At 35.7% G+C, this 288,358-nt stretch overlaps 11 protein-coding genes and 1 long non-coding RNA gene across 31 annotated transcripts; 7 read left to right on the top strand and 5 right to left on the bottom strand.

Annotated features, from left to right (window-relative positions):
• The first annotated feature begins 20,122 nt into the window (after positions 1-20,122).
• Positions 20,123-36,756, top strand: LOC127881419 (protein SSUH2 homolog). The gene is made up of 10 exons (XM_052429289.1): positions 20,123-20,254; positions 26,059-26,247; positions 27,293-27,353; positions 27,650-27,774; positions 29,061-29,123; positions 29,917-30,020; positions 30,929-31,021; positions 31,366-31,468; positions 32,537-32,641; positions 36,410-36,756. Exons 1-10 carry the CDS (start codon positions 20,123-20,125, stop codon positions 36,554-36,556), a joined length of 1,122 nt encoding a protein of 373 aa, XP_052285249.1. The 3' UTR covers positions 36,557-36,756.
• An 8,092-nt stretch (positions 36,757-44,848) lies between these two features.
• LOC127882398 (zinc finger protein 862-like) lies at positions 44,849-47,116 on the bottom strand. Its single transcript, XM_052431015.1, has 2 exons — positions 45,611-47,116; positions 44,849-45,488 (listed from the first exon to the last, which is right to left on the bottom strand). The coding sequence occupies exons 1-2, from the start codon at positions 45,786-45,788 to the stop codon at positions 44,947-44,949; spliced, it is 720 nt and encodes a 239-aa protein (XP_052286975.1). The 5' UTR covers positions 45,789-47,116; the 3' UTR covers positions 44,849-44,946.
• Positions 47,117-50,768: 3,652 nt separating this feature from the next.
• On the bottom strand, positions 50,769-52,469 carry LOC127882397 (uncharacterized). The gene is made up of 4 exons (XM_052431014.1): positions 52,233-52,469; positions 51,971-52,013; positions 51,776-51,847; positions 50,769-51,316 (listed from the first exon to the last, which is right to left on the bottom strand). Exons 1-4 carry the CDS (start codon positions 52,449-52,451, stop codon positions 50,922-50,924), a joined length of 729 nt encoding a protein of 242 aa, XP_052286974.1. The 5' UTR covers positions 52,452-52,469; the 3' UTR covers positions 50,769-50,921.
• A 4,424-nt stretch (positions 52,470-56,893) lies between these two features.
• Positions 56,894-73,738, top strand: LOC127882400 (protein LZIC-like). Of its 5 annotated transcripts, XR_008050521.1 has the most exons (8): positions 56,920-57,029; positions 57,545-57,707; positions 60,624-60,845; positions 66,226-66,361; positions 68,962-69,060; positions 69,553-69,730; positions 70,362-72,614; positions 72,748-73,738. XR_008050521.1 is itself a non-coding variant. In XM_052431017.1 (7 exons), the coding sequence occupies exons 3-7, from the start codon at positions 60,745-60,747 to the stop codon at positions 70,418-70,420; spliced, it is 573 nt and encodes a 190-aa protein (XP_052286977.1). In that variant the 5' UTR covers positions 56,920-57,029; positions 57,545-57,707; positions 60,624-60,744; the 3' UTR covers positions 70,421-73,738. The 5 variants fall into 5 exon arrangements, 4 of the variants coding, with proteins under 4 accessions (XP_052286978.1, XP_052286979.1, XP_052286977.1 ...); XM_052431017.1 differs by having other exon boundaries at positions 70,362-73,738; XM_052431018.1 differs by lacking the exon at positions 57,545-57,707 and having other exon boundaries at positions 56,894-57,029; positions 70,362-73,738.
• Positions 73,739-76,858: 3,120 nt separating this feature from the next.
• On the bottom strand, positions 76,859-83,223 carry LOC127882399 (ceramide-1-phosphate transfer protein-like). Its single transcript, XM_052431016.1, has 2 exons — positions 83,068-83,223; positions 76,859-79,094 (listed from the first exon to the last, which is right to left on the bottom strand). The coding sequence occupies exons 1-2, from the start codon at positions 83,187-83,189 to the stop codon at positions 78,584-78,586; spliced, it is 633 nt and encodes a 210-aa protein (XP_052286976.1). The 5' UTR covers positions 83,190-83,223; the 3' UTR covers positions 76,859-78,583.
• Positions 83,224-86,276: 3,053 nt separating this feature from the next.
• Positions 86,277-126,555, top strand: LOC127882394 (integrator complex subunit 11-like). Its single transcript, XM_052430996.1, has 17 exons — positions 86,277-86,386; positions 89,750-89,835; positions 90,243-90,316; positions 94,584-94,695; positions 96,779-96,895; positions 97,871-97,969; positions 100,948-101,121; positions 102,037-102,156; positions 107,053-107,159; positions 109,695-109,806; positions 111,555-111,644; positions 112,578-112,740; positions 113,507-113,617; positions 116,997-117,061; positions 117,512-117,651; positions 124,365-124,488; positions 126,081-126,555. The coding sequence occupies exons 2-17, from the start codon at positions 89,797-89,799 to the stop codon at positions 126,144-126,146; spliced, it is 1,713 nt and encodes a 570-aa protein (XP_052286956.1). The 5' UTR covers positions 86,277-86,386; positions 89,750-89,796; the 3' UTR covers positions 126,147-126,555.
• A 3,061-nt stretch (positions 126,556-129,616) lies between these two features.
• Positions 129,617-168,066, bottom strand: LOC127882396 (leucine-rich repeat-containing protein 23-like). 14 transcript variants are annotated; one of them, XM_052431000.1, is made up of 11 exons: positions 168,012-168,066; positions 167,632-167,861; positions 165,380-165,492; positions 164,454-164,707; positions 163,369-163,499; positions 162,421-162,557; positions 156,046-156,122; positions 152,836-152,990; positions 148,289-148,367; positions 145,864-145,908; positions 129,617-129,961 (listed from the first exon to the last, which is right to left on the bottom strand). In XM_052431000.1, exons 2-11 carry the CDS (start codon positions 167,785-167,787, stop codon positions 129,945-129,947), a joined length of 1,164 nt encoding a protein of 387 aa, XP_052286960.1. In that variant the 5' UTR covers positions 167,788-167,861; positions 168,012-168,066; the 3' UTR covers positions 129,617-129,944. The 14 variants fall into 14 exon arrangements, with proteins under 14 accessions (XP_052286960.1, XP_052286961.1, XP_052286962.1 ...); XM_052431001.1 differs by lacking the exon at positions 168,012-168,066 and adding an exon at positions 134,185-134,243 and having other exon boundaries at positions 167,632-167,980; XM_052431002.1 differs by lacking the exon at positions 168,012-168,066 and adding an exon at positions 134,185-134,240 and having other exon boundaries at positions 167,632-167,979.
• LOC127882393 (uncharacterized) lies at positions 134,758-144,528 on the top strand. 2 transcript variants are annotated; one of them, XM_052430995.1, is made up of 5 exons: positions 134,758-135,049; positions 136,838-136,990; positions 142,029-142,147; positions 142,414-142,489; positions 143,053-144,528. In XM_052430995.1, the coding sequence occupies exons 2-5, from the start codon at positions 136,918-136,920 to the stop codon at positions 143,559-143,561; spliced, it is 777 nt and encodes a 258-aa protein (XP_052286955.1). In that variant the 5' UTR covers positions 134,758-135,049; positions 136,838-136,917; the 3' UTR covers positions 143,562-144,528. The 2 variants fall into 2 exon arrangements, with proteins under 2 accessions (XP_052286955.1, XP_052286954.1); XM_052430994.1 differs by lacking the exon at positions 134,758-135,049 and adding an exon at positions 135,256-136,519.
• On the bottom strand, positions 137,785-142,664 carry LOC127882404 (uncharacterized). The gene is made up of 3 exons (XR_008050523.1): positions 139,644-142,664; positions 138,986-139,096; positions 137,785-138,366 (listed from the first exon to the last, which is right to left on the bottom strand). It is a non-coding gene; the product is annotated as an uncharacterized LOC127882404 (long non-coding RNA).
• On the top strand, positions 168,056-235,077 carry LOC127882392 (zinc finger protein castor homolog 1-like). Of its 2 annotated transcripts, none has more exons than XM_052430992.1 (12): positions 168,056-168,135; positions 187,323-188,753; positions 205,539-205,671; positions 206,592-206,679; positions 207,175-207,354; positions 209,070-209,286; positions 210,129-210,266; positions 211,670-212,350; positions 212,834-213,002; positions 227,125-227,247; positions 227,639-227,756; positions 228,261-235,077. In XM_052430992.1, the coding sequence occupies exons 2-12, from the start codon at positions 187,484-187,486 to the stop codon at positions 230,637-230,639; spliced, it is 5,496 nt and encodes a 1,831-aa protein (XP_052286952.1). In that variant the 5' UTR covers positions 168,056-168,135; positions 187,323-187,483; the 3' UTR covers positions 230,640-235,077. The 2 variants fall into 2 exon arrangements, with proteins under 2 accessions (XP_052286952.1, XP_052286953.1); XM_052430993.1 differs by lacking the exon at positions 168,056-168,135 and adding an exon at positions 182,664-182,769 and having other exon boundaries at positions 207,178-207,342.
• Positions 235,078-237,219: 2,142 nt separating this feature from the next.
• Positions 237,220-263,083, top strand: LOC127881418 (39S ribosomal protein L47, mitochondrial-like). Its single transcript, XM_052429288.1, has 4 exons — positions 237,220-237,355; positions 241,165-241,261; positions 260,339-260,456; positions 262,776-263,083. Exons 2-4 carry the CDS (start codon positions 241,190-241,192, stop codon positions 263,081-263,083), a joined length of 498 nt encoding a protein of 165 aa, XP_052285248.1. The 5' UTR covers positions 237,220-237,355; positions 241,165-241,189.
• LOC127882395 (HHIP-like protein 1) lies at positions 244,853-252,759 on the top strand. The gene is made up of 8 exons (XM_052430997.1): positions 244,853-245,429; positions 246,367-246,452; positions 247,853-248,037; positions 248,951-249,088; positions 249,784-249,937; positions 251,040-251,161; positions 251,405-251,489; positions 252,052-252,759. The coding sequence occupies exons 1-8, from the start codon at positions 244,944-244,946 to the stop codon at positions 252,068-252,070; spliced, it is 1,275 nt and encodes a 424-aa protein (XP_052286957.1). The 5' UTR covers positions 244,853-244,943; the 3' UTR covers positions 252,071-252,759.
• Positions 263,084-288,358: the final 25,275 nt, after the last annotated feature.

Genomic DNA, 288,358 nt, shown 5'->3' with positions numbered 1-288,358 from the left:
CATTGTCATACTCCGGTTTCACAACGGTAGATCTGTGTAAAGAGGAGTCGATTTTTTAAATCGTGCCCTCCTGCAAGGTGAGTTAACGTTACCTGTTGTTGCTTTTGTGCGTGAATAAAACCATATTGTTATGAAACATTTTTAAATTTAATTGGAGATATACTTTAGAAGTTCGTCTTTAAATTTACCACAATTTATAAGTATGATGGAAATAATACAAACAATAACCTACTTTGTATAGCTGGCTAATATCAACATTACAAATTCCTCCATATATACGAACAAAAATTTATTAACAGGCTGTATAATTAAAAATATAAATCCGTTCCGATGTCGACAGTGTAAAGATGGGTTACCCGTGTAAAGCCAAAATGCACTGATGTTTTATTGTTAAGTGGCACCACTTGTTTATTGTTCGTACTGTCATCTTAATAGGAATTTTATTAATATTGCAACTTAAAGCAAAATTAATAGTTGCATTTGATGCAATCGTCACATTTGCAGGGGTGGTAGCTTGGGTCCTCGTGGCATCTCATGACAACTCTCTTGTGTAACACTTTGGCATTACCCGTTAATTGTATCATAATTGAGACGGAGGCCCATATAGTTTTGATGACATATCTGAACTGTTACTTGGGTGAAAAATGTTGAAGCTATTGTTTTTGCAATTTCCTTGTTAAATGTATAATATATGGGTACCGGTCAACTCGTACCTAAGTCAACTCGCACGGTAGTCAACTCGCACGTTTTTTGGTAAACTCGCACGGCATTTCTGGTCAACTCTCACTTTTCGAAGTCAACTCGCACGCCTCGAAAAAATATATAGAAATAGATGAAGGATGTAATATGATCAGTAGTTTATAAGAAGTTTATAAGTAAAAATAATAATTATGTCCTTTTTTAATAATCTGAATAAACGGTTGTCACATTTAATGGCTCTTTTACACTTGTGGTCGGTGTTTTTCACGGGTTATATGAATGTTTGCAATAGGTGTGAAAGGTCTTATATACAACTAACAATTATTAAAATAGCAAAGCAATAATCAAATAAACTAAATTGAATGATAGATGCATGTTTGTTTTTGTGATACTTCTATCACTCGATTCAAGTATTTTGAACCAATATCGGAAAATATGTAATTTGCAATTATTAATTCAAATACGTTTAATGGTTCGCGTGTTAATTTATAATAGTGGAAAGTCTATGTAGAGCTCTATTTTCGCGTTCATGTTTTTTTGTTTTTTAATTATTTGTATTCTAATTTCTATTTAATTGTTATAAATTTTGAATAAGCTTATATTTTATACTTTTAATGAGCTATGAAAGATATTGAAAACAGCTGTCTCCTAATCAGTAACAATACCCTAATTCTCACCACTAAAATTACAATAAACCGATAATCTGTCAGTCATTCAGAGCTGATGAGGGCACTGATAATCGAGGAGTAGATAAGGCTATTATTGATAGGGGTTGTCTAGAGATAAGGCTGTAGTATGGAATACTTAAATAAATATTTTTTTAATTTGTTCATGCTAAAATTTTTAATATTTAATTATTTAATGTAGAACAGTAACTCATGTACAAATTTTAAAAATGTTGGTAAATTTTTATTAAAGTATAAAATAAATAAACATTTGATTCTTGTAAAAATTGCATGATAAAGAATTATTGAAAAATTAATCATTGTTTCGTTCAACCATGTTTAAATACATGTAGGTATGATAATCATGTATGCGCGGTTTACGTTTTTTTCCTATAATTGTGTGCGCAATAAGTTTTCCATACGTAATGGGATCTTCATTAATTGTTTTATGACATATTATTAACTTCTTAATAATTAATAAACGGACGTGTCGGTTCTATAAAAGCTATACGCGAACGATTCAACTCGCATCATTGCAGCGCGAAATGCTTCAACAAGTCGTCCGTTTGTCAAAATGTAAAAAAATGTTGAAGCTATTGTTTTTTAAACTTCCTTGTTAAATGTATAATATATTATTGACTGTTTCAAATAAATGAATACCATTTATATTTCGATATAATTAATGCTTGGTTACTATTAAACGGACATGTCGGTTCTATAAAAGATATGCACAAAAGATTCAACTCACATCATTGCAACGCGAAATACTGCAGCAAGTCGTCCGCGAAGAGATGCGAACTAAATTAAACAATTTAACACTGATAAAAATGACATCTAACCCGACCCGAATGAATACACCGTGTATTTGCAACTTGCTGTGGTGATCCCTCTATTAGCATCTCAATACAGGGATACACTCAATACACTGATTAACTTTGTAATCCGAAATCCAGTTTGGGCCGAGAGTGTCGACTCTTATTAGCATGCGCGGACTGCACAGTTCTAAGAAATTGCATTGTTTATATTGTGATTATATTTGCTTGTGCTTTTGTTGTTTGCTATTTTGTTTATTCACTTTTATTGTTGTTGCTTTGCAGTCCGCACAGGCTTATTTGGGACGACACTTTCCGCTTGTATTGTATATTCGGTTTATACGAAGTCTCTTCCTAGCGGAAATCTAGGTTTGGCGGAGACTGTCGACTCTTATTAGCATGTGCGGACTGCACAGTACATGTACTAACAAATTGCGTTGTTTATATTATGATTCTATTGGCTGGTGTTTTGGTTATTGCTTTTTTGTTGTTGCTATTTTGTTTTTTCACTTTTATTGTTGTTGCCGTGCAGTCCGCACAGGCTAATTTGGACGACACTTTCTGCTTGTATTGTTTATTCTGTTTAAAGGAAGTCTCTTGTTATTGTTTTACTATTATTGTTGTTGCTGATAGAATTATGGAAAAGAAATTATTTTAAACAAATTTGCATTGCTCATATTTTGCTTATATTTGTTGAGTAACACAGGCGTTTACATAACGTGCAAATGAATTACTAATTTATTAAATTTGTGAGACCTCCATTTTCATAACTACAGAGACATATCTACGAACATAAGATACATAAGGCTTCAGACCAATTAAGTTCAGTTAAAACCCCGGTGACCGGCGTCCTTCGAACGTCTACAAATGTCAAATATTGAGAAGTTAGTCAAAGGGTGTCACATTCATTATATTTGTATATTAAGTTGACAGATTTCGTACCTTTTTCGAACGCACTATCCCACAATAAAGGATAATCGGACAGACACTGTAACAGACCCCTGGTTTAACATGTATAACACTCCTTTCAAACGGTCTTTTGTTTATTCTTAAGCTTCTCATATCGTTCTTCAATTCTAACAAGTAAACATGGCAAAATAAAACTTAGTCACGTGTCAGAAATATGCTTGCTCCATTTTCTCCCTCGGATGAGGATTAATTTATGGATGATAAAACAAAACAATGTACAATCCAATTCTTTACTGCTCTACTGAGTTCGAAACGTATAATGCTTTTATATTTCATCATTTAATATATAATAATGACCACCCGCGCGAAACCTGCCTAATTTGTTTGCCTCCATATCTACATAGGCTGCGCTAAAAGCTGCGTTTTCCATATATATATATATATATATATATATATATATATATATATATATATATATATATATATATATATATATATATATATATATATATATATATATGCTGCGCTGTCAGCTGCCTTCCTGCTTACGCATTTAATTTCAAGTCGAAATCTAATTATTTAAATAATTTGAAAGCAATAAAATGTATAAAATATGTATTTCATTAATAAAATAATTTCTAATACAAATTAGTATTCTTTTATTACAAATCGTTAACATCTCGGTATGAAGATTAAATTCAACTTGTTCGATATTCCGATTGAAAATATATTAGGTTAAAAGTTTTACAATAATATGGACCTTATATACTTTCATACATATAATGTTAATTTAAACCTTCGAATTATTGATACAGAGTCAGTCATTTTAAAATTTCACAAGTTTTTGATTTCTATTTCTATATTGGCTGCGTATCTTCTATGTCTATATTGGCTGCGTTTTCCTTCTATTTCTATATTGGCTGCGTTTTCCAACGATATCTATATTGACTGCAACGATGTCTTTATTGGCTGCATTTTATGCCCGATAAGACAGCCTGCAATTTGCAGCGATGTCCATAACAACATTGCGTTTAATCTATACATACATTAAATATACATACAGTTATATAATTATATTATCACAATTTTAATTATTCAATTGTGCTCATAAAAACACATTATGTCTTCATCTTGATACAGAACATCTAGGTTCCTAAATTCATATAAATAAATTCACAATACGATTTCATTAGTTCAACGGCTTAAATGCTAGATAGTTTTTATTTAAAATAAATTTTGCCCATCATCGCGAAACATTGACCTAATCTGTTTTCTTCCTTTTTATATATTGTCTGCGCTAAAAGCTGCGTATTCGTTAATGAGTTTAAAACGTATAAAGCTTTTATATTTCATTATTTTAAACAAATAGGGATAACCATCGCTCTTAATTTAAATTAGAATTTCCTATTATTTGAATAAGTTTCACGCAATAAAATGTGTATATACAGTCATATTTTTTTATATTACAACTTTATATTCTTTTTTATTTATATATCGTATGAATATATATTGTGAAATAAACCTCCCGGTATCAATATTCAACTTCAAATTGACTGATATTCAGTTTAAGAATGTTCTTGGTTCATAAATTCAACGAAATGCAATAAAACTTACAAGTATTTAATTAGTTAAATATAGCACATTCATTTTTAGAATGTCCTTGATTCATAAATTCACCGAAATGCAATAAATTATTTAGTTAAATATAGCACATAAACTATATTGCATATCGTCTGCGTATTCCTTCTTTCTCTTTATTGCCTGCGTTTTCCAACGATATCTATATTGACTGCAACGATGTCTAAATTGGCTGCGTTTTATGGCCCGATAACGCAGCCTGCAATTTGCAGTCTGCGCTAAATGCCGCGTTTTATACACACCAGGGCCCGTATTCACCAAACAATTCTTAGACTTAAGTCTAAGAATAAAGAAAATTCTTTAAATCAGAATATTTAAGAATTTCTTTAATTTTGAGTCAAACTCTGCAGTAAACCTCTATATCTATATTATTCTTCATATAGAACATTTTGTTAATGACATAATCACCAGTGGAGGCCTGTATATATTCAAACACTGAACACATTTTTCTTGGTTCTAAGTCTATTCTTTATTCCTAAGTCTGAGAATCGGTTGGTGAATACGGGACTCGGAAATTAATTGCGCATGCGTAACCTATAAAGTCGCGCCAGTCAAAAATCATAACAAGCGACATTTAAAGTTATGGTAGCCAGAACTAATTCTAAGGTGAATATTTTGAGTTACAACGTATAGAATTTAATGACATCCATTTGTTAAAAAGATTATGCATTTATCTTTCCAATGATATATGATGATATAATGGGTCAATGCTTGATCATGGTAAAAACTGAAATCGAACTTGAACTATTTTATATGTAATATAGAAGGAAAGTAATTGCGCATTCGTAACCTACATACGGGAATCGCGACCATTTGCCATCAGCAGCGGAAATGTTACCAATTTCCTGCATTTTATTTTGATCATCGCGCAATGAATTGAACAGTTTGGCGAAAATGATTGCGACAGTTAATATTTGTAATTATTTCTTCGTCAAATGCATTGATTTTTGTTGACCCTGTTGTATTATTACGTTTGGAAATGGTGCCTTAAAAATGTCATATCGAATGAGTTGTTACGGTTGAAAAAATCTATTAAGTATTATGGCAGCTAACTAGTTCTTATTGATTGCTCTGAGCTTTTATGAGTACATACGTACAGCCCGGAGGGTCAATAGCTGGGAGTTTGATTATTGCAACTAGGCAGCTAACCAGACTTCTTCTCGAAATAAACATATTTATTCACGGTAGAATCACCTATGTAGCGTATATCATCTTATACCTGTGATTTCAAATCATCAATTTTGTAAATAATACAGTCAATTGGTGTAAAGCGGATTTTAGTGAGTAACGGATAGCTTAAACGTTTTTGCAAAATAATTTTATTTATGTTATGATTTATAGTTTTTGTTGATGTGTGTCAATCTTTACAACTGTTTCTTTTTTCGAAAGCAAAACAAGGTCACGTTATGTTTGCACCGTTTTTGTGACAACAGGAAAAGTGCAGACGAATGGCTTCTTGAATTTTGCAGATTTTGTTTGGTAAACATAATGTTCATTGATGTAATATTTTAGTATTATGTGTCCTTTACAAAAGTAAGAATGCTCAAAAACCAAATTGATGTGTACCATATAAAATAAGCATGAAAGCTGCAACTCGGGATTTAGTGAATAACAGACATGTGGTGACCCATATTCAGGAATGTGGGGATTGTCTCAAAATAAATATAAACCCAATTGAAGTTGTCCAATACACATGTGGTACGCGTGTGGCTATGATATTAATAAGTAAAAACATCATTTTTAATGAAAACTAATTAAATTATAACGAAAAATCGATTTCTCTGAAAACATATTTTCCGCAATCAAATCTATATATAGATTCAACTCAAAATGACCCGAATATTGGGTGCATCGCTTTGAACAGCAATTACTTCATCAATTGTGCAGCGATTTCCATGAATTTGGTCTTATTAAACGCAGAAATGAATTTCCTTTCTGGAAATGTACATATATTGCAATTATTTTATACAAATGCTGTGTCAAATTTCAAGAAATAACACGATACACAATGTAATCCGATAAAGACCTAAGCGATCCGGTAATGGCTGAATCAGTGTACCATGAAATTCGCGCTGTAAACAAATAATATTTTTCGGAAATTTAAAACCGCTGGCATGTTTCAATAGGAAAGACATGTGTCTATCTAGGTTTAATGGTTTAATTACTGAATGCATGGTGTTTACGTTGAAATGAGACTCGAAGTCCTTAGCTATCCGTTAAACACCAATTGACTGTATGGTATACAGCAAAAACAATGTTTAGTTTTGTAAAACATTTAATGATAGTTTAAATATATTTTAAACATAAACCGAAACACAACACAATTACTAATTATTTTATTTTATTTCAAATCATCAATTTTTATTCATAATATGAAATGTTGTATTTCCACAACGGATGTGCTGCCATAATCCACAGTTATCACAAGAAATAGCCAAATCCCTTCTTAGCACGCCTTTTTGACAAGCAATACACTTAGAGACAGGCATATTCAAAGTTGAATATTAGCAATACACACTTGAATATTACAAAGTAATAAGGAAGGTGAAAAAAAATTGCATGGTACATAAAGGGAAAATGAGTAACTCTTTTTTTTTTGCTCTATTATGATCAAAGGCAGCTCACACTTTGTTCCCTTTTTAAATTATTTAATTATCAACCAACAATGTTCCAGATCAATCATACATGTGATAATTTAATTAAATTATGTCTTTAATAAATAGACAGCAAACAGTTCAATCAGTCTGAAGTACATATAAACATATTAAGGAAGTGTGAAATACAACATCTTTTGATCATTTCATAAATATTCAAGAATAATTAACAATCAATTTTTTTTGCATAAGTTTAAATCATTTAAACTTTGAGTCGTTAACTTATAAACTAAAACAGAAACTTAAAATAATATATCGCTATATTACTATTTCTTTCACAGTCTTATAGACTTATAACAAAATTTAATTAAAAATAACACTACTCACTGAAATATATATATATATATATATATATATATATATATATATATATATATATATATATATATATATATATATATATATATATATATATATATACTAAAATGCTCCTATATTAACAATTCTTCAATCACATACTTCATTTCCTACCTAAAAAGACAGATAATAAAAAAAATGTTGAGAGGAGAAAAGACTAGGGTTTGGGAGGAGAAAAGACCAGGGGAGAAACGTCCAGGGGGAGAAAAAACCGGAAATCATGTTGTACATTGGCAAGATTGTGTTTTTATGAGTGATCTTATATGTTTTGGCACTGAAAATAATGGGTAGATTTGGACATTTTTTTTTAAATTTATGTACGAATAAATGTCAAGTTGGTTGACGATAATTTCTATATTCTATGTAAAATGTTGATAAAAAGCTGTCACAAGTGCTTTTCACTGTATTTATTATAAATAACGTGGCCGAAGTGTGCCGCAAAACTGCTGTACTTTCTGAATTGGAAATATTGGGCGAATTATAAAATTATATTTAAAAGATGAAAATTGGCTGTAGCCCGAAATTCTTCAAATTTTAAAGGATCGCCCAATCTGATCAAGTTCCAAACAGTTCCATTAAAATCTTTGACTTACTGGCATGAGTATTTAACAGATTGAATCCTGATCAGACTGCGCTTTCAAGCACAGGCCGATCTGGATCTTAAATGTTCGCAATCACCTTAAGATCCATTTTCTCACGACGCGACTTTTTGCAATGAAAACTGCAGGAATTTTAATGGCAGGATTTTTAATGTTTAAACCTTAACCACTCTTATACACATGTATATAGTATTATATAGTATTTTCAATGTTATATATCATGAAGCGTGAGACTTTTATAAAATATAGTTTTGTTATTGTATTTTTTCATTTCAAGATTATCAGCTGGCTCGAAAGTGCAGTCTCATCAGGATCCAACCTGTTCAATATTCAGTCAGTATACAAAATATATTAGACGTACATTCTGGCTCCTGATCAGACCGCCCTTTCGAACGAAGGCTGATTTGGATCCACACTGGTTGCAATTACATTAAGGTCCTATTCCAATAATGCGGCTCATATAGGCTTGGCTAATTAATGCTATACATAGCAAAAGGAAGAGCACACAAAGTCTAGAAGATACAAAGAATTCATAAAAAGGTCAAATTTGTCAAGCTGAACAAGATGTGTTACTCTTTACCAGTAGCAATAAGACACTCCGATTCAGATGCAATTGACAAAATAAGCATGCTAAAACAAATGAAATATTTACCATTCACCCTTTCGTATCCGTGCTTGGAAATCATATGACCCCGAAATCGAGACATTGTCTTGTAAGTTTTTGGGCACTCTGTACACTGGTAGACACCCACTGATATGATTGCTTTTGTCACTTTTACTTGCTTACATGTTTGAACATTCTCAGAATCATCACTGCTACATGTGCATTCACCTCACAATTCGTCTAAATCTAAGTCGTCATCGTCCCAGTGAAAAAAAAACGATTTTGAATAGTTGGACATGATGACTGATGTCAAAATAGGAGACCGGTAGCTGTGGGATCCGACAGCCAGAGTGCATAAATATCCTTTTACGTAGCCTTTTAGTTAATGAAAAACAGTGTGCTTATGTTGCCACATATTTGCTCATATTATCATTATAATTATTGTCTTAACTCTGGTTATTATCAATTTATTACATAATATTTTACTTTAACTGTGTTTTAATAGTGTAGCCGGTATTGTTTTATTGCTTAAGTTCCTTACAGCATTATTATTTATATCACCTATTTTTAGATCATTAATCCTTTAATTAATGCTGCATAATATTATCAATACCTCTTTTTTTTATCAATTTTATGTACATATATATGTTTTGTACAACGCCATTGAATATAATAATATAAATAGGCGTTTCATCAAATTAGCAAGTACTAGTTTCAAGTTTCAAATACGAAATGACCTGCGTAACACCGACCGTGTTTTTCAAGAATCTTAAAATAATTTTAATTAATTGATGATTTAAGGTAAATAACCTTTCATATATAATTATACATAATTACCTTTTTGATAATAAACAACAAACGATCAATGTTTTTGACACCCTTTTATTTGAAGTATGAAAAGCCGAAAAATATCAAGAGGGTCCGCTATATACGCGGTCTCGTCATAAAATTAACACCCTTTCTGTGTTATAAACAAGAGCCGAAATCCTTAATGTATTAAGCTTCATTAATTATTAGCTTTATTGATATGTCTCGTAAACAAAACATTTCAATATATTCCATAAAAAATATAATAATCATGGCAAAGGAAATTTAATGGCCGGTATCCAAACAAAAGCATGATCGCCAAGACCGTAGCATCAGTTTGGTGCGGTCGGAAGGCGCGCTACTTTCTTCCGCCTTCATTCCTTAATTACATTCGTTTTTAAACAATTTTTTTATATCGTATGCAAAATTATATTGTCTTAAGAAAGATGTAATTTTTAAAAATGAACTCCAAATATAAACGCTACAAATTTGTGTTATTAAGTACGAACATGTCAACCGTAAATCTAGATTCTAAAACTCCAAAAAGGTATGATATTTGCAAAAGTTAAATTTAAATCTCGCCGGGCTGCCCAAATCAGAAGAAAAACTCAATATATATTTATATATCTGTTTACTGTGTAAGGTAAGCTTTCTAATGATATGTAATTTGTCAAAATCGGCTGAGAAATGAAGCTATAATTTAACAAAAGATGTGAGTGCATTCATCAAAATGTATAAGCTTGGCGCTTCGCTGTACGCTAATTATAAAAGATCGATAGCCACAACATGGTAAAATGCGCGGTGGTAAAACATAAAATGTGTATTTCTTGTGTTAAACTCGCTATAAATCCATTAATAACAACGGGAATATACTAAAAGATATATGTTTTTGAAAGAGGGATTAATAAGCAACACGATAACGTATAAACCAATGAAATCGGATGATTAGATTTTGCTTAAGATTGAATTTACTACAGTAAGGGTCAAATACTCGATTCATCTCCTATCAATATACACTCCGTTGACTTTCCTAATGGAGTTGGTCCATAACTACATGTATAAAGTCGCGCCAGTTAAAAATCATAAAAAAGCGACATTTAAAGTAATGGTAGATAGAACTAATTAATTATACAGCTGGTGCTGAACACAGGGAATACATATATACAAGGGATACAACTGTCAAAAAAAATAATTAACACCCTTGTCTAAATAATAGCCCATATTTCGCAATCAAATGCAATCAACGCAAATATGACACTGAATATCGATAGACAACACATTTATCTGATAAAAAAAACTTAATACCCAATGCATTTGAAATAATTTTGGCATGAAACCATACACAAAATGTAAACAAAATCAATGTAAAAATGCATTTTGGACAAAGGTATGCACATTGCAATTTCAATAAAAATGGTATTTTTCCCCTTCAACTTTCGTAAAATCATAAGTTACCTGTGTTTATTTTGAACATTAGCTTCGATGCATTACATCTAACACCGATTGTGCTGTAATTTCAGCCTTTTTAGTTAAGAAATCGAATAACAAGTTTCGTTGTGTTATTGAAGATTTTCCGTCAGCCATATGCAGACACAAATAATTGTAACGCGATTTTTGATAGGCTGGGCGATTTTGTTCCCAATTATATTAAATACTAGAGTTGCGACACCTTAAGGGTTTCGCGTGATGAGTGGAGAGATCAAATCAAATTGAAAATCGACTATTTCTATAAAAAAATTGGTACGAAAAAATATGTGGGCACGAAAAAAACAACAAATTTGGGTACGAAAAAAATGGGTACGAACAAAATTTGGGTATGAAAAAATTTGTATACGAAAAAAAATGGGTACGAAAAAAATGTGGGTAAAAAAAAACAATTAGGGAACGAAAAAAATTAGGGTACGAAAAAAATATTTGGGTACGAAAAAAATGGGTGCAAATAAAAGTTTGGGTACTAAACAAATTCAGGTACGAAAAAAATGGGTACGAAACAAAATTTCGGTACAAAAAACATATGGGTAGGAAAAAGAGGGGTACAAAATTCAAATAATATTTGGGTACGAACAAATTTGGGTAAAAAAATATTTGGTTATGAAAAAAATGGGTACAACTTTTTTTGGGGTACGACAAAAATTGGGAACGGAAAACATTTGGTACGAAAAAAATGGGTACGAAAAAAAAAGGGGGGGGGTACAAACAAATTTGGGTACGAAAAACATTTGGATACGAAAAAAATGGGTACGAAAAACATTTGGATACGAACAAAATGTAATGAAAAAAATGTGGGTATGAAAAAAAAATTGGGTACGAAACAATTCGGGTACGAAACACATTTGTGTACAAAAAAATGGGTACAAACAAATTTGGGTATGAACAAATTTGGGTACAAAAAAACGTTTGGGTACGAACAAAATGGGTACGAAAAAAATTTGGGTACGAAAAAATTTGGGTATGAAAAAAATTTGGGGACGAAAAAATATGCGTACGAATTATTTTTTATTTAAAATCAATTTTAAATTGTCTAGCGGGTGAATTGTCACGTGGGGGTGAATTGTCTTGGGGTTGCTATAAACGCTACATGTACTTCCGGCCAACCCACGTGTTTATAGCGATTGCGCAATAAAAAAAACCACTTTTTTGTCATTTAATCAATAACTGGATTTTTCCCAGATATGACGAATACGCCATCGTGTAGATCGCGTTCTGGTCCATATACATGTGAAATTCCAGCAAAAGGGTCGGGCCAGTTTTCAACACTCAAATCGCTGATATATGCTTGAGCTTATCGAATTTTAGTCGCCATTATTATTCGTTCAATTGAATGTCATCAAATGATGACATCAATATAGCACTCATACCATAAAAACCTGGAGTCAATGACCCCTGGACTGAAATTTTGAGGAGTCAAATAAAAAAATTCTGGGGTCAATTTTGAAGCGTGTTTATTGTGTTTCTGTCTGTATTATTCAATTTTTAGCTCCACTGGCCAAAGGCCAGCGGGGCTTATGTCATGGTCCTGTGTCCGTCGTGTGTGCGTCCGTGCGTGCGTGCGTTAACTTTTTCTTTAAACATCTTCTTGTCCTAAACTAGTCGTCCAAATCTGATGAAATTTCTCACGAATGTTCCTGTGGTGAACCTCTTTCAAATTTGTTCAAATGATGCCCCTGGGGTCAAATTTGACCCTGCCCGGGGGGGGGGGTAAACAAATTGAAAATTTGCTTATATAAGGCCCATTTTGTGCAAACTTTATAAATCTTCTTGTCCATAACCATTAGGCCTAGGGCTACCAAATTTGGTATGTATTAACATCTTATAGTCCTCTACCAAGTTTGTTCAAATTATGCCCCTGGGGTCAAATTTGACCCTGCCCCGGGGGGTCAAAACATTGAAAATTTGCTTATATAAGGCCTATTTTGTGCAAACTTTAAAAATATTCTTGTCCGTAACCATTGGGCCAAGGGCTACCAAATTTGGTATGTAGTGACATCTTATAGTCCTCTACCAAGTTTGTTCAAATTATGCCCCTGGGGTTAAATTTTACCCTGCCCCGGGGGGTCAAAACATTGAAAATATGCTTCTATAAGGCCTATTTGTGCAAACTTTAAAAATCTTCTTGTTCATAACCGTATGGCATAGGGCTACAAAATTTGGTATGTAGTGACATCTTATTGTCCTCTACCAAGTTTGTTCAAATTATGCCCCTGGGGTCTAATTTGACCCTGCCCCGGAAGGTCAAAAAATTGAACATTTGCTTATATAAGGCCTATTTTGTTCAAGCTTTAAAAATCTTCTTGTCCATAACCATTGGGCCTAGGGCTACCAAATTTGGTATGTAGTGACATCTTATAGTCCTCTACCAAGTTTGTTCAAATTATGCCCCCGGGGTCTAATTTGACCCTGCCCCGGAAGGTCAAAAAATTGAACATTTGCTTATATAAGGCCTTTTTTGTGTAAACTTTTAAAATCTTCTTGTCCATAACCATTGGGCCAAGGGCTACCAAATTGGGTATGAAGTGACATCTTATAGTCCTCTACCAAGTTTGTTCAAATTATGCCCCTGGGGTCAAATTTGACCCTGCCCCGGGGGGTCAAAAAATTGAAAATTTGCTTATATAAGGCCTATTTTGTGAAAACTTTAAAAATCTTCTCGTCCATAACCATTGGGCCTAGGGCTACCAAATTTGGTATGTAGTGACATCTAATAGTCCTCTACCAAGTTTGCTCAAATTATGCCCCTGGGGTCAAATTTGACCCTGCCCCGGGGGGTCAAAAAATCGAAAATTTGCTTATATAAGGCCTATTTTGTGCAAACTTTAAAAATCTTCTTGTCCATAACTGTATGGCATTGGGCTACCAAATTTGGTATGTAATGATATCTTATAGTCCTCTACCAAGTTTGTTCAAATTAAGCCCCTGGGATCAAATTTGACCGTTCCCCAGGGGTCACAAAATTGAACATATGCTTATATTGGGCCCATTTTGTGCAAACTATAAAAATCTTGTCCATAACCATTGGGCCTATTTCTACCAAATTCGGTAGGTAGTGACATCTAATTGTTCTCTACCTAGTTTGTTCAAATTATGCCCCTAGGAACAAATTTGACCTTGCCCCAGGGGTCACAAAAATGAACATATGCTTAAATAAGGCCCATTTTTGTGAAAACTTTAAAAATCTTCTTGTTCTTAATTATAGATCCTAGGGCTACTAAATTTGGTATGTAGTGATATCTAATAGTCCTCTACCAAATTTGTTTAAATTATTCCCCTGGGCTCAAATTTGACCCGGCCCCGGGGGTCACAAAACTGAACATATGACGTTTACCAGTGGAGATTACTGCGGCCGTTTGGCTGTGACCAACAACAACATCAACATCTTGTAAACATGAGATAAAACCCTGTCATTTAGTGCCATTTTAGGTTAGATGGTGACTGCTTACAAAGGCATTGAAGTAAGAACATGTGTTATGAATGTTTTTCTTATAAACTGAAAAAAAGTCGGGTTTTATTTAAATATGTCGAAAGTGACCATATATCCGGATGAAAATATTTTGGATGACATGTTAATTTCATGTCTTTTTTGTAGTGTTAAAACCAGTTTAATAATATATTATTGATTTTAAAAACACAACTTCCATGAACATAATTATTTCAAGGAAAGTCAATATATGATACTGCACGGGAAACTCAAACTTAGTATCCAAGAGAAGGTGTTGAAATTAATGAAGTGCAATGTTCTTAACTATCGTATATGCTGCTTTTTAATAACTAATGATTCATTGTTCCATTTGTGAATAGTGACTGATCATGAATTGTTGAAATGATTGTCAATTGCTCAACAATCCATATATATTTCTTACCATTTTATAATTTTCTTAATACAAGTTATGAATTGATCTTAGAAGTCAAATGTATTACTTAATTAAATACATTTATAAATATAAAGAAATAATCTTTAGATTATCATAATATTCTCAGGCCTGTTGGTCTTAGGGATGTGTGGGTTGATGAGCAATTTCTCCTTTTATCACAATTATTTCTACCCTACCTGATAATTTCCTTCATATTCCATTTTAATTCAATTGACGTCTGCAACCTCTTTCAAATTGGGAAAGTCCAAAATGTGTCGTTTGGTAAAGGGTTAAGGCATTTTGATTCCTATGGGTCTTGTGAATCTGTTTTAAAAATCAAATGCGTAGATTTGATCTTCAGCATCTAAAAATATGTGAAATAGAAAGAACGACAATATCTTTTGGAGAGATAAATGTACCTACGTTATAAGCAAAGGACCTGTGCAACAATTCCCGGGCTTTTTTGTCTGTTTAGTTAAAACGGTAGTAACTTTTTCCATATATAAAAATGCTCACCCTTCCAACTTTATGTGCCGAGTGGGACGAGGGATAGAAAGAGAAAGTCACATGATTGAGTACATTTCAACCCATGCGCATTACACGTTTTTTTCGCAAAGAAAAAACAGTGGAGCGATACAGGGCCATCATGGCCCTCTTGTTTAGATAAAAACATGGCTCCAAGAGTTAAACAATACCCCCAAAAAATTATACTGCGTTATTAAATAAAAATACCATGATACATAACACAACATATTTTAATGAATTGGTACACAAAGATAAAGATATCAATAATTTGTGCGAACAATATGGACTTTAAGTTTTTCAAAAACAAAACATGTTCATTTTACAACTTTTATTATTTCTGTCACTATACTATGTTTATTTGTAAAAACAATAAATGCTCATTAAAATCTACTTCATCATAACACATTTAAGTAATTGAAGATATGTACCTGTAACACCTTTTCATCACATATTTATCCTTGTTATATTATCATCATTCCTATGATAGCTTTTGTACAAAAACACAATCTAAATGCATGGAACATCTAGTATATCTATTACTGTTTATCCAAATACTATACATGTCGGAAATATATACACTTAAGAATGCCTTACCAGTTGTAGTTTTACTTTAATAATCCAAATTTTCCTTGTTGTTATCTGGTTTAAAAAACCTTATTTAATGTTTGTAAAATCCAGTTAATGCTATCTCCATTATTGAATCACCATTACTTGTAATTTGAATTGTTGTTGTAGTTTGAATCGCCATTTTTTAATTGAACGCTGATTAAATGTTAATTTACAATATGTCCGCCATTTACAATGTCAAAGGTCAAGACGTAGCAATTTAATTCTACTCTGATAATTTATATCTAATCGAGGAAATGTGTTTTCTTAATGTTTATGTGAAGTATTATGACTTGTGAGTATAAAAAAAACGCCCGGGGTAGACCTCTATTCCCTCGATTATAGACCAAGTTTCAAATACTGAAACATTAATTTTGATTAGGAGCACAGCAGGATTTATTACCATGGAACTCAATATGTTAACTGAATTACACACGGGTTAAATTTTGGATGCGTCAAAATGACGCACAGCAGAAAAAATGGTTGCGTCAAAAATGAGTCATTTTTAATTTGCTCGCGTCAAAACGCAGGATTCTGTGTCTATTGAAATCCCTGGTCCAATATTTGTTTTGAAGTTAAATATTCATACCGATGTTGATGAAGATTAGACTAACAATGTGACTTCTGTGGTATAAACATGCTTTTTGTTTATTTAATATATTAACCAATTTTTTTTAGCTCAAATGACCCAGTGACAAACTTGGCTGAGATTTAATTGATACAAATGTTCTGACCAAACTTCATTAATATTTGCGAATAAATTAAAGAAAGCAAAACAGTTTTTCAAATTCAGCCAAGACATCATTAGAACAAATGACCTGACCAAGTTTCTTGAAGAATCCACAGTAAATGTGATTTCTAGAGTGGTAACAAGATTTTACTATAGCCATTGGCCCATATAAGGAAAACTGCTATGCCCTCAACGGCCATGGTTTTAAACTGACAGAACATTTTTAACTATACCCAGAATTAATAAAACCTTATCAAACATTAGTAATTTGAATGACTATAGATGTATTACACACCCCCAAAAAATTATGATTGTAAAATCAAACCCCGTTTTTGTTTACTTTACTTTTTTGTTAAGGAAAATAAATTTCCTGCTTGGTTTTGATACGCTTTTCTATCATCATGTTTTCTCAATTCTGGGCTATAAATTATATATTTTTTATACCAGGGTACCAAAATCTACCTATGTTCACTAGTTTGTGTGCATTATTTAATTTTGTGTCTGATTTTAAGGAAAACAATCATCAATTAACTTCCTGGTTATGATATTAGCTTTTTGTTGAACTGGATGGTGATACACATGACACAATTGTTTAATTGCTTAAAATATCTTTTTAAGTTTAACTATTTTTTTATCATTTTTTTTAGCTATTTAAAGGGGCCTTTTCACAGATTTAGGCACGTATTGCAGTTTATCATTAAATGCTGTATATTGATTCATATAAACATTGGATCTTATTAAAAAGCTCCAATAAAAAATCAAGAATAACATTTAAAAAAGATTAAAAAAAAGTAACCCTCAACAGGGCTCAAACCACTGACCCCTGGAGTCCTGGAGTAAGTCTACCACTAAGACCACTCGACCATCCATGCTCATTCAATAAAGGATGTATTTTATTCATAATATTATTAAAAGGAATCCTCGTAGTTTCACAAAATATATAGACAACAATAGAACTCTCCAAATTATTGAATCTTTTCGCGAAGCTTTATAATTTTCAGGTTTTTAAATCGTCAAAAGGTGCATATAAAGGCTATTATGGTTAATGTGAAGCATTACTGTTTCCTCACAAATATCATAACTAAAATGAAAATGTGCAATTTTGAAACCATTTTTCTTAATTTTGTCAATTTACCAAAATGTGAAAAGGCCCCTTGAATTAAACATCAAAAGTATTTCCTACAAGTAAAGAAGCCTTTTACACAACGTTAAAAATGTTGTTTTATCTTTTATTTGCAAATATTATCAAAAATAGCAAAAAATAAATAAAGCTTAGCCAGAAATACGGCAACAACAATTAGGGTAAATGAAGTTAGTGGAAACAGACAATTTTTTTTAGGTCTAATAATGTAATATACCATGGGCAGTTGTTAAACACAAATTTGTTTGATTTCTGAATTGGAAGATATACCAGTACATCCCGCAAACATCAGCCTGACACTTACCTAGATGCATGTATGAAAATATCATTCTATTGAAAACAGTTTTTGTACAGGAATATGTTTTAACGGAAAAATAAAATCTTGGAAATGTTCTGTAATCTGTCTGAACCTTGTGTACAAAAAATCTGAGTACAATTCGAGCATTTACTTTACTTTATTATTATTTTCATCCTGACAGAGTTCACAGATATAAAGACACAGTAGATTATGAGATAAATCATGTAAATTTCTTTTTTCAGATCAGGCATGAATCAAGCGTACCCTAGCTCGCCACCATACCCTGCTGGGGGCCCCTCGTACCAAGGGGGACCTCCTGCAGGATCCTACCAAGGGGGCCCCCCTCCACAGGGGCAATATCCCTTAGGCTCCCCTCAGGGACAATATCAAGGTGCCCCCCCACAGGGGCAGTATCCGGTTCAGTACCATAGAGGGCTCCCACAGGGACAATATCCATCTGGCCCATCTGGGAAATTTCCCGTGGGCCCACCACAGGGGCAGGGTATGTGATTAAAAAGTGCAACATACTTGAGTATTGAATCCTGGACTTTCGTTCCCACAGACAATAGTTCCTACGCTTATTTTGACTTGGCGGATTGTTCCTATGTTGTTTTGAAAACCAGGACGTTTGTTCTTACGTTATTTTGACAAATAAGACCATCATTCCTACATCATTTTGACAGCCTAGACATTGATTCCTAAGTTATATTGATACCCCGGACATTGATTCCTACACAGGCTTTTTCCGCTCCATTTTGGGAATACGCCACACTGGAATTTCGCGTCGTAAAAACCGCCATTTTGGGAAAAAAATAATTCGCAAAATTGGGAAAAATTATCGCATGTAAATAGTGTTTCTTATATTTCAAAGAAGCCGTTAACTGGTACATAACGACTATTTTGATAACTTATTATTAAAATTTTACAAAGTATCATGAACATGTGAGATAAGTGCAGGTTTTTTAATCTGAATTTGCGGAAAAGGCCTGGCCTTTTTTTAGGTGAAAAAAATCTTGCGAAGCGCCGGATTTTGAGGAAAATAAGGAAAGTCTTAAATAATCATTAACATATTATACAGTTTTTAAAACAAATTCAAGGCAACAGAAAATTTAATTATGCAACACTTTCTATTTTCTACACCGGATCATGTTAACTTATATATTTTAAGGTAAAAAAAAAAATAATAATAATATTTTTTTTTTTTTTTTTTGGAATTGGAATTTATTTTTTTTCAATTGAGAAAAAAACAAACAGATTTGCATTGGAAACGGGGCCGAATTTCGGACCCGTGGCATAGGGCGGAAAAAGCCGTACATTATATTGACATCCCGGACATTGATTCCTACATTATTGCTATCCCGGATATTTGTTCCTAAGGTACATTAATTGGATAAAGTGCCAATTTTGTGAATGGAATATACAATTATGATGGTTAGGCATTTGTCACATTTTGTATAGAAATTAAAATACATTTGCAGTAACATTCATATCAGTTTGTATTTAATGTAAGTTTCTTTTCAAAACATGATTATTTCAGCAATAGGCATGTTTCCTGATTTTGAAGATTCATTGTCATGAATTTCCTATGTAACATAGGTACTTTTCCCACATGGATGGAACTTATTAACTTGGATATCTTGGGAAAGCACTGACCCTATAGTATTCATACATTTCTAGCGGGGCTAGGTGATGTTCATGTCCAGTGGCAAGGGCCTACACCGGATACAGACATGGAGGACAATCCCAATGCGGTGCCCACTGCGCCATCTGCACCGCCTCTGGAGAAGATGGACTCAGTGGTGGGGTACTCCAACATTGGGTTTGATGGTGCAATGTTGCAGCCTCCGAGCTATGAGGAGAGTGTGAAAGAACCGCCTAGGAGGGAGCAATAACACGAGTATGAAAAAACGCCCCTTAGTTGGAAAATTGCACTTCTTGTGCTATAAGTTTATTGTTTCTTAATTTTTAGCTCAGCTGTTTTCTGAGAAAACTCGAGGTATTGTCATAGCCAGCTCGTCATGTCTTCCGCCGTCCGCGACGTGCTAAAACCTTGACATTTTGCTCTAAAATCAAAGTGCTTCCACCTATAACTTTGAAACTTCATATGTAGATGCACCTGAGTTCTACATGCCAAACCCCTTGTCACTGTGACCGAGCGTTGGCACCCGTGATGTGGTGCTATTGTTAAAGAATTATAATGCATTTTTATGCCCCATTGAAGAAGAGGGGGTATATTGCTTTGCACGTGTCGGTCGGTCTGTGAGTCTGTCGGTCGGTCCGTCCACCAGGTGGTTTCCGGATTATAACTCAAGAACGCTTGGGCCTAGGATCATGAAACTCCATAGGTACATTGATCATGACTCGCAGATGACCCCTATTGATTTTGAGGTCACTAGGTCAAAGGTCAAGGTCACAGTGACCCGAAATAGTAAAATGATTTTTGAATGATAACTCAAGAACGCATACGCAGCAAACATGGCGAACTCTGAATAATATACATGTAACTGAAGCAACTGGTCTGTTATCCTAAATCTATTATTATCAGTCCAATGAAACATCATCTTTGAGTAAAATAAAGTGGATCAGTAAAAATATTATCAGAATATGAGATTTTTTGTATATTTTGTATATTAAATATTGTGTTAATGTTTAATTTTGTTGATTAATAAAGGCCAGCGGGGCTTATGTCATGGTCCTGTGTCCGTCGTGTGTGCGTCCGTGCGTGCGTGCGTTAACTTTTTCTTTAAACATCTTCTTCTCCTAAACTACTCGTCCAAATCTGATGAAATTTCTCAGGAATGTTCCTGTGGTGAACCTCTTTCAAAATTGGTCAAATTATGCCCCTGGGGTCAAATTTGACCCTGCCCCGGGGGGTCAAAAAATTGAAAATTTGCTTATATAAGGCCTATTTTGTGCAAACTTTATAAATCTTCTTGTCCATAACCATTAGGCCAAGGGCTACCAAATTTGGTATGCATTGACATCTTATAGTCCTCTACCAAGTTTGTTCAAATTATGCCCCTGGGGTCAAATTTGACCCTGCCCCGCGGTGGGTCAAAAAATTAAAAATTTGCTTATATAAGGCCTATTTTGTGCAAACTTTAAAAATCTTCTTGTCCGTAACTATTGGGCCTAGGGCTACCAAATTTGCTATGTAGTGACATCTTATGGTCCTCTACCAAGTTTGTTCAAATTATGCCCCTGGGGTTAAATTTTACCCTGCCCCTGGGGGTCAAACCATTAAAAATTTGCTTATATAAGGCCTATTTGTGCAAACTTTAAAAATCTTCTTGTCCATAACCGTATGGCATAGGGCTACCAAATTTGCCATGTAGTGACATCTTATAGTCCTCTACCAAGCTTGTTCAAATTATGCCCCTGGTGTCAAATTTGACCCTGCCCCGGGGGGTTAAAAAATAGAAAATTTGCTTATATAAGGCCTATTTTGTGCAAACTTTAAAAATCTTCTTGTCCATAACCATTGGGCCTAGGGCTACCAAATTTTGTATGTAGTGACATCTTATAGTCCTCTACCAAGTTTGTTCAAATTATGCCCCTGGGGTCTAATTTGACCCTGCCCCGGGGGTCAAAAAATTGAAAATTCTCTTATATAAGGCCTATTTTGTGTAAACTTTAAAAATCTTCTTGTCCATAACCATTTGGCCAAGTTCTACCAAATTTGGTATGTAGTGACATCTTATAGTCCTCTACCAAGTTTGTTTAAATTATGCCCCTGGGGTCAAATTTGACCCTGCCCCGGGTGGTCAAAAAATTGAAAATTTGCTTATATAAGGCCTATTTTGTGAAAACTTTAAAAATCTTCTCGTCCATAACCATTGGGCCTAGGGCTACCAAATTTGGTATGTAGTGACATCTAATAGTCCTCTACCAAGTTTGTTCAAATTATCTGTCTCTGGGGTCAAATTTGACCCTGCCCTGGGGGGTCAAAAAATCGAAAATTTGCTTATATAAGGCCTATTTTGTGCAAACTTTAAAAATCTTCTTGTCCATAACTGTATGGCATAGGGCTAACAAATTTGGTATGTAATGACATCTTATAGTCCTCTACCAAGTTTGTTCAAATTAAGCCCCTGGGATCAAATTTGACCTTTCCCCAGGGGTCACAAAATTGAACATATGCTTACATTGGGCCCATTTTGTGCAAACTGACCATTTTAAAATTTTTAGCTTATCTATTTTTTGAAAAAAAATTATGAGCTTTTGTCATCAACATGGCGTCGGCGTCCGGTTAAGTTTTGCGTTTAGGTCCTTTTTTCTCAGAAAGTATCAATGCTATTGCATTCAAACTTGGTACACTTACTTACAATCATTAGGGGACAGGGCAGGCAAAGTTAGATAACTCTGGCGTGCATTTTGACTGAATTATGTGCCCTTTTTATACTTAGAAAATTGAAAATTTTGGTTAAGTTTTGCGTTTAGGTCCACTTTTTTCAGAAAGTATCAATGCTATTGCAATCAAACTTGGTACACTTACTTACTATCATGAGGGGACTGGGCAGGCAAAGTTAGATAACTCTTGCGTGCATTTTGACAGAATTATGTGCCCTTTTTATACTTAGAAAATTGAAAATTTTGGTTAAGTTTTGTGTTTAGGTCCATTTTATTCCTTAAGTATCAAAGCTATTGCTTTCATACTTGCAACACTTACTAACTATCATAAGGGGACTGTGCAGGCAAAGTAATGTAACTCTGACTGGCATTTTGACAGAATTATGCGCCCTTTTTATACTTAGAAAATTGAAAATTTGGTTATGTTTTGTGTTTAGGTCCACTTTATTCCTACAGTATCAAAGCTATTGCTTTCATACTTGCAACACTTATTAACTATCGTATGGGGACTGTGCAGGCAAAGTTATGTAACTCTGACTGGCATTTGGACGGAATTAAGGGCCCTTTATACTTTGTGTTTTGGTCCACTTTACCCCTAAAGTATCATAGATATTGCTTTCATACTTGGAACACTCGCAAACTATCATAAGGGTACAGTAAAAGGACAAGTTGCATAACTCTGGATGTCATTTTTACGGAATTATGGCCCTCTTTTGACTTAGTAACTTTGAATATATGGTTAAATTTTGTGTTTTGATCCACTTTACTTCTTAAGTATGAAGGCTATTGCTTTCAAACTTCAAATACTTTTATGCTATCTTGAGGTTACTGTACCTGGCAAGTTGAATTTTACCTTGACCTTTGAATGACCTTGACTCTCAAGGTCAAATTATTAAATTTTGCTAAAATTGCCTTAACTTCTTTATTTATGATTAGATTTGATTGATACTCTGACAAAACTACTCTTACCTGACATACCACAATAGACTCCACCCAAACCATCGCCCGTGCCCCCCCCCCTATATATTTTTCTTTTTAAAGATCATCTCACAAATGACCACCACACCCTCACACTATACCCCCCCCCCACCCCCTCCCCATTTTTTTTAAACGGTTAAAAAACAAAGCTATGTATTTTGATTATTATATGTTTGAAATACCGTCCAACCATCGCACCCAAGAATCCCCCCACCCCCCCTCCCCCCCCACCCCCCACCCCCCCCCCGATTTTTTTTACCTTTTTTCGCATTTTTGGAAGATAATGTAATGAATGTCCACACCCCCACACCATGCACCCCTCTTCACTCCACCCCTCCCTCCTTTGTGATTGAAAATGAGAGTCCCTTCACCTTTAAAAAGAAAATAGATGAGCGGTCTGTACCTGCAAGGCGGTGCTCTTGTCTTAATATAAGTTATGTATTGATCTTAGAAGTCAAATGTGTTACTTAATTAAATACATTTATAAATATAAAGAAATAATCTTTAGATTATCATAATATTCTCAGGCCTGTTGGTCTTAGGGATGTGTGGGTTGATGAGCAATTTCTCCTTTTACCACAATTATTTCTACCCTACCTGATCATTTCCTTCATATTCCATTTTAATTCAATTGACGTCTGCAACCTCTTTCAAATTGGGAATGTCCAAAATGTGTTGTTTGGTAAAGGGTTAAAGCATTTTGATTCCTATGGGTCTTGTGAATCTGTTTCAAATCAAATGCGTAGATTTGACCTTCAGCATCTAAAAATATGTGAAATAGAAATAACGACAATATGTTTTCGAGAGATAAATGTACCTACGTTATAAGCAAAGGACCGGTGCAACAATTCCCGGGCTTTTTTGTCTGTTTAGTTAACACGGTAGTAACTTTTTCCATATATAAAAATGCTCACCCTTCCAACTTTAAGCGCCCAGTGGGACGAGGGATAGAAAGAGAAAGTCACATGCTTGAGTACATGTCAAACCATGCGCATTACACGTTTTTTTCGCAAAGAAAAAACAGTGGAGCGATACAGGGCCATCATGGCCCTCTTGTTAATTTTAATAATCACATTTTATTATTACTTTGACAAAAAAACACTTACCTGAATACCACAATGGATTCCATCCAAACAATACCCCACGCCCCTACCAGAATCCCGTCCCCCCCCCCAACCTCACCCCCCAAAATTAATTTTTTTTAAACATCATCTAATAAATTACCACACCCCACATTATTCCCCCCTCTCACCCCCATCCCCCCTACCCCCCACCCCCCAAAAAAACTTTTTTTAAACATCTAATAAATTACCACACCCCACATTATACCCCCCCCCCCTCTCACTCCCCCCTACCCCCATCCCCCCCCCTTAAACAAGGAAAAAACAATTATTTTGTTTAAACATCTTATAAATTACCACACCCCACATTATACCCCCTCTCACCCCCTACTCCCCCACCCCCCCCCCCAAAAAAAATATAATAATTTTTTATACATCTAATTAATTACCACACCCCACATTATACCCCCCTCTCACTTCCCACCACCCCTACCTCCCCACCCCCCCAATTTTTTTTTAAACATCTAATAAATTACCACACCCCACATTATACCCCCCTCTCATCCCCCCTACCCCCCATCCCCCTCCCCCCCCCCAAAAAAAATAATTTTTTTGTAAACATCTTATAAATAAACACACCCACATTATACCCCCCTCTTACTCCCCCCTACCCCCCACCCTCCCCCAATTTTTTTTAAACATCTAATCAATTACCACACCCCACATTATACCCCCCTCTCACCCCCTACCCCCCTACGCCCCCCCAAAAAAAATGTTTTTGTTTTCTTTTTTATTTTTTAAAAGATCATCTAATAAATTATTGAATATGAAGAATTTCCCCATGATGGCTTACGTTATACTGTCAAGCACTCGAATTGTCGAGCGCTCTGTCCTCTGACAGCTCTTGTTAGGTCACAAGGTCAAAGGTCAAGGTCACAGTGACTCGAAATAATAAAATGGTTTTCGGATGATAACTCAAGAATGCTTACGCCTAGGATCATGAAACTTCATAGGTACATTGATCATGACTGGCAGATGACCCCTATTGATTTTCAGGTCACTAGGTCAAAGGTCAAGGTCAGAGTGACTCGAAATAGTACAATGGTTTCCAGATGATAACTTACATTAGGTCAAAGTTCAAGGTCACAGTGACAAAAAACATATTCACACAATGGCTGCCACTACAACTGACAGCCCATATGGGGGGCATATATGTTTTAAAAACAGCCCTTGTTAATAATAATAATTACAGAAAATGTATGGTGCCCATACTACAGAGTTTAATGTGCTTGTACCACACTTTCACAAAGGGGTCTTTCTCTGCTCTTTTTGTTTGTTTGCCACGGATCGATGAACACGAGGCTCGCCAGGCATTGCTTCAGCACGTTGCAGAAAATTGCTGTTATGGGAAAGGGGCTGCCACTGAACTGACCTTAAATGACCTCATCGCTTCCAGTGCCTTCCATGTAAGTCTTTGCTGCGATTGCTTCTTTATCAATCCACAAATGTAGGAAAAGATTTAGAGGGCATTTTTTTAGAGAGCAATAGATTGACCCAGTAGTTAAACTGTTTTCAGCATCATTTACCTTTGGTTATTTATTCCCATTATTAAACACCTATCTGTCATATTATCTGTACATGTATAATTATGTTTTTAATCTTGCCAGCACTGCAGTTTCATAATTTTCTGTAAAATCATTTATAGTTTTTCACATGAAATTTCAAGGTTTTTAAAAAAAATGCTTTTTTGTGGAGATGTAAACTTTTGGATTTTTTATTTTGGGTAATGACAAGGAGTTTGCGTCGGACATTTTTCCCTGTGTTTGTGTTAAATTTATTGATCTGTCAACCGATGAAATTTATGAAAATGAATGTCCCGCAAATAATAATGATTTAACTTTTTCAGTAAATTTAGGCAGATAATTTCAAGGTCATAATCATGCTTACAGGTCAAAGGAAGTTAAACAGCTTGTTATTGACCTTTCGTATCCCCACAATTATAAAATACCATGCAAAAACAATACCTGATTTTTATTTAATTGCAAAATATTTTTCAGACCTTAATGTGAATCAAATTAGATTTGTGTCGCAATAATTTAATAAAAAAACACACAACAATTTGTGAATATTATATATGGCTTTTTAAACTGTTCAAATCAAATAAACAGTGTTTTCTGAATATATAAAAAACAAAACAAATAATAAACAGTTTTTAGCTTGGTATAAAACAAATGCAATATTCTCATTATTGGCTGAACCGAAAAGTTTGGCCATCATAGTAAACTGGCTACCTGGAAAGTAAGCATTCTACAGGCACAAACTGCATATTTCTGAGTCCAGTATTATGCAGTTTGGGCCTGTATAATGCTTACAGTCCAGCAAGCCAGTTTACTATGGGCGCAAACTGCATATACTGCATATTACTGGACTCAGACCGTTGAGCCCATGGTTAATGTTGAGACTTGCAGTGGCCTAACTGTGGTTACCATTTTCTCTGTTTGTTTGTTTTAGTATACATTGGAGACATTTGGGGAAGCGCGATCCACAGCCTGGGCCTATGAACCTAATACGGGTAAGTATTTGAAAGGCCAGCCGGTGGAGAAGTTGAGAGCTGGACTGCAAATCCAAGGATGGCTTGGGTAATTACTGGTGCAAAAATTGTGTTTTAATGTTTTAATAAGAGAAATTATGTATCAATAGTATAACTATTATTTCTCATGATTTTTTGTATCCATAAGATCACTTTTATATCCGGTAAGAAAAAGTATGTCAACAGGATCACTAGTATTTCGTTTAGATTTGTGTATCAGTAAGATTCCTGGTATTTGACATAAAATGTTTGTATAATCAAGCTCCCTGTTCTCAGAGGTCAGGTGATTGATGGCCCACACAACGGCCCAGCCCCCGGACCCTGGGACATACAGGCCACGCCCCCAGCGGTGTTCCAGGACCAGAAAACATTCATTGAAGTCCCCCACACAGCTTCTGTCAAAGTAAGCCTGCAGTTGCAGTAATATTCTTACCATTTTTAGTCCCCTACCAGTGAAACCGGAGGGGACGTATGGTTTGCGCTCTGTGTGTCTGTCAGTCAGTCAGTCAGTCTTTCAGACTTTTACTGGATCCTGTGATAACTTTAAAAGTTCTTCATATTTTTTCATGAAACCTGAAACATGTACAGATGGCAATATGGACATTATGCATGTCATTTCATTTTGTTCCTACATCAAGAATTCTGGTTGCTATGACAACAAATAGACTAGAAATATTGCTGAAAATGGTTGAGTTTCACTGGTAGGGGACTTTTATTGCTTGGCAATAGTCTTGTTTTGAATGGGTCAAGTATGAAACAAGTTGACAAGTTTCTGCGATAAAATCTTTAATTGGGTCTTCTAAACTTGTGCTATAATTGTCAACTTTTGTATTTAATCATATTTCTTAAGTCATATCATCAAATGAAAATACATCGTACAGAATTAGCTGCATACTTTTGACATTTGTAGCAGACTTTTTAATGATACTTTTAGATACTTTGTCTATCAATGTAATATCATACAAAAACCAGCACTGAACTTGGAAACATAGGTTGGCCATAGGCGGAGGGATATTGTTTTGGTGTCTGCTTTTCCATCCATCCGATGGGTCAAATATATGTGGCCAAAATCGCTCATTTTATGAATACTTTTGCAATATTGAAGATAGCAACTTGATATTTGGCATGCATGTGTATCTCATGGAGCTGCACAATTTGAGTGGTGAAAGGTCAAGGTCATCCTTCAAGGTCAGAGGTCAAATATATGTGGCCCAAATCGCTTATTTTATGAATACTTTTGCAATATTGAAGATAGCAACTTGATATTTGGCATGCATGTGTATCTCATGGAGCTGCACTTTTTGAGTGGTGAAAAGTCAAGGCCATCCTTCAAGGTCAAATATATGGGTCAAAATTGCTCAAGTAATGTCACTTCTGCAACATTGAAGCTAGCAATTTTATATTTGAATGCGTGTGTATCTCATGGAGCTGCACATTTTGAGTGGTGAAGGGTCAAGGTCATCCTTCAAGGTCAAACGTCATATAGGGGGACATTGTGTTTCACAAACGCATCTTGTTAAACAATGATTTTAATTACTGGATATAAGCACGTGCTAATCCTGTACTCGTGGAGCAAATATTGAATAAAACAGTGTAAGCATATACCATAGGCTTAGAAAATTTGTATTTTGTTGGAGGTAAGATAGACAAACTTATCACGTTGAATTATAACTGTTAAATTGTTTCCAGCCATGTCACAACTGTTTAGCCATGGGAAGGATTCGCTGTCACAGATGTTTTGGGCGGGGCAGGGTAAGAAAAATACAAAATCTGTCCGTAACCCATTTATGCCTAGTGGACTCTCCCATCCTTCTAAATTGGATCAATTTATTTCCAAAATAAGGGATGCCTATTATGTTTATTTCAATATTTAGAATATTTCTTACTGAAATTCCTTTAAGCAAACAGCGCAGACCCTGATGAGACGCCACATCATGCGGCATCTCATCTTGGTCTACGCTGTTTGCCAAGGCCTTTTTTCTAGACGCTAGGCATAAATGGGTTAATTGGAAATGTTTGTTAAGTTAAGCTGCCTTCTTGTTGCAAGTATAAATCTTTGATAAAAGAACAAGTACAGCTAACTAATGTAATTTATAAAACCAGTGCTGGAGATCTTAATCAACTTTGCTTTTGAAGCCACATGATAAATCCTATGGATCACACTGCCTTTTTAAAACTGCTTTAACCCTCATTTCACTGTACACATAAGAATGTCTTAGATTGCGTTTTTTTGTGGTCTGACAAACGCGGTTAAATCAAGTTTACTTTACTTAGTTTTTAAGGCTCATTCTAAATGGAAGTTGCACTGTCATTGCTTACGAAACACGTAGTCAGGACAAGCTTACAAAACAATGTGTTATGTTGATGGGACATGTTTATTATTCCTTCACACTAATTGCTTTCAAACATGAATATAATTGAATGCATCTCTTAGTTATCAATCAAATACATTTTGTTTACTTTCATTAGGGGTTATATTTTCAGTTGCATAGAATTATGTTTGGTGGACAGGGGATTTGACCAGCTTGTGTCTTGTGTTTGCCAGGTGCGCTGTACCTGGTGTAACGGTAACGGTCACAAGACTGAGTACCGCAACGGGAAACATGAGAGGGAGCGCTGTCACTGGTGTCATGGGCATGGAAGAAGAAGGTTGCGCTTATTCTTACTAAATAATATGCACTATTGTTTAAATGGAAGATTTTTGTAGACTGCTGTGGTGTAGGGTAAATGGTGTTCCCAATTTACTGTGAGGTCAATTGGTAAAATGCCCTCTTTGAGTCCATTCTTAAGATCACATCCAAAAACACTACGTAAAATGAACTCCTGAGTGTCTTAAAAGCATTTGGTTTTTGATATAATAAAGCTAAAATAAGTAGGTTTGAAAAGAAAGATTTGATAATGGGCCATTTTATTACCTCATGAAAATTTGGAGTTGAAATTTGTGTTATATTTTTTGCCTGTAAAAAGATTACGTCTTTGAAGAAGTATTTTACTGTTTTTTTAGCCCATCGCAATAATGGACAGAGGGGTATACTGATTTCACCATGGACATTTGTCTATTTTTCATCCATTTGTCTTTAGACCGATTCTGACTAGACACTCCTAAACTTTTCAACGTAAAAGTGTTTGGGTTAAGTGTATTGATGACAAACATTATCTAAATCAACAATAGTTTGTGGATTGTTAAACATAGAGTGAAGGAAAAGTCCTATGAACAGATAATAGTTACTTTTTATTTCATCCAATTAACTTGAGACAACAGACGTACAGCCTTATTTACTTGCCTGAAATTTATTAATTATTTGCCTGAAATTTATAATTTTTGTGGACCACATTGTTTTAAACTGTCAGGGTTAGCTCGTTTGGTGGAACACTCATCCAAAATTCCAAGTTAAGTAGTACTGGTTACATGTATGTGCCTGTGGTATTAGTAAACCCTCTGACCTGGCCAGGTAAAGTGTTAGTTGCGCTGAAATGCTGAGGAAACTGCAAAAAGTTCTATAAAAATGAAAACTTGTTTTCCTATGTTACTCACATAATGCTGCTGTTTGTTTAAGTTGTGACACGTGCCATGGTTACGGTATGGTCACTTGTTCAGGATGTCAAGGCCACTGTAACCTCAAGTGTTACATCCGCCTCACCATTATATGGTAGGGTTTTGTTCTGTATTTTGCTTTGCTGTAGGTAGTAAATGTACACTAAGGCACTGCATCTAGGCAGCATCAATTTGTATGTTGTTTTTTTTTTCTTTATAATTTCTGTATATTTTGTTGACCAAACTTAGGAATATTCCCATGAAGGTCTTTTATCAGGTTGTTAATTTGGACCAAAAAAAGGAGCCAGTTTCTTTGAGAAGATGTCCATGGACAAGCAAACAGTTTTTATATATCAGGGGAATAACAACTCTTCTTTTAAAGTTCTAAAGTTTTATAGTTCAAACAAATAAAAAATCTCTCTGCGAGCAAATTTAATGTTTTTGTGTTGCTATTTGTAGGACTAACCACATTGAAGATCACATTGTTGAGCGTACCATGCTGCCAGACCATCTGATTCGTACAGTCAGCGGCCAAGTGGCATTTTCAGAGACGCAACCAAGGGTAAATGCACACTTTTGTTTAATATTTTGTTAAAGGGAAGTCAGGGTGTCGGAACATTCTAATGGTTTCTTTACGTGACATCTCTTCCTGGAAAACTGTCTTCATAAACAGGGATTTAATTAATGAATCATTTTTTAACTTTATTCATTCATTGCTCAATTTAGAATTGATTTTAAACTTTATCTTATATCAGGTTGTAAAGGCCCTATGACCATCATGCCAAACATGATTCCTATAGCTTATTTTACGTAATTGTATTATTATTTTTATGTTTGTCTATTGAGTGATGTATAGTTATGAACTAGTAATATACTAAAAAATATTTCAATACGGATGAAAAATTATGAGTTTGTTGGAGATTAAACTAGGCTGCTTAGCCCGTTAACCATTTACTCGCAGGCTGTTCTGGTTTTTCTGCTGTTTGCACATAGCCATTTTCACTTTGCTTCTTATGGGGGAAAGGGTTAATTATGCCCACATGGTAATTTTACAATAACACTTTGAGACTTATACATAAAGCATATTGAGACACTTTTGAAATTGACTTTAACCCATTTATGCCTAGCGTCTAGAAAAAAGGCCTTGGCAAACAGCTTAGACCCAAATGAGACGCCGCATGATGCAGCGTCTCATCAGGGTCTGCGCTATTTGCTTAAACGAATTTCTGTAAATATAGAAATAAGTATACTAGACATCCCTAATTTTGGAAATAAATTGACCCAATTTAGAAGGATGGGAGAGTCCACTAGGCATAAATTGGTTAAAGTGACTAAACCAGGTACTTTGGGAGTTTGATACTGGTCAACAATGTTATTTCAGTTAGTTCTATTTAATATCAATAGTATCTTGGTTTAATGTATTTGCAAAAAAAATCATTTTGCAATGTGTGACTTAGAAGCTTAAAATTATAATTAAAACATAAATTTATGTTGGCAGTGCTCTTTGTATGATTTGGGCTGTGTTCTATGTATTTGTCTGCAGTGCTCTATATATTATTTCTGCAGTTTTCTATGTATTATTTCTGCAGTGATACATGTATTTTCTCCCACTGTTGTATGTCCATTCAAGGTGTGGCCAGTGAATCATTTTCCAGATGGTGAGATAAACAACGCGTCGAACAGACTGGTGGCCCAACACGCCTCTGCCTTTCCCTCTGAGAGGATACTCATGCAGGTATTTGTACAGGTGCAGATGTGACTTTGTAACATGGGGCGGGGGGGATAATCATGCAGGTACTCTAGAGGTGCAGATGTGACTTTGTAACGTTGGGGGGGGGATACTCATACAGTTACTCTACATGAGCAGATCGGACTTTGTAACAGGGCGGATACAGGTACTCTACAGGACTGGTGCTGATTGAACTTTGTAACGGGGGGGGGGGGGGTAGATACTCATGCAGGAGGTACTCTACAGTTGCAGGTGAGACTTTGTAACAGGGGGGGGATACTCATGCAGGGACTCTACAGGTGCAGACTGGATTTTGTAACAGGGGGGAGATACTTATACAGGTACTCTACATGTGCAGATTGGACTTTGCAACAGGGGGGGTACTCATGCAGGTACTGTACAGTTGCAGATGGGACCTTGTAACAGGGGGGGGGGGGATACTCATGCAGGTACTGTACAGTTGCAGATGGGACCTTGTAACAGGGGGGGATACTCATGCAGGTACTCAACAGGTACTGATTGGACTTTGAAACAGAGGGGGATACTCATGCATGTACTCTACAGGTGCAGATTGGACTTTGTTACATGGGGGGGGGTACTCATGCAGGTACTTAAATGGTGCTGATGGGACTTTGTTACAGGGGGTATACTCATACAGGTTCTCTACAGGTGCAGATGGGACTTTGTAACAGGGGGGGGGATACTCATGCAGGTACTCTACATGTGCAGATGGGACTTTGTTACAGGGGGTGATACTCATGCAGGTACTCTAATGGTGCTGATGGAACTTTGTAACAAGGGGTGATACTCATGCAGGTATTCAACAGTTGAAGATAGGACTTTGTAACAGGGGGTATACTCATGCAGGTACTCTACAAGTGCAGATAGGACTTTGTAACAGGGGGGATACTCATGCAGATACTCTACAGGTGCAGATTGGACTTTGTTACAGTGGGGTGGGGGTGATACTTAGGTAGGGACTCTACAGGTGCATATGGGACTTTATTACAGGGGGTGATACTCATGCAAGTACTCTAATGGTGCTGATGGAGCTTTGTAACAGGGGGTGATACTCAGGTAGGGACTCTACAGTTGCAGATGGGACTTTGTTACAGTGGGGGGGAGGATACTCATGCAGGTATTCAACAGTTGCAAATAGGACTTTGTTACAGGGGGGATACTCATGCAGGTACTCTACAAGTGCAAATAGGACTTTGTTACAGGGGGGATACTCATGCAGGTACTCTACAGGTGCAGATGGGACTTTGTTACAGGGGGTGATACTCATGCAGGTACTCTAATGGTGCTGATGGAACTTTGTAACAAGGGGTGATACTCATGCAGGTATTAAATAGTTGCAGATAGGACTTTGTAACAGGGGGTATACTCATGCAGGTTCTCTACAAGTGCAGATAGGACTTTGTAACAGGGGGGATACTCATGCAGATACTCTACAGGTGCAGATTGGACTTTGTTACAGTGGGGTGGGGGTGATACTCAGGTAGGTACTCTACAGGTGCAGATGGGACTTTGTTACAGGGGGTGATACTCATGCAAGTAATCTAATGGTGCTGATGGAGCTTTGTAACAGGGGGTGATACTCAGGTAGGGACTCTACAGTTGCAGATGGGACTTTGTTACAGGGGGGATACTCATGCAGGTACTCTACAAGTGCAAATAGGACTTTGTTACAGGGGGGGATACTCATGCAGGTACTCTACAAGTGCAAATAGGACTTTGTTACAGGGGGGGATACTCATGCAGGTACTCTACAAGTGCAAATAGGACTTTGTTACAGGGGGGATACTCATGCAGGTACTCTACAAGTGCAAATAGGACTTTGTTACAGGGGGGGATACTCATGCAGGTACTCTACAAGTGCAAATAGGACTTTGTTACAGGGGGGATACTCATGCAGGTACTCTACAAGTGCAAATAGGACTTTGTTACAGGGGGGATACTCATGCAGGTACTCTACAAGTGCAAATAGGACTTTGTTACAGGGGGTGATACTCATGCAGGTACTTTACAAGTGCAAATAGGACTTTGTTACAGGGGGGATACTCATGTAGGTACTCTACAAGTGCAAATAGGACTTTGTTACAGGGGGGATACTCATGCAGGTACTCTACAAGTGCAAATAGGACTTTGTTACAGGGGGGATACTCATGTAGGTACTCTACAAGTGCAAATAGGACTTTGTTACAGGGGGATACTCATGCAGGTACTCTACAAGCGCAAATAGGACTTTGTTACAGGGGGGATACTCATGCAGGTACTCTACAAGTGCAAATAGGACTTTGTTACAGGGGGGATACTCATGCAGGTACTCTACAAGTGCAAATAGGACTTTGTTACAGGGGGGATACTCATGCAGGTACTCTACAGGTGCAGATGGGACTTTGTAACAGGTGGTCCGAAAATTGGACAGGAATGTTGACATTGGTTTTGTAAATTTTCTTAGTAAATATGTTTAATGAAGTGAAAAAAAAAATATTATGTGAAGGTGTTCCTTTGAAGCTCCTGTCCACTGTAAATAAGTATTATAAAATATCTTTGGTTCTAATGAAAGAAAACATTGTTTGTATGAAATGAATTTAATTGTGTTCAAAAGTGCTTGGTTCAAATGGAATAGTAACTTTACTGTACTCATGGTACAAACATAGTGTGCTGACTTCATACTTCACAACTTAATTCCAGAATCATCACATGCTATAACCTGTTTATAAACTACAGTCGAAACAGATGGCTCGAACTCGTCGGGACTGGCAACAAAAGTTCGAGCCATCCAGAATTCGAGCCATCCGATTTCTAATCAACTTTTGTTTTCAAACAAGTCTGCAGTACATTTTCACATCCAGTTGTAGAGTACACATATTGCTTAAACTCAGTACTACTTCGTACTACTTTCTTCTTTTGAATTAATAATAACCAAATATATATTTAATACTTTTATTTACCAATATTTTAAAACAGTAACAAATGCAATCAAACAAATACCATATAGTAAATTATATCAGAATGTTTTAACGAAGCACATTTTTGGTAACACAGAGAACTCCGGAACAAAACATGCATCAGCACTATATACACATCATTTACATATGAGACAGTACTACATTTATTGATTTATTTATATTTTTTTTGAAGAATATCATTATGTCAGTCTGTGTTGCGTTCCTTAGCTGTCGTGGAGAAGCTATTACATTCAGTTGAGAGTGAACATGTTGTGAGTTTTCGCACTCCTCGAGATAATTTCTGATTACATTGATACAAAATGTCATATTTTACTCAAATCAGTTAACGATTAAGTCGATGACATGTTTGCAACTGGTGTTAAATCAATTATTGAGTGCCTTTGATCAAGGGGTCCTAATCGATTAACAGTTTATGCGACCCGAAGCGAGTTTGAGCCATCCGAACAAAAGAACGTGTGCAAATTGTCACTGGGACTGTGAAAACAGTTCGAGCCATCTGATAATTTGAGCCTCGCAAATTCAAGTCATCTGACAAAATTGTATATGATTATATAGCAATAAAAATCGGTGCTTTGATGAGAGTTCGGGCTCACCGGAAATTCGAACCAAGCGAGTTCGAGCCATTGGGTTTCAACTGTATATGATAAAGACCAATGTGGGAATTTGTTGTTACATTGATCAGATTTCCTATAGAAAATTTTATAGTAAAGTTTGAAATGTATAATCATTTGTGGACTATTGCTTTTGGACTGACCTACATTTCAACACTTTACAGTTTTATATGTTCCCATTTCAGCGCCATCAAGTGAGGATCATCCCTGTGACGCAGGCCTTGTACAAGTGGAAGGGGGCAGACAGCGATTTCTTTGTGTACGGGTTCGAGAAGAAAGTCTACGCCCCAAATTACCCGCAACAGTGCTGCTGCGGCTGCTCCATTCTCTAAACATGCCAAACAGTTTGTTGTGCTTTACTGGCAGTCAGAGTGTGGTTGATTACTAGAAATGTCCTGTAGCCTTGTTTGTCCCTATGGAAAATGTGCCGTAAAAGGGACCATCACATGACTGAAATTGTGGAATAATTTGACTTGTCTGTTTAAAAAACATGTGAACACCTGCTGCAGGTGGGCAGGCTGCGTCAAGGAAAATGGCCGTGTCCACTAAAATAAAAAGATATCAATATATATAAAAAAATAATTGCATCATCTTGAAACTTTGTGATAATGTTTGTAGGCATTATATCATGGGCAATTAGATAACCCGCCAGATCGAATGAAGCACTTTAGCATTATGGTCCTTGAATATAAAAATTATCAAAATTAATTTGTCCGCTCCTCTACTCAAATAGTTGTAATCATATATTTAAACTTGATTACAATGTTTATGAGCATAATATCTCAACCAAGTTTAATAACAGCCCGATTTCCTTAAACACTTTTGAATAATTTCCCTTGAATTATCTTAAATTGCCAACATACTATTGTCTGCTTTCTAATAAGTGATGTCCGTTCATCAGTTTCAGTTTGCATTAACCAATCTTAAAGGAACTTACTTTCTAAGCTTGAATATAGACCACCTAGCTTGGTATGGAATTTGGGGCTCATCAGGTCAAGGTTAAGGTCATTGTTTATAAGAATAGACAAATGGTGTCTGCTCACTAACTTCAGTTGGTGTGGAGTAATTACATTCAAATGGAGACCTAGCTTGGATTGCATTGGGCCAGTATGGCCAAGGTCACTGTGACTAAAAATATATATACTGTTTCCTCACAATATCTTTAGTTTGGAACAAAGGTGTTACAAGGGAATGTGAGTGTAGATAGCTTACCTGCAGACCTTGGTTGGGAATGCATTTTGGGTAGGTCAGATTAAGGTCACTGTTACTAGAAAAAAGAAAATCTGTTTCAGGTAAATAACTCTGGTTTGGATGGAGGTATTGCAATGATATTTTGTGCATGAGTTGCTTATACCAGTATGTATACATGTACCTAGTTTGGGAGTTAGCTATGAGAAAAAAAGGGTCTAGGCCATTGTTGAAATGGATGGATATATTGCGCTGAAATATTGTGTGTAGGTTGCTTACCTGCAGATTTAACTAGAGCTTGAATAATTATTTCATTTAAATTCAATTAATATATGTATCCAATGTTCAAGATCTGGTTTCATGGCATTGCCTCTTGTTTTTTGTCGTCTCCAATATTTTCTGTGCCTTGATTTGTCCAACAGATTAATACATTTTTCACAGATCAATGATACCAGGCCTTTAAATATGCGTAGTTTGTGACAAGTGGTAAGATTCTCAAAATTGAAAATAAGGTCAAGAACTAGGAGAGTTTATCAATTTTAAATGTATTATGAATATTGCCGGGCCAAGTGTGAGGTTGAGCGCTCTATAACCAGGTTTAAACCCCCAATGCTTTGCATTGACCGTTCCAAGGCGGTGACCCCAGCTTTATTCATATTTTGTGTTTATTGTGGTTTGTATTGTGCTGTTTTGTACTGTTTTGTACTGTTTGGGCAATCGGTCACTTGCCTTAAATAAAGGGCCAATTAATTGTTTTTAATGAAAATTCAATACTGCTCCGGCAGCTGGAGTTTCACTTCTTTATATTTATTATATGTTGTGCTTTATAGGATATATAATACAATCATATTAGTAATATCATAAGCATGTTTTGTTAAGATAACATCTTATGCATTTTGATTTGCTACCTTTTTTTTTATCAATGACATAATACTATTTTGTTTAAATGTATGTGCAGAGTTGTTTATATGTGTTGTTATTTTGCATTTACATCTTTGTTCTGTTATGGATGGCAATTATATCTAATGTGTTACGTAATGTGTAAAAATCAAAGTAATTGTATTGTTTTATGTTTATGAGATTATAACTGGCTAGTCACAAACGATATTGTATTTTTAGCACACCTGAGCACAACATGCTCATGGTGAGCTTTTGTGATCGCTTTTTGTCCGTCTTGCGCCGTCAACATTTGCCATGTTAACTCTCTAGAGGCCACATTTATTGTCCAATCTTCATGAAAATTGGTCAGAAGATTGGTCTCAATGATATCTTGGATGAGCTGGAAAATGGTTACGTTTGCTTGAAAAACATCGCTGCCAAGGGGCGGGGCATTTTTCGTTATATGGCCATATATGGCTATAGTAAAATCTTGTTAACACTCTAGAGGCCACATTTATTGTCCAATCTTTATTAAATTTGGTCAGAAGATTCATCCCAATAAAATATTGGAATAGTTCAAAAATGATGCCAGTTGGTTTTAAAACATGGCCGCCAGTGGGCGGGGCATTTTTCCTAATATGGTTATAGTAAAACCTTGTTAACACTCTAGTGGCCACATTTATTTTCCGATCTTCATGAAACTTGGTCAGAAGATTTGTCCCAATGATATCTTGGATTAGTTCGAAAATGGTAACCTTTGCTTGAAAAACATGGCTGCCAAGGGGCGGGGCATTTTTCCTTATATGGCTATATATGGCTATTGTAAAATCTTGTTAACACTCTAGAGGCCACATTTATTGTCCAATCTTCATGAAACTTGGTCAGAAGATTTATCCCAATAATATCTTGGACAAGATAAAAAATGATGCCGGTTGGTTGAAGAACATGGCTGCCAGGGGAGCAGGGCATTTTTCCTTATATGGCTATAGTAAAACCTTGTTATCACTCTAGAGGCCACATTTATTTTCCGATCTTCATGAAACTTGGTCAGAAGATTTGTCCCAATAATATCTTGTTAACTCAGGTGAGCGACTTTGGGCCTTTCAGGCCTTCTTGTTATACTTTTATTGTAAACAAAAGGAACTGGGGGGGGGGGGAACTGTTGAAAAAATGTGCTTTGCTTTATGTTTAACTAAGGCATGAACACAATTATTTATTAGTTTCCTGTCATCAAATCAACCTTAAAAATTCTCCCAAGTTATTAAGCTTAAAAGATACTTTTTGATATTTAGTGTTATTCTTTTTTTGGTTTAAGGGTTAAGTTTGTAGGAGTTTTAAATACCAATTGATTGATATCAAATACGTAATCAATTATTTTTAAGTCTTAATATGTGTGTTGTTCAATTGAGCACTTGATGTGCCGAGTCACAAGTCTAGCATTGCTGCTTTTATTTTAAACTTGCATTTTATTTAACACTTTTTAACATTTTACCGGTGTACAATTTTGTTTGAAGTTATAGAAACATGTACTTCATTTTTCAAAATACTTATATGTTAAGTAAAATGTTATGTTTTAAATAGTTTATGCTCTCTCTTCCACATAGAGGCCACATTTTTATGATCCTACGGAATGGGAGGCATTAAGCAAAACATTTTTCCGTCTGTCCATAATTAAAAAATTCTTACCACTCAAGGGTCAACGTTGATGCCTCAACCCTGATCAAACTTTGTAAAAATGTTTATCTTGACAATTTCTAGGCCAAGTTTGAATCTTGGTCAGGGACGTCCAAAAACTAGGTCCACTTGTACGATATTTAACACAAAACTTGTTACCACTCTACAAGCCACATTTATGACTCAGTCTTGATGAAACTTGGACAGAATGTTTATCTGGACAATATGAAGGCCCCCAGGTTATGTCGTTAACAATTGGTGTCTGTGAGCGCTAAAATGCCATCGCTCAACATTATAACAATTAAACTGGTATTTACAGTACATATAGACTGTAAATATTTGAAGTCTCAAGTATGTGGTCTTGGTTCTAAGTCTATCGTTTATTCGTAAATCTTAGAATGGGTTGATGAATACAGGTTCAGGTGTTCTTTTTTTCAAAAAAAAATCTGTAAAAGGGTACTATTAAAGTGCAATAATAAGCGCTTTATTTTTTTTTTGTCTGATTGACATCTTGCAGATGTCTATTTTATGACTTATTACAGGCTCGGCACGAATAAAATAACAAGTTATTTTATTCTAAGCCTCGCCTAATATATTACAAAACGATCAGGCAGTAACCTTTTATTCTCTATGCATACAGGTGGATATTTTCGAGCTATATTGATATATTACAAAACGATCAGGCAGTAGCCTGTTTTCTGTTTATCATACCACTGACACCACTCACCCCGTTTTTCACAGAAATAATGAAAAATAATCGCTACGCCCTCGAGCCGCTGGATTCGTTTATCGCGTATGAATCTTTCTAAAAATAGCATTGTTCCTCAACACGAAAAGTAGCGCCATTTATTTAATTTAATTTAATAACGCTGTTTCTTTCTCTTTCTTCTTTAATTCTGCAACAAAATTTTTAAGAAGCAATACTTTATTCTGAAATGAAAGCATATATTAAAGGCAAAACTTGATAACCGTTGTAACATGTCAAGGCCAGTGCAGTCTCTCACGTCTTCGCAGTGTGTCAATACGTGAAAAGAATTGAATGATGCTTTATTAGAATTTGGAATATATACTGCGCGTTTGGTTTACTGTGGTGGTTGTTCGTAGATATTGAGGTTCTGCACGTTAAGTACAGCTTAAAAAACATGTCATTTATTGGATTTTGGCCAGGAATCTGTGCTTGATAATTGGATTTTGCCAGGAAACTGTGCTTGTGAAACTGCCGGGTGGGTGGGGAGAGAAATGTTCATTTCGGAAATGTTGACAGAAGTGCATGAAACAGATGGAGTTGCAGTAGAACATGTTGCCAAAAGGTTTGAACATCTTTTTTGTGTTTGTTCGGAAATTTCACTGTAATTGGTTATTGACTGTACGTTTTTGTGTCCTGTTATTTGCATGATTTCGGTGGGTGCGATATTGAAATCCATTATTTTTTTAACAAGGCGTTTTCTAGCAGAATGATTACTTTTTTTTTCAAAACCGGCCTCGATTGCCATAGTTTTCAACATCTTGGCTTTTTTTTTCAGCAAGTTTCTGCCGTGATTAAACAGTGATTAAAATACATTTTCCTTGTTGTTTTTTTTTATAGATTTTTAGCTCATCTATTTTTTGGAAAAAAATTATGAGCTATTGTCATCACCTTGGCGTCGGCGTTGGCGTCCGGTTAAGTTTTGCGTTTAGGTCCACTTTTCTCAGAAAGTATCAATGCTATTGCATTCAAACTTGGTACACTTACTTTCTATCATGGGGGGACTGGGCATGCAAAGTTAGATAACTCTGGCATGCATTTTGACAGAATTATGTGCCCTTTTTATACCTAGAAAATTGAAAAATTTGGTTTAGTTTTGTGTTTAGGTCCATTTTATTCCTTAAGTATCAAAGCTATTGCTTTCATACTTGCAACACTTACTAACTATCATAAGGGGACTGTGCAGGCAAAGTAATGTAACTCTGACTGGCATTTTGACAGAATTATGTGCCCTTTTATACTTAGAAAATTGAAAATTTGGTTAAGTTTTGTGTTTAGGTCCACTTTATTCCTACAGTATCAAAGCTATTGCTTTCATACTTGCAACACTTATTTACTATCATAAGGGGACTGTGCAGGCAAAGTTATGTAACTCTGACTGGCATTTGGACAGAAGTATGGGCCCTTTATACTTAGAAAATTGAAAATTTGGTTAAGTTTTGTGTATTGGTCCACTTTACCCCTAAAGTATCATAGATATTGCTTTCATACTTGGAACACTAGCAATCTATCATAAGGGTACAGTAAAAGGACAAGTTGCATAACTCTGGTTGTCATTTTTACGGAATAATGGCCCTTTTTTGACTTGGTAACTTTGAATATATGGTTAAATTTTGTGTTTCGATCCACTTTGCTTCTAAAGGATCAAGGCTATTGCTTTCAAACTTCAAATACTTTCATGCTATCATGAGGTTACTGTACCTGGCAAGTTGAATTTTACCTTGACCTTTGAATGACCTTGACTCTAAAGGTCAAATTATTAAATTTTGCTAAAATTGCCATAACTTCTTTATTTATGATTAGATTTGATTGATACTTTGACAAAACTACTCTTACCTGACATACCACAATAGACTCCACCCAAACCATCCCTCGTGCCCTCCCCCCCCCCCCCGAATCCCCCCTATTTTTTTTTAAAGATCATCTCACAAATGACCACCACACCCTCACATTATACCCCCCCCCCCCACCCCACCCCCCCCACCCCCCCAATTTTTTTTTGAAACGGTTAAAAAAACACAAATATTTATTTTTATTATTTTATGTTTGAAATACCGTCCAACCATCGCACCCGAGAATCCCCCCCCCATTTTTTTTAAGATCATCTCCCAAATGACCACCACACACTCACTATACCCCCACCACCCCAATCTTTTTTTGAAACGGTTTAAAAACACATATTTATTATTATTATTTTATGTTTCAAATACCGTCCAACCATCGCACCCAAGAACCCCCCCCCCACCGATTTTTTGTTGTTTTTTACATTTTTTCCGCATTTTTTGAAGATAAAGTTATAAATGTCCACACCCCCACACTATACCCCCTCTTCACTCCACCCCTCCCTCCTTTGTGATTGAAAATGAGAGTCCCTTCACCTTTAAAAAGAAAATAGATGAGCGGTCGGCACCTGCAAGGCGGTGCTCTTGTTCTGCTTTGCTTTCAGGCAGTCACGTGTGAGGGAAAATCTTGACCACTGCTCCGGAAGAGTATGGGTACTTTGCCCTTTGAAGTTTCCGTCAATGCTTCCCACGATGCTACGCAATGTGACAGGCTCGTATTCATCATCATCATCATTCTTGCGAATGGAGAGCAGATATTTGGCAAGATATTCATCTAGATGGTCGACTGATAAATTGTGGATTGCCTTCGTTTGGCCTTTCTTGGCAAGATATTTTTGAAATCGACTGACATCTGCCAGTGCTTTCTGGATGGTGTTTTGTTATCTTCGGCATCAATTAATTTTTGTACATTTTCGGTTGTTATTTCTATGGCGTCTGATATGTTTTCACTGTTCTCAGTGAAATATAAATATATTACACATATTAGTGAAGCAAGTTTTAATGATCATTTTGTAGATATTCTAACGGGAACAAGAGATATGTTTGTCAGAAACACAATGTTCCCTAATGCGACGCTTTGAACTTTTTGTTGACCTTTGACCTTGAAGGATGACCTTGACCGTTCACCACTCAAAAAATTAAACTCCATGAGATACACATGCATGCCATATATTAAGTTGCTATGAAATGAAACAGCAGGGTTCGCCAAAACCGTCGGTCAGCCGGTCCTGACCGGCAAATTTTACTCGGGACCGAAAAGAAATTTAATTAAATCGGTCCAACGGACCGACAAAAAATAACCGATCACAATATTTTAATTCGTCAAAAACGCGCCGTTGAGACTCGTTTCCTCTGCTTGAAGCAGAAAAGCATGTGGTTAATGCAACCAAAGTGTTTAGTCTCAGACAATGGCCCAGTGATTACAACCTTTTAAGAGGTTAAATATTGTTGAATTGTTTGAAAAAAAGTTTTGAACATGGTTGCTTTCGTTTCAGTTGAAAACAGCAGTTGTGTTTCAATATTCATTGTTGTGCTTACAGTTCAGCTGATAATGTTTTCTGTTTGTTTCCCTATGAAAATTGAAGATTAATGACTACTTAAAAGTAAACTGCAAATTATTAAGTTTACATATCCATTGACATTTAGCCGGTTTTAATAGTCGAGTACATTGTATCACATTAAATTATTATGAACTTATCTGTTTAATAATGAACTCCAAAATGTTATATAAAATAGTTTATTCAAATAAAAGTTTAATGTCTATGTAAATTGTATATTGTTAATGTTTATCATGATGATGTTCTTTAATTTATCTTTGAAAATAAACTTCACAATACTTCAAGTTCATGTTTGAAATTCTAATGTTTTTTTTACTTATTCATATTTTGCTCCTGTAGATGAATCCATTATATAGCAATCTAAATTGCCAATTATATCATTCATCAGCATGTTTTTTGGTTTGATCTTAGATTTTGGCAATGAAGCGGTGACCACTGTTTGTGAACATTTTTCAAAAACTCTGGTTCACGCAAACCCAAGCTTCTCCATGACATCTGCTTTGGCCGAATGGAACTCCCTGAAGAAGGTTCTTCACAAACGGTACAATTTATTATATAGTTACAATATTTTATAGTCACTAAATAGTTATTAGATACAGCATTGTGAATTAAAATGCATTTTTGTTTCAAAGTTGCTTGTTGTATATAAAGCAAATAATTTTTATTATTCATATTGAAATGTTACCATTTTTAGTTACCTGTCTTTTATATTGAATAATTTTAGACATGGTGACAAGCTCTACTAGCCAGTGGAGTTCCTTATTGGCAGCTGCTAAATGCGATGACTTCACCCATATCACATGCTTACGTTGCCCCCAACGTATATACTTGTATATTTACAAACCTAGAGAAAAAAATACATCAACAATTGTTCTAGAAATTTTTAACATTTTTGTTAATGTTTGAAATTTACCTGAAGGAACAGCATGAACGCAACAAAACTTTTGCTTAGCATTAATTCTCAGCAACCCTTCAGCTTTCGGATCTGAGTGGCAGAGAGTTGACAAGTGGGCTTCAAAAGCTCTGAATGTCAGCATTAGGCAGTTGATCCCATTAAACAAATGGGGCATCCAGCGTGTACCCGTCACTCTAGGGGGCAACCTGCCTTGATTTCCAACAGCTTCAATAGCCCTCAGAATACCTGATTTGTTCTTGTACTGCTTCTTGTAAAAGTAATGGAGGCCTATCAACAGTGTCATAAGTTTGTCGTACAATTTTGAGGACTTCACTACATCCCTAAACGCGAGCTCTAGCCGGTGACAGAGGCAGTGGATGTTGACCATTTCGGCATTGATCTCCTGACGAAGTCGAGTGGATAGCCCCGTACGAACTCTAACCATATTAGCAGCTCCATCGCTTCCCATTCCAGCCAATCGGTCTAGTACAAAAAATACAAAAATATGACAAAAGAACAAATCATAGTACATTGTAAATTTTGAGTAAGACTATGTTATCATATCATATGAGTGTTAAATAAAAAATATAATTACAAGTACAAACCTTCATCAATGTTGTATTCTTCGAAATGATTGATCACAAAGTCAAAGAGATGCTCAGATGATGTGCTGGTTGGCGTTCCAATAGTTAAAAATCGCTCAGTGACATGACCTCTGTTGCAAACCCGAACAAACACTGCTTCCTGCTCGTCACCGGAAATATCAGTTGAACCGTCCATCATAAATGACAGGAAAGGGGAAGTTTGTACCAATTTGGTGGTTTTAGCCTTTTCTGTACCTGCAATGGAAGACAAAAAAACAAGGGCAGCTTTCTCTGTCTGATATGTTGTTCCAACATCTAGGCCTTTTGCTTTGTCAATTTGTTTCAACCATATGTAGCCAGTTAAGGGTCTAATATGTTTACAAATGGCATGCACATTCCGAAATAGATAAGTCAACCCATGTCTCTCAGCAGACTTTAAGGAAAGAAGTGCTTTGCCAGCATTTGATTTTACAACTGGTTCATTTTTAGCTACCGCCTTGACATGGGGTTTGGACTTTTCATGGTCAACAATGGAAGACAATAAAAGGTTCTTTCTTTTCCGTGTTCCTCGTACTTTTTAGATTTTTCGGATTCGGACTGAGCAAGATCTGTCGGTAGTTTACGTTTATTGCCAGTTTTGGCACTTTCATATTATTTCAACTGCAAACTGTTCCACATTTTCCAACAATAAAATAAAAGGTTTAAACTAAAACTAATATTAAACGATGTTAAACGAAACGAAATCACCTGATATCTAAATCACCAGAATTCTGTCACTTGTTGTTTTCTTCGAAGTGGAGTCATCTCGCGAAAACGTGTTGATGTCAAAATCCTCGTATACGATTGGTTAAAGACACTTACTAACTATCATAAGGGGACTGTGCAGGCAAAGTTATGTAACTCTGACTGGCATTTTGACAGAATTATGTGCCCTTTTTATACTTGGAAAATTGAAAATTTGGTTATGTTTTGTGTTTAGGTCCACTTTATTTCTACAGTATCAAAGCTATTGCTTTCATACTTGCAACACTTATTAACTATCGTAAGGGGACTGTGCAGGCAAAGTAATGTAACTCTGACTGGCATTTGGACGGAATTATGGGCCCTTTATACTTAGAAAATTGAAAGTTTGGTTAAGTTTTGTGTTTTGGTCCACTTTACCCCTAAAGTATCATAGATATTGCTTTCATACTTGGAACACTCGCAAACTATCATAAGGGTACAGTAAAAGGACAAGTTGCATAACTCTGGATGTCATTTTTATGGAATTATGGCCCTTTTTTGACTTAGTAACTTTGAATATATGGTTAAATTTTTTGTTTCGATCCCCTTTACTTCTTAAGTATCAAGGCTATTTCTTTCAAACTTCAAATACTTGCATGCTATCATGAGGTTACTGTACCTGGCAAGTTGAATTTTACCTTGACCTTTGAATGACCTTGACTCTCAAGGTTAAATTATTAAATTTTGCTAAAATTGCCATAACTTCTTTATTTATGATTAGATTTGATTGATACTCTTACCTGACATACCACAATAGACTCCACCCAAACCATCGCCCGGGCCCCCCCCCCCTTCCCCCTCCCCCGAATCTCCCCCCCCCCCCTATTTTTTTTTTAAGATCATCTCACAAATAACCACCACACCCTCACACTATACCGCCCCCCCCACACCCCACCCCCTCCCCAAATTTTTTTTTTAAACGGTTAAAAAACAAAACTATTTATTTTGATTATTTTATGTTTGAAATACCGTCCAACCATCGCACCCAAGAATCCTCCCCACCCCCCCCCCCCACCCGAATCCCCCCCCTAAATTTTTAATTTTTTTTTCAAAAACATCTCACAAATTACCACCACACCCTCACACTATACCCCCCCCACCTCACCCCCCCCCCCCCAATTTTTTTTTTGAAACGGTTAAACAACACAAATATTTATTATTATTATAGTTTGAAATACCGTCCAACCAACGCACCCAAGAATCCCCAACCCCACCCCCCACCCCCCCCCCACCCTCCCACCCCCCCCCCCCCACCCCCGAATTTTTTTTTCCTTTTTTTCGCATTTTTGGAAGATAATGTAATAAATGTCCACACCCCCACACAATGCACCCCTCTTCACTCCACCCGTCCCTCCTTTGTGATTGAAAATGAGAGTCATTTCACCTTTAAAAAGAAAATAGATGAGCGGTCTGCACCCGCAAGGAGGTGCTCTTGTTTCCAATTGTCAGTGCTTGTGGTTTTATATACGGAACCGAAAACAAAACGAAGACTTACCTACTCACGCCAGCAGGCAGCCACCGAGGATCCTACCATAGATGATGACGACCAAACCAGCACGGATTCAGATAATGATGATATTGACTAAACAAATGACGATATTGAATTTGATGCACAAAGCGAAAAAGAAAACGAAAATAAGCTCCAATGCTACTCGAAAGAGTCTGACACTTGTGAAATGTAGAGCGAAATAGACTCTTTCAAGTAGAATTGGAGCATATTTTCGTTCTCATTTCAGAGGAAGCTGCACCCGGCTCCTTTTCCGTTCCCCTTTTTCTCCTTTGGATTATTTGTGGTTGATTACTTTTTATAAAAAATGTTAAATGATATCGACTTTCGACATGTTTTATTGTGATCAAAACCAATACACATCTAAAAGGTACTCGCTTGTGTTGTGTTTTGCTGTTATAGTTTAGTTGGACAGTGGGACTGACAGAAACTCATTCGGACTGACAAAAATGTCAAGTCTGTCAGTCCGATTTTTCAAGTTTTGGAAAACCCTGATGTATGTGCATCGAGTACATACATGTTAAGGTTATGTATTTTATCAGATAAATGTGTTTTCTATCGATATTCAGTGTCATATTTGCGTTGATTGCATTCGATTGCGAAATATGGGCTATTATTTAGACAAGGGTGTTAATTAATTTTTTTGACAGTTGTATCCCTTGTATATATGCATAGTATATATACATTTTTTTTAAAGTCCCCGTGGTGCTGAATTATTGTAACTAACAGGCTTCTCGAAGACCACAATACAGATAATATTATTTTATATACAAAAGTATGTGTAAGAACGCTGACAATAACAAGTATCTCTTAACCTTTATTTATTTGCAGAAAGTAAAATTAAAATCAAAACAATATTAAGTGCAAACCGAAATCAGCAAACCGACGCCATTTTAAAATCCTGGATCGAAACTGCCCATGTAGAAATTTTGGTCAAGGCGGTCCAGACCATAACGGTCTTGTCTGCGAACGGTCCAATAAATATAATAAAAAAGACGTAATGGATTGTTTGTAGCATTAGTCGTTTAAATCTTTTACACAACATTTTTACAGTGGCTATCTACCTTGGACAGGAGCAATCAAATTAACTGAAAAAGCTTAGCGCCTACCTTCCGACTTTTTGTTCACACCAAACACTCATATAATCGTTATGTTTGAATGCTTATTTCAATCGTGTACGATGATCATCTTGCAATTACACATAACACATTACGCGATTGGTTCCGCGCCTCAAAGTTACCGAAGGTATTATCGAATAAATGAAACCGGGAACCGTATTTACCATGTAAGCGTCTGATCGACATGGAGCTCGACTCAAAATTGCCGATAAACAATTCCCGATTTACAACGATTTCGACGTGAGGACGCAAACAACAGGACGAATCTGTGTTGTAAGTTGATAAACTCGTATTTGTTTGTTGTACTTTTGCGGATTATGTTCGGTAGCTGCGGTATTTTGATAGTTTTACTCTAGTAAAATCGGCACTGAACATCGGACTGTCGACCCCGGACCTAGCATTTCAACGAGTTCAACATGTGTTTTCTTGTAGTTTATGTTGGCAAGTAGCCGTTTGTGGTCATATTTCGTCTCGAAGCAACCTTTCCCAACAAAATGGTACATAGTTTACGAAAATCGACCGCCATTTAGTCAATTAATCGCTTAAAATGTTGATTAAAATGAGGTGATTTTTCTGTGTCAAGAGATACCTACCTTGTATATATATATTATTTTAGAAATAAAAAATTGATAAAAATGTTGTTTTATGACATATTGAGAGTGTTAAAGTGACTTGGCCACGCGCCCAATGCCTGTGGACGTGATGTGTGCTTGTTTATACAACGCTCAATACACCCACGCTTTCTATGCAAATGACGCAACGTTGTACATGCGGCATAATTTTTCGCGCCCTTTTTCAGACAAAGGCATTACGAAAGTATCAACACAAAATAAATAATCACTGCTATTTGATTCAAGAATGTGTTAACATCGAGTTAACATGTACCTTCGGTATGTCGTCATAGTTTTGTTGGTTTTTCCCTCTTCATTTTACTCGCCATAACGACATTAAGTTAAAGTCTCGACGTAGATGTTTCCGGCTTTTCCCGAAACAATATTTGGTCGACACGATCTAAGTCGACAAATCAACATAATTTTTGGCGTCATGCTCTTGTGAAAATGACTTGCCATCATAGCTTTAGTCAAGAAGATAAGTTATTTTTTTACGCCATGACACCTTTTTGTTATCATGCCGTCATGCCGGAAACATTTACGTCGAGACTTCAACTTAATGTTGTTATGGCGAGTCAAATTAAGAGGAAACACCTACAAAACTATGACGACATACCATGTTATTTCACAGTAAGTCGATATAAACTAATCCGGCATGACCATATTATTGGGGTGTAACATATACGCTTCCATACATAACCATTTAAGTGTTGTATTTATGGTGTATTTTAAGTAGACTAAACTGATTACAAAATATCACATGAAATTGTAGAATTAATACGGTAAATTGTATGTTTGGCTTCCCTTTATTGTTTCACTCTAGACAAAGAATGCTCGTATCTAAAATTAGTGCTCGTATAAATATATACTGACGCATCACGAGATTCATTAACCAAAAAGGTAATAAATATGTCGTTTGTTTTGATAGACGTACCGTGCTTCTTGTTAAATTATTTAAAATTGTGTGTGTGTGTTTTATTGTGAATTATTTATGACCTTATCTATCCAACAAATACTTAGGTAGACTTAAGTTGAAAACTGAATCGTTAAATATCGCAAACATCTGTTTAATAGTAAAACAGCAAGCTTCGTTATGTATCGTTGTGTGATATTTACCGGTAATACGTGTATGACATCGATATAGAATGAGTGCACTATAATTGTGATTCATTATTTAATAAAATAGTACATAAAACTCTGTGAAAATGTCTTATATAAATATATAATAAATAATGATTGATGGATGTCCTGAGATCTTTTACAGATCGAGGTAGTTGTGGAAAATCCTATCGACAGTTGTGTAAGTGCATACATTAGGATTTAAATCTTACAGCCGTCAGAGTATTGTCCACTGCCGATATGTAAACCATATCCGAAGTCGAGGGGCTAACGCACACCTTATCGCCTGAACCAATACTGACGAACGCATTGATATTGCTTGGCAGCAAATACACGTAGGTATTCGGAGTGAGTTGGGGTTTATCAAGAGTCCTCTTCGTGATCATGGTTTCGGTTTCGTTTCCAGTTACGTTGCTTATGACGTAGAGAGAGTGCCCGACACGATCCAGTGACGATGGACTGAACTTGAACGTGATTTGTGAAAACGTTCCGTACAATCCCGGTTGTATTAATACGATACAAGGGTCATTATTACTTTGGAGAACCGAATTGGATCCCTCTGACTTCTTCCATCGAAATATATGAGATTCTGGAAAGAATATTTGTTCGACAAATATGGGATTACGGGCATAATTACACAACATGTCACATATAACTATTTTTTAAATGTAATATTATATAAAGACCTCCATAAAAGACGGGATGATTACTTAATAACCACACAGTTTTATGTAGACCTTTCTAGTAATTAACGTTTTAAAATAAGTTATATTGACCGTTCATATAACGAATGGTACACTTATTTTTATTTTAGAATATATATTTTTTAATTTCCTTATTCTAATTATACTAATAGCATGTGTTAAAATGGTGTTAATATCATCCCACTGCTATGAATAATTGAAAATAAATAACGCTTGATAGATTCAGTTTTTGAATGGTCACGATGCCTTAAATATTCGTCGGTTGTTCATGTTCACATGCTTACAAATGTAAAAGTAAAATTCCATGTCACAGTTTTAAAACTAAAATTAAATATAGAACTCACCCTTCAAAGTATCCTGGTCGATGGTAAACGCGGCGTAAACGGTTTCCTGGCTAATGGAATACGGTTCATTGCCTGAAAGCCAGCAAACAGTTTTAATTATTCAACCAACAGGTATATTAAATTGTGTGATGTGTATTCCAAAATAAAAGTACTGGGAAGGCTTATCATACCGATAAAACACGTGTCCTTATTTACCTGTGAGAAACTGGAGCATCGGAATGTTTTCCGTTTGATTTCTCTGATGTTGGAATGTAAAATAAAGCATTTTAAGGCACTGATTCTTATTCATTATGTCATTTTTGATACACTAATGGTTTTTGTGAAACAATTAAGTGTTATAATATTTCAAAATATCAAATGTATGTTCAACAAAAATAATGCGTGCTAACATAGGCATAATATTATAATATTACAATACTATGGGCAAAAAATATATAATATACAATATACTACTTACTGTTTCGTTTACTGATTTTGTTGTGACGTTTGATACTATTCCCATAACACCGTTTCGGTCTAAACACAATCTCACAAACATGGTTACTACAAAGCTCAGAGTGATGTAGGCCAACACTTTTAGAAATCGTTTTAAAAATAAACACGTTGAATTGGACCTCCTTTGCTGATCATATGCATCACTCGGTACAAGATATTCGGAGGTGCCTAACAGAGACATTTCAAGTTGTCGCTCAAAGGTTTCAATGATTTTAAAATTGATTGAACGTGTATAAATACTGAGCATGTTTTATATCGTTTCCAGTACCACACCTTAATGGAATTCCCGCAATTACCAACAAGAATCCCTATTGGAATGATTGTTAATCATGACCATTTAGTACTGTTTTGTGAATAAAGCTATCATTCACGTGCGCCAGTTAAGCATTTAAGCTTCATTATTTACGTCAAAGTTGGGGAAAAAGCATGACTGTTCCATGCACAATATGTGAATTCCAAATAATGTACATATGATGTGTGAAGCACGCGATTCAAGACGAATTACAAACATATCACGAAAATATCATACTTTAATTATTCTTCTCATTTGAGTTGAATGTCAAGAGCGAAGTGGTAAAGCCAAGATATCAAACATGAAACTCAAATTTAATGATAGCATTCAAATGCTAATATCTGCAAACGTTGTGCCTACCATTACAGGAACAACTGGACAAATGCATTAGCATTTTGGAAAAAAAGATGTGTTCAATTCTGTATTGAGGCATCTAAAATTAGCCGATCAAGTACCAATACAATCGGAATCGATTGATTGCAAATGCATGTTCTTTCGACTACAACGAAAATGTGCGAATCTGAAACATTTTATTTTATTTTGTGTATTAACCAAAACGTGAAAAGGCCCCTTTAATGTGGCCGAACAGGTTGTGAAACATATATAGCGTAGTATGGGCATTGTCAAAGTCGGTTTTAAAGATATGCTGTTGGCCTTCACTCATAGTTACTTTGCGTAATGTGTAGCAGTTAAATTTAAAAGAAGTACAAATATGTCGGTTTTCCTTTATAGCCTTATGTGCTAAGAATCTACATACCGGGTAGTCAATACATTAGTAAGAAATGAACATTGGTTTAATATTCGCGGTTTCCCAGGAATGACTTGGGAAACCGCGAATATTAAACCAATTAAGGAGTGTTCCTTTCTTACTAATGTATTGACTACCCGGTATGTAGATTCTACGTTGCAACTCAAGAGGCATTGAAGATGTGTACTTTTGTATCCCTATCAAAAACTACATTAGTTATGTTAATAGTATTAACCACATTACACTATGTACTAGTGTGTACTTTCAGAAACAACGTTAACTACCACATTCTATCTCGCCTTTCATACCGTACTATCAAAGCAATGATGGGTAATGGCGTGTATGCAAATGCTAATACATCGTAAATTCTCCTTTCAACACCTACTAAGTACGTTAACAAGCTGATTGTGATGTTACGTGTATTTCGATTAAATAAAGCAGCAAGGATGGTTTTTATTACCGTACTTCATCAGTTAACATCATGTCATGTTATAATATTTGACAACAAAAGATTCAACGTGAAATCGAATAAAAACCCTTTAACATCTTATAGACAAGTTTTGTTGCCAAAAGATGGTAGTATCATATATAAGCGCATTTAGAAAATGTTGACAAAATCAAAGTGTACATTCTCAATAATAAATATATTAAAAATTTTGCCGTTAATTAATGTCAAAATAAGATATTAATTTGCAATAAATTGCAATTTGAGAGGTTTATGTTCTTGCTTTAGGTGTGCATTTTTACTGGTAATGAATTAAGTACTGGAAACAATGCTCTCTGTAGTAATGTAAATTAAAACTAAAGTCTCTCGAAGTTGCATATCTTCGCGGCCTTTTTTACAATATAAAGAAGTGAAACTCCAGCTGCTGGAGCGGTAAGAAATAGACCAACACACTAATTTATTTAAAAAAAAATAAAAAATAAATAAATAAAATAAAACAACAAAAAGCTCGATCTTATGCTTACCACACTTGATATCTAACTTGAACCTGTAAATGTATTTTAAAACACACTTGAATATTACACATTTAATCAATATTCTTGCGAAATATTTGTTTAATATTAAATGTGGTCACTAATATCATAATAATATTATAATATTATATGTTTTAGGTTTTGTTGATGTAAAGTTAGTATTCGAAGTAAAAAAAAACAGTTCGGTTTTAACAAGAAGTCCTATGCAAGCTCGAAGAAGAAACGTGAATATGTAACGAACATAATACAATGTACATTAGTAAATGTATTCGAGTTATTTCGTTTTTATTTATTTTAGAATTGTACGCATCATTTTTCTGTAAACCCCTATATTAAATGTGTTAAGCTTGAATGAGGAATGAGGAACTGTTCCTTATTCCTTATTCGAATAAAAATGAGGAACTGGGGAAAAGGAATCAACTTACTCTCCATCAATATTGGTACATTTGATTATGCCTGTAAATTATATTATAGATGTTTTAATGTTTATTTCGTAATTTCGTTTTATTGACTTAACACATGTCTATATGCATGTGTTACTTTAACCAGCGGTTTTGCCACCCAGTCAGTGCTGGAAAACCTGACTGTTTACAATGTTTACAATAACACACAACTAGTTTATTTGACTTTATCTACCGGTAAATTTGTTTCTTAAGATTGTGTGCAATTAAAGGGACTGTCCAACAGATTAAAACGTCGTTCGACGCGAATCGATATTTTGGGAAACAACGAGGATTGCTTATATCCTCCGCATTTGACGTGAGCGTGGATGGTCGAGTGGTAAAGTCGGGAGACATTTTACTCCAAGCTTCCATGGCTCTAGGGGTCAGTGGTTCGAGCCCTGTGGAGGTTAACGTTTTTTCTTCTTTTTTTAAATTGAATTCTTATTTTTTTTACTGGAGATTTTTAGTTCAAATGTTTATATTTATCAATATAAAGCATTTAAAGCAGTTAATGACAAGCTTTAATACATGCCAAAATCTGTCGGACGGCCCCTTTAAGTATATATTTCTATTATCAATAGTTAAGTTACCATTATTTATTAAAAATCGAACTGATGAAATAATACCTAAATACAAACGATGTTATCCAATAGGGCGTGTATGGGCCTACGCACAGACGCTCGTGAGAACACTAGACTTAGAAAATGATATGAAGAAATAAAAAACAGTAAGTTATAAATGATAAAACGTGTTTTTTAGCTTCATGATAGATGGTCGTCATGAAAACGGCAAAATCAACTACTTTTTATTCAAAGACTATCACGGAAAAAGAAGTACAGATCTAATAATCCAACTTCGCACAAAAATAATTCATTTACTTTCAAAATGGCTGCAGGTTGCGTAACGTCATGCTCATTACTACCAAACTTTTTAATTAATGTATCTTATTATTTTTAAAAAAAATGCCAAAATATTAATAATAACATCATTCATGCAATATAAGATGATATCGAGTTAATGCATCTCTTTTTTTATACAAGTTAACCGTTAAATCGTGCTGATTCAAACACACACACACACACACACACGATACTCCGGTACCATACCACAGACAGAACATATGTGTGGAGGATTTCCGAAGTTTGGAATTTAAACATCTCTGCCTATGCCCCCCCCCGTACTTTTATGACTGTTTCAGTCACAGTATGGACATAATTCTTCGTGCTACGGAACGGTTTTTGAATCCATTTATTTAGTAATTGTTGCAAAAAAACTGAAATATTTTCGTCGTCAAAGTGTCTGTGTTGCATATAAGTCGACAATTTTCGAAGAAAAATTGAGTCTTGTGCGCATTAACAAAAACACGGACATGTTTAAAACAAATACAAAATTTACATGTATGTTTATAAGTTACTAGTTATCACGTCGCTGAGAACTTCATCTTGCTATGTTTAAAATCGAGGAAGTGTTACACGCCACAAGCCAGCTCTGCTAACATAAGCACTTAGAATAACATGGTAACATTTAGACAATTGCCGACGTAGGTATACATTATTTACAACTAAATTGTGAATCGTCGTTCCTCAGCGTGGCTATGATGCTGATTTCAAGTTTTATAGAATACACAAGAAATATGTTTAAAGAAGTAAACCACGCAATAGTGTTCTTAGATAGATATTATACTACGGGAGACCACATAATATTTTCGCTACCGAAACATATGGTATATTAATATTTGATTATCACGCATTTTTCTATAGACACATTAAAATCACACGGTCTCAGCCGCGTCATGCGAAAATGGGTGTTATGGCGTTTCGGTCAGCGTATAACATCACTAGAGGCTTCATGTGTATCGTGTTATTTCTTAAAATTGATCAGCATTTGTAAAACTATTACAAGATATGTACACATCCAGAAAGGAAATTCATTTCTGTGTTGAATAAGACCGAGTTCTTGGGAATCGCTGCACAATTGATGAAGTTATGGCTGTTCAAAGCGATGCACCCTGTTTTCTGGTCATTTTAAGTTGAATACCTTGTTATATATATATTTGATAGTGATTTTTGAAGAGAAGTTGATTTTTTGTTACAATTTGAATATGTCTCATTCAAAATGATGTTTTTACTAATTAATATCAAAGTCACACGCTAACCACCTGTGTTTTCGAACGGTTCCGGAGAATAGACTTACTCTAATAATATTTTTCGTGCACGTAAGCAGCCAAGAACAAAATTCACTTTCAGTTTTAACACAGAGCCGTCGCATGTTTGTATTTCTTATAGTTTCTCTTTGAATGTGAGTAATCATTCTTTGGATATAAATGAACTATAAAATACCTAAACTGTTTCATACAAGAGAACTGGTTGACATAGACGAAATATTGCATGTCAAATAATTTGGCTGAAGTGGGTGGGGCTGCAGTCTAAATATCCTAATCTAAGCCAGTTGGTGTTTTTGTCTTAGGAAGATCTTTGTTTTTACTTATATCAAAGTTATTTTACAAGTATTGTGATTTTTATTAAAATTCTAAATATACACAATCTTTACTACAATCTTTAAAAATTCACTGTCTCTTGGATAAAATTAATTAATCACAACTGATGGGTAGCTGAAATAATTCGCGTTCAGAATAAATCTGAACGCTGAAACTCCGGTCTGTAAAAACCATAACGAAAAATAAATACAATAATATTATATCAATATGCTTAAAATTGCAAAATAACATTAACAACTCATAAAGTTTTAGTTAATTAGTCCATTTTTACCTCAAATAGCGTCGAATTGAAGTTAAAAAGCATAATTTGTTTCAGTTAAACTTCTGCTTAAATCGCAATACAATCACTGACCTCTGGCCATGTTATGAAATATTTAAATATCAACCAATCAGAAGAAGGCATTACGGTGTGATAGGCTGCGTTATCGATTAAAATCTACCTGCGGTATACAGCGGGCACAGCGATTGGAATAGAAAATGTGAGTAGTGTGTTGATTTAAATGGGTCAGGCGTGCAAAATTGAAAGAGTCATTACATAATTCTTACGGAACATTATTGAGAAATGAATTATCTACACAGGTATGTAAATATTATTGCAATCCGTTGATATTAACTGTCTGATATCGGGGCTTGAATGTTGCGCACCAAATTCCTTGCGCATCAATATAGACAAAGAAGGAAAACTCTCGCTATAAAAAAGAAAGAGTGGACTATTGACGCCAAGAGTCTGCCAAAGCAAAAATCATCAAAAGACTCGAAGGCGGCAATTTATATTGACTAAACTGATGGGAAACATGCCCATTCAATAAAAATGGAATTAAACACAACACAATAAATTACTGGTCAATGACAATAACATGCAGGTCAGGGCTCGTCATTAACTTTTGAAGCCACTTGTCCAGTCGGACAAGTAGACCATAATTTCACTTGACCTGACCAAAAAGCAACTTGTCCCGACCATTATATCTTATTCTGCTCAGTACTTTGCAAAATAATGAAATAATACAAAATGCTCAAATCATTAAGACTTGAATCGTTCAAAATACATGTAAACATAATTGTAGGCAATTTCAATACAAAAAGAATGACTAGAATAACAGGAAAACTCAAGATTATTGATTTTTAAACATTGAACAAAGCCATAAACCTGACAAAAACTTGTGTGTTGCCAACATCAAACAGAAAATGTTTTAAGTGATGTATATGTACAGTTCTTAACTGATATTTTTAAAAAACAAAATCATTCTATACATAGAGAGGACGTGACTACGCTAATTGTTAAGGGTTGCTTCCCTTGTGAACAGTACAGTGTAGTACATGTATCACATGGAACTATCGGAATATCTCGGGCTTCGACGATTAAACGTATACAAAATATAATCGGAAAAGTTGAGTGATATCTCCACAGAAATAATGGCTTTAAAGGCATTTTTTCTAAGTTATACAATTATAATGACCACTTGTCCTGTCGGACTAGCAAATTCTTTATTTACTTGTCCGGACTAACACTTTGGTTGTCCTGGACAGTCGGACTACCTTTAATGTCGAGCCCTGCAGGTGCTGCATAATTCTTGAACATGTTATTGCAAGCTTAAGCAGATCCCACCTTGATAAAAATAACGTTTTATATGACCTCTAACACGGCTTTAGACTTTCCTGTTCTTACGAAACACATTCCTTTCAAACGTAACCGAATTAAATAATTTAAGGTACACAAACTGACATCATCATTATGGATGTTGCTAAAGAATTGGATAAAGTACCCCACCAGCACCACTTATACCAACTAAAATATTATATATATATTAATTTAAATGCTTTCTAGATGTATATCTGACTTCCTGACAAATAGAACCAAGACTGTTTTCCTGAATGGAACCATGTCAGACAACCTCCCGAATCCCTCAGGGCCTATCTTGCTTCTTATTTACATAACTTACTTTGCTGATTACATCAAACATAGACCTCTTAAAAGAATTGCAGATGATAACACCATCAATCTGACACTCTGAAAGAATACATCTTTGTTTAATAAGGTTACAGATTTTTAAACATTTGTTATATGTCTCATGTAGTAAAATGTTTAGCCTTCAACGTAAAAATTAAAGTTTAAAGTTTATGTAGACAACAATAATACAATATACCAAATTATTACCCAGATTAAGCCCCTCCTAAGGATGCATGTAATATATACTGCTTGTTAGTAACTTACCCATACTAAATAAAGTCTTTATCTTCCTCTATGGATTTATTAATCATCTAAAGGATGGAATAACTTTTCCATAATTACAACATTATAAAACAAGTTAAATTACATAAATCACACACATTTAAAAGTTATGCAGAAATCAGACAATGTAACAAATTACAAGAATCCTCTCCTCCCCAAGCTTTAAAGTTTGTATGGTATGCTGAAAAACAAATTGACTAGATTTAAATGTGGAAGATGGAAAAGGATGTCCACAAAGATCTGGAAGTAGATATACATATTAATACTTAGTTATCTCTCTTCATAGGGGTAAATTTTTTAGGGTACGTGAACAACTGATTCCTGAAAATTAATACGTGTAACAATTATCATGATTATAAAAACTAAAAAAAACAAATGTCTCTCAAATGATCATGATGATTTTGATTTCAACACATCTCTAAAAGGTCCCTTCACGCGAACTCGAAACAGTCAACAAATGATAACTTTGGGGCATTAAACAATTTATAAGTCAACACACACAGCTATTTCAACCATCGGTGAATTTCCTCAATGGCGGGTTTTTAAAACAGAACAAATTGATGAGAAAAAATACATCTTTGTGGACATAAATAAAGTCTTTATCTTCCTCTATGGATATAATAATCGTCTAAAGGATGTCCACAAAAATCTGGAAGTAGACAAGACATACATATTAATACTTTTAAGTTACATTATCATAGGTCCTACTCAATTGAAGGCAATAGTAAGACAACTCTTTAAAGCAATGATTGTCCAATCTTTTTAAATTAATCTACAACAGCAGAAAAACTTATGTCAGTAATTTTGTTTTTGGAATCATGCAAATGTGATTTTATTTGTTGTATGGTCTTTTTTATGGAATGAATTTTGTCCTAATGAGGTTATATAAGGGGTTAATCATTTTTATATAAAACATGTAAAAACAAATATCACCATTTACTGTTAATTGACTTCATTCCCATTTGACAAGCCTATATCATTTGATCATCAGGTGTCATATTTATATTGTACAGATCTGGTATATATATTACCAAAGTCACACACACAAGTTGTCTTACAAGAGTTTTTTCCATGTTTGTTTTTATTAACTTTATTTTGCATACAATTTCATTATGAACCTACTAGTATTAAATTAACACATTAAATAATCATCATTTAATTTCAGATTGCTAAACCAAACTGAAGTCAGTAGAAACCACTGAAAATAATGTAAACATAGAAATAAACAACCTACCTAAACTCCACACAATCATTTAATTGCAACACACAAGTTCAGCGTTGGAGACATGGCGTCACGTGGCCGACAGGAGACTTCCAAGTTGATTGGGAACCTGGAGGAGCAGATGGACAGACTAATGTGTCAGCTCACTGACCTTGAGGAACTCAAGTAAGTGAAAGTCTGACCTTGAGGAACTGGATTAAGTGATAGTTTGCACCTTGAGGAACTCAAGTAAGTGAGAGTCTGACCTTGAGGAACTAAAGTAAGTGAGAGTCTGCACCTTGAGGAACTCAAGTAAGTAAAAGTCTGACCTTGAGGAACTCAAGTAAGTGAGAGTCTGCACCTTCAGAAACTCAAGTAAGTGAGAGTCTGACCTTGAGGAACTTAAGTAAGTGAGAGTCTGACCTTGAGGAACTCAAGTAAGTGAGAGATTGACCTTGAGGAACTCAAGTAAGTGAGAGTTTGACCTTGAGAAACTCAAGTAAGTGAGAGTCTGCGACTTGAGGAACTCAAGTAAGTGAGAGTCTGACCTTGATGAGCTCAAGTAAGTGAAGGTCTGCACCTTGAGGAACTCAAGTTAGTGAAAGTCTGACCTTGAGGAACTCAAGTACGTGAGAGATTGCACCTTGAGGAACTCAAGTGAGAGTCTGCACCTTGAGGAACTCGAGTAAGTGAAAGTTTTACCTTGAGGAACTCAAGTAAGTGAGAGTTTGCACCTTGAGGAACTCAAGTGAGAGTCTGCACCTTGAGGAACTCAAGTAAGTGAAAGTTTGACCTTGAGGAACTCAAGTAAGTGAGAGTTTGCACCTTGAGGAACTCAAGTTAGTAAGTGTCTGATCTTGATGAACTCAAGTAAGTGAAAGTCTGACCTTCAGGAACTCAAGTGAGTGAGGGTCTGCACCTGGAGGAACACAAGTGAGAGTATGACCTTGAGGAACTCGAGTGAGAGTCTGAACTTGAGGAACTCAAGTAAGTGAAAGTCTGACCTCGAGGAAGTCAAGTAAGTGAAAGTCTGACCTTGAGGAACTCAAGTAAGTGAGAGTCTGACCTTGAGGATCTCAAGTAAGTGAGAGTCTGACCTTGAGGAACGACAGTAAGTGAGAGTCTGACCTTGAGGAACTCAAGTAAGTGAAAGTCTGACCTTGAGGAACTCAAGTAAGTAAGAGTCTGACCTTGAGGAACTCAAGTGAAAGTCTGACCTTGAGGAACTCAAGTAAGTGAGAGTCTGCACCTTTAGGAACTCGAGTAAGTGAAAGTCTGACCTTGAGGAACTCAAGTAAGTGAGAGTTTGCACCTTGAGGAGCTCAAGTTAGTGAAAGTCTGACCTTGAGGAACTCAAGTAAGTGAGAGTCTGACCTTGAAGAACTGAAGTAAGTGAGAGTTTGCACCTTGAGGAACTCTAGTAAGTGAAAGTTTGACCTTGAGGAACTCAAGTAAGTGAGAGTTTGCACCTTTAGGAACTCAAGTAAGTGGGAGTCTGCACATTGAGGAACTCAAGTAAGTGAAAGTTTGACCTTGAGGAACTCAATTAAGTGAGAGTTTGCACCTTGAGGAACTAAAGTAAGTGAGAGTCTGACCTTGAGGAACTAAAGTAAGTGAGAGTCTGCACCTTGAGAAACTCAAGTAAGTGAAAGTCTGACCTTGAAGAATTCAAGTAAGTGAGAGTCTGCACCTTGAGGAACTCAAGTAAGTGAGAGTCCGACCTTGAGGAACTCAAGTAAATGCGAGTCTGACTTTGAGTAACTCAAGTAAGTGAGTCTGCACCTTGAGGAACCCAAGTAAGTGAGAGTCGCACCTTGAGGAACTCAAGTAAGTGAGAGTCTGCACCCTGGAACTCAAGTAAATGATAAGTTGACCTTGAGGAACGCAAGTGAAACTCAGAGTCTGACCTTGAGGAATTCAAGTAAGTAAGAGTCTTACTTTGAGGAACTCAAGTTAATGAGAGTCTGACAATGAGTAACTCAAGTAAGTGAAAGTCTGACCTTGAGGAACTCAAGTAAGTGAGAGTCACACCTTGAGGAACTCAAGTAAGTAAGAGTCTGACCTTGAGGAACTCAAGTAAGAGTCTGACCTTGAGGAACTCAAGTAAGTGACAGTCTGACCCTGAGGAACTCAAGTAAGTAAGAGTCTGCACCTTCAGGAACTCAAGTAAGAGTCTGACCTTGAGGAACTTAAGTAAGTGAGAGTCTGACCTTGAGGAACTCAAGTGAGTAAGAGTCTGCACCTTGAGGAACTCAAGTAAGAGTCTGACCTTGAGGAACTCAAGTAAGTGAGAGTCTGACCTTGAGGAACTCAAGTTAGTAAGGGTCTGATCTTGAGTAACTCAAGTAAGTCTGCACCTTGAGGAACTCAAGTAAGTGAGAGGCTTACCTTGAGGAACTCAAGTAAGTGAGAGTCTGACCTTGAGAAACTTAAGTGAGAGTCTGACCTTGAGGAACTCAAGTAAGTGAGAGTCTGACCTTGAGGAACTTGAGAAAGTGAGAGTCTGCCCTTGTGGATCTCAAGTAAGTGAGAGTCTGCACCTTGAGGAATTCAAGAAAGGGAGAGTCTCACCTTGAGGAACTCAAGCAGGCCTTTTCCGCCCTATGCCACGGGTCTGATTATTGGCCCCATTCCCAATGCAAATCTGGTTGTTTTTTTCCCATTTCCAAAGAAAAAAAAAAATAAGTTAACCTGATCTAGTGTAGAAAATAGAAAAATATTGCATAATTAAATTATCTGTTGCCTAAAATTTGTTTTAAAAACAGTTAAAAATGTTTAATTGATTATTTAAGACTTTCCTTATTTTCCCCAAAATCCAGCGTTTCACGCGATTTTTTTCCCCTCAAAAAAGGCCAGGACCTTTCCCCAAAATTAGATGAAAAAAACTGCACTTATCACACATGTTCAGAATATTTGTAAAATTTTAATAATATGTTATCAAAATAGTCATTATTTACCAGTTAACGGCTTCTTTGAAATAAAAGAAACACTTTTTACATGCGATTATTTTTCCCAATTGAGCCAGGTTTGTGTGTTTTTTTTCTTCCCAAAATGGGGGTTTTCACGACGCGAAATTTCCAAAATTCCAGTGTGGCGTTTTCCTTAAATGGAGCGGAAAAGGCCTGTCAAGTAAGTGAAAGTCTGACCTTGAGGAACTCCAGTAAGTGAGAGTCTGACCTTAAGAAACTTAAGTAAGTGAAAGTCTGACCTTGAGAACATAAGTAAGTGAGAGTCTGACCTTGAGGAACTCAGGTAAGTGAGAGTCTGCACCTTGAGGAACTCAAGTAAGTAAGAGTCTGACCTTGAGGAACTCAGGTAAGTGAGAGTCTGACCTTGAGGAACTCAAGTAAGTGAGAGTCTCACCTTGAGGAACTCAAGTAAGTGAGAGTCTGCACCTTGAGTACCTTAAGTAAGTAAGAGTCTGACCTTGAGGAACTCAAGTAAGTAAGAGTCTGACCTTAAGGAACTCAAGTAAGTGAGAGTCTGACCTTGAGGAACTTAGGTAAGTGAGAGTCTGACCTTGAGGATCTCAAGTAAGTGTGAGTCTGAACTTGAGGAACTCAAGTAAGTGAGAGTCTGACCTTGAGGAACTTAAGTAAGTGAGAGTCTGACCTTGAGGATCTTAAGTAAGAGTCTGACCTTAAGGGACTTAAATCAGTGGGAGTCCGACCTTGAGGGACCCAAGTAAGTGAGAGTCTGACCTTTAGGAAGTCAAGTAAGTGAGAGTCTGACCTTGAGGAACTTAAGTAAGTGAGAGTCTGACCTTGAGGAACTCAGGTGAGAGTCTGCACCTTGAGGAACTCAAGTAAGTAAGAGTCTGACCTTGAGGAACTCAGGTAAGTGAGAGTCTGACCTTGAGGAACTCAAGTAAGTGAGAGTCTGACCTTGAGAATCTCAAGTAAGTGAGAGTCTGCACCTTGAGTATCTCAAGTAAGTAAGAGTCTGACCTTGAGGAACTCAAGTAAGTAAGAGTCTGACCTTAAGGAACTCAAGTAAGTGAGAGTCTGACCTTGAGGAACTTAGGTAAGTGAGAGTCTGAACTTGAGGAACTCAAGTAAGTGAGAGTCTGACCTTGAGGAACTTAAGTAAGTGAGAGTCTGACCTTGAGGAACTTAAGTAAGTAAGAGTCTGACCTTGAGGGACTTAAATCAGTGGGAGTCGGACCTTGAGGGACCCAAGTAAGTGAGAGTCTGACCTTGAGGAACTCAAGTAAGTGAGAGTCTGACCTTGAGGAACTCAAGTAAGTGGGAGTCTGGCCTTGAGGAACTTAAGTAAGTGAGAGTCTGACCTTGAGGAACTTAAGTACCGGTAAGTATGAGTCTGACCTTGAGGAACTTAAGTAAGTGAGAGTCTGACCGCGAGGAACTTAAGTGAGTAAGAGTCTGACCTTGAGGGACCTAAATCAGTGGGAGTCCGACCTTGAGGGACCCAAGTAAGTGAGAGTCTGACCTTTAGGAAGTCAAGTAAGCGAGAGTCTGACCTTGAGGAACTTAAGTAAATAAGAGTCTTACCTTGAGGGACTCAAGTAAGTGAGAGTCTGCAATTTGTTGTGTTAGTGCTCTGGGATTTTCCCATAGAGAATCGGCCCCTGCAAGACTTTTAGTAGGTTACAGGGTATAGTGCCAAATACAGGAGAACAATTCCATAGACAAGCTTGGGTATTTTTAGTTGCCCATACAGCCAATAGTTAAAGCATGTATTACGTTTTTTAGTTTGAACTAATTATGCATAGTTAGCAGATAAGGACATGTAACCACTTGACTGACAGACTGACTTACAGTTCTAACTTGAGGACTTGTTTAGTGAATGTCTGGTCCCTCCATGAGGTATTGCAGTCAACTTACTGATCCGCCATAAAGTATCTATATTAATATTTTCACTCAGCTGTCTTATGAGAAGTTCAAATGTTTATGCCATTGTTTCCTCTGCATCTATTTATTGATCACCGCAGATAAAATGAGTGTGTGTGTTAAACTCCTCTTTTAAGCCCTGATCTTTCCACCCCCATTGGGGTATTTAACCTGTGCCATTAATACTGGACTCTACTGTGGACACAGTACTGTAGAACCCCCCCCCCCCCCCCCCCCAACGCACACAATTTGTTTTAATTTCCCATTTATCTGGCTGCTGCTTTAAACCCTAGGGAAATTGGGGATAAACTTCTAGGTGCAATACTTGTGTTCTGCCTGGTGATATCATGTGGTGATTTCCCATGAATGTTCACATTACAATTAATATAGAGACTGTTACTAAGTGTCAGTCTGGAACCATCATTATCCGCATTCTCGGAAAACTGGGCATTTTGCATGTGGGTAAAGTGTCTTCCAAATTTAGCCTATGAAGTGTACACATGCTTACCAGGGATGACACTTTCCACCTTAACTGGCTTTTTTGCTATCAAGAAACTTCAGTGGAACAAAAAATACCATCAAAGCGGAAAGTGTTCTTCCTTATTAGCCTTATAGACTGACTGCACAGGCTTATCTGGGACAACACTTAACACACATGCATTTAAACCGTTTCCCAGAGCGATACTGATCATGATGCGGGTATTTTACTGATTCAGGGAGGACCTGGATGCGGATGAATACGAGGACACGAAACGCGAAACAATAGAGCAGCTAAAGGAGTTCAAGGAGTCCCTGGACCGGATGGTGGGAGGAGACATCAGTCTGGTCGACGAGCTAAACAGCATGCAGCTGGTACGGAGTAAAGGCAGTTTTTACACCGTCTTGGGGTACCTCATCAGCGGTTTTCTTCTTTATAATGTACTGTGAAACAGCGGTTTTCCTAATCAATATCTGCGTATTGTTTCATTTACTTTTTAAGAGTGGTCTGGTACTGGTACTTTTCTGTATTTGGCAAAATAAATGCTGCTCTAAGCTGAGCTGAGGATCGAACCTTGTGTAACCATAAGACCACGGATTTGATCTAAGAAAGTTTCTCTTGTCAAATTCTGCTTTAAATTGTCTGGATGAGATGAACAGCATTCAGCTTTTATGGTTTCAGGAAGGTTATTATTAATAATAATATTTATAAATTATCTTGGGTTGACAGTAAGCCCTCATTTTGCGCCAAAAAATGGTCAATACAGACTAAATTATAAGGCAGTCAGGTTTCAAAGTCAGAACCTACTGTGTTATAAACAAATTTGGCTACAATTCACCTATTATTTCTTTTCTGTACTTTTTAGCTCAAATGAGCACAACATACTCACGATGAGCTTTTGGAATGCCTTTTGTGTGGCCTTTGTTGACTGTCTGCTGTAAACATCTATCTTGGGAACTTAATAGAGGCCACATTTATTCTCTAATCTAAATAAACTTAAAAATAACTTACATACCAATGATATCTCAGCTAATTTCAAAACATGAGTCATGTGGGGTTAAATGCAAGGTCACTTGGTAAAAGCGAAGAAAAAGTCTGAACACTCCAAAAATCAGATGTTCTGCAGTGTAATCATGAAACTTGCCGTACAAGCAGCCATTTATCTGTGCATTGTAGACTATACAAGCAGCCATTTCTCTGTGCATTGTAGGCCATACAAGCAGCCATTTCTCTGTGAATTGTAGGCCATACAAGCAGCAATTTCTCTGTGCATTGTATGCCATACAAGCGGCCATTGCTCTGTGCATTGTAGGCCATACAAGAAGCCTTTTCTCTGTGCATTGTAGGCCATACAAGCAGCCATTTCTCTGTGCATTGCAGGCCATACACGCAGCCATTTCTCTGTGCATTGTAGGCCATACAAGAAGCCATTTCTATGTGCATTGTAGGCCATACATGCAGCATGCAGCTATTTCTCTGTGCATTGTAGGCAATACAAGAAGCCATTTCTCAGGGCATTGTAGGCCATAAAAGAAGCCATTTCTCTGTGCATTGTAGGCCATACAAGCAGCCATTTCTCTGTGCATTGTAGGCCATACAAGCAGCCATTCCTCTGTGCATTGTAGGCCATACAAGCAGCCATTTCTCTGTGCATTTTAGGTAGAGCTGTAATGATTCACCTATCATTCGATTCGATTTCGATACCAAATGGTTCGATTCGATTATTTTCGATTCGATTCAAATTAAACTATTTGCTGCTTATTTTGCCAACTATTTCATGTTTGGTTTGTCCAGAGCATGAATGAATATGTTTGGTATTTGTTATTAACTTATTATGTTGCACATTTAAAGTGTTTAACTTTTAAAATAAAAATACGTGTTACAATTGACAAGAAAGTTTAGAAGACGGATTTGGAAAGTAAGGCTTAAAATGCGGATCAATAGGGATTGCAGTGAATCGAATCGAAATTGGTTGTATTGGTATCTAAATCGAATCAGTGACGTTGAACCGGTTTTTCGATGCATCAGACGAAATTGTTACAGCTCTAAGTGTAATCCATACAAACAGTCATTCCTCTGCATTTTAGTCCATACAAACAGCCATTCCTCTGTGCGTTGTAGGCCATACAAGCAGCCATTTCTCTGTGCATTGTAGGCAATAAAAGCAGCCATTTCTCTGTGCATTGTATGCCATACAAGCACCCATTTCTCTGTGCATTGTAGGCAATACAAGCAGCCATTTCTCTGTGCATTGTAGGCCATACAAGCAGCCATTTCTCTGTGCATTGTAGGCCATACATGTACAAGCAGCCATTCCTCTGTGTATTGTAGGCCATACAAGCAGCCATTTCTCTGTGCATTGTAGGCCATACAAGCAGCCATTTCTCTGTGCATTGTAAGCCATACCAGCAGCCATTTCTCTGTTCATTGTAGGCCATACAAGCAGCCATTCTCTGTGCATTGTAGACCATACAAGCAGCAATTTTTCTGTGCATTGTAGGCCATACAAGCAGCCATTTCTCTGTGCATTGTATGTCATACAAGCAGCCATTTCCCTGTGCATTGTAGGTTACACAAGCAGCCATTTCTCTGTGCATTGTAGGCCACACAAGCAGCCATTCCTCTGTGCATTGTAGGCCATACAAGCAGCTATTTCTCTGTGCATTGTAGGCCATACAAGCAGCCATTCTCTGTGCATTGTAGGCCATACAAGCAGTCATTTCTGTGTGCATTATAGGCCATACAAGCAGCCATTCCTATGTGCATTGTAGGCCATACAAGCAGCCATTCTCTGTGCGTTGAAGGCCATACAAACAGCCATTTCTATGTGCATTGTAGGCCATACAAGCAGCCATTCCTCTGTGCATTGTAGGCTATGCAAGCAGCCATTTCTCTGTGCATTGAAGGCCATACAAGCAGCCATTTCTCTGTGCATTGTAGGCCATACAAGCAGCCATTTCTCTGTGCATTGTAGGCCATACAAGCAGCCATTTCAGAGGCATTCAAGACCCCTGAGGTGATCAGAATGTTTGCCAAGAAGCAGCCTGGGCAGCTGAGACAGAGACTCTCCGAGGTAAGGGATAAACAGGGGCCTGTTTCTTCCTCGTACTGGGAAAACTGGGCTTAATGTGCAGTCTGCACAGGCTCCTGACGCACACTTCACGCACATGCATTTAGCCCATTTTTCCCAAGACTAGAATCAATTGCTCACATTTGTGTTGAAATAATATTTCAAATGTCTAAGCATCCAAACAAAAAGATAACAAATAAAATATTTCAGGAGGAGGGGGATATTTTATAAGCTTCAAAGATAATTCTCTAGACAAATGTAAGACAAAAAAATTGTTTGGTACAATACAAGCATCAACACCTGGTGACAACAGAAATTTGCCATAATAATTTACTAGAATCAAATAATGAAATATGTAAACTACTAAGTTATAATTTGCTTGAGGAAAAATAAGCAAGAGCTAAGGAAAGTAGGACCTTTCTTCAACAGCAAATTAAAAATTAATCATCATTGCTAGCCAGTCACTCTATCTCCCACCAATCTCTTGTCCCACAGATCAGTAGAGATGAGAAGATAGGCAAGATTCCACACAGCCAGGCGGTGGGTCAGTCGGTGGAGATCCTGACAGCACTCAAGAAGCTTGGAGAGACCCTCACACCCGAGGAGGAGGCGTATCTACAGGCCAACTCCAGCACCAGTCTCCGGCAGTTTGAACAAGTCTCCAGCAACCTGGGTATGTTGTTAATAGGATAAGGAAGTATGTGATAAACTTGGGTAGATTGGGTACACTTTGAATAGGATTATATATGCGATTCTTGGATGCAGTCATTTGAACTAGTGTCCATTGGTCATGTTATTAATGGGATAAGGCAGTGAATTAAATTGAGCAAGTCTTGGGGAACTTTGGTATGTAATTAACAGGATATGACTGTGGTGTAAAAGTCATTCATATAATGGTGTTTGTAGTGTTTTCTATTGCTGCAGTATTAATTTTTCTTCTAATTGAGTGCCAATATCTTAAGGAAATAACCACAAAGCTATCTGATATTTTTAATAAGAACCTTAATAATATGAAACTGCAATTGAATTGAGGTTAGTGTTTCTGCTTTCAAATTCTTTAATTTTCTGTTTGTTATGGCATAGTGGAGATTTTAATTAGCCAGACATGAGGCCACAAAATTGCCCCATATATGCCTAATTGAGGGCCAACATCTGAAGACCATTTATTTTGATAGTGCCGAGATAAATTATGCATTTATCATTCAATGTTTCAGATATACTGCATTGCAAATTAATTCAAAATTGGTATACCATGTACACATCATTATTAACAGTATTAAGACCTAGATGTGTGTTTCTTTTAGCTTCTGGAGACAAAGTGTTGGCGGTCGCAGGAAGTCAGGTGCAGCAAGCAAACAAGTGATCAAGATTTCAAGATGTAACCTTTTATAGCATCATTGGTTAGAAGCTTGGAACTTAGTTATTGATGTTTTACATCATCATCGGTGAAATCAATTATTCAAGTTTGATAATTGCCATAACAATATTCTGACAATTATGCAATAAATCACTCACACAGGAACTTATTATTATTTTTATAATATTTTTCAATGAAAGTATATTGATGCATGCTTTCTTACCGCTTTCTTAATGTAATTCAGGTAATAAATTGGTTTTCAGCTTTGTCTTGAATGGAAAATATTCTGAGTAGACCTTAGCCCTAATAAATTTAATATTTACCCATTTATGCATTTTGCTTTCTGACAAATGCTTTTATTTTCTTCTCTACTCTAGTATTTATATAACTGAATAACATGTTTGTCCTGCATAAATCATTACAAATTTACTTACATACATATTTTCATTTAAGTGCCCTTACACTGCTTTACAAAAAAATAAAATATTCCACTATTAAAATGAATTCATGTTAAATTATAGGTGAAAACCATTATGCTAATGAGCTTGTCATTACAGCAAAGAATATATTGTATTCATGAAAATTAGGTTAGTGATATCGTTATTTATTCTAGTGTTGTTTATATTGTTGTTCTTGGTATATAGATAGATGGTAAGAGTAAACATTTCTTGAAAATAACAACTAAAATACTCATCTATGTGAATTTGATTTGTAAATATAACCTGGACAGGAATAAGACTTGTTTTAAGGGGTAACCTGTAGTTATAATTGCATGGACAAAATGACGTCCAATCTACTCTGGAACAACTCATTACACACATGCATTGAGACTGGGGTTCAAAAGACTTTGCCTAATTAATAAGTTTTTAAAATTTAAATGTATAAATACATGTCATTTCCTTTATTTTATTACAAAATGTTTACTCCTGATGAAGGTCTTTGACCAAAACGTTGAGTGAATAGATATTGAAAAACAATGAAGTTGTTTCTCTGTTTTATATAATTATTTAAATACATGTCCAAATTCTCTTGTGTTTTGTTAATTTAAGGGAAATAAATTATGGTCCAGATGGTATTGATAAAATAGATTTTTTGGACAAAAGTATCACATCGGTTTGATATCATGAATATCAATATTTATGTCTATAGAAAAACGAACATTTTACTTATCTTGCTTTATTTTACATATTGTGTGTATTGCATTGATTAATTTAGAATTAAAGTTTATTCTATATGATATATTCTAGTGCAACATAAGTTTTTTTTGTAGAAATTCTGTTTATACTAGAATTATATTTATGTAATATTCCAAATTATATTTTGTTCATAAGCTTTGATATTTGTCGAACATACGGAGAGTGGATTGTGAACGGATTTCAAACAGTTGGTTTTGTACTTTGGTATTATTGCAGATTTACTTTATTGTGTTATTAAAAAACATGTACATGTTAAGAGAGCTGACAAAATATTGTTAAGCCCCAAGGACAGTATTCATTAAGCTTCATTGGGAAAACTGAAGGGGATACCATACATTCATACAATTCCTTGTGTCTGGATATTTCATGTACTATATAAGTATACCTGTATTTTTTTCTGACAATAAAATGTAAAAAATGAGCTTTTTTCACTTAAGTAAAACTTAATTTAAGATTTCCTTTATGAGCTTTAAAAATACTGGCCCTAGGGGAGTGTGAATTAAATCTCACACAGACATTTGAGCTTTTTTATGTCCCCCACTATAGTAGTGGGGGACATATTGTTTTTGCCCCGTCTGTCTGTTGGTCTGTTTGCGCCAACTTTAACATTTTGCTATAACTTTTGCTATATTGAAGATAGCAACTTCATATTTGGCATGCATGTGTATCTCATGAAGCTGCACATTTTGAGTGGTAAAAGGTCAAGGTCAAGGCCATCCTTCAAGGTCAGAGGTCAAATATATGTGGCCAAAATCGCTCATTTTATGAATACTTTTGCAATATTGAAGACAGCAACTTGATATTTGGCATGCATGTGTATCTCATGGAGCTCCACATTTTGAGTGGTGAAAGGTCAAGGTCATCCTTCAAGGTCAGAGGTCAAATATATGTGGCCCAAATCGCTTATTTTATGAATACTTTTGCAATATTGAAGATAGCAACTTGATATTTGGCATGCATGTGTATCTCATGTAGCTGCACATTTTGAGTGGTGAAAGGTCAAGGTCAGAGGTCAAATATATGTGGCCCAAATCGCTTATTTTATGAATACTTTTGCAATATTGAAGATAGCAACTTGATATTTGGCATGCATGTGTATCTCATGTAGCTGCACATTTTGAGTGGTGAAAGGTCAAGGTCATCCTTCACAAGGTCAAGGTCATCCTTCAAGGTCAGACATCATATAGGGGGACATTGTGTTTCACAAACACATCTTGTTTATGGCTGATTTTTGTCTTCCGGATCAAGTAATGTCCTTCTTTTGCTCAAGGTCATGCCAGTTTATAATTAGTTTAATAGTTTATTAACTGTTGTGTGACATATTTTATGCCCCTGGATCGAATGATTAAAGTATATTGTTTTTGGCCTGTCATTCTGAGGAAAACTTTAACCAAGCTTTAACCTTGGTTAAAGTTTTGCAATAATGAATAGATTTTGCAATAATGAAGATAGCAACTTGATATTTGGATGCATGTGTATCTCATGGAGCTTCACATTTTGAGTGGTGAAATGTCAAGGTTATCCTTCAAGGTCAAAGATATGGCCTCAAAGCGGCGTCAAAACTTTAACCTTGGTCATAACTTTTGCAATATTGAAGATAGCAACTTTATATTTGGCGTGAATGTGTATCTCATAGAGCTGCACATTTTGAGTGGTGAAAGATCAAGGTCATCCTTTAAGGTCAAATTTATGGCTTCAAAGCAGCTCAATAGGGGGCATTGTGTTTCTGACAAACACATGTCTTGTTACTAAGAAGTATGAAGTATTATTGTCTGTCTAAAGAAATAAAAATTCTTAACAAACATATTTATATTGTTGAATTTTGCTTATATTTCATGGATGTTGGTGAAATGTCATAGAAATATCTCTAACATTGTTAAAAATTACATACAATTAACAATTAAGATAAAACATTGTATGTAAGAACAAATTCCTACAATAAGATTATTCCACTACATAACTGTGGACAGCAGGGTATGCTATATGTGGCATTTTTAATGCAGAGCAACATTTTGTTAATTTAATCCAACTGTAGATAAGTTCGGAATAGTGTGCAATAAATGCTTATGTAAGCATGTGTAAATTGTAGCATTGTAATTGTTATAACAAATAAAGCTAAAATATGAAACCAATTGTTTTTTTATTTGGTCAGTTGTGATTATATATTTTCTCTTTCATTTCAGGAGTCATTATGTATCAAAATTTGTTAACACATTCATTCCCTAAAATTTAAATCGTCAGCACTTTAAATTGTTGGATTTTTATGTCCCCCACCACTATAGTGGGGGACATGGGGACATATTGTTTTTGCCCTGTCTGTTGGTTTGTTTGTTGGTTTGCCCCAACTTTAATATTTGCCATAACTTTTTGCAATATTGAAGATAGCACTTTGATATTTGGCATGCATGTGTAGCTGCACATTTTGAGTGGTGCAAGGTCAAGATCATCCTTCAAGGTCAAATATATGGGTCAAAATCGCTCATTTAATGTCTTTTTTGCATTATTGAAGCTAGCAACTTGATATTTGACACTCATGTGTATCTCATGGAGCTGCACATTTCGAGTGGTGAAAGGTCAAGGTCATCCTTCAAGGTCAAAGGTCATATATATTGGGACATAGTGTTTCACAAACACATCGCTGTTTTGTATACATTTTGTTGTAAATTCTTTAATTCCGCCTCTTGATGTTGTAATTTTGTCAAATATTTGGGAACAACTATCTAAATTCTTAGTAAAAAAAGCTTATAATTTTCTAATTGATCATGTTTTTTATAACCACTGATCATTTTTAACATACCTGTGGACATAGTGCTGATGAGGAGCTTTTAGGAAACCTCGTCGTTTGTCACGCATCACTTTTTTATTTTAACAAATTACCCTTCACAGGAATGAACCTTGGGTGACCTGTTTATAAGTTGTTCAAATGTTGTCCATTACACAATGGTAAGGGCTTTATTTTGGGTGTGTAATCTTTTATATTTGGTGTAAACTTCTTATATTTGATGTGTAAAATTGTATAGCTTAGTTTGTTTGAATCATGGACATTGGGTCAAGACTAACCACGCCACAGGGGTCACATGATTTAAATAGACTTGTATAGTAACCACAAGGGTGAGGAGTAAAATATTTGGTGTGGGACATAGTATCATGGCAGTCCTATACCAAGATTATTTAAATCATGCCCCTGGAGCCAAATTGGCCCCACTCTAAGGATTATTGTTTATGGCCCCAGAACATAGGTTCTGGGCGCATATTAAAATCGCAATGTTCCTCCGTCCGTCCGTCCAGATTAGTTTCCGCTCAATAAGTCAAGCAATTGTCATCAGATCTTCACCAAGATTCATGAAAATGTGTAATGCAATAACATCTAGGTCAAATTTAATAATAGGCCAAATTGACCTAGACACTCTTGAGTTTTGGCCCTTGAATCATCGTAAAATTGGGTTTTTTCTCGTTTCCGCTCAATAACACAAGCAATTGTCATCAGATCTTCACCAAACTTCATGAAAATGTGTAAGGCAATAACATCAAGGTCAAGTTCAATAATCGGCCAAATTGACCCATACACTCCTGAGTTACTGCCCTTGAATCATCGTAAATTATTTTTTTTTTTCTCATTTCGGCTCAATAACTTGAGCAAATGTCATAGGATCTTCACCAAACTTCATGAAAATGTGAAAGGCAATAACATCTAAGTCAAGTTTTATGATCGGCCAAACTGACCCAGACACTCCTGAGTTATGGCCCTTGAATAATTGAAAAATTGTGTTTTTTCTCGTTTCCGCTCAATAACTCGACCAATTGTCATCAGATCTTCATCAAACTTCATGAAAATGTGAAACGCAATAAAATCTAGGTTAAGTTTGATAATAGGCCCAATTTACCCAGGCACTTCTGAGTTACGGCCCTTAAATCATAAAAAAAAATTGTTTCCGCTCAAAAAATGCTCATAACTTCTACGTCGCTTCAGATGTAACCATCATATTTGGTATGCATGTGTATATGGACATGGCCTTTCCATACGCACACAAATTTTGACCCCCTTCACCTTGAACTTAGGGTCTGTGTTTAGGTTTCGAAATCTGCGTTTAGGTTTCGAAAAAGCGTTTTTCAGGGGCATATGTCTTCCGATGGAGAAAGCTCTTGTTTGTATATGTATTGATTGTAAAAACTTATATTTGTACTATTACTATCTCATACAACATGAAGTCTGTGGCACACTTAAGTTAAATGTGGCGGCAATATTAGGTATGTAATTGGTTGGTCTGTTTGATTCCAGCAGCTGTAAATAGGCAACAGGTTGTCATTGAACAAGCCTTGTGCAAGACAGAAATCTTTTTACCTCACAACCTGAAGGTAAACATCCTTAGCACAGATACTTAAACCATCAAAATATTACATACCTCTATAATTAGAAACAAAGTGTACAGGAAAACAATACTTTAAATGCTAAGAAAATTAGACAAATTAAGTGCTCCAGCTAGGCCTAAATGGAGGGATGCAATACCCTGTTGTCCCAAGATTGGACCCCCATCCTGCCCTTTATTATCTGATAACAGTATACATGGATATTGAATTTGAATTGTTACTACATTACATTGTCACAGCAAAACTAGTTTTAGTGATTAAGGACACAATTGTTTAAAAACAAAAGCACCGCATAACGGGTGCCAACGCTCGGCTGCAGGTGCATTTTTTAATAAATGAAAGCTTGTCAGAATATTTTTATTTCATTTTTTATTTTTTAGGTCACAGTGACCTTGACCTTTGACCTAGTGACTCAAATATGGGTGTGGTGTGTAGAACTCATCAAGGTGCAACTAAATATGAAGTTTCAAAGTTGTAGGTGGAAGCACTTTGATTTTAGAGCCAATGTTCAAAACCTTGACAAAATGTTAAGATTTTAGCACAACGCGGACGGCAGACATGACGAACTGGCTATGACAATACCTAGGGTTTTCTCCGAAAACAGCCGAGCTAAAAACTACATATAATATGAAAAACATATTTAAATAAAACATGCTATACCGAAAATATGCAAAACAGATTATATGACAGCAGGCTTAAAGACCTATTTGACAAATCAGCAACCTGCTTTTTTCAAATTGCAGCTGGAGCACTTAAATCAGAGATTGTAAGATATGCTAATGAATTGTCAGTAGTGGCACTCCAAAACTTTAGGACATGTCTATTGTGTAAGAACAAGAGCTTTGCAGTTTCTAGTTGTCAGAAATATAAAACACATATCAAGTGCTTAGATATTTTATAACGTGGAAAATAAACCAAAAATGGTATCATATTACATCTATGAACAATAAAACATGTGCACGATAATCAACATAGAAAACACAGTGAACAGGGAAATGGATGCATATCAGTAAAATAAAGCTTGGTTCATTGCACAGAACATTGCTTGTATTCATAAAATTACATTATTAATAACTTAGATGATTCCCATTTGCTCTTTACTGTTACTGTTAAAGCTTACTGTAGGCTATTTAAGACCAAATGTTTAGACATCTTTAAGGACTTTATTCCATGTAGGTAAATATTTTCTAGAACAAATGTACAATATAGTAATAGTGACCTTTTTATGATATCATAGCGTAACTCTTCCATAAACTATAATAGTCCACGTCTATATATGAGCACATTTTTTTACTTAAGAAAATTCTTTTTGGCAGCTTAGGCTACCTTTTTTTCCATAATATTGTTAGAAGTATCTAAAATTAGAAGAATTTTTATATCATGGTAAATTTGACTTCAGAAAACTTTATGCAAGCCAAGAGAACCTGAATCGTTTGCATTTGAACACGTTAGTTCATGTAATTTGCAAAAACAAGCATCTGCATATCCCCAGGGTGCTTGATAAATGTACTCAGAAGCCCATGGCATTTGATATTGTCTGCAACTTTAAAACTTCACTAGCAGTTAGTTAAATGAAAGACAAAATGAGACTTGATAAAAAAAGACACGTTACAAAAAATTTAACATGTTGAATATAAATAAATGTCTTTGTTTTTTCTCTGTATAAACTGGGTACCCAAAAGGGATACATGTATCTCCCCAAACTAACTTACCAAGAAAACTCCTTACCTGAAGATAAAAATATCACATCTGAAAAACTTGGAAAAATATTTAAACCTAGCCAAATAAATAAGACTTTGACAAAGCTAGGAAAATTTGATTCTGATGAATGCATTTTCTTCCAAATTTGACATGTGCCATTCGCAAAGAAGTACAGAAATCTATGAATGTTAAATGTTAATTTTAACTACATACTGGAAAGTCTATACTTGATAGGTATTAACTGAATTGTTCCATAGGCGTAACACAAAATAGCTCATCAGGTAAACTTGTTTATAGTTGGACACATGCAATCATCTTGGCTGAGTGACATTTTGTGAAATACTTCTCTGAATAAATAGTATCACAGTCCCCGAATAATCACAATACAATAAAAAAAACTTTATACAATATTAACTACACTACTGTAATATGTGTTCACATTTAAAGCAAATGTTTCAACCGGGGAAATTCTGTGCGAGGAAAATGCAAACATGTCATTTTAATCTACCAGTATTGGCAAGACTTGCACAATAACACACAATTTAACTGTATAAGTGCTTGATCATGGTCAGTGATTTAAAAAATTAATACACATTGTTACAGCAATTCAAGCAAAAACATTCTGGTAAAAGCTTTAAAAGATTTAGACATATTTATTGAATACTATTACTGAATTTGTTAAGATTCTTGGCAAAGTTTATGTGTCAAAGCATATTCACAACCATTAATCATTGGCATCACCTATTTTTAGAGATAAAGGCATCCACAAAAAAGAGGTGAAGCCAGTAATTTATGGCCATAATTATAGAAGAAAGAAGTATGACAAGGAATGTCACAATTTGAAACATAAAAATGTTTATTTGAAAAATCACAATACAGATCTACATTTTTCCTAATTAATATCCTATGGTAGTTGATGCAGATCAAAGTCTGAGTAAATCTTCTCAACGACTTCGAAAATCCTGTGACCCATTGAGGCAGTCGCTTCCAACAGCTTTTCAGTGGTCTCGAAGTTAGAAATTTTCAGTTTCTCAATGAAATGCTTACGGGACGGCAGGGTGTAGACGGCCACATCCACACCTTTACGAATAATCCATGGATGATGCTTCGACAGTGTGCGATAGTAGCTCTCTGATGTAAGCTTGGACATTTTGTCGTGTTCATCGGAATCTTTCAAGGTCTGTAACAAATCCACAACAAACTGTAAAGCTCTGTGTAACCTGAGAAGAGTTCTGGCCCCTGATGCTTTTTTCTTGCAGCTAGTTAACTTGTTATCCACTTCATACTGAATCATCATCTGTATAGTCTTGTAATGGTCTCCGATGTTGGACTTCCGATAATCTCTCAAAATTCCGATTTTTTCTATGACGTCAGAGTTGACGAAACCAAACACTGTGCCCATCAACTTCAGCATCCTGTATTTATAAAATCAACACGCTATTAGTTTTAGGCTTGCTCTGGAAAAACCAGACCTTTGCATGTGGGTTGAGTGTTGCACTGTACAAGATTAGCCTCAACAGTCCACAGGTGCTAATCCGGTATAACACTTTCCACCTTGAGGATTTTCATTTAAAAGAGAAAGTGGTTGCCCCTGACTAGCCTGTGCATAATGCACAGGCTAATCATGGACAACACATTTCCCACATGCATTATGCCCTGTTTTGCCAAAACACAGCATTTGGAGTATACATGACTGAATAATAATATGAATTGGAAACTTTGGTATAGGAACAGATGTTTGAGAATTGCTGAAATATGTGTATTCCTCGAAATCAATCAATGGTGTTTTATATAAAGCATGAAAGGCCAATATAAACTAGATGTATCACAGGCCTTGATGCCCCCACAACACATTGTCATAATTGGACTAGAAAGTTGAAGAGTAATTTACCTAGCTGAAATACTTTTAAATTTAACTCAGAATCCATTTTTTCAGAGTGATGGACTTACAGACAGACTAACAAAACTGATATAATATGCATATTAACCACATGTCCTACTATGCACATACTAAGTTTTATCAACCAAGCATTATTTTGTAAAGTTGTAACAGGCTCCAAAGTTTGGTTAAAAATTATTTGTGTTACCATAGCATCTGTAACCATAGAAGTCACAATTTTGTCTAACTAAAAAAATAATGTGCATATTCCTCATATTACCCTCTATCACCCTAAAAATGTTCATTACCATGCCTGACATCTTTTAGTTAATTGCAGGATCCAAATTTTAGTTTTTATTGTTCATGTAACCATAGCACGGCAGTTTTTGTCCGACTAACAACTTAAATAGATGCATATTAACCATGTGACCCTCTCTCTATATAACTAGTTTAAGCAATCGAGCTCATGCATTTTTTTAGATATCGCATTCACATGAGTTAGAATGGATTCATGTTTTGTATTGATCTTTAAAAAATGGTATTAACAGTGCACTAGATAATAACGTACCATCATAACAAACTTTTAAAAAAACACAGTCATCCTTGGATAACATCAAGTATGAAAAATAAAATCAAGAAAAACATAAACTACACCAAAAAGCTAAACAAACACAGGCATCAGAAGACTGGGACCAATTTAAACTTTATAAAAGTAAACTACAAAAAGAACTAAGGAATGCACACTGGTCTTATGTGAATGAATCCCTATGAAAGTCCATCAAAGATGAGAACAATAAGTCTTTTTGGAAATATATAAAATCAAAACGCACAGACAATGTGGGTGTATTAGGACTAAAAAGTAACGGACAGTCAATAGAACGCTGAAATTCTAAACAACCAATTCAAATCAGTATTTACCAAGGAAGACCCAAAAAAAGAAACTCTGAGTTAAGTGAACCTTGTTACCCTGAAATAACAGATCTAATTAAATATAACACTGGTACTGTATCAAACGCTGCGCTGGCCCAAAACTTCTTTGAGCCAACCAGTTTTCGTTTTTCGGCGCGCGAAAACTGGTTTTGAAAAAATAATATATAAAAATCAACTTGCTTACATTTCTTTTTATGACAACAAGGGCATATCACATATCATAATATAACATACAGTTTTCAATATAGAAATAATAATTATGGTACTTGTCAAAGAACAAACAAAAGTTATTTTATACATGTACATTTTACATCGGTGTCGATTGTCCCAAATTTGAAATCCTGAAAATAAAGCCGGGGGTCTTGGAACCGCAGCCGTAGACACCGTTGAACCCTAAAGGAATAAACGGCAGAGCCTCCACCCCACTCAGAGCCCTTACTAATTATTTTTTTTTATAGTCTTTCCAATTGCAATTTCAGGTGAATACAATTTGATATATTATAAACTTCACCATCTATATCATCGCATGTGTATTCGTCATTCTATTTCTTCTATAAAGAACTTCGAAAATAAATTATTATCGACCAAAAATAATGTATCCGAAAACGACCGTCCGAAAAATTGTGTGCGTTTTGCACTTGAAATAAATGTGAATATCGTTTGACTGCAGACAATGAAAACCAGTAACCTAGCAAAAACGTTATAATTATACAATTTGATTGACATATTGCTGAACAATAGCACAGTTTGTGGGTAAAAAACAACTGAATTGTCACCTTTTAATTTCAAGCGATAATCAGCAAAAAAAAAAGAGAAGAGTAACAGTAACAGCATCGACATAGAACTAATGATTTTATTAGGCCTATCATCCTTCAATTCAGATCAATAGTTGGTAGAAAGGTCTAAAGTGAAAAGCATAAAAATTAATTATTTATTATTACGCTTCCTTTTCATTTGTTTATCTTTAAATACAACGTTTGCCATCGGCCGCTATATTGTTGGCAGATGACAATATAAACTGTGTATTTCAAGTGTCCAGTGTCTGCGCATGAATGACCCAATATTATATGTGAGCGAACTCAATGTTGATTGGCCAGCAACCACGTGCGCTTCAATACCAATAAGGTCAAGCAATGGTTCATGTTCTGGTGCAGACCGGTTTTCGTTTATTGTTCAATTGAGAACACTTTCATTGAAACAAAGAGAACACTATAGAAAACCAGTCTGTATATAAATGGCGGATATTTTCAATGAAATTTTACGAGATTTAAGCATTTTCGCAAATCAGATTTTTCTTGAGCGAAATTCTCAATATTTTCGCAAATGGCTCAAATGGCGAACGACAGCGCGAGCCCTGCATCGGAAACTACTATACAAACTTGAAAATTATGGAATAAAGGGTAACATCTAAAAATGGATCCAATCGTTCTTAATGGAAAGAAGCCAAAAACTTATTGTTGAAGGTGAATCCTCTTCTACATGCACAGTAGACTCAGGAGTGCCCCAGGGTACAGTGCTCGGTCCTCTACTATTTTTGTGCCATATCAATGACCTCCCAAAAAGTATAACATCACAAGTACCTCTCTTCGCCGACGATTGTCTTTTGTATCAACCAATAAACTCTTTTGAAGGTCATATCAACCTACAAAAGGACTTACATTCACTTGAAAAATGATCAAAAAACTGGGGAATGAGGTTTAAGAAACAAAGTGTTATCTCATGACAATGCATAGACAACGTGTACCATCAACATTTAACTATTCTCTGAACAACCATTTCTTACAAAAAGTTGAAGATAATCCATATCTAGGAGTCCAGATCAGTGAAAACTTAAAGTGGTCAACACATGTTAATAAAGTCTGTAACAGAGCAAGCAGTATTCTTGGATTCATCAGGAGAAATTTAAGACACAGCAACAAAAACTTCAAAGGGCAGGCATACATATCACTAGTACGTTCAATTTTGGACTATGCAAGCATTGTTTGGGATCCATATCTTCAAAAAGACATTGATAAACTGGAAGGAGTACAACGGCGTGCAGCCAGTTTTGTCTGTAACAACTACAAAAGCAAGAGCAGTGTAACAGAAATGCTCAAAGAACTAAAATGGCAACCATTGAAGGACCGACGTAGAGACCAACTATTGGTCTTCTTCCACAAGATCATCTACGACCTGATGGCCGTCCCCGCTGACAATCTTCTAGAAGTCAACAAACGCTCACAACGTAACTCTAATTCTAAATCCATCAAACTGGCAACAAGTAACACTGACATTTATAAATACTCTTTTATTCCGCGTACTATTCGGGACTGGAACTCGTTACCAGACAGTGTAGTGACTTGTACAAAAAGTGATCAATTCAAAAGTGTTCTTATTAAATCGTGCTTTTAACAGTTTAACATCAAAGGGCACACACCACACCCTCGATAAGTTGTGCTCATAAGTGAGCTAGTTTCGAGTACCGCACAGATACAGATATTTCAAGTTAATAAGTGCTGTCAGTCTTTTGATTAATCAAAAACTCTATAATAATCATCACAACTCTTTAAATATATCATAGTGTGCAACAATGCTTATACCTTGATATTTCTTCATATGCATTTACATAGTTATCTAAGCAGATCGTGCCGTCTTCAGCGTGACAGGCGTAAAATAAATCATGAAGTCGCTGGAGATCGAAGTGGTCTGATTCGGCTGCCATTTTGAAGCGAATGACTAGCGCTCGACTTCTTTCGGTTTAAACTAGGTCAAGTATAGAGAAATATATAAAACGTAAATTGTGTACTTTAAAATGAACTGAGGAATAACCTAAAGCTATTAATTACATTTGTAATATTAAAGATTACAATAATATTACATCGAATTTATTCACTGCATAACTTAAACATGTCAGCCTTCATTGGTTGTAAACATTGACAACACTGTGCAATGTTTGACTGATGTTATAGTATTAAATACGAAATGTCAGAAATAACCATCACACCCTTAGGTAGGTTATAATATCTGGTATCTATATATTATTCATGTATTTCCTAATTTGATTTATGTATTGTTAATTATTTTGTCAAAATGTGTCGTTACAAAAACACTTAAAATTGAAGTTAAAACTTAAATCACGTTCAGCACTACAGCAGTTTCAATGTAAGGCAATTATTTCCTTTGTCACATTAAAACAGTTTTGACCACATTAAAAAACACTGTTAATGCTCAATTAAAATACTAAATTGATAATTCTTGCATATTTCATTGATGTTATGATTTGAAAAATATTTTCAAAACAACTTATCAGTCTCTCTATCTTTCATTACAGGAGCTGGCCAAGGTAACAATCAAACTTGCATCAGGCAATTTATTTTTATTTTTTAAACAGTATAAATATATACTGAGTAGGACCTCTCAGAATATGTGAGTTTGGTCACCATACCAGACAGGTCGGTTTGTCTCAGACCACACCATTACTATCTGTGAACCGGTCCACCTTTTGCAATTTCGCTGCAAATTTCACAGCTGCATGAGGTCCATTTCTCAATCTTTGTGGGATGAAAGATAATTCTTTTATCTACAATTTAAGTCCACTTTGAAGGAAATGGAGCAAGTATAAGTATTTAAATTAAGCATGTATACATAGCACCCAACGTATTACGTAACCGATTCCGATCCAAGTAGAGCAGTTCCGACACGCATATCTATTAATAGATATGTTCAATCGGGGTCATCTGAATGGGATGTTTTACTGTCAATTTCAGGGCTCGAATTAAGCACTCGCAAACAGGCCATTTGCGAGTACATTTTAAAAAACACGTCTAAAATGCGAGTGCAACATTTAGATACTCGCCATTTTTTGCGAGTTGGGGAAAAAACAAACAAGGTGCTTAAAGATCTTGGATTAAATACAAGATTTGTTCGCCGATCGAAAGTCTTCCGACCAAGTACGAAAATAATTAAACCCCGTCTAGTTTCGATCTAAAAATAGATCTGAAAATTGGAATTACCCTAATTTGCATAATGTATTTCAGCGGTTACTTCCGTTCTAGCAGAAATAATTTTACGAAATATTTTTTAAAATATATTTACGCTCTGCACTGTATCTTTCTGCCGATATAGTTAGTAAAGAACATTGAAAATTATATTATTGCAATTGAAAGTATGTTATTCCCTTCTTAAGTGAAAATTGGCGATAGTTATTCAGTATGAAGTTTTTTTTAAAACGAAGCTCATTTCGTTAATTCCTCATTCTTATAAATAGACGGAACACGTTTAGCAGACGATTTAAAAACTCAAAAATGTCGTCTACTAAAAAAATAACTAGCTTTTTTGTGGCGAATTCCTCCGTCTCCTCTGTGGAAGACAAAAAAGCCGAGGCCGAACCAGATAAAAAGAAATGCCAAAACAGTTAAGAAATGGGAAGACGAGCTAAAAATAACTTTGAACACGGAGAGAGACCAAGACGGCAATGTGTGTAAGATGTTCTGCGATTCATCTGATTGGTCTCTACCCCCTCAGCAATGCTGAGTGTGAAAGATGCTTTTCTGTTATGAAAAGGATAAAAAGTGATTGGCGATGTTCACTAAGCACTGAAAGGATGGACCAATTAATGCGAATCTCTATCAGAGATAATGAGGGGTTCCAGCCACGCAGAGCTGTGAATAGGTGGTGGATCAGTGGCAACAGTAGCAAAAGGCCAGATGTCGCCCCATATGGACCGAGGCATTAACTTTGGATGATATAACTGATATAAAAAAAAATACTCTTTACACTCAATTGTGTTACAATGTTGCTTTGAAGTTTTTAGTTAAAATAAACATAGGTCCATCCTTTCAGTGCTTAGTGAACATCGCCAATCACTTTTTATCAACCAAAGGATGCATTATTATGAAAACTTGTATTGCGAGTTGGAAATAAAAAATGCGAGTTGAAATATTAACAACTAGCAATTTTTTGCGAGTTGAAAAAAAAAAGTAATTCAAGCCCTGTACAATTTGACAGTTTGTGTACAGAGAAAATGAAAATGTGTTTATAAAGAATTGATATCTTGTAACAATGTCTCTATACATTCTTACAGAGAAGAATGTATAGAGACATTGTTACAAGATGGGGGATGAAAATAAAACACGAGATAGACATATACTGGTACAGTTTTATTTCTAACAAGTCAACTGCCTTTTTTCGTTTTATTTCTTTTAGTCCAGTCCATAGAAACAATATTCCAAATATAAAGTGTAGCATAGAAAGGTTAAAAAAAACAATAACAAAATAAAATTATATAAAGTTAAGAGACATGAAAATCGAGCATGTTCATCATATTTTGACATATTTCGAAGAAAAATAAAGTTTGATGTAAATATCATGCACACAAAAGCAGTACCTCTGCATAAGTATAACATGGTGTAAAACATATCATAATATTAAATAAAATTTAAATATAATCTTCAAAACAGCAGTACCTCTGCATATGAACTACATGTCGCAAAAGACAGCATAACATGAAATAACATGTAAATATATTTCACAAAACAGCAGTACCTCTGCATAGAATCAAATGGTGCAGATACACTTAACTCCTTACAACCTGACACCAGCTTGCCTTTTCAAGATGATGACTTTCCAAAATCTTTCTGAAAATAGCAGACATTAAATTTTATTGCTAAATACAATGATTTTTAACCTCTTCAAATGTCACAAAAGAGCTAACTGCACATCATAAATGAGTTAACTCACACACACTAGATAATGACATACAAGAGAGATGATTCTTGAAGCAATGTTGCCATAACTTTCTCTTCTTTTTAGCTAAAAACAGGCTGTTGACCATTTGTGCTGTCCAGAGCTACTCCACCAGGCAGACGTCTTAGAAAACTAACAGAAACACAACTGTTCTGGGCAGCTTGTCTGATGGAGGTTTTACTTTCCTTTATGTCTGACTCAAAAGAACTGCCCATGGGAAATACTGCCGTTGTTCTGAAATGTAGAGATGATGCTTTTGTCAAACTCTTAACTAGAGCTATCACTGAATGTGAATACTACCACCATATAGCACCTTGTCATAGAAACCTTGTAAATAGTCAGATATATTGGCCATTTTGAATTTCAATCAAAAGCAACAATGGCCACCATTGCATTGTGAAGTGAATACTCAAACAAACTGAAAGGCAAATGCAGAGAATGATATTGCATGTAAGAGTTAAATTTCATATCCACCCTGTTGAAAGGCCAAATAGATAAATCGAATTGAACTTGTGCCCACAGACGCTAGACTGACAGACAGACCAACCAACCCTTGTGAATCAAATATAACCCCAATATAAAAATATCTGGGATAAAAATGTAAACACTCTAAAAAAAAACTCATCGTGTAGCACAATTTGACCATGTGAGCTAAAACCACATGAAGTATATTTTGTTTTATTACAGTTAATGTTTTAAATAACATGGTATATTTAAAAAAAATATAGGCAAAATATTGCCCATGATATCCAGTATATTTATACAGTATAGCCATGAGTATAACATACATTTTAATCCATAGTTTAGTAATGTATCAAAATATTCTATGTAGTCAAATAATATGAAACTGGTTTAATAAAGTTCTTTATTCGGATACAGACAGAATAACTATGTAATAGAATTTATAGAAAAATGATTATTCGTATCCTTATAAGATGCAAACATTATACATGAACACAGCTTTAATGTGTAATTATTTACATGTTGTTATTAATTACCCGCTTTACAGACTTTGCGTTCTTTACATCAGGACTACAATGTGTTATGATCTGTTTGTCTTTCACTTCGCTTTTCCCATGAATGGCTATTTCATGTGCACATGCAAATGATATACTAATAGTTAAACCACATATTTTATGAATATAGATATATGACAATTTATTTGAATTTTCATGTACTTTCTTATTTTATCTTCCTAATAATTTCATTTGGGATTTATATTCTATAAAAATGTTCTGAATACAGCATACAGTACAGTACAGGGGTAATCAAAAAAGTTTATTGTCGAGATCCATGACGCATTTGAATAAACACAAAATAAAATTTGGATGCAAAGCCAAAGGAAGGAGTTTACAGTACATATAAGTTGAAATGTGCCCAGTTCGTCTTTCCTCGGTCAGTTCATTTATTTACATTTATAACGAGGGACAAATATTATGATTATTTTTATTTACAACATAGTTTACATGCACAATTTCTGCAAACACTCTCTTCGTACCAGCCTTATAATTTCAAAGTGTGCCGGAACTGGTCATGGTTCAGAACTGGTTCACTAACTGTATTCAAAATCTTTCAGAAACATCTAAATAACTGGAGACTGCAGATTTAATTCAAAATTGGGTCCTTACCTGTGTATGTCTAGTCAGCAAATTAGGTAGGAGTGCTAGGACACCATCCACACAATGTGGCCTCAGGCGCAGAAGGACCTCATAAACTGCAAAGTTCACACACATAAATATGGCTAGCAAAGATAATTGGTACTTGTGCTTCTTGGGGTGAACTGGGTTCAAAGCTTGTCCCACAAAGCATGTGAGTTTGGTTAATGGTCACCATACAAGACTGATTGGGTTTCCTCCTGGAACTCTGGCTTCCCCCTACAGCTAAAGAACCTCACCAAAATTACCAATATCTTTCATTAAAAAAACACAAATGGTCGGATATTGCAGCTATGATTCAAAATTCTTCCCAACTTTTGCTAGTCAAATAATTAATTAGGTAGAAGAGCTGGGACACAATCCCGGTCTTCACATAATGCAGCCTCATGGGCTGGAGACCCTGATAAACATTCCAAACACACGCACACATATGCAGGGTGTTTTTTGCTGGTGGTGTAGCTATTTTACTCCCATAGAAAGTTACATTATTCCCAATTGATGGCTTGACTTTCATATTTGGAAATGTCACTGTTCAGTATATAAATTGAGTGTTGTAATATTCATTTAACTGATACCTTTAGTTTCTTATATTCTGTTTAATGTTGGTTGTATAAATAATTATTCAAAAGTTTTAAATCACGCAATATGTTTTCTTAATTTGAATTGGATTGTGGCTGACATTTACAATATTACTGGTATATGTTAAACACATAAGCAATGGTATAACTTAGTTCATTTTATGCCCCCGGTAGGGTGGCATATAGCAGTTGAACTGTCCGTCTGTGCGTCCATCCGAAAACTTTAACATTGGTCATAACTTTTGCAATATTGAAGATAGCAACTTAACTAACTTGATATTTGGCATGCATGTGTATCTCATGGAGCTGCACATTTTGAGTGGTGAAAGGTCAAGGTCATTCTTCAAGGTCAAAGGTAAAAAAAAAATCAAAGCGGCGCAGTAGGGGGCATTGTGTTTCTGACAAACTAATCTCTTGTTTGATATCTGGTATGTTATCTTATTGCACAATAATTTTTGTATCAGTTCTTTCTACATAAATACATGTATGTTGCTCAATTTTTTTTACTAGTCCATAACTCTGACTATCCAGTTATTTTTATGCCCCCCTTCGAAGATGTATTGTTTTGCACATGTCGGTCCGTCCGTATGTCCGTCCGTCCACCAGATATTTTCCGGCTGATAACTCAAGAACGCTTAGGCCTAGGATCATGAAACTTCTTAAGTACATTGATCATGACTCGCAGATGACCCCTATTGATTTTGAGGTCACTAGGTCAAAGGTCAAGGTCACGGTGACCCGAAATAGTAAAATGGTTTCCGGATGATAACTCAAGAAGGCCTATGCCTAGGATCATGAAACTTCATAGGTACATTGATCATGACTCGCAGATGACCCCTATTGATTTTCAGGTCAAAGGTCAAGGTCACAGTGACTCAACTTAGAAAAATGGTTTCCGGATGATAACTCAAGAACGCTTACGCCTAGGATCATGAAACTTCAAAGGTACATTGATCATGTCTCGCAGATGACCCCTATTTACTTTCAGGTCACTAGGTCAAAGGTCACAGCGACTTGAAATAGTAAAATGGTTTTGTGATGATAACTCAAGAAAGCTTAGGCCTATGATCATGAAACTTCATAGGTACATTGATCATGACTCGCAGATGACCCCTATTGATTTTCAGGTCACTTGGTCAAAGGTCAAGGTCACAGTGCCAAAAAACGTATTCACACAATGACTGCCACTACAACTGACAGCCCATATGGGGGCATGCATGTTTTACAAACAGCCCTTGTTTTTCTTTCTTTCATTACTCGCCATGTTTAGCTTTTTTTATGAAATTGACTTATGACACTAACAGATGTTGGCCGCAGCTGCATACTGGTCACGATTGGAGGCAAGAACCTTATGCTTGATTGCGGGATGCACATGGGCTTCAACGATGATGTGAGTTTTTACAGTCAATTTGTTCCTTATATCCTATGAGTCCATCTGCCTAAGGAACAATTACAACAGGAAAATGTATGTGCTTAATTTCAGTTGTTGGGATTTTAACAGTGAAGTTTGTACTTAAATGCAATCAGTCAAACGGCCTGACAAAAAATAACATCAGGAAAATGTACGTGCCTAATTTCAGATGTCGTCTTTTTAACAGTAAATTTTGTAGTAATATACAATCAGTCAAATGGCCTGACAAACACTAATAACAGGAAAATGTATCTTAATTTCAGCTAATGACATTTTAACAGTGAATTCCTTGGTTATATCCAATTAAGCAATTTGCATGATAAACAATTACAACAGAAACATGTATGCGCTCAATTATTTCAGTTGTTTTGATTTTAACCTTTTAGAGAAGGTTCCCAGATTTCACATTTATCACCAGGGAAGGTCGTCTTACTGAACATCTAGACTGTGTCATAATCAGGTGGGGGTTTCAGTATTGTTTTTTTTATTTTTAGCTCACCTGATTGCTCAGGTGAGCTTTTGTGACCGTTCTTTGTCCGTCGTATGGCCGTCCGTCCGTCCGTTAACATTTGCTCGTAAACACTCTAGAGGCCACATTTTTTGTCCCATCTTCATGAAACTTGGTCAGAAGCAATGTCCTAATAAAATCTCGACCGAGTTCGAAACTGGTTTGTGCCAGGTCAAAAACTAGGTCACCAGGTCAAAAAAAAGAAAAACCTTGTAAACACTGTAGAAGTCACATTTCATGCCCAATCTTCGTGTAACTTTGTCAAAATGTTTTTCTTAATGATATCTTAGTTGAGTTCAAAAGTGGTTCCGATCCGTTGAAATGCATGGCCGCCAGTGGGCGGGGCAGTTTTCCTTGTTTGGTTATAGAGAAACCTTGTAAACACTCTAGAAGTCACAATTTTTGCCCAATCATCATGAAAGTTGGTCAAAATATTGGTTCAATTGATGTCTCAGATGAGTTCGAAAATGGTCCAGATCGGTGAAAAAACATGGCCGCCAGTGGGCGGGGCATTTTTCTCTATATGTATATAGTGGCAGTTTTCCCTATTTGGCTATAGAGAAACCTTGTAAACACTCTAGAAGTCACAATTTTACTCCCAATCATCATGAAAGTTGGTCAAAACATTGGTTTTATTGATATCTCGGACGAGTTTGAAAATGGTCAGGATTGGTGAAAAAACATGGCCGCCAGTGGGCGGGGCATTTTTCTCTATATGTATATAGTGAAAACATGTGAGCACAGTAGAAGTCACAATTTTGGCCCAATTTTCATGAAATTTGCTCAGAATATTTTTTTCCTTGATACGAGAGTTGAGTTCAAAAATGGTTCCGGTCAGTTGAATAAAATGGCCTCTGGGAGGGGGGCAGTTTTCTCATTATGCCCCCCCCCCCCCTTTCGAAGAAGAGGGGGTATATTGTTTTGCTCATGTCGGTCCACCAGATGGTTTCCGGATGATAACTCAAGAGCGCTTATGCAAAGGATCATGAAACTTCATAGGTACATTGATCATGACTCGCAGATGACTCCTATTGATTTTCAGGTCACTAGGTCAAAGGTCAAGGTCATGATGACCTGAAATGATAAAACGGTTTCCGGATGATAACTCAAGAATGCTTATGCCTAGGATCATGAAACTTCATAGGTACATTGATAATAACTCGTAGATGACCCTTATTGATTTTCAGGTCACTAGGTCAAAGGTCAAGGTGACCTGAAATAGTAAAATGGTTTCTGGTTTCTGGATGATGACTCAAGAACGCTGAAACTTCATAGGTACATTGATCATGACTCGAAGATGACCCCTATTGATTTTCAGGTCACTAGGTGAAAGGTCAAGGTTTGTATGGTGACCTGAAATAGTAAAATGGTTTCTGGAATATGACTCAAGAACGCTTATGCCTAGGATCATGAAACTTCATAGGTACAATAATCATGACTGGCAGATGACCCCTATTGATTTTCAGGTCACTATGTCAAAGGTTGAGGTCACGGTGACCTGAAATAGTTAAATGGTTTCTGGATGATAACTCAAGAACGCTTATGCCTAGATTCATGAAACTTCATAGGTATATTGATCATGACTCGCAGATGACCCCTATTGATTATCAGGTCACGAGATCAAAGGTCAAGGTCACAGTGCCAAAAAACGTATTCACACAATGGCTGTCAAGGTCACGGTGACTCAACTTAGAAAAATGGTGTCCAGATGATAACTCAAGAATGCTTACGCCTAGGATCATGAAACTTCAAAGGTACATTGATCATGACTCGCAGATGAAATAATGATGAAACTTGACCAGGATGTTTGTCTGGACAATATCTAGGTCAAGTTTGACATTTGGTAAAGATTGAATGAATTGACTCCTCTTAGGTGATTAAACTAGGGCCATCTTGGCCCTCTTGTATAGTATACAACTATATTTTCTCTAAGGTTTGGAAATTTTTCTTAAGTTTAAGAACAGTTTAGTTTTCTGACACCCCTTTTGGACTTTGAAATAATGATGTATTTGTATGAACATTAAAGGGATCGTCAACCGTGATTGACGAAAAAAGAAAAGTTCTAAAATGCCGTATTTTTTTTACAATTATTACTTTAAATTGATTAAAATATCACAACTGTTATATTACATTACTTGTTTTCATATTTTCAGTATATTCGGTAATACATTTTACTGGGTACAGGTACCAGGTACTACCAGTTAACTATAAATAACACAAGTAGCTTGATCATGATCGTCACGTGGTAAACCCAGGAATGCAAATTGTGCATGCGTAGTGAATTGTATATATTTTATATATAAAATGATCAATCTTCTTGTGTTATTCATTGTGTGTATATTGTTATGTCACCTAATTCGCGGTGTACTTACGATTTCACATCGCAAAATTTTATTTCTGAATATACTGAAAATATGAACTTCTTTTTCAGTAATGTAATATACCAGTTGTGATATTTTAATCAATGTAAACTAATAATTGTAAAAAAATACGGTATTTTTTAACTTTTTAGCTCACCTGTCACGAAGTGACATGGATGGTGAGCTTATGTGACCGTGTAATGTCCGTTGTGCGTGTGTGCGTGCGTCCGTCAACAATTTGTTTGTGTAGACAATAGAGGTCACAGTTTTCATCCAATCTTAATGAAACCTGGTCAAAATGTTTATTTTGATGGAATCTGGGTTGGGATTGTATTTGGGTCATCTGGGGTCAAAAACTAGGTCACTATGTCAAATAATAGAAAAACCTTGTCTAGTCAATAGAGGTCACAGTTTTCATCCAACATTTATGAAATTTGGTCAGAATGTTTATCTTGATGAAATCTGGGTTGGGATTGTATTTGGGTCATCTAGGGTCAAAAATAGGTCACTAGGTCAAATAATAGAAAAACCTTGTGTAGACAATAGAGGTCACAGTTTTCATCCAATCTTTATGAAATTTGGTCAGAATGTTTATCTTGATAAAATATGGATTTTGATTGTATTTGGGTCATTTGGGGTCAGAAACTAGGTCACTAGGTCATATCATAGAAAAACCTAGTGTAGACAATAGATGTCACAGTTTTCATCAGATCTTAATGAAATATGGTCAGAATGTTTGTCTTGTTAAAATCTGGGAAGGGATTGAATTTGGGTCATCAAGGGTCAGAAACTAGGTCACTAGGTCAAAGTTAAAAAAAAATTGTAGACAGTAGAGGTCACAGTATTCATCCAAACTAAATAAAAATTTGGCCAGAATGTTAATCTTGATGAAATCTGGGTTGGGATTGTATTTGGGTCATCTGGGGTCAAAAACTAGGTCACTAGGTCAAATCATAGAAAAAACCTAGTGTAGACAATAGAAGTCATAGTTTTCATCTGATCTTAATGAAATATGGTCAGAATGTTTATCTTGATAATATCTGATTTTGGATCGTATATGGGTCATCTGGGGTCAAAAATTAGGTCACCGGGCAAATTCTTGTAAAATCTTGTGTAGATGAAAGAGGTCACAGTTTTCATCGCGTCTTAATGAAATTTTGTCAGAATGTATTAATTAATGAAATCTGGCTTGGGATTGTGTATGGGTCTGATAGAATTTAAGTTGATGTAGCAAGGTTAGTCAGGTGAGCGATTCAGGGCCATCCTGGCCCTCTTGTTTCTTTTTTGTCCATCGCAGTTGACGGTCCCTTTAAATATGTTGACAGTATTGTATTTTGTTTTTGATGAATTGCAAATAGGCATCAAACTGTTCTTCTTTTAAATAAATATATACCTGTTTATATTCACATATATGTAAAAAGGCAAATGAGAAAATACAAAATTTCAATAAAACATATTCAGTCCTCTTTATTTCACTTGTCTAAATAAGATTATACATATGCCCAATTTTGAACTGCAAAACTATTTTGATTTAATCCTGTTTATGTTCACGTGTTTGAGTATCATTCTGTGAAAACTTGGCTTAATGCATGTGTGTACAGTGTTGTCCTAGATAAGACTGTGCTTATTAGCACATGCTAATCGAGGACAACACTTTCCACCTTAACTAGATTTTTTTTATAAGAAGAGACTTCCTTTAAACAAAAAATACCCTTAAAGCAGAAAATGTTGTCCCTGACTAGCCTGTTTGGACTGCACAGGCTAACCTGTGACGACTTGACGCAATTGAATTAAGACCAGTTTTTTTCCAGACGAGGCTAATATAAAGGTAAATAAGGTGCACATGTTCTGTTTGCCAGTCATTTCCACCTGGACCACTGTGGAGCCCTGCCCTACATGTCGGAGATGGTGGGATATGATGGCCCCATCTACATGACTCATCCAACCAAGGCCATCTGTCCCATACTGCTGGTGAGGGGTGGTGAGCTTAAAGGCTTAGGACTGTCTGTTAAACATGTACCACTTAGATACGTATTTTGACGCATTTGTAGTCCCTTAGACAGTTACATTTAATTTAAGAACATTCATACTAGATTCAAGTTTTTAATGCTTCATCTCCAAACCTTAGACACTGATGAGCAGCAAACAGCATAAAACCTGAACAGACTGCTAGTTACTCGCATGCTGTTCTGGTTTTGTGCTGTTTGCACATACACATTTTCACTTTGCAAGTGGAAAAGGGTTAAACGCTAATGGGCTAATGACTGTCTGTTAAGTAAACATTTATGTTGGTGTCATGCTTTCAATTAATAATACCGGTACTTTTTTTCTATTAATAACATTGAAATGTAGTTAAAGTAAAATATGTATGGTTATTACTCTTGCCACAGGATTTAATTGACATTTAATTTGTTAACACTTTCCTCCATAAGAAGGGTAGTGAAAATGGCTTTTGCAACCAGCATAAAACCAAAACAGCTTGTTCAGGTTGTATGCTATTTGCCGCTCATCAGTATCTAAGGGTTTGAAATGAAGCCTTTAAAACTTGAATCTAGTAAGAAAGGTCTTTAATTTAATTTTACTTTCTAAGGGATCACACATGTGTCAAAATACGTATCTAAGTGGTAAAGGGTTAATTAAACCATTCTGAAAGCTTGGAATTTCATGTTTAATGTATCTTAAACATTTCTTTTGTTACTGGTGTTTGTTGGAATAAATCCCATAGTGCATCGGTATTGTACCCCTGCAAATGCGGTATATTGTAGTCCTGTTGTCGGTTGTTTGGTCAGACTCTGCATTAAATGTTATAAGATAATGAAGACAATCATTTCTATATTTGCAAGCTATTGTTATGAAACTAAAAATATATCATCAAATTAAATGCAGATGTGCAAGACACTTTTTTAAAGTGTAGTTTTTAGCTTGACTATTATATATGAAATATATATAGTGGAGCTATCCTACTCACCCCGGTGTCGGCGTTCCCGTTAGCGTTAGCGTGCAAATGTTAAAGTTTGCATACCACCCCAAATATTTTAATTGTTCTTTGACATATTGCTTTAATATTTTGCATACTTATTTACCAATATGACCCCAACCTATAAACAAGAGCAGACAACTGTATCAAGCATTTTGTAAGAATTATGGCCCTTTTTTCACTTATTATATGCATATTATTGATAAATCTATGTTAAAGTTTGCGTACCATCTCAAATATTTTCATTGTCCCTTGACATATTGCTTTCATATTTTGCAAACTTCTTTACCAACAAGAACCCAATCTATAAACAAGAGCAAACAACTGTATCAAGCATTTTGTAAGAATTATGGCCCTTTTTTCACTTATAATATGCATATTACTTTAGTTACATTGCCATAACTTCTTTATTTATGATCAGATTTTATTAATACATGTACTTTGACAAAACAACACTTACCTGAATACCACCAAACAATACCCCACGCCCCCCCCCCCCCAAATTTTTTTATATTTATTTTGTCCTTTTTTTTATTTTTGAAAGATTGTCTAATAAATGACCACAGCCCACATTATACCCCCCTCTCAACCCTCCCCCCCCCCCCCCTACCCAACCCAATACGAATATTTTTTTCTTTAAAAAAATGGTTACAAAAAAATAATAATATTTATTAACTTTATTTTTGAAGGACCGTCCAAACTTCCCACCCAAGCAATTGCTATCAAACTTGAAATCAAATCTTATTAGTTTTTTTGTGTCTTTACAAATGTTCAATAGATTGTGGAAAATATACCTGAACTATTACCTTGACCTTATTGAATAATTTGAACAATATCCGCATGATGGCTTACGTTATACTGTCAAGCACTCGAATAGTCGAGCGCTCTGTCCTCTGACAGCTCTTGTTGAGTAATGTACCCTTTAAACATTGTTCAAATAGATTGGAATATTGCACACATTGACAAAGCAGATCAGACTATGCGAACATCAGAATTATTGGTTAGAATGAAGGGAACATTAATTTGATCATGTATCATTATTTGTTATCATTTCACTGTAGCTGAACTCTTTTACAGGAAGACTTTCGGAAGATCACAGTGGATAAAAAAGGAGAGACAAACTTCTTTACCTCAGAAATGATCAAGACATGCATGAAGAAAGTGAAAGCTGTCAATCTTCATGAAGTTATACAGGTACATTTATTATCTTAATATGTAGCCTTGCTACCCCCAAAAATGTATTTTCTCAATCCTTTTTATTTTTTTCTTTATTTGAAGTTTCAAAATCTCATATAGCAGCAACAGTGTCAGGCGTACCCTAAAGCATTCGCAACATTTATGAAATTTACACCTTTAATTTAATTCATTTTAATCTCCTGAAAAAGGTTATTTTATTCTATACCATACATATTTTATTCTTTATTGTGTGTTTTTTGTACAGTTTGTTGAGAAAGAGGTACAATTTCCAATATGAATGGAAAAAAATAATGATTTTCATTATTTGACCAGTGCTGGTACCATTCCCAAAGTATCCCAGAAACATATGCAGAAATAGTGATGAAAAAATGAAGCAAAGTCATTTGGGTAATACCCCCCATCCAATCTTCTTAAGTAATCATCCAGAGTTTAAAGCAGGGTTCTGGACCAGGTTTATGTTCGAGTCACTAACTATATCAGGGCTGGTAACTAGGGGAATAATCAATTCATCTTAAAATGAATGTAAAGAGTGAATATGTCTTGTTGAAACTAAAAATTTACATAATTCGACAATTTTATAAATGTCATATTTCCTAATTTTCTGATATGACATCTTAATTAATTAATAGCGATAAATATGCTGCTGCTGATGTTACTGATGATTATATCTCCACATCTTTTCTGATGAGCATGATGATGATGTCCACAATAATCATGAACAATCATAATGATATGAATAGGTTCATGTTTTATAATGTTCTCATTGCTAGGGCTCATGTTTTATACTGTTCTCATTGCTAGGGCTCATGTTTTATACTGTTCTCATTGCTAGGGCTCATGTTTTATACCATTTAAGTTGCTAGGTGGATGACATAAGACTCGTATTTTATACCGTTCCGTTGCTATGTGGTTCATGTTTTATACCGTTCCGTTGCTATGTGGTTCATGTTTTATACCGTTCCCATTTGCTAGGTGGATGATGAGCTTGAGATCAAGGCCTACTATGCGGGACACGTCCTTGGGGCGGCCATGTTTCACATCCGGGTTGGTCAACAGTCCCTCGTCTACACGGTATAGGGTGGTTTGTTTGATATTAACCTTTTACCACTCAGATACCAACTCTGACCCATTTGTAGTCCATAAGGAACTCAAATTAAGTTTATGACCTTTGGCCTTAAGATATGGATAAGCATCAATCAGCAAAACTCCTGAACAGCCTGTGAGTTTCCAATGCTTTTCTGGTTTTATGCTGGTTGCATATAGTCATCATCACTTTGATTTGGAGCATAACAGGATTAAACAGAATATCCAGGTAAAACAACTATTATTTAAATTGGAAAACTGATTGGACATTCTTAATTTTAGGACATTGCCATCCGTTTTTGTTTTGGTGAGTTTGTTATATCACAGAAGTTTGACAAAAGAAGTTTTACAGGGGGTATATTGTAGTCAACTTGGTTGCTTGTAGCAATGTAATGGTGGATGATCCACACAGTACTGAGTAAAGTACCCTTGAACCTTTCAATGTAATGGTGGATGATCCACACAGTACTGAGTAAAGTACCCTTGAACCTTTCAATGTAATGGTGGATGATCCACACAGTACTGAGTAAAGTACCCTTGAACCTTTCAATGTAATGGTGGATGATCCACACAGTACTGAGTAAAGTACCCTTGAACCTTTCAATGTAATGGTGGATGATCCACACAGTACTGAGTAAAGTACCCTTGAACCTTTCAATGTAATGGTGGATGATCCACACAGTACTGAGTAAAGTACCCTTGAACCTTCCAATGTAATGGTGGATGATCCACACAGTACTGAGTAATGTACCCTTGAACCTTTCAATGTAATGGTGGATGATCCACACAGTACTGAGTAATGTACCCTTGAACCTTTCAATGTAATGGTTGATGATCCACACAGTACTGAGTAATGTTCCCTTGAACCTTTCAATGTAATGGTGGATGATCCACACAGTACTGTGTAATGTACCCTTGAACCTTTCAATGTAATGGTGGATGATCCACACAGTACTGTGTAATGTACCCTTGAACCTTTCAATGTAATGGTGGATGATCCACACAGTACTGAGTAAAGTACCCTTGGACCTTCCAATGTAATGGTGGATGATCCACACAGTACTGAGTAAAGTACCCTTGAACCTTCCAATGTAATGGTGGATGATCCACACAGTACTGAGTAAAGTACCCTTGAACCTTCCAATGTAATGGTGGATGATCCACACAGTACTGAGTAAAGTACCCTTGAACCTTCCAATGTAATGGTGGATGATCCACACAGTACTGAGTAAAGTACCCTTGAACCTTTCAATGTAATGGTGGATGATCCACACAGTACTGAGTAAAGTACCCTTGAACCTTTCAATGTAATGGTGGATGATCCACACAGTACTGAGTAAAGTACCCTTGAACCTTTCAATGTAATGGTGGATGATCCACACAGCACTGAGTAAAGTACCCTTGAACCTTCAATGTAATGGTGGATGATCCACACAGTACTGAGTAAAGTACCCTTGAACCTTCCAATGTAATGGTGGATGATCCACACAGTACTGAGTAAAGTACCCTTGAACCTTTCAATGTAATGGTGGATGATCCACACAGTACTGTGTAAGGTCATACATGCCAGACGTCCTGATCTCGGCGGGACAGTCCTGCTTTTGGGCTCTTTGTCCCGGCATCCTGATATGAGACGATTTGTCCCGAAATTCGTTAAAAATGATGTTAGGTATATAAGTTCCCAATATAATTTGCTTTTCAAGCTCTTTCTGGCTAAAACTTACCATCGCTAATCCCTATATTACCCCCAATTTACAACCCACTTCTACTACTCGAGTGCACCAGTGTTGTTTTTGACACCTTATCAGCAATTTATTGGCAACTTATTGATTTAATCAGCATTCACACCAGGGTGTTTTTATGATAGGAGTCGCTAATTGCTATCCAAAGATGTATCGTACAGAAATAAACGCCGCCTGCGTTTGTATTTCATGGTCCAATCAGTACAACAATAATATTATCCTGTGTATTATACAACCCAAAGTTATAAAACCTGTCAAAACACCGATTTTGTACATCAAACAAATTGAACGCTGACCAATACACATTGTTGTTTCTCACAAATTACCTTTCGTTTTTGACAATTTTCAGAAAATAGTTTGTACATATTGCATCAATCTAAATTTAGAGTTAATTTACGATTGGTTGAATAAGAATAGTGCTCGATGCGCTCACATCGTGTCACACGATTTACATAGGTTCAAGGGAATATCCCTGCACTAATTGGATGTCAAATCGAGGCAAACGGGGACACCCCACATTTCAGTTCATGGAGTGTGTTTACTTCTGGAAAATGGAGAACGTATGAGTTCACGAAATTCTGAACAAACATTTATCATCAATATTGGGCAGAAATTAAGAGTTATTGTTAGTAATATACTGACTACTGACTAAAGAAAAGGTGAAATGATTGATCGTTTTAGGTGTCCCGCTTTTTGGTCAAATGTCCCGACAATTTTTAAGGAAAGTCCCGATTTGGACCTGAAAAATTCTAACTCAATACAACACCATCCAAGCAAGCACAAATTTATGATATGTATGTTTGCCATTGTGTCTATAACATGACTATAGAATAATAATACCCTTTGTTTCATCCCAACAAGTTTCTGTTCTTATGCATTTGCTATCTGACTAATCATAATTTTCAAAAGTATGTTTTGGAAAAAAATATAATACCACACTACATGTATTTATAAATAATTATTATACCAGTCGCATTCTGAGAAAACTGGGTTTAATGCATGTGCATAAAGCGTCGTCCCAGATTAGCCTGTGCAGTTCACACAGGCTAATCAGGGATGACACTTTATGCCTTAACAGGATTTTCGTGTAGAAGAGACATCCTTTAAATGTAAAAAACAATAAAAGCTGGAAGCTGGAAGCGTCGTCCCTGATTAGCCTGTGCGGACTCTACGCTTATGCATTATGCCCAGTTTTCTCAGAACACGACTAATATTGTATAAAAGGGTGACTACAACATGACGCCAGACCGCCATCTCGGGGCTGCGTGGATTGACAAGTGCCGTCCCGACCTCCTCATCACGGAGTCGACGTACGCGACGACAATACGCGAGTCCAAACGGTGCCGTGAACGGGACTTCCTGAAAAAGGTTCATGACTGTGTGGAAAACGGAGGAAAGGTCTGTGTCAAAGTATTTGCTGTTTGTTCTCCTGTCAAGTTCAATAAATGAGCCTTGTCCGGGAATACTGGGCTTAATGCATGAGCGTTAAGTGTAGTTCAAGATTAGCATGTGCAGATCTGGGGCGACACTTTATGCACATTAATTAAGCCAAGTTTCCTAGAACAAGAATCAAATAAATTGGCAATGGCGTTATGAATTCGGTGATATTGACATCAGTATATCCTGGGTATGCAATTTTTCAAAGGATGCCATGCACTGTTATGTCTCAGAAAATAGCAGTGAGAGTGTCTATATAAGCTCAAGGCTTTCGACACATTTCAGCTAAAATATTAATATGTTTATTATTTGTTTCATTAAATATTTAATGATTCTTTTTTTAGGCAATACTGATGCCCCTCTGTAGATAAACGTGAAGCAATTGAGTAGTGACACACTTTGCACAGATCTTTTATGAAAATTGCAAACATTGTAAAACTAGAGGGGAATGATTGTTTTACCATATAGGGCAGTTGTCAGGTACTGTCATAACTGTGCACTGGTAGTGGTAAACTGACTATATTTGCCAAGAATGCAAAGAAAATTGTCCCTATGTGATATGCCATGAAATGAGTCGTGTTCTGAGAAAACTGGGCATAATACATGTGGGAAAAGTGTCGTCCCAGATTAGCCTGTGCAGTCTGCACAGGCTAATCAGGGAGGACACTTTCCGCTTTTATGACATTTTTCGTTTAAATGAAATCTCTTCTTAGCAAAAATCCAATTTAGGCGGAAAATGTCGTCCCTGATTAGCCTGTGCGGACTGCACAGGCTAATCTGGGACAACACTTTACGCACATGCATTATGCCCAGTTTTCTCAGGATACGAATCAAATGACTGAAATGCTGTCAACATGGCATACTGCTGCTCTGCAGGTTCTGATTCCTGTGTTTGCGCTGGGCCGTGCCCAGGAGCTGTGTATTCTCCTGGAGACGTACTGGGAGAGGATGAACCTCAACATTCCCATCTACTTCAGTCTCGGACTCACAGAGAAGGTATCATATGAGCCGGTCCACGGGAAAACAGGGCTTAATGCATTGGCTCAAAGTTTTGTCCCATATTAGCCTGTGCATTTGGCCATAGTTATGACTCGATCTTGATAAAACTTAGTCAGAAAGTTTATATTTAGATTTTCTGAACCGAATACAAATCTGGGTCACGTGCGTCACAAAAATAGGTCACATCTCTGAAAATCCTTGTTTTCACTGTAGAGGTCACATTTATGACCCAATCTTGATGAAATTTCTTTCAATATTTAAAGTGATTTCAAATATTGGTCTATATGTCACCATTTACAATTTTAGAAAACCTTGTTGCCACACTAGAAACACATTGATTACTCAATCTTGATAAAATGTAGTAAGGATGTTTATCTTGACAAAGGCTGAGTTCCAAGCTGGGTCATGTGCATCTTAAAACTAGGTCACCAGGTAAAATTTTAGAAGAATCCTAATTACTCGGTAACTAGGTTAAATCAGGTGAAAATAACTTGTTATCACTCCAGAGCCATATTTATGACTCATTCTTCATGAAACTTGGTCAGAATCTTTGAAATTATGAAGGCCAAGTTGTTAATCTGGGTCAAGTGTGGTCACCTACTAGGTAACCTGGTCAAGTCTTCATTAACTCTTTCAGTGCTGGAACTGAATTTTGAAGGCCTTTGCAAACAGTTTGGATCCAGATGAGACGCCACAGAACGTGGCGTCTCATCAGGATACAAACTGTTTGCTATTCTGATAGTATTCTTTGAAAAAAATCGAAGAAAATGCTAATTTTAGAAATTTAGCAGATGACATTTGAGCAGACGACAAATTTTCCAGCATGCAAAGGGTTAATTAGTGTCCTTGAACTCAGGTGAATGCCCATCATGGCCCTCTTGTTATATCTATACACGGACTCTAGATTACAGGGATAAGAAACGGAACCGTTACGCCAAATATCTTGTTGTGTCTAAGTCACGTGACCGTGTCGTAACTATCGATCTTTTATCGAAGCGCCGAGGTTATAAATTTGATGTACCCACTCACGTATTTTGTTAAATTATAGTTTCATTTCTAGGCCGATTTTGACATATTATATATCATTAGAAAGCTTACGTAACGTAGTTTTCAGATATATAAATATATATTAAGTTTTTCTTCTGATTTCGTCAGCCCGGCGAGTTATAACTTTAACTTTTGCAAATATCATACCGTTTTGGAGTTTTAGAATCTAGATTTACGGTTGACATGTTCGTACTTTATACCGATTTTTGGCGTTTATATTTGGAGTTCAGTTTTAAAAATAACATCTTCCTTAGGAGAATAGAATTCTGTATATAATAGAGAAAAAAAAATGGTTTAAAAATGAAAGCAAGTAAGGAATGAAGGCGGAAGAAAGTAGCGCGCAGTCCTAACGAACCGAACTGATGCTAAGGTTTTGGCGATTATGCTTTTGTTTAGATACCGGCCATTGAATTTCCTTTGACATGATTATTATATTTTTTATGAAATATATTGACATATTTTGTTCTAGAGACATATCAATAAAGCTAAGTATAAATGAAGCTTAATAAATTAACGTTTTCAGCTCTTGATTATAACACAGAAGGGGTGTTAATTTTATGATGAAACAGCGTATATAGCGGACCCTCTTGATATTTTTCGGCTTTGCATACTTCAAATATAATGGGTGTCAAAACATTCATCGTTTGTTGTTTATTATCAAAAAGGTAATTATGTAAAATTATATGAAAGGTTATTAACCATAAATTATCAATAAATTTAAATTATTTAAAGATTCTTGAAAATCACGGTCAACTGTCTATGCATGTATATTGACATATCTTTGGATTTTTCGGAAAGATTATTTAACCCCGTTGTGGTCAAATGAGAATGCTGTTTTTAATTATGTTGTTCCGTACACTACCATTTTTTAAATGTTTAAAATGTACATGTATAGGTATTAAGCACTTATAATTATTATGATTAAGCTGGCTGACATCTATACAGTATTTAGTTTATGGCAATCTGTATGGGCAGATGACTATAAATGTTTTCAATACGCTACATATCTTATAAACGCAAAATTGAGTATTTGGCGTTACATTACTCCAATAAATGACCACTAATACCACGAGAAGGTATCATAAAAAGTGTAAACTGACCAGACATTGCCACCTGTGGTTAGGGACCAATATACAAGTATAGGTCCCTGCTGTGGCGTATGACACCATAGTGTTATTTAGTATTGGTCGGCACAGTATCTGATCATAACGAGATAATTGGTTTGTGCTGAACACAGGGGCAATAAAACCACAGACCTCTGATGTCAAAATACGAAATGACCCGCGTAACACCGACCGTGATTTTCAAGAATCTTTAATAAATTGATAATTTAAGGTAAATTACATTTCAAATAATTATACATAACTACTTTGTTGATAATAAACAGCAAACGATGAATGTTTTTGACACCCATTTTATTTCAAGTATACATGCAAAGCCGAATAATATCGAGAGGGTCCGCTATAATCGCTGTTTCATTATAAATTTAACACCCTTTCTGTGTTATAAACAAGAGCTGAAATCGTTAATTTATTAAGATTTTATATAATAAGCTTTATTGATATGTTTCGTGAACAAAATACTACAATATATTCCATAAAAATATAATAATATGGCAAAGGAAATTCAATGGCCGGTTTCTAAACAAAAGCATAATCGCCAAGACCGTAGCATCAGTTCAGTGCGTTAGGAACGCGCGCTACTTTTTCCCGCCTTCATTCCTTAATTACTTTCGTTTTTAAATTTTTTTTTATTCTATTGTATACAGAATTCTATTCTCCTAAGCAAGATGTAATTTTTAAAACTGAACTCCAAATATAAAAGCTACAAATTGGTATTAAGTACGAACATGTCAACCGTAAATCTAGATTCTCAAACTCCAAAACGGTATGATATTTGCAAAAGTTAAAGTTATAACTCGCCGGGCTGTCGAAATCAGAAGAAAAAACTTAATATATATTTATATATCTGTTTACTACGTAACGTAAGCTTTTTAATGATATTTAATTTGTCAAAATCGGCCGAGAAATGAAACTATAATTTAACAAAAGACGTGAGTGGGTACATCAAAATGTATAACCTTGGCGCTTCGCTGTACGCTAATTGTAAAAGATCGATAGCCACAACACATTAAAACGTGCGGTGGTAAAACATAAAAAGTGTATTTCTTGTGTTTAACTCGCTATAAATCCATTAATAACAACGGGAATATACTAAAAGTTATATTTTTTTGAAAGAGGGATTAATAAGCAACAAGATAATGTATAAACCAATAAAATCGGATGAATATTTTTTGCATAAGATTGAATTTACTACAGTAAGGGTCAAATACTCTATTCATCTCCTATCAATATACACTCAGTGATCTATAAGTCTTATTGTTAATGGTAACAGAACATAAATCATCTGCATTTTAAATTTCATTTTCATTAACCCAAGCAATTTTCTTATTTCTTGGGTACATTTATTGGGTAAAAACAAACACAACTAAGGCCAATTTATAATTGACACACTTCAAATTGCATCATTCTTAAAAAAATGTTGAAAGGATCCCCTTGCAAACTTTTTTTCTTTAAATCGTTAACAATTAAAGTCCCAGCGAGAACATGTTCAAAGTTTTAAGATATGGCTTCTGACGGAAAGGCTAAATTACAAAAACAAAGAGATAAAGTTCATTGAAATTGGTAAACATTTATGAGTTAGATAATACTTTAATAGCTGGCAATCGCTCTGTTCTCAGCTAGAAACAAGCCTCTGCAAAAGTAAATTCTGAAACAGTATTTAAATGCAAATAATTTGTTATGCCCCCCTTCGAAGAAGAGGGGGAATATTCTTTTGCACATGTTGGTCGGTCCGTCCGTCCACCAGATGGTTTCCGGATGATAACTCAAGAACGCTTAGGCCTAGGATCATGAAACTTCATAGGTACATTGATCATGACTGGCAGATGACCCCTATTGATTTTCAGGTCACTAGGTCAAAGGTCAAGGTCACAGTGACTCGAAATAGTAAAATGGTTTCTGGATGATAACTCAAGAATGCTTAGGCCTAGGATCATGAAACTTCATAGGAAGATTGATCATGACTGGCAGATGACCCCTATTGATTTTTAGGTCACTAGGTCAAAGGTCAAGGTTACAGTGACTCGAAATAGTAAAATGGTTTCCGGATGGTAACTCAATAATGCTTACGCCTAGGATCATGAATCTTCATAGGAACATTGATCATGACTGGCAGATGACCCCCATTGATTTTCAGGTCACTAGGTCAAAAGTCAAGGTCACAGTGACTTGAAACAGTAAAATGGTTTCCAGATGAAACTCAAGAATGCTTATGCTTATGATGATGAAACTTCATAGGTACATTGATCATAACTGGCAGATGACCCCCATTGATTTTCAGGTCACTAGGTCAAAGGTCAAGGTCACAGTGACTCGAAATAGTAAAATGGTTTCCGGATGATAATTCAAGAGTGCTTACGCCTAGGATCAGGAAACTTCATAGGAAGATTGATCATGACTGGCAGATGACCCCTATTGATTTTCAGGTCACTAAGTCAAAGGTCAAGGTCACAGTAACAAAAAACGTATTCACACAATGGCTGCCACTACAAATGACAGCCCATATGGGGCGGCATGCATGTTTTACAAACAGCCCTTGTCTGAAACAGTATTGAAATGCAAATAATTTTAAGTGAAATAAACATCATTATTGTTCATGTAGAAATAATGCAATTTAAAAAAACGCATTTAATTATTTTATATGGACTCTTGTTTTAAAATCTCAATTTACCAGCTTTGTTCTAATGATGTAAGATCTGCTAATGTTATGCTTTGTCCTGTACAGGCAAACCACTACTACAAGTTGTTCATCTCATGGACTAGCCAGAAGATTAAACAAACATTCGTACAAAGGAACATGTTTGAGTTTAAGCACATTAAGCCTTTTGACAGGTAATGTTAACATATCAAGCCTTTTGACAGCTAATATAAACATATCATGCTTTTTGACACGTAATTTAAGCAAATTAAGCCTTTCAAAATATAGTGTAAACATATCAAGCCTTTTGACAGGTCATGTGAACATATCAGACTTTTTGAAGAGTTCTGTAAATATTTATAGCCTTCAGGCATGTTTTGTAAAGATATCAAACTTTGTACAGGTTCAAGTGTTTATATAGTTACTGTAAACATATCAAGCCTTTAGTTTATATGTACTGTAAACATATCAAGACTTTCATATACAGGTACTGTAAACATATCAAGCCTTTAGTTTATATGTACTGTAAACATATCAAGCCTTTCATATACAGGTACTGTAAACATATCAAACCTTTAGTATACAGGTACTGTACACATATCAAATTTTAGTATACATGTACTGTAAACATATCAAGTCTTTAGTATATAGGTACTGTAAATATATCAAGCCTTTAGTATGCAGGTACTGTGAACAAATCATGCCTTTAGTATACAGGTACTGTAAACATATCAAGCCTTTAGTATAGAGGTAAAGTGAACATATCAAGCCTTTAGTATACAGGTACAGTGAAAATATCAAGCCTTTAGTATACAGGTACAGTGAACACAGCAAGCCTTAAGTATACAGGTATGTAAACATAGCAAGCATTTAGTATACAGGTACTGTAAGCATATCCAGTCTTTAGTATACAGGTAAAGTGAACACATCAAGCCTTTAGTATACAGGTACAGTGAACATATCAAGCCTTTAGTATACAGGTACTGTAAACATATCAAGCCTTTAGTATACAGGTACAGTGAAAATATCAAGCATTTAGTATACAGGTAAAGTGAACATATCAAGCCTTTAGTATGCAGGCACTGTAAACATATCAACCCTTTAGTATACAGGCACTGTAACATATCAAGCCTTTAGTATACAGGTACATTTAACATATCAAGCCTTAAGTATACAGGCACTGTAAACATATCAAGCCTTTAGTAAACAGGCTCATTTAACATATTAAGCCTGGAGACAATTACTTTAAACATTTCAAGCCTTGAGATAGGCTCTGTACATTATGCAGTTGTTATAGTATACCCAAATCACCCAGCATTTACTTTTACCCTGATCTCATCTTAGAAATGGCCTACCTACATGTAGCATTAACCAGTGGCATGTGTGTTTGTCTAACAATTACCCGGTATTTTGAAAGGATAATCTGGTAAGAGTTATGCTGCAAACACAAACTTTGGTAATGAGTCACACCACCCAAGGAATAGTTGAGTGCCCTTGAATAATCTAACATTCACGTAAAGTACGCCTTTAAGCAGTTTCCATTCCCTAGAGAAAGTTTTCACCTGTTCTTTTTCAAAATTGGTATTCTCTACCAGCTTTTTCAATAAAGTTGGAAATCTGTTATTAGATAGGGGTATGCGGTTGCATGAACCTGGTGGTGCAAAGTCAACAAATAGAATTAGTACTTTCTACAAGCTTTTTCAATACAGTCGGAAATCCTGTTATCAAATAGGGATATGCAGTTTGCATGAACCTGGTGTTTCACAGTCAACAAATACAGTTACAGTTTTCAATCCTGAAAAAAAACTTTAGCATAGAAAGCCTGAATGGAGACCAAACTTGGGACTGCACTTTGGCCCAGTCTGGTTAAAGTAAATGTTACTTAAAATAGAACAACTGGATCCTGTAAAAAAACTTGAGTCTGGACTTTGATGTTGCACTTTGCTGACATATGGACACAGTTTGCATTTGGGGTTGGTCAGGTTCAGGTCAAGGTCACTGTTACTGAAAAACAAATATTGGGTCCATTCAATCAATCAATAATTTTACTTTGATAATGGTATTGTGCTTATTTAAAAGCTTTAGTGTTTTACATGTAGCCCTGGATTTGGATTACGTTTTGAGCCATTTGGAACAAGATAATGGTCACCTTCATCTAAAATTGAAAATTCATTAATTTTCTGCTCAATTACTTAAGGTTAGAGGTATTATACTGAAATTGTGTGTAGTAAGCTTTTCATACGTGCAGACCCAGCAAGTGAGTGGACAAATGTGGAAGGTCTTGTTTTGTGATATTTCTTGGTTTAAACATATTTATTCCAGAAGGTGTTAAGTTTATATGATTGGAACATTAGCTAAGCTAGTAGGGTTCCTTTCCTTGCCAAATTTCTTGAATCTTTAATTTAAAAGTTTGCATAACCGCTTTTACACACATCTATTGAATCTTGCTCCGGGAAAACCTGGCATAATGCATGTGCATAAAGAGTATCTCAGATTAGGCGGCTTTTTCTGTTTTTTTTTTGTATTTTTTGTGTAAAGGAAGTTGCTCAGCAAAAATCTGTCTTACCTGATTAGCCTGTGTGAACTGCCAAAACCCCATTTCCCCAGAGTCAGACTCATATAAAATGATGGATACATGTTTCACAAACCTGGCTTCATAACATTATTTCTTGCATGTTTCATATAAAAGGATGCCTAACTCTTTCACAAACATCTCTTGCTCCATTTAGGTCTTACATTGAGAATCCTGGTCCCATGGTTGTATTTGCGACGCCAGGGATGTTGCATGCTGGGCTGTCTCTACAGGTCTTCAAGAAATGGGCACCATCAGAACAAAACATGGTGAGAACTGGCGGTATTGGTATTTAAGAAATAAAACATGTAGAAGTTAGGAAAACATGTTTATAAGAAATAAAAAACAGATATAAATAAGGTTTTGATCCATAATATATAAAGCTACATGACTGTGGGGAAAGAAAGCTCATATTTATTCACATGCAGAACGTGTGCAGTTTACATAGGCCTACCCAGACTGATTCATTGTGCTGCTATGTTTTGTTATCCCCCGAAATAGGCGGAGGGATATTGTTTTGGCGTTGTTTGTCCGTCCGTCTGTCCATCCGTCTGGCAGAGGGATATTGTTTTGGCGTTGTCCGCCCGTCCGTCTTCCGTCAGTCTTTCCATTCGTCTGGAGCCATATCTTAGAAGTGCTTTGGCAGATTTCATTGAAACTTGGTATGAGTATATATATGGATAAGAGGATGATGCATGCCAAATGGCATTGTACACCATCTGTTAATAACGGAGTAATGGCCCTTTGTATCTTGAAAAAATGCTTTTGGTGTGTGTCCGGAGCCATATCTTGGAAGTGCTTTGGCGGATTTCATTGAAACTTGTATGAGTATATATGTATAAGAGGATGATGCACGCCAAATGGCATTATACACCATCTGTTTATAACAGAGTTATGGCCCTTTGTATCTTGAAAAAATGCTTTTTTGAGTGTCAAATATAACATTTTTGTGTCCAGAAGCATATTCAACGAATTTGCTTGTTTTAGTTGAAATCTTGTTACCATAAATATTTGATAAGTGGAAAGCATTATCCAGGTTTATGACTTCTCCCTCTTACATACACACATACACAAAGTGGAAAATGAACTATGGCACTTCTGTCACTACATCTGTCCAAGTCATAATTTAGTTCAATCAACTAAAACTATTAACCCATTTATGCCTAGCGTCTAGAAAAAAGGCCTTGGCAAACAGCGTAGACCCAGATGAGACGCTGCATGATGTGGTGTCTCATCAGGGTCTGCACTGTTTGCTTAATGCCTCGGTCACACTGTCACAAATCAGAGCTACGATTCAATCGGCTACGAATGACTACAACATTGTCAAAATTTGTAGGCTGCTAAAATTTCAGTACGAAACACAACGAATTTACCATCAAAATGTTGGAAAACGAACAAGGAAAGGTACGGACTGCTACGGATCAACGCGATTGAGTACGGAGCGCCACGAATCGGTACAATCAAACTACGAATCGGCTACGGTCTGGTACGATTAAGTACGATGCTTCGGGAATCAGTATACTACGGATCCGCTACGGTCTAGTACTACGACTGATCACGGATCAAGTACGGAGAGCCACGGTCCAGTAAGGATAGCTACGAACCATGCCGAAAAGTATTCGGAGCTCGTTTGTAGCTCTGATTCGTGACAGTGTGACTGAGGCATTAAGGAATTTCTGTTAGAAGTATTCTTAATTTAGAAATAAATATACTAGACATCCCTAATTTTGGAAATAAATTGATCCAATTTATAAGGATGGGAGACTCCAGGCATAAATGGGTTAATATTACAGTATTTTTCCCAGTTGGAAAATGATAATATTACAATCCTTTTGCACCTGTGCTCCAAACATTATTTGTATGTTGTATTTATTATATTGTTGTTTCTTGAAGTGAAATGCACTCAGAACATACACGTAAGGTGTTTGTTCCACTTGAAAACAATCTAAAGACGGCTCAAAAGACTAGTCTTTTAATTAGCCATATTGATAGTAAATTCAGGTCAAGTATTTTTCAGGTGATCATGCCAGGCTACTGTGTGGCTGGGACTGTTGGACACAAAGTGCTCAATGGGGCCAAGAAAATTGAGATTGAAAACAAGCAATTTGTAAGTTTGGTTGAAATTTTGTTTCTTCCACTAGAAAGGTTTTTGTCTTTGCAACTTATATAAGAACGGTAAAAGAAAACAATAAAAATGTGTGATTGTATTGACATTAAGGCTGCTTGTGGTTACACAAAACTATATGTTTTGAATATAATTATTTGATGGTTGGTCGAGGTTACGGAAACAACATCTAAAAATACAAAAACATGATGCTATAATTGTTCTTGTTTTTTTTTTGGTTATGTTTTTTTTATTCTATAAAAGTGTTGTTTTTGTCAATCATTGAAAGTTGTTTTTTTGTCAGCTTTTATTTGAATGAGTGAAAAAAAATCATAATTAAAATGAGTGAAAAGAAAGATCATAATTAGAATGAGTAACATGAAATTCATAAAAAGAATGAGTGAAGTAAAATATCATAATAAGAATGAGTCAAATGAAAGATCATAATTAGAATGAGTCAAATGAAAGATCATAATTAGAATGAGTGAAATGAAATATAATACGAATGAGTGAAATGAAAGATCATAACTAGAATGAGTGAAATGAAAGATCATAATTAGAATTAGTGAAATGAAAGATCATAATTAGAATGAATAATATGAAATATCATAATACAAATGAGTGAAATAAAATATCATAATAAGAATGAGTGAAATATAATATCATAATGAGAATGATTGAAATTAAAGATCATAATTAGAATGAGTGAAATGAAATGTCATAATTAAAATGAGCAAAATGAAAGATCATAATAAGAATAAGTGAAATGATAGATCATGATTAGATTGTGTGAAATGAAAGATTATAATTAGAATGAGTGAAATGAAATATCATTATTTGAATCAGTGAAATGACATATCATAATTAGAATGAATGAAATGAAAGATCATAATTAGAATGAGTGAAATGCTATATCATACTTGTATTCTCTGACAGGTGGAAGTGAAACTGAAGGTAGAGTACATGTCATTCAGCGCCCATGCGGATGCCAAGGGCATCATGCAGCTGATCTCATGGTGTGAACCCAAGAATGTGCTCCTTGTACATGGAGAGGCGGCAAAGATGGACTTCTTAAAGACCAAAATACAGCAAGAATTTGGTAGGCATGTTTGCATTGTTTAACAGTTTTAGCAGGCATGTGTGTAATGTTTATTAGTTTTGGTAAACATGTTTCTAATGTTAAACAGTTTTCGTAGAAATGTTTATTATGTTTTTGTAGACATGTCTGCAATGTATAGTTTACAGTTTGGGTCGACATGTCTGCAATCATTAATTTAAAGTTTTGTTAGACATGTCCTGAATGTATAGTTTACAGTTTTGGTAGACATGTCTTCAATCTTGTGTTTACAGTTTTGGTAGGCATTGCTGCAATGTATAGTTTACAGTTTGGGTAAACATGTCTGTAATGTATAGTTTACAGTTGTTGTTTTTTGTAGACATATCTGCAATGTATAGTTTACAGTTTTGGTAGACATGTCTGTACTCTGCAATGTATAGTTTACAGTTTTGGTTGACATGTCAGCAATTATAGTTTACAGGTTTGGTGGAAACGACTGTTGGGCAAGTTGGGCTAAAGTTTGCCTTCCACAGTGTGTCTTAATAGGAAGTAAATAATGTAACTCATAACTCACAATTTTTCCAAAATAAGTTGGTCTCTGCATAATCAAACATTTTACTTTGTAACATTATGTAAGAATTTAAAGGATCTATTTTGAATTATTTAAAGTACCCCTGCAACAACCAGCATATCATCTGTGCTGTAGGGAAATAGTAAAGAAAAAGAGGGTTATATATGCCTACAACATCTTGATGCTAGATTGGGATTTCCTTGTCCATGGTTCCATTTGTCGCTTGATTTTTGTCAGGCATTGAATGCTTCAAACCAGCCAATGGGGAGACAGTTACCATAGAGACTCAGCACAATATTCCCGTGGATATATCACTCAATCTATTGAAGAGGGAAGCATCATTAAAAGGTAGAACAATTATCTTGACTTATGACATTTCTGGTCAGTTATTCTTGATGTAAAATCATACCAATACTTCGTGATGATGTATAACATAATCATTATCACTGCTAGCTTTAGTTTAACTTTAGAAATCGAAAAAGGTGGCAAATTGTTCTTAATGTCAATTTCTTATTTAAAGAAATTCTAATGCCCGTTGATATATTAAATTGTGTAGTATTATCGAACCTTTTACCTAAGGTCTCATGTTTAAAAAACATTGAACATTACTTTAAAATGTGAACAATAATTATTTAAAGCCCTTATCCACCATAAATAATTCAATTCATGTTGAAATGTCATCAGTTTTAATGTAATAAATGTGTTTTTTTAACTATTTGATTGTTAGGAAATACATTATTTATTTTTATGTCCCCCACCACTATAGTCGGGGACATATTGTTTTTGCCCTGTCTGTTGCTGTGTTTGTTTGTTTGTTTGTGCAAACTTTAACATTTGACATAACTTTTGTAATATTGAAGATAGCAACTTGATATTTGGCATGTATGTGTATCTCATGGAGCTGCACATTTTGAGTGGTGAAAGGTCATGGTCAAGGTCATCCTTCAAGGTCAAATATATGGGTCAAAATCGCTCATTTAATGTACACTTTTGCAAAATTGAAGAAAGCACCTTGATACTTGGCATGCATGTGTATCTCATGGAGCTGCACATTTGGAGTGGTAAAAGGTCAATGTCAAGATCATCCTTCAAGGTCAAAGGTCAAATATATGGGGACATTGTGTTTCACAAACACATTGCTTGTTTGTTTTACAATCAGGTCAATGCATTATTGTATGTGTAGGTCACAAGAGCTGTTAATAGATTTAGTGTTATGGCAAGTCTTAGAGGTTTGGACTTTGGCATGAAGCACCGAATGTGGTTTCCTACCAAATTTGTTCAACTTATACTCCTGGGGTCAAAATTGGATCCACCCTTGGATTAACATGTTTTTCTTCTACGTGCATATTGTGAAAACCTTCTAAATTCTTCTTGTTTAAAACCACAAGGACGACAGGGATCAAGCTAGACTCCAATTTTTGGGAGAAGTCATTACTCCCTAGGCTCTGGAGAGGGAGAATTGAGACTGTTTTAGGGAGAAGTGGATCATTTGCCATCACCATACTGTCAGGTCATTCATTATACCCCCACAAACGATGTTTAGGGGGATATATTGGAGTGAGCTTGTAGGTCTGTCTGTCGGTCCGTATTAAGTGACCGCTCTCTAATTCAAGTTGTTTTCATCCGATCGTCACCAAACTTGGTCAGATGTTGTATCTAAATGATGTCTAGGTCAAGTTCTAATATGGGTCATGCCGGGTCAAAAACTAGGTCACAGGGTCACTTAGTGCGTTTTAAACATGGAGCATGATGTCCGCTCTCAAATTCAAGTAGTTTTCATCCGAGCTTTACCAAACTTGGTCAGAAGTTGTATCTAGATGATGTATAGGCCAAGTTCGAACATGGGTCATGGTTGGTCAAAAGCTAGGTCACGGGGTCACTTAGTGCATTTTTAAACATTGAGCATGGTGTCTGCTCTCTAATTCAAGTAGTTTTCATCCGATCTTCATCAAACTTGGTTTAACTTAGAATTTTTATCTAGATGATCTTAAGGCCAAGTTTGAACATGGGCCATACCAGATCAAAAACTAGGTCAGAGGTTCACTTAGTACATTTTACACATTCGGCATGGTGTCCACTCTCTAATTCATGTAGTTTTCATCTAATCTTCACCACACTTGGTCAGAAGTTGTATCTAGTTAAGAAAAATGTTTGCAGTTACGCTAAATACCCATCAAAATCGTCCCTACTTAGATGTTTTTCAGCTTGTTTCCTTTTTACAGGATATTTTTACAAAATAAAATTAGAATCAACTTACCTACACATCTTAAAAATCTTGGGTAGGGTTACAGCAAACAAACAATGTTTTAATGATGGCCTGAGGTTTTTCGGTATATTGGCTTGCATATAGTCTATTTTAAAATGGACCATTGTGAATCATGACCTGTAAATGTATTTGAACTCATGTAAAAAGATCATTCCTTTTAATAAATTTATAACTGACAAAAATATAAGCATCAAATCAAAAGAAAATAATTTTGAAAAAGCAGTTCTATAAGCACTCATTTATCAGTTCTTTCTCAGTCAGGTTTGTCAGACAAATTAGATTCAGAGTCAATCTCAGACAATTTATGTTTCATAGAACTTGGTTTGTGCGAATCACCAACTCATTAGAGACATTGAAGCTTAAGCAGATGCAATTGTGTCTTTACAGTCAGAGTTCTCGATACAGAATGATCATGACCAAGATAATATATATTAAGAATCATCATAATTGGGGATATACATTAATTGTTAGCAGTTTTCGTTGGCATCAACTCATCTTTTCCCATTTTATGGCATTTATTACTCGCGAAAAGCAAGTTTTCAAGGTTTGAAAAACGGACAATACAGGTGTGGTGCATAAAATTTACATACCTGTCTACCAAAAAGAGATACCAATTAATACATAGAGACCGACATTCTTTTAATCCACATTGTTTTGGGGACACTGAATGCAATAATTGATATCAATTAACAAAGTGTCTCGCCCGGTGTCGTCATGTTTTCTATTACCTGTAGCCGACATGGCGTTTGTAACCCACGCTCTGATTGGTCAAGAGAGATTCCTGCCAAATACCCGTATGACAAGCGCTGTGAATGGTTGCTTATCAATTTTCAATAGGTAATTTACTACGCCAGGGGGCGGAGTTTCGTCGATTCGGTCAGTTGATTGACATTGGCGTGTATTCGGCAATAAACAGAAGCCACTTTGATAGCGCTGTGGATGTGATAATTTCCAGATTTTAGGGCGAAGTGATTATCGCCTGTGCTTTTGATTCGGGCGATGAAAGGGAAGCCACGGCGATCTAATCGCCCACTTTGCCCAGTTGCTCAATCCCTGGATGAGAGTTTTGGTTTGTGGCATGTAATATCAAATGTTGGTCTTACACCAAATATTTTCAAATCATGATCCTTGGTGCATAATTGGTTCCAACTTGGCGGTTACTTGTTCAAATGATATTGAAAATGGCCACTGTTTTGATGTGTTACAATAGTAACATTTTGTGTAAATTCCTGTTTATTTCAATCGTCATGAAACTGGATCAGCTTATTTGTTCTTAAGATATCTTGCCCAAATTCGAAAAATGGTTTTCGAAATATCACAAAAACTCCCATAGGTCACAGGAGAGGCTCAGGGCCTGCTGCCCTGTTGTGGAAGTATTTAGGCAGTGGATTTCATGAAATGCACTTATAATATATAACTTATTACCAGTAAATGTTTCCTTTAAACCTTTATCATATTCAGGTCTTGATGTACCAGATCCAAAGAAGGCCAGGATTTTACAAGGAGCCCTTGTAATGAGGGGAAATGTAAGTGATAGTTGTCTTAATTTGTAGCACACATCAGGGTATAGACAGGTATCATTCAAATTTATGCCTGTCGTTTTAATACATGTCTTAATTAAATACTAATTTACTGACCTTTAATTGACTGGCTCACATCTTATATACCGAGTCAAAATTATACTATTAAATTATTGTCACCGTAAAATATCTTATTTATTTAATTAGCAGACAAGCATTTTTATAATTTAATATGTAATATCAAATTTAAACATAAGGGATGACACTTTCCGCCTAAACAGGGTCATTGCGTAGAAAAGACTGTCTTAAAACTCAAAACTCCATTAATTTAGATTGTGTACTCTTTGATGCTTAGCCTGTGCAGACTGCACATGCTTATCTTGGAGGACACTACGTACATGCATTAAGCCCTGATATCCCAGAACGAGGCTCAAACCTGTCTGTGTTTGCCCACAGCTCCAACTAGTTGACCCAGACGAGGCGCTGAGGGACCTGGGTATCAAGGAGCACAATCTCAGGTTCACCTCCACACTGTGCATTGACGAGGCCGGACCTGCCCAGAAACTCACAGAGAAAATATACATGCTCTGTAAAAAGTAGGCAAGGTCCAGTATTAACAAAGCTAATCTTATCACATGACATACCCTGTTTCCCATGTAATATAAAAATAAACGAATATTTTAAATTTTACACAGGTGTAATATACTTTTTAAGCCTTTTCATTGGCTTAGTTTTGTTCAATTGACCAATCACATTTTGTTATTTTGCTGAAATGACGTTGCAACGTCAAATGACATCATGAAATGTAAACAACATTTGGAATTTATCATTATGTTTGTGTAAATATTTATTTAATTTGCTCATTTAAAAGCATGTGATGAAAAAGATCTGACACTCGTTGTCATTTCATACCATATTTTATTAAACTTGTCGAGGAAATTCGTTAGTAAGCTCGCCAAAGGCTTGCTTACTAACAAAATTCCTGAACTCGTTTAATCAAATATGGTATGATATGACAACTTGTGCCAAATCCTATGTATGGAAAACTTAGGTATTACTGTAACATTAATTTTCGTTGATTTCATGGGAGGACTGTTACAAGTATTTAACACAAACTTATTGGAAAATGACAAATACAAATTCCTCTTTTTTTTTAAATTCAGATCTCCACAACTTTATGCCTTCACAAAACTCCTTTTTGATTAAATCAAGAAATTTCATGCCAATATAAATGAAGGTTTTTACAGTATCTCAAAAAAAGTATATAAAAAATTCCTCATACAAGTCTCTGCTAGATTGTGTAAAGGTCTTTCTACTGGTACATTGAAATGATTTCAGCTAGTGAACATTTGTTAGTTAATTAATAGTTCATGCTTTTATAAGCAAACAACATTCCACATTATTAGCTTGCCTGTTGTTGGAGAAAACCCGAGGTATTGTCATAGCCAGCTCGTCGTGTCGTCGGCTGTCCGCGCTGTGCTAAAACCTTAACATTTTGTTAACCTTTTGTGCATTGGTTCTAAAATGAAAGTGCTTCCACCTACAACATTGGGTTCAAAAATGAAAGTGCTTCCACCTACAAGATTGAAACTTCATATGTAGTTGCACCTTGATGAGTTCTACACACCACACCCATTTTTGGGTCACTAGGTCAAAAGTCAAGGTTACTGTGACCTCTAAAAAAATCAAAAAATCTGGCAAGCTTTCATTTATTCAAAACTGCACCTGCAGCCAAGCGTTGGCACCCGTTGTTTTTACCTTAAGATTCTATCGAAAGCTTCAATATATGTGAGCCCCATTTGCAGTTTGTTGTCAAATAACCCAGTGCAGCATTTTAGCAGCATTCTGAAACCCGTAATTAATGCATATGCATCAAGTATCGTCCCAGACAAGCCTGTGCAGTTTCATCAGGATAATCAGGCCCAGACAAGCCTGTGCAGTTTCATCAGGATAATCAGGGTAACACTCTCCACCTGAACTGGAGTTTTGTTTAAAATGGACTTCTTTAAAGAAAAAAAAGCAATAAAAGCGAATAGTGTAGCACCTGATTAGCCAGTGTAGACTACACAGGCTTATCTTGGACAGTTCAGTGTAGACTACACAGGCTACTCTTGGACAGTTCAGTGTAGACTACACAGGCTTATCTTGGACAGTTCAGTGCAGACTACACAGGCTTATCTTGGACAGTTCAGTGTAGACTACACAGGCTTATCTTGGACAGTTCAGTGTAGACTACACAGGCTACTCTTGGACAGTTCAGTGTAGACTACACAGGCTTATCTTGGACAGTTCAGTGTAGACTACACAGGCTAATCTTGGACAGTTCAGTGTAGACTACACAGGCTTATCTTGGACAGTTCAGTGTAGACGACACAGGCTAATCTTGGACAGTTCAGTGCAGACTACACAGGCTAATCTTGGACAGTTCAGTGTAGACTACACAGGCTAATCTTGGACAGTTCAGTGCAGACTACACAGGCTTATCTTGGACAGTTCAGTGCAGACTACACAGGCTAATCTTAGACAGTTCAGTGTAGACTACACAGGCTAATCTTGGACAGTTCAGTGTAGACGACACAGGCTAATCTTGGACAGTTCAGTGTAGACTACACAGGCTAATCTTGGACAGTTCAGTGCAGACTACACAGGCTACTCTTGGACAGTTCAGTGTAGACTACACAGGCTACTCTTGGACAGTTCAGTGTAGACTACACAGGCTAATCTTGGACAGTTCAGTGTAGACTACACAGGCTAATCTTGGACAGTTCAGTGTAGACGACACAGGCTAATCTTGGACAGTTCAGTGTAGACTACACAGGCTAATCTTGGACAGTTCAGTGTAGACTACACAGGCTAATCTTGGACAGTTCAGTGTAGACTACACAGGCTAATCTTAGACAGTTCAGTGCAGACTACACAGGCTAATCTTGGACAGTTCTTTATGTAGACTACACAGGCTAATCTTGGACAGTTCAGTGTAGACTACACAGGCTTATCTTGGACAGCTCAGTGTAGACTACACAGGCTAATCTTGGACAGTTCAGTGTAGACTACACAGGCTTATCTTGGACAGTTCAGTGTAGACTACACAGGCTACTCTTGGACAGTTCAGTGTAGACTACACAGGCTTATCTTGGACAGTTCAGTGCAGACTACACAGGCTAATCTTGGACAGTTCAGTGTAGACTACACAGGCTAATCTTGGACAGTTCAGTGTAGACTACACAGGCTAATCTTGGACAGTTCAGTGTAGACTACACAGGCTAATCTTGGACAGTTCAGTGTAGACTACACAGGCTAATCTTGGACAGTTCAGTGTAGACTACACAGGCTAATCTTGGACAGTTCAGTGTAGACTACACAGGCTAATCTTGGACAGTTCAGTGTAGACTACACAGGCTAATCTTGGACAGTTCAGTGTAGACGACACAGGCTAATCTTGGACAGTTCAGTGTAGACTACACAGGCTAATCTTGGACAGTTCAGTGTAGACTACACAGGCTACTCTTGGACAGTTCAGTGTAGACTACACAGGCTTATCTTGGACAGTTCAGTGTAGACTACACAGGCTAATCTTGGACAGTTCAGTGTAGACTACACAGGCTAATCTTGGACAGTTCAGTGTAGACAACACAGGCTAATCTTGGACAGTTCAGTGTAGACTACACAGGCTAATCTTGGACAGTTCAGTGTAGACTACACAGGCTTATCTTGGACAGTTCAGTGTAGACGACACAGGCTAATCTTGGACAGTTCAGTGTAGACTACACAGGCTAATCTTGGACAGTTCAGTGTAGACTACACAGGCTAATCTTGGACATTTCAGTGCAGACTACACAGGCTAATCTTGGACAGTTCAGTGTAGACTACACAGGCTAATCTTGGACAGTTCAGTGCAGACTACACAGGCTTATCTTGGACAGTTCAGTGTAGACTACACAGGCTAATCTTGGACAGTTCAGTGTAGACTACACAGGCTAATCTTGGACAGTTCAGTGTAGACTACACAGGCTAATCTTGGACAGTTCAGTGTAGACTACACAGGCTACTCTTGGACAGTTCAGTGTAGACTACACAGGCTTATCTTGGACAGTTCAGTGTAGACTACACAGGCTACTCTTGGACAGTTCAGTGTAGACTACACAGGCTAATCTTGGACAGTTCAGTGTAGACTACACAGGCTTATCTTGGACAGTTCAGTGTAGACGACACAGGCTAATCTTGGACAGTTCAGTGTAGACTACACAGGCTAATCTTGGACAGTTCAGTGTAGACTACACAGGCTAATCTTGGACAGTTCAGTGTAGACGACACAGGCTAATCTTGGACAGTTCAGTGTAGACTACACAGGCTACTCTTGGACAGTTCAGTGTAGACTACACAGGCTTATCTTGGACAGTTCAGTGTAGACTACACAGGCTTATCTTGGACATTTCAGTGCAGACTACACAGGCTAATCTTGGACAGTTCAGTGTAGACTACACAGGCTAATCTTGGACAGTTCAGTGCAGACTACACAGGCTACTCTTGGACAGTTCAGTGTAGACTACACAGGCTTATCTTGGACAGTTCAGTGTAGACTACACAGGCTAATCTTAGACAGTTCAGTGTAGACTACACAGGCTTATCTTGGACAGTTCAGTGTAGACGACACAGGCTAATCTTGGACAGTTCAGTGTAGACGACACAGGCTAATCTTGGACAGTTCAGTGTAGACTACACAGGCTAATCTTGGACAGTTCAGTGTAGACAACACAGGCTTATCTTGGACAGTTCAGTGTAGACTACACAGGCTAATCTTAGACAGTTCAGTGTAGACTACACAGGCTAATCTTGGACAGTTCAGTGTAGACTACACAGGCTAATCTTGGACAGTTCAGTGTAGACTACACAGGCTAATCTTAGACAGTTCAGTGTAGACTACATAGGCTAATCTTGGACAGTTCAGTGTAGACTACACAGGCTAATCTTGGACAGTTCAGTGTAGACTACACAGGCTAATCTTAGACAGTTCAGTGTAGACTACACAGGCTAATCTTGGACAGTTCAGTGTAGACTACACAGGCTAATCTTGGACAGTTCAGTGTAGACTACACAGGCTTATCTTGGACAGTTCAGTGTAGACTACACAGGCTAATCTTAGACAGTTCAGTGTAGACTACACAGGCTAATCTTGGACAGTTCAGTGTAGACTACACAGGCTACTCTTGGACAGTTCAGTGTAGACTACACAGGCTAATCTTGGACAGTTCAGTGTAGACAACACAGGCTTATCTTGGACAGTTCAGTGTAGACTACACAGGCTAATCTTAGACAGTTCAGTGTAGACTACACAGGCTAATCTTGGACAGTTCAGTGTAGACTACACAGGCTAATCTTAGACAGTTCAGTGTAGACTACACAGGCTAATCTTGGACAGTTCAGTGTAGACTACACAGGCTAATCTTGGACAGTTCAGTGTAGACTACACAGGCTAATCTTGGACAGTTCAGTGTAGACTACACAGGCTAATCTTGGACAGTTCAGTGTAGACTACACAGGCTAATCTTGGACAGTTCAGTGTAGACTACACAGGCTACTCTTGGACAGTTCAGTGTAGACTACACAGGCTTATCTTGGACAGTTCAGTGTAGACTACACAGGCTAATCTTAGACAGTTCAGTGTAGACTACACAGGCTAATCTTAGACAGTTCAGTGTAGACTACACAGGCTTATCTTGGACAGTTCAGTGTAGACGACACAGGCTAATCTTGGACAGTTCAGTGCAGACTACACAGGCTTATCTTGGACAGTTCAGTGTAGACGACACAGGCTAATCTTGGACAGTTCAGTGTAGACTACACAGGCTTATCTTGGACAGTTCAGTGTAGACTACACAGGCTTATCTTGGACAGTTCAGTGTAGACGACACAGGCTAATCTTGGACAGTTCAGTGTAGACTACACAGGCTTATCTTGGACAGTTCAGTGTAGACAACACAGGCTAATCTTGGACAGTTCAGTGTAGACTACACAGGCTAATCTTGGACAGTTCAGTGTAGACTACACAGGCTAATCTTAGACAGTTCAGTGTAGACTACACAGGCTAATCTTAGACAGTTCAGTGCAGACTACACAGGCTAATCTTGGACAGTTCAGTGTAGACTACACAGGCTAATCTTGGGCAGTTCAGTGTAGACTACACAGGCTAATCTTGGACAGTTCAGTGTAGACTACACAGGCTAATCTTGGACAGTTCAGTGTAGACTACACAGGCTACTCTTGGACAGTTCAGTGTAGACGACACAGGCTAATCTTGGACAGTTCAGTGTAGACTACACAGGCTTATCTTGGACAGTTCAGTGTAGACTACACAGGCTAATCTTGGACAGTTCAGTGCAGACTACACAGGCTAATCTTGGACAGTTCAGTGTAGACTACACAGGCTAATCTTAGACAGTTCAGTGTAGACTACACAGGCTAATCTTGGACAGTTCAGTGTAGACTACACAGGCTAATCTTAGACAGTTCAGTGCAGACTACACAGGCTACTCTTGGACAGTTCAGTGTAGACTACACAGGCTAATCTTGGACAGTTCAGTGCAGACTACACAGGCTAATCTTGGACAGTTCAGTGCAGACTACACAGGCTAATCTTGGACAGTTCAGTGTAGACTACACAGGCTAATCTTAGACAGTTCAGTGCAGACTACACAGGCTAATCTTGGACAGTTCAGTGTAGACTACACAGGCTAATCTTAGACAGTTCAGTGCAGACTACACAGGCTACTCTTGGACAGTTCAGTGTAGACTACACAGGCTTATCTTGGACAGTTCAGTGCAGACTACACAGGCTAATCTTGGACAGTTCAGTGTAGACTACACAGGCTAATCTTGGACAGTTCAGTGTAGACTACACAGGCTAATCTTGGACAGTTCTTTATGCATTAAGATCATGTTTATGCATTAAGCTCATGTTTAAAAGAACACGGCTCATTTGAAGAATAGAAGCATTATGATCACAGTTTCTCAGGAAAGTCTTAAAGGAGTTCATTAAAACTTTATCACCTATTTCTAATGGTTTTGTACTGGGTATCATGTCAACCTGGTGATCAGAAGCTCCTTGGTTTGATCAAAATACTGAGAACTCTTCAAGCCTGTCATAGGATTTGAAAGCAATTTGTCTATATAAAAAAAAAGGTTGTCCTTCGGTTATTTTGATAACTCTTCTTTGAAATATTGGCTTTAATTTCCACTTTTTTTTATATTAATTATCTGCAATCATGTTTGAATTTTGTCTAGACCAATCCTCTCTTCCGTACACTTGCAGCCACATGACTGATCAACAGACGCAGATTGGGTCAGATGGTTCCATCTCTGTGTCGGATGTCATGGTAACGACCTCTGGGGAAGATGATGACCCCAAGTCCGTCCTGGTCACATGGTCCCATCAGGTGGGTGCAGAGGCTTGGTTCTAGTATCAATGAAATGTATCCACAGTCTGGGACAACAGGGCTTAATGCATTTGCGTAGTGTTGTCACAGGCTTATCAGGAATGACAGGGATTATGTTTTCACAATTGAATTCTAAAATAACCAATGGTTTCACTTTAAGATGTTTAGAAATATAGTTCTTCATGGTAGAAATACAAAGAATTGAATTTGTAAATAAACATTTTATTGATATTTTGTTGTTGAAGATGTTCTTTTTTCCAGTCACATCTGTAATTTATATCATTGAAATGTTATTAATCAAGTAATTGTACCTTTAAGCTATTAAAAGTAAATTGATGCTAAAATTCTTAATTTACGAGGTTAAAGGGATCTTTTCACGCTTTGGTAAATTGACAAAATTGAAAAAAGTTGTTTCAGATTCGCAAATTTTCGTTTTGGTTATGATATTTGTGAGGAAACAGTAATACTGAACATTTACCATGCTCTAATATAGCCATTATATGCATCTTTTGACGATTTTAAAACCTAAAAATTATAAAGCGTTGCAACGCGAAACGATTGAATAATTTGGAGAGTTCTGTTTTTGTCGTTAAATTTTGTGAAACTACGAAGGTTGCTTATATAACGTATAAAATACGTGAATTATGTGTACTCGGCGGAATAGCTCAGTAGGTTAAAGCGTTTTTACTTCAGGACTCTGGCATGACTCCAGGGGTCACTGGTTCGAAACCTGCTCCGGGCAATGTTATTTTCCTTTTTTTAATTTCATTCTTGATTTTTTACTGGAGCTTTTACGATCCAATGTTTACATTTATCAATATAAAGCATTTAATGAATAAGTTAAAAAAAATGCCAAAATCTGTGAAAAGGCCCCTTTAAGGTGATATATGTATTCTCAAAATTGGGCAAAACCACCTGTATATAAGTTATTAGTGAAATTAAGTACTGGTATTTAAGTTTTTGCTTAGAATGAAAGCTTCTTTTAAAACTGTATTATAATTGCTGATGAATTATGTCTATAATAGGGCCTATATTAACAAAGCCTTCGGTACAACAATATCGAACATAAAATGTGTAAAGTAAGGGACTGAAGTCCACCAAGGGACTGAACTTTACTAAGGTACTGAACTGCTCTAAGGGACTGAAGTCCACAAAGGAACTTAACTCCAACAAGGGACTGAACTCACAAGGACTCAACTCCACTAAAGGACTGAACTCTACTAAGGGACTGAACTTTATTAAGGGACGGAACTTCACTAAGGGACTGAACTCTACTATGGAACTGAACTCCACTAAGGGACTGAACTCACCAAGAGACTGAACTCCACAAAGGGACTGAACTCCACTAAGGGACTAAACTTCACAAAGGGACTGAACTTCACAAAGGGACTAAACTCGACTAAAGGACTGAACTCTACTAAGGGACTGAACTCTACTTAGGGACTGAACTCGACTAAAGGACTGAACTCTACTAAGGGACTGAACTTTACTAAGGGAATGAACTCCACTTAGAGAATGAATCCACTAAGGGACTGAACTCCACTATGGGACTGAACTCCACTAAGTGACTTAACTACTTTTCTTTTTTGCAGGATGAAGAGCTTGGCAGTATGTTAATGAACATTCTCAGAAGTGAGCTACCAATCGTGACAGACTGAGACCCGATTATTAGATATGCAAGGACACCAGTTAGGTCTTGCTGTGTATCACAAGTCATGTTGGAGGGAAAGAATTCTCCGAGGAAGCTATGGTGCTTAAGTTTCTTATCATCAACTATGATGGTGAAAATTTGGGGTTCACATGAACTACTGCAATACTGCTGGTTTGAAAAAAACTTGCACAGAGTTCTTGGTGAAACTGAAACATAGGGATGGTTTTCAACTTGTTAGGACTAAAAGTTTTATTTATCTCATTATTTTTTAAGGCCGTAAATCATGAAAGAAATGAACTGTAGAGTTTAATTAAAGAAGTATAGAATATTTTAAGGGTTAAGATAGCTTTGTTAGCATGTTAACTTGTGGAGAAGAATTCTTATAAGTTTTTAGTAATTTGTTTTCTTATCCATTATTGTATTAATGTAATTCACATGTGATGTTTAAAGCATCCTAATAATAAAATACTTTTTAAACCAACAAAAAAAAACTTTGTTGTTTTCTTTGTTCAATACTTGGAAGTGTTATAAATATACCATTCTTCAAAGAAGCCGGGGTATATCGCTTTGCAGTCAGTTCATTGGTTTGTCAGTCCATTTAGATTTCGCATGATATCTACTAAGAGAACACTTTGGATCATTTAAATGGTTTGTTGGCTACTTGTGTGGAAAGAAAGAAGCCAATTGAGGTCAAAGTTCAAGGTCACAGTGATTTGTTACCTGAAATTAAAATAGGTACTATATCATGCTAAGTACTGTTCATACCCATGAAAAACATCCATTAAGAAGACTTTTAATTGTAATAAAATCAGTATCTTAACATTGGGCACTGAATTCCATTAAAATTGAATAAATATTATGGTACTGGCATATGTAAATGCATTAAAGCATTTAATCTTCATTAACAGGGTATTTACAAATCTGTTCCAAAAAGTTTTATTGCACACATTGATTTGTGTGGCATGTTGATCTTACTTCTTAAAGGATGGAGCTAGGCTCACATGTTTTAAAAACATCTCTTGTTAATTTTGACAGGAACATTGTATCTAGAGAGACAAAAAAATTAGATAACAAACTTTGGGTGTGAAAGATATCTACAATTTTGATCCTATAGTTAATCCATTATGAAAAGGAGTCTCAGTGTTGCTTGTGAACTTGAATTTCAGAAAAAAATGTGTGCATCTAAATATCCATATACTTTGAAAAGTGGTTTTCATAAATCTTTTTCAGTCAAAAGTTGTTGTTTTCTTTGTTCAAACTTAGCAATCTATGTTCAGTCAAAAAGAATTGTTTTCTTTGTTCAAACTTAACAATCTATGTTCAGTCAAAAGGTGTTGTTTTCTTTGTTGAAACTTAACAATCTATGTGTTTTTGTGTTGTTGTTTTTATTTCCCCAGTAGGTTGGCATATAGCAGTCGGACTGTTTGTCCGTCCGTTAGTCTGTCCGGCATTCCATTTTCTGGATTTTTTTAAGCAACGCTTTCCGATATGAGCTGATTTTTTTATGCGAGTCTACCTACATGACCTACAGATGAAGAGAGAGTTTTGTTCTGGTCCAATTATTTTTGCCGAAGTTATTGGCTTGGACTTAACAATTTTCTCTATAATATAGCTGCGGTGCAATCTGCATGTGTGGTAATGCGTCAATCGCATTGATGAATGTTTCTTATCTCCAGACAGTCATTTTGAGCCATAACAAAAACTTTGTGTTGCTCTTAGACACTTATGGGAGTTGTGAGATTGTAAGGTTGATTTCTAGAACTTAGGTCTGTATTTAAAAAAATAAAATGTTCCCTTCAACCGAACTAGATTTAGGTACCAGCCAGGCGAGCGAGGTCTACAACTTTTGTGGACATAGAGCATGAATATCTATCGATTGAAGTATATTAAACAAGAGTGCCAAACTGTCTGAAGATACGCCGGTTTGCAATTTTTGGACAACTTGACAACTTAACCATTTGAGTGGCAAAATGATATATTTGTATGTCATAACTAACCATTTGAGAGGCAAAGTGACCTAAGTTTTTAAACGGCATGACCTATATTTGAACATGACCTAGATATCATCTAGACACAACTTCTGACCAAATTTGGTGAAGATCGGATGAAAACAACTTCAATTAGAGAGCGGACACCATATTAATGCTTGAAATGCACTAAGTGACATTGTGACCTAGTTTTTGACCCGGCATGACCCATATTTGAACTTGACCTATTTATCATTAAGACACAACTTCTGACCAAATTTGGTGAAGATCGTCTGTAAACTACTTCAATTATAGAGCAGACACCATGCTTAATCCTTGAAATGCACTGGGTGACCCTGTGACCTAGTTTTTGACCCGGCATGACCCATATTCGAACTTGACCTAGATATTGTCTAGATACAACTTCTGACCAAGTTTGGTGAAGATTTGATGAAAACTACTTCAATAACAAAAGTGCACACCATGCTTACTCCTTTAAATGCACTAAGTAAACCCTTGTCCTAGTTTTTGACCCGGCATGACCCATATTCGAACATGACCTAGATATTGTCTAGATACAACTTCTGACCAAGTTTTGTAAAGATGGGATAAAAACTAATTCAATGAGAAAGCGGACACCATGCTAAATCCTTGAAATGCTGTAAGTGACCCCCTGACCCTATGACCTAGTTTTTGACCCAGCATGTCCCATATTTTAACTTGACCTAGATATTGTCTATATACAACTTCTGACCAAGTTTGGAGAAGATCGGATGAAAACTACTTCAATTAGATATCTGGCACCATCCTTAATCCTTGAAATGCACTAAGTGACTCAGTGACCTAGTTTTTGACCCGGCATGACCCATATTCTAACTTGACCTAGATATTGTCTAGATACAACTTCCGACCAAGTTTGGTGAAGATTGGGTGAAAACTATTTATATTAGAGAGCGGACACTGCTGTGGACGTCGCCATCACCGCCCACCCGACAAGGGTAATCTTATAATATGTCCCTTTTTGAAAACAGGCTTAAAAAAATGTGTGCACCTAAATATCCATATTCTTTGAAAAGTGGTTTTCATCAATCTCTTACAGTCAAAAGGTGTTGTTTTCTTTGTACAAACTTAAGAATCTATGTGTTCTTTTTTTTTCATGCCCCCGGTAGGTTGGCATATAGCAGTCGGACTGTCTGTCCGTCTGTCCGGTAGGTTGGAATATAGCAGTTGGACTGTCTGTCCGTCTTGTAGGTTAGCATATAGCAGTCGGACTGTCTGTCAGTCTGTCCGGCATTCCATATTCTGGAAAAAAAATTAAGCAATGATTTTCAATTGAGCTGATTTTTTTATGCGAGTCTACCTACATGGCCTACAAATTAAGAGTGAGTTTTGTTGTGGTCCATTAATTTTGGGCAAAGTTATGGGCCTTGGACTTAACAATTTTCTCTAATATAGCTGCGGTGCATCTTCAAAGTGCAGTAGGGGGCATTGTGTTTCACAAACACAGATATTTTTTAATTTTTTACAAATTCATTTATTACATCAACAAAATACATATAATGCAATTTTATCACAGTTCCTTTTAAAACAATTGTTTCCATGTAATAAATTATGTATTTCATGAATCCACATGGCAGTTACTATTCAACAATAGTTTATTTGGAAATCAATAAAGGAAGAAGACAAAAAAAGTTTATTTAGAGATAATAAATTAACTGCTTTTTGTGCACTAAACTTCAAAGTTTCAAAATAAATGTGTGCACATTCAGTCCCCTTTCTTAATCTTATTTTATAATATTTGTCTGGTTTACTCGGGTTCACTCTCATGAAAATCATCTTCATTGTCCTCCTTCTCCTGAAAATAAAACCAAGCTACTCTTAACAAAGGGAGACAATCCAAAATGTAAAAGAGGGAGGCAATTATAATTATTATAAACTTTTAAAACAAACTGTTAATCATTACAACATCCACACATTGCCAACATTATAGTCATGTTAATACTTCTACTATATGCTTTGCTGAAGAAATAAATAAAAGCATTAAACATCCTGGAACAAATAATATATATTGATAACTTAAGTTTTTAATAACTTTTGGAATTGTAATAACTAAATTTCATAGTACACTGTTGGTGTTGTGATTTTTCAAGTGATGTAAATGCACTTATATTGTACTGAAATTACCAATGAAGAAAAAAGAAAATATGACAATAAATAAATATTATCAAGACCGGCTTCCTGTCAATTCAGAGTGTTGTCTGTGAAACAAAGTGAACCCAACACCATGTTACAAGCACAAAGAAGATGTTTCATTTTCATTTTTATGCTTCAAGAACAACAGTTTGTTAAATTACAACAATTAAATACAACATGCATTGTACAAGTCTTTTTTCTATGCCTTGTTAATTAACTTCAGATACATGTGTATATCTTAATAACAACATCAGAAAACCCCGATTTCATTCATGTTAAAAAATCATGTTGGTAAAAAACTTTTGAAAATCAACCCAGATGTAAAGAAAAAGTGCTGCCATGAGTAAATATTTATTTGTATACAATATATAATGTTCCATTACTCTGTTAACATGAAAACACATGCCTGAATTAATATTTTATATTTTTAATTGTCTTAAGTTATTAATATAACTGTCTTTTCAAGAAAACATTTTTTTTTCTGAAACTGTTAAGTAGATGGCATGTTTATGAATATTAAACATAGTGTAAAGTTAAATAAGCTGTGGAAATAAGCAAGGCAAGTGTTTTTGTGCATGCACCTGAATCTTTGTGAAATCATTCCAAGCAAACAAATGTTAATGAAGTATTTTACCGTCTATTGATTGAGATATATGTAGTGCTAAAATTGTTACATTTTTTTCAAGGATATAATGTATTTTTACATAATTATTTGAAAATACCCTCACAAATGTTTGGAATCAATTTTTATATACAATTATAAGATTCTGATATTTCTAAGATTTCAAATGAAAGACACAAGTAACTTAATACTAAATGAATATTGCAAAGTGTTGGGACTTAAATTTCTCAATACATTTCATATTGTATTTATATGAATATTATGCTTCAGAGCCAATTCTGAGTGCTGGAAAGACATTTATTGAGTTACATGAATTTTAGATGACACACATGTATCTGATAAAAAAACAATTAAGCCAGGCTGTGGGAAAACTGGGCTTAATGCATTAAAGTAAAGTGTCATCCCAGTTTGGCCTGCGCTGTCTGCTTAGATTATAATAATCAGGGACAATACTTTTTACCTTAATGGATTTGTTCACTTAAAAGAAGTTTGTTCTAAACCAATATCCATTATGTAGAAAGTGTTGCCCCTGATTAGCCTGTGCTGTCTACTTAGGTTAATCAGGAACGATACTTTTTACATTAATGGATTTATACATTTAAAGGAAGACTGTTCTAAACCAATATCCATTGTGTAAAAAGTGTTGTCCCTGATTAGCCTGTGCTGTCTGCTTCGGTTTATCAGGGACGATTCTTTTAACCTTAATGGATTTGTTCATTAAAGGATGTCTATCCTAAACCTTTATCAATTAATATGTAAAAAGTGTTGTCATGATAAGCCTGTGCTGTCTACTTAGGTTATACAGGGACGATACTTTTTACCTTAAATACAGGATTTGTTCATTTAAAGGAAGTCTATTCTTAACCAATATCCATTAAACCTGTTGTCCCTGATAGCTTGTGCTGACTGCACAAGCTCTCTGGAACAACACTTTACACCCATACATTTTGCCCCATGCGGACTGCACAGGCTCTCTGGAACAACACTTTACACCCATACATTTTGCCCCATGTGGACTGCACAGGCTCTCTGGAACAACACTTTACACCCATACATTTTGCCCCATGCGGACTGCACAGGCTCTCTGGAACAACACTTTACATCCATACATTTTGCCCCATGCGGACTGCACAGGCTCTCTGGAACAACACTTTACACCCATACATTTTGCCCCATGTGGACTGCACAGGCTCTCTGGAACAACACTTTACACACATACATTTTGCCCCATGTGGACTGCACAGGCTCTCTGGAACAACACTTTACACCCATACATTTTGCCCCATGCGGACTGCACAGGCTCTCTGGAACAACACTTTACACCCATACATTTTGCCCAATGCGGACTGCACAGGCTCTCTGGAACAACACTTTACACCCATACATTTTGCCCCATGCGGACTGCACAGACTCTCTGGAACAACACTTTACACATATACATTTTGCCCCATGCAGACTGCACAGACTCTCTGGAACAACACTTTACACCCATACATTTTGCCCCATGCGGACTGCACAGGCTCTCTGGAACAACACTTTACACCCATACATTTTGCCCCATGCGGACTGCACAGACTCTCTGGAACAACACTTTACACATATACATTTTGCCCCATGCGGACTGCACAGACTCTCTGGAACAACACTTTACACCCATACATTTTGCCCCATGCGGACTGCACAGGCTCTCTTGAACAACACGTAACAAACATACATTTTGCTGATTGCACAGGCTCTCTGGAACAACACTTTACACACATACATTTTGCCCCATGCGGACTGCACAGGCTCTCTGGAACAACACTTTACACACATACATTTTGCCCCATGCGGACTGCACAGGCTCTCTGGAACAACACTTTACACCCATACATTTTGCCCCATGCGGACTGCACAGGCTCTCTGGAACAACACTTTATCCCATACATTTTGCCCCATGCGGACTGCACAGGCTCTCTGGAACAACACTTTAACCCATACATTTTGCCCCATGCGGACTGCACGGGCTCTCTGGAACAACACTTTAACCCATACATTTTGCCCCATGCGGACTGCACAGGCTCTCTGGAACAACACTTTACACCCATACATTTTGCCCTATGCGGACTGCACAGGCTCTCTGGAACAACACTTTACACACATACATTTTGCCCCATGCAGACTGCACAGGCTGTCTGGTACAACACTTTACACCCATACATTTTGCCCTATGCGGACTGCACAGGCTCTCTGGAACAACACTTTTCACCCATACATTTTGCCCTATGCGGACTGCACAGGCTCTCTGGAACAACACTTTACACACATACATTTTGCTATTTGCGGACTACACAGGCTGTCTGGTACAACACTTTACACCCATACATTTTGTCCCATTGTCCCAGAGTGTGGCTCAATTAGATGACAAATTTTAGGCTTAACCTTTGTGAGAAGACGCAGTGGACCAAATGCACACCAATTGTACAAAAGTACAATAGTCGCCCTATTAGCGCGTACTAGTTAGTCTATGAAACATTGTTTTTATACTCCACACTGCAAGGTTTGTGAAGTTTACTTACATGGGGCAGGAGTTGTAACTGTGCTCTAAAGTGGATAATACTGTCTTGGTTATCTACAAGGACTTTGAATCTTGCTTCTCAACTCTAGCAGTGAAATATATGTACTTACTTAATCATGTTGCATCCATTAAGTGATAATAAATAATTCTATGTAAATTATAACTAGAGGTTGTCACACTAGTGTCCAATACTGCCCAACGCTGCATGTTAATACAATTCTATGTTCAAAATAGAGAATACTTTTTAGGTCACCTGAGCACAACGTTATAAGGAGGCATTTCAAAATATAAGATTTCAATCTAAAAGATATGAAATTTATTAAAATATAGGAATCAGTTGACAGCCTGAATCAGTTTACAGAAAAAACTTATAACTTGTGAACTAATGTAAGATTGTTTAATGTTATTTTGCTCTACTATTATATTGCATCTAGTCTTATCTGATAATTATTTGCTACTTGAAAATGCTAATGTGGGATGCATTTATATAGTTTCTTATTGGACTTACAAAGTTTAAGTTCACTTGATGCATAACACTTCAACATCACTCATAGCTAAAAACGGAAAGTATTATACATTAGAACAGCAAAGAAAACACAGATGTTAGAAGCCCTCAGTCACCGAGTTAAAGCTACGGAAAACTAACGCCCAAACATGGGTAACTTCCTCAAAGGTCAATCTACAGGGTCCCTAATACCAGCCTTACATGCAACATGCTGGTTAACACAGGGGTTAGTCTTCAGGCGTAGGTTCTTCATTTTCCTGCTGTGGGATAAAAGACATGTTAGAATCACAAAATGGTCTCCCGCTCAGAAATAAGGAGATGAAAGAGTTATAGACATAGTCTCCTAAGAGAAAGGTGTTGTTTGAATAACCAGGGTTTAGTTCAGGGCCCATACTCAGGGCAGTTCAAACATATGTTGTTTTTTAATTTTCACAAATACAAAAGAACAACATATTAAACAGTTTAAAGTATGAACGGTATTATCATTTTTATATGCAAAGCATGTGAACATGAAAAACATTTGATTTGATAAGCATTAAAAGACTTAGAAAAATGGTTGATGTCATTTTATAATTTTCTAATATTTAAAATGTATTTGTATTAATATTATTGATGAGCAAGATACTAAAAATTTGATACAAGCAAAACTTTGTACGATATTATTGCTCGAAGAAAATATTAATATTAACATAGTATACATCTAAATGAGTATATATATATATATATATATATATATATATATATATATATATATATATATATATATATATATGTGGCTGGGAACGAGACTTTGACCCTTTCGGCGCTGACGTCGTTAACGAGAAATAACGTTGCAAAGTCGTGACAACTTTTTCGCGCAATTTTCACACGTTTTTACTGCGATAAATATCTTATTTCTTTTATTTATTTTCCGAAACAATCTATGAATTACCCAATCAGTGATTATGTTACGGTTTTTATACGAAAACATTAGTATAGTTTAACCATAGCTGATTTATAACCCATCGTACACTACGGCACCGTGTGACTGCATCAATTAATGGATAAACTTCCTGCTTACAAAAAGGTTAGTTTTTCTTTCTTTTTTGTTGTTTTTCCGTCGAATAATGTGAAATTAGTCGGCAAAGGATGTATCCCATATAAATTTAACCACGTCTAGTGTTTATTACCACTGTTAAAATTAGTTTGGCTGTACGATTCATGATTATATGCGATAATTGGAATTTTCACCCGGAAGTTGTCAAAAAATGTCGTTTGGTTTTGATTCAATGATAGTTTATGTTATGTGAAGTTTTCATAAGAATGATGAGCCAAACTAGTGAAATTTATTCCCAAGAATCTACAATTCCATACGAATTGTCACAGACTGATGACGTATTTTTAAATGAACTTGCACAAGTTGATGAGTTATACCACATTGGCCATGAATCTTTTGCAAAATCAAATGATAACTTGACAGTTTTCCAATCCAATTTTGTACAGGTTGAAACTTGTGATGTAGATTTGGGAAATCATGCAAGTATTTCATTTGAAGATGTTGATGATCATTTTGATGATTATGATGGTGATACATGTGATCAGGTTGATTGCTTACTTTATGATGACCACATTAATTGTGGCGAATCCGAGTCTGACCAAATACAAATGGATCACAAACAGAATGACATTAGAAAAGAAGATCAAAAAGAAGCAGAAATTATTTCAAATTTCACGCGTGAAACATGCCAGTGTAGTGTCTTTTATGGAAGTAAACCATGTTCAACAATAGTTGGTGTTGATAATCTGCTAGAAAATAGGACCCAATGCCAGGAACTGTCTTCAAGAGAAAAAGAACTTGTAGTTAAATCCCAACTTTGTACCCAAAGAAAAAATAGTACTTTTACATCTGAAAACAAAAAATCTAAAAAGTTGCGAATGAGACCGTCTCAGAAATATTTTTTCCATGGTCAGCAAATTTGTAAGAAAACTTTCTGTTTTGCATTTGCAATTTCTCAGTCAACGTTGAAAAGAATGAGTAAGTCTTATGACATGTATGGCCTGAGTGTCAATGAACATGGTAATTGCAAAACAACACCTGCCCATGCACTTTCATTCGACGATACTACAAGAATAAAAAAAATCATTGAAGAATATGCAAATAAAAATGCATTACCTTTGCCCGGACGACTGCCTAATTGTCCAAAGCAGACAGTTTTGCTTCTTCCATGTGACAAAAATGTAACTGACATTTATGACTTATACATGAAGAGTGCAAAGGAAGCAAACTATAGAGTTGTGTCTTTAAAAACATTTAGAAACAAATGGAATTCATTATGCCCCCACATTGCAGTAGCTACACCAGCGACAGATTTGTGTGTAAAATGTCAAAAATTCATTGGCAAATTAAAAACCAATGCTCATCTGTCAGATGAAGAAAGGCACAATGTACTAAGTGACTATACATGTCATGTTCAAAAGGCCAACCGGCAACGCCAACTTTTCAAGGACCAGGTTCTTTGTAGTAAAGCTGTGTGCAGTACTACAGATGTCACTGAAGGTCTTGAAAAATGAGGATTTTTTAATAAACAAATTTTATTTCCATTATTAATTCATAAATTGTAAATTAACTATTCAAAAATATGTTATACAAATAAGGTACCTCATATGAGGTACATTTGTGCTTTGTCCTGGAAGATGAACCGCAGCATTTTATGAATTTTGCCATGAACATGCTATAGCTTAAATGTTGAACATTCATTTATATGGTGCATCTAGCTGTACATGTTGGTAAACAATTATAAAAATATGTATATATAATAAAACATGTCTAAATAAATTGATTCACTTAATACAATTTGGTTCATTTTGTTAACAGGTGCAGAACCATGTTCACTAGATGCCACACTTCACTACTCATGGGATTTTGCCCAGTGTGTACACTACCCTCATCACGCCATGCAAGTGGGGCCAATCTACTTTGCGACACCAAGAAAGTGCCATGTGTTTGGGATGTGCGCTGAAGGAACAGGTATGTTATTGTAATTATCAGTTTTATATATCTTCACAATATGTAATAATAACTAATTGTAACTACATTGCACTACTATAAGAAAAACATTTGTTAATATACTGCATTATTTAGTTGTTGTTTTTATGCCCGGCTGTACTTTGTCCAGGGTTTTCCATGGAAATCCATGGAAAATATGAGGCTGGAGTATTCGGACTAAGTTTCCAGCCTTTTCCAGCGTCAATATTTAAAAAAAAGGGTGGAAAATTGTCCATGGTATGTGGAAATAGCCTGGAATAGTTTCCATGGTTTTCCAGGCTCCCTGGAATAATTACCATGGAACAATTTCCAGGGTTTTCCAGCCAGCATTGAATAAATACCGTCCGAATACTCCATGTAATCTGGAAAACCATGGAAAACCATGGATTTTTTTCCAGGGTTTTCCAGATTACATGGAGTATTCGGACGGTATTTTTTCCATGCTGGCTGGAAAACCCTGGAAAATGTTCCAGGGTTTTTCTTTGTTTAATATTCCATGGATGCCTGGTATAACATGGAAAATTGTCCAGCGTTTACCATGGTCACTGAATAGAAAAAGAAATTTCTGGTCTAAAAACAATATTCATGTATTAAATGAATACAATACTCACAGCTTAAATAAATCATAATTTAAGGATAGATTAAAACAAAACAAAAAATCAACATAATGCCTTAGTTTCTTTGATGTATTATTTTGTTCACAATTCATCAAAATATAACATCAGATTACAAATTGTGTTACATTTATTTAACAAATTATTCAGATCAAAAAGTGTTGTTTAATACATGCTTACAAAGCCTCTAGGTCCATTATCATAAATCAGGCCCTTACATAACAGAACAGGCGCTACTTTAAAAGTAAAAAAGTATAATGCAACCTTAACAACATGTATTCAAAGTAACAAAATACAAGCAAGTCAAGTAATATACAGTAACAATTCACGAACCCTGTACAAACGATATACAAGAAACAAAATGAAAAATTTAAGTTATTTTAGCTACTTCATGTTTGTCACAATATATGTAGCTGCCCATGAGCACAAGGATACTATTTTTCTCAGCTACTTTCACTTTAATGCAATTAAGGTGCTCAATTTCATTAAAATACTTTTATATAATTTTATTGTTCAAAGAAATTCAGAACATAATGCATGTACATGTATTACTTTCCAAGTGACAGTTTAAAATATAATTGCAAGTCTAAAACTTGTGAAGGCAGCTTAGTAAATTATAAGTACCCAGGTGGGATAAAATTACAGTTTTTAAAAACTTTTTTGTTAATTAGCTGGGCTTCAGTAGGTCGTGGATCTTTTATAGAACTTGTACTGCTGTTATACTGTACGGCTCCTGCATGATCTCTGAAAGAAAAACAAAGCAAACAATATTACAAGAAAGTCATAAGTTTTTTACATTCATCTGTAAAAGTAAATGTGCAGCAATCATATGATTGAATATCTATACTTCAATGCTCATTCATATTTTAATCTATTTTAGATATTTCATATCACTGCTCAATTCGGTACATCTGGCTTTTTTGTATTTGAGCGAACATTTACGATCCTAAGTAGTTAGCAATTATTTCTTTTCCATTTACTGAAATTTATTCTCTTAAAGTTTGTAAGCGGGCTTTAATCTACTTAAAAACAGGCAACCACACAGGAAAACTGAGACTTTCAAGTGAATAAATTGGTGATTTAACTTATATTTTTATATGACTCTCTTTTATTTTGAAATTTATATTGTTGTTTTCTTAAATGCCCCAAAACGGGGTACACTAGCATGTATCTGGAAACTCAAACATATATAGGAATTTTATATTCAGATATTGCTATATGAAAGATATGCTAATTTGCTAATTCATATAAAAATAACCTGTAATTGAAACTAGACCAAAATATTGGATACCAAAAAGACAAAATACTTTCAGGTGGTTAACACTAAATTACTTATATGAGCCCGGGGCATAACAATATTTACCATGAATTTGTGGCCATGTTAGTCCTCTTGGTAAATGCGCCAAAAGAGCCGCTTTGCTGTCTTGGGTAATTTCCCTGCCAAACTCTGCAGTATCTTCCATCAACTGGTCAGCTACAGTTAAAGCACATAATGAAAATGTATATAGAAAATAATTCAAGTATTGTTTTAAATATTTAGTAAAATTGTCTTTAAATAATAACTTACAATGAAGTTAATACATCACAAAGCATAGCATAACAAAATTTGTAGGTATGATTAGTACAAATTTATTATTGCTATAATTAGAATGATGTGTAATTCTATTGGTATGAAAATGCACAGTGAAACCTAAAAAACAATGCTATTGGTTTAATTAATTTATTTATAAACATTAACAGCATTAATGAGCATCATTACACAGCACATAACTCCCTTAGCCTCAGTTCCCTAGCCATGCATTATAAACTTCCGATACTACATTCAAGCTTATTAATATCTCCACATAGGACTTCCTTTATCAAGCTGCAAACTGCACTTAGTGAAAATGTGTGTGACAGGTGCTTTTAAACTTCTATATTTGCCATACTTTTACCTAAAATGTCACATAAAAAAGGTCTACAATGATGACATAAGAAGAATAAATTTAAAGGAATATTTAGAAATAATGAAAAGCACAAACCTTCAGTTGTTGTTCTATTCCTAGACAGACTTCTGAAACACTTGTATGCATCACTTTTTAACAACATTTCATGTCACTTTCCAAATGATATCCATACATTATTATTTTAAGACATTCTTGTTAATGGAAAAACTCATTAACTCGACTGTTTGTGAACATTACATTAACTTCATTTTAACAACAAGTTTAACCTGTAAATTTTCTACAATACGTCAGAATTTAAATCTAACAGGTAAACTTTCTGTATTTGAACTCAGCCAATCAGAAAAGGCTGTGATATTTTATAACCAATAGATTAGCAGCAGACATATCTGACTCACACACAGGTTTATCGATAGTTTGTTAATTGCGCTGGACTGTAGTTAAATATTGAGTGTGTATACACCTTGAACAGGGTTAAAGAATTTAAACTTGTAGACATAGCTTTGAAAGTTACTACTATAACTTCTACTACTAGTACTACTACTACTACTACTACTTCTGCAAAACTACTACTACTATTACAACAGCCACAACAACAACAACAACAACAACAACAACAACAACAACAACAACAACTACTACTACTACTACTACTACTACTACTACTACTACTACTACTACTACTGCTACTTCTACTTATACTACTACTACTACTACTACTACTTCTACTACTACTACTATTACTACTACTACTACTGCTGCTACTACTGCTACTACTACTACTACTGCTTCAACTACTACTAGTGCTTCAACTACTACTACTACTACTGCTACTGCTGCTGCTACTGCTGCTGCTGCTACTACTCCTGCTGCTGCTGCTGCTACTACTACTACAACTCCTGCTGCAGCGACTACTACTACTACTACTGCTGCTGCTGCTGCTGCTGCTGTTACTACTACTACTACTACCACTACTACTACTACTACTACTACTACTACTACTACTACTACTACTACTACTACTACTACTACTACTACTACTACTACTACTACTACTACTACTACTACTAGTACTTCAACTACTATTGCTACTACTACTGCTACTGATGCTGCTGATGCTGCTACTGCTACTACTGCTGCTGCTGCTACTTCTACTACTACTACTTCTACTACTACTACTTCTACTACTACTGCTGCTGCTGCTGCTAATGCTACTTCCTTAACTACTACTACTACTGCTGCTACTACTGCTACTACTACTACTGCTACTGATGCTGCTGATGCTGCTACTGCTGCTACTTCTACTACTATTACTACTACAACTTCTACTACTACCACTACTGTTGCTGCTGCTACTGCTACTACTACTTCTACTACTACTACTTCTACTACTACTACTGCTGCTGCTGCTAATGCTACTTCCGTAACTACTACTACTACTGCTGCTACTAGTATTGTTATTATTATTTATACTACTATTGCTACCATTACTGCTACTATTCCTGTAAATGCTAAAACAACAACACAATAATAACTGCTACTACTGCTACTGTCACTTAAATTTGCACCAATAGTATAATTATCAGTAGTTTAACTGCTTATACAACTTATACAACAACCACTTTTACTTCTACTCCTACAACATATTCTACTGCCAGCCTCAGCATTACTACTTCTACCACTACTACTACTACTATAACTACTACTATTTCTGCCCAAACTATGCACATTGTTTTATGCTTTATTCATATGTTGTGTAAATTGTTGAACTCTGATTTACTTTGAATAAAATGTGTTGCATTTTTAAAAGTTATTTTCTTTTCTTATAAAGTCTAAGTTTTTTCCAGGGTCAGCTGAAAATGTTAGAGTCTTTTCCATGCTTAAAAAATTCTATGTTCCACTTTCCATGCTATCTGGAAATATTTTCCATGGTTATCCAGCCTAAATCCAGCGTTTTCCATTCCTTTTCCATGCTTTTCCATCCAAGGCTGGAAAATGCTTGGAAAAAAAGTCCACGTTTCATGGACATTTCTAGAACAAAACCCTGGAAAACCCTGGAAACTGTTTCAAATTCCAGGGATTTCCATGGAATTCCATGTTATACCATGGATTTCCAGCCTAAGTTCCATGATTACCCTGGACAATGTACACCCGGGTGCCCCCGAAGGTGGGCATATAGTGATCACACTGTCCGTCTGTCTGTCTGTCTGAAATTCCGTCACACTTTGCGTTTAGGTTTCGAAAAAGTGCAAAAACACTTTGCGCTTAGGTTTAGAAAAATGTGGAAAAAGGAGGCATATGTCATCCTTTGCTGACAAGCCTTGTGTATATTGTAATTAAACAATACAAGTGTTTTGCACAAACATTAAGTGAAAATCTTGTATGCATGACGTATTAAAATATAGTCTTTTTATAGTTTTTATTTGTAAAAATTATTTTTATGTACATAAAACAATATTACAGGAATACAGAGATTCTATATGATTGACGAGTCAGAAATGCCTGGGAAAGGTGGCGATTGTGTCACAAGTTTGGTGCACCACTATTTTTCTCACTTTGGCACTGGAGAAAAACACGCAGAGGTAATTTATTGCTATACATACTCTGAGATTAACAAAATAATGTTTTGTCTTTCTTTTCACTGGAAAGATTAAGTAAATTTATACATAGTTGCTTTTGTAATAATTGTTACTTTAATCTATGTTTTTGTAATTTGTAATTATTTCATTTTGTTGCTGGACATAACATAATTCTGTTTCCATTAATTCATAAATGTTTTCATAGGTGTAGCAATAATCTCCATTTAAATATATATTAATTATTTTAAACAAGAAATGTTTATTCGCAGATTCACTTTGACAATGCTGTTGGGCAGAATAAAAACAACACCATTCTGGGCTATTGCATGTGGAGAGTGTTGACAGGTAATAAAACGGTCATTGTCTTTCTTTAAAATATAACCATTTAAAAAGTATAATAATGTGTAGTGTGTAGAGACATTTGAAAAGGTTTGTGTTTAGGTCCACTTTATTTCTAAAGTATCAAAGCTATTGCTTTCATACTTGCAGCACTAATCATCTAATAAATGACCACAGCCCAACTATACCCCCCTCTTAACCCCCCCCCCCCCCCAATTAAAACATTTTATGTTGTTGCAAAATCCTTTAAAAAAACAAATATTTATTTGTATTATTTTATTTTTGAAAGACTGTCCAACCATCCCACCCAAGAATCCCCCCATTTCATTTTGGAAAGATTTTACTAAAATTGCCATAACTTCTTTATTTATGATCAGATTTGATTCATACTTTGACAAATAGATGAGCTGTCTAGGCGGTGCTCTTGTTATACTATATGATAAGAACTTTGGTCGCTTGTTTCTATCAATTACAAAATGTATAAAGCATATTGAAATGAATCTTTCGAGGTTGTAACCTGAAGAAAAAGATTATAAAATTGTTACTGTTTTTTTGGAATATCATTGCAGGTCTGCATGAGTCTGTTTCCTTGAGTATGATGCTACCGGGACATACCAAATTCACGCCAGATTGGCACTTTGGTGTGTGGAAAATAAAATGGCGCCAATCAGATGCTGAATGTATGGAGGACATTGCTTACACAGTTAAAGCATCTTCTAGGTCCGGGCATAACATTCCGCAACGCGTAAATGATCCATCTAGACCGGTGGTGTTTTTGAACTGGAAGACATTCTTAGAAAACTATTTCAAACTTTTAAAAAACATCACAAAATACTACCACTTTCGTTGCACTGCGGATGAGCCAGGGGTTCTCATTTGTCGAGAGTTCTGTGACTCGGAGGAAGTTAGATTTAATCTTCTAAAGGCAAGACCCGAGGCAGGCTGCCTTCCAACAGTTAAGGTTATCCCCCCTCTAGATCATCTGAGGCAGTGGTATCTTTACGAGAAAATTGCACCGTTCTTTATCAATGAAGTTGCCAGAGACATTGTGTGTCCCAAACCATCTATTCCAAAGTAAAAAATGTGAGAGCATGTTATCCTATTAACAATTGTTCATTTTCTCAAATTGTTGTTCTTGCATTATACTTATGATAAACTGTTTTCTGATTAGTATTCATGACTATGACATTTACATGGTATTGTTATTTGTATGACAATTAGCTGAATATCTTATTAATAGTGTGTTTCTTTTATTGAAAGTGACATAGCAATCAATAATCAAAAATAGTTTATGGGCATATATAAGCTGAACTGAGATTTATAATTAATTAACAAATCAATCATAGTGATTTCACTATAAAATATTCTGTACAGTATGATTATTACATTGTATAATATGACTGGCATGTGTTCAAAGATAACTTAAACTGTTGTAGTTTGTATTGACATCAAAATGTGTGATGTAAACATATGTGTTCATATTATGTATCTATTATATTTTACAAGTAAACGAACATATTTTGTTGTGTAAAGTTTAATCTATGGTGACGTTTACCATTGAATATTGATGTGCTTATTGCTGTAATTTTCTTTTATTTGAAAATCATGTTTTTGGACCTCTATATATGAAATGGGTTGATATTATTTTCTATCTACACTTATGGTCAATTTCATTGTTGATAACAGGTACAAATGAAATTGATAATTTACTGTTTCCATAGCAACTGTTAACTTAATTTAAATAAATCTAATTAATTGTGTATCAATCTTTGAATAAAATACAATTGCTAAATAAACCATGTATGGCAGTATAGATGCTTAACAAAAATTCAAAATGTCAGTTTTTTTTTCATTTTAGTTTCAAGTTCGTTGCTATACAATATGTTCAATTTATGAATACACCCCTATTTTCAGAAAATGTTCATACATTGATTTTACTATAAACATGTTGGTAATGTTTAATATCTGTCCAGAAGATATTTTGTTGATGTGTTGTTATTCTGTGTCTTAAATTCTTTAAAATGACAATACATTTGAAAAAAGAACAGTGTCTGTTTCCATGGCAACAATGAGCGTTTAATGTTTTATAATAATACAATTAATTATGTAAGTCATAGTTAATGACTGTCATCACCATACACACACAATTGAGTGATTATCAACAAAAACTGATCAGCATAAAATGAACTAATACTGGTAGAATTACAACGTCATTTCGTTGTATTGAAACGTCATTTCGTACAAAATCGCGCAAATCAGTGTTTCTGACATGCAATACAAAAAATGACATAACTTCGTCAATTTTAGGAATTCAATGCTCAAATTTCAGATTTTGGTTTTTCAGATGTAGCACTTTCATAATATATGCTTAACTGAAAAAGTCATTTTTTGACCAGATGGGTCAAAATCTCGTTCCCAGCCACATATACAGTTAATATATAGACAAAGTTATACAAGATTACACCTTAATATGTTACCAATCATTAGTATTACTGAGAACGTGTTAAAAAAATGCTTTTGATTCTTTCTTATTTTTTTCAAAAGCATTTTGCTTTCAGCAATGAATATTTTGGCAGCTTTATATCTAACATTTGGAACAATTAAGTCACAGTCTAAACTTCTTATTTTAAAATATAAAAACTGAAATTTTAATTTTAAAAAATGCTGTTGAGGCATCTGGTCACATCTATAAAAAAATGCACAGGTACAAAAAATGATAAGCAAACATCTACCCATAAAGATAAAATAACTAAATTACCACCAGCTTCTCAGCATTCAGATTTTTTTAAACAACAACAATCCTTAAGTAACAGGGAACTTTAAGCAATTGTTTCAAAGTATTTTGTGCATGGGTCACTGCACAATTAACTTAATATGTAGACAACAAAAGGTCTGTATTTGAGAACAATGCTTGAAATAGATGAGCACGAGGCTTGCTAAGCCCTTTTTGTGCAGAGCATAATTAAACTCTTTATCCAATACTCATGCACATAATATTTTATTTATTGTTTTATTCTATCCTCATGGATCATGTAAACGGCATAAAAATCTGTTAAAAAAAATGTTTCCGAGTTCAGCAATCTAATTTATGTTTACTGCACTTAGATGACAAAACATTAACATTCAAAACATTAAAAAAATAGCGATAGAAAAAAAAAGTTTATAAAATGTGTTTTTACATGACCGATTAGTTGATTTGATTGTAATGATAGGATAAAATACATTACACCATACCGTATATGTGTTATATAGCACAGCTTTGGGCTTAGTCATCAGACATGTATTATTTCTTAGTTGAAAGATTTCTGGAAAGCTGTATTAGAGGTCTTGTTAAGATAACTGTGTAATGAGAAGTGGAGAGATAAGCGTATCGCTCATACTTGCTGTCCGGCCTGGTTGATGGAAACTATCTGAGCATGCTCCGGCTAAGAAAAAACAACATAGTTATATAAGCAGTGTTCTGGAAAAACTGGGCTTAATGCATGTAAGTTACATTTCTTCCCAGATTAGCATGGCAAGTCCTCATTATATAGGCTTATCAGGGAAGACACATTCGACTCTTATGGTATTTTTCGTGTAAAGGAATTCTCTTCTTAGCGAAAATCCAGTTTGGGCAAAAAGTGTCATCCCTGATTCACGTGTGCAGACTGCACAGGCTTATCTGGAAAGAAACCATGCACATTATAAAGCCAGGTTTTCCAAGAAAACGACCTGTATAGAATGTATTGTTATTTGAAGATTTATTTTTCTGGGATAGGTGACTTCCCTCTTGCATCTAATCCTCCTTTGTAAAATAATATTTGGGGCAAACAACATAGAAATAACATGCAGACATAAGCAAGTAGCATTTAAGGGACCATATAAGCCTATACAATGTTCAGCAACATACAGGAAACATAAGTATTATGTATTACAAATACACAAATTAGAGGTAAATAACTTTGCTTATTGTCAATAAATAGAGGCTAGTGTTTGATCTTTTCTGTTCAGGTCAATATGTGCACAGTACGTGAGAAGTACATGAAAATACACAAATGACTCGACATAAACAAGTGCAAGTGTGTACTTTTTCCACAAACATGACCAACTTATTTTGGCTCTAAGTACAATCGCATAGCATCAACATGTGAAGGGGGACTGATCAAAATCAAACTATAGAAAGCATATCATTCTACAACTGGCTGCCAAATATAAAGAACACAATTTTGAGAAATGTGCAAATAAAACAAAACCCGATTTTTTTTCACGGGCGTATAGAAGTCACAGTGCGGGGATTAAACACAAATGAAATTTAATAAATAAAACAAAAAAAATCAAATCAGACAAATAAAAACAATAAATTAAAAATAAGTTAATCTAAAGATTATAATCTTAAGCAGCCATTGAAATAAGTGGTAGCCCATTTGCCGAGACAAATTAATTTATATCAGGGCAAGTCAACTTTAAAATTTGCTAGTCCAATAAGGCAACTAGCTTTTTAAAGAAAGCCAAATTAACACAATTCAGCATGTACCTCTTTCTGCTAAACCAATTTACTGCATACAGAACTAATTTTCAAAGATTTAACCAATCAAAGCACTTAACAGTACCTAAGATTTCTAAAGATTTATTTAAATATGATCAAATTGGTCTCGGGCTTCTTACTGTTGGGCAGGGCAACCACCATACTTCATACGTTTGTCCATTTTGGCAACCAACCATTTGAAGTTAGTTTCCATCACTGACAAGGGTATTGCTAATTTCCTAACAAATCTGGTTTCAAGGAGAAGCATGCAATATACACTGTCACACACATATAAATATCCAGGTAAATGAAACGTGTAAAACAAGGGTTGATTTATCTGTACAATGCTTTACCGTAATGAATGGCAACTTTAAAAGCACAAAAGGGAATATATGTTTTGCCAATTAGGCTGCAAAATGGTAAAACCATACTGAAAAATATTTTACCTTGTTAATTTGTACATATAGTATAACACAGTATTTTCCAGCTTTAAGGGAATTTGTGTGAGCATTTTGTCTGCTCCATTTCATCACGGTTAAGCAAAACATAGACAAGTTCATGTGTAACATGCATAGCACATGCAATGGTGTCGAAGCCCCGGATGTTCATGGACAATTATAATGACTGGCCAATACTTAACACTTATGTATAAACCCTATATCATAACCATACAATGTAGCAATATTCATGCAACATATGTTTGATATCTGCTGAAGAAATGAGCAATTTTAAATGGAATGTACAGTAAATGAATGATAGATCATGAATACCAGTTTTGTTTCTTTGTTGAAGTAACTGTCTGTTGTGTCTTCTTTATTGAATAAAGGCTATTATGAAGGTAAATGCTAAAAAATCAAAGTTTGTAATTACAATCCGCGTAATTGCCTAAATTTGTTGAAGTTAAAGCATCTTTTTCTTTAGCAAATATCAACAACTTCCATATCAGGCCTTAGTCTTATTAAATATCTTAAAGGCAAATTTTTAATGTGATTGATTTTTTGCAGATTTAGGTAGAAGATGTTTAAAATCTAAAATAAGACATGTAAAAAAATACCAAATAATAAAATGCATAGAATAACTAAAAATTATTTAATAACGGATATCTTTAAAAATTGTAGCATAATATAAAACTATCCTAAATCATTTAATAAGAATGGCCCCTGTACCTTAACAAGCAGAAATTGAACCAAAAGAGGCTCTAACTAACCCAAAGTGGTTCCAGTAAAGCCAAAGGATGCACATTCATGGCTAAGTGCAAATATTGGAAAGCAATTTTGATTACAGGGGTCGAATAACCTCACCATTTTCCAACTCATCATCATCGCGAAAAGTTATATGATATCTTGTAGGTCCCACATGCACAGCTGCTAAATCTCTAAGCTAATAACAACAATACAAAATGAAATAACATAAAAAGACGAATTGACGTGATAAACTTTAAAAACAAACCCTTTCTACCACTATTATAAATTGATTTCTGCAAACACATACTTCAAAGTGATATATTCTGAACAAATATTAGCCTCCCTTTGAAAAACTGGGCTTCATGCATATGCGTAAAGTGTCATCCCAAATTAGCCTGTGCAGTCAGTACAGGCTAATCAGGGGTGACACTTTTTGCCTAAACTTCTTTTAAAAGAAACATAACTTAAAAGTGGGAGGTGTCATCTCTGCTTAGTCTGTGCAGACTACACTGGCTAATCTGGGAGGACCCTTAATAACGCATATGCATTTAGCCCCATTTTCCCAGAGCACAGCTGAATGGTTTTTGTGGAGCAAGCCTTAGAAAAGAGCAGATTAAGACGAAAACAATGACTGTTCACCACTAAGTTTCAATAGGGACAATGAAGGATCCTATTCAGTTTTACCAGAAGAAAGCACTTAAAGACAAATTTAATTTGGAGTGATTTATCTGCTTAAGTAAGTGAGTAAGTGCATCATGGTTCACAGACATTGATAACAATTTTACTTAAAAGCCTCATTCAAAACTATTATTCAGACATCTGGGTTTGATACACACAAAACTGCTTCACTTAATCTGATCTATATGAGTGATGCAGTAACAACCAAACAACAGTGTTACAATATCAAATAGTATCTGGACATTGGTTCCCACAAACTTGAGTTCCTAAACTATTTATGACAAAGGTGGCCATTGATTGACATCAGATTGACGTCCTGTGTAACACTATTTTTACACTGCAGGATTTTTTTAATACATGTATTGACAAAACAACTTGCCAGGATTTTTAAAATAATTTAGGAACAAAGGCCTGGAATGTCACAATAATGTAGGAACCATGCAGTGTCTGGGACAAATGTCTTTAGGCAGGACGTCTGGGTTTAATACATAATACAAGAGATTATATAGCAAGTGTAGGCCTCAAAACAATAGCAATCTTAAGACTGCATGCTGTACAAGCAGAGCTCCAGATAAGGATTTAGTCTAAAGGGTATTTCACCCCCAGATATTATTGTTAAAGCGTATTTTACTCCTTTGTTTCAGTCATAAAGAGTATATAGGAATATTAAGGGGTATTTTCCATTTCTATAGAAAACTGACAAAGTAAAATGCGTGTTTAATCTAGAAATATTATTACTTGTTATTTATATTATTAAATGCAAAAAAAATGAATTTAAAATGAAGATATAAACAGAATTTCTTTAAAAAATATTCCCGCAAGAGCCGCTGGTCGCTTAAAGCGCGCCTTTTTTGATCCTCAAACATGACGGGCCGCAATTTAAAACGAGAGCGCCGATGGCGCTGAAAGCATAGTTGCAAGATACATGGAAGTTGCTGCTGAAGTAAATGTTTAGGTCAAAATATACTAAATAGTTTCCTTATATGTTTCGATGTAAAAGCGACAACTTTGAGCGAAAATAAATACAACATTTTGCACATAGAGACCCCCATAACCATACCTTTTCTTGACGGGCATTCTTAGCTGAATTGATTTAAGCAATAAAAAAGATATGTCATGTTCAACCAAAAAAGAATTCAACTCAAATCAAAATCGACTGTGTTTGCACCTTTTTTAGGCCGTTTTCTAGTGGATTGTAAGCTTTTGCAGTGCCATTTTTTACTTTAATCTCCAACTTTATCCTATTTCAGGGATTTAGTAGTGAACACCTATGCTTACCCTATCAATATCTCCAAACGATAAAACCAGAACAACAGTCTAAAGTGTATAACATGCCTTCGAGGAAAATATGATGATTTGTTAGGAGAGTACAGCCCTTCAAGACTCAATTATTTAGTATATTGTAACCTTAACGATTGCTGACATCACGAGTGGCCCCCCTTGTTACCGAAATGTTCTATTTTTAGAAACGGGAATTCCAAATAGCAACAAATGTGAATGGTTACAAAAGACATAACTATGAAAATAAATACATAGAATTACATTATTTCACGCATACCATTATGCAACCATCCGTTTTCTTTCCGACTTGATACATTTACAGCTTTCCATTAAATATTTTACAGACACAACACTCGTCCAGAATTCGCGCGAATCCATTAAATCCGATGCCACATTTAAGCCGTTAGCTCTACTCGTAACGTTATTTTCTGGCTCAAAGTAAATCATTTTAACTTCAATTAACACATCTCTATTACTTTCAAACTCTACTTCATCAATTCCATAGGCAGGTCAGAATCCATGTCATAAATCAGAAAACATTCATCGTACTACGCCATTTTTTACACATTTTCAAAGAATAAAAGTGCTTTATGCCCCACTTCCTGCTGAGAATATGTTTTAATTTCTATTTATAATTAACCGATGAAATGTTACATATTCTTAAACCAGGGCCTTATGAATTCAGTTATGTAAACATTTGACCTCTCACAGACACAGAACAGTAAACAAAGGAAATAGAAATTAGGTGTGAGGTCACTATCAACAAGAACAGAATTATTTTACGAACGAAATTTGTTTTAGTTTCTTAGGTTTTTTCACGTAAAACGGTCTTAGAAAAATTCACTAAAAACAGTGTCAGCAATATTCTTGGAAAAAAACGTTAGAAAAACATTTCAAAAAAAAATTGTAAGAATTACCATATACTTAATTAAATAGATATTTCGTCTGATTTTTGATCAGGTAAGGCTTCATAATGGTCAACCATTCGATGTGGGTTTTCGCAATGTCGTATATACCTAAAGCATAGGTGCGTTGCACCTATGCTAAAACTTACAAGCTTATTTTGATTGACTTACTTTTTATTCAAAGGTTAACTTACACTAAAAACTCAACTGGAGTATTGGTTAAACCGGTTAAGCACTTAAATCGATGTAAATTAAAATACGTACCAAGATTTGTATTGCGTTTTGTTATGTAATGGGATGATTTTTAATGCGTTTTTTTATTTTTTCAATGCGTAAATACGCAGATACGCCTCTTATCTGGAGCTCTGTGTACAAGGGAGTTACACATCAGAAATAAATGGTGCATGCTGGCTTTTACATTAACAAAGCCAATTGACAGTTAATTGGATTTCATGTGTTCTTTATTTTATTTTCCTCAATCAAGCATTAAACTTTTTAAGAGTAGCCATTTCCTCCAAAAAGCATATGTTGCCTTATTGTACAAGGATCATAAAAAAATGCCTCATATTATAGCAAAATACAATTGTGGTAATATACTTTTAAAATTGTCATAAATAGAAATAAATCAATCATTGGTGCATATTGCGCGATCAGACACATAATGTGCACAATTATTGTAGAATCCATAACAAAATATGAGAAAAGATTTGTAAACAAAAAGGTTTTACAACATTTTTTTTATTAAGAGTACACTCCACAGCAACAGGTGAATTAATACCACTGTGACTTAAATTCTTATAGTTGATTAGTTTACAAAATTGGCAATGGTAAAGTTAGAAGCAGTTATTTCTGATTTAAGAGTAGTTTCCCTTTACATAGTATGCTGCTTTGAGTAACATTTTTCCAAATAATTTCCAAAAACATTTGTGGACAGCAAGTTTTAATGTCAGTAAGAATTACATAAAAAAGTTAAAAAAATGAATACAAATCAGTATATAAGGGACTTAAGTGCCAAGAAAGGCTAGATTGTATGCTCAGTTATGTTATTAACATTATGTACCACTTTTTATTAACAATATTAAGAATCTTTTTTAAGATTTTTTTTTCAAATTAAAATTAGCTATTATATTCTATGTAGTTGAGCTAGAAATCTTACAAATGTTTCATGATTCTGTCATACATTTATTAAAATTCGGTTCCCAATTCCATTTGACAATATAAGCAAAAAGGTGTCACTGACATGGATGTCCCCAAAACGAATTCTTCGACACACTGACTTATCCACAATATATTAATTCTAAAGTGGACAGAAAAACAAAGAGTCAAAAATAGTAGGAGTCAATGCCTTCCATGACAATCATCTACACATTCAGCCGTGAAAGTGTCAGTAAAGTCCACCTAGCAGTAATAGGCGATGAACACACACAATTTAGGAACTATATATTGTATAGTGGTAAAACGGATGAAGGGCCCCAATTCTGCCTAACTTATTGCAGCTCAAAATTGTATCTATTTTATAATCATCTACACAGTCCTTTAGGTCATTAAACTGTTTGTGTTTCAGTGAGATCCACCCAACATTTAAATAGAAGTTCCAAATACAAGCTAAGGGACACACTGACAGACAAGTGCATCGCTAAATGCCGCCCACTCCGTAGGGGTATTAAAATACAACATAAAACTCCCTTTCCCAATCAAATAAATCCAACACAACATTTTAGCTTATGGTGAGAAAGTTCCCACACAGTGTCTCACAACACCCAAAACTCAACAGTTACTGTAACAAAGTTCACCACCCACCTCTGCATTCGCCTCCTCTAGCTTTCTTGCCTCAGCCATCTCTTCAGCATCATTCCTTTCATCCTCTGTGTACTCTGCCTTGTCGAGACGCTCAAGTTTACGAAGCGCTATAAGGACCTCCACGCGATAGTCATCTTCTTCCGCCGCTGGGTTCTCTGTTGTATATCATCTAATGAGCATGGTTCTGGGAATACTGGGCTAAGTGCATGTGCGTCACGTGCCGTCCCAAACTAGCCTGTGCAGAACACAAACGCTAATCAGGGACGACACTTTCCGCCTTTATTTAATCTTTGCTAGAAGGGACTTTCTTTTCACAAAAAAATACCGTAAAAGCAGAAAGTGTTATACCTGGTTAGCCTGTGCATACTTCAGAGGCTAATCTGAACAATACTTCAAGCACATGCATTAAGTCCAGTTTTCCTAGAACAAGGATCATATTATACAAATATTACATGTCTGACAGATTGACAGTAAATTTGTCAATTTGAGGAAATACTGTCAATCAAGGCGAAGCCGAGGTTGACAGTATTTTAACGAAAGTTGAAAAATTTACTGTCACCCTGTCAGACATGTAATATTTATTTTATGATACCGAAAAAACTATTCAAACATGACAAATTTATATGAACCATGAACAATTTTAATATTCAATAATTGTATTTAATTTCAGCAATGATTGACAAATTTGGTCGTCTGTGTACAACGGAAATGCAAAACTGCGTACTGCGCACGCGTGAATGGGACAGTATAATTTTTTACCATTCTGTATGTGATTGCTAAGGTTGCGGGCGACAGTATTTTTGGAGCAGGCGACAGTATTTTTTTACAGTAAATTTTTTCCCGCTGGGTCTGACAGTATTTCTATGTCAAGATGGCCTATGGGAGTTTAGCATTGTGAATAAAAATGAGGTATAATAACATGAAATATTACATGACTGTTGTACATTATTCAATTATGACCAGGGGGCAAGTGCATATGATCTGATATTCACTGGTAGATAGGCTACCCCTTCATCTATATACTTTCTGCACAAGAATACAAGATCATTCTCTATGGTTCCAGGGTTTTTTTTTACTAAGAAAGTGGCGCCGATATTCAGCGTCTTCCCCTACCAGAATTTTTCCCCTAAAACTACCATTTCCCCTCCAAAAATATAATTTTTCACCAAAATATAATATTTTACCCTCAAAGAAATGTTTTTTTTCTTTTGGGAAGTCGACACTTATCCAATTTGTATCATGTACAACGATCTCGCTCTCTCTCTCTCTCTCTCCCGGCGAACACTCAAATCTGGGAATCCCAGTGATTCTATATATAGCTCTTAAATTACGTCATGGAAACCGGGCAACTAATCGTATTAATCATGTGACTATTTTACTGGATTCCGGTCTTGCGCGAGAAGGGTGTTTCGTCAATTAATTACCGGAAACCAGTCGAATTTTCATCCAGGTTATGTGAAAGCCAAGATATAAACGTTAAAACAGAAAAAAGTCTCACAATTGGCGTTCATACACGAACAAAATAAAACGTTCGGACTAGGAAAATATTAATTGCGTTGACGCATTTTTTAAGAATGAATCATCAAAAAACCGTTGAAACCCAGCAGGATTCGGAGGTACATGTAATCAACATCGATTAATACTGTCGGATTATTGTGAAAGTGAAAGTAGACAATCGGCAGCTGCCGCACCTTTCCCTTCCAATACTGTAGCAGATCTAGATCGTCAACCCATTCATCATGAAATTGAAATCACAATATTGACATTGTTCCCCGGCCCCAGTTGAAAACATTTCCCATTATTAGATCTACCCCTGCAACTTTATTTAGGACTTTGACTTTAATATCATACTTGTTCATGTGTTTAAGAACAAAAAGGTCAGAGACATGCCTCTTTTTCTTAAAAAAACCCTGAAGTCTGTAGGCGAGTTATAGACATTGAAACGAACAGTTTTTATTTTTTCCTCAAATGTGTCTCTTTCGCGCTCGATTTTCCCCTTTTACCCAGCGTCCAGCGTCTTCCCTTTTTTCTTAAAAAAAACCCTGGGTTCTCTAGTCTATAACAGTTCATAATATGCAATTATAAATACTGGTTATATTTTGCTGATGTTACAGCGATTTTTTTTGTCCTATTGGAAAAAGTAACCGTACTGGTCCAATTGGGAAAAATTGAGTCGTGAAAACCCAAAAATTGGGAAAAATCGGAATTTTTTGGCCAGCAATTGGAAAATTTGTACTTTTCTCAGAATTGGGAAAGTGCCGTTTACCGGTACTTTATAAAGAAGGAAAAAAATCGCTGTGTTAAACCCTAATTTTCTGTTGTAAAAGATTAGATGCACAACTAACATTGTTATCCAATCCAATAGTCCAATCCGTCTCACCCTAATACATGAATAAAAGGAGGATCTATCTACCAGTGCATTAACCCATTTATGCCTAGTGAACTCTCCCATTCTTCTAAATTGCATCAATTTATTTCCAACATTAGGGATGTCTAGTATTTTTATTTCTATATTTAGAATATTTCTTACATAAATTCATTTAAGCAAACCGCGCAGACCCTGATGAGACGCCGCATCATGCAGCGTCTCATCTGTGTCCACGCTGGTTGCCAAGGCCTTTTTTTTAGATGGTAGGCATTAAAGGGTTAATTTAGATGTTCTTTATTTAAAACAGTGCAACCAATATTATTTTTTGGACACTTTTTACAAAATGTCCAACAAATGTTCAAGTCAGAAGTCATATGCCAGACATTATAAAAAAATCAAAACTTTTAAGATAAAACAGAAATGCCAGATTTTATGAATCCAGGAAATTTCATGTCAACAAAAATAATTGAATCTAAATTAATCCAATCAGTCTTTTGGATATCTTTTGACAGTAAAAGTGGATTCATCTATGACGTAACACTTTATGAAAACGGGGCTTTATGCATGTACGTAAAGTATTGTCCCACTAGATTAGCCTGTGCAGACTGCAATAGCTACTCAGGGATAACACTTTCTGCTTTTATTTCTCATTCTAAGCAAGTCTCGTCTGAGCAAAAAACACAGATTAGACCGGAAGTGTCGTCCCTGATTAGACTGTGATTAGCCTGTGTACGCTGCATTGGCTTGTCAGGGATGACGCTTTACACACATGCATTAAGCCAAGATTTCCAAGAACGAGGCCCAATGTTTGTCTATGTTTTATTTACAAAGACAACACTTACCTGATAAGACTAGGGCTCTCAACATGGGTACCACTGCTAACTTCTTTATCTCCTTCACGTCTGTCACATTGTTGCCCCTAAAAATATTGAAAATACAGTAAACAATATGAGTCGCGTTTTGAGAAAACTGGGCTTAATCCATGTGTGTAAATTGTCGTTCCATATTAGCCTGTACAGTCAGGGACAACACTTTCCACCTTAACTGGATTTTCGTACATAAACACGGAAAGTGTCATCCCTGATTAGCTTTTAGCCCCATTTTCCCACATCGTTGATACTTTTGTTTGGGCCTATTTTAATTCATATAAGATCAAGTTTATAGAATGCTTTTACCTTAAAGACCCACTCAGTCCACATTAAACAAGAGATGTGTTTGTCAAAAACACAATGCCCCCTACTGCGCCGCTTTAAAAAATATTACTTCCCTTGTAAAAATGATCTGTACCTGCCAAATGATAAATAGAAATTATCTCCCTTTAAATGCTTGTTACTTCCCTTGAATTATTTTTTTACCTTTGACCTTAAAGGATTACCTTGACCTTGACCTTTCACCACTCAAAATTTGCAGCTTCATGAGAAACACATGCATGCCAAATATTAAATTGCTATCTTCAATATTGCAAAAGGTATGGTCAATGTTAAAGTTTTTGGACGGACGCACAGACAGACAGACGGACAGACGGACTGATAGTTCAACTGCTATATGCCACCCTACCGGGGGCATAAGAACAGACATTTCTATTTCAAGTTACTACCTTAGAGAAGGTGTTTCATGTCCATGTCAGATTCTATGATGTTGTTATCCTCGAACAAACATATTTAACTTTCCAGGTGGTTGTTTCTATAGTTACATTATTGAAGGACTGTCAAAGAAAGACTTTTAATTATTTGTGATACTTTTTCACCTACAAGAAAAAAACGTCACAATAAGACACATTTAAATGATCCCTAGGAAAGTGCAACTAAATTTTAAATCACATTACTGATGGTTTTCTTTGTCACAACAATAGTGAACACTCAAGACGCCTTTGTAGGGCATTGCATAATAACTAGGGGAACAAGTGGGTTAGATGATAGAAATGGGGCTTGATTCCGTTAAAAATAAGTCAAACATGATCCTTGGAATGAGGGATGTCTCTCTACAAATTTATTCAAGTGAAAGTAGGTAGTGCTGCAGCGCATCCAAAATTTCAATCGGATCCGAATTCGATTCCAAAGGCTCAGGTATCCAATATCGGTTCGAATCCTAATTTGAAAGTAAAAATACGCAAAATAAACTATAATTTATATTGCTATAACCAAAATTATGTTTTGAAACACTAGAACTTATATATTTCTTATGAAAAAAAGTAATACACTTTTATTATTATTATAAACTTTACAGCTACTAATATTTATACTACTTTAGCAGCATTAGTAAATGCAGCTGCAGCCGCAACAGCAGTAGTGGAAGCAGAAATAACGACATCAAAAACAAAAACAAATACTAAGTAGATGAAAAAAGGGACTGGCATTATTCGAACAAACTTTTATACCCGAGTCCAGATTCCGCAAATTTCTCAAAAACTATCAAAATCGCACAGACACGAAAAACTGTAAGCATTTTAACTACAAACATTAATAATAATATAATGTTATTAATCAGTTGAATTCATATTGGCTTTGTTATTGAGCTGAAGACAGCCTTATTGGCGGCCGAAGGACAATACGGCTGTCTGAAGCTCAATAATAAATCCAATATAAATTCAACTTATTAATGACAATTTTATTAATTAACTTTATAATATTATTCACCAAGAAAAGCTTGAATTTCACTTTCGAATTACAGGTTTTTGATATTAAATGAAGTATGAACTTTTGAAAAATAGCAAAATTTCTGTTCTATACAACTTATTGGTGCACAGAAACAATAGCATTTAAACTAAGTATATGACGAAAGATGCTTCCTAGATATTACATGTTGCAGGAACATAATTTGACAGGTCGCGAAATTATGCAAAATTTACCTGAATAACATTCCAGCCACACTGGATCCACTACCGTCGTTTTTAATACAACTCATAAAGACAATAAGGATTGAAAACTTACTTGATGCCATTCGGAATTGCATTTGTAATGTGTAAATCCTCCATGATTTCGAATTAGTTTTACTTTGGGCGCTCATAGTAGTTCATTGAAAATATTGAAGGGTGTTATTTTTGTACGCTCAAATATTGAACCTTACTGTTGTGGTTACACTGCAATATTGTTATTGTCAAAAAAGGGAACTGAATATATCAGGGGCTGAGTGCTTAAAGTATATTTTTAAAAATTTAAACTTTTGCACCAAAACTAAGCATACAACTTCAAAATGGCGTCCAAATTGTTGAAAATTTAGATTCTCATATAAGGCCGAGTTTTTCCTGGTTTCTGATTGTCTGAATCTCGTATTGGCCGACCTTTGTCCGTGTTTTTTCCATATTGGCCGCCTTTTTCTCGTATAAGGCGAGTTTCAAACTTTATTGGCGAGGCTCAACTTATATTTGGCGAACAAATTGAACAAATTCTCGTCTATGACAAATATTATAAAGTTAATGAATAATGTCTCATATTAAACACATCTATGTCAGTCAGATATAATATGAATAATGCTGTATTTTAACAAGCAATAAATGCATCACAGGCAATCTGCAATAAGAATCAATAAAATACTTTGTAACTACCACTTATAAGCCAGAATTAAAATAATAAAACCCGAAATGCTTCCACACCGACGATTTTAATTGTTTAAGTGCATCGTGAATTTTCTTCGGCGCCATTTTGCACCATAGAAAACGAAAACAGACTGTGTAGTACCATGTTTTTTGTCGAAAAAGTAGCGATAATCGTGAGAAACTACGTACCAGTCAGCCTTTCAAACAGAAAGAAACAATTTGACGAAAAGTATTAGGGCGAAAGAAACACTTACCGCAAATGAAAGAATGAACTCAATTAAGATCCGGATTCATAACCGATTTTACCAATCACGGTTAGATCCGCGAATCCTCGTTTTGATCCGCGAATCTCGGATATTTCGGATATCCGTTGCAGCCCTAAAAGTAGGTCTGGATTTTAACTTTTGACAGAATGTGCATAATTGTACAAAGGTTTAACTTATAGGTACAATCATTTAAAAGATTGTTTTCACACTTCACAGTTGAAACACAATTTCATAATCTTTAATGATTATAGGAGTCGCGTTCTGAGAAAACTGGGCATAATACATGTGCGTAAAGTGTCGTCCTAGATTAGCCTGTGAAGTCCTCACAGGCTTATCAGGGACGACACTTTTCGCTTTTATGACATTTTTCGTTTATATGATTTCTCTTCTTTGCAAAAATCCAATTAGGCGTAAAGTGTCGTCACTGATTAGCCTGTGGGACGACACTATACGCACATGCATTATGCCAAGTTTTCTCAGAACACTACTCATGTTCCAGCCTCGCTCTGATTAAACAATTGTTTATGCATGTGCATAAAGTGTCGTCTAAAGTTAGCCTGTGTTTTCTGCACAGGCTAATCAATGACAACTTTTTCCACCTTAATTGGATTTACAGTGAGAAGAGACTTACCCTAAACCAAAATTTCCACAAAAGCAAAGTGTCATTCTTGATTAGCCTGTATGGTTTGCAAACCACCCAGGCTCATCTGGTATGACATTTTCTGCACATGCATTAAGTCTTGTTTTCCTGGAACGCAGCTTAAACGGGCATAACACTAAAAGCAATTTTCTACTAACTTATTAAATAATATTCAAAGGGAAATCAGGCTGAATTTTAATGTTTTGCACAATTTTACAAATATATCTTTCATGTATAAGTAAAATCATTTAAAAGATCTTTTCCACACTTCACAGTTGAGACACCATTTCATATTTATTTTTATAAGATTTTGTTGCAGTAAGCTGCAACATATTCCACTGTTCACAGACCATTGTGGAGTGAAATTTCCCTTTCCTCAAATGTATTTCGCCACTCACATCTTAACAAAGCAGTCTGTTCAGGTTAAATGCAGTTTGCTGCTCATCAGTATCTAAGGTTTGGAGATGAAGCCTTAAAAACTTGAATCTTGTAAGAATGTTCTTAAATTAAATATAACTTTCTAAGGAACTACAAATGCTTAACAAGAGTACCGCATAACGGGTGCCAACCCTCGGCTGCCTGTGCCGTTTTAAATAAATGAAAGCTTGTCAGAATTTTTATTTTTTTTTAGAGGTCACAGTGTCCTTGACCTTTGACCTAGTGACCCTAAAATGAGTGTGGCGTGTAGAACTGATCAAGGTGCATCTACATATGAAGTTTCAAAGTTTTAGGTGGAAGCACTTTGATTTTAGAGCAAAATTTCAAGGTTTTAGAACGACGCAGCTGCGGACCACACGACAAGCTGGCTATGACAATACCTCGGGTTTTCTCTAAAAACATCCGAGCTTAAAATACGTATCTAACAAGGTAAGGGGAATATCAAGTATTATTATTTCCCATAAAGGACGTTTATTATAATAATCCACCATTCCTCTGTTCAAGAATTTATTCACCAAGTAACAATGTTATATTGATGTTATAATTCTGCAAAAATAAATATTTATTTCTAAAAATTTATTTTAAACATGCCTCTATACGCCCATTAACATTGCATACCTCAATAAGAAATAACAACAAGTTGAGACACGTTAATGATTAAGCATATGTGGATATATTTTTGGTGGTTTTTTCTTAGAGGAATCCTCCTATCAAATTAATTTCAACTAAATATAGTGTCATAAAAAAAGCTACAGTTTCGATAATAAATCACTGAAAGTATAAGTAAACACACACTTATCTTCAGATTAAGGACCAATAAAAACGTAGACAGACTTACAGCTTTTGTCACAAATTGCTACAAGGCCTCTATAAGAAAGATCTGTTGACAGTATATTACATGAATACATTTGGGCAGTGGTCTGTGAAAGCAGGGCTTAATGCATGCGTGTTAAGTATCCTCACAGGCTAATCAGGAACGACATTTCCCCCATTGACTGGATTTTTGTTTCGAAGAGAACAAAAATCCATACAAGCCGAAAAGCATCATTCCTGATTAGCCTGTGCAGACTGCGCAGGTTAATCAGGGATGATATTTTACCCATATGCAGTTAGCCCAGTTTTTCCAGAGCTTGGTTCATTTTTTTTACAGCTAAAGACTACAGCAAATAAACAGTCAAATGTGTATTATTATATAATAAGTGGACCCTTCCCTCCCTCAAGCCCCTAATTAACAAATAAAAAAAATTAAACTATTTTTGTGACCAGGAAAATAATAGTGCATGGAGAACTCACATTTATAGTACTATGATACTATCCTTCACAAATCTGAAACAAGATGTCTGAGTCATTCATGAAGACTCTTTAATGTTGTTAAACTTTGCTTTTCAACACTTGATAAATCAGCACTTATAAATATGGAGAAATGGAGATAAACAACCTAAAAGCATTAGTATGAGCATAAGGGTCCGGAAATGGTCCAAATAGTATGAACTCGAAATCTAGATTTTTGTTGAAAAAAAAGGAAATAAATTGAATGCAGGCACTTGATATGAAAGCTGGCAAATTTAGATTATTTTGTTAAGATGATGTGAAAAACTGATGATAACAATAAAAAACAATATCCTTTTGTGAAAGAGATCTTGAAAGGGTCAACAGCAACAAGCGAAGTTCAAAACGGAAAATGGCTTTTAACTGAAAATGAAAATTCTAAATCACTTAAGATTTTCTGACAACTTTTTTACATTTAATATTTTCTATACTGTAAACAGCAAAACAAGACAGAAGAACTATCAAAAGCATGTTATTATTGTCTGTTAATTATTACCATATGAACACTTCATTATATTAAGTACAGAACATTATATTTGTTGCTTATCAGCTTTCAACTACCAATAAGAACTCACTGCAGCCTCAATTTGATTAGCATTTCTCAAAAACATAATGTTTAATAGATAATAGACTGTTCTATTAGGGAATGTTGAGTGTAAAAACAACAGAGAAACAGTGACTGTTGATCACAAGTACAAGCCTGGGCCCCATAACAGTAAACCATCTTAAGTTTAATCTTATTCTGAACATTTTAACATCCAACCAATAACAAACCAAGCTTAAACAAGCATTCCAATAGGACAACAATTGTGGGTTTGAGATTAAGAAAGCATTTAGTCAAAGTGTCTTGGGTACCCTCATGTAGTCATGGCACAAACTTGTTCATGAATATGGGCAAAGTTGGAAATTGACATTGAAAATAGGGCTGACTTTTGGGCCAAAATTTGACCAAATAAACAAAACACTGTGAGATCAAAAACGTTTGTAAAAGAAGGGCAGGCCAGTTTACCTCATGTTGATGTACTGGAGCATCTTGTTCTCCTCTCGGAAGCCGTCCAGCTGTGAGAGCTGGTTCTCCCTGAGGTGGATGGTCTGGACGCCCGTCAGATGCTGCATGCCTTCCAGATGCTTGATCATGTTGGCTGCCTGGTGATGGACCATAATCCAGGAGTTAAAGGTCATTGGTAACTACATTAGCCTCAATCTGGGAAAATGGGGCTAAATGCATGCAGGTAAAGTGATGTCCCAGATTAGCCTGTGCAGGGACGCACAGGCTTATCAGGCTTGGCACTTTCCGCTTTTATGGTTTCTTTTGTTTAAAGAAATTTTTTCTTAGGGAAAATCATGTTTAGGGGGAAAATGCCATCCTTGATTAGCCTGTGTGGACTTTACAAGCTCATCTGGAATGACACTTAACGCACACGCAATAGGCCCCATTTTACCAGAGGGGGCTCATATGTTTTTCTACAATTAAAACTGATTTATTATAGCTTATTTACACTTTGTAATGGGGTTGTTTTTTTGGAGGTGCGCAGGAAGATGGGGTAGACATTTAACCTATTTGCCCTTTTCTTATGCCAGTAGCTGACAACTGCCCTGCTTGTATTAGAGGTAGGGGGCATGTCATGGAAATAATGTCATGACCAATCGCCACATAAGGCATGTACTAGTTTTTCACAATTTAACCTTCGCTGCAACGCTTATGCCACTGAAGAAAAAAAGTCTCTTGACTTCAACCACTGTTAATTTAACAAATGAATTAATTTGCATGTAAAATGTTTACGAGACTTATTCACAGAATGTTTCTGTTTTGTTTAAACTTATTATCTTAACCTATAGAGCCACTCTTATGTATGCTTCCTGGGTAGAACCAGAAAGTTTCTTCTGTGAAACTGCAAGGTCAAAAACCCCATTTGTTTTTAAAACTTCCTTTAAAAAATTACAAACAAATACTTACTAGGAAAAGATTTTTCAAATTTGGAAGAACAATGCCGTCTGTGGTGGTCAGTTTATTTCCTCGCAATTCGAGCGTGTGTAACCGACTCAACTTCTGAGTATCAAGGCCAGTAATTTTAGTGATTTCATTGTCTGAAAAAGAAAACAGTCAAGAATTGCATGCACAGTGTCTTTCGCATTTTTAATAAAATCAAAATAGCACAAAATATTAATGCAGTTTGTTACCAATTGAACCAGACATGAAATGACATGTCAAATATGACTATAATTTGTTCAGTTCATCAAATTTATGAATGTATTACAAACACTTACAAACAGCACTGCTTCTTCAAGGAATTTACAATGTTCATAACTCTATTACAACAGTTCCAAAACTATTATTGGGTCATATTACCCTTGGGAAAAAGTATCTTGTTCCCCTATGCTAATCCAAATATGCCCAATAGATTGTTTGAATTTATGATGTTAACTTATAATAGAGATGATTGCTGTAGACATTAAGAGTTTTTAAGTTTAAATATCCCTTTTACTGGCATATTCATGTTTGGAATTTAATGTTTTACGTAAGTTGTATCACCAATAGTTCAAATTTTATACATCAAACTATTAATTTGTTATCTCAATTTAGATTAAATTGATGCTTAAAATTCCCAAGTTTACAGCATTGGTCATATTCCATAAATGATCAGGAAAAGCTCCAAAAGAGGTTCTAACAAAGAAATAATAACACACCAAAATTGAACTGAACATGTATTTTATCATATAGCTTATGTGTAACATAAATTATTTGAATATGTGAATTCTTTCTTGAGTTGCCCTAAGAAAAAATTGTTTTGTCAAAAAGGAATCATAACTCTGACAACTTGAGTGTTTAATTCAAATCTAAAACTTGCCCAAATATTTTATTATATTTACATGTGTACAGAAACTACTTTGTAAATGTGTTGTTTTTCCTATGTTATCATTGTTAAATGATTAAAAACAACAAACAATTAAACCAACAAGCTTCTCATATTAATCCTGCCTCAATCCCAAACCTTGTCTGTAGGGGAATTAAAAATATCGTATGCAACTTAAAGTACTGACTATTAATGGACAGATGCTCCAACATGGGATGATTGACACCCTCAGTGCTTGTGATTTTATTGCTGTTGAACGAGGCCACCTGTAGGAACGGCATCTCCTCTAATCGTGCACTAGTCAGAAGGTTCTCATCTGCTTTCAAGGTCAGCATGTGAGTTAGTGCGCTCAGCGGCGAGATATCTTTCAGCTTGTTCTTGCTCACGTCCACGTAGCGGAGGTGGATGAAAGACTTGAGGAGACTGATGTTAGTGAGTTCTCTGGCAAAGGAAGATATGGGCTAGTTATAGACTATGGGTTTCACTTTAAAGTTCAAAACAAAAACAAGAGTTGTCACCATATGATGACTTATGCCCCCTATAAATGCTTGATAGAAGTTATGAGCTTTTTTTGAAACCTAAACGCAGATTTCGAAACCTAAATGCGGACCCTAAGTTCAAGGTCAATGTCACAGGAGTCAAAATTTGTGTGCATATGGAAAGGCCTTGTCCATATACACATGCATGCCATATATGTAATTGCTATCTGAAGCGACATAGAAGTTATGAGCATTTTTCGAAACCTTAACACAAAGTGTGATGGACAGACGGACGGGCAGTCTGATCACTATATGCCCTCCTTCGGGTGCATAATAACAAACATCACAACACCAGTTTTTGTTATAAACACATGCGCTTGATGTCTGCATCCGTCAATTGTGAACCAACATGATCAGATTCTCATTTGCATGCATGCAGACCTTTACAATCTTCTTGGTGTTAAGCAAACATATAAAAATTCTGGCATAATCTGCCTAAATTTGAATCTTATTACTGTGTGAAACTTAAGATTTGCTCAACAGATGAATTGTCAGACGACTACCAACATTACTTCATAAAAACCAATATTTCAATTTGACTTCGTTAAAAATAATTATGCATCTTATTTTTTACCTTTCCTTGATGTCAATCTTTACATATGCGTGAGCCAGACCATCTCCTGTTTTACACAGCAATGATAAACATTCTGGCAACATTTCTTCAGTAAGTGGTACTTCTGGTAACTTCTTTAAATATGAAAATAAAACATTTCAATGATTTTATGCATAGACAGATATATGGATACATTTCACAATATGAATAGTCACGCATAAATTAACTTGCTATTTAGGCGATAAAGCCATATTTACTCACAAAAGACATAAATTTGTAGGACACTAAGGTATATTATCGACTTGAATGTACAGGTTACCATAGAATTCATATTTTTATGAGTGCTCTTTTCATTATGTGTGAAGATAATGAAGTCAGTTCATAAAATTTCAAACTGGTATTGTTGACAATATATTTGATTTACTGCGGTACCCTGTAAAAAAACAATCAAACATATATGTCAGCTATACAAATTAGCATCAAATTAAATACATTTCTGTACTTTTTTTCAATATCTGAAACACCTAGGGCGAATTATTATTTTTAAATGACTTATATCAATCACATGTTACATAAAATTAAAGAAACTTTGGAACTTTTCCTGAATTGATAAGTGTGTCACATACAGTCAGACTTTTGTATTAGATTTTAAAGGGGCCTTTTCACAGATTTTGGCATATTTTGAAGTTTGTCATTAAATGCTTTATATTGATAAATGTAAACATTGGATCTTAAAAGCTCCAGTAAAATATCAAGAATAAAATTTAAAAAAGGAAAAAAAAGTAGCCGGTACTAGGGCTCGAACCAGTGACCCCCGGAGTCCTGGAATAGTCTGAAGTAAAAACGCATAAGCATACATGCCATACGTCCCGGATTGTCCGGGACAGTCCCGGAAATGAAGAACTCGTCCCGCTGTCCCGGAAATCTGTCAAATGTCCCGGAATTTACAAAATCCATATATACACCTACCTTATCTTCGGCTTCACTGCACCTCGAATCTGTGTATATCTGCAGCGTCTCCATGACAATGCCTACCCAAATAGGCAGACTACGCTACGTGTCAAAATCGATCAATTAACATGGGGTCATGTTATCATATCGATTGTCTTACGTTCGCGGTCAAACCAAAAAGGCGGCATTGTTTAATGTCGTTGTTAATTGACTTTAATCTACTACGTCATTCGACACTAAGATCACGAGTGAAATGTGTGTAGCAGCGAAACAAGTGTGTAACTAATGTGTGACTGTTCGGATTTTAAGTTGACGATCTACTGGTACTGTTTTGTTGTATTTGTTTATTGTGATTGGTTGTATGTATTGTGAATGGATTTGATTTGACGATCTCACGGTACTGTATTGTTGTATTTTTTATTATATAAATGTTATAAATGAATCAAGGCGTATCAACAACTACGCGTTACACACCGGTCTTAATAACAATAACGCAGTGACGTCACCATCTATGTTTAGAACGCTTACACTGAAAACACGCGGCTTGTATCTAGTAACGGAAGTAGTAATGTTTAATTTGAGGTTAATAGATCAAGTGTATTTCGGATAGGCTTTCGAACTTTTGCAATTAATGATGAGAAACAAAAAAAAGTACCAAAAATGCATATGTCTATAAATATAGCTACATTTTATACATGTCCCGGAAAATCGCCAAAAGTCCCGGACAATTTAACTCAATGTCCCGGAATTGGTCTGAAAAATTATGGCATGTATGCGCATAAGCCCTCTCGACTATTCCGCTGGGTAGACACAGGTTAAGTATTTAATACCTTATATAAGCAATCTTCGTAGTTTCGTAAATTTAAAGGACAACAACAGTACTCTCCAAATTATTCAATCGTTTCGCGTTGCAACGCTTTATCATTTTTAGGTTTTCAAATCGTCAAAAGATACATATAACTAATGGCTATATTGGACTATGGTAAATGTTCAGCAATACTGTTTCCTCACAAATATCATAACTAAAACGAAAATTTGCAAATCTGAAACAACTTTTTTTCAATTTTGTCAAATTACCAAACCGTGAAAAGATCCCTTTAAGAAATTATAGTCACAACTGGCTTGACCCTTTTCGTGATCAATTTTAGGTCAAAGAATGCATCAATAGTTTAAATAATCTTAACCAAATTCACAGGAGTAGAAGCACACCATATAATTCTTTTAATACAGTAGAAAATCATGCACATGCACATACATCAGCACACGTAAGTAAACATGAAAACCCCAATGTTGTTATTATGCTATCACATTACCCCACCCACCTCTTCTTCCTCTTCTGGCTCTTGTTCTTCCTGCTGTTCTTCCTCCCCTTCCTCCTCTCCAACCGCTTCCTCTGCCTCCTCGCCACCAGTTGGGGGTTCCTCAGCTTCTTCGGCTTCTGTTTCCTCCATTACATCCTCTCCTTCAGCGTCAGACATGATGAAAACCGAATGCTGTGTGCTGTACGCGAGATGTACACAACCAGTTGATTACAAAATATGGCGGACGGTTGCTAGGGAGACAGAAATAAATTCTACATGTTTATTTCAGTAAATAAAACTGATATGGTTGTTTTAATACAATATACGCTTCATAGACTTAACAATTAACAAAAAACGCCCGTTTAAAGCGATGTAAACAGTGATTTCTATCAAATATTTACACAATTTCGAGTTTTACGTGTTCTCGCTTTTTCTCGCTTTGAAACGGGCACCTGTTACAAAAGTTACTGTAAGTTCTGTGACAAAGTTTAGAACGTGATATGACTTTCAGGCAATGGAATGAAGGTAAAGAATGTCAATATTTTTGAAATTTTGTTAAAAATGTACATAAAAGATTTTGTTTTTCGTCGCAGTTACTTCGGTTTTAGTTGTCATAAAGATTCTGACTAAAAAAATCGTCTGCAAAAGTGGGCGTGTTGTAAATGTTTATTGCTGCTATTCGTGCAAGTTTCAACATTATTAGGGGGACTTGCAACAACTTGTTTACATGGTAACCTAATGTAATCATTTTTGAACTTATTTTGAAAGGAAATGTTAAATGGAGACATGGACTAAAATAAAAGATTGTAAGTTAATTTAATGTAAATAATGGTAAACTTTTGTAGTAAGATACTGCTGTATTGTACATAAATTTATCTGTCTATTGATAAGAATGACTTTCTGCAGGTCACACTGTAAAGTCTGTATTCATCCTATATTGACCTTTTCTTTTGTGTTGCTTCAAGTTTTGGGCAATTTTACATTACATGGTCCAAAATAATATATATGAAGTACAAGTAGACATTTATTAATTAATTACAAAAATATTATTTTATTCATTCATTCTTTCATTCATTCATACATTCATTCCTTCCTTCATTCCTTAATTCATTTATTTATTTTTTATTTATGTATTTCCTATTTTTTTATTAATCCATTCTAATCATTCTTTCATTCATTCATTCATTCATTTGTGTAGAAAAATGTAAATTTGTGTAACTGATTCCTTATGTCTATCGCCAGAAACTCAATTTCATTTAGAGCACTTATTTTCAACAGCTAAAACTGAATTTGAATAAGATATACTAATTTCCATTAAAACACTCAATTAAGTTTCATCACAGTTTCTTATTTGTTGGTCAATAAAAAAAAATGATGAAATTATGAGAGCAATTGTTTTGTGATGGTATTTGTGTTAAGTTGTTGTACGGCTTGCATGTACAATTTTGTGTTAAAAATACTCAATTCATAGTGTTTTCTTTGCTTTATTTTTCTCCTTAGAAAGGTTTCAAATCTGATAATTACTATAAAAAGCATGTAAATAACAATAAAAGTTATGTTAAAATTCAATTTTAAAACAAGATTTTGTTAATTAATCTTGAATACGAATTTTCATTTTAAGTTCTTCAATAGTTAATGGGCGTAAAGAAAATTAAACAAAGGGCTATAACTCTGCTAATATTTTTGTTATTGTACTCTGCACTTCTTCTCATTTTTCTCAGTCCTTACATAAGTCCTTATATAATAATGGACCTATACTCCTGAACAGAAAGTTGGACAAATGGCTATAACTCTTTTAATATATTATGGCTTAACTCTGGTCTTTAATACTGTCATTGTTTACTATCTTATTTGCATAAAGATTTGTTTGGATTTCTATATGATTTGAGTTAAGCTTAACACAATAAGAGTTGCTTAGCTAGTATAAATCATAAGTTTAATAATACATATGGGCTGTGCTCTGTGAAAAGGGGGTTTAATGCATGTGCGTAAAGTGTCCCAGATTAGCCTGTGCAGTCCGCAGTCAGGGACGACACTTTCCGCTTCAATGATATTTTTCGTTTAAAGAAAGTCTCTTGTTAGCAAAAATCAGGTTTAGGTGGAAAGTGTCGTCCCTGATTAGCCTGTGCAGACTGCACAGGCTAATCTGGAACGACACTTTACACACATGCAATAAACCCCCTTTTCTCACAGCGCAGCTCACATGAAACACGTGATTCTCCTACAAACACTGGGCTTTTGTGCATAAACATTTCATTCAGGCTGGTTCAGAATTGTATTTTTCAACAATACTTCAACCTATTGATCAATTTTTTTTACACATTAAAGGAAATAGGAAGTGGGGCCCTTAAGAATTTTAAGACCAAAAAGGAATTACATATTTATATATGTAGCAATTGAAAGCAATACACATTTTCAATTTTAAAAATCTGCCATGTCAGAGAACTATTATTTGTTTACAGTTAAGTTTTTTGCATGATACTAAAATGTTGTCTGGTTGACCAACTTAATAAAGTTACATTTCCATTTTTGATAAAATAAGGAAAAACATTCAACAAACTCAAAGAAAGGATGTTTATTACTAAACCTCATAGAGTTAAGGTGTCATTTAAGCGTTTGGTTGGTTATTGAACATCATTTATATCATTGATATACCTCTTTAAGAAATTAAAATTCTTAATTAATGGGATGTCTCCACGGTATTTCCCCCTAAATTCGGATATTGTTAAAACAATGCGTATTTGCTGATTAAATAGAGGATATTTGTTGGATTCAGTTGATTATCAATTTTTATTCACAAGTGATCATAGAAAATATATTTTTTCTATGATCACGAGTGAATTAAAATCGATAATCCACATAATCCAACAAATTTTCTTTTTATTTTATGCCTTTTTTTAACAGTTTTTATCCCATCATCAGACGTGCATTGTCGAAATAAACCACTGTGGAATAAATTTACCTGTATTTCAGCAGTGCTGAAATATAGCTGTCACGCGCGGCGAAGAATGTTCATATTACTCGGAATCAACTATAAAGCTATCATTTTTAGTAAAATCGAATCAGATTCAACAAAACAAACAATTTGATACCAAGATGTAATAAATTTTTAACACATAATGCAACTCAAAAAGCAAATTAACATTATTTATAAATATTAAGTGCGCGTACTCGTGACGTCATTATTAACACGTCATACGACACAATGCATGTTGTTTCACGCTAAAGATGCAGTTGTTAAGTGTCTTTTTTCATTATTTCTTAAAAATCGGGGACGTAGAGGTATGATAAACAGAAAAACAGGTTAGTTACTGATCTTTTTGTAATGTATTAGGCTCGACACGATTAAAAAAATGAAACAATGTTTGCTTAAAATATCTTTGGGATTTTCCGTCTAGTTCGATTTTCCTAATCTATTTTTAAAGAAATAATTTACGACTAAGAAAATTGATGGGATAAATTGAATACTAGGTCGGTGCCGAATAAAGCAAAGTTTATCTTGCTCGGCACGAAAATCTGAACCACTCGCCAAGGCTCGTGTTTCAGATTTTCTGAGCCTCGCAAAATAAACTTTGCTTTATTCGGCACCGACCTAGTATCTCTATATATACATTGTTAAAAAGTTTAACGAAAGAATTTCGCTGGAATAATGACGTCATTTCGTAAAAAAAATGACGTCATTTCACAGTAAACAGTGAAAATTATCGATAATTTTCACTGATAATTTTCACTGTTTGAAACAGTGAAATTATCAGTCTTAATTCACTGATATTTCTCTATAAACCACCGGAAAGCATAAAATAAAGGCAGATATTTTTAAGTAAAGATATTATATGGATAAAATAGTTCAGAAAATGTATGAAAATAAATATTGCCAACAAATATTTTTTCGGTACATACTTCAAGTAGGATTTGAACTTGTGCCTATACACAATCCCTTTTGGGGAGTTAACTTAAGAGGACGTCTAATTGCTCATAACTGGTTCAAAAAAATTTGGGCATGTGAATTTTGAAAATTTTTAGGCCATTTAGCAAGTCATTTATCATAGTGAAATAACTATGGTATCTTTTATTGCATTTGTTAATTATCTCCATTGTGGTAATATCATCTTTTATCAGTTATATGTAAACTGATTAAGTGTTATTATTTGCATTCTCTTTTCCAAATAAATATTAAAATGGAAATGTGTTAAACATTGTGGCTGTGTCAGTGTTTTTTTGCTAAAAATCACCTTCGATATTGGGCTGTTTCCCAATGGCAAAAAATAACGATTTTCCCCAATATCTACATACATTTCCCAAAAATGGCAGATAACAAATGAATTGGCTCAAAACATTATTATTTACTTGAGTAAGGAGATACATAAAATTTTACTTTTATATTTTGAAAATGTTTGCAGTTTAACATTGGTATTTGTATTTTGAAATATAATAATGTAATATTTTAAATATGCTAAAAACATTATATTTTCCCAAGTTCCTAATTTTACAATCCCAGTACAAATGTTTTCCCAATATTTAGACAGCCAAAAAATGTGACATCCGAGTCAGGAATCTCACAGACCAACCTCATGTTGTAAAACAATAAAAGGTTACTCTATTGACTGTGAGTTTTTAAAAGCTCCATTTTGAAAGCAAAAAATAGTTGGACAAAAATAGAATATAAAGATCATTTAAAGCATGTTAAAGCAGTTTGTTGTTATTATTTATAATTATTATTTTTCTAAACTGTAACTTAGGATTCAAAGTTTTGGAGCTGATTGTTAGAAAAATTGAACAAGTTGACCATATTTCAGAAAAAAATTCATTAAAAAATAATATAGCTTGTTATATGCACTTGTTTGCTGTAAAACATCATGTGATGCATGCTTTTAACAAATATTTATGGACAGTGCTCTGTGAAAAAGGGATTTAATGCATGTGCAAAAAGTGTCGTCCCAGATTAGCCTTTGCAGTCTGCACAGGCTATTCAGGGACGACACTTTTTGCTTTTATGGTTTTTTTCGTGTATTTTTGTTAGCAAAAATCCAGTTTAAAGAGAAAGTGTTGTCCTTGATTAGCCTGTGCCGATGGCTAAGGCTGATCAGTGGGATGACACTTTAGGCCTATGCATAAAAAAAACTTTTCACAAAGAACAGCTCATATAGACAGATCGAATTTTGGAGTAACCTTTTTGCTCAGGAGGCAAGTTGATGCTCAAAGTAACTAATGCCCTCTGGGCAAGTGGTAGTTGAATCCTTAAATCAATACACCCAAGTGCTGTTTTCCATAGTGCATTCTTACCGATTTTAAAATACAAATACAAATTTTCTTGGACGCTAAAAGTTTGGACAATCGTCTATATTGATTCAAATTATAATAATGAAAACCAACATATTTATGATAGTTTATTATTTTTACATGATTTAAGCAACATTGACATGATTAAAACATGTATACATACTTTTTAAAGGCAGTGTAATTTATGAAAATAAAATATCATCTTAAATGTGGATATGCTCCTTTAAGCATTCAAAATTCTGACAATCCATTAGTAAACTTTGATATTGCCTGATAGTTTTCAGAGTTTGTGCATTTGAATTAAAAAAATGTAACAAACTTTTTGTTTGTGCATTGTGGTTTGAGGAGTTAAAGATTTCTATATTTTCTTCAATCTTGCATTTGCAAATTCAAGGATGTTAAAACCCTACAGCTAATCCCTAGACCATATGACCGCTTAAGCAGTTTGGTTAGGTTTAAAATTCTTATTCTAACACGAAAAATCATTCAAGATTTTATTTGGAGATCAACATTTGTAAGTTTGTCAATAAATTCAACACAATAAGTATAAAGCTCAATAATCTATGGATAAGTATATTTTTACAGGCTGATCTCAATAAAAGATTATTGATTTAACGGCCTGGGACTGTTGAGGTATAGGGTTGCTACGGATACTTCAATACTTATGGGCTAGCAGTCTTGACAAGTAGAGACTCGCAATATTAACTTCACTTTTGAGTCTTATTCATTTACATAGCAACTGAAGCAGGTTTTGACATGGCCAAATATTGGGTTTTCTTAAATTTACCATTAAGTTTGTCTTGGCCAAAGCTTTAACACCAGTCCTAAATGGTTTTTGTTTTTTCTACAATTAATCTATTTTCTGTTTAACTTTCGTTACAACATTTGGACCAACTCCAGATAGTTTAAACACTATTTATTTGCGGAATGTCCCGATTTGAGATTTGTAAGTAACTTGGTAAATTTGTTATTAAAGGTCAATTTTTGTAGATAACAATTTAATTTTATCTTTAAATTGTATGAACAAACTGTATATATGATCTTTTCAAATCTGTAATGTGTACATGCGACATTTGAAGGGGTATAGTTTAAATATCAGGTTAAATTTACAGTTTAAGTAGTTTAACAATTATGGTAGATATTGAGCAACTGTATTATCATATTTCATAAAGAGATTTGCATGTATTTCTGTGGTTTTTACACCGGTTCAAAAGGTAATTTAAATTAGTAATGATATTTTTTTTGCACATTATATGAAATTAATTTTTTTAATTAGTTCAACTGCTGTTAATTTGGATCTAGTAAAATGAAATGATTTTCTTGATTCTGATTTTGCTTATTGTATTTGCACTTGTATAGGCCTGTAACTTAAAATGGCATTGTCACAGTTCAGGCTATTAGGAATGAATTTATGTTTTCACTTTACATTGTTTTAGCTTTTAAAGCTGTTGGGGCACTATCTGTAATTGATAAATTCTGCTCAACAAATGTTTATATAAATTTTGATATTTTTATTATCTCATTATTGAAGAATGATTCTGATTGGCAAGAATTTATATTTTGGATTTATTTATTAGAAATGAAATATGAAAATAAAGTGTTGGTAAATGAGATGGTCGCAGAGTGTTACTGCAAACATCAGATTAAATGTTGATTTCTATCTTAATGCTTAAATATACATGTATAGGGAATCATTTGTGACAGAACTACTATAAGGTGGAATAACAAAATTGTTAAAGAGATTTTTGTATTGAAATATTTTGCCAATTATAAGGGATGTGTTTCATATAACTCATAGGCGAATTGAGTTAACAAGTATTAAAATTGTTCATGAACAATATAAGCATATTAAAGAAATATTTTGTGAATACTGTTCATCAGCCCTTGGGCCAAGAAGTATCAAAGATCTAAAGGCCTCGTCACACATAGACGAATCCATATGACGAAGCCTGGTGTAAAGGGTAAATTTATGAATTCTAGCGAATTCTTGCCAAAATTTTTTGAAAATTTGTTGCATTGTGTAATGTTTTAAAGAAAGGTGAACGTAGAGGAACTATTTGGTGCGAATGATTTACGAAGTGTGACAAACATTTACTGCAATTCGCTAGAAAGCGTTAGGTCGCGCAAATGATATTCGTTCTTTCGGTTAGCGATCAGGAGCTATTTAGAGCGTTTAGATAAGAATGTAAGCGCATCCTTGCGCATACTTGCACATTCCGCCGAATATTTCCGAAACGGTGTTTCTCCATCCGGGCGTTTTGATATAGAATAACTTTTTTCCGACTCCACAGTATTGCTGTGACTACTGATTCTGTAAGTCAAAAGTATGCCGCCTATGGGAAGAGGGAAAGTAAGAGGATCTAGAGCGAGGAAGGCTGTTGCTGTAGAGCCACGGAAACTAAAGCAACAACAGATGCAGAAATAGGGCATGTCGACGGTGTCATTTGGAAATGGCTGTGGGTCTTGGAATCCAATGGAACCATCCTGCGCCATCTCCAGGAATTCTGATTCATTATAAATCGTTGCATCTCCACTTGAACCATATCCTGAAAAAAACAAAAGGATAAGAAATTGTCAGTATACAACTGTACATTGAAAACAGCACTAAATGTATATAATTTATGTAATTACAAAATAATGCAGTTACATTTATGTAGACTCATACTCACCACCCAGATCACACCATACGAACTTGTAGTCCGAGTCAACAATGGCCAGTAAGATGATATTGAAGAATTCCTTATAATTATAATATAAGGAACCAGAGCTGGCAGGCTTTCTAATAGTTATGTGCTTGCCATCAATAGCAGCAATGCAATTTGGAAACTTCCAATTCTTGAGGAAACCATCAGCCAGTTGTCTCCATTCCTCAGGTTGGGAGGGGGCTGTCATAACCTCATCAACATATTCTTCACATATAGCATGACACACGTCTCTGACCACTACATAGATGGTATTCTCAGCGACCCGCTAGGAATACCGCATGTCTGAGTAGTGTGGCAGCTAACTTAAGCCCTGGATCCAAGGGGTCCCTGTGCTGATTGTGTTGCTTCAAGAGGGGATGACCAACCCTTCCCAAAATGTCATCGTACATTTCAGTAGGCATGCAGAGGAATTTCTTAAATGTTCCAGGATCTTCTCTTCTGAGCTCAACCATGAGCTGATCATAGATGCAAAATTGGCTCCGTCTCCCGGGATGCAGCCATGGTCTTCTCCAGATATTACGTGCTTTGGCTCCTCTTCTCCACCTTAGTCTGCCTCTGAGAAACCGGTGTATGTTTAGATGTTGCTGGACTTCTTCTTGATTGGCCATGCAGCAACATACTGCAGTTTCAGGCGCGGTATATCTTCCATTTTGACGAAGAAATAATGATACCTTCAACATTTTATATATGAAATATAGGCATATGTCTTCACCAACTTCTAAAACAATTAGGAGCGCTATTATTCGGATGGATTCGCATGGATTCGCTTATCGTAGTTACCCTTCGGATTGTTTTGTATACAACCGTATCCCGTTCGTTTTCTGAACGTTAACTTATTGTTATAAATCGCTTAAATGCATCGTATTCAATTTGCAACAATACGCAAATCCTTGCTATAGTTCGCAAACGTTCGCAAGCTATCGCAAAGATTCGTTTTCGGATTGTCCTCTTTCGCTTGATATGCAAATCAAGTAATCACAATATGGAAATTAGCTGAGAGCTGCGACCTATTACGCCAGTTGACGAGGTATGCGAAGACTTTCCGATCGGCTAACATATTGAAACATATTTTAACGAACGATAAACGAAACTTTTATTCGCCAACAATTTTTCAACATGTTTAAAATTTTGTCGATGAACAGAACTAATCGCAACGGACGCAAAAGCTCACAAACGCATCCATACGAACACCACCAACAATGTGCAACGTACATATACTAATGAGAACGAATTTTGCTGAAGTCTTATTCGCCAGTACATGCAAGTTGGCGTCAGGAGACTTTCGCCTATGTGTGAGAAGGCTTTTAAGACAAGTTTAAGTAACGATTGAATTGTGTAGTTTTCAGAAAAAATAAGAAGGATATTTATTTACAATATTTATTAAATGATGGTCATGTAAAAGGTTGCAAGGATTTAAAAAATTCAAATACTTGAAAGGACTAAGCAGAGATTTAGGTGAAGATTGTTTATGATTTTTAGCTTGGCTGTTTTTGGAGAAAAATCGAGGTATTGTCATAGCCAGCTTGTCGTGTCCGCCGTCCGTGCCCGTGTTTGTTAAGGTTTTGAACATTGGCTCTAAAATCAAAGTGCTTCTACCTACAACTTTGAAACTTCGTATGAAGCTGCACCTTGACGAGTTCTAAATGCCACACCATTTTTTGGGTCACTAGGTCAAAGGTCAAGGTCACTGTGACCTCTAAAAAAAATATTCTGACAAGCTTTCATTTATTCAAAACTGCACCCGCAGCCGAGCGTGGCACCCGTTATGCGGTGCTCTGGTAAAAAATTTGTATTGTTTACAAAGTTAATAGGTTGTATGATTAGATGGGCCCCTGGACGTTAACCCTTTCCCACTCAGAGGAAAAGTGAAAATGGCTATGTGCAAACAGCATAAAACCATAACAGCCTGCGAGTTACATGCAGTCTGTTCAGGTTTATGCTGTTTGCTGCTTGTCAAAGGTTAAGGTTGGAAATGAAGCCTTTAAAATTTGAATCTTGTAAGAATTTAAATAAATTTAACTTTCTGAGGGACTGCAAATGTGTCAAAACTAAAAAAACAACAATATTATAGTAAATAAACATGGTCATTTAAAGAGAAATGTATTCTGATATAGTTAGATTGTACGAACAAAACATTAGCAAAATTAACACGCACAAAGAAAAAAAGAACATTCATATGCTTTGGTATAACAGCTTTAAAGGGAGAAATATAATTTTATCATGGTTCAGACTAAAAGTATTAACGTGTTAGACAGCATGTTGCAAATACTTCACAAGTATAAGGGCTTTAATTATGGGCAGGAAACTGAGAGTTTCAGCTCTGGTTATTCAATGTTCAGTTTCCGTAGTAACTGATAGGGACAATAGTTATCTGGGTTGCCCGAGCAACAATTACTGCAAGGGTTATCATCAATATTTGAATAAATAATTAAATGTCCCAGGTAAAACATGGGATTTTATTGATAGCGGGTAAATTGATTTTCTTTTTACCAAAGTTTGGTAGAATCAAGTCTGCAGCTTCAACATTGCCATTATAGATTCCAGATGTCTTAAAATGTCCCTTTCAACAAATAGGTAGAAACTTTGAGTAAAATGATAGAGCTCCTGACAGCAAAAAAGGTTTGCGTGAGGTTGACATTACCCTAAATATGGTAAAACAAAAGATTTGTTCGATCAAGCTTTGATGAATAATTGATAGGGTAAAAATAATTACTATAAATCAAGTGTGAAATGCGACCAGCCCTTTCATAATTAATTTATGAAATTCATTTGAATAAACAAAAAATAATATGCATCTTAAAATATTTGATGAGTTGCCATAATTTACATTTGTTAAGATTTCACATTTTTAATTATTTGAATTCAATTTCCGCCAGTTTATATTTATATTCAGAAATTCATTAAACGATTGAAAAATAACATAACTTCTTTTTCTAATGACATGAGTAATATCTCGAATAATAAATTTATCAGTAAAAATTCTATAAGCATTTAAATAAAGCTACTCTATCATTCCCGTTTTGTCTGAAATTGACAGATTTATTTCAAATTTGAACAAAAGCCTTGTGATTCATCATAATTTTCGCCTGACTGACAAATAAAAGTGTATTAATTTCCCAATTAAAACAATAGCAGATTGTAAAAATGGTATAATTCAATTGATTCATACACAATGCTTGAAAAATGTAAATTTTGTATTAAATTAATGAAATTGTAATCTTTAACTTATGATCATCAATTTTGCTTTTGCAATGACGTTTTCAGTAATTATTAAAACTTTTCCGGGGTCTTATAGTTCTAAAATAATGATTTCATGCAAAGTTTAATTTCAATGAATTCAATACAGTTGATTGGTTTCACCTATTCAACAATATTGGTGCCATTAACAGATCCATGGGCAATGCAAAAATTGGCTGATTGAACTTATAAAATTGTTAAGGAATCGAATGAAAAAAATTGTCCCTACTTCAAAGTGATATTAAAATCTTAAATGTATTACAAATCTTCTGATCATCAGGAAGTATATTGTTACTCGGGAAATCACTTGTAATTGTATATTGGATAAGCATGCAATATGTGGATTATGAGTTATGAAATGTAATCAGATAAAAGTCCCCCCCCAAAAAAAAAAAGAAGACAGGTAGATGTATGATCCAAAACAAAGCATAATTTAAATATATTTTTTAAGGGGCTAAGACACAGATTTTGACTTATTTTGAAGTATAATGCTTTTATGTAATGACTGTATTGAATAAAAATAAAATGTATACATCACCAATATGAACCAGGCACTGACTTTAATACATGAATATGAGTCGCGTTCTTAGAAAACTGGGCATAATGCATGTGTGTGAAGTGTCGTCCCAGATTAGCCTGTGCAGTCTGCACAGGCTTATCAGAGATGACACTTTTCGCTTTAACTGGATTTTCGTGTAATTTTCCTTTAAACAACGAACTGCACAGGCTAATCTGGGATGACACTTTATGCAATGATGATGCATTAAGCCCTGTTTTCTCAGAACACGAAACATATATTGAAGTACCTTTACTACTAAAAAATTTAAGTTTTTGTATAAGAAACAATTTCAGTTGATTCGATCATACCTCACTACGGATATTATAGTTATGGTCTTATTAAACTCGTGCAAAACATGCAAGAAAAAAAAAGAGGTTGTCCACATAGGAAACAATCCATGTGTAGCATTTAATTGCTTGTACAGTTCACTATTGCCATGTCACATTGTTGGCTGCCTTATTATGACTTAAAACCTTAAGTAAAATAATATTTAAAAAGCAAGACAAAAAGAACCAAAAAAAATTGTAATCATGGGAATTCAATTCAAACCTGGATTTTTTGGTCACCACTCTAAAACCATTTCAACTTGGCGATTGTGCCTTAATTAGTAAGTGTTGCTGTATTTTTATGCCCCCGGATCAAAAGATCAGGTGTATATTGTTTTTGGCCTGTCTGTCTGTCACTGTGTCAGTCAGTCACTCATTGTGTGTCCCAAAACTTTAACCTTGCTCATAACTTTTGCAATATTGATGATAGCAACTTGATATTTGGCATGCATGTGTATCTCATGGAGCTGCACATTTTGAGTGGTGAAAGGACAAGGTCATCCTTCAAGGTCAAAGGTCAAAAAAATATTTCAAAGCGGCACAATAGGGGGCATTGTGTTTCTGACAAATACCTCTCTTGTTACTTCATATAAATAGTCAAACAATCTTAAAGAAAACATCATAAAGGTAACAAAGTATTCCAAGGGTAAATAAATATTTTAGTATGTCCTTAAATGTAACGAATGTCCTTTATATTTGCAAAAGGTTAAAGCATATCTTTATATGTGTAGTTATATTTTGCTTTTTTTCTTTTGCATCTTTCCTTTAAAGTAAAAGTAATTTGTGGCAAGTCAGAAACAAAGTCAATTCCCTAATCCATGAACACTTCCTTTTTAATCATTTTTTGCTGTAATTATTACTAATTGATTAAACCAATTTCTGTGACAAACATCTCATGATCTATTGCAACAAACCATAATACCAAAAGTGTTTAAACTTAATTCAACAAGTCTTTTTCAGCTAAAATTTCAATCGGAGATTAACTGTTCGATATATTGAAATATTCCGTTTATTACAAGATTACCTTGTTTTCTGTCTGATTTTATTTGCCAAGCTTTACAGCTCATGATTTTAAACAAAATAGTGTATTTTAATTTTGCAATGGGTACCGATCATTAACCTTTATAAAGAGGTTTAAGCTATTAGTGTACAAAGACAAAAAATAATAAGTGTAGATACCTAGAAGTGGTATTTTTTAAATCTATTATTCTGTGGTTGATTTAAAGTATTCTGGAGAAGTTTCATATTCCACAAAAGTCTTCTGTGTAAATTGTAAGTATTTCATTAATTCCTTTAGAGTGTTTATTAAATATATTTGGTCTTGTCAGTTATGTATTCATTATAAGAAGTAATTACCATGCACAGTCATTGTATTATGATACAAATATTTTAACAAGGGCTATATTTAAAAAACAATATCTTTATGAAAAGGACTTTTTTCTCAAAGAAGTTTATGCCTATTCATTGTTTGATTTTTACCTTTGGGATATTGGTGGCAGGGCCCTTAAGATTGGTAATTTATGACAAAACGGGAATTAAATTTGTGTTCATATGCAAGATGTTTATATTATATTTAGCTATAAAATATTTTGTTACAATTGGTGTGTTTTGAAACTGACAATTCCAAAATTACCATCAAAATGGTGACATTAGGATCAATATTATTGGAGCGAGTTTGAAACTTTTGCATTTTCTGTTGGAAACATACAGGTATTTGTCCATTTTGTGAATTCACATGTTCAAATTTACCATAAAAATTTGGATATGATTCATAAGTAGGTTGTTTTAATTTCTTAAAACTCAAAAATTATAAGTTGTGAGAATCACATCTGGCTTAATATACAAGTCGTAACTCACTTTATATGAGAGTTTCATAAAATAGAGAAAAATATTATCTCCTAAAAAACGCACACACTTACTTTAAAGATTATCATATTGCTAAAAAGCATTTAAAATCTGTAAAAAAAGCATGAATTATTTTAGCATGTGTCAAAACAACCCCTGGGTAAGGGTTTAATTGAGTTGATGAATTGTTCATGAAATTTAAAAATGGTTTGTATTATGGTTTGTAAACCATTTTTGGAGTTAATGAACAGTTCATGAACTATTTGAGATTTTTAACTTCTTATTCCTATTCACGAATTGTTGATGAATATATTGTGCATTTAATTTAGTCCCTTCCCACTCAAAAGCAAAGTGAAAATGGCAAACAGCATAAAACCAGAACAGCCTGTGATTTCGTTCAGGTTTTATGCTGTTTGCTGCTCATCAGTAGGGTTGGAAATGAAGCCTTTGAAACTTGAATCCAGTAAGAAAGGTCTTTAATTAAATTTAACTTTCTAAGGAAATAAAAATGCATATAAAAATAGGTATCTAAGTGGTAAAGGGTTAACTAAAAAAGTTCATGAACTGTGTAGTTGTGAGTTTATCATGCCATAATCAAGATGGTCAGGTTTCATCCTCATAACATTGATACACTAATTTACCTCTTTATCCACTATTGAATCACTGTGGTTATGTCTGATCTAATAAAACTCTAAATGAGTCTTACAAAAAATGATGCTTTTAACCAAATAGGCATACAGTATTTAAGCCTAAATATCAGTTAAGGACAAAAACAGAATTAAATTTAAAGCCATTTTTTGAAGATTTTGAAAGAAAAATCAATCCAATGCGGTTTAAGTTATAACACCTTCGATTTATTGGTAAATATCAACTTTAAATATTTTCAGTTCCATTTAAACCCTATTCAATATCTACTGGTGATTTATAATATATGTAAAACAGTGTGATCTGTTAAAATATTACAAGTGGTATCTACTAGCAACCTCAAGCATAAAACAAAGATTTAGGTAGGCTTGTAAATAACAAGTGGTAAAACAATTTTGTCCATGTTTGCATTATATTCGGGCTGCATTTGGAACGTGAGTTTGTGAGTTGAATTTTGTAGTTGGTAGAAGTAACATGAATTTTGCTTTGGCAATTTTGTTTTAAGTGATTTAAGCTATTTTAAATGTTAAGTTGTTCGAGTGACAGGACAATGCAAGTATGTGTAAGTTGGTCAACTTATAGATTTTTTGTAGTTTTTCTAGTGACAATAGAATGTTCTGGTTTTAAGTTTTTATATCATGAGACATTTTAACATATACTTATAACATGTTTTATGACGCACAGTTAAATTCACATTTATTTTTATGCATTTAGTAATACTTTACATAGATTGTGTCATTTAAGCTGCATCATGCAAAAATGGGTCTAATGCCATTATGACCAGCGTAGCTCCAGCCCAGCTTGGCCAACTGCGCAATCTGGTGTGGAGCTTCCCTGTCTGCTATAAAGTTATGAAGGGTTTATAGTCTCGTTTGCAGACGGGTAAGCTCCTGCCTTAAGTGTGCAATTGCGCAGACTGGTCAGGAGGTATGTTGGCCTTATATGGCAAATGACACTGCTCATTTTATTTATATCTTGAATATTCTCCTTTATGTTGCAAACTGTTTATGAGTTTCTTGTTTTATCGATGTCCCATGTGACATTTAAATTGTGCTTTGCCTGCTGTTGTTATGATGATTGTCATGATAATGTTGTGCTGATTATTATGTGATGATAAGTGACTATCAATACTCAGCTGCTGTTATGGAAGTACTTGCTGTAATTGTTAATTGTGTAAATTTGTTTCATGATGATGATGTTTATAATTTTTTGCAATGATACTGTTTTTATAATGGAGATGATGATGATGATGATGATGATGATGATGATGATGATGATGATGATGATGATGATGACGGTGGTGGTGGTGGTGGTGGTGGTGGTGGTGGTGGTGGTGATGATGATGATGGTGGTGGTGGTGGTGGTGGTGCTGGTGGTGGTGATGATGATAATGGTTATGGTGGTGGTGGTGGTGGTGGTGGTGGTGGTGGTGATGATGATGATGGATGATGATGGATGATGATGATGGATGATGATGATGATGATGATGATGATGATGATGATGATGATGATGATGATGATGATGATGATGATGATGATGATGATAAGAGAACTAAAATAGTGTTGCTGCTGATAATGATAATTCACTATGAGTATTTCTCAATCTATTTAAATATTTTTGCTCAACTTGTAGTCCTTTTCATTATTAATTGGCTCAGTTCAATATTCTACCAATTGTCCTTTACATTAACCACAGCAACGATTGCAGCTTTTATTTGTGATCATTTGCCGTAGATATTGAATTTTTGCTTAAATACAACTTTTCCCAATAAGTATCAAAGCCTTGATTTAGAGTTTTAAAGTTTTGTACATAAAACTGATCTGGGCTGGCTGGCCAATATAGGCTGCAAGGATTGATTTCTGGTAATTTCATTGTTCATTCCGTTCAGCCCTAACCAATTGTTATAGCAACAGGGTATTATTTATGCATGCTTTTCATGGAATCTTGCCCTAGTTGTCATAGTAACACCACCCAATTTTCCCAGGTAAAGGTGTAACGTCTTGACTCGGTTCCCAGACTGTCCCATGCTAGAAGTGTTCTGGGGTGACAGGTCAGGAAAGTGGTGTTTCATGAGTTGTTTAAGTTTGTGGCAATAATAACTTGGAGCGTTTTTTAAGATGTATGATGGCTTTCCAATTAATTGGTATTTACTACAGTACTTTCTATTATTTTATTTTTTTAACAGTTAGCATTCTTTGTAGTTTTTATTGTTTTACATTTAATGCTATTTTGTATGTTTATTTTATTTTCTTTAAGCATCATTAATTCATTTCATTTTTATTGTGGTTGTTGATGCTATCTTTTTTTAATAATGCTGATGACAAAAGTGTTGGATGTAATAATGATTGTGGTAGTAGTCCATTTTAAAATTATTGTGCTGTTGCTGCTGCTGCTGCTGCTGCTGCTGATGATGATGATGATTTGTTTTAAACCTACATGTTTATGTTGTATAAAATAGGATTAAAATAATTGTAGAATATATTCCATATGATTGTAACATATATTATTTTGAATCTTTCTAATTTTTGTTATTGTCCAGATTCAAAAATTATTTGAAAATATACAATCAAGGGGCTCAACATTGAAAAAGATTTTTTTTAAACAGAACATATACTAAGACTAAGAGAACAAAATAAAGTATCTTAATTAATGTGTTAGTTTCTGACACAGAAATACAATATTTGCGCTATTATCTCTGTTATTCAACTTTCCAATTATTGTCCAATCATTTTGAAGTATAGTTTACTGATGGTCTAGATTAGCTTGCAAATCTCTGAATATTAGTTGTAAGATTTTTAGCAAATGATTTCTAACAAGATGGGGCACGCTCCAGCATTGTATGATAAACATTATCTTTTTTTCAGGTGATAACATATTTCTTGATTCTCATTGGTGAACTTTGCAGCGTAAAACTACAATACTTGATATAATAGATGGATATGATTAATTTAGGGACATTAGTCATAAAAGATAGTATTGTTTATTTTAAGAAGAATTTAATTTCAATGACTTTTTCATTAAATATTGTACTTTTATACATTTTTCTTTCATGACATTGTTTTTCATAAATTAATGAAAAATTAATTTATCAGTACATTCTTAAGCAATAACAGTATTATTTGAAAAAAAACAAGAAAAAGACCATTATTTGTATTGTTAAAGTTTGGCCATAAATTTTGTCACAAGGAATGACTTATAATTTATACATGTTTTGTATGAAACATACTTTTCTCTATAATTTGTGGGACCTCTCATCCTCTCAAGACAGTCTACATTAGGCACTTCGACAGGTTTACGTGATTTAATTGCCTTTTTGTTCATCTTCCTTGGTTAAAATCATCATTGATTGTACCGTGTCTGTATTCATCCATGCTGATACTTTGACATGGTCTTGTAAAATATATTAACAACCAAAATTTCAAAGGTAAAAAATATTGTTACAACATTTATTAAGCACATCATGACTAATAAAGATGTCATTTTCGGCTAATTTTACATAATGTTTATTTGATGTTTTAACAAATTTTCTTTGTCCAATCTTCTTTGATGAAAAAGCATAAAATTGTTAATGGCTGATAAGAATTGTTTTTTGAGAGGCAACCAGTATTAAATGGTGAATTATGCTTTCAAGGAACATTATTTAAGTATGTAGACACATGTTGTTTTTATCTACTTTCAAGTGCTTATGAGGAAGTTTAAATGTCTAATGCAATTATTATTTATTAAAAAAAAAATCAGGTAAAAATGTTGTTATTTTTTGCCTTTAGTAGGGTGTTGCTATTTTTTTGTATATAAATATTTGTATAAGTTTTAAATGTTTTACTTCTTTTTAAAATACATAAATATTTGTAGGGAATGAAATACCCGCTTTTACAGATTGACTTGTTTGAGAAGTAATTAGGAGTCATATTATGAAGTTATTTTATCAAAGTAATAGTTGAGCCTTGATTTGTGAAAAAGGGGTTTAATGCATGTGCGTAAAGTGTTGTCCGAGATCAGCCTGTGCAGTCAGCACAGGCTAATCAGGGATAACACTTTCCACCTAAACTGGATTGTTGATAAGAACAGACTTTCTTTAAATGAAAAATATAATAAAAGCGGAAAGTGTCTTCCCTGATTAATAATTGGGATGACACTTAACGCACATGCAATAAGCCCCATTTTCGCAGAGCAAGGCCCATTTAGAGAATCAACTTATCATATTGCCTTCTGAAAAAAAAGTAAAAGTTTCTACTATATTTTATAAATTTGCATTATTGATTTGGCAGTTTTTTTTTTCATTTATAGTTTAAGGGGAGGAGGGGAGTCATTTTGGAAAATGTTTGCTGTTTTTAGGTGTTTATTTTGTTATTCTTGTCTCAGTTTTGAGAATACCAGTAAACTTTTGAAATGTCAAATTAAGTCAGAATTCAGATTTCAGAAATGTCAGATCTAGCAACCATGCAGAATTTCAGCATTAAACATTTTCAGATTTTTTTTCAATTATTATACACAGTTTCCAAATCTCATACATCACAGATTGAAGGCTTTAAACTTGATGTTCTAATAATTATCATTTCAAATTAGGCAAAAACTATGTGAATTTCTATAAAAATGTACAATATTTATTGTTGTCCAATTTTTAGTTATTCACAAGGAGTTTTATAAGAAAAACACCTGCACACAATCATTCTGTGGACTTATGAGACATAAAGGACATTATAGAAGGTCCTACTAGGTAGGGTAGAGGCAATGTCTAGTAATAGTATACAAACATTATTAAATAAGCATTGTTCTGGGAATACTGGGGGTAATTCATGTGTTAAAAGTGTGGTAGGCACAGGCTAATCAAGGTCAACACTCTCCGCTAAAACTTTTTTTATTTACAAGAGACTTCCTTTACAGAAACGATTCCGTCAAAGCAGATAGTGTCCTCCCTGATAAGCCCATGCTGACTGCACAGGCCAATCAGGGACAACACCCTATGCACATGCATTAAGCCCAGTTTTACCTGAATGAGACTGGTGCAGACAAAGCAGGCGAAACTGGGACAACCTTTCGCTCATGCATAAAGCCCCTTTTTCCCAGAGTGAGGCTCAAATTCTCATGTGGTCTTTTTGGTTTATGTTTTTCAGGAAACATCAACTGCCTGCAGGTTATATACAGCTAAAATACCTGCAGTTGCCTGCCAATGGCGTCTAGGGACAAGGGAACTAACTCATTAGCCAAGGGAACCAATCCTTGATCAGATGTCAGAGATTGTAACAATTTAGCACAAAAGCCAAATTTCAACAAAATGGCACATAAATTTAAGAAACGCTTAGGAAAACTAGATGCCATCTGCGCAAAATTGAAGTTGAACACAGTTCCAAAGGCTGCTGAAGACACTGAACTTTGGACATTGCCTGTAACAAATGTCTCTAACAACTCCAGTGTACCAAGCAACTCCATTCTAAATCAGGAATTCAGTAACATTAATAACAATGTAGTTGGAAAGAAAGACCTTAACACTTCACCAGAATCTTTGATTGAAAACGGTGAAATTGCATTAGATTTTAGTTGTAACACTAAAAAATCTATTAGAGAAAACTCTGTTGATAATGATGAGAAGGATTTAACAGATGCTCCTGAGAATAATGAAAAGACCTCAGATGACAAAACCTCTGTTGACCGTTCTAATCCAACAGAGAATGAGTCTAAAGCAGGTTCTAATAAGAGAAAGAGAAAATCTGCAGTGCCAAGAAGCATAAGCCAGGTGAAAGACTTTTATGATGAAAAAGATGAGAAAGACGAACTGGAAGAATATGAAATCAATAACCTGAACACTGATTTTCCTCCTGAGGAAGAAAGTGATCATAATCTAAGTGGTTCAGGACAAGAATCCTTAAGTAGGTCGCTATACAACGATCGCAACTCGCTGGAGCTAAACCAATCGAAATCCTCCACAATCTCGACACAGTCAAAAGAGTCAGAAAAGTCTAGGAAAGAGTCGTCAGATCAACTTTCCATTCCTTTAGATCTCAGTCTGAACAGAAACAAGCCTAGTGTGGTTCAAAATGACAAAAAAGAAGTGATGACAGAGGATGAAGACTTTACAGACTCTGATGATGATATTGAAGATGAGGAAGACTTCTTTAAACCAGATAAAAAATTTGTTCAAAACAAAGAAAAACAAAATCCATCTTCATCTCCAAGTATCCCGTCACTTAGCTCTTCCACTTCCAGTCTTAACACAGCCTCTTTGGCAGACCCATCATTGCATCTTAAGGACTTTGCAGAGAATACGATGAACGAATTGATCTCAATGTATTACGGGAGGCCAGGGGCTGTGGATTCCGGGAAATACATCCCTCTCAAAAGTCTCAAGCACATTCCACCATATTCCCAGGGCTCCCCCAGTAACGTGCACTCACTTGGGTTAGCGAAATCAGAGGGTGTGGCATACTCTCAGAATCAGCCCATGAGCAGCGAAGATGATGAATCACATGACAACATGACCACACCTGTGAAGGGCATCTATGCCAACTATGTGAAGTCTTCCGGGCCTTCAACTTCCGGTAGAGGAGGTAAGCTGAACATCTACGTAAGATCACTGAGAGCTTAATATGTAAGGCTAGGATCCTGTAACCAGAAAACCCAGCCAAGTACGTATTTTTTCAGTTATTTTGACTGTCTTGAGAGAATCAATTTTTTTGTCCAAATGCTAGTCTCCAATAAGAAATGCTTCAATATATTTTAGATTCGACCAAAAAAGTTATAAAAGATTTCCCAAAGAAAATTATGAAAGGAAAATGTTGCAGTTTGCGCAGTGGTTGGTAAACGCACTTCTCACCTTGATGACCCGGGCTCAATGCCCACTCTGAACTGTTTTATTTGGTTTGTGGTCACCAAACGGTACAGGTGGGATTTCATGCCAGACATTGGTTTTCCCAGCAGAACAAGACCACACAATTCCATGTCTAACAGTAAAAAATAAACAGCTGGAATCACAGCTATAATTTAACATCAGTTCAAACTTTCATAAATAATTTTCATTGATTGCCAAATTAGGTTTGAGAGTTGGGACACATTCCAGGTTCTAACATACTTCAGTTTTGGGCTAATGTGAGGAAATAACGAAATTTTTACCCACATTTTTACAATAATCTACATAAAAAAACGCAAGGTTTACAGTTTACATTTTTATGATTGTATAGACAAGCTCATTCAATTAGAACTTTTAATTCAAATGTGTTAATTATTGATTTAGGCTTAAATCAATAAAAAAGCTTTGCAAAAGTTAGCAATAATTTAATATAATACCCTCATGTTAACTAACCCGTGATTATCAGATTTTTTTCTGTCATACAATATTTTTGTCATATTGGCTTTTATTTTGCTATAAATACATTATAATGACATTGTTGACTTGATAAGACATTTTGCCAAATTTGTTAAAATATCATTTTTCCATACGTTGTCTTTTGCAGTATATATTTTGTTCACATGGCTTGTCAGGATATTGAATATTCTATTTGAACTGATCAACTGTTAAGTAATGCATACTTGTCTATGGGCTGTTTCTATAGAAATACATAAACAAACTGAGCCTTAGTGTGTGCATAATATATTTAATCTTTTAATAAAACCCAGTCGTATTTACAACAATTTCAATGGTTTGAGCAGAAATCTTTCTTTAATGCTCTGGTCGAAAACTTGGCAAAAATTCTAAAATTGATCAATAAAACAGATTATAAAGAATGATTTTGATATTGACATTTTTTTTGCAAACTCAACATGGTTTGAACATGTTTTAGAGGATTATAAATTTAGGCATACATATAAATTTTCTTCCTGTTATGGTTTGCAATTGTAAGTTACTCAGTCTTATATGGAGAGACAAAGTTTGCAGTGGCGTAATTGATACGGTGTTCGCCTTGCGATCGGGTGGTCACAGGTTTGAACCCCAATCGGGGAGCGTTCTCTAGAGCTTTCCTAAAGAAACCAAGTACTGGTTATAGGCCCAAGAAATGTTATCGAGAGCGTTTCATTAAGCTTGAGGCTTTCTATGCAATTGAGCTAAAATAAATAGGTTTAACCCTTTAAGCGCTGGAACCGAATTTTGAAAGCCTTTGCAAACAGTTTGAATCCAGATGAGACGCCACAGATCCTGGCGTCTCATCAGGATCCAAACTGTTTGCTATTCTGATAGTATTCTTTGAAAAAAAATATATAAGAAAATGCTAATTTTAGAAATTCAGCAGACAACATGTTAGCAGACGACATATTTCCCAGCATGCAAAGGGTTAAACTAAAGGAGATATGAACCACCTTCTGGGAAAACAGGGCTTAATGCATGTACATAGTATGTAGTCCCAGATTAGCCTGTGCAGTCTGCACAAGCAAAAATTTCCATTAATTTATCGTGTGTCTGATTAGCCTGTACGGACTGCACAGGGTAATTCGTGACACCACTTTACGCACAAACATTGTACCATGTTTAAGAGCGCTGCTCAAAGTCAAATCTGCGGCCATGGTGCAGTCATTTTAGTCATTTCAACACAAGGCCTTTTTTTCTGTTTTTGTGAAGCGGCCTTGGTCCCCCCATTTTGTGAAAAAATGTATCGCGAACCAGGGGTTCTGAAATATTTTAAGAGTCTAATTGTCCATGGACAAGTTGGACCCACAAATTCACTTGTCCGTACCAAAGAAGTACTTGTCCCTACTTTTAAGATAGATAAAGGAAAAGGTCATTACTAATTAAGCAAATAATACAAGCATACACTTTTGTTAACTTCTATTTTAAATTATAAACATAGTTAACTAGAAAATTGAACAAAAAATACAAGCAAGATGTGCATATAATAAGATCACGTTTAAGTCACACATGATACTAGTCTTATTTATAAGACGCGCAAAGAATTTGAGATACTTTTTATGTGGACTAAATTCTTTGGAACTCCAAATATTACCGATATAAAAAGTAGCTTAATATTTGAGAGCGTCAACAAGTTCGACTAACATGATACATGTACCATCTCGGATATTTAATAATCTCAACATGACTATACAATTGAAATAAAATAATCTCCGTTAATTATAAGTATATAATTATCCGCTAATAAAGGAAACTCCTTACGAAGTTTACATTTACACACATCGGCAACGTTTCAAGCCAAGGAAAATCAATAAGCCAAGACTCAAAAAATTATCGTTTCCGATTGGCGTCGTGTGTTTATTCATACTTGGTTTTTCTCTTCTTTTTCGACGCCGAACTGATTTTATCATTGGTCTGATTAGTGTCATGGCAAGACGTTGAAGTGGTTTTATTATATAAAATTCGAATGCAGGTAGTTAGAACATGTATGCGGCCATTTGCAATGTACGAAAAGTGTTATCTTAAAATTCTTATGCGTGATTGGCTGTTGCTATACACATGTGTGCTGGTTTCTCTATTAAAACAGGGACATAGGTCCCTGATTAAAATTGTTTTCTTATGCGTGATTGGCTGTTGCTATATATACTCGTGGACTAGTTTACCACATTAAATAATTATTATCGGAAAATAACATACCTCCAGTTAAAAAAGTGTGCTAGTCCGCAGATTAATCATAAGCTATTTATATAAACTTCGTTTTTTATTTTCGAAAAATATTGAAGTTTCTTTCTCGAAACAAATTTTACCACGGAAATTTTACTTGTCCCCGGACAAGCCAGCTTTCAAAAACTGCTTGCCCGGAAGGGTAAATTGACAACTCGGACAGCATATTTCAGAACCCCTGCGAACAGTTCAAAATTTTGAAAAAATGAGTCGCGAACTTTCTAAAATATTGAAAATTTTAGTCGCGGACTTCTTGAAATTGTGAAAATTTGAATGGAGAACTTCTTGAAATTCTTTCTTGATTCTGTACAGGCAAAATTATGATATTCACAGGCTTAAAGGGGCCTTTTCACAGATTTTGGCATGTTTTGAAGTTTGTCATTAAATGCTTTATATTGATAAATGTAAACATTGCATCTTAAAAGCTCCAGTAAAAACCAAGAACCAAGAAGAAAAAAAAATTAAAAAGAAAAAAAAGGTAACTCTCAGCATGGCTCGAACCACTGACCCCTGGAGTCCTGGAGTAAAAAGTCTACGACTTAGACCACTCAGCTATCCATCCGTATACAACGTGGGAAGTATTTTATACTTTATATAAGAAATCTTTGTAGATTCACAAAATATAACGACAACTACAGAACTCTCCAAATTATTAGTTCGTTTCGCGTTGCAACGCTTTATAATTTTCAGGTTTTTAAATCATAAAAAGATGCATATAATGGCTATTTAAGAGCATGGTAAATGTTCAGAATTACTGTTTCCTCACAAATATCATAACTAAAACGAAATTTTGCAAATCTGAAACAACTTTTTTCAATTTTGTCAATTTACCCAAACGTGAAAAGGCCCCTTTAATGTTAATTGATTATCATCAATGTAAATAACTTCATTGTTCCTAAAGGGATATTATGGAATGAATATAGAGTTATAAAATGTTGCCCTTTCAATAATGCAGCTGAGGCAATTGCATATATTTTCAGATAAAATTATGATGTGTTTTTGAATGTAGCCCCTTACAACTGAAGGGAAGCAACAATTCTGCTGTGCATATGTCTTGCCCTGGTTGCAAAAAGAATCATTTATTGTTTTTCGAAATTTAATTAATCTCTCATGTCAAATTCATCCTGTACAACAGTCAATGGTGTTTACAATATTTGATTTGTGTTCTTCACTATGGCCCTGATAAAAAAGTTAAAGTTAAAGGCGCAAAGTTTGTAATAAAATATGTATAATAATAAATAGATATACTATGTTTAAAATGAAAAAGGTTGTTAAATTCCATCTTAAATTAGTATTACTGGTTTTAATTGACAGAATGTTTTTCTAATACAAAGTTTTGATAGTCTATTTGTTTTTTAATCACAAATTTATTCAGTTCTAGATTTTCTTTGGAAAAATTGTATGATATATATAGGCCTAAGTGAAATTGCTGTGACTTTCATGTTTAAACGTGTTGTCTGAACAAAGTAAATAAATAAAAACAAGCCAACAAAACAAGAGTTAGGCACGGTTACAGTAAATATAAACTTTTCGGGATGTTTTCATGAATTTCGAGTTCGAATTTGCATATAAATGGGCAAGCAATCAAGTCCTCGGTGTAGATTTTTATATGTCTTTGTCTATACGTATGAAGAAGAGCATAATTTAGAACAAAGAAAATTTGCTGATAGGACGTCAATTTTTAATTCAGCTTCACTAATTTTTGCCAAAACCATTTGAACAGACATGCTGCAGAATTAATTAAGATTTACCAAACATTGAGAGACAGTGGAAAGTGGGTCTTGTTGAATATTTATTAAATAAATGCTATAGCGATATATGATGGAATCTTATTAATGATTGATCTGCCTTTAAAAAGAAAAAAAAAGACTAAGTTGCTACTTTATTGTGGCATATTGTTATGTGACATCAAAATAATTTACGTTAACAGAATTAATGAGATGATTTAATTTCTCTTTTTATTGGCCAATTCAAAACACTTGGCAATTGTTTTTTACAATTAGTTTAATACTTTTGCATAAGTTTCAGTTTGAATATTACGTAAAATAGGTGTGTTTTGTTTTTTGTTTGTTATAATAATAGTCATCTTCAAACATTTCATAAGTACAATCCACTTTATCACATGCTATTACACTGCTTTTCTGCCTTATGAAGTGATCACAAATTTTGATCATTTTCATAGTCTATTATATAATTATCATTAGCAGTTGAGGAGTACAGTAAATATTGCCCTCACTCACTGCGTTGTCTAACGAGGATGAGGTGGACATAACTTGCTGTGGGAATAGGGGGCTTAATGCTTGTGCATAAAGTGTCATCCCAGTTTAGCCTGTGCTGTACACACAGGCTAATCAGGCACAACACTTTATGCCTAAACTGGATTTTTTGCTAAGAAGAGAATTCCTTTAATTGAAAAGTAATTAATTTCTTTCTATCCTAAAGATTTAATTGGTCTTAGAGTTAAACCCATAGCTGTCATAATATTAAAACAAAATTTTAAAGACACACAAGCTAGCTTAAAATTATCAGCAATCAATTAACATTGATTATGATTATAATAAATGAAATCTCACTGAAAAACAGTCCATAAGAGAACATTGATTATCGTGTTTAGATATCCCATTTTTGTGATCCATATATAAATTATTAACAAGAGTTTCAAAGAAACTTGGTGTTACCATCCGTAGCTGCTATGGTTACAGTAGCGTCCCAGAATAAAGTTTTATTGATAATTATTTCAGTTCAGTGCATTTTGGTGGATCAATGTACCTGAATTGTTTCTCTGTCAATATTTTATTTTGAATCTTTGAACATGACCGCTGGGTATAAGCAACCTGCTCTGGTTGCTAGGGTGATATAGATAGATCAATTACAGCAATAATAGTCTTTATTTGCAAGCAGTTTCAGTAGTAATAGGTACATTATTTATTAAAACTTATGGTTGTATTTGGGTCAGATATATTTTTTTGTACATTTTAATACATTGATGGATTATGATGACAATCATGATGATGATGATGATGATGATGATGATGATGATGATGACGATGATGATGATGATGATGATGATGATGATGATGATGATGATGATGATGATGATGATGGTGGTGGTGATGATGGTGATAGTGATAGTGGTGATGATGATGTTGATGATGATTAAAGTGTTGATGATGATGATGATGATGATGATGATGATGATGATGATGATGATGATGATGATGATGATGATGATGATGATAATGATGATGATGATAATAGGGATAGGGATAGTAATAGTGATGATGATGATGATGATGATGATGATGATGATGATGATAATGATGATGATGATGATGATGATGATGATGATGATGATGATGATGGCAAAATATTTATATAATACAACTTTATATAACAAGTCATTTGATTAACTTGAACAGTCCACAATGTTCGTCTACTTTAGCAGGGTCCCACAAGAAGTTGATATCCCCCTTCTTTGCCTGATCAAAAGTCAATCATACCAGTTCTATAAGCCTTATTGACTGTTTCTAATTGAAAAGGATATTTTCTATTTCGCTCCTTAATTGATGAAATATTATCTGAACAATGCTTAAGCCACGCTTCATTTGCTGTCTATAACATTTATTGAAATAAACCTGTTTCTCAACAGTTGTGATTGTCAATAGTTTTCCCTGATAAATTGCCCCATGATTATTAAAGACGAGCCTTTGATCGCTTTACGGTAACGAATTTGTCCCGTTTCCGTGGTAACTGTCAATCAGCATTATTGGGAATAGGTGATCCTGGCAGTAAAATACCTGCCCCAATCAATGGGAAAGCAGTCCCATAACCTGGGTATAGAACTGTAAGTGTTGAAGGTTCAGGATGACATTGAATTATCAAAGGTGCATGGTTGTCTGGTAAATTAAAAGGTGGAAGATCTTTTGTTATTACAGGAACATTGTCATCTTAGTAGTTATATTAGGTGAAGTGTTATCTAGTGGGTTTTTATTTAATTTATACTTATTTTTTGGGGAAAATTTTTGGCTGAAATTTGAACCCATTTCCAATCTCAAAAAGTGTGAATATGTCCCAAATGACTGACTAAAATTCCACAAAATAATAATAATAATTTTTTTAAATAAATTGCAACATTGAATTTGTTTCCCTATTAAGGTCTATAAGTTGAACCTGTGTAAATATAATATTGAAAATACTTTTATTTTGGTTTTTAAAGTATTTGTAAGCAAAAAACAACATCAAATATTTCCAGATTTTAGTCAAATCAACATGATTTTTCCCTATCCAAAGGGCCCTGGCCCTTTTCCCAAAATGATGAAAAAACACACTGCTAGGATCTTACATCAGTTGTAATATTGTACCATATTTTTGTAAAGGAGTTTGTGAACTGGTATTGTAAATGTGCTTGATCGTCAGGTTTTTACTGGATGGTTAAAAAACTGTAGAATTTTATAAAATTTGAGTAGTTTTCTCAACTTCGAAGTAAGTGGACTAATGATCTTGCCTCATGAGGGGCCAGCATTTTGTGATTACTATGGAGTTATCATAATACTGCAATATACTAAATTAAAGTTGTTTGCGTGTTGCTGTTGATATGCACCTAAAAGCGGTCTCACCTTTGTAATATAAGTAAAATAAGTTCTTACTAAAAGTTTGCAATAAAGCTATTTTTGTTGTCATTAAAATTCAAATCATTGTATTATATACATGTATTGTTCATTTTTGCAGTAAAATCATTTGTCAAAACTCCGTTACTCCTTTACAAGACACATTAGCTATGTTATAAATATATCAATATTGTTAATTAAGTGAAGCATAATTATTTAATAGCAATTTAGTTATTTTGCATTTACAAATCACAAAACGTCTTTGAGAACATGATATTTCCATGTTGTACAAAACTTGTTCAAAAGTTTGCGTATATGAAAATAAATCACTCCCAGTACACGAAATACAAGACAGTTGCTTCTTTCATCTGAATCGTAAACAGTCAAAAGTCCACATTTTGTAATAAAATTATAATTTATTTCGCTTTACGAACAACACTTTCCCCATGTTTTATTTTTTGCTTTTGTTAGAAATCTACGGGGAACATTTCCCGTATTATGTTTTCTGAGTGAATAACATGCACTGTTTGGCCAGCGTTTGATGTTTGGGTGTTTGTAATGAATCCTTCAAATGAAATTTATGTCAATAAAATTTCTGTAAAAGATCCTACAATTGTTAGTTGAGTTGTTAATAATGATCAAGTGCCGCTAATTTCTATGCATATATTTAATTACTAACTTAAATAATATTGAATATTTAAAATATAACTTCTACTACAACTGCTGTTGCTGTAGCTAATGTTGCTGCTTTTAATACTAGTACTTATACAATTGCTGCTGCAGATATTTATTGACCTGCTGATACTACTTAATGACAACTAAGTATATCAAATGACACTAGCAGCAGGGGCAGCCACAGTAGAAGTTGCTGCTACTTTTTCTAATGCTATATATTTATCATATGTCAGTAGCTGTAAGGCTAACCTGGGATGACACTTCTTCTGCTGTATATAATGTAAGCAGCAGCAGCAGCAGCAGCGGCAGCAGCGGCAGCAGAAGTAGGAGCAGTTGAAACAGAAATATACTTTTCTTGCTGTCTCTACTGCTTCAGCTAACTGCATTGTTGTGTACTCATACAGCAACAACTGCAACAACTATGTATTATTTCCGACTAGATGGGCCAGTTGGAAGAGCGCTGTATTACAAATCAGAGGATCTCGGTTCAATCTCTAGCCCAGCAACAAAGATTGCATGCAGATTGCTCATGAAATCCTTTCTACGGCCATGTTTCCCCTACTTCAGATTTAAGTAGGACAGTTGTCAGTGACTGGCATAAGTATGTGCACATAATACTTGGTTAAAATATGTGCACTTAATACTTGGTTAAAATATGTGCACTAAATACTTGGTTAAAATATGTGCACTTAATACTTGGTTAAAATATGTGCACTTAATACTTGGTTAAAATATGTGCACTTAATACTTGGTTAGAATATGTGCACTTAATACTTGGTTAGAATATGTGCACTAAATACTTGGTTAAAATATGTGTACTTAATACTTGGTTAAAATATGTGCACTTAATACTTGGTTAAAGTATGTGCACTTAATACTTGGTTAAAATATGTGCACTTAATACTTGGTTAAAATATGTGTACTTAATACTTGGTTAAAGTATGTGCACTTAATACTTGGTTAAAATATGTGCACTTAATACTTGGTTAAAATATGTGCACTTAATACTTGGTTAAAATATGTGCACTTAATACTTGGTTAAAATATGTGCACTTAATACTTGGTTAAAATATGTGCACTTAATACTTGGTTAAAATATGTGCATGTAATACTTGGTTAAAATATGTTCACTTAATACTTGGTTAAAGTATGTGCACTTAATACTTGGATAAAATATGTGCACTTAATACTTGGTTAGAATATGTGCACTTAATACTTGGTTAAAATATGTTCACTTAATACTTGGTTAAAGTATGTGCACTTAATACTTGGATAAAATATGTGCACTTAATACTTGGTTAAAATATGTGCACTTAATACTTGGTTAAAATATGTGCACTTAATACTTGGTTAAAATATGTGCATGTAATACTTGGTTAAAATATGTTCACTTAATACTTGGTTAAAGTATGTGCACTTAATACTTGGATAAAATATGTGCACTTAATACTTGGTTAGAATATGTGCACTTAATACTTGGTTAAAATATGTGCACTTAATACTTGGTTAAAATATGTGCACTTAATACTTGGATAAAATATGTGCACTTAATACTTGGTTAAAATATGTGCACTTAATACTTGGTTAAAATATGTGCACTTAATACTTGGTTAAAATATGTGCACTAAATACTTGGATAAAATATGTGCACTTAATACTTGGTTAAAATATGTGCACTTAATACTTGGTTAAAATATGTGCACTTAATACTTGGATAAAATATGTTCATTAATACTTGGTTAAAATATGTGCACTTAATACTTGGTTAAAATATGTGCACTTAATACTTGGTTAAAATATGTGCATGTAATACTTCGTTCAATAATTATGTGCTCTTAATACTCACGTTACCCAGCTATCGCAGGACAAGTGTATGTTGGTCAAATGATTGCTGCGATATTACTGAAATATTGTTTAAAAGAGCAAAAAACCAAACTAATCAAACACACAAAAGCTTCATTTAACAACCATAATAATATCTTCATAAAGACGCATTGTATTAACTGTATCGTTTTCATAAATCAGTAAATTGGCATCCATCATTGTATTATTCTAATTTCAAGAGATAGAGCAATTCATCAATATATTTTTTTAGTACAAATGTAAATATTACACTGAAATCTTGTAACAAGGTTATTTATTTTATTTTATCCCTGCATCATCAACTAAAGAGTCTAAATCAAATTCATGAACATTTCCGCATAATTATAAATGTTAAAATTTAACCTTTATTCTTACATTTTCTAGTCAATTTACTGCCAATCAACTCTGAATCATCTGTCAAACTTAGAAAATTTATACTAAGAAATCAAATTAATTAAAAAATACAAAATTAATATGCACATAAATTTCCAGTAATGTTACAATTTATTGGGGTTTGAAGTTTCTGGTAAATTAACGTATGGGTCATTTTATTTCTTGTAATTATTCATATAAATGCATGACATTGAAAGCCTATTCTTGGCATTTTGATAGAGTGGAAAAGATAAGTTGCCTAGATGTTACGGTTTTGATTCTGACTTTTGTACTTTAAAAACCATATCCACCAATAAACATTAAATTTAGCGAAGCTCTGGGAAAACGGGGCTTAATGCGTTTGGATAAAGATGGTGTCTGTTTTAGAAATATTTTTTTTAAATGTTTTGTGTTCTCTTTATTATGTCCTTTATGTTTGTGCCTGGACAACTTCAAACATTGAATTTTGTCAACATTTAATTCAGTTTCGTCTTCTGAAGGAAAATGTCTTCAAAATCCCTGAACAAAGAGCTTATATCATTTTTGTGAAGTGTTCATATATTTTAATCTACCAAAATCAATACCTCTTTATGGTTGTAGTATAGGATTTGACTGTTAACTATAAAATCTCAAGTTTTATGTAAATCTTCTTAAGACCTGATTTTATGCTCAAAACTGTACAAAAACTGTACAATATTATCATAAAACTCGGCTTTTGTCCATTCAAATGTCAATATATTTTGTTGGTTCACATTTTCTCTCATTTGGAGAATTTCCAAAATAGTTTGAGGTGTACATTCAGCACTGATTTTTAAGCATTGATTTATTTGTTCGACATTTTTATAAATATAGCCAGAAATAAATTATTTGATAAACTTTGTACTTGATCGTGAACAAGTATCTAGGCAAAAAGTCTGCCAATATTGTTTTGCAGATAAATTATCTTGATATTTTATACTTTTTTGGCAATAGCAATATAGAATATTTGAGCGATTTTATTTGATTGCTTATTGCTTAATGTTGATAGTTGTGGTGGTATCTGATATAATCTGACTTTATTATAAGGATTTACAGTAAATAGAATTTTGAAATTGTTAAAATCTGCAGAGGCTCTAAAAGTAGGTTAGCATTGACCTTTTGAGGTATAAGAAACAAAAATTCTTTTGAGTCGCAGTGGTGTCACTGGGGGCTGACGAGGTCAAAGCGTAGTCCGTTTCGCTACGACGTCGAGTATATGTTTTACTACGAAAACATTGTTTAAATACACATGACATCGAGAACGGATAAGTCGAAAATTGTGTTTAAAACATGTAAGATTATGATTTTGTAATAACAAAACTCTGAATTTAAGCACAATGTCATTTCATAGGTCTGTTACATCAAATTATAATCCAAGATGTGTCTGGTTTATGCGGTTAAACATGAAATAGACCGCTGATTTATCAAACCGAAGTCAAGTTTCACTTAAAAAAAATGCAATTAAGGTTTACAACTGTGTTTAATTGACACAATTTTACAAATTCCATATTGATCTATGTATTGTTAAGCCACTGGTGTGTTTAGAAATGTGTAGGGTGACCCAGTTATCAGAAATAAAGGCTACATATTATTATAAGGCATGATCATGTCTCTGACAGCATACGTATATGCCTCGCTACGACAACGCTTTAGCGTGCATGCGTTTCTCACAGAAGACGTATTGGTTATCTCTCAAAGGCAAAATAAAGAAGAAAAAAAATTAATACAGAGTCATGGAGTGGCTGGATGTTTCCTTTGAGACAGAGGTAGTAACAACGGCACAACATGATCCGAAGCGCACAGTCGACATGGTAATGCACATAATTATGATATAATTACATTCACGACTAGGCCAAAGGAAACGATTAAAATCGAAAATCCATATATAAGATGACAGTTGAGAGTCGAGAACCTAATGTCGTCGGTCTCAATAAAAATGACGCATCTTCACCTCAATTTGACAATCCCTTATACGTTCATTTTGATAGAGACCGACGATAGGTTTTCAGCATACGGTACTCTTTATCAAATGACATTTGATTCTCGTTATTCCCAACTCGCTTATCTCGAAACTCTGCTTATGTCAAAGTAAATCCCATGTTCCAACTTCGATCATTATTTATCTCATACGGATTTTGATTTTTACATTGTATATATCAAAGCGATTTTCTTGAAAATCGGTTATCATCAACTAATTTTGAGGTGAATTTCATGTTCGTATACATGATTGTACCTGTAAAATCCACACCTGTAACAGCCGTAAGGTGTGGAAAGTAGGACCCCAATGGCACAAAACCGCAATTGCATAATCAATATATTGTTGTAAAGTTGTGGCAGTGGGTTTCTGTCACAGGTTATTGTTTACTGTGTACATGACGGCCGGTAAATTTACTTCGTGTTACAATGCGGTTAAGGCCCAGTCTCACTATGATGCCGGCGGAGCCCCAGTGCGTGATCAGGCATCTACCGGGATGAACCGGGGCCCTACCGGGATGAACCAGTGCTCCACCGGGATAAACCGTGGACGACCGGGGACAACTGGTGCTCCACCGGGAAAGTATTAAAATGTTTAATACCTCCGGGATGAACCGGGAGTCACCGGGTAGGACCGGCAACGACCTGCGTGGCACCTGGAACAACCGGGACTGTACCAGGAACAACCGGGACGGCACCTTAGCTCCACCGGGGCCCAAAACCATCCCGGCAGAGCTACGGCAACGCCCCGGTGAATGCCGGCAGAGTCCCTTTATAGCTACGTTACATAAGTAAACCGGTGCTCTGACGGTACCGTCCCGGTTGTTCCCGATGCAGTCCTTGTTGTTTCCAGTGCCAAGCCGGTTATTGCCGGTCCTTCCCGGTAACTCCTGGTTCATCCCGGAGGTATTAAACATTTGAATACTTTCCCGGTGGAGCCCCGGTTGTCCCCGGTTATACCGGGGCGTTGCCGCAGCTCTGCCGGGGTCTGATGCCGGTATAACCCCGGTGAGTGCCGGCGTAGTGACGGTATACCGGGGCTCTGCCGGGACTCTGCAGGCTTTCACCGGGTTCAACCTTTTCGTTTGGATGTTCATGCGCACAGTGAAGCACAGCATCTTTTGCACTGGGAAATGGCAGTCTGCAGTAACTGAAAACTGCATGTGATATGTCCAGAAATGGATACAGAAACTTCGTTGAGCAACCTATACATTATATTTGTACTTCGTTGCGCAACCAATACATACTCTGTGTGAAACCTTTACATAAAACGACTTGTAATTTCCTTTGAAACAAAGAATTTGCATAATTAAAATATATGTTCGTAACCTGTTTTGTACTTTAAAATGTGTAATGTACACTGAATCGAAGTAAAATGTAGTTTTATTTAATTTAAGTTACCATAATTGGCTATTTTAACAGAATAACCACCTTATGCATTGCTTCAAATCAAAATATTTCGATTTTAGCTCAAAATAAACTTAAAGGTTGCAACTACGCGCATTTGTTATTAGTTTGTTATTGAAAATAAGTACCTACCATTACTGGATGTTCCGTTCTCTAATCCATAAACACCAGAAAATATGAAACTCGCCTGATTAAGTAGTGTATTTACACCATGTTTTCGTAGTAAAACATATACCCGACGTCGTAGCGAAACGGACTACGCTTTGACCTCGTCAGCCCCCAGTGGGTGTAGTGAATATGGTGTCCGCCTAGCAATCGGGACATCGCAGGTTTGATCCCCATTGTGGGAGCGTTCTTTAGATTTCCCCCATAGAAACTTAGTACTGGTTCGAGTCCCAGGAAATAGACTCGAGAGCATTTCAATTAAGCCTTAAGGCTTTCTATGCAATCGAGCTTAAATAAACAGGTTTAAACCAAATATTCTTTATATTTATTAAACAGTGATTTGTGGTGATCACATTCAACAAATTTAATTTAAAATCAGTTGTAACAAGAGTGCCAAACTGTCACAAGATACGCCCGTTCGGAGGTTTTGGACACCATGCTTAATGCTTGAAATGCACTAAGTGACCTCGAGACCTAGTTATTGACCCGGCATGACCCATATTTGAACTTGACCTAGATATCATTTAGATGTAACATCTGACTAAATTTGGTGAAGATCAAATGAAAACTACTTCAATTAGAGAGCGGGCACCATGCTAAATGCTTGAAATTCATTATGTGTCCGATCGTGACCTCGTTTTTGACCCGGCATGACCCATATTCGAATTTGATCTACAGATCATCTAGACTCAACTTCTGACCAAATTAGGTGATGATCAGATGCAAACTACTTCAATTAGAGAGCGGACACCATGCTAAATGCTTGAAATGCACTAAGTAACCTTGTGACCTAGTTTTTGACCCGGCATGACCCATATTCGAACTTGACCTAGATATCAACTAGATGCAACTACTGACCAAGTTTGGTGAAGATCGGATGAATACAATTTGAATTAGAGTCCGGACAAAGTGGCGCCGTTGAAAATGCACTAATTGACCCTATGACCTAGTTTTTGACCCGGCATGACCCATATTCGAACTTGGCCTATATATCAACTAGATGCAACTGCTGACCAAGTTTGGTGAAGATCGGATGAATACAATTTGAAATAGAGTCCGGACAAAGTGGCCCCTTTGAAAATGCACTTATTGACCCTATGACCTAGTTTTTGACCCGGCATGACCCATATTCGAACTTGGCCTAGATATCAACTAGATGCAACTGCTGACCAAGTTTGGTGAAGATCGGATGAATACAATTTGAATTAGAGTCCGGACAAAGTGATGCCTTCCGCCCGCCGCCCGCCGCCAAGGGGTTTCACATAATACGTCCCGTATTTTATACGGGCGTATAAAAATATATGCATGTATTGTAATACCGGTAATTGTCAAATTAAAGCTGTAATTTTTTAATTTTTTTGTCTGCAATGAACCGAAACATTTGAAACAGTAAATCTTCAATCTTAAATTATAAATGATATTTGAACCCTTTCCCACTCAAAAGCAAAGTGAAAATAGGTAGTGCAAACAGCTTAAAACCAGAACAGCCTGCAAGTAACTAACTAGACTGTTCAGGTTTTATGCTGTTTGCTGCTCTTCAGTATCTAAGGGTTGGAAATGAAGCCTTAAAAACTTAAATCTAGTCTGAAAGGTCTTTAATTAAATTAAATTAAAATATGTATCTAAGCGGTAAAGGGTCAAAAGCTCCAAGTACCATGACATTGGGTCATAATAATACATTTTGCCTTATGGATATGTGTCTTTTTGTATCAGTTCATAAGTCAATATGCTCAAGCATGATAACAGTTAAGATCAAATAACACTTGAGAACAAGTCTCTTTAAATGTTTATTTTCAAATTTGTGTGTTTGCAAGTCAAATTACTGTGACTCGCATGTTTAACTTGACTTTAAAAGTATTTGCAGAGTATTGTCATATATTCTAAATATTTTGCGTCCAAGCATGGCAGAAATGTTCAATGATATATAAACAGTTTTTTTGCTTTCAAGTTCAGGGAATATTTCTGAAGTCATTTATTTGACATGAATCAAGGAATTTCATGTCTTTTGTCTTCAATACTTGTAACAGTGGAAATTGTTAAAGAAATAGGACTGCTGTAAAAGGTCAAAATATATGTATGCTGCGTCAAGAAAGGCACTGGGTGCATAGTTGTTTAAAATTCTGCAAATAATTTTTGTTTTGCACTTATGTATATGATGATAAATATTAAAATAAATTTTACCGAAAAGTAAGGCAATATACACGTTACTCTATCCACCATGCCTTTAAATATGTTAGGCTTGTTTCAAAGTTCAATATTTAATGGCTCTTTTGATAATTAAATAATATTTTGTATGGAACAAAATTGGTCATTGTTATACGCTTAAATGGAAACACAGGAACATGACTTTGTAGGAGTAAAATCTACAGAACTAAACATGAAGTAGGGCTTTGCATTATGATCTGGTTTCTCAGAAAAGTGAGCGACATGCATGCGAGTAAAGTGTTTGCCCAAATTAGTCTGTGTAGTCTGAACAGGCTAATCTGGAATCACACTTTCCTGGACTGGATTTTTGTTTAGAAGAGACCTTTTAAAGCAAAAATTCCATAAAAGCAGAAAGTGTCCTCCCTGATTAGCCTAAGCATACTGCATGGGCTATTCTGGGACAACACTTTACGCACATGCATTAAGCCCAGTTTTCTCAGATCAAGGCTCATACGTCATTATGCCTTATTGGTTGTCTTTTCCAGGAAAGTTGCAGAATGACCGCTTTACCACTAGTTCGTCCTTCATCAACGCTGTTTACAGCAAGACCCCTGGGACACCAAATGTGGGGGGCCAGATATCACCGGCCCTTCCCAACTACTCAAAGTACCTTAAAAGGTACATATATGTGGTGAACATCATAGCCATCAGCCCCTTGATCAGGTTTTCTTTAGCTGTACATCAAACACAAAAATGTGTGAGAAAAACCTCTCTTATTTTTCTGAGTTTCTTAGTTTTTTGCTATACGACATCAGAATTTAGCATAAACTAATAAATCACATAATAAAGTAATTTTTACTTCACAAATATATATGTTTAGCAATAGCGATTTCCCATTTTGAATATTTCTAAATAGAGATATTAGTAGTGAAAATCATCTTTAAAGAATTCCATGTAAGATTTAAATTCACAGTCATTTTGTAACCATTTCAAGAATATTTGTTATTCTTTCTTGGGCGCGATGTTTACAATAGAATTACCCTGGAATTTGTTAGATTCTTGACGACCCCACTAATCTGGGAGTATAAACCAACCCAACCCATTCAAAATCTTCAAAATTATTAATAATATCAACTGTAATAAGCCTTGTTCTGAGAAAACTGTGATTAATGCATGTGAGTGAATTGTTGTCCCAGATGACCCTATATCCTCTCAGCTGTTATGGTATTTTTCGTTTTAAGGAAGTCCCTTCTAAATGCAAATCTAATCTAGCCAAAAAGTACTGTTCCAATTGTTACTGAGGTCCAAATTACAACTGCAGAATCGTCAACTGGACAACCCAGTTAACCCTTACTTGCTCGGAAGCAAAGTGAAAATAGCTAAATGCAACCACCATAAAACCAGAACAGCCTGCATTAGTACATCGCAGTCTGTTCAGGTTTTATGCTTTTTGCTGCTCATCAGTATCGTAGTGTTGGAAATAAAGCCTTTAAAACTTGAATCTTTTAAGAAAGTTCTTGAATTCAATTCAATTTTTGAAAGGACTAGAAACAGGTCAAAATGATGTCTGAGTGGTCAAGGATTATCATGTATTTCAGGTATAACAGCGGGATCGAGTGCGGTGGTTCCCACTGCAAGGAACTTGGGTACCGGGAACATTACCACTGCATCGACTGCTCCTTCCAGGTACTGAGGGACTTTGCAAAGTTATTTTATTATTCTTGAGTTTCAAAGTTTTCGTTCCCTTAAGCATCGAATAATTCCTGTAGAGTTTTCTGTATGATGAAGCATTGAAAGATGTATAACATTTTGACTCCAGCCACGTGTCATTACTGACATACCATGATTATATAAGAATTGTTCTGGAAAAACTGGGCTTAATGCATGTGCCTTAAGTGTCATCCCAGATTAGCCTATGCAGTTTGCAAGAAACTATTTTTACGCGAAAAAGTCTTTAGTCCCTGATTAGCCTCTGCTAATTTGGTTAGAAACTTAACGCACAAGGCTTGTTTTCCAAGACGTAGACTTATACCATTTGTGAGAAGATTGTGTCCTTAGGCAGCAAAAACGTTTTGCACTTAATTAGAAACATTTGGTTTTGATATAATTGTTCATGTTACTGGTTTTGGATTGGTTTCATGCTCTGATTCTCACACTGTTCAATGTTCTTGTTGCTGCCAGCAGGTGTTTGCTAAGAAGGAGGAGATGGTCCGTCACTACAAGTGGCACCGTAAACGTGAGGAGTCCCTCCAGCATGGCTTCTTGCGCTTCTCCCCCATGGACAACTGCTCCAAGAAGTTTGGCCAGTGCACTCACAACAGCAAGCAGACACACTATCATTGCCTGCAGGTATGCACACATGTAGGCACCTCTATCTTTTTCCCTTTCTAAGACTTGAGCATTTGTTTGGTAGCAAGTAACTTTATTGCCATTGTCTGCAGGTAAGCACAAATGTAGGCACCTCGTTTTCCCTTTCAAATACGTGCATATTTACTTGGTAGCCAGTAGCCGTGCTACCATTGTCTGCAGGTACATGCAAATCAAGGGGTTTGAGGTTTAGTTGAGTATCATTCTGGGAAAACGTGGCTTTATCCATGTGTGAAAAGTTTTGTCCCAGATTAGCCTGTTCAGTGTGAACAGGCAAATCAGGGATGACAAATTGCGCTTTAAACAAATATTTTTGTTTAAAGAAAGTCTCTTCTAAACAAAACACCAGTTAAAGCAGAAAGTGTTGCCCCTGATTAGCTGTGTACAGATGCATATGGAAAATCAAATGGAAATATGCGTGCCTTGATATTTCTTTGTTTAAGTGCCTGTTATAAAGACCCAAAACTGTTGCTAGCAAGCATGTTGGAATGTGGACATTGTCAGCATGGATTATTTCCCTTGTAAATACTTCTACATGAAGTATGCATTCTCTCCATATAAAGGGGAGTAATCCAAAAATGGAATTTATAACCTTGTATGATTCTGTTAAGACATTATTGAAACCGACTAATTGAAAGTCTCACATTAAGTTGAGTATCATTTGCTTATATTTTTTTTACTAACATTAATATTATCTACTCATTACTTTTATATGTCAGTATTCATTAATCACATGCTTTTGACCAATATATCTTAATATTATAGAATTTATCTTTTATTGTCCCCTACCGGTGAAACCGGAGGGGACTTATGGTTTGCGCTCTGTGTGTCCGTCAGTCAGTCAGTCAGGCAGTCTTTCACACTTTTCTGGATCCTGCGATAACTTTAAAAGTTCTTCATATTTTTTCATGAAACTTGAAACATGAAAAGATGGCAATATGGGGATTATGCATGTCATTTCATTTTGTTCCTACGTCAAAAATTCTGGTTGCTATGGCAACAAATATATAAAAAATTCTGACAATGGTGGAGTTTCACTGGTAGGGGACCATATTGCTTGACAGTAGTATTGTTAGTAACTGCCTTGTCCCTTGAGAAGAACTACTTAGTACTTTGAGAACAAAAACTACTTTGTCCCTTGAGAAAAAGAACTACTTTATCCCTTGAGAAAAATAACTACTTTGTCCCTTGAGAACAAGAACTACTTTATCCCTTGAGAACAAGAACTTCTTTATCCCTTGAGAACAAGAACTACTTTATCCCTTGAGAACAAGAACTACTTTATCCCTTGAGAAAAATAACTACTTTGTCCCTTGAGAAAAATAACTACTTTATCCCTTGAGAACAAGAACTACTTTATCCCTTGAGAACAAGAACTACTTTGTCACTGGAGAACAAGAACTACTTTGTCCCTTGAGAACAAAAAGTACTTAATCCCTTGAGAACAAAAACCACTTTGTCCCTTGAGAACAAGAACTACTTTGTCCCTTGAGAACAATATCAGTGTATGTGCTAAAAACTCTGACAGCCCTTTCTCTTTTTCATAAAAGATTCTTTGACATTGTACAGAATTAAGGCATTAGTTAGTCTGGACCTTATGAAAATTATTCCCCAAATACAGAATATGTTGGGACTTTTTGTTAAGGAATACTCGGTTATGACAAAAAATTCCAGATCGTTATCATCACCTTATTCTTCCATTCTTTCAGCCGGGTTGTGACAAGGTGTACATTAGCACCTCGGATGTTCAGATGCATGCAAACTATCACCGCAAGGACTCTGCGATAATGTCAGAGGGTTTCCAAAGGTTCCGCGCCACTGAGGACTGTGGGACGCCTTCGTGCTCTTTCTACGGACAACGAACAACCCACTTTCACTGCCTGAGGCCTGACTGCAAGTTCACATTCAAAAACAAGGCTGATATGGGTGAGATGTAACACTATTATTTTAAGTCTTAATGAACTTTATTGTTAATATAAAGTTTTAATTTAAGAAAAGAATCACAGTTAAGTTTTGGCAAACAATATTACACTTTCCATCACAAAGTGGTACAGTTTGCTATTAAACATTTATTGGTGAAATAAGTGATGTTTTTGTACAGTATTCACTTCAACAGAAATTCATGACATTTTTTTATATGTTTAAATATTCATTCAGTTTTAGAAGCTTGCTCTTGACCATTTACTGAAACTGACAACAACAATTAACAAAGAAATCCCTACGTACCTACCAAAATATTGTTGGTGAATTGTCTGAAGCAAACGTATGAGTCCCACTATAAGAAAACGTGCCTTTATGCATGTGCGTTAAGTGTCATCCCAGATTAGTGTGTGCAGTTAGCACATGCTAATGATGGACACACTTTTACCTTAAATAAATTTTTGCTAAGAAGAGAAGAGACTACCTGTAAATGAATAATACCATTTAAGCAGAAAGTGTCAACCTGATTAATCTGATTCACCTGTGTGGACTGCAACCTGATTCACCTGTGTGGACTGCAACCTGATTCACCTGTGTGGACTGCAACCTGATTCACCTGTGTGGACTGCAACCTGATTCACCTGTGTGGACTGCAATCTGGGACAACACTTTACAAACGTGCATTTAGCCTTGTTTTCCCAGAGCTAGGTTCATATATTTGTATACCTCATCAAAAAGAGGCCCCCCAACCCCCAAAGCCCCCAATCCAACCCAGCCACCTTCCTCCATTTCTTTTTCTATATCACTCATTGCATGTTCTCATGTTTACGTGCCGTTGGTGTTTGCAGAGAAGCACAAGAGCTACCACCAAAAGGACGAGGTGCTGGGTAGGGACGGCTTCAAGAAGTTCATGAAGTATGAGCACTGCATGTACACCAGCTGTCGCTACTCCAAACTCAGCAACCATATACACTGCATTAGGCCTGGTAAGTGACATCATAAACACTGCATTAGGCCCAGTAAGTGACATCATAAACTCTGCATTAGGCCCAGTTAGTGACATATATACTGCATTAGGCCTGGTAAGTGACATCATATACACTGCATTAGGCCCCATTAGTAACATCATATACACTGCATTAGGCCTGGTAAGTGACATCATAAACACTGCATTAGGCCCAGTAAGTGACATCATGAACACTGCATTAGGCCCGGTAAGTGACATCATATACAAAGGGAAATCATATTCACTGCATTAGGCCTGGTAAGTGACATAATATACACTGCCTTTGGCCTGTAAGCGACATCAAATGCATGGCATTGGGCGCGGTAAGAGTCATCATATGCACTGCCTAAGGCCTGGTAAGTGACATCAAATACACTATTGGGCCTGGTAAGTGACATCAAATAAACTGCATAAGGCCCTGTAAATGGCATCATATGCACTGTATTAGGCCTGCTGAGTGACATCATATACACTGCCTAAGGCCGTGTAAGTGACATCATATACACTGCTTAAGGCCCTGTAAGTGACATCATATATACTCCATAAGGCCCAGTAAGTGACAAGATATACACTGCATTAGGCCTGGTAAGTGACATCATATTGATTACATAAGGCCTGGTAAGTGACATCATGTACAATGCATTGGGCATGGTAAGTGACATCATATACACTGCACTAGGCCTAGTAAGTGACATCATATGTCCTACATTAGGCTTGGTAAGTGACATCAAATACACTATTGGGCCTGGTAAGTGACATTATATACACTGCACTAGGCCTAGTAAGTGACATCATATGCTCACATTAGGCTTGATAAGGAAAATTTTGAGTATCAGCCTCGCTCTGGGAAAATAACGCTTAATAAATGTGTGTAAAGATCCCTTCCAGATTAGCCTGTGTGTAAAGATCCCTTCCAGATTAGCCTGTGTGTAAAGATCCATCCCAGATTAGCCTGTGTGTAAAGATCCATCCCAGATTAGCCTGTGTGTAAAGATCCCTTCCAGATTAGCCTGTGTGTAAAGATCCATCCCAGATTAGCCTGTGCAATCAGATGACCCCTTTTGCTTGATGGATTTTCTTTTTAAAGGAAGTCTTGGGGAAAGTGTTGTCCCTTAATCTTTGTGCATCCATGTGTTGCTTCAGATTATTATGTGCAGTCTGGGCAGGCTAATCAGGGATGAAATTATTCTTTTATGCCATTTTTTGTTTCAAGGAAGTCTGTTCTTAGTGGAATCTACTTTAGGTGAAAAGTGTTGTCACTGATTATCCTACGCAAATTGCACAGGCTCATCTGAGCTGATACTTCACATGCATTTAATGCTGTTTTCCCAAGAGTGCTGTGCATTGATTTCTTTTATTGATAACAGTCTCCCTGTATTCCAGGCTGTGACTACGTTCTACACTCCACTGCCCAGCTCTACTCACACAAGCGCAAGCACGAGAAGCGTGACTTTGAGAGCGCGTACAAGAAATACCGTCACCACGGCTCCCTGGGCCCACAGACGCCCCTGTCTAACCTGTCCATGTCAGACATGGGCAACTCCTCTGCCAGCAGTGTGAACAGCAGTCCGGTAACACCTGCCGGTTTTGGTGGCAGCAGTGGGATGAAGCGTCAGCTGGAGCTAGATCAGTCTGAGCCTCTTGAGCTGAAGAGACGAAGGCATGAGTCCGGATCAGACGTGGAAATGTCAGCTCCGTCGACGCCTAGCGGGAGATCAACTCCCGGGGATAAAATCTGGCAAGCAAAGTTGCCTCGGTCTGAGTCCATGGACGGTGATGACACAAGCAATAACGAGGATTCTAGGGACTATAGTTTCCTGGAGAGAAGACATCTGGCCAATATGGAAGCTGAAAACCTCAGTCTCAGCAGTTCGCTGAATTTGCCTATTCCAAAACTTGGCGATATAAAGACTGGTTTGACGTCATTGTCATCATTGCCACCAACAGCGTCTGTAGCTGTCTCGCAGAGTGCTACCACCAGTCTGCATCTTGGCGCGTCTGTTGCAAGCCCTACACCGGACCAGCTTTTCAAGCCCATGACCCCAGAGAAGGCGACCTCTTCCGGTATGTAGCGTAATGCGTTGGAATAATGATGCACACTACTTGAAAAACTGTTCATTAATTAAAATTCTTAAATCCAGTAAATATTCTAAAGTCCAGTAAATATGCTATAAAAACAATGAACCAACATTTTGAACTACACTTGTAATAAGAAAAGTCCTGTTCTCTCCTGGGCTGTTTGCCCCTTGTTTTTAAGCTACATATATACAAAACCTGGACAAATTTAGGTCTCTGTTGTCCACATTAATTTAGTCAGACCAATTTATTTTATTGGTTTCGACAGGCATTTACCTGTATCTGATACTTGCCCTCTGTTATTAAACAGTAAAATAAACAATGAGCCATCACAAACTGTAATCGAATAACTATTAGCAATATATAATACATTGATTGAATGGACAACTTAATCTTATGTGTTGATTGGTATGTAAAATTAACATTAATTAACAATATTGTTTTCAATATATCTTGTGTATTATGTGACAGGTATGTTAAATAACCCTCCAGGGGGTGGTTCCCTGATGGCTATGAATCCTGGTACCCTGCTTACTGTGCCTTCCACCCACGCAGGGGCCTCCATTGCCCTGCAGCCACCAAAATCAGTGTACACTGAGAGAAGGGAGAAAGATGACTCCTGGAAAACCTACCTAGTTAGGTGAGACATTGTCTTGTTTTTTGTTGTCCTGTTTTGTGTTAATGTTCTACTTATGTAACCATGAACAATATTAATGCGTTTTACTCATTTTTGTCAGGTAAGACATTGTCCCATTTTGTGTAACAACTCAATGATGTAACCATTAACAAAATAGTGTGTTTTACTCAGTTTTGTCAGATAAGACATTGTCCTGTTTTGTGTTAACATTCAAATAAGGTAACCATGAACAATATTAATGCGTTTTACCCAGTTTTGTCATGTAACATGTTTCATTCATGTAGATCAATGTTTATTCAATGCATAAGGATATAAACTAAGATTAATCTCAAGTTAAGCCACTTTTTATGCCCCCCTTCGAAGAAGAGGGGGTATATTCAAGGTTCCTGAACCACGTGACTTTTTCGGCTATGTGTGGGACACCCGATAGTAAACAAACCATCGCTTCAGGTAACGTTTTTGATAATTTCTTTATTAATTCAAAACCGTTTCCAAAAAAACAAAGACGAGTGCCCAGTCATTGTCGAATTACACAACTTTGTTAAGTTTGGGCAATATTAATTTAGTATTTTTTCCAAAAAGTGCAACCGCGTGATTGAAAACACACGAAATGAAATGCTATGTGTGGTATTTTTTTCATACATTCAACAAAAAACGTTCATTATAATATTGTCGAAGATTTAAAAAATAGGGCGGTAATTCTTCATAGAGAAGCTACATACATTGTATGTTTGCGCAAATACATCTGATTCGGAGTGTGTTTATAGAAATTTAATAATGCTATGTGTGGGACACATTTTTAAAATGCTATGTGTGGTATACAAATTAAACTAGAAAATCGAAAGATTGACCTTTGACCTAGTGACCTGAAAATCAATAGGGGTCATCTGTGAGTCATGATCAATGTACCTATGAAGTGTCATGATCCTAGGCAAAAGCGTTCTTGAGTTATCATCCGAAAATCATTTTACTATTTCGGGTCACCGTGACCTTGACCTTTGACCTTGTGACCTCAAAATCAATAGGGGTCATCTGCCAGTCATGATCAATTTACCTGTGAAGTTTCATGATCCTAGGCATATGCGTTCTTGAGTAATCATCTGAAAACCATTTTACTATTTCGGGTCACAGTGACCTTGACCTTTGACCTAGTGACCTCAAAATCAATAGGGGTCATCTGCGAGTCATGATCAATCTACCCATGAAGTTTCATGATCCTAGGCGTATGCGTTCTTGAGTTATCATTCAAAAACCATTTTACTATTTCGGGTCACCGTGACCTTGACCTTTGACCTAGTGACCTCAAAATCAATAGGGGTCATCTGCGAGTCATGATCAATGTTCCTATGAAGTTTCATGATCCTAGGCCTTAGCGTTCTTGAGTTATCGTCTGACAACCACCTGGTGGACGGACCGAGTGACCGACCGACATGAGCAAAGCAATATCAAGTTGCCTGAACCACGTGACTTTTTCGGCTATGTGTGGGACACCCGATAGTAAACAAACCATCGCTTCAGGTAACGTTTTTGATAATTTCTTTATTAATTCAAAACCGTTTCCAAAAAAACAAAGACGAGTGCCCAGTCATTGTCGAATTACACAACTTTGTTAAGTTTGGGCAATATTAATTAAGTATTTTTTCCAAAAAGTGCAACCGCGTGTTTAAAAACGCACAAAGTGAAATGCTATGTGTGGTATATTTTTATTCAATCAACCAAAACGTTCATTATAATATTATCGAAGGTTTAAAAAATAGGGCGGACATTGTAATTCTTCGTAGAGAAGCTACATACATTGTAGTTTTGCGCAAATACATCCGATTCGGATTGTGTGTATTAAAATGTAAAGATGCTATGTGTGGGACACATTTTTAAAATGCTATGTGTGGTATACAAATTAAACTAGAAAATCGAAAGATTGACATAAACGTCAATAATATTTTAAGTGTGTCTAAAAGAAAAAGTTGGTCAATAAAACATTGTTGGTACTGTTTTGCGCGCTTAAAATATGATTATCACGATGTTCATGTTACTCCAAATTATCATGATTGTCGATAATTTATGTTCATATTTTGCTTACTTGTAGAATGCCATTTGTTTGCGAGCAGTGTGGGAAGGAGGTGAAAACGAAGTCGGGAATCTTAAAACACAAAGCAATCCACGCACGCACGGGGAAATATTTCTGTTGCGGAAAACCTTTTGTTGTGAGTTTTTATAGAATTCAGTGTTACAAAATGTAGAATTTTTACTGAATTGTTAATGCAAACTAATGCACTTGTTTCATACACAAAATCGTAAGGATTGTTTGTGCAAGGTGTCATGTGAATATAATTGTTACACAAATAAAAAGTGTTATTGAACTGCTGGTTGCGTGATTTTTAGCAGGAATGTGTAAACATATTAGACCGTAACGATAGTTATTAAATAAGCATAAATAGATGATACAGCATTATTTAACTTTATAGACAATAGGATCAATAACACTTTTTATGGAAAATCATGTATTCGTATGTAAATCCTATTGAGCTATCTTATATATTACGCATGACATACGCGTTAGTTTAAATGATCGCGATAAAAATATTTTATAAATAATAAATTGCATTTCCATATAATGTACGTTAAGCTCTGGTGGTCATTTACTCTTCTTGTTCGAAAGTACATGATTTTAAACAAATAAAGACATAAGTAGTTTTATTCGCCGGTTTTTAGGATGCCTACCACCTTCGCCGACATAGAGCCAGCGCACATGATGGGCCAAAGAATTATGTTTGCTCTACGTGTGGAAAGGCGTTTGCAGACAAGTACCTTCTAAGGGCACATGAAAAAACAGAGACACGAAAAGGCTACGTTACTTGCAGCATTTGCAATAAACAATTAAGAGACGACGCATGCTTGCGAGAGCACATGGCCACGCACTCCAATCGAAAGGACAATCTTTGCAACAAGTGCGGCAAGCACTACAAGCATATAAGCAGCCTGTGCCGGCATCAAAAACGATGTAATTAAATCGAAAAAGTGCATTTCACAAAGGTTTTTATGATCGGAACAAATGAATCTTTTGGGTTTAAATGACTGTTGTACTTAAAAATCCAAATATTCATCGTCCTTCAAAAGATCCTAAATGTCATATATTGAGCCTTGTTCTGAGAAAACTGGGCATAATGCATGTGCGTAAAGTGTCGTCTTAGATTAGCCTGTGCAGTACGCACTGGCTAATCAGGGACGACACTTTCCGCTTTAATGGTATTTTTAGTTTCAAGGAAGTCCCTCCTTACCGAAAATCTAGTTTAGGCGGAAAGTGTCGGACTGCACAGGCTAATATGGGATGACACTTTACGCACATGCCTTAAGCCCAGTTTTCTCAGAACAAGGCTCTATTAATAACAACAAAGCGTAAAATATATATTATCAGGAATCACGAAAGTCTTAGTATTCATAAAAGTTTGTAATGTTGATTGAAGGGTACACATTTGGCTGCCTCGAAAAAAATGTAATCAAACATTTTACAAAATTAATACAAGAGACCTTGACATCGATTTGTTCGGAAAATAAATATCCACTGTGTCATTCTATCATATGCGGGTGAACTTTAAGTTGCGTGTTTATTTTTACTGACACTTGTTTATACAATAATTTACGTTTAGACATCAATGGTTTTGATGGAGTTGATTTTTTTGTGATTATACAAGTCATTATCAAACTGTGATTATATATAAAGAGATAATATTTAACATAATGTAAATTTTTACAATTATTGCATTTGTTAGAATTCTTCAATGTAAATAGACCTCTGTATTAACGCATTATCCATATAAAACTGGTATGTTTTGTGAGAACTAGATCTGAAGTTCTAACGTTTTGAAATCTACATGCTATAATACAGAAGGAACAAACTAATATTTAAAAGCATTTTGCGTATTTTCAATCAATGTATTTGTAAAGTTCAAATTTTGTTTAACATTATTTAATAGTGAACATGAGCACAATGTTTATAATTGCACGGTAGCAAGTTAAACAAACAATGGGGTATATTGGCTGATAATGCCTTTTATTTTTTGGTTTAGATCAAACATATCTTTTATGCGATAAGTGATGGTCGCTTTTGTGATTGTAACTGTGATTTATTTTACTGAAATAATATACATTATTAAATTGTTTTGGATTTGAAGATATATAGTTGTCTTCCTTCTTGCTTCCACCAAAACGCACAAACGTATGGGGAAACACTTATTTAAATGTCAAGCCCAAGTCTTGTTGTGGGCAAAAGTTTACTATCATTCCGCCTTGACCGTTCCCAACGGACTGTCTCTACAGATCCCAATGCTGTCTTGCGCGGGTCTCTTGGAGTCACTCCAAGAGACCCGCGCAAGACAGCATTGCGATCTGTAGAGACACGTTCCTCTTTGCCTCGCCCTTTGACCCTTTTACGGGCTTCCGTGTCGAAGAAATGATCTCTGAAATTTGATCGGCTACTATAAATATACTACTCAACGTGTGACAAAGAAAAGTAAAATGCACAGACATACGCGCGCTCACACACACCCGCACACCCGCATACACTTCACAAACAGACATTGTTTAAGCAGAAATGCAGTGTGAGTATAAATCATTATATACCTCACTGATATCTCATCCGGGATACCTTCATTTTCAACTTCAACGAAATCCTTTTCATCTAAGAGCTTATAAACAGTCTTTCTGCAGGTCTTGTAGACAAAATTTCTACAATAAAATAATATTCATCATCGTCATCATCAATATGTTATATTGTTGATGTATTATTGTAAATGGTTGTTTTGAAGAAGTGGTCAAAATAGTAGGTTACATGGCAGTGTAGAGGTAGTTTAAATGCTAGGGTATATGTAGTTAAAAGGTAGCGTAGAAGTAGTTTAAATGGTGTGGTATTAGTTGTTTAAATAGAGTTGCAGAAGTAGTTTAAATGGTAGGGTAGAGGTAGTTTAAATTGTAGGGTTAATTAATTGTTAATTAAATAGCAGGGTAGATGAAGTTTAAACGGCAGCGTAGAAGTAGTTAAAATAGTATGATAGGAGAAGTTTAAAATATACGGTAGTTTAGGTTGCAGCGTTTGTGATTGAGTAGCAATTGTAGCAGTGTAGCATGAAGATATGGTTTTATTAAGTAAATATGAAATTTAAAAAATACCTGTCTTTGTCGAGACGCATGTGGAGTTTTTCTGACGCAGTTCCAATAAAGGACTGAAACTCATAACAAGATACTGTCCCCTGTCCTCGTCTGTCATACAGGGTCAACTCCGAGAAAAACGTTTCTCCAACCAAACTTGAAAAAGCCTTGCTGTTGTATGAATGTTTTTTGCACAAGTCATACAAAACCGTCTTTGCATCGATGTTGGAAATAATTGCTTCCAAAAGTTGATTAGGCCAACCGGCCACAAACATTCCCGGTGGAGGGAACTGACCTAAATTCAAGTTGCGTAATAACCTTCTACGCAATGGCAGTCTCATTAGAATTCTATTTCTTGCTGATATTCCAGGGTCATCTTCGGATTTCCACCATTGTCGAATATCCCTACATAGCTCTGCTTCACGAACATATCCATTTCGAATCAATTCCAGTTCAACCGATTCACTAAAATGTGTGACAGCAGTTGGCACAGACATTGGATCAATAATGCACTCGGTCATTGCGACTGACAAATTTGTTCTACCAGATTTGGCAACTGTCAACCAGGCGGTGTTTGAACAGCCATCTAACCCGCCTTTGCAACATTTTCGGCGCATTCTAGTTAGAAGGTGACTAGAATCGATGCAGCTTACTTCATATTGTCGCCTTCGTGCGCTATATGCAGGCAGATAGAAGAAATCCATTAAATCTTCTTGATGTGTTCGATTTTTATATTCACTGTAAGTTTTCCCTTCGGTGTAATCATCATGGTCGTCATTTATGGTTTCCCCATGAACATATGAAACGTTTTGTGCAGCATGATCGGGTTCGCCGTTAGTTTCTATGTCTTCATAGAGACATGTGTTGGTCTTGTATGCATTTTGTGTCCACGTCGATAGTCTTTCTGGCCATACATATTCCGCATATATAATGTTCAAATCAAACTTCCTCTGTTTCGATAATGCGATGAATGCGAATTCTTTTAAAGGCTTGACGCTTGTTTTATTGTCTCTCTTGAGTACGCTGCATTTCTCTCGTATGGTTGTGTTCACTTCCAAACGTAGCGCTTTATATATAGCTGCCAGTTTATTCGTTTTATTATCGCTTTCTCTGATCCCTTTATGTCCTTTTTTCTTCAGATATCGAGCAATAACCTTTAAATCAACATCTTGCAAATGTTGAAGTTTATCTGATGATTTCACAATTTCTTCGACGTCTTCTGGACTTTTATTATCCCAGTCTCTTTTCTTGTTACTATTCTGATCTGTCTTGAGCATATTCAGCAATATCGACGCTTCTGTTTGTCCAATAGTCGTCGTTTCTGGTGTACTTCCCTTGAATGAAAGCATCGTTGCCTGATCATCAGTGGTAGTATTTTCGGGATGTACATGATCTCCAGAAGTAAGGTTGACAACAGTTTCAAAGTCATTTTCTTGGTCAACGGTATGGCTAACGTCATCTATTTTCCGTTCTGCCTTGTCATCTTTGTCATCCCTTTTGGATTTTTGTTAAATGCGCTCGTTTTCTATTATTCTTTGGCGGATTACCCTTTCAGAAATTTTAGGCAAAGGGATTTTTACTTTCCTGAATGCGTCAATTCTGATTATATCACCATGGTCATTTTTGAGTATTTCCCAATCTGGTTGTTTGTTGAGAACTTTTAATTCAGCTAATACCTCCTGTTTCTTTTTGCCCTCTATCTCCTTCCAAATATCTTTCAGAAGTTGTAATTTTTTAAGTGGTTTGTTATTTGCATCTCGCACCGCTAAAAGATGCCATTGTCCGTCAAATGAAATTGCAGGTATATGTATTTCGGCGTCGTGGCACACGTTCAAAACGTGTTCCGCTATTCGCCTCATAGTATTCGAATCCAAGGAATATCCCTTCGTGAGCCAGCAGACAGGAGCAGTTACAGATTTTGTGTTTATTGATCTGTCCAGTGTACTACACAAGAAAACAACGGCTTCGGTTGCCTTCTCTCGAAAAAGTTCGAATTTTCGTTCAATAGCCTTTATGATTTGATTCAGCATTAATTCTACTCTTGCCTTGGAAAATGATTGGCTTTCAAACTGATTTATCATATTTTCGTCGTGTTCAAGAGACGGAAATAAACCAACTAAACATACTTTAGTATCATCCCCACACGTCTTGACAATGTCTTGTTTCAATTGTTTAACGTCTTGTTTAACGGATTTAACACGCATCGGTGTCTCGCTTTTATAGAACTTTTCAGCAAAACCATAAGCACTTGCAAATACAGTGTCATCTCGTTGTACGACAAAAACACTACTAAAGTCGGGTTTCCAGCACAGGTAAACAAGTGAATCAACACCAAGGGCCATAATTTCAGCTTGGCACTGCAAGTAATATCTCGTTGGGATAGTTTTATGAATGTCCATTACTGGACATTTCAGTTTCACAGATAGTTCAGTTCTCTCTTATGTCGTATCCCTGCGAATACTTCCGTCTGGAGATACAACCATAAATGGGTTATTATCTTTCGTTTTGCCTATCTCTACAAAACCTTCTTCGCAACAAATCAAATTTGGGAACATCGTAGGGAGAACTTTACCCGTTAAAGTGACCATTGCATTTGGTTCGTTTTTGGTGCCATACTCCATAAATTCAGATACTTTTGCTGACAGCATCGATTCCAAACCACAACACAATTTATCAAAGTACGTTTGTTGCTTCTTTGTGCCATCAAGTCCAATAGCTTCAAAAAGGGTGCTCCCAGTTACCTTGGCCTTTCTTCTTCGCTCATGCCATTCATCTGTTCTCTGCCTTATGTGCCTTGTGTTGTCACCGTTGGTTTTTAATTCACAAAAATTACTGCAGGTATACAAATTTGCTTTGGACCCTTTAATCATATGTTCAACAGACCCGTTTATGCAGGCAATGCAATGTATTATCTCATTTAGAACCTCTTTGGCTAAGGTGATATATTCATCAATGTCATAAATATAAGCAATCATGCAGCTTATTGCCATAATGTATCGGCTGTTTTTCCAATCTGGCTCCCCGCACCTTTCGATAAGTTTCTGTTTGGCGTATTCTTTCTTTTTTTTCAGATCCAGTACTTCAAGAATATGGATTGATACAGTTTTCAAGGCACACTCCAATTGCCTCTTGAGACATTCAGTGTCATCATGATTCAGGTCATGAATGTCTTCATTTTCAGTCACATTCAATGTATCTTTAAGGGTTTGGAAAGGTTGTTTTGCATCCTTTAAACTTTGTCGCTTTTTTTCAAGACTGGATCTAGGTTCGAATCCTAACAAGTCCACGTCGCCACTGGAAGGTGTTGGTCCTTGCTTAAGTTTTTTTCCATCAAATGTTAAGCAACACGACGTGCCCACAAGATTTTTACCTAAGGTATAAATCATTCCATGCAGAACTCCTGGAGACAAAACGTTTGACACATGGTTTAAATTGTATGGATCGAAAGAACGAAGGACATTCTTGTGTGGCACAGCAAAATTTATATCTGATACCAATGGATTTAGATTTCCACTTGATCCTGATCCCAACACAATTTGTCCTTGATTTTTATTACCACCCATGAAGTGTAAAAACCTTCCTCCAAAAAGTCTGTAACCCAGCTTCCAAAACATCTTACTTTCCTTCGAATAGCGCATTTCATTTGTTCTTTCGCATGAAAACCAATTAACAGCATCCGCGAACAATGCCAGGGCCACATTATTCAGTGGAAACTTATTTAGACCAACCAATCGCAAAAAATTCAATAGCGTATTATCATAACCTTTTGTTTTCAGTGAATGCACAGCAGCGGCCCAAAGAACGTTGATATCAGAATTATCGGCGCATTCATATTCAACGTTCCCCTTGTATCGTTCTTTGCAACATGGTCGCTAAAGAGAGACTTTCTACTTTTCTTGGCCAGTGGCGATTGTTTGAATGGACTGGAAATATATCTTCGTGGACTGGTCAAGGACAGAAACGGAGATCTGGGTCCTTTGCGCTTTAACAACACAGATTTTGGGGTTGTTAATCTTGTTAATCTTCTAGCACGAACATCATCCCCGCGCAAAATTTCTTCACATATTGAAAATGGAATTATTGGCTTCACTTTTTTCAATCGTTTTCAACGCCGACTATTCGCATTGAGGGTCAGAGTTGAAGAACGTCTACTTCTCATTCTATGTTGTCACTGTAAAATATTTATAGTACTATTAAGCGGTACATCGACGGCTTATGCAATATTAAATACATCAATCAAAAAAACATAACTAAGAATTACAAAAATTGGTTTTTTGAATTAATGCAGCATATTGCTAAAATAAAATTTCACTGAACATTTTTGCACTGACTATTTTTCTCATAACGATTAAATCAATGTCAATAAGTGAATCTGGCAAACCGGGTACCGTTTAACTAAACTACTTGCGCAATTCTTAGACTAATGCATACATTTTTAATTCATTGAATTTGATTTCTTTTACATGGTCAAAAATAAGTAGATACTTAGAATGAAATATTATGTTATGAACTAACTATTTAAATAAAAATGTATCAATGATTTGATATATGTAAGAACATGCACTGAATTTAAAATATGCGCGTTGGTCTAGAGAAAGGAGCTTAGCAAAACGGTACCCTGATTGTTTTTGTATGGACCTTGTATTAATAGAATGACATCGATGTGCCTATATAAACGCATAATTATCAATATTGTACGGAATCCTGATAGTGTCATCTATATCCTCGCCCTATTTTCATCAAGAGCGACACACGACACAAGAAGCGATTCACGATATTTTGCGCGGCACATAAAGCGAACACGATATTTTTTGCAATACACGAAGCAATGCGCAAAAATGTACCACAAAATATCGCCCTTGTGTAGGTAGCCCAAAGCGATATATCATAGTAAATATCGCGTGTCGCTTCGTCTATCACGCAAAATATCGTGTGTCGCTTCGTGTATCGCGTTTCCAAAAAATCAGGTGAGACAAAAAGGGGATATTTTTACGTCATCAAGCATGTGCATCAGCCATATTGATAATAAATGGTTAAAAATTATTGTAACACCGTTTAAAAAACGTGAGAGTCGACAGACGATATTATTACAGCGATATTTGAACAGAACAAATATTGTGTGACGCTTCGTGTATCGCGCAAAATATCGAGTATCGCTTCGTGTGACGCGGTCTGACATAAGGACGCGATACACGAGATTTGGATAAAATTGGTGATGGTGTATTTGAATAATAAAATATCGTGTATCGCTTTGTGTGTCGCGCAAAATATCATGTGTCGCTTCGTGTTTTGTATGTCGCCCTTTGAACGCGAGACACGATATTTTGCGCGATACTCAAGCGACACACGATATTTTGCGCGATACACGAAGCGACACAGGATATTTTGCGCGATACACGAAGCGACATGCGATATTTACCACGATATATCGCCTTTTGGGCTACCTACGCAATGGCGATATTTCGGTGTACATACTCGCGCGCCGCTTCGTGTATTGCGCAAAAATATCGCGTGGCGCTTCTTGTGTCGCGCAAAATATCATGTATCGCTTCATGTGTCGTGAAAACAGAAGAAAAAAAGAAGGGCGATATTAAAGATGGCACTATCCCAATTCCGTAATATTGCAAATGAAATAAAATCGATTAAAAAAATAATCACAATAATTTTACAAGTTGAAATCATATAAAATTATTTGTTTTACAATATATTTGACTTAAACCTTTAAAATTCAGGTCGTTTGCATAGAAAGCCTTACATTTTTTGCACACTCTCAAAATAATTTCCTGTGATTAACCAGTACTAGGTGTCTATAGAAAATAGAACTATAGAACGCCTCTCAAGCAGGGATTGAACCAACGATCTCCTAATCGCTAGGCAGACACCACTACACCACCGCGACCTTTGATTGTGCTCTGGAAAACTTGTGTATTTCGTTGTTCATAAGGTCCCTCCGCGCCCGAGGCTGAACTATGTGAGTTGTGTATTCGGAGTATGTCCCATCAAATTAGCTTAGTCTTCAAAAAGGGGGACGCATTTTAATGATAGTTGCTATTCTCAGCTGTTTATTTTGAATTAAAGATTTATAATTTTTGGGTCGTATTGTTCTTTGTGTGTGTAAGGGGGAGGGGGGGGGGGGTGGGCCGGGGCGAAGCTGAGTACCATTGTGGAATAATATTCGCAAACTTAATGAACTTTGAAATTTAATTTTGATGTAAATCTCGTCGAGCATATTGTACGCTGCACATTGTCTTGTCATAAGTAATAATAATTGGAAATAAAAATCCTTTTAAGTAAAATAAAGCTGCAGAACTGACGAGCAAATTCTTGTATACCACACATAGCATTTTAAAAATGTGTCCCACACATAGCATTATTAAATTTCTATAAACACACTCCGAATCAGATGTATTTGCGCAAACATACAATGTATGTAGCTTCTCTATGAAGAATTACAGCCCTATTTTTTACATCTTCGACAATATTATAATGAACGTTTTTTGTTGAATGTATGAAAAAAATACCACACATAGCATTTCATTTCGCGTGTTTTCAATCACGCGGTTGCACTTTTTGGCAAAAAATACTAAATTAATATTGCCCAAACTTAACAAAGTTGTGTAATTCGACAATGACTGGGCACTCGTCTTTATTTTTTTGGAAACAGTTTTGAACTAATAAAGAAATTATCAAAAACGTTACCTGAAGCGATGGTTTGTTTACTATCGGGTGTCCCACACATAGCAGAAAAAGTCACGTGGTTCAGGCAACTTGATATTGCTTTGCTCATGTCGGTCGGTCTGTCGGTCCGTCCACCAGGTGGTTGTCAGACGATAACTCAAGAACGCTTAGGCCTAGGATCATGAAACTTCATAGGTACATTGATCATGACTTGCAGATGACCCCTATTGATTTTAGGGTCACTAGGTCAAAGGTCAAGGTCACGGTGACCCGAAATAGTAAAATGGTTTTTGAATGATAACTCAAGAACGCATACGCCTAGGATCATGAAACTTCATGGGTAGATTGATCATGACTCGCAGATGACCCCTATTGATTTTGAGGTCACTAGGTCAAAGGTCAAGGTCACGGTGACCTGAAATAGTAAAATGGTATCCGGATGATAACTCAAGAATGCATACGCCTAGGATCATGAAACTTCATGGGTAGATTGATCATGACTCGCAGATGACCCCTATTCATTTTGAGGTCACTAGGTCAAAGGTCAAGGTCACGGTGACCCGAAATAGTAAAATGGTTAACGGATGATAACTCAAGAACGCATATGCCTAGGATCATGAAACTTCACAGGTAGATTGATCATGACTTGCAGATGACCCCTATTGATTTTGAGGTCACAAGGTCAAAGGTCAAGGTCACGGTGACCCGAAATAGTAAAATGATTTTCGGATGATAACTCAAGAACGCTTTTGCCTAGGATCATGACACTTCATAGGTACATTGATCGTGACTCACAGATGACCCCTATTGATTTTCAGGTCACTAGTTCAAAGGTCAAGGTCACAGTGACAAAAAACGTATTCACACAATTTCTGCCACTACAACGAACAGCCCAAATGGGGGGCATGCATGTTTTACAAACAGCCCTTGTTTATCTTTGAATTTTCATTTTATAATTATTACAATTTCCCTTATTTTAAGACATGCGGCTTCAGAGAGTCAGATAGGGGGGGGGCGTATTAATCTACTTATCTCTTCTGTGACAAGCTCAAATTCGCTATTTTGATTTTTGGTAAAGAAGAGACTATCTTTTAAAGAAAAATTCAATCAAAACAGAAAGCGTTGTCCCTGATTAGCCATGCTTTAACTCATTCAGCCCTAGTGTCGTATATATGCGTCCAAATAATCTACAGTGGAATTCCTAGCGTTGTATATATGCGTCCAAATAATCTACAGTGGAATTCCTAGCGTTGTATATATGAGTCCAAATAATCTACAGTGGAATTCCTAGCATTGTATATATGCGTCCAAATTATCTACAGTGGAATTCCTAGCGTTGTATATATGCGTCCAAATAATCTACAGTGGAGTTCCTAGCGTCGTATATATGCGTCCAATGATCTACAGTGTGAATTTCTAGCGTCGTAAATATACAACAACTTAGATGTAGCTCATAATGCCTAATGACTTAAAAATACATCTGTTCAAATTGGCATTTAAAGAAACAGCTATTTATTTGCAGGAAGTTTTTCAACCTAAGAACATTCTTGTAACAAATACTTTTTTAACTTGGAAAATTATTTTGTTTTACCATTTCTGGTCAAAATCTGTGATTTTTTTTTATAAAAATAAATAAATTAAGTAATGGTAACTCATGTGTTTTTTTTTATAGCTATTTGTATTCTATTTTTGTATTTTATTTTATTCTACATTTTAAAAAAGTTTTAATATAAGCATATTAAGATGTTCTCATATTTTATTAATTTTTTTCATAAAATTACTTGCAATTGAAACATAACTGTGCTTATTGATGTTTATTTTTATTATTAGCAATATCTTATTATTGTTTATATGTCATTTAATTAATAATTTTGTTTAATTTTAAAATAATTTTTAAAGATTGTTTTAATTTATTATAACAGTTTCTTTTTGTAAAAAGTGTATACATAGATAATAATGGTATTGGATAAATTATTTGGATATAATTCAATGTTTTTTTATTTGATAAGTTATGCAAGATTTCCAAATGTTCATATATTACTTTATTCATTTTTAAATTGGAAATATAATAATAAAACATCTGTCACATAAACTGTCAACAAAGTAACAATACTTAAAAACGCTATATATCATTTCACACCACTAAAAGTAACAATAATCAGATAATCTGTCAGGCATTCAGAGCTGATGAGGGTCCTGATTAGCTAGGGGTAGATAAGGCTACTACTGATAGGGGCTGCCTAGAGATAAGGCTGTAGTATGGAATGAGTTAAGCCCTGTTTTTCAATCCTTCAAATTCCAGGTACACTGCTAATGACCCCTGCAATCCGCGCTGTCAATACTTATACAAGGATCATTACCACTGCAAGATCGAGGGCTGTCTCGTACTGTTTAAGTCCAAGGACGGAGTGCGAGAACACGCTAGGTACATTGAGGTTCTTAGAAGGGCAGTGCATAACAAAGTTTAATGAATTTGGCCGAGAAATTGTTAGTCAAATTATACTCTTCAAAGAACAAAGTTATTGATGTACCATTACCAAATAAACACCACACAGAAAAGTACTGCCAAAGCAAAGAAGTCCATTCAAACTTTTAGAGGGTTGAAATTACTGCTTACATCCTATTCGTGTTGAAATTATAAGAATTGAAAAGTTAGTTCTGCATTTCATTTGCATATTACTGTAACTATTTATTAGTGTGAAGTCAGAATATTACTTTATTGCAAATAGTATTGGTACACTTGAAACATCAAGCAAATGTATTGTAATCAAACTAAAAAATACTCAAAAATTATACCAAAATGTTGTGTTTTCCAGGTTTCATGAACTCCAGGACAGGATAACTCCGATCGCCTACCAGACGTATGAGAGTGCTGTCCCTTGCCCAGAGAAGTGTCAGTATAGTGAAAAGGAGAAGCACTTTCATTGTATATGGGTAAGTTCACTTTCCTGAATTGTATAGCTTGCCAACATTTTGCCTTACAATTTAACTTACCTTCATTACCTTTTTGCTATAATATTTTAATCTGTCAAGAAGGGAAAGAAATATCCCACATTAATTCTGTAATGTTATAATTAAACGCATGAAACACATGCATCTAGTAAACCGAGCATGAATTAAGGAGACAATTCAAGTTTTTCATGTTTTCAATGTTCATATATTAACCCTTTCCCGCTGAAATGTAAAGTGTACATGACTACATGTATGCAATCAGCATAAAAACAGAACAGTCTGCGAGTAACTCACAGTCTTTCAGGTTGTATGCTGTTTGCTTCTCATCCATATCTAAGGGTTGGAAATGAAGGCTTTATATTTTGTAAGAAATGTCTTTAATTTAATTTGATTTTCTAAAAGACTTCAAACAAGTCAAAATGGGTATCTTAATGGGAAAGGTTTAGAGACAAACAGTAAGGCATCAGTTCTCATTTTGTGTTTCAGACGGGATGTAGTCACGTTATACCCTATATTGGACCCACATTTGGCCGACTTGAACACTACCGAATACATGAATATTCCCGAACGTCAGCCGGAAAGTCCTACAATCGGGGCGGTTCCACAAAGCTGGGCAACATCTTCGATGACAACACTATACGTCGTCGAGGGAGACCGCCAAAATACCCCAAGATTGAACTTCCGAAAATCCCGAAAGTTGAACTCACTGATGAAGAGATACGACAATCTCAGATTACCCAGTCTGTAGAAAGCCCTGGAGACATGAAAGTCCTTAATGGTTTCCGGGTGTTCTCCCCAGAAGATCCTTGCCCGGACGATAAGTGCATCTTTATCGGTAAACTGCACTACCACTGTGCTAGACCGCGCTGCAATACTATCACCGATCGAGTCGACGTTCTTAATTTGCACGCCAAAGACTTCCATAGTTTCGTGAACATTCTTGAAGGCTATGAATTCTTCGATAGATCTGTAAGCTGTCGCAGATTCCACTGTCCAAACAACCAGACGAATCGTCACTTTCACTGCACGCGTCCCAAATGCGACTACTCCTTCATTCGTCACAGCACCATGAGTCAACACGAGAAGAAGCATCTCGGTGCTCGGAGTTTGTCAATGGAGGGTATTGACTCGCAAACGTCCCCTTCTAGAGCTTCTGTCACTCAGCCCAGCCTCGTAGCCAATCATCTTCAAGCTTCTCTGTCCAGTGTGAAGCCGTTGCTGTCCTCCCTCATGCCTGTTGCCGGTCTATCCGGGACATCCAACAGAACCACGTTCATCTCTCAGTCTGGGAACCAAATACCAAGGCTGACACAGGAATCTGTCATTTTTCCGACTCCTCAAAACCTGGTTGCTATGGCGATAGCTTCCTCTTCCGTGGCTATGGAAACAAGTCTAGTAAAGGGCACTGCTCCCTTAAGCACTGTTCAGTCGTTGCCATTGACTGCAAATCAAACTTTTCCTGGGTTTCCCAACTCATTATTCACTTTGGATGGAATGTCAATAGATTTAAACAGTATTGAAGCCATTAGAAAGAATGTTTTACTGAATGTCTTGCTCAAGCCTGGTGGAATGAACCAAATTCCTCAGCCAAGCTGGAATGAACTGAGGGCTAAAATGCACTATGGGCTGTCTCAGATTTGCGGTAGACCTTTCTGCAAATTGAAGAAAAAAGACCATTATCACTGCTCTGAATGCGACCAGGCATTTTCAGACCCAGCTAGGTTGCGGTCGCATATAGGAAAGCATGGAATTAAATTAAATCGCGATATAACTGAGCACACACCCATAGCTCCTAAACCTGCAAACCTCTCATCTCAGTCCCAATTAGCCCCAATGTCAAAGCACTCTGTGCCTAGCAACACTGTTGATATGGATTCACAGGAAGCCAAATGTCTTTCTGATGCAAACATGGAAACGAAAGATACAGATGATGAGGATGCTGATGATGTGAAGTCGTCATCACTTAATCTCAATCCGTCTATGTTTTCACAGATGATATTCAAAGCTCAGGGACAGAGTAAGATGGGGTCGGACGATGAAATGAATGGTGAAGATGACGATTATGATGAAACGTCCCTGAAAATTGATACAGGGAGCGAAATTGATGACTCACAGGGGGAAACAATTGAAAAAGAAAATAATAAATCTATTAGGTCAGGTAGAAAAATAACAAGAACCAAGCATGAAGACTTTATAAACAGTGATGACCTGAGTCTAGATAAACCAAGACCACAGATTGCATCTAAAAATGGACAGAAAACAACACCTAGACCGCAGCATGCAGCCACGGAAAGCAACAAAGTAGTTCCTACCGGCCCAAGATCTATGCGTGATGACTCGATACCAGACGGTTACTCAAGGTGGCGCTACAACGAAGAATGCAAGTATCCAAAGTGCGCATACAAGCACAGCGTGACACATTTCCACTGCATTCGCGAGGACTGCGGCTACGGGTTCAGCGACCGGTCGCGACTCATTCAGCACACGCTGCGTCACGAGCGTATCGACAGTATCACCGGGGGAGAGCTTCAACAGTTCAGGATCAATCAGGACTGCGAGATCGCAGAGTGCGAGCACAAACTGAAGATGTCGCACTTCCACTGCAAACGATGCAACTATTGCTGTACTGACTCCAGCAAGGTCCTCACGCATCGAAAGCAGCATGCCAAGGCAGACAAGATTATTGGGCAGGGTTTCGATAAGTGCTCACAGGCGGAGGATTGTCGGGTGACTGGTTGTCCCTACTTGGGTAAACAGAGTCACTTCCACTGTAAGCTTGCAACCTGTAAATTGCCGGTTCTTGGGCCTACACAGATGTCGGCTCATAGGCACCGGCACACAAATGATGGTGATGTTGATGGTTAATTGTGTAGAGTATGAAGATGATAGTTTGTGATTCTGATGTTTATATTTTTGATGGTGTTGTATGATGATTGTTATAATGCAGAAGATGTCATTGGATGATTCTGAAAGGCATGGTCTATTGTTATGAAGGCGATTAAAAATGAAGTTTAGCTTCAATGATTGTCAAGTTTGTGGTAAATTATTTTAAAGTTGGGGTCAATCATTTTCAAGTTTGGCTTCAATGATTGTGAAGTGCACCAGCTATGATGATGAAAAAGTTTAGTCAGTATGAAATTCATGACAAATAAAGCGAAAGTTGATAGTAAATGTTGAAATAGTTTATGGATAATGATGAAATAGTTATGATTAATGTGCTAGAAGTGTTGACTGTCAAGTCTTTCTGTAGGAAAATCTTGCAGTAAAACAATAAACCCAACCAGGGCGTTGTGGGTAGTTTGTGTAAGATTTATGTTGCAAATATTTGTAAAAACAATTCTTTTAATGATGGATTATGTTCAGTTCAAACTTAATTCCACATTGTTTCACAACTTTGCTGTTCTAACATTGCACATTGATGTTTATCATTAAGATTTGTTTTTTTAATATGTAGTCCTTTTTTTTACCAAATTGTTTTAACAAATTCTTTGGCGAATATTTTCTTTTTCTTAATCTGCTTTGTTCATCGAAACATTGTTATTATAAATATTCAAAAGTAAATATATTCTCACTTATTGTGTCTAATTGTGTGCATAATAAACAATAGAAAAGATTTTATAAAAATTGAGTGATAAAGAATCAATATTGTTATATGTATGGTTCCATGTATCATTTGTCTCAAATGTTGAGATCTAAAATGTTCCAAATGAACGTAAATGCATGTTTTTACACGCACACACACTTACAAACAAATGTTTAGTAGATATACCATTCGGGGTTTAATTCTATACTCTGTGATAAACATAAAGTGCTGCTGTGTTTGTTATATCACTGCTGAGTTTATCATTTACGTTGATGTTTGTGTATTCCAAGAACTGCTGAAACGAGATCAGTATGGACTTTTCATATCCCATTTTAGTCATTTTCAAAGCTAACATGCTAATTGCTGATTTTTCTGTACACAAACTTTAATCATATCATTGTTGAGTCACACATAAGGAAACTCCACATCAGTGTGTACTTTTATTTACTGTGTAAATAAAAAAAATGTGGAATGTTTCTTAAATAAAAAAAATGCTTGTTTCCATGTACTCAGAATTACGAATGTTTGGTTAGATTAGCTGAAAATATTTTGTGTATTTGTATAAATTGTGTGTCATTGGGGAAAATTATCATGCATAGATGTATATTTTAATGTTAAAAGATTGTTTTGTTGTTTAATTTAAAATACTTCACATTCCGAAAACTGCAACATCTCAAAAGACATTTCATGAATTGTTTACATTCCATTGTACGATGACAATAACTGTTGTTTTAACTTGAGCATAAACAAGAATAACATGTTTCGTAGAATACTGTTGACACTCAAGTGTGTGTTATAAAAATGATATACATGTACATAGAAATGCAAGAGGCCTAGACCATATTTTCATAAGAAATTCAGTCAGGTCACATTATTTGTGGCAGAACATGTTTAATCAGACTTCTGCACCTTTTGTAAATATAAATGTATATTGTTGTGAAACATACTCATTATCATGATATGTTAATACAAATTATGCAAATTATGCAGATGTTATCTCATACAAAACATTCCACTTTGTATTACAAAATAGTTATTTTTGTGTGTGCTATTTAATGTTTATTATGAATATAGTGTATGAAGATGTTGTAAAGTGTTACAAACACTTAAACTTTAACCAATGAAAAAATGCACAAAAAGTGATATCATTAATTTAGCTTAATTATGAAATTATTTATTTTAATTTGTGTTGTTATGTTTTGTTCTCAGACATGATATCTTTAAATTCTAAATTTGAAAAATCTATGGGTACTGATTCATCTTTTCTTATTAAAGGAAACATTATCTTGTATCTGTATTTACCAATTTAAAGGAAATTCAAGGGGCCTGGTAAAGTTTGATAACACCAATAAGCTCCATAATTAATATTGTTTATAAAAATTTAAACCAAAATAAAATGTATAACCCAGTTGCTGTAGTGATTTGAAAATTTATATATTTATGTAAATATTGTGGATATCTTTCTTTGTACTGGCTAAAAAAGCTTGTCCATCTATTACGTCCTGAATAAAAACATCATGTATATGTATTATTAACACTTGTGAGATGTACATGCACATCTTCAGCCCCTCTTTTGCCACCCAGAGGAGCCTTTCTCAAACCTTGGTGACTAGTCATTCGAATTTTGCTCCAGTATATTTATTTATATTTACACAATGTGATATTGCCGTTTGTAACTAAGTAACTAAGAAATCAATAAGTTTGCGCATATTTTAACAACAGTCTTACATGTAATATGTCGTATGGACATTACGAATGTTAATAATAAACTTTAAATATTTATGCACCTGTATTTAGATTTTCTTATTATCAGAAAGACTCTTTAAGACTGTTTATCATATGCTTAACATGAAAAGTGATTCACATTGATGTGAATTGTTTTGAGATACTTATAATAGTTTTAATATCAGGTGTTTTCCCTTAACATTTAAACATGTTGGTTTTTACATTCCTGTATTTTGGCATTGAATGTTTATTTTAAATTTTATTTTACAAACAGACTCCACCATGTAATTGACATTCCTTGAACCAGAGTCAAACAAAAGTGATATTAGAAATATTAGTAATAGTTTAAGTAAATTGAAATTTACCAAATCTATATATGTCAACAATAGAAGAAGACAGTTTTATAAAGTTGCAATAATCGCATTTATGCAGTATTTTGCCATTATATGCGCCATGCATAATGTTGACCCTGTTTTATGCACCATTCATGTGATATAGTGACCAACTAGTCCTTATATTTAAGCTTATTATTATTATTATTATTTATTCTATTTTGTTATATAGAATCATAATACATATTTTGTTTTTCTTAGTTTTTAGTGTGTGATTGTGTTGGATAATTACATGTCTCAATATATTTTGCTTGCATCCACAGATGTGGATAATATAATGTATATACATGTATATTTATGTGAAATAAGGTATTTTTCTAAAAATACAAACATGGTATATATGTTGAAAAAGGTATTTTCAATTGTTTATTCCACAACCGTCCCATTAATCAACGAAAAACAAGTATTGTGTGCCTAAGTCATTTTTATTAGTTTATCAATATTGAATTTCATGTATAATGAATAAACTTGTTCATTTTGTAATGGTGTTGCCTTGATATTTTATTGAATTAATCTTGCATTTTTTTTAGTTTGATTTTTTTTTAGAGGAAACCAAACTTTACCATTTTATGACATAATTTCAAATGTGTCTGTATGATTCTTTGTGTGCGAGGAATTAACATTATCTTGCACCAGTTTTGTTATGAGATGATGTTTGAGTTAATTTTCTTGTAAGTTACTCGAGAGACGTATGCAAAATTATGCATGTATACAATTTAAACAATGCCTGATTGCGTGTATATTGGACTACAAATTAAATATACACCATTCTCTTCCAACCACATTTTTATCATTTTATCATGATGCTTTTTTTCTTTCCGAATCAAAGTAAGTGTTTGTCAATTGTTGATTTATGCCATTTGTGAACAGAAGTCAATATTTATTTGGTATGTGTGGATTTTTGTGTGTTAATGCAGCCAATCAAACTTGGCGATATTTGTTTAAAGATCAAGCAAATGATAATGTTAATAATGATATCATCATTATAATAATAACAATAAGAGTAATTATAATAAGTTCAAGATAATAATGACAACAGGATCACTTTCAATGATAAACTTATTTTTAGGATGAAGAATTGTAAGGTAATTATTAAATGTTTTCTTTATTGTATATTGTTTACATTAAACTTGCATATTGAAATTAACAAATATGGCTAGCCTTGCCAGGGCTTAAAGGTTTTTGTGAAAAAAAAATCTTCAAAAGGTATTTGTATAATGTATGCCTGTGTATTTTAGAATCTTAATTGATTCTGACATTGAACACATAATTATGTGCATGTGGAAAAATTACATGTATCATATTACAATTGTATGTAGTATTCTGAGAAAACTGGGCTTTATGCATGTGCTTAAAGTGTTGTCCCAGATGAAATTTTTCGTTTAAATGAAGTCTCATCTTAGCAAAAATCCAATTTTGGCGGAACGTGTCTTCCCTGATTAGCCTATGAGGACTGCACAGGCTAATCTGGAACGACACTTTACACACATGCATTTTGCCCAGTTTTTTCAGAACACGACTCAATTGTATGCAGTGTTATTTTTCCTGACTGTTTTGCCAGTAATTTACTCATTCAAGATTGAAATAAACAGATTTAAGTGGACACTGATTTGTTTTTTCTTATGCTGAGGGAAGAAACTTTGATGTTACAGATGTTCTTCTTATAGTCGAGTCCTCATCCGTGGCCAGCAATTTCATCATTCATGGGTTCTTTTCACATTCACGCATCAAAAAATTTTAGTGGGGCAGGGTTTTGATTAGGGGTTGCTGGCAGAGGATTGTCGAGTGACAGGTTGTCCCTACTTGGATGAACAGAGTCACTTCCACTGTAATGTGTACATTTTCGGTCCTTGGGCAGATATCTGCTCATAGGCATGAACACAATAGTGATGGTGATGTTGATGGCTTATTTTTTAGAGTATAAATATAATGGTTTGTCACTAAGATGTTGTTGGGTTTTTTGTGTGATGTTTAACGATGATTGTTTAAAAAGAGGTGATGGCATTAGATGGTGCTGAAAGGCATAGTCTTTTGTTACAATGGTCATAAAAAAATGAAGTTTATTGTCACTTATTGTGAAGTTTGTGGTCAATTTATTTCAAGTTTGGGGTCAATTATTGTCACGTTTGCTGTCAATTATTGTAAAGTTTGTGGTCAATTATTGTCATGTTTGGGGTCAATTATTGTCAAGTTTGGGGTTTATTATTGTCCACTTTGGTATCAATGCATGTCAAGTTTGAAGTCCATGATTGTCAAGGTTTTAGTCAATTTTTGTCAACTTTGTAGTCAATTTTTTTCAAATTGGGGTCAATAATTGTTAAGTTTTGGGCAATTATTGTCAAGTTTGTGGTCATTTTTGTCAAGTTTGTGGTCATTTATTGTCAAGTTTGAGGTCAATTATTGTCCAGTTTGTGGTCAATTATTGTCAAGCTTGAAGAAATTGTCATTGTCAAGGATGGAGTCAATTTTTATCAATGATTGTCAGAATGAAATGAACAGAGTTAAGTGAACTCTGTGTTGTTGATTTGTTCAAATGCCAAGGGAAGTTAATATGATGTAACTGATGTTCTTCTTTTGTTTGAGTTTTTTCCTTGCACAAATGTCAACATTCACAAACGCGCGCGCACACGCACGACACTAAGGCATTTGATTTTTTGTGTAACCAATAAAGATACCGCTCCTATTTTATTTTCGCGTCGACCGTTTCATGACTTTATAGATGTTTATCTCGCTTTTTTTTAGTTTTTATTTTAAAATTGATTCATGATACTGTGCAGGGCTAGGATCTTCGAAACAAACAATTTCTCGACAAACCTGCGGTGGCCGCAAACATTCAACAATGTTCAATTACAGTCAAGCACATGTGTGAGACAAGTGACACTCGATTGGTCATTGTTGGCTCGGGTACTACTAACATATGTACCCCAGGTACATATAATTATACTTACATATTCCCCGGGTACGGTAAATATACTTAAACGTACCTGGTTGATATTCGACTGTACCAGAGTTATATTCCCACCCAAAATCCGATGTCGTAAAACGCGCTACCGGATACCGTAATTACAAAACAAACTTCTATTTTAAAAAAACTTCATCAACATGCTTTTTGAGTATGAGTTTCGATAATGTTGAGGCCAATTTACAGAAAATTGACATAAATATGAACATAATTAATTTAGAAAAACAAGCCAACAACGACCAATTTAGAGTTAAAATTCATGTGTACGTTTTAGTATATTTACAGTACCTGGGGTACATGTAAGTATACTTAAGTGTACCCGTGGTACAGGCAAGTAGTACCCGAGCCGACAATGACCAATCAAGCACAAGTGACCAGTTGTTAACACTCTAGAGGCAACATTTATTGTCCAATCTTCATGAAATTTGGTGAGAAGATTGGTCTCAATGATATCTTGGATGAGTTCGAAAATGGTTACGTTTGCTTGAAAAACATAGCTGCCAAGGGGCGGGGCATTTTTCCTTATATGGCTATAGTAAAATCTTGTTAACACTCTAGAGGACACATTTACTGTCCGATCTTCATGAAACTTGGTCAGAAGATTCATCCCGATAATATCTTGGACGAGTTCAAAAATGATGCCAGTTGCTTGAAAAACATGGCCGCCTGGGGGCAGGGCTATTTTACATTATATGGCTATAGTAAAACATTGTTAACACTATAGGCCACATTTATGTTCCAATCTCCATGAAACTTGGCCAGATTTTTTGTCCCAATAATATCTTGTTATCTCATGTGAGCGACTTTCAGCCTTTCAGGCCCTCCTGTTATGTTAAAGAGTGTTACTTTTCATTCAAGGGCGCCCATGGAAAACAGATGAATTGAGATTAAAAAGCAATGAGGACCTACACAAACTATGGTAGGAAACTATTTAAACCTCCTTGTATGACCCGCTTCAAAGAAGGCTGCATGTAGTTGTTGCAAGTGCAGTTTGTTTGTTAGTCCAAACAAATCTTGTCCAAAAATTGGTTGATTGAAAAATAACAAAAATAAAATTAAAACCAATTCAAAATATCTCCTTTCTTCCTCACACTACGAGGTCAAAGATCAAATTTGAAAAAAAAAGTTTAATTTGGAGGCATCTGCATCTTATGGACACATGTCTTGTTAGCTCATCTATTTTATTTTTTTTTAATTATGAGCTATTGTCATCACCTTGGTGTCGGCGTCCGGTTAAGTTTTGCGTTTAGGTACACTTTTCTCACAAAGTATCAATGCTATTGCATTAAAACTTGGTACACTTACATGTACTTACTATCATTAGGGGACTGTGCAGGCAAAGTTCTGTAACTCTGACTGGCATTTTGACAGAATTATGTGCCCTTTTTATACTTAGAAAATTGAAAATTTGGTTAAGTTTTGTGTTTAGGTCAACTTTTTTCCTAAAGTATCAAGCCATTGCTTTCATACTTGCAACACTTACTAACTATCGTAAGGGGACTGTGCAGGCAAAGTTATGTAACTCTGACTGGCATTTTGACGGAATTATGGGCCCTTTATACTTTAAGATTTGGTTAAGTTTTGTGTTTTGGTCTACTTTACCCCTAAAGTATCATAGATATTGCTTTCATACTTGGAACACTCGCAAACTATCATAAGGGGACAGTAAAGGACAAGTTGCATAACTCTGGTTGTCATTTTTACTGAATTATGGCCCTTTTTTTACTTAGTAACTTTGAATATATGGTTACATTTTGTGTTTTGATTCACTTTACTTCTAAAGTATCAAGGCTATTGCTTTTAAACTTTAAATACTTTCATGCTATCATGACGGTACTGTACCTGGCAAGTTGAATTTTGCCTTGACCTTTGAATGACCTTGACTCTCAAGGTCAAATTATAAAATTTTGCTAAAATTGCCATAACTTCTTTATTTATGATTAGATTTGATTTATACTTTGACAAAACAACTCCTACCTGACATACCACAATTGACTCCGTCCAAACCATACCCACGCCCCCCCTTCCCCCGAATCTCCCCCCCCCCCCTCAATCCCCCCTCAATCCCCTCCATTATTTATTTATTAATTAAAGATCATCTAATAAATGACCACCACACCCTCACACTATACCCCCCGCCACCCCCACCAAAAAAAAATTTTTTTTATGCCCCCAGTAGGGTGGCATATAGCAGTTGAACTGTCGGTCAGTATGTCAGTCAGTCTGTCTGTCAGTCCGAAAAGAACTTTAACATTGGCCATAACTTTTCCACTTTTTAAGATAGCAACTTGATATTTGGCATGCATGTGTATCTCATTGAGCTAAACATTTTGAGTGGTGAGAGGTGAAGGTGAAGGTCATCCTTCAAGGTCAAATGTCAAATATATGGCGTCTGTCGTCCGAAAACTTTAACATTGGCCATAACTTTTTTAATATTGAAGATAGCAACTTGATATTTGGCATGCATGAGTATCTCATGAAGCTGCACATTTTGAGTGGTGGAAGTTCAAGGTCAAGGTCATCCTTCAATTTCATCCTTCAAGGTCAAAAAAATAATAAATTCAAAGCAACGTTCTCATGAAGCTGCACATTTTGAGTGGTGGAAGTTCAAGGTCATCCTTCAAGGTCAAGGTCCTCCTTCAAGGTCAAAGGTCAAAAAACAAATAAAAATTTTCAAAGCGGCATTATCATGAAGCTGCACATTTTGATTGGTGGAAGTTCAAGGTCAAGGTCATTCTTCAAGGTCAAGGTCATTCTTCAAGGTCAAAGGTCAAAAAAATAATCAAAGTGGTGTTATCATGAAGCTGCACATTTTGATTGGTTTAGGTTCAAGGTCAAGGTCATCCTTTAAGGTCAAAGTCATTCTTCAAGATCAAAGGTCAAACAAAATATTTAAAAAAATAATCAAAGCGGCATTATCATGAAGCTGCACATTTTGAGTGGTGGAAGTTCAAGGTCAAGGTCATCCTTCAAGGTCATTTTTTTTTGTATTCAAAACGGCGTTCTCATGAAGCTGCACATTTTGAGTGGTGAAAGTTCAAGGTCAAGGTCATTCTTCAAGGTCAAGGTCATCCTTCATGGTCAAAGGTCAAAAAAATAATAAATCAAAGCGGCGTTCTCATGAAGCTGCACATTTTGAGTGGTGGAAGTTCAAGGTCAAGGTCATCCTTCAAGGTCAAAGGTCAAAAAATAATATTTCAAAGCTGCCTTCTCATAAAGCTGCACATTTTGAGTGGTGGAAGTTCAAGGTCAAGGTCATCTTTCAAGGTCAAAGTTAATTATTTATTGTTTTTAAATCAAAGCGGCGCAATAGGGGGCATTGTGTTTCTGTCAAACACATCACTTGTTTTTTTCAAACATGGTTAAAAAACACAAATATTTATTTGTATTTTTTTATTTTTGAAATACCATCCAACCATCCCACCCAAGAATCCTCCCCCCCCCCCCAAAAAAAAAATAAAATACTTTTTGGGGGCATTTTTTTTCATTTTTGGAAGATAATGTAATAAATGACCACACCCCCACAGTATACACCCCTCTCCACTCCACCCCTCCATCCTTTGTGATTGAAATTGAGATAGGTCCCTACACCTTTAAAAAGAAAAATAGATGAGCGGTCTGCACCCGCAAGGCGGTGCTCTTGTTTTTTTATGCCCCCAAAGGAGGGCATATAGTGATTGGACCGTCCGTCCGTCTGTCTGTCTGTCTTTCCGTCACACTTTGTGTTTAGGTTTCTCAAAATGCTCATAACCTCTATGTCTCTTTAGATATAACCTTCATATTTGGTATGCATGTGTATATGGACAAGGGCTTTCCATACGCACACAAAATTTTACCCCTGTGACCTTGACGTTGAACCTAGGGTCCCCGTTTAGGTTTCGAAATCTGCGTTTAGGTTTCGAAAAATGCTCATAACTTCTATGTCCCTTGAGATATAACCTTCATATTTGGTATGCATTTGTATATGGACAAGACCTTTCCATAAGCTCAAAAATGTTGACCCCTGTGACCTTGACCTTGAACTTAGGCTCCGCGTTAAGGTTTCAAATCTGCATTTAGGTTTCGAAAAATGCTCATAACTTCTATGTCCCTTGAGATATAACCTTCATATTTGGTATGCATGTGTATATGGACAAGGCCTTCCATACGCACAAAAAATGTTGACCCCTTTTACCTTGACCTTGAACTTAAGGTCCGCGTTTAGGTTTAGAAAACTGCGTTTAGGTTTTGAGAAATGCTCATAACTTCTATCAAAGGTTTATAGGGGGCATATGTCATCCTATGGTGACAGCTCTTGTTTTATTTCGGTATACATTTTTATAAGGAAGTTCCCTGGATTTTTTATGTATTTTTTAATATTGATTCAGATTGCCTCTTTTTTCCAATGTATTTGTATTTGTGAAAGAAAATCAAAATGTTAAAATTCAGAATTGCATAAAGCAGTTATAATCATTGATGGTAATGTGTTTTGTTTTTATGAAACACTTGTACCTTCCGTCTATTTTGGTTGAACAATACTAAATGAATAGTATTTGTGTACTTGGTACACCATACATGTATATACACTCCGGTCTTTAAAATAAGCACTTGCCAGATCGCCGTGGTGAGTATAAAAAACAATTTGCAAGATACATGAGAATAAAGTTCATATACATTGCTTTGCTAGTGAGTAAATTATTTTGGCCAAATTATATTGATTTAAAAAAACTGTAGCTGTATGTTTGTGAGGTATGTGCTGCTGAAGGAGAGGAACATGCTCCTCACCCTGGAGGAGATGTACCTGAAACAGAAGGGAGCAATGGCCAGTCCAGAGAGAATTGAAAAGGTACATCATTTCATTGCTCACAGGTTATACCTGCTCAGGCTCTGTTATTTGGAAGTGTCCACTTGATTTTAATGTTTTAAAGTATTGTGAGCTCAATTTATTACTGAATTGCCTAAGTTATTTATGCAAATTCCAATATTTTTTGGTGTTGGTGGTATACTTAGTTCAGTGTTTACATGCAACAAGTAAATATCATAAATATTACTTCAGTGTTATTTTGTAAGATTACGAGCCAAGGCGCTACTGGGCAGATTTGTTAAGAGAAGGTCAATGTTGCTGTTATTAAAAATTGGAAAACTGTTTGTGCTCAATATGATATATTTGGATGAACATATAACACTGAAGTTCTGTGTTACGGAAGCTTACATAGAGAACTAGCTTAGGATTGCATTTAAGACCAGTCAAGGTCACAGGACTGAAAATAGTGTGGTTTGCAGTCAATAAATTCAGTTTGCATTGAGAAGATTGACCAATTTTGATTAAAGTTGCAATATTTCTCAAGGTTGCATTGAGAATCTGCTGTGACCAATTTTGATTAAAGTTGCAATATTTCTCAAGGTTGCATTGAGAATCTGCTGTGACCAATTTTGATTAAAGTTGCAATATTTCTCAAGGTTGTATTGAGAACCTGCTGTGGATTGTATTTTAGGTGTGTTGGGTCAAAGTGAATGCCATTGATGTGCTTAAAGAAGAAAACAGTCGAAAGTCAATAACTTGACTTTTAATAGGGACCTTAAGTCCCTAATATGTTTTCTATTAAGAGCAAGTATAAGTGTCTTACAATTTCTCTTGTCATGCAAACATGTGCACTCGTCCTTCAAATATGTGTTAAAATAAAGATTAGAAGAGGATCATTTCAAATGCTGTAAGCTTTTGTCATGATGTTTGAGTGCTTGCTTCCTGTTTTCACCCGTAATTCCTTTAACAAACTTAGAATCTTGGTCAGATAGTGAGGATGCAAATGCTCAAAAACAGGAATATTCATCAAACTATGCATTTTAGTCCATTGGCAAAAGCTTTGTCGGATCGTACTCCGACTTCTTAATTTGTATTTTTCCAATTTTATTTGCATTCTATGCCAGACCTTTCAACATCACCCCAAGTCCCTTTAAAGAACGTTGGTAAAGAAGAAAGCTAGGAAAATTCAATACTAACGGTGGATGCATTCTGATGGTTCACTGTCATACTCAAAGTTAACACCAATATTTACTCCGACACAGTCTCACTTTATATTGCATACCTGCTCTATGAAATTAAAAATTAAAACTTCCTGTTCATTTGAGTTCTTCTTTCGGAATCGGTATACATGTACTTATGAAAAATGTATTTAATCCAATGAAAGAGTCTTACTGGTAATAAAACACATGTTTTAGCAGTCTTTTTTAGGACGAGAGCTCTTGGGATATTTACAGGTCAATATTTGACCACTGGCACTGTTACTTAATCATGAAAAACCAACATATAGAAGTGTTATTTCCACTGACCAGTCATGAAATATATTTTCCAATCTTTATGAAACATACAATAAAGCATGCTTGCATGGAACCATAGCTTTAGATTGTGTTTGGGACTGTCCAGGTGACTATTATCACAATCGGATTTGTCTCATTAACTTGTGTTTGGATTGTGTTATTTTACTCAAATGTGTATGTACCAGTATGTAGATTACACATTCATACTAGGTTAGCTTGGGATTGCATTTTGCGCCATTCATGTCAAGGTCAAGATCACTCAGTCACTGTTTTTAGTATTAGACTAATGGTTTCCTGTAAATTTAGTTTTGATGGATGTATTTTGCTGATATTCTGTGTGGAGGTTTTGTAAAGGAAACTCTAACATTGAAGTTGGTTTGTGGTCAGTTGGGTCACTGGCACTTAATACAGAACAAAATGTTTATGCTCAATAACTCGAGTGTGGATGGAGATTTTGCATAGAAATTTTGTGTGTAGATAGCTTACATGCATACCTTGTTTGTGTTTCCATTTGTTTTGTTTTGTGATTTAGCCAAATTTGATTGTCTTTTAACCAAAAAAAATGTACATGTATTCCTTTTTACATGTACAAAGTTGTTGTGAATTTTTTTATCAGTTTTATATCTATGGACTACTAATGTTAGTTTTCAAATATTTTTTTACAAGCACTCCAAATAGAACATCTACTGAATAAACCTTTAAGTCTCATGATATAGTATCTTGTATTCCATAAAAATGTTAATAAAGCTTCGAAGGGGCCTTTTCACGTTTTGGTAAATTGACAAAATTAAAAAAAAAAGTTGTTTCAGATTAGCAAATTTTCGTTTTAGTTATGGTATTTGTGAGGAAACAACAATACTGAACATATCCATTATGCAGTAAAAAAAAAGGAAACCAATGTAAATAAAATGAACTATGAAATATTTAGGGGTTACAACACAAAATCATAGATAATGGTTATTTGGGGGTTATAACACAACATCATAGATAATGGTTATTTGGGAGTTATAACACAAAATCATAGATAATGGTTTTACCAGTATCTTTTTATATTTTGTTTAAAATAATCGGCCAATATATTAATATTTACAGTAGAAAACAAGAAACCGTCGGAGACGGGTGATGCTCCCCAAAGTTTTTGTCACAATATTGCACTTTATATTCAGATAAAAGGAAACGTCTTCAGGGGCATAACTTTGGACAAAATAATACGATGGATGGTTTAGCAACTTAAAAATTTCAAAGGGCCATAACTCTCTAAATAAATCATCTAACCAGAACACACAAATATCATGCGCATCTCCTCAAGGTAGTTAAGCTTCCCATAAAGTTTCATTGAATTCATTAATTGCTGAGAAATCGCCCCGACAAGAATTGCACTATATGTACAGTTAATGGAAAACTTCAAAGGGCCATAAGTCTGTGAAAAATCATCGGACCATGAGTGGCTGATAATATGCACATCTCCTTTTGGTAGTGAAGCTTCCCATAAAGTTTCATTGAATTCCGGTCATTAGTTGCTGAGAAATAGCCCGGACAAGAATTGCACTATATGAACAGTTAATGGAAAATTTCAAAGGGTCATAACTCTGTGAAAAATCATCTGACTAAAACCCACTGATAATATGCACATGTCCTCTTGGTAGTGAAGCTTCCCATAAAGTTTAATTGAATTCCGGTTATTAATTGCTGAGAAATAGCCCGGACAAAAATTGTGTACGGACGGACGGACACACGCACGGACGGACGAAGCATAAAAAATCGTTCCATGTAACTTCATTGAGTACCTTTTACACTGAAATTCCCGACGCCCTTTGATGCTTGCATCAATACTTATCTTGTTAACACCTATAATAACGATGTACATGTAGTCTTAAAAAACCTCACTCCTAAATTGTGAAAACAGTAAATGCCGTCGGCTTTGAAGTGTTTCGCCTTTGAAGCGGTAAGAAGTATATATGTATGCTACTGATACATCTTTACAAACCAAGTAATCATTTTCCGACTGAGTATATGTTTTGTTGAGGAAATCACGTTTATTATTGGTATATTTTGTTTGGCTATATCCTTATGATTAATCAATTAATGTTTTTTAAACTGGTATGTCATATGCCACAAAGCAAACAATATTTTACTTCACATTTGCGTCGGAGCTTGATATGTGATCGCAGTAAATGGACTAAAGAAATCAGCTGATTAACAACGAGAAGATGAACATGTTCGCTTTCATCCTAGTCATTTGGCTAGTGGGCTGCAAACAAACTGCTAGCGCGCAGAATATGTGCATTTGCTTGGAGCCATTTCCCAGTAAAGACAAACCATTTAACCAAACCGTTCACATGGCCTCAGCTAATGACGGTTCCAAGAGAATCTTTCTTGTGGATTTGGCGGGTTTTGTTTGGATCGTACAAAAAGGACAAATATTAAGCAAGCCATTTGCAAATATTACGTCTGATGTCGACCAGAGCAAGAAAGAGACGGGCTTACAAACAATAGCTTTCCATCCTGGCTTCAAAACAAATAAAAAAATCTACCTGTTCTACACAGCCAAACAAACTCCATTAGGTAATACGACACGTTTAGTCGTGGAAGAGTTCAGAGTAAAAGATGGTGATAACAACACCGTAGACACCACAGCATTCAGGAGGCTACTTCTCCAGTTTGACGCTCAAGATGTGTTTCACTTTGGTGGGAAGGTATGTACATTACCAACATTAAAAACTTAAGTTACGACCTGTTTGTTTTAGCTCAATTGCATTCAAAATCTTAGTCTTATTGAGTCCCTTTTGAGTCCATTTTTCTAGGTAGAACCAGTGTCATTTAAAGGGATCTTTTCACGCTTTGGTAAATCGACAAAATTGAAAAAAGTTGTTTCAGATTCGCAAATTTTCGTTTTAGTTATGATATTTGTGAGGAAACAGTAATAATGAACATTTACTATGGTCTAATAGAGCCATTATATGCATCTTTTGACGATTTTAAAACCTAAAAATTATAAAGCGTTGCAACGCGAAACGATTGAATAATTTGGAGAGTTCTGTTTTTGTCGTTAAATTTTGTGAAACTACGAAGATTGCTTATATAACGTATAAAATACGTTCAACATGTGTACACGGCGGAATAGCTCAGTAGGCTAAAGCGTTTTTACTTCAGGATTCTGGCAGGACTCCAGGGGCACTGGTTCGAAACCTGGTCCGCGCAATGTTCTTTTCCTTTTTTTTATTTTATTCTTGATTTTTTACTGGAGCTTTTACGATCCAATGTTTACATTTATCGATATAAAGCATTTAATGAATAAGTTAAAAAATGCCAAAATCTGTGAAAAGGCCCCTTTAAGATCTTGAGCATGCTCCGCGGTACCTCGGATCACTAAGCGAACACCATTTCCACTCTTACACTGCGACATATATTTATTTCAAAATTCTATACGTATTATTTAAACTGTTTTTTAACAGTAACGCCTATATAATCAGTTTTACGACGCACGTAACCAAAATGCAAAAAAAATGTGCGCTTTTTATCATGTTATGCTCATGCGACTACAACCAAATGTTTTCAAACTACTGAAGCAGGTACACAGATGATAGAAAGAAAGCTGGTATTCAAATGCTTAGTGTTTGACTCTCTTTTCAGATGTGGTTTGATGAAAATGGTCTTCTGTACATTGCTGTTGGCGACACCAAGTTCATTGCAGATGGAAACTATCAGCCACAAAACATGTATGGGCAGTATTGTTTCCAAGTAATAAAACAAACTGAGATGAGTAACATAAATTTAATGATTCACAAAGTCTCTAGCTTAACGTAGATTTTATTCAAATTTTCTGTGAAAAAAAGTGCTTTACTTAATTTTTGAAGTGATGAGATTGAAAGTCATCATCTCACCTGAACCGTAGGGTTTCACTGATATTGTCACTGAAATGTCGTGTCTACAGTTAAATTATATAAACAATTAATGATGAATATTTTCAATAAGCAACTTTAAAACACACTAACTCAAAACTTATTTTACAAGATAAAAAAGAACATCGAATCTTCACTTAATGTTACTTAACAATCAAATCACCATGGTAAATGCAAGTTGCATCGCGCTGATCAGTATTGTTCTTGATTGGCTACACATTTTAATTTAAAAAAAAACACTTTGGAAATGCTTTCTCATTATTGTGTATAGTAAATAAGTTTGTAACAAGTGTTTTCTTAAATTTCAACCCCCACACTATAATAATCAATTATTAGAAGACTTTTAAATATGTTTTTCTTTAATTCGAAAGAAGTAGAAGTTGTTAATCGATAGCGAACAAATTATTTTATGGTTATTCTTATACAACCCACAGTGCCGAACGTTTTGAAAATAATTTTAAAAAGTATTTTTCGTTAACATTTAAATTTGCTGATTTTAATTTCAATGCTGCTAATTTAAACCACAGACAATTCAGTAAAGGTTTCGATCCTTAGCATGTGAATGCCATGCCGTTAGATTTAACCGCGATTCGAATAGCCACCAATTAATTATTTAAGCTAACTATACAAACGTCCAGCATTATCGGAAAAAATCCTGCATAATTTCAATCCTCATTTAAAGAGGCCTTTTCACAGATTTTGGCATATTTTGAAGTTTGTCATTAAATGCTGTATATTGATAAATGTAAACATTGGATCTAAGACGCTCCAGTAAAAAATCAAGAATAAAATTAAAATTAAGAAAAAAAGTAAACCTCAGCAGGGCTCGAACCAGTGACCCATGGAGTCCTGGAGTAAAAACCAATTAGACCGCTCGGCCATCCTGCCAAGTATAAATGACGAACGTATTGTATGCTTTATATAAGGAATCTTCGTAGTTTCACAAAATTAAACGACAACAACAGAACTCTCCAAATTATTCAATCGTTTTGCGTTGCAACGCTTTATAATTTTCAGGTTTTTAAATCGTCAAGAGATGCATATAACGGATATATTAGAGCATGGTAAATGTTCAGTATTACTGTTTCCTCACAAAAATCACAACTAAAACAAAAATTTGCGAATCTGAAACAACTTTTCTCAATTTTGTCAATTTGCCAAAACGTGAAAAGGCCCCTTTAAGCCTCAACTGATTTATTAAATTTAATTATACCAAGGTCAAGTATGATCGGCAAAATCCTGCGCATCGATGTGAATCGCAATGACACCGTTCGTGGAAAGCCGTACAGCATTCCCGCAGACAATCCATTTGTCAATGAACCTGGCGTGATCCCCGAGGTGTATGCATGGGGCATGCGTAATCCATGGCAATGTACGGTTGATAAGGGCGACCCCAAAACCAGTAAGATGATTTAGATGCTTCGTATTTTTTTATTTGTTATTTTATTTCCTTTGAGGGAAACGACTGGCTTATACCTGACATACCGTGTTCACATAATAAACATGTGCTGTTGTTTTAATTAACTGATAAATGAAGAAGTTCCAATCCGGAAAACTGCATTTTGTACAAACAGCTCAAATTTATTTATTTAAGAATTAAGCCACTTTCTAATGCGTTTTGTTATAGAACCATTTTTTTAGTGTCTCAAGAGCATACAAATGTATAATGAGAAAGCTTCAGATTGGTGATCGAAAATTAGACGTCCTGATCTCTAGGTCAAAGCCATATGCACTATGCCACCGCTGCAATTTGCCATTTGACCATCAAAGTCTAACATTGAATTTGAACCAGGAACGCGGGTATAACACATGGCACGCCGTCTCCACGAGGGTTACAATTGTGATAAATTGTTTTTATTTGGCGTTTTGAGTGATGAACTTAAAGTCCGGACAAGCTTATTACTACAAAATATTACCTTTTACCTATGAGTGTGACCTTGGTGTTTTATTTATACAGACACGCAATCTCTTACTTGTGGACACATTTAAAATTGCATGCTGATTGTCAAAGTTACAGTAGGGACAAGATTTATTATGGCCAACTTTGGCATTTGAATCGAAGGGTTGTCTTGACTTAAGAGCTAAGGAGCCGGATGGCACACGCGATAAGTTGTCTCCTTATAACAAACAATTGTTGAAAATTATTTAAAAAATTGCATGATGAATGACTCATTTGCAGTGCATTCTTTGAAAGACACACGCATGCACTCGCATACACTTTACTTTTGGGACAACTAGTGTGAGTATTCTACAAGCAAATGTAACATGTTTACGTGTTTTCAGTGCTCATTATTTATCAACAATATTTTCATTAGAAATCGGAAAAGGGAGGGTATTCTGCGCGGACATTGGAAACAAAACTGAAGAGGAAATTAATTTGATAGAAAAAGGCAAAAACTATGGATGGAACGTCATGGAAGGAAAAACTAACGTCTGCCCATCTTGTGTGAAAGGTATAGTATTTAGCTTACTTCGCTGACAGTTGAGTTAAACATCTCATTAAATAAAGCTGTATTTATCCAGCTTTCTGCTAGTCAAAACAATTATCATATATGAATTATATCAACCATCGTCATACATTTTGCCAAATTATATATTCACTGTAACTTTAAAATACAATTGTGCTTCCGATTTTATTCTTATACGTTTGTGGTGATACATACTACAAAGTATTTCAAAATGAACAACATACCAATTATATATCCTGGCAATATCAATGCTTAATTTGAATCTGGTATACGTGCGTCAAAATAGGTATATCGTTTAGAAAAAAAAACAGTTACCATTCTAGATTCCACATTTTTGACTCAATCATAATGCAAAAAGTCAGAAATTTGACAATATGAAGGCCCTGTTCAAATCTTGGTCAACACTAGAACATAAGGCCAAGTATTCAAAATTGGTGTCAATGAAATCTACTTTTATAAATCATAATGGCCATTTCGTCTTCCCTCACCCTGCCGACATGTACAACCGAACTTAGCACAAAATGGCTACAGTTTACAGATAACTTACTAAACATGTTTTGAAATTAGCAAACCGACTTTAGTAATCAAACGATACAAAGTCGATTATTTCTCTGATTCAAAAATGCCTAAATTTAAGTGTGCTTTTGTCCATTGCATTTCGAATGACATAACGGTTTCAGGTGGTCCGGCAAATATTTCGTTCACTGATCCGATATTTTCCTATGCACACGGCCCTCATGGACTAAGCGTCATTGGAGGGTTTATGTACAGAGGCTGCCACAACCCAGCGCTCCAAGGTCACTACATCTACGGTGACTATGGATATGACAAAGGGTAAGTCGCTAGGACAACGCAAATTAGCCTGGTTATATGTATCGCTTTCCTCACAGCAGATGCTATTTACCCATTTATGCCTAGTGGACTCTCCCATCCTTCTAAATTGGATCAATTTATTTCCAAAATTAAGGATGTCTAGTATATTTATTTTTATATTTAAAATATTTCTTACAGAAATTCCTTTAAGCAAACAGCGTAGACCCTGATGAGACGCCGCATTATGCGGCGTCTCATCTGGGTCTACGCTGTTTGCAACGCCTTTTTTTCTAGACGCTTGGCATACATGGGTTAATAACAATAAATGATCATCTTTATCTGGAAAACAACCAATACAAAATAACAAAGTAGCATGTTTGTGGGTAGGGGTTGGGGCTAAACTTGCAAATATATTAAATTAACATTTTCTGCTAAGACAATAATTGCTAATATCATAAAGCAAAAAATTTTTCTGACAAGGAACATTAAGAAACAGATTGACAATATTACGAAAAGAAAAAAAATTGTTGGCGAGTTAGCAATTGCAAATACCACAAAGTAACATATTTCTGGTAGGTGAGAATTGCTTATATAAAAAAGTAAGATGCTGAAAGCAAGCAACCAATTGCTAAAATCTCTTAAAGAGCATGTCGCACGCAATCAACAAATTGTAAATATCGTAAAGTAAAATGTTTATGTCAATCGACCAATTTCACATATCACTAAATAAAATTGTAACCTGAAAATGACTACTGATCATAAGCATTTCAACTAACTAAAATAATCCTCACATGACAGACGACTCTTTGCTAGTCATCATATTGAATGAGTTTATAAAACTCCGCGTTGAAAGAATAGTTTCTTATTTTCATCGGTTTAGTGCTGGGAGAACTTCGCCGCAGCATCACATTTTCAATGAGAGTATGCGATAAACGGATTTTGTCTTTTGTACTTAAAATAACACATTTTTATTACTCTAGAATGGATTTCCAAAACAGATGTAAACAAGATTGTAACATTTTAACCATATTTAAAAACCGTTGTCGCAACTATGAAACAACATGTAATAAGACACATATGTTGTGGAAATTACATTAAATAAGCAATATAGTATACATTCCAGATTGTTTGCCTTGCGAGAAGATGAAACAACAGGGAAATGGATCGACAGAAATCTCACCTTCTGTGCCATCTGTGTCAAACCAAGAATTAAGTTTCTAATCAGTTTCGGAGAGGATGAGAAAGGTATGGTATAGTTTGCGTTTTATCCTTTAGTATTTGTATAAATAATTTGTCCTATTGCAAAGGTTCATTATTAGCTTGAAATACCGTTATTTCAAATTGTTAGATGTGTATCTTTGATTTTGTTGTTGTGCAAAAAATACTTGCTGGTGTGTTTGGAAAAATTTGGAGTTCCGAATTCGACATTTGAGAACAATTGAGTACCACAGAATCAAAAAAAAAATTGCACGACATATGTGTTGACAGGTGAGCCGTATGTGATCGGCTCAGAGACAGATAACTTCTCAGGGGTCTGGAAGTCCTATGTCTACAAGGTTGTCCATCGGGCTAGGTGGGTACACAAATATAATGATACACCACAAAGAAAAGGACATTCTCAACATTTTTTTTAATGCCACGATGTTAACTTTAAATGGTTTTAAATACACGTATACTTAAAACTGCATGGAAACATGTTTGAAATATATCTTAAAGTTCATTATAAACATGTACATACAATGTGTAAAACAGCGCTCACTACTATCAGATTGCGGATGAACTATTGCAGTGTGATTGGCAAATTTCTCATTTAAAAAAACATAAGTGACAATGTTTTGTATGTTAACAGCATAAATCTTGTATAAGGTGCTTAATGAGATCTGTCTTTTTTCCACACTTTTTGATGAAAAAATTACTTTCAAATAACATAATTAATAATTCCCAAAGCCTTTATGCAATAAAGGTCTAAAACTTATAATTAATTTCTGGACACTATGTCGCATCGGTGTATAAGTTGCTTTTCCAACATTTTTCACATTTCAGCCTTATACTTTAATGTAGGCCCAAACTGGCAAAACATAATTAGTAATTCCTACCAAAGCAATAATGTTAACAGTCATATGTCTTTTTTTCAGCTTCAAGAGAATCTGCTAGTTTTGACTACTACTTTGACAACTAGTTTATTCACCTCAGCGTTCATGCTAGTTTTGACTACTACTTTGACAACTAGTTTATTCACCTCAGCGTTCATGCTAGTTTTGGCTACTACTTTGACAACTAGTTTATTCACCTCAGCGTTCATGCTAGTTTTGGCTACTACTTTGACAACTAGTTTATTCACCTCAGCGTTCATGCTAGTTTTGGCTACTACTTTGACAACTAGTTTATTCACCTCAGCGTTCATGCTAGTTTTGGCTACTACTTTGACAACTAGTTTATTCACCTCAGCGTTCATGCTAGTTTTGGCTACTACTTTGACAACTAGTTTATTCACCTCAGCGTTCATGCTAGTTTTGGCTACTACTTTGACAACTAGTTTATTCACCTCAGCGTTCATGCTAGTTTTGGCTACTACTTTGACAACTAGTTTATTCACCTCAGCGTTCATGCTAGTTTTGGCTACTACTTTGACAACTAGTTTATTCACTTCAGCGTTCATGCTAGTTTTGGCTACTACTTTGACAACTAGTTTATTCACCTCAGCGTTCATGCTAGTTTTGGCTACTACTTTGACAACTAGTTTATTCACCTCAGCGCTTGATGTTCAATAATAAAGATAATAATGGGAGAATAAAAAACTATAAATAATATTTTAACAAAATTATATGAGAAAACATGTTAAGCTTATGGAAACACTCTGAAATAATAGGTTACCTAATCAAATAAAACGAATTTAATAAACTGTGTGTGTTGTGTCTAGTTTTATACATTTGAGATGTAAACTCAAGATTCGGTGATGAGTGACATAATCATTTACAGAATAAAATATTTTTGCTATTTGTTGACAATATATGATGTAAGTGTTTTGAAATAGACTGCACAGATGCATGCATATTTGTTTATATGCAAACTGTTTATTGTATTAAGAAAGCAATACCTTAACAAATAGTAATATGCCGGATCGTATGTGCCGAAGCTTGTTGACCCGGGCTTGTTGAACTGCATCATTGCTTCATTTAAATAATTTAAAATAAATAAAACATATCAATGAATGTATAAAGCACGCTTTCCACTTCAGAAATATGAAATGTCCCTTGACCATTTGTTTGAATTAATATCTGTTTATGAATACCGTGTACTTATATGTATATCGACAATACTGGATAAAGCCGTACAATTTGCCGATATACCGTTTTGCTACCGAATCTATCCGATAATGGTGTGCTGGCTGGGTCGTTTGAATCAATATATAATTTATCATCTAAAAGTATATGAAACTCCGGCAGAGACATTACAAGAAAAGAAACCATTGTTATCAAGCGCAAGTCCTATGAGACTTTAAGGAAAATGACCAATTGCCTATAATAGAACAATACTTTATAAAACAGCACAACACAGAAAACAAACGTGATCAAAACTAAAAAATAATAATAAGCAATTGACTTTTTCAGACGACTTTATACAGTAACGTTAAAAGGACGTCTTTTTGACGTCTTTTAAAAGACGCCATTATTATATCGCTAAAAACACGTCTTTTCGACGTATTTAAAAAGACGTCATATCATGTTGCTAAACAGACGTTGAAAAGACGTCTATTTTACAATTTTCTCAGACGTCTTTATAGTGTTTCGTTAAAACGACGTATTTGTCTTTTTAAAGACGTCATTATTATCGCGTTAAAAAGACGTCTTATCGACGTATTTTAAAAGACGTCATTACTATCTCGCCAAAAAGACGTCTTGTCGACGTCTTTTAAAAGACGTTATTATCATGTTGCTGAAAAGCCGTTGAAAAGACGTTTATTTTACAATTTTCTCAGACGTCTTTATAGTGTTACGTTATAACGACGTCCTTTTTACGTCTTTTAAAATACGTCATTATTATCTCGGTAAAAAGACGTCTTTTCGACGTATTTTGAAAGACGACTTTATTTTCCTCGCCAAAAAGACGTCTTGTCGACGTCTTTAAAAAGACGTTATAATCATATTGCTAAAAAGACGTTGAAAAGACGTTGTTTATTTGACGGCGACAACGCGACCGTATAACAACAAAATAAAGACGTCTAAAAGACGTCTCATGTTTGCTGGGTTATTAAATCGCTAAAAACACGTCTTTTTGACGTATTTTAAAAGACGTCATTTTCATGTTGCTAACAAGACGTTGAAAAGACGTTTATTTTACAATTGTCTCAGACGTCTTTGTAGTGTTACGTTAAAACGACGTAATTTTTACGTTTTTTAAAGACGTCATTATAGTTGCGGTAAAGACGTCCTTTCGACGTACTTTAAAAGACGTCATTACTATCTCGCCCAAAAGACGTCTTGTCGACGTCTTTAAAAAGACGTTATTATCATGTCGCTAAAAAAGACGTTGAAAAGACGTTTATTTTACAATTGTCTCAGACGTCTTTGTAGTGTTACGTTAAAACGACGTATTTTTACGTTTTTTATCCCACTTTTACAGCGAAATCGGTTGATTAAAGCCCCGTTTATTAAATTTCATCTATAATCAACGGCAAGGCTATAATCAATGGCACGAAAAGACTTCATCAACTGCCGAACCGGGACTACTTTTTCCCACGCAACTCGTCACCTGTGTTTGCCAAGTGCATCAATAATAAAAACAATCTCAAATGTTTGTCAATCTTAATGACCTTAAAACAAAGGAAAGTAGCAAAAAAACGTGTTTTTTGTCATTTATTTTTATTAAAACCTCAAGTATTAGGTAAATTTAACACTATGCAAATAGGTTCTGTTGTTGTTGCTCCCCTTTGAAGAAGTCAGTGCGAGTTGCTCCCCTTTGACCGTAGAAAACAATCGTCTGGACCAAGAAATCCTGTGTTAATTTACAAGCTGTACTCGGATATGCATCCATCTGATTTTTCTTCAAAGCATCTTTTCAACCTGGCAATACGCACAAATGACACTGCATCCCGGTGATTCTTGCGTCAACAATTGGGTGTCAACAAGTTAGGTCAGATGCTGAAGGCCATGGAAAAAGACTCCGGCTTTCTCAAGCACAAGAGAATAACGAACCACTCAGTTCGCAAATTCCTGGTCCAAAAATTTCGAAATACAAATATCCACCCACTGAAACCATGGCAATAACAGGGCACAAAAATGTCCAGTCCTTAACCAATTATTCCAACATATCTGTTGAACAGCTGCAAAAGTGTTCATTCTTGCTCAGTCCAGTAAATGTAACAATCCAACAGTTCCTCTTGTACACCTTCACGCACCGAAACTATGGCCGAAATGCAGCCTAGACAACCACTGTCTACCGTCGAACAAGTTGATCTTGATGTTCGCCCCACCCAGTCACTTCACGGTTCACCAGCGTTCGAACAACTTTGCCTCACAATTCTTTGGTGCCACTTTCAACATTCAAAATGTTAATGTATATAATTAGCTTAAATCCAAGTAATCTTTGTTATTTCGTCACGAAATAACCACATATTATAACAAAGAAGCAAATAATGTGCACCTCGTGATCGACTCGATAGTTTGATATCGAAAGTGAATTGTGTGTGGTGTTAGGCTACGTTGTAAACAAATGTAGTTCCTTGTATATAACAACTTAATGTCATATTGATATCATAAAACTTAAAGATTTGCAATTCAATATGATTAAAATTGTAATTAATAACGCTCGACACTTTGTTACAGAACGATATTCTGATTTTTTGGAACGCGGAGTAATACACTGACCTTGGTTACACTACAGTCATTATCAAAGTACGACAAACACTCGTGAAAACTTATTTTGTTTAAATAAAAAAAGTTTACTGAATAAAAAGTGGGATAAATAGAATAATAGGTCAGTGTTGATTATAGATCAGGTTTATCATGCTCGGCACGAAAACGAAAAAGCACTCGCCAAGGCTCGTGCTTTTTGTTTTCTAAGCCTCGCATGATAAACCTGATCTATAATCAACACTAACCTATTATTCTCTATTTAAAAGACGTCATTATAGTCGCGGTAAAGACGTCCTTTCGACGTACTTTAAAAGACGTCATTACTATCTCGCCAAAAAGACGTCTTTTCGACGTCTTTTAAAAGACGTTATTATCATGTTGCTAAAAAAGACGTTGAAAACACGTTTATTTTACAATTTTCTCAGACGTCTTTGTAGTGTTACGTTATAACGACGTCTTTTTTACGTCTTTTAAAACACGTCATTATAATCGCGGTAAAAATACGTCTTTTTGACGTATTTTAAAAGACGTCATTACTATCTCGCTAAAAAGACGTCTTGTCGACGTCTTTTAAAAGACGTTATTATCATGTTGCTAATAAGACGTTGAAAAGACGTTTATTTTACATTTTTCTCAGACGTCTTTATTGTGTTACGTTATAACGACGTCTTTTTTACGTCTTTTAAAAGACGTCATTATTTTCTCGGTAAAAAGACGTCTTTTCGACGAATTTTAAAAGACGTCATTATTTTCCACGCCAAAAAAACGTCTTTTCGACGTCTGTCGACGTCTGTTCGACGTCTTTAAAAAGACGTTGTTATCATATCGCTAAAAAAGACGTTGAAAAGACGTTGTTTATTTGGCGGCGACGTCGCGACCGTTAAACAACAAAATAAAGACGTCTAAAAGACGTCTCATGTTTGCTGGGTATACATCTTTTGATGATTTGAAAACCTGAAAATTATAAAGCGTTGCAACGCAACACGATTGAATCATTTAAAGAGTTCTATTGTTGTCGTTATATTTTGTGAAACTACGAGGATTGCTTTTATAAATTAAAAAATACATCCCATCATAGCATGAGCATGGATGGCCGAGTGGTCTAAGTGGAAGACGTTTACTCCAGGACTCCAGGGGTCAGTGGTTCGAGGGTTACTTTTTTATCTTTTTTTAAGTGTATTCTTGTTTTTTAGCTCACCTGAGCCCAATGAAACCTCGACCGAGTTCGAAACTAGGTCATGCTGGGTCAAAAACTAGGTCACTAGGTCAAAAAAAAGAAAAACCTTGTGAACACTGTAGAAGTCACATTTGATGCCCAATCTTCATGTAACTTTGTCAAAATGTTTGTCTTAAAGATATGTTGGTTGAGTTCAAAAATGGTTCCGGTCCATTGAAAAACATGGCCGCAAGGGGACGGGGCAGTATTCATTATATGGCTATAGAGAAACCTTGTGAACACTCTAGACGTCACAATTTTTGCCCAATCATCATGAAACTTAATCAAAACATTGGTTTCATTGATATCTCAGACGAGTTCGAAAATGGTCCAGATTGGTGAAAAAACATGGCCGCCAGGGGGCGGGGCAGTTTTCTCTATATGTATATAGTGAAAACATGTGAACGCTCTAGAAGTCACATTTTTGGTCCAATTTTCATGACATTTGGTCAGAACATTTATTTCCTGGATACGACGCTTGAGTTTGAAAATGGTTAGGATCAGTAATATACATGGCCGCCAGGAGGCGGGGCAGTTTTGCTTATATGGCTATAGTTTAACCTTGTTAACACTCTAGGAGTCACATTTATAGTCCAATCTGCATGAAACTTGGTCTGAACATTTGTTTTTAGCTCACCTGAACACAACGTGCTCATGGTGAGCTTTTGTGGTCACCTGTTGTGCGTTGTGCGTGCGTCGTCAACATTTGCCTTGTGAACGCTGTAGAGGCCACATTTATTGTCCGATCTGCATGAAACTTGGTCAGAACATTTGTCCCGATGATACCTCGACTGAGTTCGAAACTGGGTCATGCTGGGTCAAAAACAAGGTGACTAGGTAAAAAAATAGAAAAACATTGTGAACACTATAGAAGTCACATTTGATACCCAATCTTCATGTACATTTTGCCATTGGTTGAGTTCAAAAATTGCTCCGGTGCGTTTAAAAACATGGCCACCAGAGGGCGGGGCAATATTCCTTATATAGCTATATAGAAACCTTGTGGACACTCTAAAAGTCACAATGTTTGCCCAATCATTATGAAACTTGGTCAAACCATTGGTTTTATTGATATCTCGGATGAGTTCGAAAATGGTTCAGATCGGTGAAAAAACATGGCCGCCAGGGAGCGGGGCAGTTTTCTCTATATGTATATAGTGAAAACATTGGAACACTCTAGAAGTCACATTTTTGGGCCAATCTTCACGAAATTTTGTCAGAACATTTGTTTCCTGGATACGACGGTTGAGTTTGAAAATGGTTCAGATTGGTAAAAAACATGGCTGCCAGGGGCGGGGGGTCCTTTTCCTTATATTTATATAGTAAAAAAGCTTGTGAACACTCTAGAAGTCACTTTTTTGCCTAATCATCATGAAATTTGGTCAAAACATTGGTTATGTGGATACCTCGGACGAGTTTGAATATAGTCGTGAACATTTGAAAAACATGGCCATAATATTAGAGGATTATTATGTTGATGATTGGTTGGGGATGAAGTGCAACAAACGTATTTTTGCCATCTGAAAACCCTTTATTAAATAATCTCAAAATTTTAATTAGTAATATTGATTTCACAGAAAATTGCTTAGGGGAGAAACAACTGTATTTAACAGTTTAGAGTCAGGCCCCCAATTCCTGTGCTGGCCACTTTTCACACATTATGTTGCATGTAATTTAATGACTGCAGACCAATGAAATAACCATTAGCCACAGCAGGTACCTCATTATCTCTGACAGTTGCTTGATGCCTAACCCCTTGTTTACAGCCCTTTGCAGTGAACAGCATGGGACAGCAATCGCTATACAGTGGTTCCAATATAGAGATAAACACATAAATACGTCTGTCTGGCATTTATTTTCGTATAAAAATCAGCATGCTGACTGCATAATAAGAACAGATTACAACATTGAAGCAAGCTCTTGAAATAGCAAAATTATGTGCTTATATATTTCCAAGAAAGGCTTATACAATATATATAAATTTAATGGACGTGATATTTCATATTTCTTAGCTTTAAATAAAGTGATGCCTGATTGAACTTACTCAATATGGCTACTATTTAACTTATAACTATCACAAAGTCCCAGTGTATATTATAAATATCAAGAAGAAAAAGTAAAGATATGTACATTAAAATATCCTTTACAGCTTAGGCAACAACTGTTGTCAAAATTCAATTATATTGATCAATAAAAAATAGATTGAAATATTCTCCGACTTTACTGTTGAACATTTATTGACAAAAAAACTATCGTGTCTACATGTACACATATCATATCATAGATATACTTTGTTCAAGAATTAAAGAGATAGAGAAAATGTAATTAAAACCAACTATTTGCGATACTTATGATATTAAATGCAGCTTGTATTTGAGAATAAATTTCACAATTAAAATGCATTTTAGTTTTGCATTGGTTGTAAATAAAGAGTAGAAGCGTAGAGGAATTGTTTACAAACGACACTTACATGTACAAATGTGAATAATTAACAAAAATTAACTCTTAAATGAAGTATGAAATTTCATTTTAAATCATAAATACAGATTGAATTTGATATACAAAAGTCATGTAGGCCTACATGGATGATTTGTGAAATACAGTATTATGTGAAAGTCAGAAATACCATAATTCTAATTAATTTTATAAACAGACGTCATGTATGATATGTGAAATGCAGTATTACTGGAAAATCAGAGTATCAATGTTCTAAATAACTTTGAATGGAAAAACAGTGAAAACGTATTTTAATAATAAAGCACACTAAGTCTGTACTACCGCCTGTCTGCTCAGCACTCGTCCTCTTTTGAAGTTTTTACACTAAATAATCGAACTGTAAAGCGCAAGTTAAATATGTACGTCCGTCTGTATGAAGTACTTTTATTATTTTGAACTCCACCTTCCCAGAATAGTTTAGTTCCTTTGTGTCTCAGGTGAGCGCCTTAGGGCCCACGGCCCTCTTGTTTTACTGAAGATTTTTAGGTCCAATGTAAAAATTTATCAATATAAAGCATTTAATGACAAACTTCAATACATGCCAAAATCTATGAAAAGGCCCCTTTAATGAATAGTCTTTATAAAGACCTGTGTTAAACAAATTTCCTGTTAAAAGGGAATAATTGATCAATAAAATCTGGTTTGAAATTTAAATTAACGTAAGATCCTATTTGTTATAACAAGTTTCTTTTGGTTTAAGGCTTTAAAAAAAAATAATTGGATAATACGTTTTGATCAGGTTTACGTTTCTTGTTCCTTTGAGTAAGTACAACAAGATGTTAGAAAGACCCGATGATGTCTTATCAACGCTCGTGATGCTGTAAGTGCAGCCAAACTTGCCTGGTATTGTTGCAGGTTGAGGAAAGCATGGAGAACGTGATGTCAGTGGTGAGAGAACGAAATGAGGCATACAAAGTTTTGGAACATGGCGAGTCACTGGCACATCCTGGCAGGGTTGTTAGAAATGATGTTGGTGAGTTGTGTGTGTACAATGAAACTAGAACAATCTAAGGCAAGGATCAGTCACGGGTAGTGTATCCCATGCCACACATGAATTGTTGTTGATAAACTGCAATCACACAGCCCTGGCATAATGTATAGTTCCAATCGGTATTCTCGCGATCTTCACCATTCTAGGTCAAGAATGAATATGGGTATTGCTGGGTCAAAAATTAGGTCAGGGGTGCGTTGTAAACATTCAGCATGTTGTCAACTCTCTAATTTAAGTAGTTTTCATCCAATCTTCACCAAACTTGGTCTGAAGTTTTTTTTAGATGATTTCTAGGCCAAGTATGAACATGGGCCATGCAAGGCCCAAAACTAGGTTATGGGGTCACTTATTGTTTTTTTTTTTACAATTCAGCATGGTGTCCGCTCTCTAATTCAAGTAGTTTTCAACCGAGTTCACCAAACTTGGTCAGAAGTTTTATCTAGATGATCTTAAGGCCAGGTTCGAACATGGGCCTTGCCAGGTTAAACACAAGGTCACTTAATGTGTTTTAAACATTGAGCATAGTGTCCGCTCTCAAATTGAAGTAGACTACTTCCGATCTTCACCAAACTTGGTCAAATGTTTTATATAAATGATCTCCAGGCCATGTGCGAACATGGGCCATGCCGGGCCAAAAACGAGGTCACGGGTCACTTAGTTTGTTTTACACATTCAGCCTGGTGTTCCCTATTTCAAGTACTTTTCATGTGTGGGTATTCGTCACGTCTGTGACAAAGCTCTAGTTTCCAAATGTTAACCCTTCATCTGCTCGCATTTTCCCATCATTGTTTATGTAATCACTAAACAAATGTTACATTTCTAAGAAGGTGAAGCATTGTGTGTCCATTGTCCAGAGAAGTGGTAATAAGACAGTGGTGCAGCAGTTGAACTAGTAAAAACCATGTTAATATCAAGTGTTATATTTTATAATTGCTTTTACTGTTACAATTGTGAAGCTTCTTGGCACAAACTGTGATTTAGTGACATATAGACTGTTTACCTACTTACCGCAAGAATACCAAAATGGAGTCATGCACGATTGCAAGGGACACTACTGTGTCTTAACTGCTTAACACTCGATGTAAAAACTTTATTTTAATACAATTTATGGATATCAGAGGGAAATTAGAATATTTTTGCAAAGAAGTCCATAAGGGAAGTAATGAAAATGATCTCTACCTGCCAAATGATATAATCCAAAGGGATAAATAGTCAATTATACAATTTTAATCAAAGCGGCGCAGTAGGGGGCATTGTGTTTATGACAAAAACTTCTCTTGTTATGTTATGAAAAAGAAGAAAAAAACACAAACTTCTTATTATTTTAACGTTAAGTATTGCGATAATGCACATCACAAATACTATTGCATTCAAAATATGTGCTAAAGCATGTGGAGTTATTCATTCTGTAATATGTATAAATAAGCGAGCTTTAATATGTAATTGTAAACACACATTATTCAAAATGAGGCAATCATAACACCTTCACAAAATGCGCTTGCAAATAATTATTTGTAAAACTTTATCAAATATTGTGCGCAAAATATGTAAGGTGATTTTCGCAGACATTTATGTTGAAACAAAGGGCAATAACTCCTTAAAAAATAATGCAATCACAAACGTTGACAAAATGCACTGTTACTTAGACTGAAAACGTATCTCCCAATACTAAAGTCTGTAGCATTGAGAACAATTTATGATGCCAAATGTTGTCAAAAATGGCCCAAACAAAGGAGTTGCTACCAGAGGCTTTAATATGAAAGTTCAATTAAAGAGCATTAACTTCTAAACAAATAATTGGATTGCAAACCTGGACAATATGTGGTACAGCACTTTCAAATAATTGTTGTGTAAAATTTTGATGAAAATCAGATGCAAAGTGTTTGAGGAGTTGCACACAAAAGAGTGGAAGAGACAGTATCATGCACGCAAGCAGAAGCTATAGGACACCTACCATTATTTTGTTAAATGTTGGTGCAGCTGATTTTCCTAATAGTTTGTTTACTCTGTAATTGCTATTGCTTTTTATTATGCAATGATAAATTGAAACAACATTTGAACAGTTAACATACAATCTATTCTGTAAAAACTAATACATATTTGTTAAAACTCAGTAAATTTAAAATCCTGTAAATACTGAAGTAGTATTGATATGATCTGATTGGACTCTTTTGGCAGGTTTATACACTGGACATGTTACATAACCTAGTTGTTAGGGACTTTTGTAACCCCTTTTTGCAACAAAAATGAGCTAAACTGTGAATACACTGTATTTTATTGGTAAGAGTTGTTCTGTTGCAGGCCTTCCAGACTACAAGAATCCCTCGCAGCACTATAAGCCTAGAGAGTCCAGTACTCACTATAAGCGTCTACACCTGAATTACAATCGATGGATGGACAAGCACCTGGTGCGCTATGAGGAGGTGCTGCGGCGGGGCTACAAGCAGCATGTGCTCCTGGTGGAGGTGGAGAAGCAGCGCCTGGAGAGCCTGTACGGGCTGGAGGGAGAGGACCTGGAGGGCTACGTGAGGGACCGCATGGAACACGGTTGCAACAAGCTGCAGCAGTACCTCAACATGACTGCAGAACTCAATAACTATGCCAAGTGAACACAAACCTATATGACCACGCCAAGAGAACACTTATTTTATTTAGGAAAATGATGGCTTCAAATACATAACTAAGCTATTAAATTTTAGTGACGCATACATAGCCAGTGTACAAACACGACATTTGAATCTTTGTTTGTAATACAACTTTTTTTCTTGCATTTATTTTGAGCCCAATAAAGCATTATCTGTGTTTTGCTTGCCAATCTTATTTTGTGTGTGTTGTATCAACCACTGTAACTAACATGTAAGCATCTAAAAGTCAGAAATATTTCCCAAATGATATCATGGTCCAGTTTGAAACTGGCTAAAGTGTTGGGTAAAAAATAAGGCACTAGGTAACATTAAACAAATATTTTGTGAATTGTCAAAGGCCGCGTGTATTGACACCTCTTCATGAAATTTGGTCAGAACATTTGTTCTAATGATATCTCGTCTTAGTTCTTAACTGGGTTGTGTGGAGTTAAATACCAGGTCCCTATGCTAAACTATAGAAAACAACTAATGGATACTCAAGAGGCTTTTTTCCCCAATCTTAACTAATCACTGTTTTTTTTTAAGAAAAAGCTTGTAATAACCCCACTAAACGAAGTGTAGGGGGGTATATAGGAGTGAGCCTGTCGTTCGGTCGGTCCGTGTCCGCTCTCTAATTCAAGTAGTTTTCATCCGATCTTCACCAAACTTGGTTAAAAGTTGTATCTACATGATGTCTAGGCCAAGTTCGAACATGGGCCTTGCCGGGTCATAAACTAGGTCACGGGTTCACTTAGTTCATTTTAAACATTCAGCATGTTGTCCGCTCTTTAATTCAAGTAGTTTTCATCAGAGCTTCACCAAACTTGGTCAGAAGTTGTATCTAATTAACACTAGAGATCACAATTATTGCCTTATTTTCATGAAACTTGGTGATGTCTCCATTGTATCTGAAACTCGGTCACGTGGTGTCATAAAATAGGTCACAAAGTCAAAGTTGAGAAATAAAATGTGTACCACATTTAGAGACCAACCTATAACAGAACATCTGTCCCAATTTATCTTGGCCGAGATCGGAATTGTGTCACGTGGGGTAAAAAACAATGTAACTGTCAAATTAGAAAAAAAGCTTTGAACGCACTTGTGGCCATGTTTACTATTTCCCACTCTTCAAGAAACACATATTATCGATGATATCGAATTCGAGCTAGATTAGGTCATGTGTTATCAAAAACTGGATCACTGGGTTAAATTAACAAAAAAGCTTGCAAACACTGAAAGACACACTTTTTGCACAATTGTTATGAAACTTGCTCTGAATATAAATAAATATTTATTCAAAAAATATCTTGGTGAGTTGTAAAATGGTTCTGCCTACATTGCAAAGGCTGATCAAAACATGTGATTTCCTTCGGGTCTCCGGTAGGTTGTTTCCCTTGTGTCGTGTAACAGCTTATAACAAATTTTTTATTCTTATGAGTTTATTCTTATGATGGAAATTAATAAGGGGATATTTCAATAATATGTATATGCAATGTTAAGATGAAGTTTGAGAATTTAATAATACATTTTTGGGAGATATTTGCATAAACTAAGACCTGATTTAAGATTTATTTCAGTTCTTATGAGTTTAGAGAATCTGCGGTTAGATTTGAAAAGAACTTGGAGAGTTGTCACGTCTTCGTGACGTGGCAGCCATGTTGGCTGCCGCGCTGTAAAATTGTATTTCGTGTACATTAGCAAGCGTTGTGTTAAAAGAAATATTCGACAGAAATAAATCTCGATGAAATCAGAAATGAACTTTGGTGGTTACTGTGTGTTATCAACGAACAACGTGTAATTACGTGACACAGTACATTTTATCAATTAGATAAAAGAATCGAAGGACATATACTTAACAATGAGTTCAGGGTCAGAATATAGACACGAGATTTAAAGTACCCACCCATGGTCATCAAACAGCACAGATAAAAGGGTCACCTATTTGTATAGGATACACAAGTTATGGTACTGACAAATATAACGGGATTACTCTATACCAATATAAATTGATTAGATTTTAGTATATTTGCCAAGCAAGTAAATACACGAATAGATTGTTCCTTCAAGAACATTCTGATAAGTCAACCAATCCGTAACAAGCCCGGACCTTGGTGACCAATGGAAATTACAAGTAGATTTTATGTAAATTAACCTGGGGATAAAATGCAGTGTTTTAGTTAGAAGTGGAAGAATCTGCGGTTAGATTTGAAAAGAACTTGGTGAGTTGTCACGTCTTCTTGACGTGGCAGCCATGTTGGCTGCCGCGCTGTAAAACTGTATTTCGTGTACATTAGCAAGCGTTGTGTTAAAAGAAATATTCGACAGAAATAAATCTCGATGAAATCAGAAATGAACTTTGGTGGTTACTGTGTGTTATCAACGAACAACGTGTAATTACGTGACACTTGTAAGAGGTGTTGATTTGAAATAGTGCATGTATTGGTAGCTTAAATTTAAACTTAACATGAAATTTCACATTTATTTAAATTAAATTAAAAACGTTGCAAACCTGGTTTCGTGACTGTGTAATGTTTCTTGTAAATACATTTCGTATTTGTTTAATATGTTAGTACATGTTTACCCAATTGAATGAACAGGTAACACCAATGTGTCACACCGGCCTTACTGACAATAACGTAGTGACGTCACCATCTATGTATAGAATGCAGGTAACACTTCAAAATGCCGCTGCATCGCTACATAAGGGAGATAATCAGTCAGTTTATAAACGGTGTTTACGTGAAGCAGATCTTGTGATAGCGATTGTAGTTAAAATGTTAAACTAATGCCAGCTTTAGAAATCCCACGTGTTTAGGATATGTATTTAACTATGGTTAGTAAATGTGAATAATTTAGGTCAGTGTCGTATTATGGTCACTTACAATCAAATGTTTGTCGTCAAATGATGTACTACTGAAAGGTACCCTGGGTACTACAAGTACAATCTACCCCGGGTAAGGAAAATACGCTAAAAGGCACCCGACCATAATCCGGGCTAAGTTTTAGTATATTATACTGGTCTTAATAAATAAAAGCTTTTTGAACTCGTAACGTCACAATCATAATGAAGTTTTTTGGCGTAGTTGTATAACCCAGCTTATTACCTTAAATTACCATTTTACATAACGCCAGCATACCCGAATAAATATTCTAGTATTTCATATTTCCCATTGACATAATCACCAAGAACATTGGCAACATCACCACATCTTAGTAGCATAGGGTGTAACACTGTTCAGTGTAGGGAGATGCATTTTGGCCCAGTTACTATTACAGATTACCGGAAAATTCCATATCCAAGACGGGATGTACTATTAATATATGCCTTGTGTTAAAAACACAGTATTGATTTCAATATATCAAATAACAAGGATGTTAACGAAACAGATTAATGGAAACTTATCGGTAAATGCCATTTGTGTTGTGAGGCAAAACTATCGAAATAGTTTAGTGTCCATGACAGAAGGGAAACTGTTTAAATATCTAGCCATACATGTGTGGCTTATGGACGTCGGAATAGGCTTCCTACATGTGACAGTTTGTTATAAATAACACAGCGTGACTTCAATGTTCTATCGCAAAGTATCGTGAAGTTCTATTTCCAAGACGCAATCTGATTTTTAAAGACCCGCGTCATGCGAACATGGGTCTTATGCAATATGATGACAACGTAGCTCCAACCAAGCCTACACAACCGCGCAGTTTTGTCAAGATATGCATATTGTAATGTACCGCTACCATTTAGTTGTACCCAGCCTATAATTTAGCCGCTCTTGTCAGGATGGCTTCAAAACAACTGCGGTTCATGTTTTCAATATCTTTTATTGAAGATACTAAAAGTTACTAATATAATCGCATTTTAAAGTCGACATGTTTCATGAGGCACTTCAATGTAGACTTTAAACACAGATCTTATAACAAGTATTTTCGTATAGCGCTGATAAATTCTTGAGCTCTCTGGAGTTGATAGGACATAGGATGAATCATTTTAATGTACTCAATACTGTAACCAAAGATGTAAAGTTAGTTTTAACTTGTAAAAAAGCTTACCATTCTCAGAATGGAGAAGGTCTGACAATAAGATCTAAATAATTACTAAAGATCTGATTTTTATGCCGTAATGAACGGAAGTTTTTGTGATCATGAAAGATACCAAATGTTGTTTATCCGCGCTATTTATACCTGCCGCTCAACAACTTAGGATTTAGGATTATGCGTGATTCTGCGCACTAATGTCTTAGGAATTTGGCTGTGCCAATCAAAACGACTTAGGATTGCGACAACCAATCAAATGCATTTAGGAATCCTAAATCCTAAACAATGTTCTCTAGCGGCAAAACATTCAACAATAATATATATTTTAACTAACAAAAGAACATTTTAGGACCAAATATAGATGAGCAAAAGATTCTTCATCTAACAATAAACATATATACTTCTCTCTGACCTAAACAAAAATGCAGTTATGACAGAAAAGAAATATTACGGTACAATATATCCGAAATATTGAAACTGCTTAAAAGTGCTTTTTAGGAATGGCGAATTTTACACAATAAACAACACGATTGAACATTTAACGACAATGAAATAGTATCTTAAAGTAACTTGTAGTTGTATTATTATAATTTTACAATGTTGAGTCACTTGGAAATGGATATAATCAAAAGAATCATTGCAATATGACGGTTGGACTTGCCTCCTTGAAGTTCGGACATTGACAGTAAGTTTTGGAATTCAAGTTCTGTTTATAATCATTAGACAAAACATATTTAAATGATTACTCTATCAGTTAATGTAACAATTAAACACTTCAACCATAATCTTGTGTATGGGTTAGTGTAATGGTTGAGTAATGATAATATAAACAATAGCAGTTTGTTTACAGTATGAAATAACAGATAATAAACAAGTTAATTAATACTACAGGGCCTTACATTTCCCCTTCCTTAAAGAAATAAACTTTTCCTGAAGTTTGAACAATAACAACAATCAGAAAATACATCACACAATAAGAATTGCATAGTTTATCAACAAAACATGTTATTTATTATTATAACATTAATTTCATTCTTACTTCAGTTCAGGTTTCAACATGCGGCTGTTCGTTCACAGTTTCCAGGTAAGAATAGCACTTTTCAAGACTATAATGTTCATTATTAAAATGACATTGAAACACTGTTGAGAGGTTAATATTGATGCCCATGTGGTTGTCACACAAGTCCACGAAACACAATTCAATATAACACATAAAAAGTTCATGTTTAAATTATTGTCTTTTAAGTTCATGGCACATAATCATTCATGAGAGTCCATGAAACACTGTTGACTTACTATTCACAAAGTCCATGAAACACAATTCAATATAACACATAAAAAGTTAATGTTTAAATTATTTTCTTTAAAGTTCATGGCACATAATCATTCTTGAGAGTCCATGAAACACTGTTGACTTATTATTTACAAAGTCCATGAAACACAATTCAACATAACACGTAAAATGTTCATGTTTAAATTATTGTCTTTAAAGTTCATGGCACATAATCATTCATGAGAGTCCATGAAACACTGTTGACTTATTATTCACAAAGTCCATGAAACACAATTCAATAGCACACACATAAAATATCCATGTTTAAAGTACACATGTTTTACCATTTACGTCCATGGCACATAATTCAATGTTATGCAACGTCATAGTATGAATATTTCCACAGTAAATGTTCACGCAAAATATAATGTCCATAATTCATGAACAAATCTTCACAACATTACACTTAATGTCGGTCCGTCCGTCTGTCCGTAAAAACAAGTATTATCATGTTGATGCGTACACACTTATATTCGGTTTGCAATTTATCTTGAAAAACACAGTCCATTTTGAAAATTTTCACTTTAAAATAATATTTACATTCTAACAGGAATGCGACTGATATTTTCCAGGAGCGTTGAAGACTTCTTGAAGAGAGGAGTTAGAGCCTTCAGAAGATCTGTCTGATTAGCCAACGGGGACTGGTCCTTTCCATTCGCGATGTCCAGGAGAGATTGATAAGTGTAGAGTCGGGCCTTTGCCTTATTATCCAGGGGAAAGCCTGCCGAGCCGGGAAGCACAAGAAAGTGGAAGTTGTGTATCAAGAACGATCGCTCTGGAAGAAGGAGTGAAGACTTGTTTTCAGTCTGTGTAAGGGACATGCTGGCGAATTCAACAGCCAGAAGACGCTGATCAGGGGTGAGTCTTCGCCAATTCTTGGGGGGCCACAAAATATTGGGAAGAAGAAGTATGGACTCTTCTTCAACTGTTGCCCAGTCTCGCTTGGCTGAAGGGAAGAGAGGCATGTTTCCATCAACGAGCATGGATCGAGCTTTGAATCTAAGCAGTTTTGCAGATGGAGTAGGTTTGTACATGGTGGAAGCTGGAGTGGGAGTGGCAATTGTATATAACTCATCTGGGTCTAGTGGACTGGGTGTCGCTGGAGGAAGATCTTGAAGAGTGTTGGATTGAAGAGGAGAAGCAGGAACAGGGGATTGGAGATCATCTTGAAGGGGTGAGTGTGGAGCGTAGTTTGGTGTTGCTGGAGGAAGATCTTGAAGTGTGTTGGATTGAAGAGGAGAAGCAGGAACAGGGGATTGGAGATCATCTTGAAGGGGTGAGTGTGGAGCGTAGTTTGGTGTTGCTGGAGGAAGATCTTGAAGTGTGTTGGATTGAAGAGGAGAAGCAGGAACAGGGGTTTGGAGATCATCTTGAAGGGGTGAAGGTGGAGCGTAATTTGGTGTTGCTGGAGGAAAATCTTGAAGAGTAGAAGTGCCAGAAGGAAGCGGGGATAATGGGGCGGATGCAGGAAGTTCGTCGAATAATGGTGTAGCGGGGGTAGCTGCTCTTGCAGGTTCTTGTACTGGTGTTGAAAGTCGAGTTGTTAAGTGGCTTGGTGATAGTGGATGAAGATGATGTTGTGTCGGTGATTTCCTCAAGGTGAATAGAAATTGGAGACGGTGACCGGAGGGATCTTGCGTCGTCATCATTAGCCATGCAGAAAGCCTTGAAGATTATGTTTTCCTTCTTTCTGATAGTATGTATGTATGACGATCTTATTCCAAGGAGTGATGCAACTTCTTCTAACACAAGGGAACTGTCATGAAAAGTTGACCATCGGCCGACGGGTTCGATGGCGTCCTTAACAAGGAATTCGCGCCTCTTAAGAGACTCCATGGCACGGCGGTCAGTGAAGATATTCCTGTATAGACGGATTTGGAACACATCAGAAACAGATTCTGCGAATACCTGGAGTCCGTGGCTTTTCGTTTAAGATGATGTGGGGGAGGTTTGTTGAGGAGTTGACGTGGGGAAGATTTGTTGTGGAGTTGACGTGGGGGAGGTTTGTTGAGGAGTTGACGTGGGGAAGGTTTGTTGAGAGTCGTGCAGGACGGGTCGTTGATTCGTGTAGGATGGGTCGTTGAGTCGTGCATGACGGGTCGTTGAGAGTCGTGCAGGGCGGGTCGTTGAGTCGTGCAGGACGGTTTGTTTAGGGCTTCCTCCCACGTGCCAGTCCTCTCCTCGATTCCGGGGCTTCTACCCGTAGACCATTTAGCCATGAGGTATCTGGCATACTGGACTTCCGGTGACATTTCCTTGTCCACGCCATGCAGTTTAGAATATTCCAGTGGATTAATTGAGAAATAAAAACAAGTCTTCGTGGAGAAAAGACCTTTTGGAGCATGCTCCATTTCTATGGGATGTTTGGTCTTAACATGGTGTCGCAGGTCTCCGACTTTCTTGAATTCTCGAGTCTTTCCCGACACACAAAATGGACACAAGACATCATCGTCGGGTATCTTTGAACTCTGAAACATACAAGGTCTCGTCTAAGCATGGGTAGATACATAGTATGGTGCACATACGATGTCTAGTAGAAGCAACAATCAACACGGGATAAATCGCAGCTGGGTGATCAGGCCAACTTCATCATCTCCAGAGAGCTCTCAATTGCGCGCGCCTTCGATTATGAAATACGTACATCAGCTTTATGTGACCACCATGCACTAAATCCGTCTACCACGAATAGGTACTTGTATGACCTATTTGTCCGATCTTTTAGGTATCATACTTTAATACAAACGATGATAGGGGCTTCTAATAACTAAATAAATATTCTTTAAAATGAATATATGAAAACATCAATAAACGTACTGTTAATACAATTCTTCGAGTGTGTGTGTAGACATCAACAAAATACTATTCACTGTGATTTACTGTTCTACTTAAACAGTAGACTTATAACTCTGTATCCATTTAGGTAAATGGGTGCCTTTGTATCTCATAAGTCGATCAACGTGTACTGCTTTAGCTGGTGCCATAGCTGATAGTTTTAACATGTAGACTAGATCATATACTTTTTTAGTGATGACATACGGACCTTTCCATTGAGGGGACAGTTTACTGCATACACCAGGACGGCGTGTTGTGTTATGCAATCATACTGGGTCACCGGCATTAAACGGTCTAGCTTTTGCATTTAAGTCAAAGTGCCGTTTGCGATATTGAATTTTGTCCTTAAGAACTATTCTTGCCAAATTGTGAATTGTCGTAAGATTATCTTGAAGGTTTGTTACATATGTTTCAGGTTGATCCGATTCATCACACTGGGGTGGCAAACCAACACATGCTTGTACAGGCAAGACAATGTCTCGACCGAAAACCATCCGATTTGGTATTTGCCCAGTACTAGAGTTAACTGATGAGCGGTACGCCATCATAACTTGGGAAAGAAAAATATCCCAAGACCTTTGATGTGAGGAGCAGTACATTGTTAACAAAGTTCCCAGTGTTCGATTGAAACGTTCAACAATTCCATTTGATTGTGGATGTAGAGCCGTTGAAGTCGTGTGCTTAATTTGAAGCAAATCCACACATATCATTGAATAAAGAGGAAGTGAAATTACTGCCTTGGTCAGAGTGAATGGACAAAGGAACTCCAAATCGTGATACATACGTATCAACAAAAGCCTTTGCAACTGTCTCTGCTGCTTGATTGGGTAATGCAACCGCCTCGGTCCATCTTGTAAAACAATCACAAATAACAAGAACATATGCATTGCCCGATTCTGATCTCGGGATCGGCCCAAAAATATCCACTGCAACACGTTCGAGAGGAGCTAATACTTCTGAGTGTCCAAGAGGTTACCTTGTTGGTTTGCTTGTTTTACGAGTTGCACATTTGGTTCATTGAACACAATATTTTTGAACAAACTCTTTTATATTTGGCCAATAGAAGATTTGACGTAATTTTGAAAGTGTCTTATCAGCAACTAAATGGCCACCAGCACCCAATTGTATGAACGCTGGTTAAAGTTACCGCTCGGTAGCTTTTAAACCTTGGTAAGTTTGCGGTTATTCAGGTTTAGTTACCGTCACGGTAACTCGATTGTATAAACACGAAATACCGCAAAGTAAATAAACCGCGCATAGTGGAATTTAACCAACGGTAAATTTAACCAAACATCTCCACAATGCATTTTCTAATGACGTAATTTTCGCGCGAAGTGTCACGCTTCGATTTCGTTAACAAACAAAATAAACAGCGTCATGTATTTTTTTATCATATTCATTTACAAATGCTTTTACAATAAAATAAAGTGTACATTTTAACTATGAGTTCATCAAATTTTTCAAAATGTTTACGAACATATGTCACAGACCAGGGAAAACAATATCATGATGTCGGGATTTGCCTCATTTAGCGGAATCCCTGGTGCTTCCAACTGCGAGAGAGTGCTTGATAAGACGCCTAATTTTCTAGTTTTTTAAATGATGTAACATATTCATGGTCGTCGTAACATGCTAGCCTTTTCTTTTAATTTTGCTTATAACCCGTTTTCATATGACTGCGTTATAAAATAATATATTTCGCCAAAGAACGATGTTAAAACATTCAAAGCACAACGCTAAGTATATCCTTAACTTTAAATAACATCCGAAAATCACTCTGCCTGTAGTCCAATATTGCATTGAAATTGAGAAAAGTGCGAGTCTTTTTGACGATTTATTATAAACGCGACTTATTTCACACGTACATGCACTGTATATCGACGCGTTTCAATTGTCAATTTATCACATTTTCCTTATTTCGTGCAATGTGCATTGTTTATAATCCGTGCATATACTTTTGACATTTTTAGAATGTACAACAAGCCATACAAATATCGCACAATTCATAAATAATATGTAATATTTGCTTTCCGATTAAATTCATGTTAGGCATAGAGATGTGTAAAGTATAAGATGATAAAAATAGCACCACACTGGAATTCGGAATGTCCCATTTTTTACACGGGTATTTACGACTCATTTATCTGTTGTGTAATGGAATGTTTTTCATTCTTTGTTTACTTATATATTAAATTATTTTCGTGTACAGTAAGGGCATTTACCATAGACAAATAAAACATTGTGTAAGTTTAAACATATGTTTTTATGCAGAAATCTGCAAATGTAACCGAGTTTACCAACGGCTATTATTTGTTAAACTGCTCCGGTTCATTTGAACAGCAGTAATGTAGAGTTTGTGACGTAGCGTGTGACGAAAAACGCTTACCGACCAGTAACCAACAAGTTTATCGAGTTCATAAACTCATTTGAAAATAGTAATAGGATGGCATAAGGGTCTTTATTTAACTATGCTAAAATAATTATTAAAGACCCTAGATGCAAAATCGTCAATTATTGAGTTAAATGGATTATTTATGGATTTTAAAGGATTATTAACGGTAAAATACTAGTTCGAACGTGTTTCGGTTTTTGTTTGTACTTTTGTCGTTAACGGTTTTCGGAGAAATGATTTTAACATGGGCGCCATTGATGCATCGGATCACACACGGCATATCCATAACATTATATAAAAAATCACGTTCTGCGCGTCCTTAAATTCGTCGTCCGAAGTCGGAAAACGTATTGCCCTCTAAATTAAGTCAAATAAAGTGTCAGTCGCTGCAATTGTCTGTTTACTTGTCGAAATGTTCAAGGTTTTCGATGGTTAGCTTTTATAATGTCGCGCGACTCGGCCATTTTGTGTAAGTTACGTCTCGGTTACTTGTACTTACCCACCTAGAGAAGCAGGGTATGTTTTAACTGGGTTTTAACCGATCGGTATAACTTACCCAATTTAATACAAACGCTTACCGACCAGTAACCAACAAGTTACCGACTTTTAACCGCCGGTATGTGGTTAACCGCCGGTTTAACTGTTTATACAATCGGGTGCAGATGGTAAATCATGAAAATAGTGAACAACATCTTTATAACGATTTGATGGAACAACAATCTGCATTTGATGTTTATCATCGCTTTCGAACCAAGTACGACAAAGGAGACTCTGCGACACACTCAGTCTATCCCACACGCGACACAACGTTTTAATTGTAGATGACTTGTCTCTGACTGCTTGCCATTGCGGTTGGTCTTCAGACTGTTGTAGTAGTTGAATGATAAATTGCAGGTCAGGGTCATTAAGTTGATCAGCTTTAATGCTGTCTATTGACCAACCGGGCAGGTTAGCCATTGTGGATTTGAATAGCACAGTATTGGAATCTGGACTTTGTTGAACAACTCTGGTTGGAATATGTTGATCCGGCAATACATCGTCTGATATGCTTGCTGTTTCTGTCTGTGTCACAACACTGCAGTCTGGCTCGATGTTTCCGCTTTGCTGTTTAGCACATTTTGAACATGGCGAACGCGACAATGCATCAGCATTTCTGTGTGTCAAACCTGCTCGATGGATGACGGTCAAGTTGTAAGTACCAAGTTCTTCCAACCAGCGAGCAACTTGCCCAGTTGGATTCTTTAGATTTCGCATCCAACTGACAGCAGCATTATCGGTCCTAAGAAGGATCGGCTGACCATAGAGATACGAGTGAAATGACTTTAATGCTTGAACAACAGCTAGCAGCTCTTTGCGTGTAACACAATATGAGCGCTCATGGTCATTGAGGGATTTGCTGTGATAAGCGATGACGACTTCAATATCATTCTGTAGTTGAGACAGGACAGCACCAGTAGCAACATCACTGGCGTCAGTATCTAAAATGAACTTTGCCCCAGGTATTGGATAACCAAGAATTGGTGACGAAATAAGATCAGATTTCAGAGCTTGAAATGCGCTCTCGCATTCTAGCGTCCAAACAAATTTCACGGACTTGTCAGAAACTTTATGGAGTGGTTTTGCAATTCAGGCAAATCCTTTGACAAAACGTCTGCAATAAGAACAGAGACCCAATAAACTGTTTACTTCCTTTGAGGTTTTGGGTGTTGGCCAGTCTTTAACGGCTGAAATCTTTGCTGGGTCGGTTTGAATACCAGTCTCGGACACAATGTGCCCTAAAAATTTCACTTGTTTTTGAAAGAAAATGCATTTGGATGGTTTAAGCTTTAAATTAGCTTGTTGTAAACGCATGAAGATATTCTCTAGCCGGATTAACCCATCAGCAACAGTGACGCAAGGAGAAATAATATCATCCATGAAAAGGAGCAATTCTACCCATTGAAGTCCTCTAAGTACATTCTCCATTAGCCTCTCAAATGTAGAAGGAGCATTTTCCAAACCAAAACTCATAACTGTGAATTGATACAAGCCCATAGACGTTGCAAATGCGGTCTTCTCCTTATCACTGTCTTTCATGCCAACTTGCCAATATCCACTGTTGAGATCCATTGACGAAAAATACTTAGCACCCCCTAACGAGTCTTTACAATCATCCACTCTAGGCAGGGGATAAGATCCTTTACTGTCACATCATTTAGCCGCCTGTAATCAACGCAAAATCGAGGGGTGCCATCCTTCTTGGTCACTAATACCACAGGGGATGCCCACGCACTGTTAGATGGCTCGATTACACCTCTTTCTATCATTTTGGAAATTTCTTCCTGTTCAATGGCTCTTTTACCAAGTGGTAACCGACGAGGTGGTTGTCTGATAGGGGCTGCATTTCCTGTATTTATGGCGTGCTGTACTAAATAAATACGACCTATGTCTTCAGGTGAAGAGGAAAACACACTGCAATATTTGCAAAGAAGACTATTGAGATCAGCTTTTTCTGACTCATTCAAGTGAACAGTGCTACGTTCAAAAAGTTCTGTCAGATGTGAAGGAAGTGATTGACAGGGCTCTTGCTCTGTGACTCGTGCAATGCGTGGACCATCGCTGCACTCGTCAAACGACTCACATGTACCTAACGCTGTCTTTGCATATAGAGTAGCAGGCTCTGACCCAAACTTAATGACACTAACTTTTGCATCCGACTTTGAAACATCGATAATGCCACCAACAGCACAAAACCCATTTTTACTTATCAGATCGAAAGAGGGCTCAATAAAACATGTTGGACCCTAATGTTCTGAAAACGGTATGTTTACCGGAATCCATGCACGGGAGTGTGCCGGGATTTTGGTGGTATTTCGCACCTCAACTCTACAAATTTGTAAAGCAGTACCACCCATCCACAAAGGAATTGTTTTACTCCCAACCGTTAGACATGAACGTCTATAGCTGATACTATCAACATTTTCGTTAAGAAAATCTTGGCCAATTATACAATCAGACTCGATATCACACACAATAAATTGAACAACAAATGAAATTAAACTCAACTCGATTGTCAACTGCACTCGGCCAAAAACGTTCATATTTTCACCATTAACAGTACGGAACGTTTGTTGCAACGGCATTAACGCTATGTCATGCTCCTTTTGCAACTCAGAAAACTTCCTGCATGACATCAACGACGTAGTGGCTCCACAATCAATCAAGAAATTGCATGGAGGATTAAAAATTGTACCAGACGCGTAAAATCCATTATCATATTAACTTACATCTGCACCAGCAGTATGAATATCAACAATAGGGACATCATCACATTAAATGGGTCTTTCAAATGATTTGGCTGACACTTGACCCTCAGCACCAGCTACAATTAGTTTTCCGAGTTTTGTCTTTGGGGGGTAGATCGAGGGGGAACATCAGGGACTTAGGAAAAGGGACGGACATTGGGAGGATGGAACTTATTATCTTGGTGACCTGATCGTGGATGCATAAAACTGCGTTGATCGTTTGGCGAAAGTGTGTTGTTTACATTTTGTGGACAATTTCTCCAGAAATGCGACGGTGAGTTGCACCCGAAACATGCACGTTGAGACTTGTACGGCCTTATAACAGGGGAGCTGGGGAAATGTGTTTTCTCAATTCGCTCAATTCGAGCTTCAAGTCGCTGAACTGCAGACACTATCTGTGATTCAGGTTGTGTTATATCGTAAGTGTCTACTGCACGGACGTGTGTGGGTTGCGGTGTACCAAGAATAGCTTCATAGCGTTCTATGACACTTACAGCATCATTAACTGTATGGCAGTTAGTGTCAATGCAACGGCAATGCATATCACCTGAAATTTGTTTGTAAAGCTGGTTTAATGCCAGTCGCTCAACAGCAATGGGATCAAGATCTGAATACGCTTTCTGTGCTAGCTACCTGATATCGTCGGCTAGGGAAAAAATGGATTCACCGCGAAGGCGTCGTCGGTTCTCAAATTTCGACAGCCATAAAGTTTGGAAGAGTCTTGACGTCAGTGTTTCGTATTCACGACGTTCTGATTCGGACAAGCTCATGTAATAGTTACGAGCTGCACCGCGGAGACTGCTTGCTAATACTAGGACCTTTGTTCTATAGTCCCAGCAGGAAAGTTCAGCACAGTCCTCAAAATGAGACATGTACTGCTCAAAGCGTTTGGTACCATCATAAGAGTCGGGCTTCATGAGAGAGTGTTGTATAGGAACATTGAATGTTTGGGGTATTTGATAATCGCAATGCTGTCTGTTTTCTGGAACGTTACCGCCTCTAAACGGATTGTTGTTTGTTTTATTTTTATGCATCTCTGTCTTATGTTGTGCGTTTTCAGGGTTTTCTGCTTTATTATTTCCCGAATAAATTTCAACTGTATTTAGTGAAGAGTGGTTACTTAAAACGCTACGTCTATCAAACGATATTTCTGGATCTGGCGATGCCATAATTAAAAGGTTGAGTCTGCCAATATTATTACAGGATAGTCTTATTAAATTTCAAAATCTGAAAAATATTTATTAAATTCGTCTGTTATTTCATTTCTTTTTCTAGGCGTGGATTTCCATTACTCGGCTGTTTATGTAAATACGCACTTCTGACGCCAATTGTAATGTACCGCTACCATTTAGTTGTACCCAGCCTATAATTTAGCCGCTCTTGTCAGGATGGCTTCAAAACAAATGCGGTTCATGTTTTCAATATATTTTATTGAAGATACTAAAAGTTACTAATATTATCGCATTTTAAAGTCGACATGTTTCAAAAGGCACTTCAATGTAGACTTTAAACACAGATCTTATAACAAGTATTTTCGTATAGCGCAGATAAATTCTTGAGCTCTCTGGAGTTCATAAGACATAGGATGAATCATTTTAATGTACTAAATACTTTAACCAAAGATGTAAAGTTAGTTTCAACTTGTAAAATAGCTTACCATTCTCAGAATGGAGAAGGTCTGACAATAAGATCTAAATAATTACTAAAGATCTGATTTTTATGCCGTAATGAACGGAAGTTTTTGTGATCATGAAAGATACCAAATGTTGTTTATCCGCGCTATTTATACCTGCCGCTCAACAACTTAGGATTTAGGATTATGCGTGATTCTGCGCACTTATGTCTTAGGAATTTGGCTGAGCCAATCAAAACGACTTAGGATTGCGACAACCAATCAAATGCATTTAGGAATCCTAAATCCTAAACAAAGTTCTCTAGCGGCAAAACATTCAACAATAATATATATTTTAACTAACAAAAGAACATTTTAGGAGCAAATATAGATGAGCAAAAGATTCTACATCTAACAATAAACAAATATACTTCTCTCTGACCTAAACAAAAATGCAGTTATGACAGAAAAGAAATATTACGGTACAATATATCCGAAATATTGAAACTGCTGAAAAGTGCTTTTTAGGAATGGCGAATTTAACACAATAAACAACACGATTGAACATTTAACGACAATGAAATAGTATCTTTAAGTAACTTGTAGTTGTATTATTTTAATTATACAATGTTAAGTCACTTGGAAATGAATATAATCAAAAGAATCATTGCAAGATGACGGTTGGACTTGCCTCCTTGAAGTTCGGACATTGACAGTAAGTTTTGTAATTCAAGTTCTGTTTATAATCATTAGACAAAACATATTTAAATGATTACTCTATCAGTTAATTTAACAATTAAACACTTCAATCATAATCTTGTGTATGGGTTAGTGTAATGGTTGAGTAATGATAATATAAACAATAGCAGTTTGTTGACAGTATGAAATAACAGATAATAAACAAGTTAATTAATACTCCAGGGCCTTACAATATTGAATAGGCTACTCAGCAAATACCACGAAACCTCGCGTGTTTTTATAGCGGAAAGCGAAGCCCCTGACCAGACTGCACAAGTGCAAATGCACTTAGACCGATCCGCATTACGCGTATGTTATAGTGTTGTTTGAATGAAGACAACTGCGTTTTAATAAAATACCAACATGCCATAATTTTCGATGACAAAGAAATAAGTTAATAATAAACCAATCGATGTGATCTCACGTAGCCAAATTTGTATCTACATGCACTATTTATTTGTTTTATGTACGTGCACTTCATAACAAACATTGCATGTGGTGTATGTGCGCCCTGTCCGTAGCCGGGGTTTTGAAAAAGGGAGGGGGTGCGAAAATTTACCTTCGACGATTGTTATTGAGCAACGAAGTGGCAAAGTGGGTATGTGTGGGAGGGGATGTCCCCTCCTGCAATGGGGGGCTTTGGGGGTCCTCCTCCTGGCCAAATTTGAAAATGAAACGTAAAGTCATGCATTCTGGTCACTTTTTAACTGTATTTAGAGACTGAAGTTATAGAGCATTTTTTATATAAAATTTCAATTTTATTGACCATAGTAAGTGACTGATCGACATGAATATGATATAACATACATGTTTTCCCCACCACGTGTTTCAATAACCACCTTTTTTGATCAGTCACGGAAAAACGGTGTTTAACACGACATTAGTATGCGCGCACACACTTTGTTTACATATGCAACAACAAATTTATAGAATGTAACTTCAAAAATAAGAACGGTATAAAATATCATTATTTATTGGAATCTTTGAATCTTGATAAAAATGGTGTGTTTTACCATGTCAACATTCTACCATTCATAAATCGAACAAATTAAATGGAAATATTTGACCTTTTTAGCTCACCTGAGAACAACGTTCTCATGGTGAGCATTTGTGATCGCCTTTTGTCCGTCGTGCGTCATCCGTTGTGCATCGTGCGTTGTGCGGCGTCAACATTTGCCTTGTTAACTCTCTAGAGGCCACATTTATTGTCCAATCTTCATGAAATTTGGTCAGAAGATTGGTCTCAATGATATCTTGGATGAGTTCGAAAATGGTAACGTTTGCTTGAAAAACGGCTGCCAAGGCGCGGGGCATTTTTCCTTATATGGCTTTATTAGGTTATTGTAAAATCTTGTTAAAACGCTAGAGGCCACATTTATTGTCTGATCTTCATGAAACTTGGTCAGAAGATTTATCCAAATAATATCTTGGACGAGTTCAAAAATGATGCCGGTTGGTTGAAAATCATGGTCGCCAGGGGGCGGGGCATTTTTCCTTATATGGCTATAGTAAAACCTTGTTAACACTCTAGAGGCCACATTTATTTTCCAATCTTCATGAAACTTGCTCAGAATTTTTGCCCCAATAATATCTTGGATGAGAAAAAAAAGGTAACCATTGCTTGAAAAATATGGCTGCCAAGGGGCGGGGCATTTTTCCTTATATGGCTATAAATGGCTATAGTAAAATATTGTTAACACTCTAGAGGCCACATTTATTGTCTGATCTTCATGAAACTTAATCAGAAGATTCATTCCAAAAATATCTTGGACGAGTTCGAAAATGATACCGGTTGGTTAAAAAACATGGCCGCCAGGGGGCGGGGTATTTTTTCGTATATGGGTATAGTAAAACCTTGTTAGGCCAAAAAAAAAATAGTCTTGGTTCAGGGAACCCGGCCGACCCTATTTTTTGCCCCCGACCCTAACGATTTTTTGGTCCATGGAAAAAAATCTGATGGCGAAAATGCTAAAATCTCGTAAAATTTCATTGAAAACAGCCACCATTTAAACCTGGATTGGTTTTCTATATTTTTCTCTTTGTTTCAATGAAAGTGTTCGCAATTTGAACATTGAACAAAAACCGGTCTGCACCTGTATACGAGACATTGCTTGACCTTATTGTTATTGAAGTGCGCATGCTAGCTGGCCAATCAACATTGAGCTCGCTTACACATGAAATAACTTTGTTGAATGAAATGTAAAAATGGGTGGAGCTATGGAGTAATATTCGGTAATTCATGCGCAGACACTGTGCACTTTGAATACACAGTTAAAATTGTCGTCTGCAAACAAAATAGCGGCCGGTCGCAAATGTCGTATTATTAAAGATTAAAAATGAAAAGAAGCGTGACAATAATTGAATTATTTCCAAGCTGTCTATTGATCTGAATTTAAAAGTGATAATTAAATAATTAGGTCTATGTCGATGATGTTACAACTTTCTGTCAATTTCCGATCAAATAAAAAGATGATAATTAATTAATTTGTTTGTTTTACTCGCACACTATGCTAACTGACAGCAGCGTATTTTAATCAAATGAAAATGTGAAAAACACGCGCGGTTTAATTGTAATTAAAGTTTCGTATTTTTAACACATAGGAAGAGTCATTCATCTAGTCTACTATAAAAATGGAATTAACCACTTTGTCTCTACAGTCGCTAACATGGCGTCTTTAACCTTAAAGCGTCGTTGGACGAAAAAGAGTCATAAAAAAAAAATTAAAACACAAAACACTAGAGCATTCCAAGAGTCATGGAAACTTGACAACAATTGGCTTCGCTTTGATAATGAATCAAAAGCAATGTACTGTGACGCCCTAAGCCTGTACAAACCAATAGCAACATTCAAATTTATGTACACTGCTCACTTCCTGTGCGATGCGCTCAAACCAATGCCATTTTATAAAAAAATGTACCAGAAGAAAGACTTGTGCTATTCTGAGGTTACCCTCCTTTTGACAGCCACTATTCAGACTCTTGAGCACCTGTCGGAGACTAGGTCAGGTCTCATGATGAAAAAAATTCTGAAGGTCACACCCCAAACACCAGAGACTGATAAAGATGGCTTGTTCACTTTTGAATATGAAGGTCACACTATTACAGACAGACAAACAAAAAATGGTTGGCTCAAAGAAATTTTGGGCCAGCGCTAGCCCTGAAGAAGTGCATAAAGAGCTAGGAATATTGAATAATATACAACGACTAAATACCACATGTGCAATGTTAATCATTTGGTCAGTGTTTAAACAATCATGGGTGCATTAACTGACCCTTTTTCACCCTGAAATCAGTCGACTGGTAAAAAAAAAAAAAAAAAAAACCTACCTACCCTCCTACATTTTTCTGGCCATGTTCCCTGAACCAAGACTATTTTTTTATTTGGCCTTAACACTCTAGAGGCCACATTTATTTTCCGATCTTAAATAAACTTGCTCAGAAGATTTGTCCCAATGATATCTTGGATGAGTTCAAAAATGGTTACCTTTGCTTGAAAAACATGGCTGCCAAGGGGCGGGGCATTTTTCCTAATACATGTATGGCTATATATGTGGCTATAGTAAAATCTTGTTAACACTCAAGAGGCCACATTTATTTCCTATCTTCATGAAACTTGGTCAGAAGATTCATCATAGTAATATCTTGCACAAGTTCGAAAATGATGCCGGTTGGTTGAAAAACATTGCCGCCAGGGGGCGGGGCATTTTTCCTTATATGGCGATAGTAAAACATTGTTAACACTCTAGAGGCCACATTTATTTTCCGATCTTCAAAAAACTTGGTCAGAAGATTTGTCCTAATGATATCTTCGATGAGTTAGAAAATAGTAGCGTTTGCTTGAAAAACATGGCTGCCAAGGGGCGGGGCAATTTTTCTTATATGGCTATATATGGCTATAGTTAAATCTTGTTAACACTGTAGAGGCCACATTTATAGCCCGATCTTCATGAAACTCGGTCAGAAGATTCATCTCAATAATATCATGGACGAGTTTTAAAATGATGCCGGTTGGTTGAAAAACATGGCCACCACGGGGGCGGGGCATTTTTCCTTATATGGCTATAGTAAAACCTTGTTAACACTCTAGAGGTCACATTTATTTTCTGATCATCATGAAACTTGGTCAGAAGATTTGTCCCATTGATATCTTGGATGAAAATGGTTTTGGTTGCTTTAAAAACATGGCCACCAGGGGCGGTGCATTTTTCCCTATATGGCTATATACGGCTATAGTAAAAACTTGTAAACTCTCTAGAGGCCACATTTAATTTCAATCAACATGAAATTTGGTCAGAAGATTTGTCTCAATGATATCTTGGATGAATTTGAAAATAATTATGTTTGCTTGAAAAACATGGCTTCCAAGGGGCGGGGCATTTTTCCTTATACGGCTTTAGTAACATCGTGTTAACACTCTAGAGGACACATTTACTGCCCTATCTTCATGAAACTTGGTCAGAAGATTCATCCCGATAATATCTTGGACGAGTTCAAAAATGATGCCTGTTGGTTGAAAAACATGGCTGCCAGGGGCGGGGCATTTTTCCTAATATGGCTATAGTAAAACCTTGTTAACACTCTAGAGGCCACATTTATTTTCCGATCTTCATGAAACTTGGTCAGAAGATTTGTCCCAATAATATGTTGTTATCTCAGGTGAGCGACCGTGGGCCTTTCAGGTTCTCTTGTTTCAAAACAATTGTTTGTCTGCTACTATGGATAGTACCAGAGGCATTGCATTGCTCTAAACGTGCTACCGTAATAGTGTATTGTACAACAAACACTGATTAACAAAACTGGGTCTTCTCTATCGTGCATCAATACTAAAAAGAAATCAAAATGGTATGACTGGTTACTTTAAAAAATACTTTTAACCAATAAGTTATCTTTTTCTAAACGAATTTCAGAAAGATATAACACTTTAGGCTCCATTAAGACCCTACAACTACAAACTACTGGCCCTATGTTCTCAAAGTCCTAAGCAATGTATACCAGAACGTTGAATAAAGAAGATGTACTTATTTGCCCATAGTATGCTCAAGATCCGTTCCAGTTGATCAAAATTAAACGTTAACGTCCATCTGATCATATGTTATAACGTTTTAAATTCATTATAACTACTGTTTAAGAATAGGATATTCTTACTGTCAAGTTTAACCATTTAAAACATTTTGGAGCGTTATGTATGTGGAGCAGAACAGATGCCATTAAGTGCTGGTAATCTACAAAAGAAAGCTTCATTGCTTTGTAACACTCATTTGTTTTCTTGTCATTCAACACAAAAAATTAGCATGACTTGAGCATAGATGATAATTTTTGCTGGAATACCATTGAGGGGATCCGAAAATGGTTGTACGGGGATTTAACAAAAAGACAATTCAGTCTGACGAAAATGCTGTGCACAATGTGCTCTTGTTATAAATTGTGGTATAATGCAAATTTATTAACCAGTGACTCATTAGTCTTCGGCAAAAGTCGAAGGGTGTCCTTTGATTTCAGTCATTTTCGGAAGCTGACATAACATTCCGTTAATTATCATCTAAAATGTATTTTATTTTAAAGATTATTTATTTATTCAAGTTAATCAAATTGATTTTCCAGCCATTTAGATAATTGTCGAAAAAGGTTATTCGACTGGGATTTCAACCCACAATAAGTAGGCTTCAACATTTTGTTATGATATCTATTACAGTTATATACATTAATAACGATGACAAAGGCTACAAAACAATCATTTAGTATCAAATATCTATCAATAAGTATCGAGTTCCAGGTTAATAATTTTGCATTATACAGAAAACAAATATCTATTTGTAACACAGATTCCAATTTCATTTTGCGGGGACCGGCTTCTTAGATCTTCTCAAATTTTGCTGTCACCGTTTTTCGTCAAATAATGTTGGGTGCAACATATAGTACAATTGTTTACTCGTCCAAAATATTGGGTGCAAACGCACCCCCCCCCCCCCCCCTGGCTACGGGTATGTGACCACTTGGCCACAAGGAGTGATGTATTTTAAACTCTATATAAGCAATCCTCGTAGTGTCATAAAATATAACGACACCAGAACTATATTCCAGAAATTATTCAATTCTTTCGCGTTGCAACGGTCTATAATATTCAGGTTTATAAATCGTCAAAAGATGCCTAAAATGTAATTCTTTGAACATGGTAAATGTTTAGTATTACTGTTTCCTCACAAAAATCATAACTACAGCGAAAATTTGGCGAATCTGAAAATTTTATTTTAATTTTGTAAATTTACCCAAATTTGGTTGGCGTGTGGCTATGATATTAACTAGTAAAACATTTCGAATGAAAAATAATCAATTTATAACGAAAAATCAACTTTTCTGAAAACAAAAATTCAAATATATAGTGATTTTGTTTTCAGAGAAGTTGATTTTTCGTTATAATTTGATTATTTGTCATGCAAAATGAAGTTTTTACTAATTAAATAATATCACAGCCACACGCTTACCACCTGTGAATTTATCAAAATGTGAAAAGGTCTCTTTAAGCAAGCTTATTATTCAGTTAAAGCCTGTTCTATGTCTCGTATTTAACGGCAAAGATACACACTATATCGAAAGGCCGTTCATATATATTTCAGGAATACAGTGATTTAGATTGGTCTTTTAGTCGACAAGTTTAGCTCTCCTTAGCACATAGTCCTCATGGTAAGCGTTTAGGATACCTTATTATACGTCGTCCGTCAGTCCGTGCTTGCGTTAAATTTGTACTTCTCAAGACTTCTCCTCCTGAACCGCATTTCATATTTTAAAGAACATTCACACGAATGATCTTTTAGTGACCCCCTTTCAAAGTTGTTCAAATCGTTCAGATGAATTGCATATGCAGTGTACCGTAGCTACAAACATATTTAAAAAAATGAAACCTTTAAAAGCCTTCTCTGAAACCACAACATCGTCTGCGTTATTTCAAAACATGGCCCCGGGTTCAAAACTGGCCACGCACCAGGTGTCAAATTATATGTAAACTTATATGGTATATCATTTTTAAAATCCATGAAACAACTAACAACACATTGTGTGATATACATTTTAGTGTCTTTGGTGTGAGCCACACACACACACGCACGCACGCACGCACGCACGCACGCACGCACGCACGCACGCACGCACGCACACACACACACACACACACACACACACACACACACACACACACACACACACACACACACACACACACACACACACACACACACACACACACACACACACACACACACACACACACACACACACACACACACACACACACACACACACACACACGCACGCACGCATTTGTACAGACGACATTTTGATGTCAGTTGTTATTAAAATTATATTAAAATGTAAATATTACATTTAGAGAAAAAGCTTTCTTATTGTAAACGTGAATTTGTTTTACGCATCCATCACATCACAGAGTTTTAATTGAAATAAGTAAAAACGTGATGAATCAAATCGAACCTTCGCAAACGTTTGAATGAAGCGGAGTCCGTTTCCGCCCCGATACGCCCCTAAATCCGCAATTCAACACGCCATTTATAATATCTGGTTGTATTGATTAACATGCAAAACATGGGTTATTGCGACTACAGCGCCCCCGCTCTTGAAACGTATTGTGATACTGCTATGTGAAAGTTGTTCATTCCACACATGCTTATGGTGAGACATAATCATGGCACACAACGTTTCTTCTACTGCTCTTTGTTTTCTAGGTCTTCGCGGATTTTCTTCAGTTCTTCTGCAATTATTGCAAAACCCTGAAAGAATTTCCAACAAATAAAGCCCGTGCTGCGTGTTTTAATATTGCAAGTAGAATATAATAACTTAAGTAGTTGGCCGATTATATTTAGAGCTAAGTAGTATGGCAGCAAGTTAGATTTAAAATAAGACACGTACAAGTAACGTGCGGTATTACCTCTTCCATCTTTCGATCTGTGGCGAGAGAAAATGAAATCCTAACGTATGGCGATCTAGCATCTGTACCGTCAACAAAGGCGCTTCCGGTGACAATGAGACACTTCCGCTCAAGCAATCGGCCCATGACTAGAGGCGTCGAGTCTTGCACGCCTAAGAACCTGACCCAGAGGAACATTCCGCCTGAAGGCGAACGCCAATCCGCCAGACCTGTGGGTGAACGTATTATTAAGTTTGAGAAAAAAACGTAAACTTTCAATTTTCTTGGAACACATCATTTTAGATTTTGAATGCAAACACTACTGATGTATTTTTTTTTTCGCTCTCGACTCTGAAAACCCCACATCAGCTAACGTTTTCGTCGTTTTTCATATGTGTGATGTTTCTTAAACGGCCGTTGCATAATCTAATTCGCGATTCAATGTTGCCTTCGCCTGTTGCTATTACAACGGCACAACATACCTGTCAGATGCTTCTTGGCGATGCGTTCACATGCCTCCCGTCGTCGGCGATAATACGCCCCAATGTTCTCACAGTGCGCAAGGAAACCTTCTATTCCGAAGCAACGTCAGAATAATTGTCTGCAAAAATAAGGCAAGTTTTAGATGCAGATCTTTTTCACATCACTTGAATGTCAACTTGATATTAATTCTTCGTTTATACCTGACAAAGGTTGCTTGTTCCCTGTGTACACGTCTGACTCACAGCAATCAACTTCCGGTAGAGACCATGAGGCGCCGTCACGTAGCCTACGGAGGGAGAGGAAGCTCTTGTAGAGCGGCTGCAACATCGGACAGAAGGGTGTGCTTATCGCTAGTCTGTAAGCGTATACTCAAAATACCTATAGTCTAAAATGTATCGAAAAGCACAATTTAAATACCCAGCTAAATGCCAGAGTACGAATTTAAAAGATAATTTTAATATATTTAACTATGTTGATTCTGGAAAATATTATGTCTATTGACATCGCCACGCCAATCTCATTTAATCATGATTTATCGGTTATACATTTCAATTGCATTACTACCGTTAACGACAATTACACTTGATTATAAGAATCTGTTCGGTTACAACAACATACTTGAGTGCAATTCAACCA

Source organism: Dreissena polymorpha, chromosome 5 (assembly GCF_020536995.1).
Source record: "Dreissena polymorpha isolate Duluth1 chromosome 5, UMN_Dpol_1.0, whole genome shotgun sequence".
In the NCBI taxonomy this organism is placed as follows: Eukaryota; Metazoa; Mollusca; class Bivalvia; order Myida; family Dreissenidae; genus Dreissena; species Dreissena polymorpha.
Note: the sequence above shows the minus strand (reverse complement) of the source record. Positions and strands in the feature narration are given on the sequence as shown.

Excerpts from the sequence above, each read along its gene's own strand:
- LOC127882399 (XM_052431016.1), bottom strand. The coding sequence starts at position 83,189 with ATGGCAGCCGAATCAGACCACTTCGATCTCCAGCGACTTCATGATTTA. Across the intron at positions 79,095-83,067 it reads GCATATGAAGAAATATCAAG|GATGCTGAAGTTGATGGGCA; the intron begins GTATAAGCATTG and ends TTATAAATACAG.
- LOC127882395 (XM_052430997.1), top strand. The coding sequence starts at position 244,944 with ATGAACATGTTCGCTTTCATCCTAGTCATTTGGCTAGTGGGCTGCAAA. Across the intron at positions 246,453-247,852 it reads AACTATCAGCCACAAAACAT|GTCAAGTATGATCGGCAAAA; the intron begins GTATGGGCAGTA and ends AATTATACCAAG. Across the intron at positions 249,089-249,783 it reads CTGCCCATCTTGTGTGAAAG|GTGGTCCGGCAAATATTTCG; the intron begins GTATAGTATTTA and ends TAACGGTTTCAG.
- LOC127882392 (XM_052430992.1), top strand. The coding sequence starts at position 187,484 with ATGGCACATAAATTTAAGAAACGCTTAGGAAAACTAGATGCCATCTGC. Across the intron at positions 212,351-212,833 it reads AGAGAAGGCGACCTCTTCCG|GTATGTTAAATAACCCTCCA; the intron begins GTATGTAGCGTA and ends ATTATGTGACAG. Across the intron at positions 227,757-228,260 it reads AGCACTTTCATTGTATATGG|ACGGGATGTAGTCACGTTAT; the intron begins GTAAGTTCACTT and ends TTTGTGTTTCAG.
- LOC127881419 (XM_052429289.1), top strand. The coding sequence starts at position 20,123 with ATGGAGGACAATCCCAATGCGGTGCCCACTGCGCCATCTGCACCGCCT. Across the intron at positions 20,255-26,058 it reads CTCCGAGCTATGAGGAGAGT|AGTTTAATGTGCTTGTACCA; the intron begins GTGAAAGAACCG and ends CCCATACTACAG. Across the intron at positions 26,248-27,292 it reads TCGCTTCCAGTGCCTTCCAT|TATACATTGGAGACATTTGG; the intron begins GTAAGTCTTTGC and ends TGTTTGTTTTAG.
- LOC127882400 (XM_052431018.1), top strand. The coding sequence starts at position 60,745 with ATGGCGTCACGTGGCCGACAGGAGACTTCCAAGTTGATTGGGAACCTG. Across the intron at positions 66,362-68,961 it reads AGCTAAACAGCATGCAGCTG|GCCATACAAGCAGCCATTTC; the intron begins GTACGGAGTAAA and ends TGTGCATTGTAG. Across the intron at positions 69,061-69,552 it reads TGAGACAGAGACTCTCCGAG|ATCAGTAGAGATGAGAAGAT; the intron begins GTAAGGGATAAA and ends CTTGTCCCACAG.
- LOC127881418 (XM_052429288.1), top strand. The coding sequence starts at position 241,190 with ATGCTCCTCACCCTGGAGGAGATGTACCTGAAACAGAAGGGAGCAATG. Across the intron at positions 241,262-260,338 it reads GTCCAGAGAGAATTGAAAAG|GTTGAGGAAAGCATGGAGAA; the intron begins GTACATCATTTC and ends GTATTGTTGCAG. Across the intron at positions 260,457-262,775 it reads GGTTGTTAGAAATGATGTTG|GCCTTCCAGACTACAAGAAT; the intron begins GTGAGTTGTGTG and ends GTTCTGTTGCAG.
- LOC127882396 (XM_052431000.1), bottom strand. The coding sequence starts at position 167,787 with ATGTCTGACGCTGAAGGAGAGGATGTAATGGAGGAAACAGAAGCCGAA. Across the intron at positions 164,708-165,379 it reads AAGATTGACATCAAGGAAAG|AGAACTCACTAACATCAGTC; the intron begins GTAAAAAATAAG and ends TTCCTTTGCCAG. Across the intron at positions 162,558-163,368 it reads ATTTGAAAAATCTTTTCCTA|GCAGCCAACATGATCAAGCA; the intron begins GTAAGTATTTGT and ends GTCCATCACCAG.
- LOC127882398 (XM_052431015.1), bottom strand. The coding sequence starts at position 45,788 with ATGATGGACGGTTCAACTGATATTTCCGGTGACGAGCAGGAAGCAGTG. Across the intron at positions 45,489-45,610 it reads AGAATACAACATTGATGAAG|ACCGATTGGCTGGAATGGGA; the intron begins GTTTGTACTTGT and ends TTTTTGTACTAG.
- LOC127882394 (XM_052430996.1), top strand. The coding sequence starts at position 89,797 with ATGCTTGATTGCGGGATGCACATGGGCTTCAACGATGAT. Across the intron at positions 90,317-94,583 it reads CTAGACTGTGTCATAATCAG|TCATTTCCACCTGGACCACT; the intron begins GTGGGGGTTTCA and ends TCTGTTTGCCAG. Across the intron at positions 94,696-96,778 it reads CCATCTGTCCCATACTGCTG|GAAGACTTTCGGAAGATCAC; the intron begins GTGAGGGGTGGT and ends ACTCTTTTACAG.
- LOC127882393 (XM_052430994.1), top strand. The coding sequence starts at position 135,262 with ATGTTATGTGAAGTTTTCATAAGAATGATGAGCCAAACTAGTGAAATT. Across the intron at positions 136,991-142,028 it reads GATGTGCGCTGAAGGAACAG|GAATACAGAGATTCTATATG; the intron begins GTATGTTATTGT and ends ACAATATTACAG. Across the intron at positions 142,490-143,052 it reads CATGTGGAGAGTGTTGACAG|GTCTGCATGAGTCTGTTTCC; the intron begins GTAATAAAACGG and ends ATATCATTGCAG.
- LOC127882397 (XM_052431014.1), bottom strand. The coding sequence starts at position 52,451 with ATGTCTCTGTTAGGCACCTCCGAATATCTTGTACCGAGTGATGCATAT. Across the intron at positions 51,848-51,970 it reads GATGCTCCAGTTTCTCACAG|GCAATGAACCGTATTCCATT; the intron begins GTAAATAAGGAC and ends GCTGGCTTTCAG. Across the intron at positions 51,317-51,775 it reads CGACCAGGATACTTTGAAGG|AATCTCATATATTTCGATGG; the intron begins GTGAGTTCTATA and ends TATTCTTTCCAG.